Below are 288,358 nucleotides of genomic sequence, written 5' to 3'. Positions count from 1 at the left end.
GGGAACAGAATGGATCCTGCACCCTCTCTCCCTCAGCAATAAATACCTCACCCACAGATACAAGAAACAGTCAAGGAAAGGAGCTACTCAGCTTATTAAGGAATGCAATTCCAATAAACATTTACTTTTTATGTTTCATAATTATGCAGCAAAATAGATAATATTTGCCTGTTGTTTTGACTAATTCTGTGCTAATGATAACTAAATGCAGAAAAAAAATTTACAACACTTTGAGCCTCTAACTTACGTTTGTGTGTGTGTGTGTGTGTGTGTGTGTGTGTGTGTAGGTAGGTAGGCAGGTAGGTAAGGAAGTACAGCAGAATGACCAATAAAATACTTTCAAGCATCAAAACATTATTCAAAAATTCTGTTAGAGAAGTAGAATGGAGTAACCATGGTGTAACCATGGTAAACATGGTGAAAATGTTTATTAAAGAAAAGCTTGTTCAAGTACTTTTAACTAGGTGGTGATGGAATATCTAATCGTGGTGGTAGGTGTCAAATTGCTGTGGTATTTCGAATTCCTTGGGAAACACTTAAGAGAGTAATGTAAGAGCTTTATTTTTAAGTGGCAATATTTAAAATATGTCAGAAGTCACATCCTTTGTAACTATTTAAATTTATTAGGTGTTTACTTTAAAAATGGATGAGGGGTATATGGTTTTCAAAATTTGGGAGGGGGGAGTATGACAGAAATGTAAAGATCATTGCCTTAGCGGATCTGTTTTCATGAATAGATTAAAGATTACAAGTAATTAAGAATGATATTGTGGAAATAGTTCTTCTACAACCATTTGTTCTTTTTACAAAGGCTAATTACGATCACTGCCTTGCCATTATACATGTACCTGGCACACTTTTACACATAGATAATGCAAAGGTAAGCTTTACCTCCTGTCTCTCTCCCATTTAATCACCAAAGACAGGTGTTTGGAATCTATTACAATAGTTCATCTAAACTGTGAACAAGAAGCTAATACTGCCCACAATCAAGTAGCTTAAAAGAAAAATACATTTGGAGAACAAAATATAAAAAAAAGAAGAAAGAGGATAGAACTCATAACAAAGAGCAAATTGAATATGTTGTCAGTGAGGGCTGTGTAGGAAAAATGAGCAGTGCAACGGGATGACAGTTAAATGTTCAGCTGCAGCTGTCTTTTGTAGGATGCATTGTCTACTTTTATAGGATACATATGTTGGGCTCAGTATTTCTAGAAAGAGATGGAAAAGGCAAAGAATAGCAATCAAGAATAATGAAGAGCTGACTGTACAGAAAGGTCTGGATACACTTTAAAGTAGTACATTTATTAAAAGAGTTATGCTTCTCTCTAAATGTAACAGGAAGTCAAATGGTAACCCAATGGATATCTTGGAGTCCAGCTTCTCTGGAGGGAATTACTTAGTGTATACTAAGAATGCATTGAAATATTTTTTGAAGAGATTATTTATTTTGGTAGAGAAACTTGGGTGATCAAAACTCCTGCTTCAATTTCTTCCACTATGTAAAAGGCAAAATGAGATAAAAGAAAACAAAGCTTTAAATTAACATGGCATTGCCACTGTGGTGAGATGATCAAATTGTGGCTTGAATCAATTCTAATAACTAAAGCTAACTTTTGGTTAATAATAATGATAGATGTTGTTAATTAACCCCATCTATTGGTTAATAATACTAATAATTGAATAAATTATCCAGTTTCACACCTAATTTCCGAGCTTCACGTAAGACAGAAATCCTAACATTTCTTCTGGTAGGGTGTCAAAATGATCTAAAGACAGAAGGGAAGTGGGAAATAATCTGATTGATTGACAGCAGGGACTCTTGATATCTGAAAATAAGGAGTCGAGTGAGTATAACAGGAAAGTTTCTTTTCCAGTCTACACAAGAAGGAAGACCTGCTTTCAAGAAAACAAAATAATTCTCCCAATTCCAGCCCATGCCAACATTATATATCAAGGGTTGGTTACTATGGTATGAAGAATAAGACTCTTCCTCCGAATTTGCTCCTCCTTCTATGTTGCCTCACTCACCATGAGTCTACAACCTGCGCACTTGCACGTGGCAGCCCTGATCTACTACCCACTCATTTGCTTAAACTAGAAACCTGAGAATCATCCTTGATTTCCTCTCTTTCCCTCATCCACTTCTCTGCCTTTCAACTCCTAGTCCCCCAAGCTGCTTTCACTTGGGAGCATTTGTCTCCCAGCAGAAAGCTCAGTAGACATGTGTGGAATAAATGACCTGATTTAATATGATATGTGATTGATCTCTTACCTCAAGGAGTGCTCTCCCAAAAATGAGGGGATAAATATAAAAACTCCTTGTCGTTTAGGCTCTTCAGGTGCCCCCTCCTCCAAGAAGCCTTCCAGATCTTCTCCCACCAATCACACTGGGGTACGTGACCCTTCTCTGATCTCCGAGAGCACCCTGTGTTTACCTTTGCAAAGAACTTATAATTCCGATGCGCAACAATTGATTTATTGAAAGCCACTAGTTAGGGGCTTTCATAACTGGATCCCCACTGCCTAGAGAGTACCCAGTGCCAAGTAGAACATCAATGAATGTTGAATGAATGAATAAACAATATGAGGAATAAGTCAATAAGAGGTCACACAAAATAGTCCTAGGTGAACCCAGATGAAAGAGCTGCTAATTCTGTTATTGGGATGCGTGGTGAGTTACAGTGAAAAACACCTTGTTTTGAAAGATGACTTAGAGTTTCCCTGGAGATCAAGGCAGGGAAGGGTGTTAGCAAGCAGAAGGAGCAGCATGAACAAAAGCACGTGGATGAAAAAGCACACAAGGTATTTAAGACAATGGGAACCTGGCAAAGCTCAAGAACAGCTTTGAGTGGGAGGAAATGGGGCAGATGTGGCTAGAAAGGTTGTTTTAAACAAGTTGTTAAAGACCTAAGGGGTCACCAAAGGGTTTGAAGGCTATAAAGTCACTGAAGTCTTCAAGCTAAGTAATGCCATGATCAGATCTTTAAAAGAAAAAAAAGTATTTGTGTCTTTTTTAGTAATTAAAAATCAGAGATCTAACCTCCTCCATTTTTATATTTCTCGCTACCTCATGAAGAGAAAAAACAAAGCCCAGCTGAAGCAATTCTTTCTTTGCCTGGTCTGAACTAGGCGTCCTTTTTTTCTTTTCCTTGTTTTCTGGCCAATCATTTGGTGAAGTGAGTGCATCATACAGCTGGGAAAACACGAGCTTCTCCGGTTTGTTTGGCTTCAGAGCTATGTGGGTGAGCGCGAGTCTGGGCAGTGTGTCAGCTCCTTCCTGAAAGTCTGGGTCAAGGAAGTCCACAACACAACCTTGTTTACTTGATTTTGCTTTCAGTGTCGAGAACACTGGTTCTGAGGACTGCAAAGGTGTATGTGGTCACTGTTGGCTCACAACCCTGTAATTCCTTTGAAAAGATGATTTGATTGGGACAGCTGTGACCTTATTTTAATAACTCAGTGCCTTTTGAAACACCCAGATGAAAAGTGATGCGTTATTTTCCTAGTGGCTTTTGTTCCTGGCTGACCATATAGTTTGCTGGATCACTGGGAGTAATTCTGCAGGACCGAGTTTGCTGGACTGGCAGACTTGGCGGGATGGATGATGAGTGACCAGTCTGAAGCAATTCCTTTGGCTTGGACATGTGAAGTTACAGTTAATCAACAAGTGTTTACCGAGTGCGTGTTATATGCCAAGCATTGTCTTGGGCACTGGGATGAATAAGAGGAGTAAGACAATTTCTAACAGAGTCTAGTAACTAGACTGAAAACTTGTCAAAGGTAAAAAGCCAACTCTTTTTTCTCTTTACATTTACCAAAGCGCATGGTGCAGTGTCTAAGTCAAGGCAGTGCCTCAATAATTATTGAATGTCTGAATAAAAAGGTGTATTTCAATTTTGCCCAACAAATATTTACTAAGCACCCACTATGGCTCGACGGTGTCTTACATAGTAGAGAGGCAAAGATGAGAGAGACAGAGCCCATACCTTCTACATGCCCACAGTCTGGTGGGAAAGACAGACATTGAAACAATTATTTAGTGTGTATGAGTCTGAGCCTCAAGGAACCTGAGAACCCGAGAGCCTTTTGCCACCAGGTCCCTCTTCTGGAACCCCCAGAAGAGGGTGATGGGGTAAAAGAGAGATTCCAGGGTGCTGACCCAGCACCATGTCCATTCTGATTGGTTGATGCCTTTGCCTTTTTGATAATACTTCATTCCTGTAGGTAGTTAACAGAGGATAATACTATCATTCCTGTAGGTAGTTAACAAAGGCACAAAGCACTCATCTACGGGGATCAGAGGAAGAAATAACTTCATGATATGAGAATGGTGCCTGATGAAATCAGTCTGGAAGGGAGGGAGGCAACCTCCAGCCAAACCCAACAGATCAGGTGATGTTTTGTTTCTAGATATCTACTCAAAACCCCTGTCCCTGTGGGCACAAGGGGGACTCCAGATTCAAGGCACTTACAATCCAGATGCAAGGATGCCCCTAACCGCTATTTCATGTAAGTAAAGGATTCCAGATACAGAAAATCATTCTGAAATGGTATTATAAAACATTTCAATTTTAAAGTTAATTTATATATTGTTTTTATTTCTTCCTATTCTAGAGCAACCATTATCCACAAGCCTAGTTTTATAACCGTCTTGGTTGAAATAAACTTGTTATCTGCTGAATCATTGGACTCACTCATGTTCAGTTGTGATCCAGAGAACCTTCCAAGAACCAGTTAAGAATCTTTAGAGCTAATCCTCCAGGCAGGGGAAAGAGGAGTGCTTTTGTTTCCTTTTCATCCCTTGCAGAGCTGATACTGAGAGTTTAGACATATTATGATACCTTTAACTTTCTGAAGAATTGAAAGAGATAGGAAGGCAGTGAGAGGGAGAAAGGAAGGACAAAAGAAGGAATGAAAGAAGGAGAAAGGGACAGAGGGAAAAGGAGGGAAACAATCAACCACACAAAAAGCATACATTGCTTCCAAAATCTCTCCTCAGATGTTCAGACTACAGATTCATAAAGTCCTCCAGCTGGAAAGGTCAATTTCCCACTTGTAAAAGCATCAAACATCACCTGAGCCAGTTTTTCAATAAGAACCACAATTATTCCATGGACACATGTCAACAGTTCTCTGCTCAATTTTATGAGCAAAAACAATGAAGCAAATTACACTTGCCTGTGTTCTCTAGATAATTGAAGCTGGCTTCTTAAAATTCAGGTGTTGGAATGTTGAGAAGAACATGCTAGCTCTTTTATTAACTCTTTTGTTTTTTTTAAATTTTTTTTTTTTTCAACGTTTATTTATTTTTGGGACAGAGAGAGACAGAGCATGAACGGGGGAGGGGCAGAGAGAGAGGGAGACACAGAATCAGAAACAGGCTCCAGGCTCTGAGCCATCAGCCCAGAGCCCGACGCGGGGCTCGAACTCACGGACCGCGAGATCGTGACCTGGCTGAAGTCGGACGCTTAACCGACTGCGCCACCCAGGCGCCCCAACTCTTTTGTTTTTACATCATTTCACGCAAAGCAGGATTTCATAATGTTGACTACTTTAAAATAAATGACTGGCACAAGACTGGGCTAGTCTCTAGTCACTTCTCTAACCTCGCCTTTCTTCACCTCTTGCTTGGCACACAAACTATCATGCTTGGTTCCTGTGCAGACACCACACCATTTCCCCTCCAGGCATTGCCCATGTCCCCTCTCCATGGAATGGCCCCTCCCCAAGTATAGCCTTCCCCAGGATGACCTTCCCCTCCCCTTTTCTGTCCTGGATAAGGAGCCCTTCTTCTCTCCTATCTCACACTGAGCACATCCTCATCGTTGCCCTTACCACCGTGTGTTGTTAGTACCATATTTGCACATACACCTGTCTCCCCCTCTCCCCAAACACAGTGACCAGGCATCCCTCATTTTTCACATTCTTATGGCCTAGCACAGTACCTGAAAATAGTAGGTACTTGTATTGGCTATCTATTGCCGCATAACAAATGACCTCAAAATTTATCAGCTGAAAACAATATTTACTATCTCACAGTTTCTGTGGTCAGGAAATCAGGTGCAGGTGCCACTTAGTTGGATGACTGTAACTCAGGGTCTCTCACAGGACAGCAGTGAAGCTGTCAGTCAGGCTCAGTCATCTCAAGGGTCAACTGCAGGAGAATCTGCTTCCAAGTTCACTCATGAGGCTGTTGGCAGGCCTCAGAAAGTTGACTTCCAAGCTCAATCACATGGCTGTCGGCAAGCTATAGGGCCTTGTTGGCCGTTGACTAAGGATATTATTCCCTTGCCACATGAGATTCTCCCTAGAGTTACTCAAAACATGGCAGCTGGATTCTCCCAGAATAAGGGCTCAGAGGGAGAGAGACAGAGACAGAAACAGACAGAGACAGAGAGCGGGAGCATTCAAGCCAGATGGAGAAGTCAAAGTCTTCTTGTACCCTAAACTCAGAACTGACATTCCATCACTTTTGGTATATTTTTGTCTTTTAGAAGCAAGCCGCTAGGTTCAGTCCATATACAATGGGAGGGGATTGCACGAGGACATGAATACCAGGAGGTAGAAATCACTGGGACCATCTTACAAGCTTCCTACCACAGTGCTCAATAAGTATACTGAAAAAATAGATGAATTTCTCCAGTTAGGATGAGCCTTTCCTTCCCTGAAGATCCATAGTGTTTGAACTCCTTACTAGGGAACACAGCACAGTATGACTTTCCAGCTGAGCATAGGTTTATGTACACACACCAGTGAATCATAAGCAACTGTATAAAAACGATGCCAAATAATATGCTGGCACTCAATAAATAATTGCCGATTGGGTAAATAAATGAAAGAAAGGTTGGCAGAGACTGGTACGTGTCCATCAATATTTTTCTTTAATAAAGGAATTTGTAATTCTTAGCTAAATACATAGGTGTGCCACTGGAGACTACATTTCTCAATATCCCTTACAACTAGAGGTGGCCATGTTACCAATTTTTGGCGAGTGGGAGGTGAGTGGAACATGAGGTGATCACTTTGTTTTCTCTCTTCCCCTTGACTGGAATACAGAGGTTTGGGTGGGATTCTAAGAAGGAATAAATACAATGAATGTGGCAGGGCCACCCTATCAGCCATCTACCTCTCTACTAGTACATGAAGCTGTATCTTGCAAAAGTCACTGTGCTCTAGGGTCTTGTTGTAATATAGACTATTTCAGCTTAGAGTATTACCTGTCTGGTAGAGGATTTAAAAAGCAGGGAAGAAATAAGTCTCCCTACCTCAAAGCTAGCCCCAAGCTTTAAACATACTATACAAGTTCCTTAAATATTTGCTAGATTATAAATTGTGCCTGTAGACCTGCTGGGATGTGTTGGTAGATAAGAAAAGGAACATTTAGTGCAGCACAGGGGATATGGTTAATAATATTTATGGTGACAGACAATAACTAGACCTATTGAGGTGATCATTTTGTAATAGATAAAAATATCAAATCCCTATGTGGCATATGTGGAACTCATATAATATTATATGTCAATTATAATTCAATTAAAAATAAATATTAAAAAAGGAGTATTTACCACCTTTCCCCTCGGTTAGGCAAGCACAGGCTTCTTGGGTCAACTCTTGTAAACTTTGGAGCTGTGAGACTCTTCAGAGAAGCAACCCGTTAAGTGGCCTTAATTTTCAAAGCCTGAGGCAGAAAGCCACCACGGAGACACATAAGTCAGAATGGATTCTTCTCAAGGAAAATCTATCCACAGATTGAGGTTTCCTCACAGGAGGTTGGTTTGTTTTTCCCAAAAAGGAGAAGAGTTCTCAGCACATCCCCTGCAAAGGGCCAGGCTAGCAGTTTCTCCAAACTCCTGTGGCTGTCAAGGGCAGGTGGCCCACTGGGCAGCAGCAGCCACTGTCGGCCTTGCTCCCCACTTCTCTGCTCTTGGAGGCCAGCCAGCACTCGATCCTGGACGAGAAGGGCCTCTGCCTTAATCTGGAACTGGACAGGATCCATGGCCTCAAACTGAACGTTTTTGTTCTGTTTGTGTTCTTTACAGTATACAGACAGAAGGCTCCAACCAACACCATCCTCAAATGCCAAAATAAAATGCTCACCCAGCCAAACCATCTCTGCTGAGGCTAGCTCAAGGAGATGACAAAACCTTGTTAAAATACAGGAAGGGGATAGGAAGGAAGTGGGATAAACTTTCGTTGCCTGGATTGAAAATCTGTTAATAGGACAGATACATGCCAAGTACAGAGTCATTTGAAGGTGTTTCTCTTTCCTGGGAAGGTGAATTTGAGAAACCAGAAAAGAAAGAAGGGATGAGGAACTCCAGTTGAAGTCTAGAAATTCAGGTGTCTTGAAATGTAGGAAGGCTTAAAACACCTGCTACTCCTGGGCCTTCCAGAAGCATTCAAGGTACTTAAGAAGACAGCCATGCCCATTACCAAAGATGATTCCATGTGGAAATGTTCTCATGCTGTTGGTGTTAGAGGGAGGGAGACAGTAAATCTGGCTGAGGGAGGGTGTCATGAAAGTGAACTGGAAGAACTCACTCTTGAAGGGTAATTAAGATTTCCAGGTGGTCACTGGCCTCCAGTGGAGGGCATGTCAGACTTCCACCCTCTGGAAGTCTGAGAGGCCAAGGCATGTTTCTGGAATTCCTAGTGACATAGAAATATAGAATTATAGGGTACTCAAGTCAGGTCTTCAATAAGAAAAGTAGGGATGACTTCAGTTAAAAAGTATGTAGAAAATAGTGCTAAGGAGATGGAAGGAGATGAAGAGGCATTGACAGAGCAGAGAGAAAAGAGAGATCCTGCTCTGTGGACTCCAGCTGTAACTGTGGCATAGGGTTTAGCAAAATGGCTATATAACTGGGTGATTTAATAAGTCTCAGGCTCTTGAGTCATCCACTGCATTTGTGTCTGTAACAAACTACCCCAAACTGAGTGGTTTAAATATCAGAAATCTAGGGGCGCCTGGGTGGCTCAGTCGGTTAAGCGGCCGACTTCGGCTCAGGTCATGATCTCTCAGTTCGTGAGTTCGAGCCCTGCGTCGGGCTCTGTGCTAACAGCTCAGAGCCTGGAGCCTGTTTCGGATTCTGTGTCTCCCTCTCTCTGACCCTCCCCCGTTCATGCTCTGTCTCTCTCTGTCTCAAAAATAAAATTAAAAAGTTAAAAAAAAAACAAAACTTTAAATATCAGAAATCTATTGTCTCACAGTTGTGGAGGCTAGGAGTCCAAGATCAGAGTGTTGGCAAAATTAGTTCCTTCTCAGGCCTACGAGGAAGAATTAGCTGCATCTCTCTCTCTTAGCTCCTGGTGGTTCGCTGGTGATCTTTGGTGTTCCTTGGTTCGTAGATGCATCAGCTCGTTCTCTGCCTCCATTTTTAGATGGCAGTTCCTCTGTGTCTGTGCATTTGTCTCTGCCTAACTGTCCCTCTTTTATAAGGACATAGTCATATTGGATCTGGCCCACCCTAATAACCTCACCTAAGATTAGTTACCTCTTTAAAGACCCTCTCCCCAAATAAGGTCACATTCACAGGTACTGGAAGTTAGGACCTCAACATCTTTTCAGGGGGGCACAATTCAACCTATCACATCCAGCTAGGTTTGAATCCCAACTTGGCCACTTTACTGGCTGTGTGGTTTTACGAAAATTACTAGCTGTGTGGTCTTGCAAGGACTGCTTAATATCCCTTAGCCCCAGTAACCTGTTTTAAATGGGACAAAGAGCACCCTTTGTGCAAGTTTTGGACAAAGTAACGGCTTAATAAGCATCAGTGGTTACCACTGCAGGCACTAGAGGACTATGTATGGAAGTCAGGCCCTGGCATCACTTCTATTTCAGGAATGTAGACAAAGGGACCACTGACAGATCCTTATTTTACTCATTTCTTTCCTCCCCCACCCCTGGTGCCTGGAATCTTGGAGGCTCAATAAATATTTTCTGCAGATTATGACTCTATAACTCAACTTCATTTTAATTTCGAGCCACTGTCCTTGCAGGGCGACAGAAACCAAAACTCTGCCAATTTGGAGTTTCCCTCTCCATTTTCCTGGGATTGTGGCTAAATTGCAGTGAATTGCATCATGCCAGGCCTTGAAGTAGAAGCATGGGAACTGGTTCCTATTTCACTGGTCTACTGTCCCAGTGTCCTGGTAGGTCCTCAGGCAGCTGTCGCCACAGGCCTTGTTCCCATTTGAACGCTGCCCGAGGTCTGTGGGGCTCTCCACCACCTGCATGCTGCACCAGGACATGGGTCCCTTCTGTTGCCTCCATACTAGCCTGGAATAGAGTCTGTCTGAGGCTTCATGTCTGCAGCCCCTCCCTCATGGGGTCTCCTTGTTTCCTCCAGGGCTCTGACAGTGAAGGAGGTAGAGTACCTCCTTTCAGAGGACCTGCCCAAAGCTTTCCCCTCCCCATGCCAGCCCCTCATTCTGAGACCATCCTACCTCGACTCTTATTAACATGCCCCTCTGCCTCCCCAAACCCAGCTAGATTGGAGGGATCTTTTATCTTCAATATTCCCCAGACATTTTGGGTATACCCCAATCCTCTCCATTCCCTTAAGGGCTCGAGTTTTGGAAAGCAATGCCAGGAAGAGGCCTGTGGGCTCTTTATGCCTTCTTCACAGTGCCTCCCCCAACCCTTCCCCAGACCAGTCTTTTGCCTCCAAGGGGAAATATACCAGGAAAGGAAAAAAAAAAAGTTAATATTTTAAAAATATTATTCCAGCTTGTTTCGGTAAATAAATAAATGAATACATGGCACTGGCCCAAGGTGCTTGATCCTGAACCAGTTTCATGAAAAACCTCTCTCCTGAATTTCCACGAACACCTTTGTGCCTGTCAGAAGGGCTTAGAGCCCCCGCACCTTTCCTACCAGAAGTCTGAGCTCAGGGTCAAAGCTTCTATGGCATCTAGGTGCTGCCTGTCCACCTGCCCCGCGTGGAATCACAGGTTTCTTCCCCTGTGCTCTCAAGCATGGCTGGTGGTTCTAATGAACACTTAGCACTTAGCCCTGCTGCCCGACATTATTACAGTTAATATTTTACATGGCTGACCTCCTTACTGCCTGGAACCAGTTCTTACTCAATCTGTGCAGCAAAGGGAAAGCTTTGCCACCTTCTACCCAGTGACCTTGGGTGACCTACCTAAGCCTCTCCAAGCCTCATTTTCCTCATAAGTAAAATGGGGGTAAGAACACCCACCTGTAAGTTGCTCTGTGGATTAAGTAACGTGGCCCAAGTAAAGAACTGAGCCCGTGGCCTGACAGCGGGTGGCTGTTGCTGTGCATGACTGAGGCTGTGGCTGGCTCTACCAGGCTCTCCCGAGCCTCATCGGTACAGAGAAGGGCGGTCATGCTAACAATGTCACCACAGCTGAAGGAACCCTGCCTGTGGATTTCACCCAACAGAAGAGCACTCACTAAAACCCACGTTTGTGTAAACTACCCCATATTAAGATCAGTGTTCATCCATTCAGTAGCTAAGCACTTAGACACATCAACTACGAGCCTGGTATTTTCATACACCTGAAAAAAAGGGGCTCCACAGGGAGAAAGACAAGGATAGAATAATACCAAATGGGCTAAAACAACATGGTTTAAAGTACCAAGGGATCATGGAGGGAAATAATCTGTCTGCTTGTGGTCATTTATTTACTACCTTCATAACCACCTGTGTCTCCAGAAAGGATCTAAGGAAGCCTGGGAGAAATAAGGAAATTTGCCCAAGAGGCTATCTGTGAGCTCAGGCCCTAAAGACTATCACTAGGCACAGCAGTGAGGACAGACGCTCCCTGGCCCAGGGGTCAACCTGTGCAAGGGCCTGGCCGTGTGGACACACGAGGCCCAACACGCCACTTTGCCCAGGAAGGACACAGAGTGCTCGTTCCCAGATATCCACATGCCTTACTCTTTCACCTCTTGCAGGTTTCCGTTCGAATGTCGCTGTCTCAACAAGACCTTTCCTAACTACCAGCGGTAAGCTGAAGCCAGCTACCGCCAGCTCGCGAGAGTAGACGGTGAAATTTTCAGAAAATCTGCAAGCCAGTTAGTATATACAATCATTAATGTAAGTCAAATTACATAAACTTACAACTGAATTAACTGTATTAGACATCAAGGTTCAAGATACCCAAAGCTATCCCTTCTTAATTGTTTTACATTTTACCAGTATATATACTCAGTTATTTATGTGTATGGTGTCCATAAGGTAGAAACACTATGTAATGTTGTGCTACTATGTGCACTTCCTCCTAATTTCTTATTTAATGACCTCACATCCATAGTTTACAATCTTCCATGGCACCATTGAAATTGGCCACTACTACAGAATCGGGACATTTCTGCCCCCAGAAAGCCAGTTAGGCAACATTTACCAGTACACTACTGCTAGCCACCTTCCCCCTTCCCACCGCTGGCCCCACGTACCTGATTGATTTTTACAACAGAACCTATTGCTTTCTATCACGTTGCCCAATTTTTCAGTATCATCCTTTCCTGAGCCATCACAGAATATAAGCTCCATGAGGGCAAGGATTTTTTTTCTATTAGGTCCTTCATGCATCCCCACACCCACAAGAGTGCCTGGCACCTCGCTGGCTCTCAGTAAATCTGTCTTGAATTAATATTGGTGAATGCTGGTCTCTGAGTAAGACTGTGGAGGCAGCGGCCCCTCCCCACCACCTTGCCTTAGCCCAGCTGCGTCTTCTGACACACAGGCTGACCTGACTTGAGGCCTCTCTTTTTCTCCCTCCTTCTGTCTGTCTCTGCAGTCTCCCTGCTGTCTGCAGCCTGAGGAAAGTCTTGAGTAAATGTGTTCCTCGTGGGGTCCTTGGGTGGCTCATTCGGTCAGGCGTCCAGCTCCTGATTTCAGCTCAGGGCATGGTCTTGCGGTTCGTGAGAACAAGCCCTGCGTTGGTCTCTGCACTGACAGTATGGAGCCTGCTTGGGATTTTCTCTCCTCCTCTCTCTCTGCCCCTCCCCTGTTCCCATGAGCTTGCTCTCTCTCTCAAAATACATAAATAAACATTTTTTTTAAAATGTGTGCCTTGAGGGGCGCCTGGGTGGCGCAGTCGGTTAAGCGTCCGACTTCAGCCAGGTCACGATCTCGCGGTCCGTGAGTTCGAGCCCCGCGTCCGGCTCTGGGCTGATGGCTCGGAGCCTGGAGCCTGTTTCCGATTCTGTGTCTCCCTCTCTCTCTGCCCCTCCCCCGTTCATGCTCTGTCTCTCTCTGTCCCAAAATAAATAAAAAACGTTGAAAAAAAAAATTTTTTTAAAAAAATAAAAAAAAAAAATGTGTGCCTTGAGAGCCCAAGTCAGGAGAATTCTCTTTACCTTGCCAGACTTAGTCACAGGCCAAAAGGATTCAGCACATGTCTCTTATGTTCCCGAGACCAGTGCTATGGCACCTCTAAGGCAGTGGGTTCCAAGTGGCCCAGACCAGTAGCACCAGAAGGACTTTGCTAGAAATGCGAATTCTCAGACTCTGCCCCAGTCATACTGAATCAGGAATTCTGGGGATGTGAATTCTGTCTGCTGTAACAAAATACCCATAGTCTGAGTGGCTTATTAACAATAGAAAAGTGTTTCTCACAATTCTGGAGGCTGGAAGTCAGAAATCAAGGTGGCAGCACGGTTGGGGGAGGGGCCTCTTCTGGGTTGCAGATTTCGTGTTTATCCTTACATGGTGAAAAGGGCTTGGGAGCTCTGTGGGGTCTCATTTTTATAAGAGCACAAATTCCATTTATGAAGACTCTGGTCTCATGACCTAATTACTTCTCAAAGTCTCTACCTCTTAATACCAGCACACTAGGGGTTAGATTCCAACACATATGCTTTATGGGGATACATTCAGACCCCAGCAGAGGGCCAGCAATCTGTGTTTCTGAGATGCCAGTGCAGGAGATTCTGAGGTATGCTGAAGTCTAAGAACCACGGATCTAAGGCAGTGGTTCTCAAATGGGGCTATGTTTTCATCTCCCCTCTCCTCCCCCAGCCCCTCCAAGGAGACAATAGGCAGTGGCTGGAGACACTTTTGGTTATCACAGCTGAGAGACTGGTACTGCTGGCATCTTGTGAGCAGAGGCCTGGGATACTGCTAACCTCTTACAACGTACGTGGCGGCCCCCGTACAAAAGAATTATGTGGCTGAAAGGTCAAGGGTACTGAGGTGAGTGACCTTACCACTCTAAGGTAGCCTCACTCCCCCACATCCACCCAGCCCTCCCTTCCTTCTTTTCTGTAAGATTTTCTCAGCACCTCACAGCTGTTAATAACCGACATGCCAACCTCTAACAGTCAACTGTGAGGAAGACAGAGGAGACTGCGGACTTGCTTCAGGATTCCCTGCACTGAGGAACACAGACACTTCAACTGACCTTTACAGCCCAGTGTGGTAAATGTTAGCATTGGGGAAATATGAAAGAGGTTATTAAACCCAGGCTTGGAACATCAGGGAGGACTTCCTGGAGAAAGTAGCTTCGGTGTTAAGACTTCAGGCAGAGGAAGACTGAATCGGAGAAGGGTGTATGGGGGACAGCTTTTATTATGGAGCACTTTCTGTGTTTGGATCACTATGCTGAGTATTTTACTATCTCATTTAATCCCTGAAACGCTTTCCGAGGTTTATACTATTGCTATTTCCGTTTTATAGCTGGGGCCACTGAAGCCTAGGTATATTAATAACTTGCCTAAAGCCACACAGCTAAGAAATGTTGAAGCAGGGCTTTGAACCCAGGTCTGTAGATTCCAAAGCCAGACAGGAAGGGATTGCTACTTACAGAGGGCAAAAGGGTAGACTGGGAATTTTTTTTAAACACACTTAACCCTTGTGTTATGAGCTGACTTATGTCCCCCCAGAATTCATATGTTGAGGTCCCAACCTCCAGTACCTCAGCATGTGTCTATACTTGGAGAGAAGGTCTTTCAAGAGGTGATTAAGCTAAAATGTGGCCATCAGGGTGGGTCCCAATCCAATATGATGGATGTCCTTACAAGAAAACGAAATTTGGACACAGAAAGAGATATCAGGGATGTGCATACACAGGAAAGACCACGTGAGGACACAGTAAGAAGGCAGCCATGCGCAAATGAAGAAGGCGGGCTTCAGAAAAAGCCAAACCTGCTGAGCACCTTGATCTTGGACTTCTAGCCTGCAGAGCTGTGAGAAAATGAATTTCTGTTGTTTAGGACCCCTCATCTGTGGTATTTTGTTATGGCAGCCCTAACAATCAAACTGTTTGGTACGTTGCTTCGATGGTGGGAAAGTTTAAAAGGCATATTAGCTATGTTTTGTTTTCTCTGCTATAAAATAGAAGAGAATGAGAAATCTAGGTCTCTGGCCTCCCCTCCCCACGACGACATGCAACTCCAGCTTCAGGGGCATCCGCTGAGCCAAAGCTGCTGGGAGGCAGTTCTTTTTCCTGGCTTTTGCAAGAGCCAAATTCACTGAGATTTACACAGTACTTCCTAGAAGGGAAGGAGAGATGGGAGGGCCTTAAGCGGTAGAGGTGGAATCTCTGAGGTGAAGAGGTGATAGAAATATGACGGTGCCACCAAGCAGGACCCAAACCTCATTTCCTTACAGAACCACAGGGAATGATCATTCCCCAGCCAGGCAACATTTGGCCAATGTTGCTGACCCGGGATACTGTGCAACAGAGCACTGGCACCTCAAAGCATAGATCATGGACATCTTGGCACCTGCCAGTGTGGATCCAAGACTGCAGGCAGGGACTGCTAAGAAGTTTTTCTGTACTATGGACCCTAGAACTGATACCGCTTCTGTAGGATGTGGGTGCCTTTAGTACCAATAAAAGTTGAGACAAATCTCCCATTAGCCCAGAGAGAGGGACCCAACTTAGACTGAGCTGAACTTAAAGGTAAGAAGAAATGTGATATTTTTTTGCACATCCACACTTGTGCATTAAGATTCAAACGGACCACGCTTTATTTTCAAAACTGGGATACAGAAAAGCAGGCAGAAGCCAGTTCAAGGCCAACTGAAATCACTTCTGTCAGGAGGGGAGACAGTGAACGCAGGAGGAGTAAGCTACCCTGTGTTTTCTTCTGGCTCTGCCGCTGTCTCTTGGCTCTGTTTTGTCTCCTGACTAGACCTAATTATGCTTGTCATCTGCATCAGAAGGATGGGGCTAAGATTAACAAGTTAATGTGGGTAAAAGCTCTTGGAGCTCAGTAGATGAAAGGAGATCTAATTAGCAAGGCCAGCAATGACCGCAGGCAGGCCAGTCAGGGCGGACTCCGCCCTTTGTACTCACCAAAGAGCTACTTATAGCTCCTGGGAGGGGCCTCTGCAAATTCCACCCAAGCCTTCAGCACAGAGAGAAGAACCTTCCACGTTTTCTTTCTCCTTGCCCTAGGATTTTGTGATTCTTTGTGGGTGGAGCAAAATGTGCACTCCTTTGAACAACTGAGGAAAAGGATCAACTCTCATTTCTTTTTTCTCAAGGCAGGGTGACCTACACAAATAGGGGTTAATGATGCACAGGGAGGCAAGCAGAGCATAGAGGTCAAGTGAGTTCAGCCATGGCAAGAGATGGATGAAGGTTCAAATCCTAACTGCCATTTACTGATATGAGAATCGAGGCAAAACACTCAATACCCTTGAGACTCTGGTTCTTCCTTTGCTCACATGAGGATCATACTTCCTACCTCCAAGTTGTAAGGCTTAGATTGTTCATGCTGGATGCCAAAAGCACATGTTTTAATTAACATTAATCAATAATAGTAGCACCTGCTACATAATAGCTGCTTGAAAAATTGGTTGGATTGAACTCTTTCATCCGACAAATACTGACTTATCTACTGCAGGCCAGGGAAAACGGGTGTTGCACACCCTGGGTATACAGTGATGAACCACAGACACAGTTCTGTCCTCACAGAGCTAATGTGTCTATCAGATGACAACCTCTCTCAGCTCTCAAATTTTCCCTCCATGTTGTCCTTCTACTCCTAAAAGGCGTCACTTGAGAACATTTTTTAAAAAAAAAAAAAAAAAAAAAAAACCCTAAAACCTGTTCACAGGTTTCTTTTCCTAAAAGAAAAAGACTGTTGATTCCACTCTAAGAGTTAAAGGAGATTATTAGTTTGGGGTACCCAGATGAGCCAAGAATTTTAAATGCCAGACTCAGTCTTTTAACCTTTTCCCTTTAGCTCTGTGGCGTATTCCCCAGAGTTGAGTTGCTATTTTACCTGTTATATAAATGGCAGCCTGGCAGGAGTAGAACTGGGGGGAAGAGACTGTAAGAAAGACTGGTTCTCATTGGCCCTTCTCCTTCAGGGCACTCACTTATCACACCTCCCCTGACACTGGCTGGTGTAAATATTTAGTTAATGGCTGTGCCCCACACTGCTCAGTGACCTACAGGAGGACAGGGACCCCGATGCTGTGTCCTGGTTGAACCTCCAGGCTGGCGCTGCCTTCTCTGTGTGTGCTGTGGCAGGCAGCCTTCCCTGGAATTACCCTGCAGCCACCCTGAGAAGTGGCGCTCTGATCGAGCACCTTTTGTGCATATGGAATAGGAGGCACAGCAGGGTTCATGACTTGCTGCAATTCTACAGCTAGTGAGCTGCAGAGCCACGCCCCAGACCATACAGTCAGGCTCCAGAGTCCTCACGCTCACCCCTTCCACCATGCTGACAGATACTTGACAGATATTTGGAGGGTAGGGATAGATAGGGGACAGGCTGGCTGGACGGATGGGCGCTTGGGTGCAGCAGGGGCCACATTCCAGGTCTGTGGGCTTCAGCTGCTGAGCTCCAGAACTGCCCCAAGAAGAGAATATGGTGCAGGCTGGTCTCTCTAAGGATGAGCTGGATCACCTTGGGCAAGTTACTTCCTATTTTAAGCCTCAGCTTGCTCTTCTGCAAAATGGTGATTTAAAAGAAACAAACCAGTAAATCAAAACCACAGTAAGATAGCACTTCACGCCAATTAGGATGGCTACTCCTTTTAAAAAAGAAAAGAGAAACAAAATAACAAGTGTTGGCAAGGATGTGAAGAAGTTGGAACCCTTGTGCAGTGTCAGTGGGAATGTAAAGTGGCACAGCCAACTGTGGAAAAGAGTTTGGTGATTGTGCCAAAAAACTAAAATAGAAATACCATACGAACCAGCAATTCCACATCCGGGTATATACCCAAAAAAGCTGAAAGCAGAGTTTCAAAAAAGGTATCAGTACACCTATATGTTCGTAGCAGCATTGTTTATAACACCACAGGTGGAAGTAACCCAAGTGTCCATCAAAGATGAACAGATCAACGGCATATGATATACACATACACCAGAATATTATACAGCCTTGAAAAGGAAGGACACATGCTGCAACATGGATGAAACTTGAGGATAGTATGCAAAGTGAAATAAGGCAGTCACAAAAGGACAAAGACGACATGATCCCACTCATATGATGTGCCTAGAGTAGTCAAATTTGCAGCGACAGAAAGTAGGAGGGTATTTGCCAGGGGCTGGGGTAGGGGGAAGACCAAACCAGTTATTGTTGGGCGGATACAGAGTTTCAATTCTGCAACAGGAAGTGGGTTCGGGACATTCACAACAATGTGGATGTACTTAATGCTACTGAACTGTGTACTTAAAAATGGTCAAGTGGGTAGATTTAATGTTACGTATTTTACCACAATTTTTAAAATTAGTAAATTAAAAAGAATTTCTTAGCAGGAGTGTTGTGAGGGTCAAATGGGATACAGTCTGGCACATGAACTGTAGGGAGTTAAGGGGTTAATGGCCCAACTATCTTAGGATCTCCCTCAGACTTTGCACTTTATTTTTTTTAAATATGAAATTTATTGTCAAATTGGTTTCCATACAACACCCAGTGCTCATCCCAACAGGTGCCCTCCTCAATGCCCATCACCCACCCTCCTCTCCCTCCCACCCCCCCATCAACCCTCAGTCTGTTCTCAGTTTTTAAGAGTCTCTTATGTTTTGGCTCCCTCCCTCTCTAACCTCTTTTTTTTTTCTTCCCCTCCCCCACGGTCTTCTGTTAAGTTTCTCAGGATCCACATAAGAGTGAAAACATATAGTATCTGTGTTTCTCTGCATGACTCATTTCACTTAGCATAACACTCTCCAGTTCCATCCACGTTGCTACAAATGGCCACATTTCATTCTTTCTCATTGCCAAGTAGTATTCCATTGTGTATATAAACCACAATTTCTTTATCCATTCATCAGTTGATGGACATTTAGGCTCTTTCCATAATTTGGCTATTGTTGAGAGTGCTGCTATAAACATTGGGGTACAAGTGCCCCTATGCATCAGCACTCCTGTATCCCCTGGGTCAATTCCTAGCAGTGCTATTGCTGGGTCATAGGGTAGGTCTATTTTTAATTTTCTGAGGAACCTCCACACTGTTTTCCAGAGTGGCTGCACCCGTTTGCATTCCCACCAACAGTGCAAGAGGGTTCCTGTTTCTCCACATCCTCTCCAGCATCTATAGTCTCCTGATTTGTTCATTTTAGCTACTCTGACCGGTGTGAGGTGGTATCTGAGTGTGGTTTTGATTTGTATTTCCCTGATGAGGAACAACGTCGAGCATCTTTTCATTTTGGCCATCTGGTGTCTTCTTTAGAGAAGTGTCTATTCCAGACTTTGCACTTTAAAAGGTTTCTATACCTTTAGCCCTAAAGAAGTGATGAGTACTACAAGACTTTTATCCTGTGTGGCAGGCCACACAGAGAGGTTTATTGTTGGTGGTAGTTTTTTTTTTTTTTAAAGCAGGGAAGACTTTGGGTGCAATTGCCAACTTCAAAGCAGATCCCTCTTACCACCGACAGCCCACAGGCCCAGGGAGTGTTTGGAACTAGCCTCCAGGCAGGGTAGGGTTAGAACAGAGCCTTACGGGGTGAGGTCCCGTTTTTATGTCTCTGCCAGACACTGGTGCCAGTTTGCTACCAGCTGCCGGCATCTTTGATGCTGCCAATAAAAGGTTCAGGAATGCTCACCAAGCCAGAAATGCCAGGCCTCCACCCCGGTCAGCGCCCAACACAGCCATCTGCACTAACTCTCTGAACTGTCTGCAGAGCAGGAACAACAGATTCCAGGGGCGGAGCCCTGGTGTTTTGCATATTTAATCTCCACAACAATCTAATAGGGTGAGTGTGGTGATACCCACGTTTTCGGTGCGAAAACTGAAGTTCAGAGAGGTAAAGTGACTTGCCCAAACTGGTGAGTGGAAGGAACTAGATTCGGACGTAGGTCTGTCCGGGGCTGCTCTCCATGTCATCACGCTGCGTTGGAACTGAACGGATGACAGGCTGACAGACTGACTGACTGACAACTTTGGGGATTGTGATTTCCAAATGCCTTTCACCGGAGGATTTCAAAGCGGTTTTCAAGAATTCAATAGTAATTTGTTGAATCTCTCCCCTGCAGACATCACAGGGTACTGGATTTGTACAGTCAGACATAGTCATCTTTGTCCTTAGGGAGCTGACAGTCCGTTGGGGAGCAAAATGTGTGATAAGAGCAATAGCTCACATAAGCTGACCTCCTGGGCTAGCTTTCACAGGAGCTGTTTTATTTAAGCATACCAAACTAATAGCCTGTAAAAGAGATACTATCACGAGAAGTCCATTTTTCAGATGAGAGGATAGGCTTAGGTGGGTGGAAAAACTTACCTATGGTACTAGACCTCACCACTGTTCACTGTGTTGTCCTCGGACCTTCCTGCTTGTCAGCGGTCTGCTAACAAAAGAAGCACAGAAATAGGGTACCCGTGTTTTGCAGTAACTCGACAGAACAATGTTATGTTTGTTGAATATTCTCGTATATCGTTATGCTCATTTCTTTTTACTTCATCTCATTTTTAACGAATTCTATTTTATTTTACAAGAGTATTGGTCTGCAGCAGATCAGGGGTGGGGGCTAGGGGTGGATCCCTGGTCCTTGGCCACAGATAGATAGCTGGGGAAGCATTGACCCAGCTTGGGATTTGACCTGGGAGTCTAACTTCAGAGCCCGTGCTTGTCCTCAGGGTGGAAAAACAGCTGCTGCCCCTCCAGGCACCCCACGTGCATTCCAAGGAGGAAGATGGGAAGACAAAGGGCAACAGGAACATGCCAGCTAAGCCACATGCTTCCTTGGGGTTTGGCAGTCATGCCAAGTTTGTTCCCTAACGCACAGCCTTCGTTCTCGGTATTTTCTCTTCTGCCGATCACCAAATGGCTCGCCCCTTCATTCCATGCAGCTCTGCATCAGAATGTCACCTCCTAAGGGAAGAGGCAGTTTCTTCTCCTTGTCTAAAATAGCGCCATTGTCCTTTTCCTACTAAGCTCTGTGCCATTCAGCGTAGCAGCCACTAACCGCTCGTGCCCGTCGGGCACTTGAAATGTGGTCGGTCCAAATTGAGGCGTGATGGCCGTGTCACATACACAGTGGATTCAAAGACTTAGTTTGAGAGAAAAGAATGTAAAATATCTCATTAACAAATTTTATATTTACTACCTGCTAAAATGACAATGTGATGGGTATGTTGCATTACTTTAAATAAAATATACCATTGAAATGAATTTCACCCATTTTTCTTTACTCTTTTAAATGGGGCTACTAGGAAATTTGATGTGACTTTCATTACATTTCTGTTGGACAGAGCTATTCTAGCCCCTGGCATTGCTTTATTCTCCCTCATGAGAACGATCACCACCAGACATTGGAGGATATATTTATGTTTTATTTATCATGAGCCTCTACCGTTGGAATGTTAACTCCACAATGTCAGGGACTTTATTTCCTGTTCCCCAGTGCCTAGAACCGTGCCTGGCATAAAACAGGCATTCCAAAACCTTTAGGAATGGATGAATAAGTGAACAAAATCAACCAGAGAGTCTCTCGGTATCATTCCGTATGTCTGACAATTCACTTAAAAATATGTTTTTGTAAAAAACTGGGATGCATGTTTGCATATTAACTTTAATCTCTACTACCCTCAAGGTAGTTAAGCAATATTCAAAGTGCCCTACTTCACAATCCATACTCTAGAGATTGCTTAAGCTTTTCAAATATAGAAACCTATACCAGGTGCTCGTTAATTAGCATTAGAAATGTCAAAAATAATTATTCGTTGCCAAGTAAAGAGCAGTGCTCCAGGTAGCATAGCTAGAGAGACCATAAAGCTCAACTTGCTTGCAGAGAGCTAGGTAGAAAAATCGGCAAATTTGGTAGCATTGTACCTCAGAGCAGTTCTCGAGGACCCGTGCCTCCCTCTTGGTGTAGGACTTTTATGCTTGGTCCCTCTACCTGGTGGGTTGGAGAGGATCTTTCTACAGGATGCATATGGGATTTTCTCCCTCCTCTCTCTTACACGTAGGAACTGACCATGGATTTTGTACCTAAATTGCTAATACAAGTCTGGCAGAATTTGGTCCAAAATGTGCTTTCATATGTAATAGCACATCCCCAGGTGGCAAGATGAGTGGAATGGGATGTGTGCCCTCATTCCCATCCCATCTTCTGTGATAGCTGGAGGCTGCTGATATTTAGGAAAAGAAACTGGCAGTTGTTAAACCAAGAGACTGGCTTAGGCCTATTAGTGAGAGACAGACTTTTCATCCAGATGCTGCTCCTTAGTTATGATTCATCTTCAAGCTCTCCCTCCCTCCGAGTAACAGAGCCCTGACGCTGGCTCAGACAGTGCCTGTCTGCACTTTGGCTCAGTGTTTCTGGTCTCTTCCACGCCTGTTACAACAAGCTACGGCCAGGGTGGCAGACAGCACCTCCACAGCGTCAGAGGTCAGGGCGAGTTGCTCAATCTAAGATAAAATTTCAGAGACAACTGACATTCTCACAGCCAGGCCTCTGGAATTAGCTCTGGGCCTTTATTCCCCCTTTCGGGGACAGAGAACTTCAGCTTATAGAAACTCTGGTAGGCCCTACTTCAGATCCTCAGCCCAGGGGCTACTGCCCTTGGCCAGCCCCGGGCATTGCAGACAGGCGGTTTGTCCACACACATACCAAGCATCGTCTGTGGGCTGAAGAAACATGTTTCTCACATGCATACACAACATTTTCTACGCTGATAGACAAATAAAATTCATTTTGCTTGTGTTGCCACCTTCACAGAAACTTGGTGTCCATATCTGAATCCATAGATCCTAAAGGTGCAAATGCTATCCCTCAGGGTCACGATACTTAGAGGCTGGATATAATAAGCAGAGCTTATTATAAATTTCTGAGCTGGAAGAAAGTCCAGAGAGCACCAGGACCAGTGACTTTCAAATTCTGGGAGGCAACATCTTCTTTTTCTAACTAAAATGCAATTTTAAAAAGAGAGACAGTGATAAAACCCCAGAGGTCTCCTTACACAAGCATGCACACAAGCGGCTGGCTCACCCCAAGCCTACCCTGGCAGGTCTGAGCTGATCCGCTTCTCAGTCACTTGTGTTCCACACACGGCTCCAAGCCCTGGACCTCTTCAGCCTGGGCCTCACCACCCCTCCCTCTGGAGGGGTCGTCTATTCATTCTGTTATCCAACAAACATTTACGCTCACCTACTGTGTGCCAGGCCCTGAGAAGAGATTGGTACGTGAGCCTGCAAGGTTGGTCACACAAGTGCACGGTGGTAGTGCGGCAGGGAAGGCCACACAACCAGAAGTGGAGCCTGTGCCCCTCAAGGGGGCTGGGGAAAGCTTTCTGCAGGAAATGATGTCTTGGGTGACCCCAGAAGGTAAGCGGGTAGAGAAAAGGGTGGGACCAGGGTCAGAAAGACGGTGAATTCCTGGCTAGGGAATCTCGCACAGAGGGAAAAATTACAACTAGCCCACGTGACAAAGATCTAAGTGCTTCTGCAGGTATACAGTTGTCTAAGGTAGGTGCTATCATTTGCCCTATCGTGCAGGTGAGAAAACTAAGGCACGGAGCAGTTAAATAACTTGCTCAAGGCCACAGATCTAGAAAGTGGTATAGGCAGGATTTGGGCCCAGATTGTCTACAACCAGAGTCTTTGTGCGTAACCACTGTGCTGTGCTGCCTGAGATATCAGAAAAGCAGAAAAACCCAACTTGACCAGGTTCCTTTTGATGTGGCTGGCTCAGAGGTATGGCTGGGGAGGTAGGAGATCTCCTTACACATGCCAACTTTGTTCATGGTGCTGAGGAGTCTGGGCTTGTTGAAGGGTTTTACACAGAGATGTAAAATGAACAGATTTCACTAAATTTTCTGCTACCAAGCCAGATTCTTATGAGATCACCCACACTACTCTCATAATTTCCCACCTCCTTGTTCACCTCAGTCACCTCCAGAAGGTCAAGGCCCACTCTTAAGTCACCCACTGTCACTCCAACCCTTAGCTCCATGGTGCTCTGCACATCTATTAACCTGACCAAACGTCACCCTGCCCACATTTTCAGCAGCCTCCCAGCCCATATCTTTACCCCTTCTTAGAATGTTCCCCTGATCTCTTGCCCTGACTAGTGCCTGAATTTGTCCTAGAAGTTTTGCTTCCATTGCTGCTACGTGAAAGCAGGTTGGCGTTTTCCCCTTCACACCCTGCCCATGCCACACAACCAGGAGATGGGAAGGGTGTGTACCTTGCTTCCCATGGCCACTTCCGAACGATTTTACTTCATTTCCCTTCCACTCTCTTCCTTGGAAGTTCATTTCATCAGACCTCCCCCTCGCTTCTGGGTCGCTGCCCTCTCCTGTCCACTCTGTCTCACCCCTTCCACTGATGACCTATAGAATATTCTCATTCCCTTGCATCACCATCATGCTTGGTCACTTCATAACACAGAGGGCCATCCATCCGATACCCAGGCTGCTCAACCGTCACCCCTCTCACGCTAAAGTCACCTTCCTCCATCCTACCTAGCTCTCCTCCTCCTTGGTCATGTCAAGTTGTAAACTGCACTAAATGCACCGCCTCTGAAATTTCAACTTCAAATGTCCTAGCCTCTATGTTCCCAGCTCACTTTCTCTGGTCCAGTAAGTTTTCAACCTGTGGAGACTTCCAGTGATTCTTAATCCTACCACTTTGTGGTCGGGTCTCACAATCCCCACTCACCTTGGATTCACATGGACTCACAGTTCTTTCCTATAGTCTAGACTCCCTCCACCAAGCTCACCTGCCAAGCTCCAACTTTCCATCACTCGCCTGCACCTGAGCCTCTACCTGTTCTCACTGAAGCCGCTGATGATGAGGATGGGATTCCTTTTATATCTATGGTGCAAATCTCCAGTGGGCAATCTCCACCAACTGGCAAACACTTCTCTAGTATCTTCACTTCCCACCCTCTCCGGAACTATTGTTCACATCTCCTTTCTCCTCAAAATTCCTACACCACTCCTTCCTCGCTCAGTGGATGGCCTTGACTTGTAGTTCACTGAGACAAAAGAGAAACGATCACATAGAGACTGCCACATCTTCTCTCTGACAAAACTTCCAACTTAACCCAGCCTGTGCCCGCATTCCTCCTCTTTCTGTAGAGGGCATGTCCTGCTCAGGTCAGCCCCAGCCCCAGCCCCTCTTCATGCCCAGATGGAATCCCCTCTTGCCTTGTCTTGGACAGTGCTTCTCTAGGTATCTGTCTTTCCTGCATCAATTTCTTCCTTTCCACTGGATCGTTCCATTTGTCCTCCTTCCCCTTCCACAGAGGGTCAAAAATCAAGGCTCTCAAAAATGAAACCAAAACAAACTTCTTAGCCCCACGTTCCCCTCCAACTATTGGTCTACAGGTCTACTCTCTGCCACTACAAAACATCTTAGAAGTGGTTATCTACTGCAGCTGTCTGCCCTTCCCTCTTCTCTTCCCCACCCACACCTTCTGAGCTTCTGCCTCCCCATTTTGTTAAGACGGCTCTTGGCAAAGTGGCTACTGACCTTCAGATGACGAACCCAATGGTTTTTTTGCTGTGCTTACTAGAACTGTGCAATAGCATTGCACGCAGCTAACCAGACTCTCCTTTCCAAAAGACTTTTTTTTTCTTTCTTTCTTTTGGTTTCTGTGACACCAAACTCCCCTGGTTTTACCACTACCTCACTGGCAGCTCCTTCTTCATTTCCTTTGCTGGAGTCCTCCTCTTTGACTTCAAATATTAGAGGTCTTTTTTATATTCTTTCTCCCCCTTGGTGATCTAATTCAATCCCACAGCTCATGTACCAATTTAAGGCTATGTTTCTTGAATCTAAATCTCCAGCTGTGCACTTCTCGGCAGATTTCGAGACTTAACATCTCCAACCACTTCCTGACACCTTCATGAGGGGAACAAATAGACCTTTCGAATGTAATGTGGTCATAGCCCTGCTTTTCCTTTCCCTGTCACCCTGAACTTCATCGGGCTTCCCAAACCTGGTCAATGACACCGCCACCCACTTAGTTGTTCAAACAAACAAACAAAAAAAAAACCCTAGGATTATCTTGATTTCCTCCTCTCCTTTGTCCCCATCAGCTATTGTTCTTTGCTTTCTCTTCCAAAATACTCCCGGTATTCATCCGCTTCTCGCCTCCTCTGCTATTGCCACCCCCAAGTCCCAGCATCTTTCAGCTTGACTCCTGCCAAAAAGCTCCTACTCAGACTCTCTGATTCCTCTCCTGCCCCTTCCCCGATGATCCATTCTTCACACCCCTGCCAGAATGACCTTTTTGAAAAGTAAAGCATAATATGCCACTTAAATCATCCAAAATGATCTCAGCTGACTTGGAATAAAATCCACACTTCTTGTCCCAGCTCACACAGTCCTTCAGGACCTGTTCTCTGCCTACTCTCCCTCTTGTTAGCTCTGCACCACTCAGCGACCTTTTTGGTGCTTCGGATTCAAAAGGTTGTTCCAGCCTTGGGACCCTAGCTCTGTCTCCACTCTGCCTAGAATGCTCTTTCTCTAGATGTTTGCATGCATGGATCCTTCTCAAGCATCAGCTGAAGCACAGCATCCTCAGAGAGGCCTTTCCTCATCATCCAACCTAAAGAATCACTCCACTACCATCACCACCACGTACACATGTGATCACACTCTCTTGTTACATTTTCTTCAAAATTGGTGAAGAAAAAATACCACCTGGCATTTTCATATTTATTTGTTTGCTTATTTAGTGTCTGTCTACCTCCCTCCCCTATACCTTTGCAACCCATACACATACACTCTAGACTGTAATCTATGCTTTTTCCTGTTCGCCAGCCTAGAAGAGTAACTGATACTCAAAAACATACTGGATGAATTAGAAACTATGGATTCTACATCCCAAAGTCTAGAATCTGTCCCTATAGCTAGATGTATTGTGAGAGCAAGCATGAGCAATCAAGAGAAAGATTTTCAGATGAAATATAAAAAGGCCTTTCTTTTTTTTAAAAAAAATTTTTTTTTTCAACGTTTATTTATTTTTGGGACAGAGAGAGACAGAGCATGAACGGGGGAGGGGCAGAGAGAGAGGGAGACACAGAATCTGAGACAGGCTCCAGGCTCTGAGCCATCAGCCCAGAGCCTGACGCGGGGCTCGAACTCACGGACCGCGAGATCGTGACCTGGCTGAAGTCGGACGCTTAACCGACTGCGCCACCCAGGCGCCCCTAAAAAGGCCTTTCAAATAATTAGAACTATAAATGGATTGAGCTCTTCTAAATTTTTTAATGTTTATTTATTTTTGAGAGAGAGAGAGACAGCGTGAGCAGGGGAGGGGCAGAGAAAGAGGGAGCCACAGAATAAAAAAAAAATTTTTTTAATGTTTGGATTGAGCTCTTCTAGAAAGAGGGAAAGGCTCAAGGAACTATTATGCAGTACCTTTATTATTTAGTACCTATTTAGTCTCATTCTCACAACAACCTTGCAAGGAAGGTATGTATCATTATGTACCCCATTTACTTATGGAGAAACAGGTTCAAAGGTGTTAAGTAACTGGCCCAGGGTCACACAGTAGGAAGCAGGATCTGAATTAGGGATGTTTATTCCAGATCCCATGCTTTTAACCGCCACACTAACCTGGCCCCCCTACTTTGCTCCTCAAGCCTCAGGGTCCTCAACTGCAAAATGATGGCAAGGACATGCTTCAGAGGCTGTCACCAGAATTGCAGGAGATAATGCACTTAGAAGAGCTTAGCCAGTGCCTTGCACACAAAGTGTACTTATTACCTGTCCATTACTAGTAGTATCAGTATTGCCCAGTATCACAGTTAGTGAATGGGAGAGCTAAGACATGAAAACAGGCCTGGCCAACTCCAGAGCCTATGATTTTCCCATGGAGTTGGGTGGGAACTAGGCAGATGTGCTATAGAAGGAAAGGTACTCAGATGAAAAGAAAAAAAAAAAAAAAAAAAAAAAAAAAAAAAGAAGGAAAGGTACTCAAGGACAGATGATCCTCACAGTCCCTCCTGACTGAGAGGGTATAGTCCCTGCCTTTATCTTTATGGGCCAACAGTAATCAGAGTTAGGCTGGATAGGGAAGGTGGTCCTTCATCCCGCTCTATTTCTGAGTGGCCACGGCATGATGGAAGCCCAGGCAAGGTCACTTAGCGTGATGCTCATTAGTCAAACCAAGATGAGTGTGCATACCTCCCCATACTGCCTAGGGTGAACAGGCAAGTCCCTTCATCTCCTGAGGCTGTGGTTCCTTCATCTACAAAATGGGGATAATAACGGGACTTACCCTCAAACATGGTACGGATTAAAAGTGTTAATACACATATACTACCTATTACTGTGTCTACAGAGCCTTGCAAAGGCTAAGAGGGCCTTCTCTAAGTAGCGGCTATGGTAATTATTCTTACCTGGGAATCCAGGGTGAGCAGAGCATTGTTTAAGGACCCAGGGAAGCCATGTTTGTGTAGAATTCACTTCCTATTGTTGGACCTGTTGGATTTGTAATCAGCAGATTAGAATGTGCTCACGTTGTATGAGGGCCAGGATGTGAGAGGGGACTGATCCCTGTGCAGAACACATAATGAGGCAAACAAGTTATACTGTTCCTGTTTTTGAGCTGCAGGGAAAGACCAAGGGCTATTTTTAGTCATGGAAGGTTTGGGTTCTGGGGAGGGCACCAGGCTGTGTTTGTTACATTACGTTTTAACATAACACAGAGTAAGCTGGCTGAAGGGAACTGTTTCAGGTTGTTTTTATTAATCAAAGAGTGTTGTTTTTATTCCAAGTTGAGATGTTCAGACTTAACAGGCAGCAAGCAAACACTACCCGATACACACAGATTTATCCTAATAAAAATAAATCCTTTGTTCTGTCAAGTTTCCATGAGCTATCCTAAAAACAGGAAAGAAATGTCATAAATATAGCATTGCCTTCACTTGAGTAAGTTGCTCTTTCAGAGCAAAAATATTTTGTGATTATATTATTGTATATCTCACACAAGTGAACTGTGGAAGAACGTTTTCTGATTCAGAAACAAAATGCAAGCAAAACCTACACAGAGCATTTTTTTTTTTTAGCTCTTTCAGGTGCAGACAAGACACTTAAATTTCTCCTGAGATGGCAGCAAGCACAAAATGTCAACGATGGGGAATGACAGCAGGTACAGATCATCTGGGTTTAGGAAATTAGAAGCAAAATGCATATTGCTGGGATGTAATAAATACTGTCCTCCAAAATCAGACCCAACAAAATCACTTAAGACATAATAGCTGAGTGCCTAGGATGGCCCTGACACTGGAGATGCAAAAGGGAACAAGATAGACTCCCTTGCCCCAAGGGGGCTTGCAGATCAGAAGGGAAAACAGATAAGAAAACAGTGTGACAGGTGCTCTGACAGAGCAAATACCCTACTAGACCAACTCAACAAGACCCAAGTTGCTTAATATACCTGAACTTCAATTGCTTCATCTCGGAAATGAGGCTAAGAATTTCTATTAAATAACCAAAACCTCCCATGGTCTCTTTCTCACACTCCAAGCTAAAAGAATAATCTAAAAAAGAGGAAGGCATGGCGCCCACAAATAAAGAGTTCCAACCTCAGAGAGAGGCACAAGGCAGGCCCAGGCCGATGGCGAAGGGATCTTGGGACAACAGTGCTAGCCCAGGCATGGAGGCCGCCTGTCCAGATCAGAGCCAGGCAGAAAGCCCCCAGGGAGATTGCTTCAAAAAGATGAAATTGATAGAACATCAAGTGTTTTTGAAAACATTTAGAAAAGCTTTATGCAACTGTGGACAGTTTTGAGGCTGAATTGGAGGTACACAGAAAATGAAGCAAGCTTAAAATACAAGAAAATGATTACCAGGGAAATAAAAAATTGTGGAGGAAAAGTGAAAAATCAAGTGTGCTAGATGACACAGCTATGAAAATGCTGACCTGGCTAAAAGGAAGCGGAATCTATACTGGGAAGGCGGAAGAACAGGGAGAAAGTATGTGTATACGTTGTACATGGGACGGGGGTAGATGTCAGAGTCAAATCCTCATCTTCTAGTGGTAGGGAATCAAGAGATCGTGCCTAAACCCGAGAAATCAGAGTAGCAATATAGGTACGTTGGTGAGAGAGGTGGAGTAAAGAGAGTAAATAAAGTGCTGAAATGGTTGTTGCTGGACCATGGGAGGCTGCACTATGGACATTTGGGGAAACAATGGGAAACAGGAAGATAGTTACCGTCTTTCATTATCAAAGCATCTTCTGATTGTTTAACTACATGCGCATATAACTTTGATAAACATAGACCTAACTTGAAATAATAGCTACACAAGAACAGAAAGTGCTGGAATTTCTCGTTGTGTTTGTTAACAAATATAAAAGTCATGGGCACATCACATGAAACCTTTTCTGAGAAGGAGCTGCCATCACATGCTGTGCCAGACTGGCTGGCTCTTCATATCATTTCTCAGATTTTCAAAGTTGGCTTGTTGATAAAACATCCTTTGCTTAAAAATGAGAGGGAGGATAATAACAGCATTTACCCCCATAACGCAGTTGAGACAGTCAAATGAGAAAACGCATTTACTTAGCATGGTGCTCTGTAAACACTGGCAAGTTGTGTTGTCTGTTCTCTTCCTCTGTTGTAATCATGCAATTACCCCCAGGTGACACCCTTAGGATGCCAGAGAGAAGGGGCCTGCTCTCTTCTTCTAGCACTGTCTTAGCTCTGGCTGCTGTAAGAGAATACCATGGACTGCATGGCTTAAGCAACGAATCTCTATTTCTCACAATTCTGGAGGCTAGAAGTAAGAGATCAAGGTGCCAGTATGCCTGGGCTCTCAGTGAAGGCTGTCTTTTGGGTTTACAGACTGCTGGCCATTGTATCCTTACATGCTGTGGTGAGAGAGGGAAGGAGGGAGGCAGGGAGGGGTGGTGCTCCTGTGTTTCTTCTTATGAGGGCACTAATCCCATCATGAGGGGTCTTACTCTCATGATCTAATTACCTCCCCCAAGCGCCATCTCCAGATACCATCACACTGGGGATTAGGATTTCAACATATGAATTGTGGGGGGCACAAACATTCAGCCCATGGCCAACCACCATACTGGCTGAATAGCTGGGATATCACATACGGTGCTGAGCCATCTGGAGCCATGCCAGCAAGGGCCATCCTTCAGGTTAGTGAAACAATAAGATCGAAGGACACATGACCTGCCGCCTCACCCCCTGATCTCGTCTCTTAGAGGAGAAAGGAATATACTTTGATCTTGTCTGCGCCGCAGGCAGTGTCTTATATTCTAACCAATACTCCTCTTAGTTTCATTAAGACTACTACTACTAGTGGTAGTTGCAGTAGCAGCAGCAATTAGTAACAGCAGTCATTTATGGTGTGTTGAAGAGCAGCACCTATCTCAGACCTGGGGACCTGAAGTCCTGACACACACACAGGATGGAAGGAGCGATTAGGCATTCAGCCAAGGTAAAGGGCAAGAATGTTCTGGGCAGAGAAAACAGCATAGACACCAGCAGTGAAGGGGATACACACGCAGAGTTTGGGGAACAGAAAGAGTCAGGGATAGAGGAGGGAAGGAAGTTGCAAGAAGTGAGGCTGGTGACGTAAGCAATGTCAAGGCCTTAGAGGTCATGTTAAGGGGTTTTGACTTTCATTCAGGGGCAATGGAGAACCAGTGAAGGGAAGATGCTGTGACTTGATTTTTAACTGAGAGTGTTTGTGGGATGGTGAATGGACTGGAGATGTGAGAATAGAACCAAAGAGGCCGATAAGGAAGCTGTTTCAGTAATCAAAGCAAGATATCAAAGGGGCCTGCACTGTGGTAGGGGTTGTGGGGATGGACACAAGAAGACAGATTTGGACAGATTCAAATAACCGGGGGTAGAATCAATTGATTCAACATGAAGGCAGAGGGAGAAGTGGGTGTTGTGGAGTAGGCCCAGATTTCTGGCTATTACCCTGGAAGGATGACTGAACCATTCTTGGAGGCAGAGAACAGAGGAGGAAGAGTGGGTTTGAGGAGGAACGTGGAAGATGCTGATCTCAGTTCAGACACACTCAGTTGGTGGAACCTGCAAAAAACATCCAAATGTTCAAGTTCAGGGGTCAACTAGATATTATTCATGCGAGTGTCTGGGAATACGTATTGATTTGTACTCAACCCAGAATGAGTCTTTTCAAAGCATTTCGAAAAAGTGAATTAGGCACACTTCTGAATAGCCACATCAGGTTAGTGATAAGGGAATAGCCACTTATAGCAGAGGAAATGGAGCCCAGAAAGATCCAAAACCTACAATCAGGGAAGTTAGAGGGTTAGTCCCTTAGGTGTGCTAAAAATTAAATTCAATTAATAGCTAGACCATACAGCTAAACACAACATAAAACCCTGGATCTTTGCAAAACCGCTAACCTATACAGTTAATCCTCTAAGTCAATCATTTTCTCACCAAACCATAACCGAGAACCGAGAGGTGCTTTGTGTAGTCCCGGGAGTTGCAAACATATGAGGCTAACGAGGCAAATTCTCACCTGAATGATTTCTTATATTGAAGAGGTTATTTTAATTGGGCAAGACAGAAAGTCAACAAATAACAACAACCTAGAAAATGTCAGGTAGTGAAGGATAAATACTATGGCCAGGTGGGAAGGATTGAGAGTGACAGGGGAGATACTTTAAATTGGATAATCAAGAAAGACCTCTCTGAGGATGTGTTGTGAATATCAAGAAGATCCAGCCATGCAAAAAGGAAAGAAAAAAAAAATCTGGGAGAAGATCATTCCAGGAGGGACCTGTCAGAGCAGACATCCTAAGGTAAGACTGAGTTTCACGTGGAAATGCAGTGGGAGGCCTGTGTGGTCAGGTGGGGTGAGCCAGGGGGAAGAGCCACAGAAGATGGTGTCTGAGAGGTGGGTGAGGGCCCAGAGCAGGCGGTCTTACAGGTCAGAGCTGGGATTTTATTCCAAGTGTGATGGGGACCCGTTGGAGGCTTTTAGTAGGAGAGTAGCCTTCGTGCATATTCACACGCCCAATCCCTCTGGCTGTGGCCTGGAGGGTGGACTGGGCCCCGGGGAGCAGGGATGAGGACCCACATCCCCCTCCTGCTCAGGCTCACTTCTGTGCTCCCATCACCTCCTCACAGCCTCTTCCTCAAAACAGCCAGGAGAGGTGGGGGTTATCACGCCCAGTTTTCACGGAGGATCCTATTATCATCTTCTACAAAGACAAGCGCAGTTGGGGGCATGTCACTGTCCCTTTAATAATGTTTGATGTTTGATTAATAAGTTAAACAACCCATTGATTCCATGTATTCAAAGACTCAGGCAAACCAATTAAAAGGCCTAAAAACAAAGCCCAGACATAGCAGCTGTTTGCCAGCCCTGGTCAGTTGCTTGACCGAGAAAGCTTGTCAAGCTCAATCAACAGGGTGAAGCTAAGACTTCACAATGACACAAGAGTTCCCCAAGTCTGCCATTGTTCTCTCTTACTAACGTTAATCTGCATCTCTGCACCTCCAGGAATCTGGAGGAAAACAAAACATTTTTTGTCAAACCTGGTGTTTTCAAGTCTTTAGTCATTCATCATCATCCAGCCTCACTAGGAGCACCCCCGGGCTTGGGTGTGGATCAGCAGGGCGCACTGGGCAGAGGCTGCTCCTTCTTTATCTGCTTCCTCCCAGCTTCAAGACTTAACGCAGGACCTTTGGGCTTTCCTCACAAACAGGGACTGAATCACTACAGAAGCCCGGGAAAGGCCTCGTCATACTTCCTCTCCCAGCTATCCAGTTCCTGGGCCTGGCTGCGGCATCGAAGCCAAACACTGGATCACTGTCATCTTCAGACAAAAGTCACGGGGTACCCACCCAGACCCTCCTGGGGGAATCCCCACCCAGCCCTTGTGGAGAGAGTGTAAGATTCCATGACCCATGGTTCAGCAGTGAACCCTGACCCAAAAGGGTTTTCTACAGAGTGACCTTTACCTTGCAGCATGGCATGAAAAGATAAGTGATCAAATTACTCTCCCAGGATTTGGAACCCAAAAGCAGAGGCATGGTAGTCAGTCGTAAGTGGGCCCTGGGCTGGGAGGTGAAACAGTAAAGGTAAATCCAATGACTGGGGCTGACCACGTGGGGGGAGGGGTGGGATTCAGAGGAAGCTGGGTGGGGTGCACATGTGTGCATGAGAGAGAGAAGCAAAGTTTAGAACTATGCTGTCAAGTTTGGTAGCTGCATGGGGCTATTTAATTCTATTCAAATAATAATTTTATTTGATTGGTTTAGTTTTTTAAAGTTAAATTAATTTATTTAAATAACATTAGAAATTTAAAATTTAGTTCCTCAGTTGCACTGCATAAATCTAGAACATTTCCATCATTACAGATAGTTCTATTGGATGGCACTGGTCTAAGAGACGTACTAGGATAGAGAATACGAAGTCTTTGTTCTCGGTTTGCATTCCTAATTCCAATTCACATATTGGAATCCTCTTGCCCATGTTCCATAAGATTACTTGTATCCTTATAATTCTCACCTGCCACTCTACCTCTCCCACACTATCTTTTTCTTGACATAGATTTCAGTCCTCGTTTTACTTTTTATATTCAAAAGAATCTTAACTAATTACATTGACTGATATTAATAATAAAAAAGAACCATTACAATGTATTGAGGGCTTATGTGCATGAACACTATGCCTTAGCATTTTGTATTCATGCTTTTATTTAATCTTCATAGGAACCTTACAATATAGATCTTTTATCTCCATTTGACAGCTGAAGGAACCAAGGCATAAAGAGGTTAAGCGAATTGTCCAAGGTCACAGAGCTGGGAGGTTGATAAAGTAGGAATGGAATTAATCTTCCATCTCCAGTGATTGATGCACAGGAAGCTGGCCTGACTTCTAACCATGGAAGCAGACTGTGAAAAGTGGCAGATATTCTACCCTGGGACATGGTGAGTAGGAACTACAAGTATGAAACTTCTTTAGATATCTCTGGATTCTTGGACACCTTCTTAGGGCCACTGGTCTGGTTCCAATCATTTCTCTGCCTAGCTTTTTTTTTTTTTTTTTCCCATTAAAGAACAGGAAGTTTGAGAAGTGACAGGGAATGGGCACAGGCTGACTGTGCTGGGAAGAAATAGCCCATCAGGAGCAAACCGTATGTCCTGTGAACCCAGGGATCTGCCAGCAAAATTCCCTGATGCTAGAACTCTGGTTAGAGAACGTAAGTCGTGTGCTGATTGTTGCCGGAAGCCAAGTCTGGTGAGGGGGAGGGGAGTCAGCACATACTTCTCTGCTGAACTCCATTTCCCATTTGGTTTGGCAGCTTGTTTTTCATGAAATGAGGCCAATCCAAGAATTCCATGTCAACATCGCTCCTTTTACTGGAACCGCAAATGCAGCCCCTTGGGACCTGGCTGTATCTCTGGGCAGACTTCAAAAACAGCTCCTTTTTACTTTGAAATCATAACAGTCTTCTAAGAGCTACCCACTTCCTTACCTTTTTTTTTTTTTCCTCTCCGAGGAAGAAAGTAAGGGCCAGGGTTTGTGGGCTGCAGCACCCCAGGATTTACTGTTGGCATAGAAGGCCTCTGGGCTGGCCAGACCAAGGGGGTTCTCCTGGACTCTGCTGTCGTTTTTCCTTTCTTGTGCTTCCAAGGCCTCGTGGTTCCTTCCTGCCTGTTTGTCTCTCTTCCAGGACCAGCTTGATGAGTAGGCATGGCCTTCCCCAACCCCCTCTTCATCCTCATCATGAGCTGCCCTCATCCTGTGACTTCAGGGGGCTTGCAAAAGATGCTGTCACATCTGAAATCCTCTTGCCATCAGTGACTAAAGCCCTTCCCCAAAGGAAAGGAGTCCCTTTTTAGCTGCTCCAACACTTGACAGCCCAGCTGGGGGTAGGGATGGTCAGGAGGGTAGGAGGAAACCAGGCATGTTTAGTGAAGGGGAGTAATAGTGGTTAGTGATTAGTGAACAGTAAAAAATGGACTTATTGGTGAGTGCTACATACTGATAGGTCAACAATGAGGCTTGTTGCACACAAGGTTTTTTCCAGAAAAAAAGAGGAAGAGACTTTTTTACAGCCTGTCCCCTGGGGCATAGGATGACCTGACCCCAGGTCGCCTTTCTCTAGCAAGCCTTCTGCAACTCCTGACCCATTCAAGCATGGATATGTGTCCTCTTCCGTGTCTTCATAACATCCTGTTCTTCTCTCCTTCATGGCTTTAAGTACCCAGTTATTGCCTCTTCGATTTCCTGCCTTCCTGACAAAATTGTCTTCCTGTTTTTCCTGTGCACCCAGTACTCTTATGTGTACACAGTGAGGCTAACAAACACCTCCCTTTGTTGAGTGAATGAATGAATACTTGCTGTTCCTTGAAGTGCTTGGGGAGGAGCACATGAGGGAGCGGTACAGTTGTTACTGTGTGCACTAACCAAAATTGAGGCTCTATTCAATTTTTGTGGTTACTGGTTATGTAGTGTGCTTGGGGTGTGAATCTGGGCTCCATCACTTACTAGGCATGTGCTTGAAGCTGTTTAATGTTGGTGCCATTTCTTCATTTATAAAATAGGGATGATGATCTATCTATGTATCTATCTAATGTTCTTTTGTGAGAAATAAATAAGTTAATATATCTAAAGTCTTTAAAACAAAGTCTGATATATAATAAGCTCTTAATAAATGTCAGCTTAAGACATTTTTCAAAGTCCTAGAAGAGAGTCGCTCTTTAAGCTGCCATCATTTGTTGCTGACTTCCTGTAATCCCTCCTCACGGACCTCCTCCTATTGCTCTAAGGCACTGGTCAATTCTTGCCTCAGAGCTTTTGCATCTCTCTTCTTCTTACCTGGCATGCTCTTCCCCAGATAGTCATGTGACTTCCTCCCTTACTTCATGTAGGTCTTTGCTAAAGTATTATTTCTTCAGAAGCCTTCCCTTTAGACCCTATCTAAAAGAACACTTTGGGTTTTATCTCATGTGTATAGTATATAGTATTATAGTGCCAGACACAGTATTTGTATATTACTTTGAATTTTGTTTGTATCCACACTAAAATGTCAGCTCCAAGAAGGTAGGGACTTTGCCTCACTCACTCTATCATTCCTAGTGCCCTATAGAATGTTTGCCAATAGCAAGTGCTTAGAAATAGTTGTTGAATAGATGGGCAGATGGATAGATGGATGCATGGATGAATGGGTGATTGGGTAGGTGGGTGGGTGGATGGATGAGTAGGTAGGTGGGTGGGTGGATGGTAGATGGATAGGTGAGTGGATGGATGGGTGGATGGTGGATGGATGAATGGGTAGGTAGGTGGGTGGGTGGATGGTAGATGGTCGGATGGATGGTGGATGGATGGATGGGTGGATGAGTGAATGGTAGATGGATGGTTGGATGGTGAATGGGTAGGTGCACGGTTAGATGAGTGGATGGTGGATGGATGAGTAAGTGGGTAGGTGGATGGATGGGTAGATCCATGAACATTTTGGGAAGCTTCTGTGTCCATTTCTACCAGGCTTCCCCTCCCTTTCCCTTGACTCCTGCTGCAGACTTGTTCTCTTGCTCCTTTCCCCTCAGTTGGCCTAGTTTGCCAAAGCCATGAACTGTCTCAGAGGTGGGGTTCCTACACAAGCAATTTGGTATTGTTGACTAATTCAGAAAAATCAGATGCCCAGTGTCAGCTGTTAAGGGGACACAGTGAAGGAGACAGACAGTACAGTGGGAGAGACAGATGAAGGGAGATGATTATATCTGCATTGGATCTGGGTCAGAGAGAAGCCCAGGAGTGGGGCCACAGAGGAGGGGCCCATAACCCATACCTTGGGCAGGAGTTCCCCTTAGATCTAAAGCTAGGCTCCATCATAGAGCCTCATCTTAAATAAAGTGCATATAGACACATAGCTAGACTGTCAGATTTATCCTGAGCTGAAAAAAATACCTGAAGAACCAAACTCTTGTGAAATCAAAACATTTTATCAGTCACAGGAGCTCAGATTTGATATCATCAGAGAAATATTTTCAAGACCATGGGGAATGGCTGGCAGTATAATTTGCAGGAAGTAGAGCACCTCCAGCTTTCAAGGGAGAAGAGAGCTTGGGCTCCAGATGCTATGGGGCCAGAATCAGGGGGTGGGGGGTGACCCTCAAATTCCTGGCTGGGAAGGGAATTTCACCAGCCTTGGTCTTGTGCAAATCACATACTCAAAGACCATTGTGGTTTGTTTTTTTTTTTTTTTTTTAATTTTTATACTCCTAGAAGACTCCTAATCAGAGTTCTTTGACATGATTTTAAAAATAATTTTCAAAAGAAGAATGTTATGGATTGAATTGTGTCTCCCCATCCCCAAATTCATAGTGGGCATATGTTAAAGTCCTAACTCTCAGTACCTCAAAATGTGACCTTACTTAGAGATAGGAACTTTGCAGATGTAATCAAGTAAAATGAGGTCATTAAGATGGGCCCTAATCCAATAGGTCTAGTGTCCTTTTAAGCAAAGGAAATTTGGACAAGACATAGAGGGAAGACAATGTGAAGAAACATAGAGAGAAGACAGCCGTCTACAAGCCAGGGAGAGAGGCCTGGAACACATCCTTCCTTAACAGAAGCAATCCCATGACACCTTTATTTTGAAATTCTAGCTTCCAGGACTGAAGCAACAAATTTCTGTTGTTTAAGCCCCCCGTCTGTGGTGCTTTGTTACAGTAGGTACAGGAAACTAATACAGAAAATTAATAACAACTCTTCTTTAGATCAAGAAAAAAGACTCCATCCATTTTCTAATCATTGGTAAATTCAAGTATTTCACAGGGCAGTTTATTTCCTCTATGATAGTGTACATGTTTTACACAGATTATACGTATGATGTGGTACAAGACAGAGCATAACCATGCCTTTAAAGTTCTTGAGGGGATTGTGGTGTGTTAAGCATGGGTTCAGCTTAGTTTCACAAATATCTATTGATCCTACCATGTGCCAGGTGCTGGCCTAGAAACTAAGAAAATAGAGTTCCTGCTTTCAAGGAACTCACAATCTGATGGAAAAAGCACAAGGGTATAAACAATTATATCTGAGAGCGATAGTGCAGTGATCAAAATGTGTACAGACTGAAAGTTAACAGGGAAAAAGTGACTAACTCAAGGGAAGGGGGCTGGTCAGAGATCGCTTGTCTGGGAGAGGTGGGGTTGGGGAAGCGATTGGAGCCAAGTTAAACCTGCAATCTTCTCCTTGAGTTTACAAATCACAGACACCTACAAACCTATAAATCAGTGAAATAGGTTGATATATGCCATCAGTCTGAATATGTTTGCAGAAGCTGAAAAATCATTTGTGGATCACTGCAATTTTGTTTAGAATAGCTAAAAAAAAAAAAAAAAAAAAGAAGCATCCCAAATCTTTTTTTAAATTTTTTTTAACATTTATTTTATTTTGAGAGAGAGAGAGAGACAGAGTGCAAGTGAAGAAGGGGCAGAGAGCGAGGGAGACACAGAATCTTGGAGCTCTAGGCTCCAAGCTGTCATCACAGAGCTCAATGCGGGGCTGAAACTCATGAACTGCAAGATCATGACCTGAGCCGAAGTTGGACGTTTAACTAACTGAGCCACCCAGGCCCCCCCCCTCCTTTTTTTTAATGTTTATTTATTTTTGAGAGAGAGAGCGCACAAGAGGATGGGGGTGTGGGCAGAGAGAGATGGAGACAGAGGATCTGAGGCAAGCTCTGTGCTGATAGCGGGGCTCAAACTCAAGAACTGTGAGATCATGATCTGAGCCGAAAGCGAGTGCTTAACAGACTGAGACACCCAGCTGCCCTGGAAGCATCCCAAATCTTTAATAGACAGTGTTAAGTGAATTATAATATATTCATATAATAGTCACACCATGGAAAGTTATGAAACTGTTAAAAATGAGGTAGATTCATATATACCATCATGGAAGGATCTCCAAGAGGTATTTTTAAGTGAACAAATTAAATGTTAGAACGATGCACATAGTATGATACCATTTATGTTATAAATATGAGGATATATGCATAGTTACTTATGTTTGTGAATGCAAAGAAAGAACTCTGGCAGGATGTATAAAAATTGGTAACATTAGTAGCCTGGCAAGATGGGGGAGGAGAGACAGGGATACTAGATACAGATGCATATATTCATTTAATCTTTTACAACAAAAGAGTTGTTTTTTTTTTTTTAATTTCTTTTTTTCAACGTTTATTTATTTTTTGGGACAGAAAGAGACAGAGCATGAACGGGGGAGGGGCAGAGAGAGAGGGAGACACAGAATCGGAAACAGGCTCCAGGCTCCGAGCCATCAGCCCAGAGCCCGACGCGAGGCTCGAACTCCCGGACCGCGAGATCGTGACCTGGCTGAAGTCGGACGCTTAACCGACTGCGCCACCCAGGCGCCCCAGTCCAGTTTATTTCTTTTTTTTTTTAATTTTTTTTTTCAACGTTTTATTTATTTTTGGGACAGAGAGAGACAGAGCATGAACGGGGGAGGGGCAGAGAGAGAGGGAGACACAGAATCGGAAACAGGCTCCAGGCTCCGAGCCGTCAGCCCAGAGCCTGACGCGGGGCTCGAACTCACGGACCGCGAGATCGTGACCTGGCTGAAGTCGGACGCTTAACCGACTGCGCCACCCAGGCGCCCCAACAAAAGAGTTTTTAAGGCAAAACAAATTTTTAAAACATCCCTTGTATGAATGGCTAGTCCACCCATAGGCTTGAGGCCCTGGGGCCCTGGGAATCTGCTCTGTGTGTCTGAGCTGACTAGCAGGGAACTCACCTCCCACCCTTGGTCCTCGTGCTCTGTCCACCTGGCCGACATGTCCATTTACACAGTGGCTTGCCCCAGCTCCCCACAGTCATGTGCATGCTGTTTACTTTGCTACACTTGTACCTAAGAGATTTGGGTTCAATGCAAGCAGACCTGGCTTCAGGTCCCAAATTTTTCACTCACTATCTGTGTGGCCTCGAAAAAACTACCCTTACCCTCTGAGCCTCAGTTCTCCCACCACAGGATGATCATGAGAAGTAAATAAGGCAATTCCCAGTAAGGGCTGAATAAATCACAGCTTTGAAAAGATAAATAACAGAAATCAGCTGTTGACTGTGTTCAACTCATCCCCACTAAAATCAAACAAGCCCCAGGTTACCCTTACCTGGGGACTGTCTACCTCAATATAACTGACTGTACTTCACCCCTTTAGTGAAAAAATTAAATCAAACCAAAAGGAAATGAACAGTGGAATTTAAATATTTGATCAAGAGTGCTCATTTTCAGTACATCAGAGTCCACCTTCTTCCTGTGCATTCTTTGTCGTCACCTCCCACAACACACACACGCCTTAAAACCAAGAGGTTGTGCAGACCTGTTCCCATGGGAAGAAAACCCAATATGACACTATCCAAATGTGCAAATTTGCTGTATATTTTATCAGAGCATTCATCAAGAAGTTTCTTTAAAATGTATGTCCTATAGCATCAAGCATATAGTTATAGAATAAATGCAAATACTAAATATTTATTCAGTCATCACATTATTAAAAATAATAGCATCATTTTCAGCTACCCAGCATCTGAGTAGGCTTCCTATTTCAGGGAATGCTCTCATTCTGTGAGTTTGGGGAAGAAGCAGGAAACTTCCTCCCCCTACAGAAAGCGGAAAAAAGGCAGGCATTTTCCATCCCATTCCCTGGCAGCCAGGGCTCTGATCTGTATGTTGGGCTCAGCCATTCAGATGCCTCCATCTGGAACTTTAAATCGGGAGCAAGTGGCACAAAGACAGGGGGATGGCCGAGATGGTCACAGTCACACAGTCTGGGTGTCTGGCAGCAGCAATACCAGCCACAGGTCACAACCAGACAGTTCCAGAGGCAAGGCTGGACTATGTTCTCAACTGCCCAGTCTACCTTGGTTCCTGCCCATTTTCCACGCCTGGTTCTCTAGCCTTCCTGTTGATTCTGTAAGCCATCCAATATCCCTTCAGTAACTTCCTATTTTCCTTAAGTTAACCAGAGTCAGTGACTATTTAGTTGTAACCAAGAACCTTGGCCGGAACTAATCACTGCAAATTAGTGAGCAGCTATGAGCTAGGAATTATTCTAAGCTCTTCATGTGGAGTATCTTACTTAAACTTCATAAGAACCCAATGAGAATGGACCCTGTTATTCCCATTTGACAAATGGGAACACTGAGGCTTGCTAGGGATAAGTACCTTATTCAAGGTCCACGTAGAAAAGAGGCAGAGAGTCAGGATTCAGATCCATCCAAGAAACTCTTCCTTCTACTCAGCTCCCAAGGATTTGTGGATCAGTTTACTAGTTACTCAAAGTGTCTTATAGATTGTTTCATGTAATCCTCACAAGTCTTTGGGGTTGGAATTTTTAATTCCTATTTTACAAATGAGGAAACTGAGATGTAGAAGGATTAAAAGTGACTGGCCCAAATATTTATCATAAGCCTTAACACTGCGCATACCCTTTGATCCAACAATTCCAGGTCTGAGCATTTATCCCAAGGAAAGAATCACATGTATGATCAAAGATTGCTCACTGGGCTTTAATTTATTACAAGAAAAAATTAAACACCATCCTTAAGGTCTAACAGTCAGGAAACAGCCAAACAAATTAGGGCATCCCATATGATGGAGCACTGAGTGGTCATTGAAAATCAGGCTCTAGAAACAGATGAGGGGTTGCCTAAACCCAGGAGTAACATGAGGGCTGACTTCAAAATGGTGTTCAGGAACTTTGGGGAATGATAGAAATGTTTTAAATCTTGACTGTGGTAATGGTTACACAGTTGTCAAAATTCATCAAACCATACTCTTAAAATGGGGGCACTTATTGTACATAAATTATACCTCAATAATTTTTTTTAAAAATCTTCCATAGAAAAGATTTTTATCAAAGGCAATATTCACAAAATATTAAGTGAAGACATTTACAAAACAATATTTAGAGAGTATTTATTTCCGTGTTTGCTATACGCATAGAGAAAAGAAGGAAATATACCAAAAGAACAATAGTGGTTATCGCTGAATGGTAGAAATTATGGATAATTTAGACCTTCTTTACACTCTTCTGTATTCTTTAGTCAGAAGAAACAAACACTAAAAAAAAATAATGACTTGTCATATGTCACATAAGTATTAAATAGCGGAAAAGAGGCTAGAAATGAGGACTTTGCAGCCAAGTTAATTGTACCTTCTACTGTGCCTCAGAGTTTCTGCTCTGTACCAGGAATTGCTATAATGCACACTTTGGGAAATTGCCTATAAAACATGTTCTAGCCTGTGAGGAACTTGAACTCTGCACAGAAGGGTAAGGAGGGAGTGATTGCATCTGGTTAGGGAATCAAGAGAGGCTTCACGGAGGTGGATTCTATGATGAGCCAAAAAGGATGAGTGGGGCCGTAACAGGCAGAGACGAGGGAGGGAGGGCGAGACAGCGACATGCTTGTGGGAACACAGAGGCTTCAGTCTAGACTGAGAAAGTCGTATGGAGGGTGGTGCTGGGTGATGAGGATAGAGCGAAAACTGGAGGTACACTGGGAGGGGCCCTGGAATAAGGCCTGAAATTCGGTCCAACAAACTGCTTTACAGATGACAGGTCAGAGGTACCCACAGGTCAGCAGTGCTTAATCTCTGTTCCCAACAGAGAACCTCTGAGTTATAATGTGAATCCATGAGAAAATAAAACAGTTAAGTACTGAGAAATCCAATGTAGGGCTACTTTGGGGGACACATATGATGAATGTGCCTGTCCCAAAGCTGGTACAGACATTCAGGACACCTAGAATCGCTTGTGGTTACTCGGCTACCTCTCCCTCACTGCACCATGGGGACGCCAAGGGCGAAATCAGGAGCTTATTGGGCTTTGTAGCTCTGGGGCCCATCACAATGTGTACCTGTGACTGGTACAGAGTAGGTCAGCAGATGGCTATGGAATAAATGAGCAGACATTTACATCTCTTTTTTAAAATTTTTATTTATTTTGAGAGAGAGAATGTGAGCGGTAGGGCAAGAGCAGATAGAGAAAGAGAGAATGAGAATCCCAAGCAGGCTCCATGCTCAATGTGGAGCCCAACACAGGGCTCAGTCTCATGACTAGGAGATCATGACCTGAGCCAAAATCAAGAGGCAGAAGCTCAACCGACTGAGTCACACAGGTGACCCATAATTCATTTACATCTTAAAAAGATATCTAGGAGAGGAGTTACGGTGTAATGATTAGAGCATAGACTCTGGAAGCAGATAGCTTGGTTTTGAATCCAGGCTTTGCTACTTACTGACTATATAGCCTTGGGAACGTTATTTAACCCCTCTATGCTTTGGTTTCCTATTTCTATAAAACGAGATCACAAGAGTAGCTGCCTCCTAGGGTTGTTGTGGGGATTAAATGATTTAGTAGATAGAAAGCACTTGGAAGCATACCTAGCACAGAGTAAACTCTATATAAAGTGTTAGATATTATAAGAGATCTTGCTAGTCCAACCTCCTTTAGAGGTAAGGAAACTAAAATCCAAAGAAAGGGTAGTGACTTGTCCAAGGTCGTAAAAGGAGTTGAAAGTGGAACTGAGTGTTCTCTGCCTCTGTGAATCAATAACTGTCTGGAATAAAAGGACTTACTGGTTGGCTTCTTCTCATGTGCCTGGCACTGTCCTAGATCCTGTCTGGGGAACATGTTTCCAGCCTTTGGGTTGGGATGAAAAGATGTATACATAAGAAACAACTTTAGACCAGTGCAATGCAATAGGATGCATTCCTAACCAGACAGCTGGAGAAAACTGGGGCCTCCTGGAAGAAGTGGGATTTCAACCTGGGATTTGTAAGGTGAAGAAATAATTAGAACAGTGGCTTTCTGGTTTTTTTGGCTAAAGGTTGATTAGGAAACATTAGATACTCCTTCTCCACAGACTCTCCCTCCACATTACAGTGAAAAGAACAAGCCCTTTGGAATAAGACAATCTAGATTGAAAGCCTGGCCCCCTTGCTTCTCAGCTAAGTGATTTTGGAACAGTCACTTGCTATCTCTGAGCTTTAGCGTCTTAATCAATAAAATGGAGGTAAAAATGACCTGTTCACAGGGTTATTGTGGGGCCAAAGGAGCTAGTGTATGAGAGACAAAAGATGATCAAATAAAATCAATTGCTCCCCCCACCTATGTTTTTTGGCCCTCTTCCCTGGCCTACCAGATTGAGGAGTACTTTACTACCTCTGGAATGAGGGACAGGCTGGAAGCTGCTGTCAGAGAACAAATCAAATTAAGTCATTGGAAGAGTTTAAATTATCTTCCCCTAAGTCCTGAGACAAGGGCTTTTTTCTTTTTTTGGAGGGGGGGGGGAGGGACAATGGGAAGAAAGTGTTGAGGATGAGGGTGAAGGGAACATAAGGTGTTAGAAAAGGCAGTGGTGAGGACTACAGAGGAAAAGCCCAGAAAGGGGGAGGTAGGTGCTGAAGACATTAGGTATGGCCAGCCGCAAGCAGGATGTCAGCTTTCCTTTGGTGGAAAGGGAGGATACCAACATGTGTTGAGCATGACTAAGTGCCAGTTATTGGGCTGGATGCCGGGGAGACAGCCTTGAACTACGCACGAGTCCTGCCCTAAGAAGCTCCAGGCTCTTGGTAAACATTAGTATGAAAATAAAGTATTAGAATCCAAATAATTTAAATGAGAACAAGAGAGATAACACAGAAGACAGCATGATTGATGTTATGAGGAGGTCATATGGAAGGTGGGTCTTGAAGGATGAATAGATCAATTCAGGGAGGCAATCTATGGAAGGGAGAATGATGCAAGGTTCACCACTGCTGGAGTTAAAAGGGTTTGAGAGATGAAGCCGGGAGGGAGGGAGCATCTAGATGATGATGGCTCACGTTAGCCTTCCTCCTGGAGTGATGGGGGCCAAGGAAGGGTTTTTTTTTTTTTTTTTTTTAATTTTTTTTTTCAACGTTTATTTATTTTTGGGACAGAGAGAGACAGAGCATGAACGGGGGAGGGGCAGAGAGAGAGGGAGACACAGAATCGGAAACAGGCTCCAGGCTCTGAGCCATCAGCCCAGAGCCCGACGCGGGGCTCGAACTCACGGACCGCGAGATCGTGACCTGGCTGAAGTCGGACGCTTAACCGACTGCGCCACCCAGGCGCCCCCAAGGAAGGGTTTTAAATTAATGGAGAACTCTGTCCAATTTTTCAGTTAGAAAGACCCTTCTGGCCGGAGAATGTGAGGTGCATTGGAATGGGTGAAAACCTGGAGGCAGGATGCCAGTGAAGACACAGTTTCTATGGCCCAGGAGATAGAGCAAGGGTCTGAACCAGGAAACCGAGTGACTGTCTTCTCTCAAGCTCCTCGCAATCATATACAATCTTGTCCTCTTCGAAACCACAGCATGCATATCCCTCACTCACGACCCTGTGACCCTGCCTGTGTTGGGACTATCTGTCTATTTGTCATGCCGCCACTTCCAGGTTGGGAGCACTTTTCCCTCTCAGCAACACTGGGCCCAAGAGCTCATTCACAGCTGGCACTGATGAGTTCTGAGGGTCATGGGGTTTGAAAAGAAGGACATGAGGTGAATGCAGCATGTGGTCCAGTTCATGAGCCAAACAAGACCTCCAGGCCGTCTGCTCACTTCCCCTTCTCTATTTGTCCCTAATCAAACTGTGCAAAGAAATGTTTTAACTGACTTCTGTATTGTTTTGTGAATCAACAAAAGAGTCTTGCAATGTTTACCAACCAGAGCTTTAAGGAAATAACGTATAATCAGGGGAGGAAAGGCCAGCTGGTGGTAGTTGGAGTTTGCCTGCATGGTTGTTTGTTTCTCCTCCAACAGAAAAGTCAATCGTGGTTTGTAGCCTAGGGCATTTGCCAGAGGTGAATTTGCTCATACACAAACACACTTGTAGGCAGTATTTTCTCCCTCCCTCTTCCATGACTTTCCCTTTGCTGCCTCTGTTACATCTGCGTGGGCACAGATAAGGTGGTTGCAGGTTAACTAGGGCCGAAAAGTTGTTATCACCTGACATTTGTGCCAACAGCTTATGTAAAACAAGCTGATTCCAGCAAGCACATGTCCCAGGCAGGAGCCGGCCCACTACTGGCATCTTCCAGGCGCCATTGAGCTGCGTGCTTCCAAGGGCCAAGAATGAGGCAGTGCTGAGGGCTGGGGCCGTGTGGGGCATTGGAAGGAGCTGCCTCTGACAAGGGCTGGAATATGTGGGCAGAGGAGTCCGGCAAGAAAGGCTTGCGAGTCCCGAGCAGCACCTGTTCCCAGGGAGTAAATAATACTTGGCCCTTGTGTCATAACGCCTGCCTGTCGCCCAGCAGGCATCCTGTTCATGCTTCATTGTGGGCCGCCAGTCTCACACCATGCTGCTGGTTTAAAATGTGCTTTGGAAAAGACAGCAAAAGTCCTGATGGCTTCTGCTCAGCTGAGGGTCCCTCCCCAACTCTCATTTCACAGCTGCTGTCCAACTGCAGGGCTCACAGGGTGGGCCAGCCAAATATTTGGATCTGGTGCCCCCAGCTCTGGAGAGAGGCTAGGGGACGGGGGCAGAGAGCCTGAGACAGCACTCGGCTGTGGTCCCGGGAGGACAGGTGCTGGTGGCTAAGTCTCATCCTATTCCCCCCACCCTTCCTCTCCTCCTCCCTCTTGCCTCTCTGTTTACAGTCTATTCACGGGACGATATTTGAAGTATTCAAAATATGGACATCACAGCCCAGGACTGAATGCCAGGCCCCTTGTGCGGAAGGAGAGTTAGTCTGTTTAGAGACAAGAAAGACTCATCAGTCTGTTTGGGAATGAATCAGAACCCAGCGATGACTCTGTTTTGAAAGGACATCGTTTATGGGTTGAAGTAATAGAGCAGTGGTTAAGAACTTGGGTGCTGAGGGCAAATAGGCCTGGATTAAAATTCCAGCTCAGCCAAATTGAGCATCAAAACTATGTCTGGGTAAATTTCTATGTCCCTGTTTGTTGGGTGACCAACTCATTCAGGTTTGCCCAGGATTTTCCAAGTGCTGGGAGCCCCCTCTGCTTGGATACATGCAGAAGATAACGATCATGCTTAGCTTCTCCACTGTGAAGATGACCCTGCTGGGGTTATCACAGTGCCTGGCACACAGTGAGTGCTCCGCTAAGTAAGCTAGTATGATGCCCTTCTGAGGACCCAAAAGTGTTGGGGTATTCGAGTCACCCCATCCCAAGTCACCTGGGACCCTGCTGGAGTGCAAAAGACACAGCCGCAAACATACCTGTCTCTGAGCAAGCATGGCAGCATTTACGCGTGGAGCTAACCCTGTTAAGTAGCTAGTGCTATCTCTCTCTACATCTCTGAGGGGTAGGACCTGCCAAATGTGAATTGCTAGAAAGGGAAGGACAATAATCTTGAACCCAGCTCCCCTTCATCAAGCCCTGAGTTCTGTCCTAGACCATTCCGCTTCCCTTGAGATAATTCCTTCTACATCTTGAGTACTGCAATAAGCCTTTGCTCAAACTGTCCCCTCTTCCGGAATGCCCTTTCCTCACTGCCATGGCCTTTCAGCCCTCCATCTCTTCACCTGGCAAGTTCCTACTCTCCTTGGGTACCTAACTCAGGCATCACCTCCAGAAATCTGTACTGACCCTTCTTATATGCTTCTATTCTCTTAACACCCCTTATGTATTTCTGCTGCTACATCTCCCTCATACTATTATAATAATTTACTAATGGACTCTCTCTGTGAGCTCCTTGAAAGGACTGTTTCTCTCTTTCCACCTCCCCCAGAGCCAAACAGTCCCGACGCATACCAGGTGCTCCAAGAATGTTGTGGAACTGAAAGTATAACATGATTATTTTGACTTGATAATAGATATGATTACTTGAGTGCTTATGATGTGTCAGGCACTATGCTGAGCATATCTATTATCTCATTTAATCCTCACAACAAACTCATGAAGTCTAAGGACAGATAGGAAAACAAGGCTCAGAGAGGCTAAATATCCTGTCCAAGGTCACACAGCCAGTAAGCAGTAGATCCAAGTTTTGAGTCCAGATCTGCCTATCATGCTATTAACCACTGGGCTCTTCTATGACCACCAGTGCCTAACTCAGTTCTCTGCTCATATTAAGCACTTGGTATCAGATGACAAGTTGAATGGATGGTATGGGGTAGGGACCAGCAAGTTTTCCACAGGGAGTACAGCAGTGGACAGAGGTTCATTGCCTTTGGGTCCTCACAGGCCAGCTGTGGTGTGTTTTCAGGAGCTGCCAGCTCTCTGGGCTGGCACTCAAAGCTCTTCCTAATTCCAGGGCTTATTTTCACCCTCATACCTTCCCGGCCTTTCTCATCCTCCCAGGGCAAGGTGAGGTCTGAGAAAGCTGAGGAATGCAGCTGAATTGTCTTCAACAAATTCTTTTGTCGATAAGACATGGGGGAGTTTCCAGACACTTTCCTATGACTGTTCCAGCTAAGAACATTGAGCTAAGCTACAATGACTCAGCCCATGGAAAACCAGGGCCGCTAAAGTTTCCCAGGAAGTCAGGTTGCTGTATGCGTCTTTGTCCAGCCAGGGCAGGAAATCACAGGCAGCCCAGCGTCCTTGGAGCCTCCCTGTGGAGGAGATGGGCAGGAGGGTCTGAAGAATGAGCACTGTCACTCAGGGAAGAGAGGCTAGGTCTGGGAGTGTGTGTCTCTCCTTCCCTCCATGACTTCTCATCTAGAAGAAACCTCAGGGACGGGCTTAGACGACGGGTCCTGGGTTAGAGGGTTAGAGTCCTGGCAGTGAGACAACAGCCAGTGACGCAGCCTGTCTGGGCTTCGGAGTCCTCTCTGCAGAATGGGGAAGAGAAAGGTACCTACTTTATAGGGCTCCTGTAAGATTAAAAGAATTAAGCTCTACACAATGCTGAGCAATTAGCACACCTAGTAGACGCTTGAGAATAGTGGCTGGTGTTGTGTGAGTGAAGGAAAGGAAAACCGTTGAGGGGAGACCCCAACACCAGGGTGGCCAGGATTCTGGCCGATCCCGCATTGCTCAAGGACCGAGCAAGTCTACTTGCTGTGCCATTGTGACTACTCCCGGGCCGAGCAGCACGTACGGCGTTCCTCTGACCAGCAGCTCCCAAAGTGTGTTTTCTGCAGGCTGGTATCTGCAGGAAGGACTGGTTCAGCCTGAGCCCATTGTGTTTACAGCACATGTGTTTTGCCTTGGCAAGCTGGAAGTGCATGACCCCACAACATTATCTCCAGGGGCCCTTTTCTCCAGAGGTCAGGCAGAGTCTGCTTTCTTACCCAAAGAGGGCCTTGGCTTGGAGAAATTTCTTCTGGACACATTGCATGAGGGCTCATGAACTCCATAGCCTTGGCTGTGTCCCCTTCCCCTCTTACCTCCTCTCCCCCCCTTCTTTGGTAGAATCTGACGTAAATGAAAATTTATGCTCCAGGGGAAAAAAGATGTGTAATGTCTTAGATAATATCTTTTCTTCTCTGACTTTGAAGCGTGTCAGAGAAAAGCCAAATGGCCTAAAATTGATAATAAGTAGTCTTTTAGTGTGGTTTTATCTTCTTGTCAAGTCAACAAGTATCTATTAAGTTGTAAGTGTTGGAAGACTGGGGCTGTGAAGCCTGGTCAGAAAGTCCTGTGGAACTGATTTAACAGTCAAGAAATGAAAGTTTTAGAGAAGAAGAGACATTCTGAAGATTATTAGCCAGCTTTGGCAGGGGCTGGGGTAGGAGTAGGATTTAAATCCAAGACTCTGATCTTTGGCTTAACTCTCTCTCTTCCTTCTCCTCCTCCTAATGGCCACCCCATGGTGTCACTGGTATGGTTCTGGGCAAGTAAGAGCATCAAGAATTAAGGGTAACACCTTCTGCCTTTGAGGGGCTTTCAGTCTAGTAGAGAAATGAGCAGATTAAACGATGAGCAGATGATCCTTAATAACATGCTTGAGAGAAAGAACAAAGGCTTTCATGCAAAACTGACCACATCCTGGCTTTGTATCCTACTAAAGCCCCACCCTTCATCCTCTGTGGGGCCTGGGACATGTCACCTAACCTCCTAAAGCCCCAATTGCCTCATCTATAAGACCACCTCTTAGGGTCACTATGAAAGCATTTAGAATAGAGCCTAGCACATACTAGGTGCTTAATAAGTGGAAGCAAAAAATAAATCCAACCTTACGAAACGCTACCCCTTCCTCTTAGACTTCTCTGTGGCTACCCTGTCATTTGCAACATGGACTTACATCTGTTTTCCCCTTCAAGACTCATAAGAGCTTTCAAAAATAACTAGGGAAGACTCTGAATAAATATTCATTGAATAAATGGCTACATGGGTGGGTCAACAATAAAACTAACAAACACAGAACACTTACGATGTGCCCAGGATTGTCCTAAGTACTTTACCTGTTCTATTTAGCTTATATGTTATGTGCATTATATTTGCACAACAACTCTATGAACTGGGTATTATTAACATCCCCATGATGTTTCCTAAGGAAACAGACTCCAGAAGATATTAAGTATCTTGCCTAATGTCATAGGTAGTATGTAACTTAGCTGAGATGAAGCCAGTTAAGCTGGCTCCAGAGTTTGGACTCCTACCCGGAACACTGCACTCACTGACTGACTTTGACTGACTGAACGAATAATGAATGAATGACTATAGAGACCAGGTACCCCTCTTTTCCACAGGTACTGAAGCTGAGGCTGACTGAGTATATATGACTGGCTCGAGGTCCCACAGTCAACTTAACAGCTAAGATGATCATGACATGGCAGGATTCCACTTCCCTTCCCCCTTTGAAGTTGATGTAGCCATGTGACTCACTTTATCCAATCAAATGTGGGTAGAAATTGCATATAGCACTTCTGGATGGAAGCTTTAAGAACTTGCCACATTTCTTAGAAGCACACGTTGAAATGAGGCCTCTATCTGCCTAAGTCACTGAGTGACTAAAATGAGCATAGTCCACCTGCCTACCAATGATAGTATTAAGGGAGAAATAAGTTTTTATTATGTTAAGCCACTGAGATTTGGGAAGGTTTTGTTATCACAGCAGAGCCTGGGTTCTCCTGACTGAGACAGGTAGAACTAAGAATGGGAGCCCAAGTAATCGAATGCCTCATACAACTTCTGTTGCATTACCTTGTCCCAGTCAACAATAGACACTCACGAGTCTTACCTACCAATGACTTCTCCCCCTCACCCACTGGACTATTCTTGGATTGAATGAAGTGGATTATTTATGGCATGAAGGGAAGACAGCTGCAGAATTCCAGCCCCTGACAGGTTTTAGACAGACATTGACAGCTTGGCTCTGCTTATTTGATATACCAGATACCTACCCCCTTCCTAAAAGTGTGCCTTGTATTAATTTGTCTTAGTGAATAGAATATTTTAGAGAGAGTGAGCTTTTCATAAAGCTTTCCATAAAGTATTGAGATTAGCAGCCATATCTCCTAAAGATGCAGAGTCAGGTATAATTGGCCAGATATGTATTTGACTGATTTTTTAAAGGTTGTAATGAGTTTTAAGGATAATTAGTTACATAACCTAACAGGCTTATTACTTTCTATTTGGCAAATGCATTAATAGTAAAACAATTTATATTGGCATCAAAAATGCTCAACTGATTTTTCAAAAACATTTTTGATTGGTTAAATGAATCTAACTAGAGTTTTAAAAAAGTAGTTTCTATATGTAGAGAGTATCATTTATATTTGTGTTATTTAACCAATGAAAGAAGATTATACAAAAGAAGAGGATCTAGATTTTAAATACGGCTTTTTTGATTTTAGGATAAATCAATACATGTAAATTTTTGTTGACACACACCACAAAGTTAATAGTGTGTAGGTCTAGGTCAACTTTACATTAATCCTTACATTTTTTTGCATCCTCTAAATTTTATCTATAGACTCTATATGTTTAATATCACCTGGATTTTCCCATAGACTATACTTACAATCAAAGAGTCTGATCAAGTGTGTTCTAAGTTATGGTAAAGTTAGGTTTCCTTCTCTGAGATTGGCTGGCTATCTTTGGGGTCACTGTAGGCCAGCTTGAAAGTTAATCTGAGCCCAGCCGTGTTGTCTGATGAGGGCAGACCCAGAACGTGACCACACGGGGCTGGATGAGACCCTGGACCACACTGGGTATAGCCTCTCCATTTCAATGAGAAGGGAACTGAGGCCCACAGAAGGGATGTGCCCACAGCCACAGAGCTAGTGAGTGAACGAGAACTAGAACCCAGGTCTGTCTGATGCCAAAGTTCATATACTTTCCAGCACCCTCCAATTTTGAGGGGGTTGTAAGCCCCTGGTTTGCATTATTGTACTAGATGCTCTTTTGAAATGTAGGTAGACATCATGAGATTCCCCATATTCTGGTACCATCTGCCAATTGCAGTGCACTTTACCATTAAAGCATTTAAAAATGCATTATCTTGGGGTGCCTGGGTGGCTCAGTCAGTTAAGTATCTGACTCTTGGTTTCCACTCACGTCATGATCTCACAGTTTGTGAGTCTGAGCCCTGCGTCAGGCTCTGCTTTGGCAGTGTGCAGAGCCCACTTGGGATTCTGTCTCTCTCTCCCTCTCTCTGTCCTTCCCCTGCTCACAGTCTTTCTCTCTCTCTCAAAACAAATAAATAAACTCAAAAAAATAATTAAAGAAAATAAAATAAAAATGTGCTATCTCACTTAAACCTATGATAAATAACTCTGTGGGCCACAAAGGACAGTTAGCACCAAAACTCTGTCCTCTTGTTTTCTTGGCCTGTCTTTCCACATCAGCATGCTTCCTTACCTTCATATGTTCAGTGTGAAAAACCATGTGGTACCACCATATCTTGGTGCCTCTGTTCCTCTACTATGTGCTTTAGGGCAAGTGCTTGAACGCCCTGAACTTGAGTTCCCTCCTGTGTAAAACGAGCATAATAATCTAAGTTTTCCAGATGATCAAAGGAAATCACACAGGTAGGATGCAGGGCCAGGTTCATTTCCATGCTGCAGTTCACCAGGTCGTCCCACCCACCGATGCATTCAACTGATGGTTTCATGGCATGCCCCTTCTATTCCCTTCTATAGCATCTTCTCTATGTCATAGGCTGGTGCCCTCTGCCTCACCAAACCCTGCCCCTCCAACACAGTGTCACCTCCTCTGAGAAGGATGCCCTGACTCCTTTAACCAAACCAAGCGCTCCCACTTTTGAATCCCTATTGAAATTATGGTTCTTGCCACACTTTCTTATACTTTTGGCTTTATCACTAACTGGGTGACTGCCTTCTGTATATACTGTGCCATGTTGGTCAAGGATCTTTTATAACAGACAAAGCTGGATCTTTAACTCAGGCTTTCAAACATTTTTGGTATCTATATATCTACCTATCTATCCATCCTTACACACACATATATATGGGTATATATGTATACCATATACACACATGTGTGCATGTGTGTGTGTGTGTGTATTTGCATACATATATATTTTTGATAACTCAGCTCTTGTTTTTGCTCCATTAGAAGAATAGATCAAGGCCTAGAAGATTCTGTTTTTTTTTCCCTAGCTTTGAAAAGCAAAGATAAATGTGAACACTAAACAGGGACAGAGGGAAGTATGCTTGGGAATGGAGAAGGGGACAAGAATGGCTAAATACATTATCTCATTTAAACCTCAGAACAACCCTGTTGTGAGGTCCACTTTACAGATGAGGAAAGTGAGGCCTGGAACGGTTAAGTGCTACATCCAAGGTTGCAGATGCAGATTAGATAGACCCCTAACTATGCCTCTTTCTGAAGTTGATGGGTTGTTTTGGGTTTTTTGTTTGTTTGTTTTTTGTTTGTTTGTTTGTTTTTTGGGCTTTTTTTTTTTTTTTTCAAAATCAGGCTGTGTCCCTCTTGCCAGCTGTGGGGTAGTGGTTGGGTGCTGAGCCGGACTCCTCTTGTTGAATTCTGGTCCTGCCACTTTCTTGCTACATGACCTTGGGTGAGTTACCTAATTCTAGGCCTTGGTTCTGTCATCAATAAAATGGGAGTGATACAAAAAGAATGATTACTTCAGGAAAAGGTTGTGAAGCACTTGGAAGTGCTTTAAGTTTAGGTTTATGGCACTTTCAGCAGGGAAGCACTTGGAAAAGTTCTTGGAGCAGAGATAGGGCTCTGTTGGCATGAGCAATGGTCATGGGGTGTCCCCATGAAGGGAGCAATGGCCCCGGCAGCACCCAGCAGGTCCAGGAGGACCCCACTTCCTCTGCACCTAACGTCTCCTTTGTGCCCCTTCCCCAAGCCCAGGACCCAGGCATGGCCCCAGCTGCTCACGTCATCACAGCATCCATTCCCATTCTTTCTGCAGGTGGTTTCAGCTAAGGCACAGGTGGAGTTTTGATGACTGGAAATACACCTTGTGGAAAACCAGTGAGAGCAAAACTCTTCAATATGTTCCATTTTATCAATTTCTTCTCTTGGGTTTGCAGTTCACACAGCAGCAGCTTCAGTTTCTTCTTCATTTTCATATCTCCCTTAGTCCTCAACATGGTTAGGAAAATGCCCAGGGTCACACAGCTACTAAATGAAGGAGCTGGGATCTGAACCCAAGCCACCTGACTCCAGACCATGCCTGCTTAACTACTACCCCACAGGACCTCCCCCTGTCCCCTCCCCCTCAATATGCCTTGAGGACAGGCATCACCTCCCACCAGACTTCCCGCCGTGGCTGGCACCTAGCAGCTTGCTCATAATAAATCATCAGTACCCACTGACAGACTTGCCTGACAACATTACATGTTGTAATCTCTTCTCTTCAGAGCTGCTTATGCCAGGGTTGAACTGGAGAAAAGTTAAAATATTCATTCATTCATTCATTCATTCATTCACTCACTTATTCATCAAATGTGTACTGAATGACTAATCAGGGCCAGACTCCAAGCTCGGCGGCGTTAGAGGAATAAAAACACGTAAGACAAGATCCCTGCACTCTAGCTCCATGGGCAGTGGGGGTGGGGGCAGTGCAGGGATTCTCAACCCTGCAGAGACATTTTCATCTGCTGAGGAGATTTAAAAAAAAAAAAATACTAATGCCTGGGCCTCACCGCCTGTATTTCTGATTTAGTTGATCTGAGGTGGGATCCCAGGCTTTGTGTGTTGTTGTTGTTTTTTAATAATAAACTTTTTATTTTAGGACAGGTTTAGGTTTATAGAATTATTATGAGGGTTGTAGAGAGAGTTCCTGTCTACACCATTTCTAATTTCCCCTACAATTAACATCTTACATCAGTACAGTACATTTGCCAAAATTAATGTACCAGTATTGATGTATTGTTATCAACTGAAGCTAATACTTTATTTAAATTTCCACACTTTTTCTCTAATGTCCTTCTCCTGTCCCAAGATCCTATCCAGTGTACCACATTACATTTAGTTATCTTGTCTCCTTGGGCTTCCCTTGTCTCTGACAGTTTCTTGGCTTTGGTTTTTTGGTCTCTTTAAAAGTTCTTCAGATTCAAATACACAGGGTTTAGGACCTCTGGTCTGGGGTCAAAAGCATGGAAATTTTAGAGATTAGGCTGTTTGGGCTCAAACTCTGGCTGGGCTACTTAATAGCTATGTGAACTTGGTACAGTAAGTAAGCCTATGGGGCCTCCATTTTCTCACATATAAAATGGGGATATCAGTGGTATCTATCCCATTAATTTGTGAAGGTCTAATGAGGCTAATATTTCTCACTTTTTTACATCATAGCACCCAGAGAAATGGAAGAAACTACTCACAGCCAAGAATTAGAGAACCAAAGATTTGAGCCACCTGTAGCTCTGGTAATGCCACTTTAGGAAGTTCTTGGTTAACATCTGTTGAGGCACATGAGAATGTGCATGGTCTCTGTGGCAGACTCTGGGTGACCAGCGACGGACAAACCCCAAGGCACCTCGTAATACCGTGAGTTACAAGAGCAGCCAGGCTGCTGACACATGAAGAATGCAGAGCGCCTGGCAAATTAAGCGCGGGCATTTGGAAACCAAAGGCTCAAGATCTCGTCAGGAGCCTCCAAGGCGAATCCCTCCAGCAACTACTGCCTCTCTGGCGCCACCATCTGGTATCCGCTGGGTGGTTTGCTGCCACCAGAACTTGTCAAAACTGGAAAAAAAAATTTTTTTTCAATAGATTTTTACTTTATTGAGAAATTGAAGACTTGGATACATTAAATGAAATCCACTTCTAGGGGAGAAAAATTTAAAAATCACAACAGAAAAAATGCTAACAACCCTCCAGGCCATAGCAGAACCCAGAGAATACATTCATCCAATCGAAAAATTCTAGGCACTTCATAATTGACCTTTTGATACAAAATGATCTATTAAATTTGCAATTCGTGGTTCTGGGTGTTGAGGTTTATAGGACAAGCTTCAAACCTTGAGCTGATTCCATGAGGAGTTGTCTTTTGAATCAGGTTTTCCTTGTTTAAGAGGGCACAGCAGCACCAGCACCCACCTTCTGGCCACTTCTTTCTTGGCCTGGTGAGCCTGCGCCGCGGCGTCATCCACCCTGGAGCCGGCAACCACCGCAGGTGCAGCAGCTTGCAGTTGCCAATCTCCAGCAACATTCCCTGAATCTTTCCAGCTAGCTTTGAATACGATGTTTGGGTAAGTGGAAGCAAACTTTCTCCCAGCATCCACTTCTGGTTTCTGCAGCCAGCATGGAGGTGTTGGGGGGGGGGGGGCGGTCCTGCCCCCACGCGTGCACCACGGTCTGCGGTGCCTGCAGACTCCGGAGGATGATGGCGGAGGCCACTGCAGGCACGTTTGCATGGTGCAAAGACACTGACCATTTGATTCCAGCCAAACTTTGTTTCCTCAAAGCTGATCTGGGGATCAAGTTCCAGATTCCAGTGTTCAGTACATCTTCAGTAACAGGAAGTCTTCTGTCCCCCCTACTTGCTAGGTATGTATTTCTTGAGGTTGAAGAAATTAGAGATGTCAACAATTGTTAACTCACGATGGTTTTCTTTACAATTTGCCCACAGATGTATCAGCGCCATCCCTACCGGCCAGTCCTTGCACCTTTGAGACCAAGAGAGATTCATGGATGATTTAGAAATAATAATAAATGCTGATGTGCAGAAAAGTCTTCTCACTGTTATAAAGCATTTCTGTGTTCCTCATCTTATAGTGAAATGTATAAATGGCAAGAGTTTTATGGGTGACAGATCAGGGTTCAAATTTTAGCCTTACTATGTAACCATGGGTAAATTACTTAATTTCCCTGGGCTTCCATCCCCTCATCCATAAAGTCAGGATAAAAATGCCATCCTCAAAGGCTGCTGGAGGGGTTGTGGGAGAGGAGATGGGCTAAATGGGTAAGGGGCATTAAGGAATCTACTCCTGAAATCATTGTTTCACTATAGCTAACTAATTTGGATGTAAATTTTAAAAAATAAAAAATAAAATTAAAAATAAATAAATAAACATTAAAAAAAATATGCCATCCTCAAAGTGTTGCATTGCGAGGATTAAGAAGAACAGTAAGTGCTAAGCTTAACACCCAGCACATAGCAAAAACTCAGTCAAGGAGAGCTAGGACTATGATGATTCCCACCACAACTTTGTAAGGCAGGGCAGGCCTCCCTAATAGATCAAGAAATTAGAGCCCCAGAGACAGGACTGACTGATCCATGTGAGTGGCAGAGCCTCTTGGGGCTCAAACTCTGATTCTCTAGGCACTCGGTCTGGGGCCCTTTCCTCACACCATATATATGGTGCCTGTTCTCCCGGCCAAGTCTGCAGACACTCAGCTGAGATGGAGAGCTCAGGGCCGGAGAAACAGCCACATCAGAGGGAGCCAAATAGGGAGTGGGGGGCCCACCAGATAAGCATGAGTGGGTGCACAGAGCTCAGGAGCCTCAGAGCTTGAGTCTGTGGCAGGGAGGGCCAGAGGGGTGTGGGAGGCCGAGGTCCTTGGCATGAAAGGACAGATGGCCTAACAAGCAGCCAATGAAGCCTGACTCAGGGTGTGCCACCGTGACATGAGAAGCCAGAGGCTGGAGACTAGGAGACATGAAGAACGCAGAAATAGAGGGAGGGAAACCTCATCAAGAGGCCCCAAGGTAGTATTAACTGAAGACGGCATCCGCCTTTTGGACATGGCAAGTGAAAACAGCCTATGGTAAAGTCAGTTAAGGTAGTCCTTTAGGATTCCTTCTAATGACCAAAAAAAAAAAAGTATCTTTCCTTAGCAAACCAAGCAACATTCCCTTCATCTCCAAATTCAAGTCAAATTCTTCCAAGTCTAACAGTTAAGTGAAATTATCTGGGAGAAATAGTCTTAATCAGATTGATCTGGGCTGCTCTGATGCCCATGTGATTTGTCTGTGTGATGTCCATGTAATCAGAATCTCTTTAAGCTTGTCTTTAGAGAATGAGGAGTCAAGGAATCTTAGAATGAAAGGTCATGCAACTCAAATTTCCCTCCAGGGCATGAAGGTAGATGCTTGAACTGAGGACGAGGAGCTTGCTCCCCACCAGGGCAGCCCCTTACGTATATGGACAGCTCTGAATTTTAGAAAATGTTTCCTTGTTTGCCTGTCAGGATTCCTTCAACTACCAGCGACAGAAAAGCCCAGCTGAAACTCATCACCAAAAAATAAAAAATTAAGGAATACATCGTGTGGTGGACTCTTGATGTGCCAACCAGAAGGACATTTAGCACCAGCTGCTGGAGAGCTGGCTGCCGATAGCCTTTAACCCTCAATTCCTTCAGGGATTGCTTTGCTGCCTCAGCCTTTCTTGGGGTGACTTACTTATTGAGTAATCAATGCTGGAGCATAGATGTCTGGGTAGTCTCCACCCAACTCCTATAATTCTGGAAGGACATCCTAGCTCAGAGCTCCTCCTGGGCATGGCTGAAGCTGTTGTAAGGCCTGTGTTTGGCTTGAGTCCTTCCTCTGCAACTTCTGCTCCCTTCCCTTCCTCAAGTGTTCATCCCCAGGACACTTCTCAATAAAATCCTGCACCCCAGACTCCATTTCAGAGTCCACTTCCCAGGGAACAAAATTGTGGCATATGGGCTCACCTAACTGAGAGATCTATAGGATATCAGGCACAGCTGGTTCCAGTTCCAGGGGCTCAGAATGAAAGAGTTGGGGCACAGTGTTATCCCCTCTCTTAGCTGTGTGCTCCTTTGTGTTGATTTCACCTTCAGATGTATGCACTTGTCAATCCAGAGCGGGAGAAGGTTTTTACAAGCATCTTCATAGACATTCAAAATATACTTCTCATTGAACTGATCTAAGTCACAAGCTGATTCTTAGACAATCATTGTGATTAGAAAGGATAGGGTATGCTGATTATCTTAGACCAGAGCCATAAGATCACCTAGACGAAGGGAAAGACTCGCCCCACCAAAATGACCATGCTGGCTAAGAGTAAAACGAGGCTGTTCCCTGAACAAGATGTGGGTTATGTGACAAGAAAAGCAGACGCCGTGCAGGCAAACCCCACAAAGTTCTACTCCAGTGTTTCTACATGGGACTCAGTCCCCATGCTGTTCCCATCCATGGGGCCACATGAAGCCAAAGTCTAAGTTCTCTCCACCAGATTGCCCTTCACATATCTGAAGAGCTCCATTCCACCCCCACCTCCAGTCTGCTCCCCCCTCCCCCCGGTTTCTGACCTTCCATCTTCTCTTATGGCTTGGTCCTGAGCCCTCTTCCCCTCTCAGGGCATTTTCTTCTAAAAACAATCTATCATTTGTCTTTAGTTTCCAAGTGTGCTACCCAGGATGAAATACAAGGCCCTTAGGAAAGTACAAAATAATCACTTCTCTCCTTCATACTCTACTTCTCTTGGTGGGGTCCAGAAATAAAAATAATAGGCTTTTCTTGGTGGACAAAACATGGACTTGTGACAAGGTCAGCTCTCTACTTGCAAAAACACCCTATTTGCTGCATGCACTTATTTCTAAGTGGCTTTCCCAAGTGCCAGGGCTGTCTGTCGCCTATTGCCTCACTCCACAGCCGTGCAGTTAGGGTTTAGAACAATGTTCTGTATAACAAATTGCAATCCTATATGTAGTGATGGGATGTCAGAGCTCATGCTACCTTGATTCTGTGTGTAAGTGTATAAAAATCACATGAGTGAGAAAAAGGACTAGATCCAAATCTTGGTTTTGAAGCCTGAGCTCCAACTTCTCGAGAGGTAGGACCTTTGCAGTCACTTAATTGCTCAATCTCCATTTCATCACATCTAAAATGAGTTAAAAATAGTTACCTTATGTGAGGTGCACATATCAAAGTCACATATATATGCTTTGAAAAGTATGTGAATGGGTATATACACACAGTATAAAACACTTTATAAACTGTTTTTCTTACCATATACAAACGTTACAGTATAAAATGTTTTTCTTACTGCAGGTCACAGTTTAAAAATCTGAAAAAAGAAAAAATACCACTACTCCACACCATGTGCTCCAAAGTGCCCAGGCCTATGTCTTATTCACTTTTGTGCACACAGATACACAAACATACACACGTGCACACACACACACACACACACACACACACTGAAACAAAACTGACTCATTACATATGAACAGGTAAAAAGTAAAGTAGCAAATGTGATTTTATTACTATTCAAATACAATATAGAAAAAAATCCCCCAAATAAAGATTACCAAATCTAAGTGTACTGGTCATGACCCATTACACTGATTTCACAGTCCATCAGTGATTGCAACTCAGTCTCAAAAACATGGGTCTGGTACAAGAGGCAGATGAGCAGATAACGATTCCAACAGAGTATAAACGCCGCCCTGAGGAAACTACCCCTACCATGTGGAAGCCCAAAGGGGGATGCCAGAGGAGATCCAGGAGGTTGGAGGGCTCCCTAGAGAAAGTTGCATTTAAGCTGAAGTTGAAGGATGAATAGGAGTTGCAGAGGTTGGGGGTGAGAGAGGCCTGGACAAGCTTGGAGAGCTACTAGCAGAAGGAAATATCTGTGTAGAGAGAAAACAAACCCCTGGCCTCTTGCCACGCAATACAAGGGAAGGCAAAACCAGTATTTCCTACCTAAAATATCACGGTGAGAAGAGGTCGTTGAATTGAATGGTTACAGATAAAAACATAAAAGCATCTTTACAAAAATGTATGTATTCTTTACAAAAATATTAAGTATGCAAAAAATATTAAGTCTATAAAAATATAGGTGTATACCTAAGAAAACAAAAAAATACTTCAAAACTCTTAAGATACAAAGAAGGTAATTATGACCAAGATATTTGATAGGTGGGATGAAGTTCAAGGTTATTCTCTCACACTTCCTTAGGGAGTACTAAATCAGACATAATTTACCTAATTGCTCACGCTCACTTTTAATCTCGGTGGAAATGAGACTGCTTAAATTGCAAAGGTGATAAAGCTTTGAAAAACGTAGACAGGTGTGGTTCCTGGCTCCAGAGAGTTCCTCTTTTCCTTGTGCCTGCCATTCTCAGCATTACTCACACCTGCAGACAGAGGCAGGGCCTCCGGCTGCAGCTCCCAAGTGGAGCCAGGGCAGGGCTGGCTCCTTATAAAGAGCAGCTCAACCACAGACCAATCACCTTCCAGCTCACTCTGCCCCCACACTCAGCTTTCCGGCACTCCAATAATCGGGCCTCTGATTGACCTGTTTCCTGGTTCTGGTCCATCTCCCTCATGCCAGGACCTGGCTCCTGCACCTCACCCCCCTTTGGCGTGGCATTTAAGCAAAGGTTTTTCTTTCTCCACTTGGCTCCAGCCTCTGCCTCCACCATTTCCTCTCTGTATAATCCTTCTGCACACCTGCAACCAAGTTATTGCCCCAAAGGTGCTAAGAAACCAGATAGATGATCTGAGAAGGGGCACATTGTCATTCATTTTTTGGATTCATTAAAGAAGTCCAAGGGGATCCAAAGGGTGCAGAATAGATTAATTCTGGGGGGCAAAGGAAAGGGAGTTAGGGTCAGGAAAGCAGCAGGTCTGCACAGAGAGAGAGAGAGAGAGAGAAAGAGGGACAAAGAATGAGAAGGCTCAGGCATCTTCCAGGCAACATGAAGACAGAGGATTCTGAGTGAGTGGCTGAGGTGAAGAATGGAAGAAGCCCGTGAAACGAAGCTCTTTCCTACACTGAAGTTTTGCTGCATTAGGCTCCAGCTATCTTGGCCTTTTGGTTGCTCCAACACAACTCCTTCCTATGATGTGTAGTCCCCTTGGCCTCAGCAGGCTGTCCCCCTACCTGGCTCCTCCCAACTCATCCTACAAAATCACCTTATGGGTCCCCTGTTTGGGGAGGCCTCCCCAGGCCAAGTCCCCTATTATAAACTCTCACCCCACCTTCTTTTCCTTGGTAACTCCCATCTGACCATGATTAACATATTGGATATGCCATTATTTAAGATCTCTCTTCTCATTATACTGTAAGGTCAGAGATCATATTTAGCTTAACTTTCTGCTATGCTTGATAGCCCCTAGACCTTTCACTTTGAGACAATATGTCACAGCTTCATTCTCTGGAAAGTGGACTCCAACATGGAGTTTGGGGGGAAGGATATTTATTAAAGAGCATCCTAGAGATGAACACTTGAACAAAGGATGGGAAAGGAGCAGAAAATGCAGAAGGACTCAAGCCAAATGGAGGCCTGATGATGACAGCTTCAGACTGTCAGACTCTGGCACTAGAATAGCCTTCAGAGTTATTGGAGCTGGGCAGAGTTGACAGGCATATACTCAGGCATTGATGACTCATTAACTGTGGGTCACCTCAGAAAGGGGTAGGACCTTGGGCAAGGTGACTGAACAGCAAAGCCATCCCTGAAGGAGTTGACAGTTAAAGGTTGTCTGCTGACTGTGGTGGAATTGAATTAGAAATTAAGACTTTCAGAGGGGATTCAAGATGGCTGTGTAGGAAGACCCTAAACTCACCTCCTCCCATGGACACAGCCAACTTACAGCTACATATGGAATAATTTTCTCCTGAAAAGAACCTGAGAACTAGATGAATAGCATCTCCACAACAAAAGATTAGAGAGGTGTGTTGAGAAGAGTAGGAGAGGCAGAGACATGGCCTTGCCCAGAACCCTACCACAGATTCAGTGACCCCACAATCAGGAGGGATCCCCAACATATGGAACTCTCCCTTGAGGAGTGGGGGGATTGTGCCCCACATAAGACACCAATCCTGGGGGCCAGCACCAGGAAGACCAGCCCCCAAAACATCTAGCTTTGAAAATCAATGAGGATTAAGACCAGAAGAATTGTGGAACTATAGGCAATGGAGATCCAGCTCTTAAAGAGCTTGCATACAAACCCACTTACCCTGAGACCCCAGCACAAAAGCAACAAATTGGAAAGCACTAAAATATAAACAAGGGGGACACACTTACTAATTTTAAAGCTGCTACTGTAAAGGCAGGAAACCACAGAGACTTTATCCAGGGATGGGAGTGCTAGAAGATACCATTTTTACCATCTCATCCTGACTTGCTGGTGGGAGCAAACAGGTACCATTTTTTGTGCCCTCCCTCTAAACTGCTAGCTCCAGAGGCCATACTCTGTCCACCCTGTGCCATATCCTGAATGGACAAGTGCCCCAAGCCACACCCTACTGGAGCAGATGGGCCAGATGGGCCAAACAAATGCTCAGAGCCCTGTCCACCCCAGCAACCTAGCTGAAACCAGTCCAGATGAGTGCCATGAGCCCCACCTTCTCTGCACAGCAAGTACAGCCCAATCACACTTGCAGACACACATAGCCCACATGAGGGATGCCCAGAGAGTGCTTTGCTCTGTTGGCCAGGGGAGATTGCACTTCTGGGCCACATAGAACAGCTCCTGCACAAGACCACTCTTTTAAGACCAAGAGAGGTAGCTATTTTGCCAAATACATATAGACAAACTCAGAGAGATAGGCAAGATGAAGAGGCATAGGAATATGTTCCAAACCAAAGAACAAGCAAATCCCTAGAAAAAGATTTTAATGGATATAAGTAACCTACCTGGTAAAAAAAATTCAAAGTAATAGCAATAAAGATGCTTACCCATTTCAGGAGAAGAATGGATGAACACAGCAAGAACTTTAACAAAGAGAAAATATTAAAAAGTTCCAAATGGAAGTTATAACTGAAGTGAAAAAAATACACTAGAGGGGTTCAAGAGCAGAATGGATAAAATAAAAGCACAAATCAGCAAGATGGATGATAATGTAGTGGAAAACCAAGATAGAGCAGCAAAATGAAAAAAAAAAATTGAAGAAGTGAGGATACCTTAAGGAACCTCTAGGAATCAAATGGAATAACATTTGCATTATAGGGGTCCCATAAAGAGAAGAGATAAAAGAAAGAAATAGAAAAGTTATTGGACGAAGTGAGAGCCAAAAATGTCCCTAATCTGGGGAAGGAAATGGACACCTAGATCCAGGGAACCTAGAGAGTTCCAAATAAGATGAACCCAAAGAGAAACACACCGAGACACATTATAATTAAAATGGTAAAAGTTAAGCAAAAAAAGAGAATCTTAAAAGCAGCAAGAGAAAAGCAACATATTATGTACAAAGGGAAACCCCATAAGGATATCAGATTTTTCTTAGAAACTTCTTCTTAGAAACTTTGAAAGCCAAAAGGGAGTGGCTGGACATATTCAAAGTACTGAAGGAGAAAAACTGCCAATCAAGAATTCTCTACCCAACAAACTTATCATTCAGAATTGGAGGAGAGATTAAGAGTTTCCCAGCCAAGTAAAAGCTAAAGAAATTAATCATCGCTAAACCGGCCTTACAAGAACTGTTAACGGACTTCTCTAAGCTAAAAATAAAAGGCACTAATTAATAATAAGAAAGCATGTAAAAGTAAAATCTTACTGGAAAAGGTAAAAAATAATAAAGGTAGTGGATCAACCACTTATAAAGCAAGTATGAAGAGTAAAAGACAAAGTAGCAGAATTCATTAAAACTTTGTAATTAGTTAAGGGATTCATAAAATAAGGGATACAACAAAAATATAAAATGTATGTGTAAGAATACAAATATAAAGTTTTGGCACATGTTCAAAGTTAAGTTACTGGTTAACTTAAAAAACACTATTATATATAAAAGATGTTGTATGTGACTCTCACAGCAATCACAAAGAAAAAATTTATAATAAATACACAAAAGAAAGGAATCTAAGTGTAACACTAAAGACAACAAACTACAAGAGTGGAAAAAAAAAGGAACTGAGAGGAACTACAAACACAGCCAGAAAATAGTTAAGAAAATTGAAATAAGTACACACTTATTGATAATTACTTTTAAATGTAAATGGACTACATGCTCCAATCAAAAGACATAGGGTAGCTGAATGGATTAAAACACTAAGACCCATCTATGTGCTGCTGATAGGAGTCACTTCAAACCTAAAGGTGTCTGCAGAATGAAAGTAAGAGTATGGAAAAAACGTATGCCATACAAAGGAAATAAAGATAAAGATGGAAGAGCAATGCTATATCAGACAAAATTGACTTTGAAACAGATGGCAACAAAAGACAAAGAAAAGCATCACATAACAGTAAAGGACTCAATCCAACAAGCAGACATAACATTTTCAGACATTTATTCACCCAACATAGAAGCACCTATATATAAAGCAAATATTAACAGGAATAAAGGGAGAAATAAACGGCAATACAACAATAGGGGACTTTATTGCCCCCTTACATCAATGAATAGATTATCCAGACATAAAATCAATAAGAAAACATTGGCTTTAAACAGCACGTTAGCCCAAATGCACTTAATAGATATATACAGAACACTTCATCCAAAAGCAGCAGAATATACCTTATTTTCAAGTGTGCATAAACATTATCCAGGATAGATTGCATGTTAGGACACAAAACTAATCTCAATGAGTTTAAAAAGATTGAAATCATATCAAGCATCTTTTCTGACCATAACAGTATAAAACTAGAAATCAATTATAAGAAGAAAACAAAAAAAACACACATACATAGAGACTAAACAACATGCTATTAAACAACCAATAGGTCAATAAAGAAATCAAAGAGAAAAACAAAACTAGCTTGAGAAAAATGAAAAATGGAAACAAAATCTTTGAGAAACAGTAAAAGCAGTTCTAAAGGGAAGTTAATAGAAATACAGGTCTATCTCCAGAAACAAGAAAAATCTCAAATAATATAACTTTACCTTTAAAGAAATTTGAAAAAGGAGAACAAAGATTTTATTAGTAGATGGAAGAAAATAGAGATCAGAGCATAAATGAAATAGAGACCAAATAAATAAGCTCAATGGAACAAAGATCTGGTTTTTGGAAAAGATAAACAAAAATTGACAGATCTTTAGTTAGACCCATCCAGAAAAAAAGAAAGAGCCCAATAAAGTCAAAGAGGAGAAATTAGGATGGATACCACAGAAATACAAAGGATCATAAGAGAATACTATGAATAATTATACACCAACAAATTAGGTGACTTAGAAGAAATGGATAAATTCCCAGAAACATGTAGTCTTTCAAGACTAAATCATGAAAAATAAAAAATGTGAAGAGACCCATTACTAATAATGAAAGTGAATAAGTAATCAAAAACTCCCAACAAACAAAAGTCTAGGTTCAGATGAGTTTACAGAAAAATTCTACCAAACATTTAAAGAGTTAATACCTGTACTTCTCAAATTATTCCAATAAATTGAAGAGGAAGTAACAATTCCAACTTCATTTTACACAGTCAGCATCATCCTGATACCAAAACCAGACAAAGACACTATAAGAAACCAGACACTATAAGAAAGGAAAATTGCAGGCCAATAGCCCTGATGAATGTAGGTGGAAAAATCCTCAGTGAAAGATTGGCAACCCAAATTCAATGATACATTGAAAGGATCATACACTATAACCAAATGGGATTCATTCCAGAGATGCAAGAATAGTTTAACAGCTGTAAGTCAATCAACATTATAGACCACATTAATGAAATAAAGGATAAATATCATATGACAATCTCAATAAATACGGAAAAAGCATTTGACAAAACTTAACATCCATTTATAATCAAAAGTCTCAATAAGGTGGTGGTATAGAAGAAACATGTCTCAACCTATTAAAGGCCGTATGTGACAAACCACAATTGAGTATGATGTTAGCTGTGTGGAAGAACTGAAAGCTTTTCCTCTAAGACCAAGAACAAGACAAGAATACTCACTCTCCACTTTTATTCAACATAGTACTAAATGTTCTAACCACAGCAATCAGACAAGGAAAAAGAAATAAAAGTCATCCAAATTGGTAAGGAAAAAGTGAAACTGCCACTATTTGCTGATGACATGATACTATATATAGAAAACCTTAAAGACTCCACCAAAAAAACTATTAGAATAAATAAATTCAGTAAAGTTGCAGGATACAACATTAACATACAGAAATTTGTTGCATTTCTATACATTAATGAGCTATTAGAGAAATGAAAAATGTAGCTAGAGGGGCGCCTGGGTGGCTCAGTCAGTTAAGCGTCCAACTTCATTCAACTCAGTTCATGATCTTACAGTTTGAGCTCTGGGTCAGGCTCTGTGCTGACAGCTCAGAGCCTGGAGTCTGTTCAGATTCTGTATCTACCTCTCTCTCTGCCCCTCCCCTTCTCTCTCTCTCTCTCTCTCTCTCTCTCTCTCTCTTTCAAAAATAAATGCACATTAAAAATTTTTTTAAAAAGGATGTAGCTAGAATGTATTATGCTAAGTGAAATAAATCAATCAGAGAAAGACAAATACCATATGATTTCACTCATATGGGGACGTTAAGAAACAAAACAGAGGAACATATGGGAAGAGGGGGAAAGAGAAGACAGGGAAACAAACCACAAGAGAATCTTAATGACAGAGAACAAACTGAGGGTTGATGGAGGGAGGTGTAGGAGATAGGCTAGATGGGTGATGGGTATTAAGGAGGGCACTTGTGATGAGCACTGAGTGTTGTATGTAAGTGACGAATCACTGAATTCTACTCCTGAAACCAATATTGCACTGTATGTCAAATAAAATTTAAATTAAAAAAAGAGAAATTAATGATCCCATTTACAATTCCATCAAAAAAAATAAAATACCAGGGCACCTAGTTGGTTCAGTCGGTTAAGCATCTGACTCTTGATTTGGGCTCAGGTCATGATCTCATTGTTCATGGGTTTGAGCCCCCTGTCGGGGGGCATACTGCTGACAGTATGACACCTACTTGGGATTCTTTCTCCCACTCTCTCTGCTCCTCCTTGACTAGTGAGCATGCTCTCTCTCCCTCATTCTCTTGCTCTCAAAATAAATAAATAAACTTAAAAGAAAAGAATAAAATACCTAAGAATTTAACCAAGGAGGTGAAAATCCTATACTTTGAAAATTTGAGACTTAGTGAAAGAAACTGAAAATGACACAGATAACTGGAAAAATATTGTGTGATCATGGACTGGAAGAATTAATATTGTTAAAATGTCCATAATATCCAAAGCAAAACAAATTCAATGCAATCTCTATCAAAATACCAATAATATTTTTCATAGAACTAGAACAAATAATCCTAAAATTTTTATGGAACCACAAAAGACCCCAAATAGCCAAAGCAGTCTTGAGAAAGAAGAACAAAAGTGGGCATATCACACTCCTAGATTTCAAACTATACTACAAAGCTGTAGTAATCACAAAAATAGTATGGTACTGGCACAAAAACAGGCATAGAGATCAATGGAACATAATAGAGAACACAAAAATAAACCTTTGCTTATATGGTCAATTAATCTATGACAAAGGAGGCAAGAATATACAATGGGGAAAAGACAAAAGACAGCTCTTCGATACACAGTGTTGGGAAAACTGGATAGCTACATGCAAAAGAATGAACTGGACCACCTCCTTACATCATATACAAAAATAAAGTGATTGAAGACCTAAATGTTACACCTAAAAGAAAAAACATAAAAATCCTAAAACAACAACAACAACAACAACAACAACAACAACAACAAACCCATAGGTAGTAAACTCTTGGACATTGGTCTTAGCAATATTTTTATGCATCTGTCTCCTCAGTGAAGGGCAACAAAAGCAAAAAATAAATAATTGGGACTATATCGAACTAAAAAGCCTTGGACAGTGAAGGAAACCATCAACAAAATTAAAAGGCAACTTACTGAATGGGATAAAATAATTTCAAAGAATATATTTGATAAGAAGGTAATATGAAAAATATATTTAAAAACTTATACAACTCAACACCAAATAAAGCAATCTAATTAACAAATGGGCAGGTAACCTGGATATTTTTCCAAAGCAGACACACAGATGGCCAACAGGCACATGAAAAAATGCTCAATGTCACTAATCCTCAGGGAGGTATATATCAAAACCAAAATGAGAGATCAACTGACACCTGTCAGAATGGCTAAAATCAAAAAGACAAAAAAATAAGTGTTAGCAAGGATATGGAGAAGAGGGAACACTTGTGCACTGTTGGTGGGAATGCAACTTGGTGCAGTCACTGGAGAAAACAGTACAAAGTTTCCTCAAAAATTAAAAATAAAAATATCATACAATTCAGCAAGTCCACTTCTGGATATTTATCCGAGGGAAAAAAAAACACTAAGTTGAAAATATGTATTGCACCCTTATATTCATTGAAACATTATTTACTATAGCTAAGATACGGAAACCACCTAAGTGTCTGTCAATGGATGGATGGATAAAGATAACCATAAAAAAAAATAATGGAATCTGGATATTTGCAACAAGGATAGACCTAGAGAGCAATATGCTAAGTGAAATAAGTCCTACATGAAAAAACAAAAACCTTGTGATTTCACATATATGTAGAATTTTGGGAAAGAAGACAAGTGAACAAAACAAACCAGGAACAGACTCATAAATACAGAGAACAGACCAGTGGTTGCAGGAGGGCAGGGGAGTGGGCAAAATGATTGAAGGGGATTAAGAGGTACAAACTTGCAGTTAATAGATAAACAAGTCCCAGAGATGTAAAGTACAACATAGGGAATATAGTCGTTAATATTGTAGTACTATGTATAGTCACAGATGGTAACTAGACTTACCATGGTGATCATTTTGTGATGTATACAAATATTGAATTACTGTGTTGTATACCTGAAACTAATATTGTATGTCAGCTATAACTCAATAAAAAATAATGAGTAGCAACCATAGAGAGGTACTTCCCATACATTGTTTTATCTGCCCAATGAGTGATGGATATAAAACTGTCTCACTTACTACTGAAACTCATCACTGAGTTTCAGAAAATTGATGAAACTTGCTTAGAATCATGGAGCTCCAGCAGTGCCAGATGCAAATCCAGCTCTGCCTGAATGTGGGCTTATTGCTCAACCTTTTGCCTGAAGACCTTGGCTCAGCCCTTGCTGAGAAGTTATAAACCTGGACACTGCAACTGTAAAGGGGCCTTGTGGTGGCCAGGGAGATGCTGCCAGGGCCAGCCAGGTATTTGACAAAGTGAGTCTGAGCACCCATAGTTCTCTGTGGCTGTATCCTTGTTGGTGAACCCCAACCTCCTAACCTTACCTGGCCTGACTCTGGATTGCTCTCTTTGCAGAATGAGTCAACTCAACCCTCCTGACCTTGGGCTGTACTCTGACTGTAATTAACCTGGCCACAGCCATAGTGGCTCAGCCAAGAGAACCTATAACCCTTTCTCTGGCGCCCTGCCTGCTCTTAGATGAATGATTTCACTGAATATAACAGGTGTAGGTGTTCTTGCTTCTATGAAAATCCCCAAACCTTTCATTGTGTCCTCCCATGGAAAATATAAACTTGAACTATCCCCTGCTAATTGGTAAACTCCTCCTGGGCAGGATCAAAGTCTAATTCAATTTTGATTCTGGGTACCCAGTGCATTATCTGGATACAGCAACTACTTAGGGTTCATTCAACGAAAAGTAAAACCAACCCACACACAAACAATGATTAAAGCTAGTTATTCAAAACTAGAAGGACACTAACAAAAATTACTAATGTGTTCCACTATATCAGAAAGATCTAGACTTAGAACATTTTTTATTCATTTAGTAAATACTTAATTGAACACTTGCTAAATATCAAGCATTGTGGTAGGTGTTAGAAAGACATTTACTTGGGAAAAAAGAAGATACAATTCCGAACTTCATGAAGCTTACATACTAAAAAATTGACATTAAACAAATCATTGTTCAGATAACAGCCATTATGATCAGAAGCACAGAGAGGCGTTGGGCAAAGAAGCATAATCAGGAGTTAATCTGGTCCCAGGGGCTATAGAAGATATTTAAATTGGAACCTAAAAGATGAATGGGAATTAGCCAAAGAGGAAAGAATAGAAGGATCTCTGTCCATCCATGACATCTAAGGACTTAGAGTAGGCTTGTGTGGCAAGAGCACCAAGAGGATAGAAAAAGGGAGATAGGGATAGTGAGTGACATTGATAAGGAGGGTGTAGCCAGGTCATGCATGGCACTGTGAGCTGTGGCAAAGGATTTGAATTTTTCAATAAAATAAATGGGAAACCACTGACAGTATTTAAATAGGGGAGTAATATAATTGGATTTTTTATTTTTTAGTTAAAAATTTTTTTAAGTTTTTAGAATTTATTTTGAGAGAGAGACAGTAAGAGTGGATGAGGAGCAGGAGAGGGAGAAGAAGACTCCTAAGCAGGCTCCATGCTGCCAGCTCAGAGCTGGACACGGGGCTCAAACTCAGAAAACCAGGGGATCATGACCTGATCTGAAATCAAGAATCCAATGCTTAACCGACTGAGCCACCTAGGCATCCTGGTTAGGTTGTTGTTGTTGTTCTTGTTTTTTCTAAGTCTCCCAGGCTCCTATGTGGGAGCTAGATTAGACAATGCAAGGATGGATGTGGGGGAACTGGTTAGAAGTCTTTTGTAGTAGTCCAGGTAAGACACTCTGGTACCTGGGAGCAGGGAGCTGGCAGGAGAAATGCAGAGCGATGGAGAGAGTTGGGAACTCCTCAGGAGATTACAGGATTGTCAGGGCTTGATGATTATCCAATCAAATAGTTGGGTGCAGGGGAGGTGAAAGGGAGAGGTGGTGTCAATGAGGACACATCCCAGATTTCATCCTTGGGTATCTAGATGGGAGGTGGTGTCATCCTCTGGATAGGAAACCAAAGAGGAGGAATGAGTTTAGGGAACAGCTGGCAAATTCACTTTAAACCTGTATCGAGTCTGTGGCGCCAGGCAGATATGCAGATAGTGATGACAAATAGGTGGCTGGACACGTGGGACAGAGCTCAGAAGACAGATCTGAAAGGGCAAGTATAAATGTGGGAGTGGTCACTATACAGGTGGCATTAAAGACCATAGGAATGGATGAGATCACTCAGGGAGAGGCCAGAGTGAAAAGAGAAAGTTAAAACAGACAGGAGTCAGTCTGGAATAAAGTCCTCATGATACTTGCATCATCAACAGTAAAGACTTGGGCCAGAAGATGATCACGTGTGGCCAACACTGATTCTTTCGTGTAGGGCTTGGAGCTTATGGGATCAGCAATGAATGAAGGTCAGCCAAGCAATTTGGCAAGGCAGCCTTGGCTGGGAGGTGGGAGGGAAGGAAGTACACTCTTACAACCTGATAACCCTGAAAGAAGTCAGTTCCCGAGAGGGGTACTACTGAAACTCTAAACTTCTCTTGGTAAAGTCTCCATGTCAACCTCCTTCCTGTGCTCCTCCTTACTATTTCTGCAGTACTGAAATGCTGGACTCCTACAGGGTTAATTCTAAAAGCTAAGGAAATTCAATTTCTCAGGGAGGCTGGCCCCTGAATGTCATTGCTTGCACAGAACAGGTAACTCAGGAGAGCTAGTTGGTGAAATATGAATTTACCCATAATCAGCATACCATCCTGCTGTCAAGTCTCACAGTGCCCAAACTGGGTTATGTAAGCTCAGTGGATTTATTAAGAGCTATTTGTCAATTTAATAGCATAAAACCAAGGAGGAGCCAGATTCTCGAATGAGGTGGTCAGGTTTATGCAGTGTATGACTCAGGTGCCTTTTCCCTGCAAGCTCCCTAATACAATGCCATGGTTGACTAAAACCTATAAATGCTGTAAGAAGATTAGCTTTTACCTTAGAAGTAGCAGCCTCCAGAAAATAAATTGCAAGAATCTTGATATGCACTGCATATACATATATGTATATATATACACACATACATACCTACATATGCGTACATAATGCACACATGCATATCTATTCTATGGACATACCTATGTGGATATATAGATGTATGCAAATACTTTATGAAAATGAGAAAAGCATTTGTGGGAGTAAAGTCCTAAGTCTGTCCTGTAACTAACCCTCCTTTGCACAATTTACCATCATGTATGTGTATTTGTGTGTGCACACACATGCACATTCAAAGCAGCAAAGTATGCTTTCGCAGTGACAAGGTGTGGTAAATGATATTTTTCCCCACAATGAGAAAAGCAGTTGGCTTAGTGCCGAGGACAATTGTTGGAGAGGAACAAGGCTTTCTGAAGGAGCTTAGCACCTGAGCTAGACCTAGAAGTTGACCTGAGGTTCCAGTAGCTGGAGGGTTTGTGCGGATGGTGTTCTAAGTGGAAGGGAACAGTTTGAGCAGGGATGGGAAAAGACAGTGAGGACCTTGGGAAACACCAAGCTAAAAGCTGAGGAAATTCAATTTCTCAGGGAGTCTGGTCCCTGAATGCCATTGCTTGCACAGAACAGGTAACCCAGAAAAGCTGTGAACTCCAGCGTTCACTAGAGCATTAGGTCCATTTAGGAAAGAAATGGAAAATAAAAATGGGCAAGTAGCTTGGGGGTAGGGTCTTGTCATGGAGGGTCTCCAATTTGGGGTGAAATAATTTAGATTGCATCTGTAGGAAATGAGGAGTGGGAAGCATTTGAAAGGGTTTCAACAGGAAAGTGACAGGACTAGGATGATGCTTCAGGAGGAATAATCTGCCCCCAGGGTGAGGGGAAGTCAGAAATGGAAAACTAGGGAGTTTGTAACACCAGGCCAGGCCAAAATTTAAAATAGTGATGTTGATGAATATCTACTGACACAGAAAGATGTTGAATATAAATTTCTAAGCTTAAGTCAGTTGCAAATTGATATTATGTAAAATCTCACTTTTTGGTAAATATAAATACACACACATATACCAGGTATATCTGCAGAGAAAAAAGTCTCTGCAAGAAATATGCCCAAATACAACACTGGTTATTTTCAGTAGGTGGGATTATGGAAGACTTTTATTTTTCATTTGACTTTGTGTATGTTATTTCTTACAATGAACAATATCACGTGTTTAAAAAAAGGGGCATCTATCAACCAAAAAGTCCATCAAAGTATTTTTCTAAACAATAGACTCATCTACCTTGGAGCTAGATTGTACCTCTCCCTTTATGTAATAGCCCCAAGTAAAGGTCTTAATGACCTGAGCAAGGGAGGAAGTCACCAGAATGGGAAGGACAGAGATTTTCCTTCTGAGGTTTCTAAGCACTGGAGAGCCATACAATCTGGTTTAGGTGAGGAATGCCAACAGTCATGAATCTAGACTTGAAACTGGACAGGTCACGGTGCCACTCACTCGCTGAGAACACCTTATTACCACAAGAGCTCTTAAGATCACCAAGACCAACCCATACCACTGAATAGCAGTGAAAACTCGGGCTGCAAACGTTACAGCTCAAGAGCATTCTTGCAAACGTTAAGCACTTTTTAGTGCAGGGCTCATTCACCCAGGTTGTGCTAGAATCACCACACGCACCCAACTCCACCCTCCTCACTGATTCCAATTCATCCACAGCAAATAATGTAGTAAGCTCTTACCATGAGTCAGGAACTGCTATATGTGGGGGAAGTGTAGCAATGATCAAAACAAATTCGGTGAGTCAGACCTTTTACATTTCATGTCCTTGAAGACGCCCACCATGCTTTTTCCTTCTTTGGTACTTTTTCCTCGGCTCGTTCTGGCTTCTTAAATGTGAGCGTTTCAATAGCTGGGGTTTTTATCGGTTCTCTGCCACATACCCAGGACATAGAACACCAGCCTGGCCCATAGCAAAGTCTCAACGAATAATTGATGAGTGAATGGCCTTCATTTGTGTTATGCGCTCCACAGGGATCATGCTACCCCTAATTTTTTGCCTAGCTTATTCCTGTAATTCCCTCTTTGCTCAGCTCAAACACCACTCTCTTTGAGAAGCTTTCTGGAATTAGCCAGAGTCCTCTGTTAATTATTCTCTTGGTATCCTGTGTTTCTCCTTTTAGCACTTACCTTCATCGTAACTACATAATTACTTAATCTGTCTCTCCTGCTAGTATAGAAACTCCATGAAACCTGGGACCCAGCTGGTCTTTACCACCATATCCCCAGTTCCTACCACAGAACCCAGTCTGTGGGAGTCACTCAGTGAATGGTTGTCCAGTGACTGACTGCCTGAAAGCATACTTACAATTTGATGACCACTGAAACCTAGTTGAAAATGGGATTATTGTTGTTGCTGTGGTTATTGATGATGACTGTGGACAGCTGGTGGCCAAGCAGATCACAGCAACCAGGCTAAGCCCCAGGGTATTTTCTGCCACCTGGTGCTGTTTCTGAGAGCCGATTCAGAAAAGTGGTGGATACACTACAATCACTAATTCATTCAATAAATGTTTAGGTAAAGCTAAGTGGGGTACAAAGGTGACTAAAGAAGTCTCTGTTTTTTTTGTTTTTTTTTTAAATTTTTTTTTTTTTTTCAACGTTTATTTATTTTTGGGACAGAGAGAGACAGAGCATGAACGGGGGAGGGGCAGAGAGAGAGGGAGACACAGAATCGGAAACAGGCTCCAGGCTCCGAGCCATCAGCCCAGAGCCTGACGCGGGGCTCGAACTCACGGACCGCGAGATCGTGACCTGGCTGAAGTCGGACGCTTAACCGACTGCGCCACCCAGGCGCCCCAAGAAGTCTCTGTTTTTAAGGGGCTTATAGCTTAATGGGGGTAATAAGTCCTAGAAAGATAAAGGCAGTGATATGTTGGATGGGTTTTGTAGGGGTATTCTAACAAAGTACCACAAACTGGCTTAGATATTTATTGTTTCACAGTTCTAGAGGCTAGAAGTCCAGGATTGAGGTGTCAACAGGGCCCTGCTCCCTCTAGAGGCACTAGGGGAGGATGTGTCCCAGGCCTCTCTCCTAGCGTCTGATGGTTTCTTCGCTCATGGAGGTGGAACTCCAGTCTTCACATGGCGTTCTCTCTGTGTGCCTGTTTGTTTCCAAATTTCATTTTTTTAAAAGAATATCACTCATACTGGACTAGGCCCCACCATAATGACTTCATTTTAACTTGATTACCTCTGTAAAGACCCTATTTCCAAATAAGGTCACATTCTGAGGTACTGAGGGTTAGGACTTCAATATAACTTTTTTTGGGGGGGACACAATTTAGCCCAGATCAGAGGTGCTCTGAGAGAAGTCTGCACAGGATTCAGTGGGGCAGTGAAAGAAATAATCTACTCCAGTGGAGGTGGGGGTGGGGAAAGGGTACAGAAAAGGGTTCTCAGAGCAGGTAAACCTTGGACTGAGTCTTGACAGGTGAATGGGCATTTTTCCGAGGAATATGGGGTGCATGTGGGATGGGGTGGGGTATAGGATGCAGAGAGGGAATGATAAGATAGGCAGGAACCAGACCGTGAAAGACTTAGTGTAACCAAAGTGTTGGTCCTGAGTGACCCCCATGTCCACCAGCCTTCTAGAAACATCCTTTTGTTCAATATTCAAATAGAAATAGCCGAAGCAGCCATGCCATGAACAGTGGGAAGCCTGATATCTCCAAGTCTTCATGGGGTTCTGGTGGAGGTGAGACTTCCTGGGCCACTTGGCACCTTGGCTGCCCACTCCCCTGTCACTGGGTACTCATCATGGCTCTAAGTCTCCACTGCCATAGTCCATCTTGTGCATCCCCTTGATCGTTTCTGGGCACCAACTCATTTTCCACAACTGCAGGCATGGCAAACTTCTGCCACAGAGCAAAAGGAAACAGCTTCAAGGAAACAGCTTCTTATTAAACACTAGCCATGGTGGTCCCGACTTGCCTTGACCACCTCCAGCAAAGGAATGTTCTTACCAGCCAACTTTACCTTCATAGGCTCCTGTGACCACCCCTTCTCTGTCCCAACACTTAGAAGCTTTTAAAAAGACCAATGCCCCAGGGGTGCCTGGATGGCTCAGTCAGTGTCTGACTCTTGATTTGGGCTCAGGTCATGATCTACCGGTTCATGAGTTGGAGCCCCACATAGAGGGCCCTGACAGTGTGGAGCCTGCTTGGGATTCTCTCTCTCCCTCTCTCATTCTCTGTTTCTCTCTCTCTCTCTCTCTTTGTCTCTGCCCCTCCCCCACTAACGCTCTGTGTGCTCTCTTTCTCTCAAAATAAATAAATGAGCATTTAAAAAAATACCAATGCCCCGGACCACCTCAAACCATTTACATCAGAATCTTTGGGAGTGGGACTGGGCAGGTATATACCCTAAAGCTTCCAGGTGATTCTAGGGGGCCTCCAGTGCTGGGGATACTGCTCTGTATCTAGACCTTGCTCAGATTCTCCCTTCCCCCATCGTCCTAGTTAACTAAAGAAAGCTCTGGTTCCCATTACCTCATTATACAGAGCAATTCCTCTTGCTGTCTGTTTCTCCCTCTCTCTGACTCGCTCTTACTTATCCAGGCCTAGACCATCAGGGCAGCTCTTCTCAAAATAAACAAACAAATAAATGATGCTCCTACACAACAGAATCCTTTTCCTCTAAAATGAATTGTGTCTCTCCCTTTAGAGGGAAAAACAACTCCCAGATTTTGTTTTAAATACCATATTTCAGTGAAATGTTTTCCATATTTTAACCTCTCTGAAATTGGATGTGTCTTATCCCCAGTGAGGTATCACAGCTTATTTGGCAATTTTTTTTAGTACTTCAAATAATAATACACCTTACAATTATAAGAGGATTTCATTTGGTGAAATAGGGTGGTAATAACCTTTTTATTTCTTCTTCCACGAGGGCTAGTTTTGCCAAGGAGTTTGTACTTTGTGCTGTAAATGGTAGGGAAGGTTTGGACCGAAGGAGTAATACCGCAAAGTTTTGCTTCCCTGAACCACTTTGTCTCATGTCCATGAGAGTAAAGGCAGGGACACTCCTCAACTGAACTGGCATTGCCAGGCCTACTTAGGGCTAAGGGGATCCAAACTCAGTTCCTTGAGGGCAGGAAGGAGTTCCCTGTATTAAGGCCCAGGTGTCACTGTGGTCCAGAAGCTATCCTCGGGAAAGGGCAGCTAGCTCTCTCCCATGAGACCCCAGGACATTGCATTCACTGCCTTGATGGATTCTCCCTCTACAGAGCCTGCTCTCTTGGCAGCCTGGAGACCCGACTTTGTTGGCACTGCCCAGCCGGGGCCTTTTTACCCAGGCATCCAGGCACTAACCAGACACACTCAAGAAGCTGATATCTAAACTACAGAATTCCCATTCGTTATTTTACAAAGAGAAATACAGCTGGCAGGCAGACAGCACACGCTAGTAGGGAGATCTGACCATTCCCTCCCCGAAGGCAAATTGCTGCAAAAGCTAAGTTACAATGAGAAAGCCAATGTATTTGCTCATAATGAGAAAATCAACTTTCAAGAGTACTGGAAGTTCACACTGGCCAGAACGGCTTGTTCTTTCCTGGTTGAAAAATGAATCCTGTAGATGCCAAATTATCCAGAAGACTGTGAGCAAGGAATCGGGGGCAGGGTGATGGTTGAGCATTAGACTTATATCTCTTAGATGAACTGCCTGTGGCACTCTCACCCACCTACGGGGGTGGCTGTGCCCAGTCAACCTCATTGCTCAGGTCAGCTTGCCAACCTTGCTTCTTGCTTGGATGCAGAATGGATGGACACTACCACCATTTGCCCTTGAGACTTGCCATTAAGCTTCCACGACTGGCTGGTCCCCATCTCTTACTATGTGGTCATCCTGCCCCCTAAGTAACTGGGGCTTTATTGACTCCCTCTCAGTCACAACCAAATCAAGCCTCATCTGTTCAAAAACACATTTAAACGTAATCTCCTGGATTTTTCCCACAAATGGCTTATCTCAACTCTATATGTCTATTTCAGTGTTTAACCCTTTACAAATTTATTTACAAGTCCTTCAGGACTCCTGGCTGTCACTTCCTGGGGACTAGCACCAGGAGGAAATGGCCTTCTTTTTTTTTTTTTTTTTTTTAATTTTTTTTTTCAACGTTTATTTATTTTTGGGACAGAGAGAGACAGAGCATGAACGGGGGAGGGGCAGAGAGAGAGGGAGACACAGAATCGGAAACAGGCTCCAGGCTCTGAGCCATCAGCCCAGAGCCCGACACGGGGCTCGAACTCACGGACCGCGAGATCGTGACCTGGCTGAAGTCGGACGCTTAACCGACTGCGCCACCCAGGCGCCCCTGGCCTTCTTTTTGATAAGGAACTTAATTCCCCCTTTTTCATCCTGGGCATGGAAGCCCTTCCTCCTCCTAAGGTTGGAGTAGCCTGTAGGGTTTGTTTCTAGGACCCTGTGAAGTAAGCTGGATTTTACATGAAAAGGAAAGGAAGATAAGAGCCAGTAGCCTAGGAAATTCTCACTAGTAGCCTCAGACCAGAGATGGGTTTTGTTGGGTCTTCATTGCAGGTGTCATCCTGTCATAGGATTACCAACACAGCCCCTGGAGCCACATAGAGCCGGCTTCCAATCCCAGCTTTGCCTTAGATACAGCGCTCTATCTCTTTCAGTCTTATCCTCAAATGGGATAATAACACCTATACCTCCTGAGTGCCTTGGTGGCTCAGTTGGTTAAGCATCTGACTCTTGATTTCAGCTCAAGTCATGATCTTACAGTTCATGGGATTGAGCCCCACACTGGGCTCTGCGCTAACAGCACGGAACCTGCTTGGGATTCTCTCTTTCCCTCTTTCTCTGCCCCTCCCCTGCTTGCACACATGCTCTCTCAAAAACAAATAATTAAACATTTAATTTTAAAAAGCACAACTGTATCTCCTAGGTGGATGAATGAAATTATAATGCACAGTGCTTGGCACACAGTAAGCACTATGCCTTCCTCTTTCCCTTTCCAATTGTTTTCATTGTTGGAAATTGTCTCACAAAAGCCTTAGACCTTCACAAAAAGCTCCTCCTTCCCGCTGCCTACCCCTGCCCATCCAGGCATTTCTAAGACAGTGAGAGAGACCTAGAAGTTACATTTTTCTTGTTTCTTTACTTACAATGACTTATAGACACCCAAATATGCACCTCTATGTATTTATGTCTAAGATTTACTTTAATCTAATGAGATGAGAAAGTAGCCAAATGGAGAATATAGAGAACAGATTTTTGGCCATGAGTTGATAGTTGCTGAAGCTGGATAATGGGTACATGGGAAGTCATTCTACTGTTCTCCGTATTTCTGTATGTATTTAAAATTTTTAATGTTAAAAATATTTTAAAAGACAAAAAATCTTACTGATAAGTTTCTACATGCTAGACACTGGTCAAGGAGAAAGAGCTTAAAAGAAGAATAAGTTTAGTCCCTGTCCCTGAGGAATTCACAAGTCAGTGGAAGAGACAGATGTGTTAGTAGTCATTTTAAGCAGAGTGATGTGAGTAAACAGTCCAAGTAAGGGCCCAGTGGGGCACCCTGCCCAGCCTGGGAGAAGGGGAGGGACTCCACAGCTTCTGTTATCCTCCAAGACCACATCACTGGCTTGTACAAATCCACATGACAGACAGCAGGCTATGCAGAGAAGGACACGCCCAAATGGAAATCATTTCCATCACTGTAGAATTCAGGACTATGTATCATCTCCTTTGAGAGCCACTTCACTCTCTCTACCTTCCAAGCTGAGCTAGGTGACTTCCTCTGAGCTCTGTCTGTCTCCATTAGCCTTCATCATGCTGAATTGAGTGGTTGTATTTGGTGGGCTGGAGGAGGAGGCAGAAGAGGTCCTTGACAACCTTGTATAATGCAAAACTCCCGTAATTCAGCACCAACCCTGACGGGATGGCACGTGTGTCTACCAGTAATGGTGGTGCCCCGTGTGGCAAAAGTGTGGACGTCATCTGCAAATCACCAGGTTTGCCTGCATTAAACTTAAGCAACTCAACCAATTTATAATTTGAGAAGCTTCTCATTTCCTCAATATTGGCACATAAATTGGACTCAATTACTATATTTCTACCACACTGCTTCAAATCTGCAGTGTAATTAAAAACTGCACACAACTTGACTTCTGAACTGTAATGATCTGTTTACTTCTCTCACAGGGTCCTCCTCTTCCTCGCCTCTTCTTTCCCAGAAGAGTAGGAGGAAGGAGGGAGAAAGGAAGGGAGGGTAAGATTAGACAGGAAGACTGTCTCCTCTTCCTTTTCTCCCTCTCCTACCCCCTCAATTCACAAGGTATGTTATATGAGAATTTGATGTTAGCGGTCATCTTTTCTGTGCTGAGCAGTAACTGACACGTAAGTGATTTTAAACTCTGCTGTTAACTAGCTTCCCCACCTTGGGCTTGTCATTTCACTTTCCAAAACGTTCATTCCGCGCCCCCCCCACCCCCCCCACCCTCATCTACACTACAGGAATAGGAATGTTAACCTGACCTCCCAAGGGTCATGAAAGGGTCATACTAGATATTGCAGGAGAAAGCCCTTTGAACACTATAAAACCCTAGACACACGTTAGGGGTGTTATGACCGGCTGACACAGGGCATCTACAGCCTGGCACTTCTGAGTGACTCACGGGCCTCTTATTATAAGTCCATCTCACTAGGAGGCCCTGTGGGTCACTGAGCTACTGTTAGCAAACCACTTAGAAGAGGAGAAGGGCTTTAAAACTAGATCATTTCCGGTTAGATGACCTACAAGAGTACAAAGAGCACGTATGAACTTTTGTCTTCCTTTTAATTTTCTTTTAAAAAGGGAGAGAACTCACTCCATCATTAATGCACATCACAGTGTTTGAATTAGCCAAGTGCAGAAGAGTTTTCTGGGGACAGGGTTATTAAAAACATTATTATTGTTCTTTATTAAAATGGGAAAATCAATGGGTGCTTGTTAAAAAAAACATAAATGGTATGAAAGTATAGAAAATAAAAGAGAAAGCCCCATTTTCCCAAATACCACCTCCACCCATTCCCAGAGGTAGCCACTATTCAGATACTTGTATGGAGCTTCCTGTGAAGACTGTCCTGTAATTTTCTGTTTTTGCTTAAGCATAAACAGTTGTTTTTTTTTTTTTAATGTGGAAAGTTGTATTATTTATTTATTTATTTTTAAATATTTTAATTTAGTTTTGAAAGAGTGCAAGTGGGGGAGGGGCAGAAAGAGAAGGAGGGGGACAGAAGATCCAAAGCAGGCTCTGTGCTGACAGGCTGACAGCAGCAAGCCCAATGTGGGGCTCGAACTCATGAACTACAAGATCATGACCTGAGCTGAAGTTGGATGCTCAACCCACTGAGCCACCAGGTGACCCAAAGGGTGGAAGTTTCTAAAGCAATTAAGAAAGAAATATAAATATTCGATAGTCTGTTCATTCAAATGTGTTCTTAAGCCAAAATACAGAGTTGGGATGTTATCCTGGCATCTAGGAGAAAATCATGTCCTGTGCACGCCTTTGTCACATGTTTTTCCTCCCAAACTAGAATGTGAGCTTATCGCAGCGGCGTTTCCAGGCCATAACACAATGCCTGGCACAAATAAATGTTTGCCAAGTGAGTAACTGAACGAGCAGATCGACCGTGACCTGCAATTCCCGCAGAATTAATCTCTGCTGGGCCCCTGCTGGGCTGTGTAGCATGCTGCTTTCCCAGCACTTACACACATTAGGTCATTTTGTCCTCATAGCACCCTCTAATGTATATTGCCCTTTGTATTTCACTTTATTGTTATTTTTACAGATGCAGAAACTGAGTCCTGTTAAGGTCACAGAGCTGAACCTAAAACCCCAATGTTTTTTGTTGCCCCCAATGCCAGTCTTGCTTACAATGTCAAAGGCAAACAGAATCAGTTTAATTTCAACACAACCGAAAGCTCATTTTGAGGCAGTGAGGGTTAATTCCCTTTCAGCTTGTGACCACTTTAGGTCAGCCAGGCTTTGCTAGGGAGTAAACCTTATCCAAGTCCTCTCCTTTGCAAATCCATCTTCTGCCATCTGCTGGGTGAAAGCAGCATTTCCTCATGGCCACTCATCAGCCATTATTATAATTTCTATCGATTATAGTGCTATGCAATTTATATGCATCATTCCTTTTCCTCCTCCAAGCAACCCTATAAAGTAGGTCTGAGTCTTATCCCCATTTTCAGATGAGGTAACTGAGGTTAGGTAACTCACCTTATGTGAACTAGTTCCCTACGGTCACTGTGCCAAATGATCACAAACCTGGTGGCTTAAAACAACAGGAATTTATTCTTCCACAGTTATAAAGGACACAAATCCTAAATCAAGGTGTTGGCTGGACTGTATTCCTTCCAAAAGCTCTTGGGAAGAATTCTTCCTTGCCTCTTCCAGCTTCTGGTGGCTCCAGACATCCCCGGGTTCACAGCCACATCCCTCCAGTCTCTGACTCTGCCTTCATATAGCTTCATCCTTCTCCCTGTGGGTCCTCTGTGCTTCTTTTATAAGGATAGTATCATTGAATCTAGGGTCCACCAGGATAACCTAGGGCCATCTCACCCCGAGATCATTAACTTAATTACATCTACAAAGATCCTTTTTCCAAATAAGCTCACACTCGTAGGTTTCTGGGATTAGAAGGTAGACTTCTCTTTTTCAGGGGGAAAGGAGAAGGCACCATTCAACTCAATATCCTATGTTCCACAGTTGATAAATTACAGAGCTTATGCTCTAAATCATTGCTGGGGTGTCAAGTTTATTGCTAGTGACCCTCACCTCTGTGTTTCTTCTATCCCTCAATCCTTACCATTTTAGGCACGACAGGCACACACATACACACACACAAAAGCTTTGCACCCTGAGACTCCCACTGATGCTCATTGCATAAGGTGACCACATGATTCATTACCCAAATGAGGATACATTTGAGAATAAAAGAGTAAAAGTGGGAGTTAACAATTACCCTGTGATAACAGGCAAACCAGAACTGTGCTGGGCACACCTAGATATAGGAGCCCCTGCCACTGCCTCCCCAGGGCTGGCCTCTCCTGCTGGCGCTCCCAGGAGTGCGCACCTTGTCTTCTCTGACACCTGACGTCAGCTCCCTCCCGCAGTACACCCTTGCCAGAAAGAGAGGTGATCTGGAGACCATGAGGCCCAGCAGATGCCCACTAAATGAGTGCTGAACTCATTTTTTAAATGTTTAAATTTTAATTTTTTAAATGCTGCTCATGGACTTTGTGCTGTGAGTCACTAACACTGAACCCCTACCCTCAAGGGGTCTGCAGACTAGCAAGCAAGTGGGCAAATAGCCAGAAGTGCCAGAAGTGCAATAAACCTGACCAGCCAGCCTCTGAGCTGCTACCTGAAGGAGGAAGTTGCACCTGACTGAGAGAAAGGGGAATGAAAATAGCATGACCTAGGGTGTTCGAGGTGTTCTACAAATATTGTTTCATGCGGTCTTCACAATCCTATGATGAAGACACGGGTCCACAGTCCATTATCAAAACTCCCTGGGGCCAATGTGTTTTGGAATTCAGACATTTCTGGAATTTAGAGAAATAATATGTTGCAAGAATTTATTATTTCTTTTGTTAAAATATATTTATTTGAGCCAATTGATAATACCATTTATCAACTCAGGAAATTATTTATTGGGCTCTACTCTAATGGTATTTATTGAAATTTAGTATATTTTTATCATCATAATAGACAGCATTAAGGTTTTTTTGGCTTTTTAAGTTTCTATTTTAATTCCAGTTGATTAACATTTAGTGTTATATTAGTTTCAGGTGTACAATACAGTGATTCAACAATTCCATACAATACCTGGTGCTCATCATGAGAAGTGCACCAAACATTTAATGTTATGTACCCAATGGTCTGGGGCTATACCCCATAACTAATACATTCATAATTCTGTAGCAAAACATGTATAGTCACATTAAGTAAAATAAACAGACTATCAAAAGGCTTATGTGAGTTCAGGGAAGGGTTTTATGGCCAAATTAATTCAGATCAATTAGATTTCACTGCCAAATGAGTTAAGAAAAGGATGCCAGTTGTTATAGCGCTTGGATTTGGGGATTGTAGATAAGACATTGTGGGGCTATATTATTTGCTGTGGTTTGCAGACAAAGAAACTGAGGCTCAGAAAACTTGCCCATGGGGCGCCTGGGTGGCTCAGTAAGTTAAGTGTCTGACTTCGGCTCACGTCATGATCTCACAGTTTGTGGGTTTGAGCCCCGCATCGGGCTCTGTGCTGACAGCTTGGAGCCTGGAGCCTGCTTTGGATTCTGCATCTCCCTTTCTCTCTCTGCCCCTCCCAAGATCAACCTCTGTCTCTCAAAAATAAATAAAAATGTTTTAAAAATTGAAAGAAAGAAAGAAAGAAAGAAAGAAAGAAAGAAAGACAGAAAGAAAGAAAGAAAACTTGCCCAGGACACACAGTAAGTGGTGCGGGTAGAATTGGAATGTTTGTCAATCTGCCTGACTCACCCTTAGCATCATTCTGTTTCAATTTTGACTTCAGGTAAGCAACCTGAGTCCTACTAAGCCCCAAGCTATATCATGATTTCCAAAATAATATTGATGGCTCCAGTCCATTCATCTCTGTAGAGACACTTGAACCAAAGCTTTAAGTCATCTGAACATGCATAATCTTTCTGTCTACTCATGTTTGTGACATGCCATTCTTGGGACATCTGGTAGTGTGAATAATTCTGTGGTTTCAGGCAGGGGGTGAAGTTCTAACTTGTGAACTTGGAAGGGGCTTTAATTAAAAAGTCATGCTGATGACAATACAGGCAGAGTTGCTTAGACAGCAAAACCAGACAACTCCTTTTTGTTGACCTACTTCAAACACATATGATTACTTCAGTTTATAAAAATAAAGTAAGGTCCCCAGGAGAGCAATAATTATTACTAACAGCACCTTTAAAGAAATGGCCCAACTAACAGAAAAAATCCAGTCCAAGAATAATTTAAAATGCTTGCCTCCTCATTGATAAAGCAAGATCAGGTTCCCTGCCTTCTACTCCCAATGCACATGGACATACACACACACAGCCCACATGCATCACACCACACACACACCTCACATATACCACGCACACCACAAATATACCACACATGCATCATACACCACACACACCACACACACATTCACCCCCACACCCATCTACACACAAACACCCCCACACCCACATATCACACATACCACACATCTACACTCACATCCAAACCACATAACTCCCACACAACATACACGTACTAGACACATGCACACACGCATACACACACCACATATCAGACACACATACCACACACCACACCCCCTGCACGTACCACACTTGCATTACACAACTCACACACACGCAACACACAATCTGCATCCTGTGGACGGTGAAACTTGGTTGAAATTGGTTCTTCCTTTCACCTTCTCCAGGCGGTGCAGGGCTGAAGTCCACTGCACAGGCCAGCCCCAGTTAGACTCACCAGGCCAACAATTCAGTCTTTTCAGTTTAACTACATGGCTTAGCACCACTTTTTGGCTGTCTGGAGAGAGAATTCACCACAGGCCAACAAAAAGATGTCATGTTTCCTTCTACTGTTAAGTCTTGCAGCTTCTCCTCCCAACTAGGTTTTCACCATTGTTTTGTCACTTGACATAACGGATGTCATGCTCAGAAAATCCCCCGAACAAATCAGTTTTATGTTCCTCACACTTAGCAACGAGTAATCAAATACCAGCTTACCTGAAATAATCCGGATTTTTCCATTCAAATCACACCAGGGACAATCATGATGATTGCTAACTTTATTCATTGAGAGGTTGCTGTGTGCCAGGCAACTCTTAGCATGTTGTGGGATGTATCTCGGGAGAATAAAAGGGATCAAATCACAGCTTTCAGAAGTATACTGTACTGTATGCAAATAACAATAAATGCTTACATAGTATTTTCATGTGCCAGGCACTGTTCTCCGTGCAGAATATATAATCTTGTTTTTAACTCACACAACAACCCCAGAAGGTAGATACCTATATTATACCATTTTACAGATGGGGAGTCTAAGATCTGGAAAGGCTAAGTTACTTGTCAAGGTCACACAGCTGGTAAGGAGTGTAGCTAGAATTATAACTGTGACGACTTTCAGGCTCTAAAGTCCACATTCTTTCCTGCCGCTGTGGAAGTAGTCTCTCCAGGGATGAGGTCTATGTCTTATTCATCCCTGCATCTGAGCTCCCAGCACTGTACCTGGCAGAGATAGATGCTTCCTAGAAGTTCAAAGAGGAAAGAAGAGAGACATAAGAGAGAAAGGAGAGACACCAGTTTCAGGGACATATCTCCTGGAAATGAAGACCAGGGCCCGTTTAGTCACCAGTTACATTTCTGAGCGAGAAAAGCTGATGGATGGATCTGTGGGGTCCATCTGTGTGTGTCCATGGATCTGTGGGGTTTGCTTTTGTGAGCTGTCAGACCTCCTGCTGTAACCCCACAAAGGGAGAACCCCTTGCGACTTCACCAGCAGCCCAAGAACAGATCCTGTCAGAATCTACTCATGATTCCAATAGCAGGATAAAAAGGCCCTGCACTGATCAGGGGTGCGATCTGGGGGCACGGGAGCATAGTTGTTGTGCTGGGTCCATTCTCCAATTGTACAGTATTTCCTAATATTTGTAAGGAAATAGTTAGACTTAAAGATTGTGAAGACGGTGCTGATGTGGCGCACAAGCCAGACCGTGAGGTGTGGAGAGGAGCTAAGGGAAACAACAGTTGGCCCACTACTTCCTTGGGGCTCCAGAAAATGTCAGACTTCATTAATGTAGGAATCATGTTTTCTAGGAGTTACTTGTTTGTGTCTAGCTCTTTGGCCAGCCCAGGTGCTCCTGAGGTGCAAGGACCTCGTTACTCATCCTGAGGGTGGTATAAATGGTTAACCACATGGCCTGGGGAGTCAGATTATCTAAGATAAGATGAAGGCTTCATTGCTGTGTGATGTTTGGCTAGTTACTTCAACTCTCTGAGCCTCTGAGTCTCAGTGGAAATAATGATAATGTTTTCCCTAAGGGAGCTTCCCCAGCCATTGAGCAAAGACCTCTAGCTGCTGCCTCAAGGAGGAAGTTGTACTTGAGGAGAGGCTAACTTAGGAAAAGGAAAGGGAATGGCCTTGAAGTGGGGCTCTGCACGTACTGTTTCATAAACACCTGACGATTGAGAGGTTTATGTAAATTGTTTAGCACAGTCCCTGCCTCTCATTGCCTGTGACGAAGACTGCTGTTTCCTAGTGCCTACACTCCACTTCTTTTCCTAGCAATAATGGCAACCAAAGTTTTAGTGGGGTGAATGCCTGGTTTTAGAAAGAAGGCTCTGGAGAACTGTGGAGAAATGGTGGGGTGCACGTGGCCAGGGGTAAGTGTCCACTTAGGCCGCTGTCGAGGTCACGATGAAAGAAATACTGAACATTCTGTGGGTGGTGCAGAGAATGGGGAGCACTACGGTGTTTCTGGGGCGGAGTCAGCCAGATTTTACGAATGACAGGGCGACAGAAGGAGGCAGGTGGGAGGGAGGGGAAGAGGCTAGAGGATGCCCCGAGCCTCAGTATGGTGACTCAGTAATGGTGACTTAGTAATTAACATTCACTGAAGGAGAGAACAGAGGAGAAGAAACAGCTTTGGGAGGCAGGAGATGAATGTAGTTGAGGACCCACTGGGGTGGAGGGGCCTGGGGACGCCCCATACAGATGTCCAGCCGAGTTCTTTTTGTTCACTGCCTCTGTGGAATGGTTTCATCATCAATATGAGCCCTGAAAAAGGGTTTTGCAAAGAGCACTCGAATGTTCTGTGCCTGGAAGATCAAAACAACCCGCAGAGGCAGCAACTTTCACACACACACAGCCCGCTGCCAGCCCTCGGGCGGCTCTCCCTGCCCTTCCGGTTTGCTTTCCAAGCCCACAGCTCAGCCTGGCCTCGCCCCACACCAGGCTTCCTGGGCGGGAGACAAAAGGTGTGTATCCACAGCACAGAATGACCACATCCACCCTGTCAGCAGCGGTTTCTATGGAACGTTTGGTCACAGTGTGCAAGGCTTCTTTCTACTGAAAATCATTCAGTGAAAATAGCTAACGTGGTTATGTTGCATACACAGCTAATGATGGATTATTTCTTCACTGCAAGTCTGCTCTCTGCAGACATTTCCCTATAATTCTGTTTTGCACCAACTCCGTGGGGGCTCTTCCAAGCCTTGTAAAGCTGAAAAGTGCCTAAAGCAAGTGTTCTATCCAATTCAAACTGCAAAAATGGGTGGTTTTCTATCTCTGCAGGGAGCTCACAACCCCCAGTGACCTAGCCCAGCACTTAATGCTTGCTAGTGCCTATTATTACACCAAATCCTTTCTATGTATTATTTCATGTAATCCTTTGACGTAAACAATAAGGCAAGTTAAATGAGGCTCAGAGAGGGTGAGGAACTTGCCTAATGTCACGCAGCTAATAAAAAGTACCCATAGGATTCCAGTCCAACCTGTCTCACTGCAGTTCCCAATGCTTAACCAGTAGGCTGCACTGTGCCTCCACCATCAGTGCAGGATGTCACTTCCCTGCTGATCGGACCACAGTTAACATCACTGTCATCTATTTCCAGGTTCTCTAGCCTATTTTCCACCTGCTGGAAAAACAGCAAGAGCTATTTTACCAAAAGGGATCAGGCTCTCCGTTTTACCAAAAAGGGACGTGTGTGGTTTCATACCATCCACCCAGTATTAGAAAAGGAAAAGTCTTGGCCATGAAGAAACTCAGAAGTGGTGTCTCTGACTCTACTTGCTCTCCTTAGCATGATCAGTGGGGTAGTCAGTGGCAACCAGTGTCAGGACTGCTCTCAGAAACTGGCCGCTTGGTGGAGTTGTTTGTGCAGGTGACCTTCACACCCGGCTGGTGGCACAATGGTCTTAAAAATGGAAAAGCTACCTATTTGGTTCTACATCAATGTATTGTTTATAAAGCAAACCTCGGATATGAGTATCCTGAGTTGCAAAGTGAAACAAAGGGAAAGGATGGGAATGTGTAGACGAGATTTTGATAGTTCTGTTCTCAGTTTTAAGAGTCTCTTATGCTTTGGCTCTCTTCCACTCTAACCTCTTTTTTTTTTTTTCCTTCCCCTCCCCCATGGGTTTCTGTTAAGTTTCTCAGGATCCACATAAGAGTGAAACCATATGGCATCTGTCTTTCTCTGTATGGCTTATTTCACTTAGCATAACACTCTCCAGTTCCATCCACGTTGCTACAAAGGGCCATATTTCATTCCTTCTCATTGCCACGTAGTACTCCACTGTGTATATAAACCACAATTTCTTTACCCATTCATCAGTTGATGGACATTTAGGCTCTTTCCATAATTTGGCTATTGTTGAGACTGCTGCTATAAACATTGGGGTACAAGTGCCCCTATGCATCAACACTCCTGTAGCCCTTGGGTCAATTCCTAGCACTGCTATTGCTGGGTCATAGGGTAGGTCTATTTTTAATTTTTTGAGGAACCTCCACACTGTTTTCCAGAGCGGCTACACCAGTTTGCATTCCCACCAACAGTGCAAGAGGGTTCCCGTTTCTCCACATCCTCGCCAGCATCTATAGTCTCCTGATTTGTTCATTTTGGCCACTCTGACTGGTGTGAGGTGATATCTGAGTGTGGTTTTGATTTGTATTTCCCTGATGAGGAGCGACGTTGAGCATCTTTTCATGTGCCTGTTGGCCATCTGGATGTCTTCTTTAGAGAAGTGTCTATTCACGTTTTCTGCCCATTTCTTCACTGGGTTATTTGTTTTTCAGGTGTGGAGTTTGGTGAGCTCTTTATAGATTTTGGATACTAACCCTTTGTCCGATATGTCATTTGCAAATATCTTTTCCCATTCCGTTGGTTGCCTTTTAGTTTTGTTGACTGTTTCCTTTGCTGTGCAGAAGCTTTTTGTCTTCATGAGGTCCCAATAGTTCATTTTTGCTTTTAATTCCCTTGCCTTTGGGGATGTGTCAAGTAAGAAATTGCTGCAGCTGAGGTCAGAGAGGTTTTCTCCTGCTTTCTCCTCCAGGGTTTTGATAGTTTCCTGTCTCACATTCAGGTCCTTTATCCATTTTGAGTTTGTTTTTGTGAATAGTGTAAGAAAGTGGTCTAGTTTCATCCTTCTGCATGTTGCTGTCCAGTTCTCCCAGCACCATTTGTTAAAGAGACTGTCTTTTTTCCATTGGATGTTCTTTCCTGCTTTGTCAAAGATTAGTTGGCCATACTTTTGTGGGTCTAGTTCTGGGGTTTCTATTCTATTCCATTGGTCTATGGGTCTGTTTTTGTGCCAATACCATGCTGTCCTGATGATTACAGCTTTGTAGTAGAGGCTAAAGTCTGGGATTGTGATGCTGATTCCAATTTTAAACTGATCTTTGAATATGTAGGCAGTGAGCACACTGCTGTGAACAGGACAAGAACTTGGGAAGCAGTACCTCTTGGAGTCTTTTCTGAGGAATCAGAAGAAACTTCTGGCAACCGAGTGGCTGAAGAGACAGCTATGCTGAAGTAATTTGGCTAACAAAGAAAGATGAATGAGGGGATTAAAAAATATTATCATTTCGCAACCCCTAATGAATTAATAGATCTATTCAATGGCCATCCCTGGCTGCTCACATCATTAAAAGAGAGACAAAGATAAATTGCATGCCCCAGGATGGAAGTACCCAATTCAATTTGTAAAGTAGCCTTGAGAAAGAGTGAAACTAATCATGGCTCTAGATCTAGCTACCATGTTGCAGGCAATACAGGGAAATGTTACAATCACAAAGACACAATCAGCAAAGTCCAATGTAAAGAAACACAATTTCTTATATTTTTTTCAGTCAAATAATAAATGGGAGAATTTAGGGATTAGAGAATAATCAGGACACATATGAATCAAGTTGTAAACTGACTTTGATCCCAGTTCATGCTAATTGTAGGGGGAAAAAGTTATAGAAAAATCAAGGAAACATGAACATTGAATACTTGATGATAAGGAATTACTTTTTCAGGTTGATACTGATATTGTGGTTATATTTTAAATGAGCAGTCTGTGTCTTTCAGAGATTCATAATGAAATAATTACAGACAGAATGATATGAGGGCTGGGATTTAGCTCAACTGATATGGGGTCAGGGTTGGGAGAGCTGATGAGGGCCAAGAGGAAGCAAGCTTGGCTAGGAGTTGATCATTGTTGAGGCTGGGCAATGAGTATGTGTACATTCATTACGCTAGTCTCTCTACTCTGTTCATGTTTAAAATATTCCATAATAAGGTGTTTTTGAAGAGAGAAAGTGCATATGTGATTGACAGAGAGAAATTAAGGAAATAAAAATTGAATTATAACTTTGGGATGTGGCTATTTTTGACTTTGAGCTTCACCATAAAGTGATCTGCCTCAGCCATTTGATAGGAACTCTGAATGTCCATATCTTTAGGTCTTTTAGCTGGGGCTGGTCATATTTCCCAGAATAGATGCTACCCATAATCTGACATAGATGGTAAAGGCCTAGTGGCTGGCTTTCAGGGAGCTGGGTGAAAAATGCCGGGTAAGGGCCTTGAAATTCCCTTCGATCCTCACCTGTGCCTCTCCCCTGCCAGAGACCCTGTGTTTTGCCTTCTCTAGAATAAAAACCTCTAACCGTCTATGTGGAGAAGGAAGTTTCAGTCATCCAGCAGTCCTGGGCACCAGAGGGAATCTAGGGGCTTAATTATGTCTTAAATAGCTGCCAAAAAATCCTCCTTATTTTAACACTTATTTAACAATATTTCTGGAGATTCCAGGTACCACAAGTTCCTGAAATTTTTCAAGATTTTGCAGTGAAAATAAAGTTGGTTCTTAGCTTTTTTCAAGACCAGTTTAGGCTTTTGTTTCACGGAGTCTGTTGAGCCGTTCTTTACTCATTCATTTGTTTTCTCCTCTCCTGCTTTCCTGGCCTCAAGAGTCTACACAACACACACACACACACACACACACACATACACACACACACACACACACATACCCCATTTTTAGCTGGGCTCTGGGAGAGAGCAAAAAATAAAATGGGTATGCTCTATATATCATCTTTACTGATCTAACCCCACCCCACCCTTTACACTTTAATTCTTTACACACATAACATAAATGCAGAAAAGTACATAAAATATATGTACTATATATATGGGTTATATATATATATATATATATTATATATATGGGTTAATGAATATATATATATATATATATATATATATATATATATATATATATGGGTTAATGAATAATTGTAAAACAAAGGTCCATGTGATTATTATCCAGGTCAAAAAAGAGAACACTGCCAGCACTCAAGGAACCTCAGTGAGCCCCACTAAGATCCTAATTCTGTAGAAATCCAGGGTAACTACCATCCTGGCTTTTGTGAAAATCCTTCACTTACTTCCCATTTATTTTTCACTTTTCTCTATAGCAGTCATCCCTTATACCATAGAGTTTAGCTTTGCCTGTTTTTAAACATTTTTGATTATTATATTCCTATGTATCTTGCCTTTTGCCTTCAACATTACATTTGTGAGATGTATCCATACTGTGTGTAACTGTGAGGTCTTCATTTTCTTTGCTGTCTGGACTTCCATTATGAATGCACAGCAATTTATTTTATTTTATTTTTGACATTGGACTGTTTACACTCCGACTGTTTGGGTCTATTATATGCATATTCCAATATTCACACATTGTTGGATTTTATCCTGGTGTACATATAAACAAATCGCTCTAGCCATATACTTAATAGTGAAACTGCTGTGTGATAAGGTATGTGAACCTTCAGTGTTGCTAAAAATTTCCTAGTAGTTCTCCAAAGGATGGCTTCTCATTGCAGAATTGGAGGGAGGGAGCATCATGACCCCTTGTGTTCTATACAAATGGTACCATCTCAAATGTAAGGTAAATTGGCAACCTGTGTCTCTGCCAATTTATTCTCCCAACAGCAGTTTTGAGAATTAATTCTATTTTTCCACATTTTGCCAACCCTTAGAACTTTCGGACTTTTTAATTTTTGTGAATCTGGTGGATATATAATTATGTTTGGCTGTGTTTTTCAACTGAATTTCCATGGTTACCACTGACAATGAGCACATCTTCACGTTTATTGGCCTTTTGGATTCCTGCTCCCCATCCCACCATTTTAAACATTGTTTTGATAATATGCATAGGTTTCTATTACCTAAACTATGCAGGCAAGACCTTAAATGTGTTACCCTGTAAGGACTGGAGAAAAATTTACTGTTTCTATGTCAATATATGTTAAATTCTGAATAATGCCAACTCAACACAGTGAAGGTGGACTCTTTCCCCAAAGTTGACAACACATTAACACTAAATACTTTTATGTTTACCCATAAAAATGCAACCAAATCCATCCTTTAACCTGTAGAAATATTATTTCTTCACCAATGTACCCTTCAAAGGTGCTTTCTATAATCAAATGGTCTCTGACCCTGCTCATCCTTCTTGAGTGTACTATGACTTTTGACCCTTTATGCCTTACTCCTTCTTTAAATAAACTCTCTTCCCTCTCTTGATTTTCTTCTAACTTCCTGAAGACTTTCTCCTTCCCCATCTCCTCTCTCTGACATCCAATCAACGTTGGTGTCTTCCAGTGCTTTACGTTTAGACACCATGTCTTTAGCAGATACCATCTGGGGTATCTTCCTAGCCCCACAAGCCATCTCTAGTCCCTCTTCCTGGGAATATTCCCCATTCACATCCTGCATCCACGAGGATAAGCCTTTAACAGATGTGTTTGCCCCACCTTTCTAGTCTTAGCTGATTGGCCCAGGGGCAGACAACAGACCAAAGACTGGCCAATCAGGTCTTGTTCCCCCCCCCCCCCCATATCAGGAACTGAGATCCAAAGTCTTGATAAGCTCTTTGGCTAAAGCTGTGACATGAGAACTTGGGATCCAGAGGCAGCCTCATTTTAAAAAGTGGGCTAAGAAGTGAGGACAGCTGTCAGGAAAAGGACAGAAGAAAGCACAGAAGTGTAGAGAAGCAGAGACAGGTGGCAGTGAGAATTCCTGGCATGATGTTTTGGCTCCCAGGTTTCAGGCCCATTCTTATCCTTGGGTTCCATGAGACAATCACAGCTCTGTTCTTATTTCAAGTTCCTGTTGCATTCAGGCTCACTCACCATGGTCACTGCTATTCACACTTTAAGTCCCAACTGACCTCTTCCACCTCTGTTCACCCACCCTGGATCAATCCATTTCCACTGGAGCTTATCCTGGAACCCTACCCTACCCAGTTGAAAGGCACCATTGCTTTGTATTTCTGGAGGAGAGAATGTCATAGCTCAGGAGAAATCCTCACCAGTGGATCTGGCTGGTTCTTGCTTCATACCATCCTGGGGCTTGAGGCTTTTCTGCATGGCTTTTGAACAAGAAATCATCTGCTCCCTGTCTTTCCTTTGGACCCTGCCATCCTTCCCCAACTTGGCAACCTCACTTTCGTGCCCCAGGCTGATCCCTCTTATCCAGAATTTCCTTTTCTCTAAGTCTGGCCAGTTTGCCTTAGCACCTGCCTTCTCTACCCAGGAACTGCTGTGCTCTCAGCCGTGGCCCCCACTGACCAGGGTATTCATATTGGCTTGGTGCCTGTCAGCACCTGTTCTCAGGACCCAGTTCCTTCATTCTTCCTTAGCACCGAGCCCCCTTCAGAAATAGCAAATACATGGCGCATGGGGTCAGTTCCCACTATTCCCACTACAGAGCTGTTTTCATTGATCATATTGCTCTTTCTTGCTCATGCTGGAGACAAGGCAACACCTCAGAATCTTTCTTGATACAGTTCTCTAACACCAACAAATTACCCATCAGAGCTTGGTTCTGGTGGTGTGAGGGAATGAAGATAACATTGGCAAGGAAGGGACATGCAGAGAAGGAAATGTATTGAGTTGTATTGACTTTGCTTTTGGGGAAATGTACTGAATTCTGCTTTTAGCCCTTACATTTGGGAAAAAGGCACAATTTCTAAGTGTAGCAATCTGATAAACAGATGGAAAGCCAGGGCCAGAGGAACAGGGCCCAGGGAGGGATGCCTCCTTTCCCTCCTTGGGATCTCTGCAGGGCTGGGCTTGTTCCCCTTGGCTGTCTTCAACCCTGGTCAGCGGCCTCTGCATCTCTGTAGGAACTATTTTTTCTTTGGATAATGTAGTGGCTAAAAACTTTGGTACTAAAGCCAGGCTTCCTGGGTTTGGGTCCCAACTCTACCACTACCAAATGTGGGAGGCACTTTGGGCAATTTATTTAACCCCTCTGTCTCCACGCTTTTATTTCCTCATCTGTAAAATGGGATACTAATCAGATCTATCTTACTGGATTGTTGTGAGGATTGAAGTTATATGTGTAAAGGCTTAGAACGGTGCTCAGTAAATGTCTGCAACTGTTACTACCTCACAAAGAGACTATAATAGAAGTTCCCCATAGACTCAGTCAGTCTTCCTCATCTTTCTCTGGCATATAAATAATTCTGAATAACAACAAAGAGCTCAGGCTTTGCAGTCTCAGAGATGAAATTCAGCCCTGGCCCTGGGCCACCTGAGAATAAGCACCCTCCTTGTAAAACTGAGATAACAAAAGCTGCTTTACAGAATTGCTGTATTGGGGCACCTGGGTGGCTCAGTCAGTTGAGCATCTAACCCTTGATCTTTGCTCAGGTCTTGATCCCAGGGTCATGGGATCGAGCCCTGTATCAGGTTCTGTACTGACAGTGTGGAGTCTGCTTGGAATTCTCTCTCTCTCTCTCTCTCTCTCTCTCTCTCTCTGCCCCTCACCCACTCCCACTCTCTCTCTCTCCCTCTCAAAATAAATAAATAAACTTAAAAAAAACATAATTGCTGTATTAAATGAGATAACATACATAAAACTCCAAGGACATAACAAACCCTCAAAAAGATGCAAACTCTTATTATCAAGACTAAGTATAGTGTTGTGGCTGTGCCAGACTGCTTGGGTTTGAATTTTAGTTTTGCCCCACAGTTGTTTCATGATCTTGGCTAGTTACTTAAGCTCCCTGGGCCTCAGTTTTCCCCTCTGTAAAGTGGGAATAATGCTAGCACCTAGCTTATAGGGTTGTGGCATGAATCAAATGAGAAAATATACATATAGTCCTTGACCCACTGCCTGACACATATCTCCGTCAATGCCAGCTTATTCTTGTTTGCCTAATAAATGGATCAACTATAGGAAAGTTCTTAAAAAATAAGCTTGCTAAAGGAGAGAATGTGTGATCTCCACAATTACAAAGACTCATCCTAAAGTTGGATTCGGGTTGAGCTAAACCCATAAATGCAAGCAGAGCCCTGAGAGACTACAGCCCAGGACTCCAAGCCTTCTCCTTGAGGTCTCTTCTCACATCACGGACCATGGGGACAATTGGCACTTAGGATGCAGGCTGCTGGAGCTGGAAGGATCTTTATGGCTAGATGGGCAGACTACTTCCTCCTGAGTAATTGAAACCCAAAGAGGTCAAGTGCACACCCCCCCCCCAACTTTGTGAACTCAGTCACTGCAACACACTACTTCTCGACTCCACAGCCTCCTCACGTGAAAATGGAGTTCTGCTTGCTCCCCACCGCCTGTTCCAAGGCATCAGAGAGCCAAGAACTTCAAACTCCTCCTAAGGCCGAAGTTTGGCTGCCACAGTAGGAAGACAAAGCAAGAAGGGTGCAGATTCAACTTTCAGCCTCTAGAGGGAGCGCTGGGCGCGGCTGGAAAGCATGAGCCTGGAGCGCACCCAGGCGCTTTGGGGGCTGGCTGCAGCTTGAGGGCGAGTCCTCCCCAGGCTTCCTCCCAGAAGGCCAACCCTTTCTCCAGCACGCGGAATAATGGGAAAAGCCCACGATCTGGGCTCAAATACATGGCGTTCAGTCCTTACTCCACTTATGCAAGTTGTGTGTGTTTGTGCACATACCTTAATCCCGCGGAGCCTCCTCTAGCATTTGGGGAGAGCCACATCTGCCTTGCCTATTCCAGAATTTAAAAGGCTGGGATCCCTCGTCTAAGTCTAGAAATATATCCCAAATAAACAGAGACAAGCCCAAATATTTGTGTACAATAGCAGATTTCACACTTGGTCTCACGACCTTTTTATACTCCTAAAAATTTATTGAAGACCCCAAAGAACTATTGTTTACATGGCTTATGTCTATCAATATTTACCATATTATAAATTAATACTAAGGTGTCTAAATATATACTCATTTGGAAGTAACAAGTCATTATAGATGCTGGCGAGGATGTGGAGAAACGGGAACCCTCTTGCACTGTTGGTGGGAATGCAAACTGGTGCAGCCACTCTGGAAAACAGTGTGGAGGTTCCTCAAAAAATTAAAAATAGATCTACCCTATGACCCAGCAATAGCACTGCTAGGAATTGACCCAAGGGATACAGGAGTGCTGATGCATAGGGGCACTTGTACCCCAATGTTTATAGCAGCACTCTCAACAATAGCCAAATTATGGAAAGAGCCTAAATGTCCATCAACTGAGGAATGGATAAAGAAATTGTGGTTTATATACACAATGGAGTACTACGTGGCAATGAGAAAGAATGAAATGTGGCCTTTTGTAGCAACGTGGATGGAACTGGAGAGTGTTATGCTAAGTGAGATAAGTCATACAGAGAAAGACAGATACCATATGTTTTCACTCTTATGTGGATCCTGAGAAACTTAACAGAAGACCATGGGTGAGGGGAAGTGGGGAAAAGAAAGTTACAGAGAGGGAAGGAGGCAAACCATAAGAGACTCTTAAAAACTGAGAATAAACTGAGGGTTGGTGAGGGGTGGGAGGGAGGGGAAAGTGGTTGATGAGCATTGAGGAGGGCATCTGTTGGGATGAGCACTGGGTGTTGTATGGAAACCAATTTGATAATAAATTTCATATTAAAAAATAAAATAAAATAAAATAAAATCTGTATATGGAATATCATGTTTATGGAGCATCACATATTTAGAATAAGCCATAGTAGCAAAAACTTTTATAAAGCTGAATTTATAACTTTAAAAATTTGTAGTAGTTTATAATAAGTTAAAAATCCATTCCATTATAATTTGGATATCTGTTGATTGATATGTAAAAACTTTACTATAATTCCTACAATTATATGAAATTATACCAAATAGATAAAATACTAAAAAAAAAAAAAAAAGTAACCAGTCATTATTTGTTAGCTTAAAGGACATTTTTTTGAAATATTTTCTAAAACAAATAAAACATTTTTCAAGTCTTTTTCATGTCTGGCTTAATAAAATAGGGATTAATTCTCTTTTTGCACTGAGTCTACAGTGATATTTCACAGCGTGACCTCTGAAAAACTCCACTATGCACTGTGAGAAAATGAGAGTGAAAAAGGAAATGAAGAAAACTTTAACCTTGAAATGAAAAAAAAAAATTTTAACCTTGAGGACTCCCTGAGAGGGTCTCAAGGGCACTGCAAAGGTCCTGGGGCCACACCTTGAGACATGCTGGTGTATAAGACCGTGTTCTTTATGGCAGAGAGACTCCTCTCCCTCTTCTCCCTGCCAGCAGCCTGGTTCAGACTAGTATTATACAAGGCAGGTAACAGCAAAGCCTCAGGACTGGTTTCCTGCCCCTCTCCTTCACCATTCCCAGCAATGGAGGGAATTCTTCATAAAACGCGGCATGATTACCTCACAGCCCACTCAAAGTTCTCCCATGTGAGCTTCCTAGTCACGGCTCACACCAGGGTCTGGCTCCATGGTCCGACTGCAGCCAAAAATTCCAACCTTAGGTGGCTCTCTGGCCCTCTGATATGCCTGGTCGTGTTGGCCAAACCCTCCCCCACACATGCCTTCTATGTCCCACCCTTGCCCTTATGCTTTTGTTTCTGCTGGTCCCTGCACTTAAAACACCCTCTTTCCCACTTCTTTCCATCCTCCTTTTGCTTTCAGACTCACTCTCCCAACTGCAGATTTTTTTTTTTAATTTTTTTTTTCAACATTTATTTATTTTTTTTGGGACAGAGAGAGACAGAGCATGAACGGGGGAGGGGCAGAGAGAGAGGGAGACACAGAATCGGAAACAGGCTCCAGGCTCTGAGCCATCAGCCCAGAGCCCAACACGGGGCTCGAACTCACGGACCGCGAGATCGTGACCTGGCTGAAGTCGGACGCTTAACCGACTGCGCCACCCAGGCGCCCCCCAACTGCAGATTTTCTACAACTTCCTAAAACACTCCGTTTGCCCTCTTTTGAGGGCTTTTGATTCAGCCATGTGAAGTAAGTACCCTCCGAAGCTGTTTTGTTGGTTTCTTATTGCCACTGTAACAAATAACCACAAATTTGTTGGCTTAAAATGACACAAATTAATTACCTTATGGTTCCGGAGGTAAGAAGAGGAAAATGGTTCTTAGGGACTAAAATCAATGTGTTAGCAGAGCTTCGTTCCTTTTGGAAGCTCTAAGGGAGAATCCATTTCCTTGCCTTTCCAGCTTCTAGAGCCCTTCCTTAGATAGTGGTCCCTTCTTGCGTCTACAAAGCACATCACCCAGCCTCTGCTTTCTCTCTCTGCTCCTCCCTCTCTCTGACTTTCCTGCCTCCCTCTTATGAGGCCCCTGTGATTACACTGAAGTCACCTGGATAGTCTGGGACACTCTCCCCATCACAAGCTTTTTAATGCAATCACATCTGCAAAGTCCCTTTTGCAATGTAAAGTAACATATTCACAGGTTCCAAGGATTAGGGCATGGGCATTTTTGGCTGGCCATTACCCAGTCTGATATCATAGCTGCTATTAGCAAAAGATGAAGTCCAAACCCAGCCTCAATGAGTTGTACAAATCTTGGAGTCAGACATATGTCCCTATGTGGAGATAAAACTCATTCATCTGATTGCTTTGAAGATTAAATGAGATGATCTGCATGAAGCATGATGACAGCTGCATAATGATCACTTACCAAATGTCTGTGACTATTATTATTAGCCATTATTTGGCATTTTACCACCAGCTGACTTGGAGTCCCCTCACAGCACTAGTCTTATTTAATAACTTTATATGTATTTTGGGTGACTGTGTGGTATATGATGATTTTAACTGAGTTTTAATTATGTAAACACGACCTTAATACATTATCCTTGTAAAAAAAAAAGTTTGTCTCTCTCACATTAGATCATAAAAAAGCCCATATGGACAAGAATGATTTTACACATCATCAAATTCCCAGAATCTAGTCCAGTAGCAAATACGTATATAGTTAACACTCAATAAATAGGTATAGAATTAATGGATTCAATCTACCTTTTAAAATACCTGTCTGGTTTCCCATTGCCTTCAGAATGAAGATCAGGTTCTTAGCATGACAAACAAGTTTTAGTGAGATCCAGTCTCAACTTGCTTGAAAATTCACTTCCTATCCACACCTCCCAGCCTGTCTCCTACCCTACGGCAATATTGAACTCACCCTGTCCTCTCAGGGGACAGGGCTCCATGCCCTTTCTTGTACTAACTGCAGCTTTCTTTGCCTGAGATGGCCTCTCCTCACCCTCAGCAACATAAACACCCACATGACCCCCTCCTCGTCACCTGGATAATTCCTGCTCATACCTGGATAATTCACCCATACCAGCTTGAAGCACACCAGATTGCAACTTCCTACCCACCTGACATTTCCTTCCCACCATCCCACCCCAATAGCCTATAGCATCTTTAAGGGCAGGGAGCAGATTTTACTGTTACATCCCCAGAGGCTGGTAGGTGCAGGCACATCTGCCTCGGTCCATCGAATGTCAGTTTCTTGGGTTCAGGGACTGTTTCATTTATCTTTGGATCCTCAGACTCTAGAAAGGATCCTGACAGGAATATAGTGGGCAGTGAGCATTCCACAAATGTTTGTTGAATGGCCAAATCTTTCCACAAGATGCCCTGCCTACATTAACAATAAATTACAGGTTGTGTGCTAATCACCACTGCTACACTTTGGAAGGGAATAATAATAACAATAACAACAACAACAAAACACTGTTCTTCCCTCCAATGTTTATTGGAGCATATGGTGGGCAGTGGCCAACATAAGAGTCTATTGATGGCTTCTACAAATACATTTCAGTGCATCCCATTGGTTACACTTTTTGCCAAAAAGTATATCTCACAGCAATAAAGGCTAACAAATAATCGTATATTCCTACAATAGCTACTATGTCCCCTACTCTATCAGCAAGTCTCTAGCTTTGACTCTCCTCAATATGCCTACTCCACACCTGACCACACCCTTCCACGGAGAACACCAGGCTCCTACCACTCTTGACAAACCAACAGACCTACTATGTGTCCAGCATCATCCCTTCCTCCTCTTACTTTATTGGCACTTTGCCAAGCATCTCAGAGGGCTTCCCTTCCCTGACCCTCTCTTTTTTTTTTTTTTTTTATTTATTTTTTTGGGACAGAGAGAGACAGAGCATGAACGGGGGAGGGGCAGAGAGAGAGGGAGACACAGAATCGGAAACAGGCTCCAGGCTCTGAGCCATCAGCCCAGAGCCTGACGCGGGGCTCGAACTCACGGACCGCGAGATCGTGACCTGGCTGAAGTCGGACGCTTAACCGACTGCGCCACCCAGGCGCCCCATCCCTGACCCTCTCTTATCTCACTTGGCAGGTCCCCAGATGCCCAGCACACAACTCCTATCTCCTGAAGCAGAGCTGAGCCATGGCTCTGGTAGCAGAAGAAAGGACAGTTGGTGGCAGGAAAGAGGTGTGAGCAGAATAGTCTCCAGAGCACCCAGACACACACACAGAAATGGTAGATACTGCTTTATTTCCTGTATTGTGGAGGGAACAAAAATTGTCAGCCTCCTAATAGAGAGCAAATGGCTGGTTGTGTAATTGCATCCTTTACAACCATTTTCCTCATTAGTTTCTTTCCAACCATTCTCATTATCATCAAGGATATTAAATATTACTATGAATTAAAAGGAATAGGAGGTAAAGAAGGAGACCACCATCTGGGAAGGGACGACTAAGTGCCAGGCAAGCACTGTGCTGGGCATCTTTGTATATGCAAGCTCTTTAATATTCACCAAAAACAGCACACAAACAAAAAGGCCATGCTATAGTAGGTATTTTATCATCCACGCTGCCCAGGGCTTCAGAAAGGTTTTTGTGGTCACACAGCTGGTAAGCAGTATTATCACAATTTGAACCCAGTTTCCAAAAACCCATGCTTTTTATGCTACACGAAGTTCTCCGTTACTGAGCAGCTGTTGTGTGACAGGCACTTTGCAAATGACATTTCACGGAATCCTTCCCACTACAGGATGAGAAGTGGCTTCACACAACCATTTCATAGGTGAGGAAGCCAGGGTCAGAAAGGTCAGCTGCTTTGTCCTCATTTATAAATCAGGAGATTTCACACTGAAATTTTAAAGCCACACACACACACACACACACACACACACACACACACGACAAGAAAAAAATGTTCTAGCTATGTTAAGCAGGAAAACATTCAGGGCATAGGGTGCTTACAAAATTGATGGAGGAGCGGGCTGTAGTCTGGGTCCCCCGGAACGACACCCAGAACAACATCCAGATGGTATCTCAACTGCCCACTCCAGGCTCCTATCACCTTAGCCACAACTCAGGATGGGGGAACTGCCATTACTGGTATTGGCGCTGCATTGGCCAGACCTGCACCAGCGACACAGTGTAGTAACAAGGTGACCTCACCTTCATCCCCACTTAATTCAGTCTGAGCCTCCTGTGAGCAAATCTAAATGGCAGATTCTAATCATACCCAAGACCTGTAGGGGAGGCTGAGAAAGGTGGATTTTATGTCTCCAGCCTCTGCAATTCAGGGAGGCATGAGGAGGAAGGAGGGACAGATGCAGAGCGAGTCATTCTGTTTATCTGTCACAGGCTTCGTTCCCACAGGGCAGCCATCTGCTGCGGCTGAGAAGGCCTCTTCAGAAGGAGCCAATGATCAAGTCCTCCTCCTGGCATTAGTGCTACGTATGTTGCTAATCTACTGCTTCTATCTGCTACATGGTGCCCACTGTGTGAATCCACCACTTTTCACCTATCCCCTCTGCCAGTGATGGAAACCCAAGCTGCCTTTGGGGCCTCCTTGGGAATTCGCCCAAGACTTATGCTTGGACCCTATGGACTTTTAATCTTCTATCACCTAATTTCAGTTTTATCCAGAGAGAGAGAGAGGGAGGGAGGGAGGGAGAGAGAGAGAGAGAGAGAGAGAGAGAGAGAAAGAGAAAGAGAAAAGAATATAGAATAAAAATAGGTATCACTTATGGAGCATTTACCATGAGTCAGACACTCTTCTAAATGCTGCAATGTACTGATTCATTTAAAAACAGTCCTCATAGTATCATCATGAGAATAAATTAAGCAACATGAGTATCTGGCACTTTATACCAGGGACATAGCGGTGCTCAATAAGTGACAGTTATTATCACCAAGTAGTAGGTCAGGGGCTGGACACCAAGGCCCAGGCTTGTCCAACACAGTCTTATATGCATTCCCAGACAAGGTGCCTCAGTTTGCCTCTGTGCCTCTGTGCAGCCATAGGGCTTGTGCCACTTTGATTCTAGGCTCTTAACCACAAATGGCATGCATTCACTTACCTCTCCAACTCCCCATGAGGTAGGATGCCTTTGAGGCAGGGGATGGGTATTATTCTTTTCAATACTACAATCCTGACATCTAGCACAGTGACTGCCACACGTAGGCATTCAATCCATGACTTTTGGATGAAGATACTCATGTGTAAGGGAGTTTATGACTAAGCCTGAACCTTGTAAGAGAAAGACACTGGTGGGCATCATTCCATTGGACTTACAAGGGGCATGGGCACATTGGCCTCCAAAGGTCAGAAAAGGATATTTTGTACTAGGCTATGGAATGTCATTCCCTTGAGGATGAACTATAGGGAGACACCAAAACCCATGGCTGTTCCCTTCACACCATAAGAAGCCTAGTTAGGGATGGAGTAGCAAGGGGAGGACAGCACCTTCCTCAATGCTAAGGCAGGCCTGCTGTTCTCAAAAATGAACATTTCTTCAAGGGCTTCTTCACAGATCAATTGGCCACTCTATACACACAGCAAATCAGCATTCCCAGTGTCTTCCATCATGTTTCCAGAGACTGATGGATTCAAGGTCAATAACATAGTTCTGCCCAACTCGGATTTATTGTGCCTACCAAGTGGAAGAATCAAATGATCCTTCTGAGCTTCTGCTGCTTGCCAGGCACTGGTAGCCATCTCCATCTACAGCATTAACTTTAATCTCTTTAGCCATCCTGTGGGTGGGTACTGTCGCTACCCACATTTTTAGATGAGGCAACCAAGGCTTCAAGAGCGTGAGAAACTTACTCTCACCTGAGCAGCGAAGAACCAGGGTTTGAAACTAGGGCTGGCTGGCTGGAATTAATACCTTGTCTTTGTCCTTGTCCTTTAATAGGACATCTCACAGTCGTAAATCATCCATTGTGTCATTATTGGTTTATCATATGCCTGCCTGGCCAGACAATACACTCCAGGAGGGGTAGGCCAGACCTGTGTTCACTGCTGTGTCCTCAGCACCAGCACATAATGGGCCATAATGGAAATCCATTTATGGGCATTGAGGGGATATTTCATTGAATGAATGAAATTTACAAATGCAAATGACATAGGTTCTGCTTTCCAGCATGCGGCAATGGTCACATAGTCAGCTCCTTGTTGGCTCTTGCCTGGACTATTACAATAATTCCCTTATTGTCTCCAGATTTTTGCACACTCCCCCACCCTTCATATGGGGATTGGCTTGATCTTCCTTATACACCTGAACACATCATGGTCCTGCTGAAAGTCATCACTGGTGCTCCATTTCCTGCAAGATAGAGTCCAAGCTCCTGGGAGTGGCCTACAAGGTCATTATATCACTCCTATATTCCTTGGGAGCCTTAGTTGTTGCTGTGAGACCTAAGCCCTGCCCGTATCAACCAACTGCACTACAACAGCAGCCATTCTGAATCAGCTCACTGCTTTCCAAACTGTCATTCTTCACCTGAAATCTCCCCACCTCCAATGCTTCCCACCCCATGCCCTGCTCAGTGTACCTGATAGATATCAACTCATCTTTTTTTTTTTCTTTTTGAGATGAAAATCACATAACATAAAATTTACCTTTTTAACCATTTTAAACTGTACAATTCAATCACTCCCACTATATTCATGGTCTTCTGCCATCACTACAACCTAATTCCAGAATATTCTCATCATCGTCAGAAGAAATCCTGTGCCCATTAAACAGTCACACCCCAGTCCCCTCTTCCCCCAGCCCCTGGAAATCTGCTTTTTTGTCTCTGTGGATTTGCCTATTCTGAATATTTCATATAAATGGAATAATATGCAGCTTTTTGTGTAACTCACCTTTTTCAACGTTTTTTTATTTATTTTTTTTTGGGACAGAGAGAGACAGAGCATGAACGGGGGAGGGGCAGAGAGAGGGGGAGACACAGAATCGGAAACAGGCTCCAGGCTCTGAGCCATCAGCCCAGAGCCCGACGCGGGGCTCGAACTCACGGACCGCGAGATCGTGACCTGGCTGAAGTCGGACGCTTAACCGACTGCGCCACCCAGGCGCCCCGTAACTCACCTTTTAAGATGCCTCCACAAAGTCTCCCCTGACCTTTTCCAATGGCTATGATCCCCTTTGTGCCCAATTTCCAAATTCTCATGGATACCTCCATGTTGCCCCCATTCTCCTTCTCTACTTCTGTCAAGGCACCTGTGACGCTCATTCCTCCCACTGGACCATGTCCATCTCCTTCCATCAGCTTGTGAGTTCTTTGAGGGCAGAGAGCTTGCGGCTCTTCATCTTTACCTTTGCAACATCTCCTACAGTGCCTGGCACAGAGCAGTTTCTTTAAAATGTATTCTGAGTACATATCTAAGGTGGTAATAATGTGCCCAGGCTCTGGGTCCTGACTACCTGTCATCCAGCTCTACTGCTTGCCAGCCATATGAAACTGAGCAAATGAATTAAACTTTTTGTGTCTCAGATTTCTCTGTGCATGATGGTAATGAGAGTAGGATGTGTCAAAAAACGGTTGTGAAGGCAGGACACTCAGAAAAGTGCCTGGCACATAGTAGCGTTCCATAAGTATTAACTTGATTGATTGATGATAAAGAGTATTTTCTGTTATGAATGTCATTCACAATAGGTGCTCAAAAGTAATGTACTGGTGGTGTATGGAGCAGGAACACATAATGTTGGTGGAGGGGATTTAACAAGGCTTCTTGGAGGAGGTGCGAATTGACCTTGTCATTCAAAGTTGTATGAGCACTCAAAGAGCAGATGTGAGGAGGCACAGAGAGAACCAAGAAAGGACATTAGGGGCCCAGAGAATAAGAACTGAGCAAACGCAAGTGGGAGAGGGAATGCGGGGCATATTCCAGAAGGGTATGGCAGAAACAAGTGTGTGGAGCCTTGTTCAACAGGACATTGGCCTAAAAAAGGAGCTTGGGACGAATTTGTAGTGGGCCCGTAGGCAGTGTGGAACTGTTAAATGTCTATGAATATGAAAGTGAGATCATCAGATCACGGTTTAGGAAGATAAACCTAATGGTCATAGGAGGGTGGGTAAAAATGGGGAGAAACTAGGCACTAGGCGTGCAAACTCAGATGCTCACGGAGGGTAGGTGAGGAACCTACATGAGTGAGGAGGCCTGGAGGAAAGAAGCAACAGGGACTTGGCCAACTGAAACACAGACACGTAATCATCAGCAGACAGTGCTGCTCATTGTTGCCATGAGGCTGGTCCAGTGTTAGCAAGGTTTTCCATTTTTCGAAGAATGCCATGCAATATAGATTTTTATGTGATTCTAACATTTAAATATTAATTCGTAAGTTAAAATGGCCCTCAGACTTCACATGTGTGTTCTCTGAGAATAAGCTATTCTAATTATCCCGAGAGAAGAGATCAGTAGCAATGGGAAGTGACATTAGGAACAGAAGATGGAAGCAGATAGCTCAGATAAGATGACTACCAGATGTAGATGATAAAGAGAAGATGTTGAAAAAGACACTGCCGCTTCCAGCCTAAATGACCTAGAGGAAGCTGATGCCATAGACAACTCCATGGAAATGGAAGAAGGATCGCTCTTGAATCAGAATGGGTTCAAACTCATCCCCATTACTTACTAGCTGTGTGACCTTGAGCACATTACTTATCCTGTCTGACCCTCAGTTTCTTCATCTGTTATATGGAGGTAATAATAATACATATCTTACAGAGTTGTTTATAAAGATTAAATGAGATTTGTGTGTGTGGAGTGCTTTGCGTAGAGTCTGGCACATAATAAGAGCTCAAATGTTGTCTAATTCATTGGCAACATTCCTTTGTCCTATCTGCAGTAAGAGCCTCCAGTTTTTTGTTTGGTGGTCTGTACTCTCCCCAATCCCTTCCATCCAGGAATGTCATGTGACCCAAGACTGGCCAATGAGAACACTGTAGCCCTCTAGTGATAGTGACTGGCTCAGGGAGCAATTAGTCTGAAATTGGAGTCAATAACAGAGTAAGCTGAATGTTGAGATGAAAGAGAGACCAAGTCCTTCTGGAGCATTTGATTTGCTACATCGCACCATACCTGAAATCAACACTACCTCTTGACTTTTCAGTTAATTACCTTTCAGGTTATGCCATTTCAGATTGGATTTTCTGACACATGTCACTAAAAGAGTCCTAACAGATTCTATTACTATAATCGCTATTACTATAACTTTTGAACTTAGATTCCTAATGATGACATATCCTTCATAGAGTTTAAAGCTGACAGTCCTTGGAAAGGCTTTCTCCAGCCATAGTCCCCTGGGCAGGAGGTTTTGTTCTCCAATGCCTCTTAGGTGAGAATGTGAACATGAGGTGTATCTCAGATACCCTGAGAAGGCGTTTCAAAGTGGAAACCAAGCTTGTCACACCTCAGCAGCACCCACCTAGCTTGAAGTTCAAAATCCCACTTTGAGGGTGAGGCAACAGGCAGTGGGGTCATTGCTTCTCAACTTCTGGGGTTCTTCTCTGGTTCCCAGAAGAGAATCTTAGGTTGGACACTAGCTAGGGAAGCAGAAGGCTGGTGAGATCTTCAGACGAAAGAGACCTCTGGATGGGTGGACAGAAGACCTTTCACCTTGATCCTCCAGGGATATGGTTTTTAGACCTTGCCAGCTCTGCTCTCACATCCCAGAGGGTCACAAGAGGGGGTGTTGTGTGTGTAGAGTTCTGGCTGACACTGAAGAGACATGGGTTTTAACCCTGTCTCTAAAACACACTAGCTGTCTGATCCAGAACATTCTACTCACCTTTCTGATTCTTATTTTCCTCATTGTAAAGCTGGGAAAATTTAATAGAATAATATCTCTAAGGCACTTAGCAGTGTCTGAAGCATAGCATGCATGTTTTTAGCATTTTTTTTTCCTTTAAGAATCTCAAGTTACTCATCTATGGAGTGAAGGAGATGAGGGCAGACACTAGTTACTGGATAATCCGTGAAGTGCCTTGAGGCTTGAAAATATTCCAAAACATTCTAGGTTTCCTCAGCTTATTTACAGTGGTAAAAACCATAGTGCAAGCTTATCATGATACTACAGAAACATAACCCTTTATCCAAAACTCTCGGTGCCAGATGAAGTTCATAATTATTTAGTAATCTTTGCTGAATTCTTTTGTAGGATAATACTGCTCCATATCTTGCATATAACAGAACACCTCCAGGAAGATATGGGTAACACTTCTGTGGTGGTTTTAAAATAAGTCCACAAAAACTTTTACATTCTTTTCTTAACGAATAGTGTCATTGAAATCTCCTTTTATTGTGTGTGGGCTAAACTTGCTAACTCTTTTTTAAGAAACACAAAGCATGGGACACCTCGGTGGCTCAAACACAAAGCATGGGAAACCTGGGTGGCTCAGTCGGTTAAGCATCCGACTTTGGCTCAGGTCATGATCTCACGGTTCACAAGTTCGAGCCCCACATTGGGCTCTCTGCTGTCAGCACAGAGTCTGCTTCAGATCCTCTGTCCCCTTCTCTCTCTGCCCCTCCTCAGCTTGTGTGAGCCCCACCCCAAATAAATAAATAAACTTAATAATAATAAAAAGCATTGTACTTTCCCCTGCTAACAGCCATATGAGTGAGCCATCTTGCCAGGGACTCCCTCCTACCCCCAGTCCTGGGCAAGCCTTCAGATGACTGCAGCCGTAGCAACATCTTGACTGTAACTGTATGAGAAACCCTGAGTCAAAACTACCCAGTTAAGCCTCTTCTGAATTCCTGACCCACAGAAACTGTGAGAAAATAAATGTTTGTTGTTGCAAGCCATTAAGTTTTGGGGTAATTTGTTATGCAACAATAGATCATTAATACAACCCCATAATCAAGCACGCTGATAATTTTGCAGTGCAATGTTTAAGTATTCACAGCAAGTGGTTTAAATAATATCTGCTGGGGCACCTGGGTGGCTCAGTCAGTTAAGCGTCTGACTTCGGCTCAGGTCATGATCTTGCGGTTTGTGAGTTCAAGCCCCACATCGGGCTCTGTGCTGACAGCCCAGAGCCTGGAGCCTGCTTCGGATTCTGTGTCTCCCTCTCTCTCTGCCCTTCCCCCACTCATGCTCTCTTTCTCTCTCAAAAATAAATAAACACTAAAAAAAAAATTAGATAATATCTGCAAATAAACTTACTTCAGTTCAGTCACATTTGACTCCAAAGTGAGTTTCCCAAACTTAAGACTTTGGGTTTTCAGAACATTTTAATTTTATCTTCACTTGGAACTGTAGATGAGAAATTATGAACTGAGATTACATAATGCAAAACACTCTGGGGACATTTTTCAGCCCCAATGTGACTGTTGGACAGTAACCATAGCAGGCAACCAGTGCCATGAACTGAGTTAATTCTGTTACGATAAACATCAACAACAGTAAATGGCTTTCCTCACTAAACTACATACTCAGCATGTATGGATTTTCTCATCTTTGCAGATGAGACTTTGCAGCCAAAGGTAGCCTTAAAGATCATCTAGAGGCACATGGGTGGCTCAGTTAGTGTCTGAATTTGGCTCAGGTCATGATCTCGCCATCCATGCATTCAAATCCCACAGGGGGCTCTGTGCTGACAGCTCAGAGCCTGGAGCCTGCTTCAGATTCTGCTTCAGATTCTGTGTCTCCCTCTCTCTCTGCCCCTCCCTGACTCGCATTCTGTCTCTCTCTCAAAAATAAATGAATATTGGGGCGCCTGGGCAGCTCAGTCGATTAAGCATCTGACTTCGGCTCAGGTCATGATCTCGCAGTTTGTGAGTTTGAGCCCTGCCTCGGGCTCTGTGCTGACAGCTCAGAGCCTGGAGCCTGCTTCAGATTCTGTGTCTCCCTCTCTCTCTCTCTGCCCCTCCCCCACTCATGCTCTGTCTCTGTCTCTCTCATAAATAAACATTTTTTAAAAAGTTCTATAAAAAAATTTTTTTTCTTTTTTTTTTTAAATTTTTTTTTAACGTTTATTTATTTTTGAGACAGAGAGAGACAGAGCATGAACAGGGGAGGGGCAGAGAGAGAGAGAGGGAGACACAGAATCTGAAACAGGCTCCAGGCTCTGAGCTGTCAGCACAGAGCCCGACTCGGGGCTCGAACTCACGGACCGTGAGATCATGGCCTGAGCCGAAGTCGGACGCTTAACCGACCAAGCCACCCAGGCGCCCCTATAAAAAATTTTTTTTAATGAACATCAAAAAATTTTGTTTTAAAAAGATCATCTAAACCATGGTTTTCCAAAGTACAGTAAAGAGGTCACCCGCATCAGAACTGGGAAGGTTTGGGTAGGTATTTGTAATGCAGATCCCAATGATTTACCCAGGCCTACTGAGTCAGATCGCAGCAGTGGACCTAGGAACCACAGTAGCTTTGTGGTGTTGGGTAAGTCGGGTAACCTCTTTAAACCTGAGTTCCTGCATCTGTAAAATAAGGGTAATACCTGCTTCTTACGACTGTTGGAAGGATCAAGGAAATGATGTAGCAAAGTGTCCAGTACAGTGCCTGGTATAAAAATGATCTGGATTGAATTATAGGAGAAGGCTACATACAGCTTGATTCCCGGGAGCCCAGCCTCTGGGGAATGCATCACACACCTTCACTGCCATTCCAGGTGGCAGTGGGGTACAAGAGCTGAAGTACGATAATGATAATAACATGATTGTCGAATGTTGATAAGCCAGGTACTGACCTAAGCACTTAGCCGGCCTGAACCAATTAAATCTACTAACCATTCTATGAGATAGATACATTTTTAAGACCTAGTTTACAGATAAGGGGGTTGAGGCACAGAGCAGTTAAGTAACACGTTATACTTAAAGCTTCCAAGTGGCAGAGCTAGGATTTGAGCCCAGAGGACCTAAGTAATTTGTAACGCTAAGCTTTAGAAAGGTCTGTTTATCCTAAAATAGAGAGAAGGGAGCCCATGTCCCTAAGTGTCCCCCTTTTCTTGATGAAGCTGCTCTGGCTCAGAGCTATAGCTGAAGGCTGAGACCCCAGATGAATTGTAGATCCTGCAAAGGGGGTTCTCAGGCTATCACAGGAGCATGACTGGATGGAGCAAAGGGAAGCACTGAAGGCACTGGGCCTGGGGCAGGGGGAACTCCTAGAGAAAGCAGTGCAGGCTGGAAGTCTGGGGGCCCCCACCAAGAGCAGCTTAGCCATTTCAGTTTGCCTGAGCTGACCTCAGCTTCAAGACATTCGCACGCTCCGTTCCCTCTGCCTGGAATTCTCCCTTGGCTTCCTTATCCTTCATGTTCATTATCTTTCCCAAAGAAGCCTTCTCTGATTATTCCATTCAAAATAAATGGTCCTGTCCCATCCCCCCTCCTGATTATTCTCTGTAATAGCCCACTCTTCATTCCTACCATCACTTACCATAATTTGCAATTACTTTATTTAAGTGTTAGCTTCTTTCTGATCCTCCCCACTACTTCGGAAGGGCTGGAACCATATCTGTCTCATCTGCCACTGTAAATTCCAGGACCTGATTGTAAACAAGGTCTGGCACGTAGTCAATTCCATCAAGACTTGTGGAATGAGGGTGAATAGGCTGAAAACCGTGAGTGCACATACTGGCCTTTCCCTCTCCCACCTACTTTGACACCACTCCTCATCACTTCACTCTGCACCCTTACCCTTGGAAGGGAATCGCTGAGCTAAGGCTCTTGAGCAAGGGACATACCTGCTTTCAGCACCTGTCACTGTCCTGCGTTAAGCTTTCCCCCACTTCACCACCTCCAGTCTTTACCACAAAGCCCTCACATCTTTGTGCAGGAAGGTGGAACCAGGCACAAATGAGTGATCTGAACAGAGTAGACAAATGGCTCAGAATACCTATTTATGTATTTTTAAAGGGGACCAGCTCTGGAGTTTCAGTCTTCATTCCTAGAAAGGAAAACAGAATGCAGTTAAGTGATTCATACTACACGGGGAAATGGTTTTCTTTAAGCTAGAGCCCGCACCAGTAGCCACTGCATGCAGGATCTCTGAACCAGTTCACTGAATGACACCCAAGGTTTCAACCAATTAATCCACAACTGAGATCACAGCTGGAGATAAGTGATGGCAGAGAGAAGGAACTGGAGCCCCATCTCACATCCCAGCTGTAGGCAATCCATAGTCCTATTGACTTTAGCAAGGAAAGAACAGAGTTGGGCACTGTTGAATGTGTTCTTCCCCCACAGGGTCCTAGGAAAGTCAAACTAACAACTAGGGAGGACTTCAAAGTGGTAAATGGTGCAACTCAATGAGGAAACCAGGCTTGCACAATCATTAAAACAGCAGAATCTCCCAGAAGGCAATTCCTAGAAATAAAATGCCAAGCATAGTGTAAGTCATCAGAAAGCCTCTGGAGCTGGAAATTCCAGCTTGACAGAAACCATCCACTTAGTGTTCTAAGGAGAAGGACAGCATTATCCCAATTTCTCCTACTTAAGTTGTTTTTGAGATTTAGAATTGATTATTCAGCTAAATAATTGCTCCAAAATTCACTTGACATTTTTTTTTTTAGCTCTGTGACCCTGGATAAGTTACTTGACCTCTCTTATTCTCTATATCCTGTACTAGGGAACGTTGTAGTACTTGCTTCATGTTGTATAAAGATTAAATAAATTGTAATGTATTTAAGTACTTGGAACGGTGTCTGACTATGGTGAAATGCTAGGAAACTGTTGAAAAACAATTTCTTTTTGCAGATGTTTATATGGCTACAACAAATATACTCACAATGAAGTTTGCACACACCTTTACCACATCATAGCCTAATGCCAGTTTGCTTTCCCACTCCCATCCTAGAGCAACCTGAGAGCAAGAACTCAGTCTTTTTCTCTGTGAATCCCCGTGTAAGCAAATTATCTGACAAATAGTAAGCATCTGATAAGTATTTGTGATGAATAAATAAGTAAAGGTATATTTCTCTGAGGTTATAAAATGAATAATGCACAATCCTTGTCCTTGAAGAGCTTATCGTCCAGTGGGGGAGAAAGACACTAAACAATTCCTCATCATGTGATTGATTAGAGTTCTTTTTTTTTTTTTTTTCAACGTTTATTTATTTTTGGGACAGAGAGAGACAGAGCATGAACGGGGGAGGGGCAGAGAGAGAGGGAGACACAGAATCGGAAACAGGCTCCAGGCTCTGAGCCATCAGCCCAGAGCCTGACGCGGGGCTCGAACTCCCGGACCGCGAGATCGTGACCTGGCTGAAGTCGGACGCTTAACCGACTGCGCCACCCAGGCGCCCCTAGAGTTCTAAAAAAGATATGGAAACACTGCTGTTAGAATTCATTTGGCTTGGGGGAACAAGGGAAGGAGATGATACATAAGCCAACCTCAAAGAAGGAGAGGGATTTCACAAGTAAAGGTTGGATTCAAGAAGGTGGCATCTAAACTGAGTTTTGAAGGATGAGTAGGAGTTAGCCAGATGAAGAAAGTACAGAGGGCTTACCAGGCAGATGAAATAACATGTGTGTACTTCAGGATCTTGTTTGGAGTGGGTGTGTGTATCTGTATGTGTGCGAAAGACATTTCACCATCATACTGCAAGTTCCTATAGAACAGGAGTTGGCAAGTTTTTTCTATAAAGGGCTAAACAGTAAATATTTTCAGCATTGTGAGCCATCCAGTGTATCACAACTACTCACTTCGGTCACTGTAGCAAGAAACCAGCCATAGACAATATGGAGACAAGTGATGTGGGCAGATTTGGCCTTTGGATGGCTGGATTTGACCCATGGGCCCTAGTTTGCCAATCCTCTGGCTTCCCAAGGACACGGTGCATGAAGGTGCCCAACCAACAGGGCTTATGCTAGAGGGCCCTTCACATAATCAGACTTGCTCTTTGCATGGGTTATCAATTGATGTATTATTAATTACCTTGAAATCATCAATATATATCACAGTTTCTTTCTTTATTTTTTTTTTTTAAGTAGGCTCCATGCTGGAGCCCAGCATGGAACTTGAACTCACAACCCTGAGATCAAGACTTGACCTGAGGTCAAGAGTTGGACACTTAACCAACTGAGCCACCGAGGTGCCCCTCTATCACAGTTTCTATAGGTAAGGAAGAGTTCAGGCAGTCTGGCTCAGGATCTCTTATGAGGTTGTGGTCAAGATGTTAACTGGGGCTGCAGTTAGCCAAGGGCTCTACTGGGACTGGAAAATATGCTTTCAAGGTGGTTCACTCACTTGGCTGACAAGTGGGTGCTGGCTTTGGCAGAAGGCCTCAGTTCCTCCCCTATAGGCTCTTCCACATGGCTGTTTCAGCGTCCTTCATAACATGGTGGCTGGCTTCTCCTGGGGCCAAGGTAGAAGCCATGACCTGGTCTAGAAAGCCACACACTGTCATTTTTGCCATATTTTATTGGTCATACAGACAAAAAGGGATTCAATGCAGGGAGAGACGCCATGCAAGATAAAAACACTAGAAGACAAGGATTACTGGAGGCCATTTTGAGAATGGTTACCACACCCTTTCTTCATATCCACAGTGAGATGTATTTTACTCTTGTCCCTATCTTCTTTCCCCTATTTCAGCCAAATATTCTCATGGAAACTTCAAAGAATCTAAATGTCCCATATCCCTCACATTGACCATAAAGAACAATGAGAAGACCTGAAGAACATGGGAGACCTGAAAAACATGAGAGAAACTGGGTACAAACAGAGGAAGCTCATCTCTGAAACTTTTCTTCAAGGAAAAGGCTTATCAGAGCCATTAATTGCTCCCCATCAGTAAATTGACCCTAGCCTTCCACATCCCAACTTTCTCCCTTGCCTAAAGATGGGCTACACTAGATAGTCAGTTCTTTCACCCTGTACCTTCCATAAATGAAGCAGAATCCAGAAACCGGTAAAAACTTTACTTAGAAACACAGCCTACTCTTTCCTAAACAAACCCAGTGGGGGCTATTTGAGGAAACAAGCTGAAGCAACTCCATTTCTAACAAACTATTTGGGACTTAGGATTCTAACATTTTTGAACTGATGAGACCTTACCATTCTTTCCAGCCTCCAGCTTCATCCAGCACACCCATTCCCCAGAACACCTGAGAATAGTCTTCCTGCTTCTGCTCTCAGATATCCCATGTCCTTTTTGACTGAGCAAGAGCTGGGGAGAAATGAGGTGACATCTCTTCAGAGTTCTCTTCACCTACTGCATGGAGGCTCTGTGTTTTGTGGCTGGGGGAAAGAGAGTTTTCTTTATTTTGGTTGTCCAAGTGATAGGAGACAGTCGAGAAAGAAGGAGACAGAGAGGGACATGAGTTGTAGGACCCACCTCCAATCATTGGACTGTCTCTGAAACTCTATACCCAAGGAGATGAGGACCAGTATCTGAGAGGGACATATTGTGGTGAGAGACCGAGGACTCCAGCCAAAAGTATTGTTTCTTGGGGACTCAGATGACAAACTGCAGCACAGACGTGGGACGATTCTCCATTCCTCTCAGAACCTAGCAACACACCGGCCTTGAGCCCTATGGACTAGGGTGCATTGTGGGGAAGCCCCCTTAAAACAGACATTGGTGGTCTCACAATTAGTATAGTTGGTGAGGCTGCATGAATAGTGTTGACAAGAGGGAAGCCATGGTGTATGACAGGTGCATGTACCTTATCCACTAAGTTGTTGGTATAGGTAGGCACTCTGTGGGGACTTCTGGAAACGATCTGAGCACCTCTGGATGAGAGAGACTAATCCTATATTTTGACATGTAGGAGCCTACGGTCATATCTTGGGGGTATTAATATAAATGTGACCTCGATATAGGAGTTAATGGATGGAGTATGGATGTTGGAGCCATTCTACCTGAGTTTGAATCACAGTGTGGCCCTGAGCAAGTTATTGAACCTCTTTCTGAGTCTTATTTTTCTTCACTTACAATTGGAGATAATAATACACTTATTTTAGAAGGATGTCGTAAGTATTCCTAGAATTATATATATATAAAGTACTTAGTACTTTATATATATATATATTATATATATATATATTAAGTATTAAGTATTATATATATAAAGTGCCTGGTACATAATAAGCACCACCACATAATTGTTGGAAAAAAGTTTTACACTCTCAAGTTGATGGTGCCCAAAAGAAAGTTGTTGTATAGATTTCCTCCAATGAAAATCACCTCCTCAACTATGGAGCCTATTACATGTTGGAAAATTCTCATTATTAAAAACGTTCTTTCTGATATTAAGGCAATTTGCCTCGTTGCAACTTCTCCACATTGGTTCCAATTTTTCTCTGAGATATTATTCCAAAATAAACTTTTAATAAGCTCATTGAGACAATTCTCAAGATCTCCCTGAGTTTTCTCTTTTCCAAGTTAAGCGGCCCTAGGTCCTTCAACCATTCCTCAGAGAACTGGTCCCCAGACCCCTCTGCAACCTAGGCGCATGCCCTTGAATGCACTGCAGATTGGCAGGGTTGGGGAGGTATATGGATTCCAAGTAGATAGCCTGGAGACTGTCTCCAGGAGACCCTCCCCCTCATATGAACACATGTTCCTCAGAGGAAAAATGTCAGATTAACCCAACCGTTTCAAATTAATTTTGTTTGGGAGAGCAAGGGGAAGGGGATTTCCAAACAGGGCCAAGGACTTTGTCAAAGCTGTTCCTCCAAGATAGAATGGACAACTGGCTGGCCTGGAGAGGGGCCAGCTGGGAAGTGTAACTCTGTCCAGGGATGTGAGCCAGGACTGGCTCCTCCTCTTGGGAGGTAAGAAGGAAAAGCTGGTTTCCTCAGTAGAGATAAGCATACAGTGTGCGCTCAAGTCAAAAATAAAATTTCTCTTTGTACCTGGCACAGGCCCTAACTCATGCCCCCAGCTGGAACACATGCCTCCCTCATTCCACTTTCACTGTGAGAAGCCCTGGATGGTGGTTGTCCGCTCCTCACCTCCAGGGCATGAGGCTGCCAGACACAAGTGTCGCACGTTTCCGGGTTTCACTTGCTCGGGACTTTCTGAATCATTTTTCTTTTATGGGCCTGTGGGGTAGAAGAACAGGAGGGAGGAGGAAACATGGAAAATGTCACTTTTGGTCTCAGTCAGACTTTGTTTTCTATAGAATAACAGCTGAAACACTTTTCAAATGCTTTCTGTTTAGCAGGGGGTAAGGATGAACAAGGATTATGCCCAAGGACTGCTTGGGAAAAAAGGCCTCCTTATTTCTTTTATTAACAGAAGTTTTCCCTATTACCAGAGTAAGGCCTGATGATCAAAGGGGGAAAAACATCAACCATGGTTCACCATCCAAAGACAGCCTTCATTAACATGGTAGTAGATCTCTTGTCAGAATTTAGGTCAGAGGGTTTTTGGTTGGTTGGTTTTGGTTTTTGTTTTATTTAAATTCAAGTTAGCTAACATACAGTGCAGTATTGATTTCAGGAGTAGAACCCAATGATTCATCACTTACATACAATATTCAGTGCTCATCCCAACAAGTGCCCTCCTTAATGCTCATTACCATTTAGCCCATCCCCCCACCAAACATCCTCCAGCAGCCCTCAGTTTGTTCTCTGTATTTAAGAGTCTCTTACAGTTTGCCTCCCTCTCTGTTTTGATCTTACTTTTTCTTCCCTTTCCCTATGTTCACATGTTTTGTTTCTTAGATTCCACCTATGAGTGAAATCATACTATATTTGTATGTCAAAACTTTGAATCTCCTTTCCAAATAATTATAACCATAATTTACAATACATGATTCTAAATCATTCACAAATATTATGAACATCTCTTCTTTTAGTATATACTTTACACAAATGTATTTTTAATAGCTTTATAAAGATACGATTCACATACCATATAATTTGCCCATTTAAAGTGTACAATTTAATGGGTTTTGGTATACACGTGTTGTTCAACTATCACTGTAATTGCTCTGAGAACATTTTCATTACCCCAGAAAGAAAGCTTGTGCCCATTAGTGATCACTCCCCATTCCCATCCCCGCTCTAGCCTTAGCCCAGGTAACCACTAATTTATTCTCTTGTCTCTATAGATTTACCATTTCTAGACATTTCATATAAATAATGTTATACAATACAGGTCTTTTGTGACTGCTTCTCTCATTTAGCATAATTTTTTCAAGGCTCACCCATGTTACAGCATGTATCAATACTTCATTCTTTTTTACTGCCAAATAATATTCTACTACATAGATATACCACATTTGACTTATCAGTTTATCAGTTGATGGACATTTGTGTTGGTTCTACTTTTTAACTATTATGAATAATGCCACCTTAAATATTTCTGTATAAGTATATATTTCTATTTCTGAGTGGAATTCTGAGTGGAATTGCTGGGTAACCTTTGTGTGGAACTGCTATACTGTCTTCCAAAATGGCTGCTCCATTTTACATTCCCACCAGCAGTGTATGATGGTTCTAATTTCTCTGCATTTTTTTCCAGCGGTCCTAGCAGGTACAAAATGACATCTCATCATATTTTGATTTTCATTTCCCTAGTGGCTAATGATGTTAAGCATGTTTTCATATGCTTATGGGCCATTCTTACACCTGCTTTGGTGAAGTGTCTATTCAGAAACTTTGCCTATGTTTTAATCAGGTTATTTGTCTTTTTTTTTTTTTTCCAGTTGTGATTTTTGGATATATATTCTGGATACAAGTCCCTAATCAGATAAATGTTTGCAAATATTTTCTCTCATCCTTTCAGGTTGTTTTTTCACTGTTTTGATAGTGTTCTTGGAAGCACAAAAGTTTTTCATTTTGATAAAGTTCAGTTTGTCTATTTTTCTTTCTTTTGATGCTTGTGTTTTTGGTGTAATATCTAAGAAGGCTTTGCCTAACCCAAGGTCTATTACTCCTATATTTTCTTCTAAGAGGTTAATAGTTTTAGCTCTTAAACATTTCAGTCTATAATCCATTTTGAGTTAATTTCTGTGTATGGTGTTAGGAAGGAGTCCAACTTCATTCTTTTTCATGGGGATATAAATGTCTTTTTTAATGGTTGCAAAATATGCCATTTATTTGAAGATATTTTAATCTTTCTAATTTGGGCCTGCTATAATAAATTCTATGAAGACTCTATATCTAAAATTAATTTTTTTCAGGGGTGCCTAGCTGGCTCAGTCAGTTGAGCGTCCAACTTCTGCTCAGGTCATGATCTCGTGGTTCGTAAATTTGAGCCCCACTTCAGGAGCTGTGCTGACAGCTCAGAGCTTGGAGCCCGCTTTGGATTCTTTGTCTCCCTCTCTCTCTGCCCCTACCCCACTCATACTCTGTCTTTCTCTCTCTCAAAAATAAATAAACATTAAAAAATACTAAAATTAATTTTTTCAAATAAATCAATAAAACCTAGAAAAATCTACAAATGGGTAATAACAATCTAGAAATAGAATTATTGAGTCAAAGAGAATAATCATTTTAAAGGCACTTGATCCATGTCATCACATTGATTTCTCAAATGGTTTTATTGATTTATATTCCTTTCAGCAACATATAATCCTTTCAGCAATAAATCCTTTCAGCAATTTTTATTGCCTTAATTGCAAGGGGATTTGTATTATTTTTTTTTTAATCCTTGTTAATTTGATTGGCAAACATTTTTCTCACTAATTTGTTTTCTAGTTGCATTTCTTACTCTATGAATTTTCTGATTTCTTTACCACATTTATCTGTTTTTCTTACTTTTTTTAAACTCCTTATAAGGCCTGTCTCTTTCTTTGGCTCCCTATCATCTATCACCCTGCAGCATACTGATCAAAACTTCTCACTGGATCACTTGAATCTTCTGTCTCTACAGTGAGAACTTGCAAACACTTAAGTTAGATTTTTAAAAACATGTTTTAGTATCTTTTTACCAGCTGTTCCCACTCCTGGAAGTAAGTGTTCATCCTACAGAACTTCTCATGGTAGCACCATAACATTTTTGGCCCTCTGCTTTCCCCTAAAACCTTACCAGTGCTGTGTTCTACCCCTGAAAGCTCTTCTGATTGGCTCATTAATGAACTTAACTGTGAAAATAATATAGTTATGTCAGATAAAGCATTTTTGCATGCAGTACCTCTCTTTAGCTCACATAAACGCTGAAAGATAATTATCACTATCATCCCTGAGATGGGAAACCTGAGGCACAGATAGGTTAAGTACCTTGCCCAAAGTCACACAGCTTATAAGCTGTTGAGCTGGACTTTGACCATAGGCATTCAGACTCCAGAGCCATTGGGGTGGCTAGCTAGTTCATCTGATCCATGAAATCACATTAAGGTAACAGGGGTCAATAGGACCTGATGTTGCCACCCCAGGTTAAAATGTACACTTTAAAAGTCACCTCAGCCCAGAGTTATGAATAGTTCTGGGCATCATGACAAGACTGATACAAAAAAGCATGCTGCTTTGCTCTATTGTACCAGAGCTAAATATGTTCAAGCCTGGCACAGAGTAAGTACTCAAGAAATGATGGTTTTCTCTCCCTATTTCCTTGGACCTCAGACAGATGCCCTATCATCATCAGTGCAGAACCTTGGTGATGGTCTATCAACTTGACTAATAGCATAATAATCAGAGCTACTTCTTGAGTGCAATCTACTGCAAACACTATGCAATTCACATACACTGCCTAATGAGCTCATGCCAATCTTAACACATGCTTGAGAAGTCAATCTTTAGACACATAGTCAAATCACATGTTAAAACATCTGGAAAGTTGGTCCTTTTCCACATGGATCAGATCATGTTTTTACTTTTCCTCTCAACCCTCCCAGCGGCTTCCCAATGCATTTAGAGTAAAATCTAAAGGCTTTACATGTTCCAGTCATCTTGACCTTCTTATTCTTCCCCAAACATTCACTGAAAGCACACTTCCCTTATGATTGTCACATCTGATGTTCTCCCCACCTGGAATCTTCTTCTCTACACTTAGTTCACATTTCAGCTCAGATGTCACCTTTTCAGAGGAGCCTTCCTTGACTACCTCTTCTAAGTAGCTTCCCTCCATCCCTAATATCTGTTACTATGCTTTGCTCATTGTACTTGCCACCAGGCATTCATATTTATTATGTTTCACTCAACTAAATTCTTACATACATGAAAAAGGGAACTCTGTCCTTGTTCAGTGCTATATTTATTCCCAGAGGCTTGAGTCACACACTGCAGGTGCTCAAAAAAGTATTTATTGAAGGAAAGATGGAAGGAAGGGAGGGAGAGAAGGAAGGAAGGAAGGACAAAGGAAGAAAGGAAGGAAGGAAGGAAGAAAGAATCCTTAATATCCCCATTTCATAGATGGGAAGTCAGAGAGGTTAAATAACTTGCTTAAGGTTGTACAGCTAATTAAGTGACAAAACACAGATCAAAGACTTTTTTAAAAAAATTGTAAGTTTGTTTATTTATTTATTTATTTATTTATTTAGAGAGACAGCTGGGGAGTGGCAGAAAGAGAGGGAGAGAGAGAATCCCAAATAGGCTCCACACTGTCATCACAGAGCACGACGCAGGGCCCGAACCCACAAACCATGAAATTATGACCTGAGCTGAAATCAAAAGTCGAACGTTTAATTGTCTGAGCCACCCAGATGCTCCCAGAGACTGAAGACTTTTGCTCTTAACCACTACATGTTTCTGTCACTAAATATCACCTCACATATACTTGAGCATTGGAGGGTTTATCTGCAATATTGCATGACTTTAAAAATAAAAGAGGCCTAAGTAATTATTTATAGATTATTCGTTTTTATTTTATGTTTTAATGTTTGTTTACTTTGAAGGGGAGAGGGGCAGAGAGAGAAGGAGAGAGAGAATCCCAAGCAGTCTCCAGGCTGTCAGCACAGAGCCCAACACGGGGCTTAATCTCACGAACCTTGAGATCACGACCTGAGCCGAAATCAAGAGTCAGATGCTCAACTGACTGGGCCACCCAGGTGCTCCTAGATTACTTGTTTTTTTAAAAAAGGAGAAAGAAACACAAAAAGAACCAAAAAATGACGCACGTATTCTGGATGAAAATACAAAGTGAGGAGTACTTGAACAACCATAGTGGGTTTTGGTTTAGTACCTTATTTTAATTCCCTCTCATGTATACTCTCAAAAGGCATGGAAAAATCCTTTTGTTTGTGACACAGGGAAGTCGTTGCAAATGCCTAGGCATGGGACTTATCTAGAAGGCCACAATCTAAGCATCTTCTCAGAATGCTAACCTATTCTTTTTATTTAGTTCAAAGTAACATAATCCTTTAGACATCCAATTTGTAGATCAGTTATAGCATGGTTGGGAAATTCGAGGCTGGATATTATCCTTTTTTACTCTTTTCAGTTTATAATAAACAAAAAGTGAAATACAATGTCCAAAAATACATAAACCAGAGAGCACAAGTACTAGAAAGCCCTTTAGGGAGCATCTGGTTTACTCCCTCATTTTCCAGATGAGGAATGTAGATCCCTGGGAGGTGAATTTGTACATATATAATAATTATGCTTGACATTTGCTTTCAAATTTAGCATAGCGATATGCCAAATGAACCAAAAAACTGAGAATATGTGGCCAAAAAATTCTATGTGTTTCCTCAGGAACTCATTGAATCATGACATCAGGTTTTTTTTCTCAAGTCTCTAAAATCTCTAACTAAAAATGACCTCACATCTCGTTAGGGGAATAAATCTATGGGCCTGTTAACCTCAAACCAGCCAATATTGGCACTATGTGTATCATGGGCCACATCTGATTCAACTCACCAGTCTTCATTCAACTCTGCTCAAGGGTATTGACCATGCACTACAGATATGAGGTGTGGTCTTTAGCCAGGTGAGGACTCAAGTCTAAGGATGGTCTATGTGAGATCCTCTGCACAGGGAACTTATCAGCATGGATGGTCAGAAACAAGTCTGAACAATTTTTTTCCCTTTCTTTTTCCCTGTTCTGTTGTTGTTTTATTTCCCACTATTCCTCCTTTTTTCCCAGCCTGATAGTAAAATAAATACATGCTTGATGCAAAAAAAAAATTCTCCAGGGGCACCTGGGTTTCTCAGTCGGTTAGGCGTCCGACTTCGGCTCAGGTCATGATCTCATGGCTGGTGGGTTCGAGCCCCGCATCCTGCTCTGTGCTGACAGCTCAGAGCCTGGAGCCTGCTTCGGATTCTGTGTCTTCCTCTCTCTCTCTGCCCCTTCCCCACTCACACTCTGTCTCTCTGTCTCTTAAAAAATAAATAAACATTAAAAAAAATTTTTTTAATTCTCCAAAGAACAATTAAGTATCTACAACATTACATCTAAATTTCCAAACATTGGTAACACTTTCATGTGTGGTGTTTAAAAATCATTGATTAAGAAAATGAGGCTGTCTGGGAGAAATTTGTTACCTTATATTTGACATCATCAGTCAGAACCTTCTCCACATCTTCCCAGGGCCCATATTGAAAAAAGATATTAGAGTGGATAGTTAGTCCATGGTGAGAAATGTTTATTATTGAGGACATGAAAGTAAATTGCACCAAATGAGTACTTTCAGATTGAAATCATGGTGAGGGACAAACAAATGTTAAGGTTGTTGTAGGCATGTCATGGCTAAGCCCCTGGATGCTTTGGAGCTTGTTAGAATCCCATTTTGGCGGGCTGGTTGCTCAACCTCTCAGAGCCTTTTCCATAAAAATGGAGATCAAGATCCCTTCTATGTAAGAAGATTATGAGGATCTTGTGAGATGGGCCTATACAGATCTTAGCGCAGAGCCAGGCACATACTGTGTCCTCGCTCAGCATGAGCCACTCTTGTAAAGTGACCTTCAGTGCAGTGTCCTAGCAACCAGAACTAAAGAAAGAGTCAGAAAAGGTGAGTTTCCTGCACTGAATTCATCCACCATTTCACAGGGGCTCTGCCTGCAACCTCATGGTAGGTGATCTATGGAATCCAGGCTGGGAGCAGGCACAGCCTGCCCACTGCTGCAGGCTTGGGAAGCCAGGGCAGCAGCCTCCAGGGGTGCAAAGACAATCTGGGGGCTTCCCTCACCCGGGTCACTCCCTCCTTCATCCCAGCATGTTGTCCAAGTGAAATCTGGTATAAATGAGGAGTCTGGACCACCAAAGCAGCAGGAGGAATGGAGGGCCCAGAGGGAGGATCTGAAGCCTGAGGAGGGGCAGAGTGGAGTCAGGAAAGTGACGCCCAGCTCCACTGCCCTAGTGACAGGGGCAGGAGAGGAAAACCAAGTCAGCTGGTTCCTATGACAGGAAAGGGAATTCTGCAAGCCAGAGCCCTCGGGAAATCAGTTTAGGAAATTAAGCAGGGTTTAACATGTTAACCCATTGTAAGGATAAAGATACAGGGAAAGGGATTCTGGGTACCTCGGGAGAGGGGACAGTGGGTGGCACATCCTCTGCAGGGAGAGATTCAAACAAGTACATTTCTTCTTCTGTTGTCTGCTTTTCAGTGGAATGGAAAAACACACACTCTCCTCCATAATAAGTGGTTTGGTCTGTGCCTCTCTTGACTTCCTCACAAACAACCCCAGGGAGCAGACAGACTTCTCAGATTACTCTTGACCTTGGGAGTTGACCCTTAGAAATGCATTCGACTTCAAGATCTAAGAAAACAAAACCAAACCCAAAACAACAACCTCCTGTAAAGGATGGTTTATTTCTGCTGGGGATCCTGTTTCCCTTCTCTACTTCATTGTTGCTCCACAGTTAAGATAACTTTAACACACACACACACACACACACACACACATCAGATCATCCCTCTTCTAATCAAAACTCTTCACAGTTTCCCACTGTCCTTAGATTAAAATCCAAATAGCAAACTGTGGACAATAAGGACTCATGTGATCCAGCACTTGCCCGCCTCTTGGACCTCATTCCACACCACTCTCTGGCTGTTCGTCATGTCCCAGCTACCCTGGCCTTGTTCTTCTTCTTCCAGGCTTATTCCCAGTTAGCGCCTTTGTGCCAGCCGTTCTCCATGTTTGAAATGCTCTCCTCCCTGGATATTGCATGCCTTTCTTGCCTTTCACATCCCACTCAAATGTCACCTTTACAAGGAGACCTTCCTGAATCACCCAGTGCAAACCCAGATCTGTACCCACACCACAACTTTCCAGCACTTAGTCACTTTCTGGCATTGTGTGTGTGTGTGTATGTGTGTGTGTGTACTTACTCCTTGATTATGTTGTTTGTCACTCCTACAGGGACATGAGCTCCATGACATAAGGCCCTAGCTGTCCTGTTCATGATTGTTTCCACAGAGTCTAAGCCTTGCCTGACACACAGCACAGCTCAGCTCAGTATCTATTTGTAAATGGGAAGAATGAAGCTCCTACCTTTCTACTCTCTCCCCCACTGCCATCTTTGGTGACTTTATCATCTACTTGGATTACACCTGATTCCTTCTCATCGCCCCTCAGTACCACTCAGAAACCAGCAGAACCATATTCTGGCCTTCATCATCATGCCCAAGCATCTCCTACTTGGAACCACTCTGTACTCTTCAAAGCCTATATATACATCTTCCAAACCTCTTTTACCCACTTCCACTAAAGCAAATTCCCAAATCCCCAACCCCATGAGCTTCCTCTCCATTTGACTCTCTGCATTTTGTGGCTAGGAAGATAGGGTTGTAGTTACACCAGTGACCTGAATTTGAGCATTTTTGTGAGGATGAAGTGAGCACAAAGCCTGGCACATTAAAAGTGCTCAATGGTAGCCTGTCTCATTTCTATCACTATTACAAAAAAAGTTTCTTCTTGGTCTCTGCCTCCCTCCCTTTCTTCTCCTCTTCCCCTTTCACTCCTATTTGGTTAGTTGTACTCTCCTTGGTTCATTTATATGAGGTGAAGTTAGGACCTTGCCAGGTCTTCTTGGTGGTGATGCAGAATTCTGACTGGACAGAACCAGCCTGGTGTGGGCTGAAGAAAAGCTGAGCACTTTCCAGGCTCCATGGGAACCTTGCACACCAACCCATGGGCTTCAGGCTGTGACTGTCTGGGGTCCACAGGTGGGCCTCTAAAGCTGTTAGAGGCAGGGGATGAGGCCCCCAGGGCAGCATGGGCTGGAGTGATGTTCACCTGTGTTTTCACTTACACGATGCTTAAGAAACCAGTTTCTATCCTTTGGGATCATCAATTCATGGTTTCCTATAATCCTTTCAATTTTTTAGCCTTTCTTGTTCAAGTTCTCAGGAATCCAGAGAGGCAATCCTTGGAAACAATCATGAGTAATTCCTGGCCTGTTTCCCTGTATGGAAGAGGGATAGAGTGAGCACAGAGGAAGCTGCCTATGTCTCCCGGCTGTGGTTCTGGGACCTAGGCAATCTGAAATTGTGAGACTCTTTCCTAGTCTCTCCGCAGATAGGTCTCAGGCCCCAGATTGGGGAATTTTTCGTTTGCAGAAGTCCAATGTATTTCAGGATGACTAATGCCAATCACATACCAGATTGTCAAATATTTGCTAGAAGAATTTATAAGTGACTAAATAAAGGAACTCAGAAATGGATATGGCTGTTGACCCTCCTGCTATGAGGGATGGGCAAGTCTGGAATAAGCAGGGTGACTTTATAAAATGAACTAATTATTTCGACAAATGTTCTGGGCACATAGTATGTGCCAGATACTGTGCCAGATGCTGGGGATACAGGGTGAGAAAAAGCAGGTCCAGTCTCCACTCTCAGAGAGCTCAAAGTTGGAGTGTTCCAGAGAGAATGATACAGTGTGATAGGTGCTACTGCCAGAGGGAACGTACAGGGTGATCTATCTGGAAGCACATGGAGGACAACATGTCACTCAAAGCACCAGGCTTGGAGAGGGCTTCTTGGAGGACATCGCGATGCCCCAGGTGAGGCTTGAAGGATGAATGAGTCAGCCAGGTGGCAGGAAGGGAAGCAAGGTTGAAGGAAAGTTTCCACGCAAAGCCAAGAGCACGTGCAAAGGATGAAGGATGAGCGAGGGCATGATGCTCTGCGGGAATGAGGTGCAGCCGAGTAGGGCTCCACTGCCAGAGGTTCTGACTTAATTGGTCTTGGATAGAGCCCAGCCTTGGGGATGATTTACAAGCTTGAGTATGTTTTAAAGAAGGTAGCTTTAATGTGCAGCCCGGGTTAAGAGCCACTGGAACAGAACATGGGATGAAAGGGAGGGCGTGGTAAGAGGTTAAGGCTGGAGATGTGAAGTGGGCCAGATCACACAGGGCCTGGAAGACTGTGTCAAGGAGCTTGAGTTTTCTTCTCTGAGCACTGGGAAGCTCTTTATACATTTAAGCAAGGGAACAGGTGGCATGATCAGACTTGCAGTCTTCAGAGCATCCCTGTTGTGGAATATGGATCAGAGCGGGGACAGGAATGGAAGTAAGAAAAACCAGTTGGGAGGCTCTTGCAATACATGACGCAAAAGATAATCACAGCCTGAATTAGGCGAGTGGCAGCAGGGATGAAGAGAAGGAGATGAATTCCAGAGATATTTAGGAAGTAGGACTGCTAAGGCTGATCAGAGATTGACTGTGAGAGGGAGAAGTCAGGGCCATCCTTTTGTTTGGACAGTTGGGTGGGCAAAGGGTCATGCCCTAGGATGGGGCTCATTGGAGGGGAAGCACCAGGACAGGAGAAGCTGGTTTGTGGATGCGTGGGCGAGGACATCAACCTGCAGCCTGTTGAGCGTGAGGTACAAGTGGGACATCCAAGTGACACGACCAGCCAATAGACGGTAGCTTAGTCCTCAGGTAAAATATCTCAGTTGAAGAGAGAAGAAGTCATTGGAAAAGGATGAGAATTGGGTGAGATCACCCAGGGGAGAGACTGGAGTGGGAAGAGAAAAACATGTCCACAGAACCTTGCAAGTTACTCCCTTCCTCCAGGTAGACAGCTCTAAACCCATTAAGGGTAATTAGGCTAAGTGGTGACGTGACTTGTCCTAGCTAGTCCTCCTCACATCTGTGAGCAGGCTTACCCTAGCCAATGTGAGCCCCTGCTGCTGGCCTATATTCGGCCCATCACTGTCAGTGCAATTGGATCAAGTTGATCTGCAATGAGAAGCGGCTGACAGTTGTGTCTTGCACCTATGGAGCTTAGCTGCGGGAAGCAGTTCCAAATTCCACGGCTCTGCTTAGAGCTTTCTAAACCACAGTGGTGGTTATGTGTTAGACATCAGAGACATTTTAAAGAAAGTGAGCCTGAATCATCTGAGAATGGGAACATTTGACAACTAACTCAACACAAAGGTCCTGGGAAGAATTTGCTGTGGAGAAGGGAAGGATGGGTAGGCAGCTAGTGATGCTTTATTCTAGGCTCTGTGCAATTGTGATGCTATTTTTGGTTTACAGTCTGCCTGGATCTAAGTGCCCTGTTATGCCCTCAGATTCCAGAATCAATCTCTGTTGTATTGTAAACAATAACAACAAAGTGCTTTGACGTTAAGCAGTTTCTTTTATTCCTAACAACAGGCCTGTCAATAAGGCAGTAAATACATAATTAAAGCAAGTAAATAAGGGGTTAGCCCCATTTTAAAGATGAAGAAACTGAGACCAGAGTTAATTCACTTGCCCAAACTGCAGAAAATATAATGGGGGCTGAGGAACTGATCCAGTTTCTCTATATCCACTCCAACCTCCCATTCTGGCTTCTATCTCTTTAAAAAGGGCTTTTTTGACCCACTCCAGAGATGAGCCGTAAGAGGGGATGGGACGAAGATTTGAAAAGAAGCTTGGCAAGTAGTTCCTGTGATAGCTCTGTTTGCGAATTTTTCCTTTGCTCTTAATCTCACTCCGGCATAAATCACATATGCCCAATACCAAAAAGTTTGAAGACTGTTGTCTGGAGCGGGTGAAGGAGTCAGAGAACCCAATGAATTAGGTCTATAATTCAGGACTGGAAAGGATCAATGGGTCATCTACTTTAACACCTGAATGTTCAGATGGTAGAAAGTGAGGGGAAGACGACCTGTGTGTGCTCACTAGCCAACTGTGGCAATCAGAAGACCCAAAGCCTAGCTTGCTGATGCGCCCCCAAAGAGCAGTGTGAAAATAACTTCAGACTTGGAGCACTGAAACAAAGAAACGGAACTAAAATCTCTGGGGGATTAGAGAGGTTACCTAAAAGAAACAGTACACACTCTGCGATGCATTCCCTTTTTCTTTTGGATATGTTTTTATAGGGCTCTGATTGAGAAAGTTAATTAGGGGAATTATTATGGTACTCTCTTTCTCTTGTCTTTGACTAAAGTCATGGGAGGAGGTAGGTAGGTGGAAATGCCTAGCAGGTAGAGTGGGTGGAATTGGGAAATTGCTCTGTAAGATTCAAGTTGGTGACAATGGGATTGTTGGTTCCACCACTTTATTATTTACTAGTCACTAGAATTAAGTGTAATAATAGCTTACGTTTGTATAGTATATTCTAATTTACAAAGGGCTTTTATGATATTATCTCATTTGATCCCACTGACAACCCTGTAAGGTAGACAAGGCAGGTATAATTATCCCACTTTATGGATGACAGGACTGAGGCCCGGAGAAGTGAAATGACTTGACCCAGCACATTCAGTCATTAAACAGAGTCTGGACTAGAAACTAGGCATTCTTCCCCACAGAGCTTCAACTCTGCCAAGGTCACACAGCTACGTAAGTGGGACTTGAATCCCAGGGAGTCCGCCTCAGAGCCTGTGCTTTTGACTACCATGTTTTTCTAGTCATTCACCAGACATTTGTTGACTGTGTCTTGTTTTCTTAGTTCCCTGCTCACTGTACCTATAATTCATGTATTCTTACTGAGGCAGGTGCTCATTAGTGAAGGCAAGCTTGGAAAGGCTTCCAGAACCCTCTCCATACCTCAGCAAACACAAGCCTGTGGCCTAATTCCAGAGTCCCCATAAGAACTAATTGCAGGGAAGATGAACCTAGAGAAGACTAACACACAGGCCCCCACCCCCCCCACCCCCCCCACAGCCTTTAGGCTTTGGGCTCATGAGAAGCTGATGCACTACATGTCCAGCCTGGATCCAACCAGAAGTGAGGAAACCAGAAGACCATTTTACCCAGGAGTCTCTCATGTTGTCTTCTCCCTTGCTATGTTAGCCTTTCTTAGTAAAAATTAGTAGCAGCTGTTGGCTAGTCTTGGAAATTGTGTACCCTCAGGAGAACGTGTCACAGAGTACACAGGGCCTGCTTGGGGCTGGACCCCTGGGACAGGCAGCTCACTCCCGGGACAGGGAGCTCTATAAATAGCACCCATGATAGTGAAAGGGGAGTGGGTCAGAAAAGCAAGCTGGCTCTCCTCAGGAATCATAAACCAGTGAGTCTAAGCAATAATTCTCAGAAAAAAAAAAAACCAACCCATTCCTATTACATGGGTCTAACACTGAGGAGTCCCTTTAAGAACTAATTTATATTATAAGCTGTTTAGGACTTTCTTTTCCTCATTCCTTCCCTCCCCTCTCTTTCTCTGAGTTCCTGACTAACATGCCTTTTCCATCTTGTCTGTCAGATGATATTGTATAAGAATCCAGACTGAGTGTTTCTGACTATTTATAGAAGATGGTTGCACTGCTTAACTACTACAGGAACTGGAGTTTGGTTCCGGGTTACGTTACATGAGAAAAACTTATAGAAATGTGTTTGTTCTCAAATGTTCCTATCCCACTCCTGTAACATCACATCTAAGAGGCCTCTCTGAGTACCATGTCACTTCCCTACATCCTTTTTTAATGAAAAAAAATTTTTTTAGGATTGCAAAAGCAGTTCGTGCCAGTCAAGAGTGTCAAAAACTATATAAATGTATAACTAAGAACATAAAGTGCCTCTTGATCTCTAGCCCAGAGATAACAACTGTTAACAGTCGATGTCTCCTTTAGTTTGGAGGCTCTTGCAAGGATTCACAGGAAAGGTAAAGCATGCTAGGAGAAGGTATGAAGAGGCAGGGACACATACAAAATGGCTCCAAAGCAAAATCAACAGGAGGGTAGGAAAAGACGAAGCTGAGGAAAATTAGCCCCTGTCTTTGAGCCAGGGTGAATAAAGTGAAGGTGTCTCATGGAATAACAGGGGAAGCAAACTGGGGAAGATGCTTAGTCTCTCAAGCCTTGGTGGTCATCTTGTGACAGTTATTATTCTAGGAGCTGCAGTTATAAATGCTCAAAGGCCTACACTTAGTCTTGCAGATGTGCTGTTGAGTATTCCAAATTCAGACTATCTCAGCATCTCAACAGGAATTAAAGGTTGGGGGGGAGGAGAAAATTCAAATGTAGCAAACACTCGTCTATTTGAGGGACCTGAAGTTTTCAATCATCACCTCGAAGCAGCTGTTTGGAACATATTAGCTCCGGAATCCACATTTTCTATAAACTTACCCACAACCTTTTCAAGGTATAAACACTCTGCAATTAGTGCAAAATGAGCTTCGGCAAAATGTAACTTGAGCCAAATAAATACACATCTTAAAGCTAAGGTGAGATGTAGACTGTTTCTAAGTTAGAAATGTGAACCCTGTTAGCCTACTTTGGGGATACGTTGTCTAATAATTACAGCAGACCAAGACTCAAGCTTTTGACTTCATCACTCGTGCCACTATTAATGTTGCTCATATTCATTGTTGTGTGTATAACCAGGAAAATTCCCATTTTAGGACCTTGACAAACAAGTCCCACCGGTCTTACCCTTCTTAGTTCAGTATCCTGACAGACTGCACACACTATTAAAAACCAGTCTTATGCACCTTGAATGAGGCCTTCGAGGACACATACAGTCAGCCCTCAGCCCTGCTGGCTTCACAGTCGGAGGGTAACTGCTGCTGACTTACAGCTATACATCCTTGGAGGCTCCTAGGGATTTCCCGGGATTGCCCCTCTGGTGAGGTTTTCAATGGGGGTGATGACTGCTGTACTTCTCCTTCTTTTTAATTATCACAAGAGAAAAAAGAACACTGTTGGGGTGCCTGGGTGGCTCAGTCAGTTAGACCTCCGACTTCCGCTCAGGTCAAGATTTCACGGTTCGTGGGTTCAAGCCCCACGTCGGACTCTGGGCTAACAGCTCAGAGCCTTGGAGCCTGCTTCGGATTCTGTGTCTCCCTCTCTCTCTGCCCCTCCCCCGCTCACGCCTGTCTCTCTCCTTCACACACGAAAAAAAACATTAAAAAAAGAAAAAGAAAAAAGAACATTGTTGCTACTATCTGGTTATTTTGTCTGATTTTACTTTGCCATTTTAGGTTTTTAACACTGGCTTAACTAAACCAACTTGAAGTTTCTCATCATAGCCCCAAGGGATACAACAGAGATCAAGGAGAAGAAAAGGAAAAGAAGACAAGTTCCAGCATTTCTAAAGGCACCAAGTAAAGTCCAAGAAAGCAACACATAAATACTGAGTCCCTTCTCTCTAGCAGAAGTCAAGTATAGGCAGTGTGATCTTTTGTTAGGGCCTTGTCATCTGAAAGGAAAGGCCTGGAGTAAAGTCAGATATGACTTGGCCAAGCAAGCTAGTTGACCATCCAGAGAGTTTACTAGAATGGTGGCATTAATTAGTTAGAGTCACCAGATTTTCAGGAAGATTCTCCCCTTTAAAGGCTCATAAATTGAATTACAAGTTCACCATGGTAAGATCAAATGCTGAGACTAGCTTACCAAACTCACAAGAGACATATATAAAAACTAGAATGCCATTTACTCTTTCCCATTGAGAAGTGTAACTACACAGCATATAGGATATGTCAACTAATTCACATTATCAGTTGTGGGGGGGGGTAAGATTTAAACACATCTACATAATCCTGGAAATATATCATCAAGCCTGTGTATAATTAGGGATTTTATCATACTTTTAGTTCCCTAGGAATAGAACCAGCCTCATAACATATAAGACCATTGAGTGATTTTAGCATACTCAAACTTTTGGAACATTTTCCCATCTTTTGACTTTAACTAGTTTTCCAGAATAAGTCTGCCTTTATGTGTTTAGTAGAAACACTTGTTTTGAAAGGGGAAGGTTCACAGACTCTCTCTTAGGTCATTTCCGCAATTACTGAGTTTACGCCTTACATTTGGATTCTCACTGATGTTCTTTTCAGAGAGTTGAGTTGAGTCAATTGTGAGAAAAACTGGCAGCTCACCCCTGTACTGACTACAGGATATTCAGTTATTGAAAGGGAAGCTGGACTAGATGACCTTTATGGTCCTTCTATTCACAGAGGCATGAAGGAAAAGGCGAGAAAAGTTGGATAGTTGAGGTAGAATGATAAGGAGAAGGCCAAATCTGATTTAATTAACTAAAGAAATTACTTTTACTGAGGGCAGAGATATGGAATTGGGTATGCTGAGTTTTCTCTACTTTTGTTGTTCATAGGCAAATGCCACTTTTGCCAACTATAAATCCAAGGAAGCTCTCCTGGTAGACAAACTAGGCAGCTGCTCAGAACCGTGTCTGTGCAGCAGCTCCCACTGTGTAAGGCCCCACCTACCATGCATATACACTTTCTGATTGATCCCATGCAGAAATTGGTTTGGCCTCAATTCCATTCTGCTAAATAGCTTATTCTATCCAGTCATTCATTTGCTCAAGCAACTTTTACTGAGCACTAAGCCAGATTTGGGCATAAAAAATAAGATATTGTCCACTCAAATCTAAAGAAAAAAATATAGGAGGAATTTTTTTTGTTGTTGTTAAGCTTATTTATTTTGAGAGAGACAGAGAGAGTGCCAGAAGGGGAGGGGCTAAGAAAGAGGGAGAATCTCAAGCAGGATCCATGCTGTCAGCACAGAGCCCATGCAGGGCTTGAACTCATGAAACTGTAAGAAACCTGAACTGAAACCTAGAGTCAAGACACCTAACTGACTGAGCCACCAAGGCACCCCTAGAAGGAATGGTTTTAAAACAGAAAGTTTTGTGTTTTGCTAAAGGAACATTCAGAGCATTCAAAGAACTGCTTTAGCTGTGTCCCACAAATTTTGATATATTGCATTTTCATTTAGTTCAGTGCAATTTTTCATTTCTCTTGAGACTTCCTTTTTAACCTAGGGATAATCTGATGGGTTTTGTTTCCCCAGTGCTTGGAGATTTTTCTGTAGTCTTTCTGTTATTCTAAGCTGATTTCATTGTGGCTGGAGAACACACTCTGTATGATTTCAATTCTTTTAATTTTGTGGAGGTTTGTTTTATGGCAAGCATCATAGGATATAGTCTATTTTGGTAGGTGATCCACTGGCACTTAAGAAGCATCTGTATTCTGCTGTCATGGTGTGGAATATTCTATACATGTTGATTACATCCTATTTGCTGATGTTACTGTGTTACTGAGTTCTTTGTCTAGGTATTCTATCAATTACTGAGAGAAATATATTGAATCCTCCAACCTTAATTGTGAGTTTATTTCTCCTTTCAGTTTTTCAGGTTTGCTTCACATATTTTGTAGCTCTGTTGTTTGGTGCATACGTATTTAAAATTACTATGTCTTAAAAAATAAAATAAAATAAAATAAAATAAAATAAAATAAAATAAAATAGTTATGTCTTTTGGGTATAGTGTTCCTTTTATCATTATATATTGTCCCTCTCTGTCTTTGCTAGTTTTCTTCTTACTGGAGTCTACTTTTTCTGATATTAATATGGCTAATCATGCTTTCCTTTGATTAATGTTTATATGACATATCTTTTCTACCCTTTTACTTTCAGCCTGCCTATATCATATCTGAAGTGAGTTCCTTACAGACAACATATTTGGATTACCTTTAAAAAAATTTTTTTTAACGTTTATTTATTTTTGAGAGACAGAGAGAGATAGAGCATGAGTGGCGGAGGGGCAGAGAGAGAGGGAGACAGAATCCAAAGCAGGCTCCAGGCCCTGAGCTGTCAGCACAGAGCCTGATGTGGGGCTGGACCTCATGAACTGTGAGATAATGACCTGAGTGAAAGTTGGACGCCCAACCAACTGAGCCACCCAGGCGTCCCTGGATTACATTTTTTAATCCACTCTGCCAATTTCTGTCATTTAAGTAATGTACTTAGACCATTTACGTTTAATTATTGATATGAAGGCTTAAGTTTGCCATTTTATTTTTATATCCTTTTTATTCTGTCTCATTTCTGTTTTCTTTTTAATGCCTTCCTATGAGTTACCTGAATGTTTTGAAGAATTTCACTTTTATTTATCTGTAGTGTTTTTGAGTATACTTCTTTGTATATCTTTTTTGATGGTTGCATAAGAGATTACATATACATAATTTATCTGCTTATGTCATCACTTTACCAGTATGAATGATTCAGATGATTAAATTATAAGTGAAATTCTTTCCCAAGTCAATAGCATAGATCTACAAGATCTTGCCTCTGGCACCTGAGACGGTCTTGATGTCACTGAAACCAAGATTTCATTCCTTCCTCATATCTCCAGAGGTGCTTGCCTGTGAACTAGACTATCTCTGACACAGGAAAAAGAAGTGCACTGAAATGTTTAGAAAACTACCAATTGGTCTTGCTGATGAGCAAAGGGATGGACTAGATAATTAAAATCCAGACAGAACTTTCAAAATTCCAAATTTTAGCTGCATATACCAACCTGCTAACCTTTTAAGAGGAATTTTTAAAAACAGCAAAATTGTACTGTTCAAATTTTACCTGCTGATTTTATTCTTTTGCTAATATTTCATGTAAAGGGAGAAATGGGTCATAAATGACTCGCACTGGATCATCAGACTGCAGGTAATTTGAGTGAGGCATTATGAATTGGCAGTCTGGCCTTATAGAAGATATCAAGACTTAGATGTCAGAGAGATGTGGGTTTGATCCCAGCTTTGTCATATATAAGCTATGTGACACTAGATAAATTATTTAACTTTTGGGATACTTTGTTTCCTAATTTGTAAATATGGTCAATTATTTTTCCTGAAAAATTTTGTTGTGAGGATTACATAACACATAACATATGTAAAAGGCCTACCCCAGAGAAGATGATCAACAAAAAATGAGAACCCTTGTTATGTTCCTGTTGACTTTCACAGAGGAAAGCCAAATGTCAGTATTTACGTATATGGGTGTTTCTAAACTAGGGCTCTCTCCATCAATCAAACTTTGAGAGGTATGCTAGATATTTAATATTTTGGTAGCACTAAAGAAGCCCCTTCTTAAAGAGTTTAAAAAAAACCCCAACATTTACTGATCACTAACTATGTGATGAGCAAAGGGTGGGCACTTTGACATCCTGACATCATGGCTTCCTTCCATTGCATCCACCTTATAGTCTCTGACATCTAGAAAGATGAAGAGTCAAACAAAAAGGGACCTAACCTGAAAATTAAGCCTGGGATCTAGATCAGAGTTGTCTAGGTAATTATTTGACCTTGAAGAGGTGACTTAGCTTCTTTATAGTTCAGTTTCCTCATCTATTAAATGGGACTAGACCTGTCTTTGGGGAAGCTGTGAGGGTGAATTAGGTCACGTACATAAAACACTTGAGGTCTTTGAAAGAAGAGCTTTTACAAACCTATAAATGGCATAATTAATGTCATCATTGCCATTATTGTTGTTGATGAGGTGAAATATGTGTGCACACCTGCAAACTTCAGAGTTGGGAATATTTGTTACAGAGAATATGAATCTGAAGACTACCCTATAGAGTTTCTCTTACCCCACACTCTCTTTTCTGCTAGCTTAAAATATCCCACTCCTACAGAAATACTTTTGTTCACACAATTGGCATTTTATTGCCAGCAATAAAATGTGTGTGTATGAAGTCCTCTGAGCCATCACCCCTGTCTTTCATAATGGTTAAGGGTCCCTCAGGAGTGTGTTAGGGTGAACTAGAAAGGTTTTCAGCTACCTGTAGCCTTCACTGTAATGAAATACCTTCTTTAATAACATAAGCAACTAACACTGATATAGTGCCCAGTGTATTCCAGATAATATGCTAAGTTTATCAGCATTATCTCATTAAATCTCACAATGGCCTAGAACACACTTCATTTTCTCACTTTCTTTAGATTTTATTCAAAGGGTACTTTCTTACAGAGGCTTTTCAGACCACCCTATATAAAAGGGTAACCTGCTCCCTTACCCCCAGTCTGTTTATCTGGCTTTTTTTTTCTTCATAGCCACCATCTGACTAGTCACCATCTGACGTATTTACATTCTTGGTATATCCTCTGTGTCTCCCCTTAGAATGCAAAGTCTGTAAGAATGGGATCGTTTTGTTAACTGTCTATCCTCAATATCTAATACAGTACCTAGCACATGATGAGTGCTCAGAAAAAAATACTTATAAGCAAATTAATGACCCTTTGAGTTAGGTAAGCTTATACCATTTTGCTGCTGATGAAATGGAGACTGAGATTTCCCCACGCCACACCAAAAAATGGCAAAGCTGAGACTGTAAAGAAGTCTATCTGATTCTAAACTGGTCACTAACCATTGACCTCATTCTCCCCACTGCTTTCAGGAAACACCACACAGATGATACTTTATTGCTATGGCATGTTTCTGTCAGAAGAGTCATGAAGAGAATAGCAATGAGACAGAGGCAAAGGATATGACTAAAGTATCAGATAAACTGGGGAAAATAATTAGATTCTAGTAAATTGTCCCTTTCTCCCCTTCCAACACGGTTCATATCTAAAAAAACATGTACCAGTCAACTTTCTCTTCAGCTCTCGCTAAGCAGACCTGAAATTCCAGGAGCCCATATCAACTTCCATCCTTTGTCTATCTTCTCTAACGTCTCCGTCAGTTTGCTGGGGCCACAAGTTCCTATAAGGAGAAAAAGGGAAATTGTATTTATTAGGCATTTAGTACACATCACCACTACATTAGGCATGCTACATTCTTTACCTCTACCACATAACAATTTACAGGCAGTAGGTATTTTTAGTCCACACTTTAAACAGGAAATACACTGAGGATCAAGGAGGCTAAATATCTACTCCAAGGTGTCTTAGTCTGACTTCAAAGCTCATGCTCTTTTTCCATGTAGACTAGCAAAGACAGAGACTGGAGTAAACCCACAGGGATTTTCTTAGCAGAATCTCCTCTGGTCTACTAGGAGATAGATGACGAATTCTAGTTCTTGAGTATGATGAATATTCACAATTGCAGGATTACAACACCAGAGTAAAATGACAAGATGGGTATCTCTGCACTTGGTTGAGGTATGTCCTCACTGTCCTATATGCTCTTCCATGTGGGAAGGACTAAGGTCCAGGAGTAGGCATTCTCTACACTTCAGACTTTCCTCTCTCCAGGTAGCATGCTATCCCTAGGGGGGAAAATCCCATTTAAAACAAATTATCCTAGAAGTGTGGTAGAGTCAGGCTGTGAGAAAATGGAGCTGATTCTAGAAGATAAAAGGGAAGGAGTATTGAGGGAAAGGCAGAACTAAGGAAAGGAAGGTGGTTAGGCTCCAGGGCAAGGACAGGAATTGGACTTGACACCTTCCTGCATCTTTCCCCATCACATCTCCTAATCCCCTTTTCTTCCATTCCCTGACCACCAAGCTATACGCTTTCTGTACAACCTCCTCCACCCACCACCCACCCTCCCTTTCCCCACCCAGCATTCTAAAAGGACCTGCTCAGACAAAAACAGACTCTGCAGGGGAAGGGGGGAGTACAAAGGTCTAACAAACATAAGAAAACTGCCAACTTGTCAGGAAACCTGAGAAATGGAAATTTACAACAAAGCTAACAAACCTTGGAGACTTTTTAAACAGGGGAGGGATAGGATCAAAACATTTTGTAAACATGTACCTTTGTCTGAATTGAGATTTTAATGCAGTGTATAATTCTTTAGATACATCTCAAAAAGCAAATGCTTCAATTTCAGATTTAAATATATATACCAAGAAATTACTGATGTTTCGATATTTTAAAATAACGTGTTATCCGTATAAATGAAAAACTAGTTTTGTAATTGCCAGTTACCTTCCTTCTTCCTTTTTTGAAGGATTTCTTTTACCCTGGGACTTTGTAAGGGGAAAAAAAAAGATCAGTGATGAAAAAGCAAAGACAAGGCACATTCTACATGAAAAATGTACAGTTTGGTGAATATTATTGAAACATACTTAGATATGCATAAATTCCATTTGCTATGAAGATATATCTTTAGGGTGGTACTGACTGCATAACTCAGAAATCTTTTGAAACTGCAAAGCTCAGAAAGCTTTTAAAAAGTTCTAAAAGCTGAAAGTTGGTGTTTTGTTTTGTTTTGTTTGTTTTGTAACTCATTCCTGGCAGGACCTAACCTGACCTGAATTCATTTAGTGGCAAACCTGAACTGAGCTCACATGTTATATAGCTATTTATAGCCTTTATTTCCCACTTACTATGAATATTCATACATTTTACTGCAGAACTAATGTTTGATTACGATTACAGTTCTGCTGTATAACCCACTAGACTAACAATATACTTTCTATGCACATACTATCTTTCTTAAAACTGAAAAATTCTGAATTCTGAAAACTTCTGGCTCCAAATGTTTTGGATAGGGACGCTTCCCGACTCAGATATTAATAGCTGCACTGAAATGTTAAAGAAGGAAAATATATTAGAGATCATGAAGTTCAACATCTTTCTCTTTTTAAAGAGTAAAAACTAGTATTCACAGACAAAGCACCTTCAACAATACAAATGGTTACTCATAAAGCTAAGGCCAATATTGCAAGACAAATCTCTGATTCTACAGAAATTCAGCCAGGGAGTGGTGTCCATGCTATCCTGCCTGAATCATCTACTTTCACACTCATGATTCTGAACCTGGTTTTCCTCTAGCTTCTTGCAGAGACTGAAAGAAGCACAGGCCATGTATGGATTTTGAGAATCCTAGTATGTTTTTTAAAAAATGCTAAAATAAGGTTGTAAAAATTGTGATCACACTTACTTACATTACGTGGTTTTTAGTAACGCTTTTGTTAACATGATAAAAGCAATCTATTTTTGTCATGCACAAAATAATGATGAGATTGTCTTACTAAATTTATTGATATTATTAAAAGTATCAATTGACAACACATCATAGGGGGTGTGGTTTAGTAAGTTTAAAGTTGCATCATGAACATGACCTTCTTTCTATTCTGTAAGTGTATCTCCAGGACAACCAAATATATAACTGTATTTGGAGATAACATAAAAAGTCTGCATTGGAGAGCTTTGGACGTGAGGCCCAGTCCTTTTGTCAGGCCTCCTAGACTATCCCTGGATTGTTTGCTTTTCTCTTTTAATGCTGATCTGCACAGAGCCTTCACTCAGTCTCCAATACTGCTCTAAGTTGGGTCTTTCAAGCATGGTGTTTCCCTGAATTATGTATTTCTGTTGCTGATTTTATATTATTCTTATGTTTTGTTTCTGTACCTAATAGTTATAGAACAGACACACAAATACCAGGTGCCCTTCCCCCCACGTCAAAATCCCTGCAAAGGCTCTAGACTGTCAGTGACTCTTCTCAGACCTATGGTGAAGGACAGGCTGTTAGGGATCTCTGTATCTAAAGTCTGTTGAAATAAAAGGGCAGTCTTCTGAGCCAAGTACTGCCCAGAAGACTTTCCTCTTGCTCAAAAATCTTTTCCTCTTTGGTTGTTTCCCGCCTCACAGTGTAATTGTCTCCTTGGCAGAGGAACCACCTGCCCCGGTTCTCTGGGGGCGGAACACAGCCAACTGACCCGAGTTTTCTGTTTAACTGCTTCATGCCTATCCCACATGGGTTATGACTCAGGCGAGGAGAGGGAGAATAGGAGAGGTTATGTAATTTGCCCAAGGTCTTACCACAAGCAAATGGCAGAGCAATGACATCAAAATCCATGCTTTAATTCCCCTACACTACATACGCCAGGTGGTCTATTTCTTCTGACTTTTATAAAGCATTTGTAATTGATTGTTGAGTCGGTTGTAATCTCCTAATGCCACTATCCTTTGGCCCACATTTCTCTTTTTTTCCATCAATGAATTCATGAAATGCGTTGCTACGTGTCTTGAATTCTTTACAAAATGTGTGATAACTTCATCAAAAAAGAAAGAAAATTAGTTCGTAGAACAAGTATTTCTTGACTACCTACTGTGTGTCAAGCCCTGTGTCTACCATGATTTGTTCCTAATGAATTGGCATGGGATTTTAGTGATCAATTCTTCGTCTTTTAGTAATTCACAAAGTATTCCTTTAACATGTTATTCCAGAATCTAGCCCAGAATGAGGGAACTAAGCTATAGTTTGCAGAATCCAGCTTTTTAACTTTTTTAGAAAATAAAGTTATTTATGCATCCCCAGGAAAACTTCTCATTCTCCCTGATACCTTAGAGATAACCAAAGTGTTTTGGCTTCCTCGCTTTTAATTTTCTTCCATTTTTCCAATAAATCTAATAGCAGAGTATAATTTCATTCATATTTTGTGTGACTTTTATTTTTAATGGTAATGCCTCTTCTTTTAAGCTATTTGCCTGCCTTCTCCCAGGATCTGCCCAATGAGAATAGTCTCTCTGACCCCAGAGAAGCCTTACTCCTGGATCTGAGATTTTTTTGTGTTTTAGTATGTAAAATCATCCTCCTATATGTATTTGAGCAGAGGGTGCTTTGGTAGCCTTGGTGCCTTTAGCATTTTTTCTGGTAGGGCTACCTACAGGTGTTTTGTGGGAATGTTCTAATTTTCTTTTGCAGCATAACAAACCACCCAAGACATAGTGAATTAGAATAACAATGTCCCATTGTGTTTCAAAGCTATACGGGTTGACTAAGCTCAATTGGGAAGTTCTCACTTGGGGCCGCTTAACTGGATGCAATCAGTGTTGACTACATGGCCAGGGCAGGCTTCATACAGCATGTGACCTGTGCAGTCACACAGGGCCCCATGTTTAGAAGGGCCTCACACTTGGTTCAATGCTGTTGCTGTCTTGAATCTCTTAATATTTTTTGAACAGGAAACTCAGGATTGTCATTTTGCACTGAGTCCTACAAATTACGGAGCTGGTTCTGGCTGAGGCTGCAGTAACCTGTAGAGTTGACTAGGCGGGATATTCAAGACGCCTGACTCACAAGGCTGACAGCTGATGCTGGCTGTTAACTGGGAGCTCTGCTGGGGCTGTCACCTGGAGTCCCCACACAGGACTTACCTATATGGCCTGGGCTTCTGAGAGTATTTCAAGGGTGAGTCGTTCAAGAGACCCAAGCCAAAGCTGAGATGCTTCTAATGACACAACCTTGGAAGACCCAATATGTCTTGTCACTTGCAACACATTTGATCGGTCAAGCAAATCATTAAGACCAGCCCAGACTCAAGGGTAAGTGTGTTGAACTCCACCTCATATTGGGGTGTTGCAAGATAACATTGCAGAAGAGCACGTGGGATAAGACATTGTTGTGTTCATCTTAAAAAAAAATACATTCTGCCACAGGGCTATTCTATTTGAGGCACACCATTTCTACACTTGGGTGCTCTGTCTCTCAGCCTTTCCTGCAAGCTCTGTCCTGTTGGTAGGCATTCATTACCAAATGTAGATAGACAAACAGCTTCAGGGTATTGGTCCTGTCTTTTGGTATCTTTCTAAAATGATTAAAATGGGTCTTGCTCAGAATTTCTTCTAATCAAGCATGTGTCTATAAGAAGCATACCATTAAGGAAGATTCTGATCTTGAGGTGGGTAAGGGACTGCCGAGAGGAACTACTTTTTGATTTTTTGTCACACTTCAGTTGAGTAAAAATATTGAGCTTTTCTAGAATACATTGCTAAGTCTTGAAGCTTTCAGCTCCAAGACTTTATAGCAGAGATGAAAGAGAAGGTTTGGTATTTGATAATTCTGGGATAAATCCCAATTCTTCCACTGACTAGGTAGGTAAACCTCTGAGAGCTTCTGTGTCTTTATTTATGAATTCTAGTGATTCTCCCATAGAGGCTATTGTGATGATTAGGTAAAATAATGTATTAGGTGTTCAAAAAGGTCCTGTTATTAAGAAGTCTATCACTTGTCTTTGATTCAAGTTACTCCCTTTTAGGTTTCCTTTGCCCTAGAAACTCAAGGTTGAGTTATTAGAACCCCTCAAACCCTCTGGGATTACTTACTGGTGCAGACATAATGAAAACAACCTAAGGGTGGCATGGTCCTAGAAGCTATAGTATGAGGTATTGGTTTCCACCTGTCAATGTTGAGGGCTAGCAAAACTAGTCTAAGTCGTGGTAATTAACATTTGCTGAGCAGGGTACTTAAAAGTGTTAGGAATTTTAATTTAATCCTCACTACAACCCTCTGAGGTGGATCTTGTATTATTCTTAATATTAAAAATTAAGACATACTAGTTGGGTGAGAATAAGCCATTTGTGCAAAATCACCAAGGTGACAAGTGGTGGGCCAGAATCCAAACCAAGGTCTTTCTGACACCAGGGCCTGTGCTTCCGCAATGTGTTATACGGCTTCCCAGACAGATTAAAATATTCATATATCTAAACCCTTTGCATGTAACCTGAGATCCCAGGCTCTTGTTTAATGATTTGAGAGCTTAAGCTTAATATTTTACTATCAGGTCCAGTTGTAGGACCTTATTAGGAGAAAGTTCCCAAGGCCGTCCAATTTTTAGGCTGTGGTATAAATTCCCCTGGAGGATAATCTTGTGGTGGGCCAATCCCTCGTGCTTGTGGCTGGGTCGCTTTCATCAAGGCCTCTGACATTTGGCATTTTTCCTGGCAGGCAGCCAAGGGGACTGAGTATTCCTCTGTTTTCTTCTACTTTCATTTTTAACCATTTCCTCTCAAAATAAACAAAAAAGAACTCAGGGAGCTCACTAGTAGAAATGTATCTGAAAAAGCAGTTTGTGAGGGAAATTTGTAGCTGCAGAGGAAAGGAAGTAAAAAGGTGATTGAGGAAAAGGAGGAAACATAGCCACAAAAGGATTAACAGAATTCAGTATCCCCTTGAGCTAGAAAATTTGTCTAATTTTAATTTTTTTCATTAAAAAAATTTTTTTAACGTTGATTTTTTGAGAGACAGAGCACTAGCCGGGAAGGGGCGGGGGGGGGGGGGGGGGGGGGGGGAGGGGGGGAGGGAGAGAGAGAGAGAGAGAGAGAGAGAGAGACACACACACACACACACACACACACACACACACAGGCGGGGGGGGGGGGGAGTCACAGATTCCAAAGCAGGCTCCAGGTTCCAAGCTATCAGCATAGAGCCGAACATGGGGATCAAACTCATGAACTGCAAGATCATGACCTGAGCTGAAGTCAGACGCTTAACCAATTGAGCCACTCAAGAGCCCCCAAGCTCTGTCTAATTTTAAAAGCCACTTAAATTCCTCAAAAGAGAGGTATCTCTAAGTATAAAAAAAACGATCAGGCATTTCTTGATGAGCTATGGAGAATCCCTAAGGTGATTATTTACTTGTGTTTTGTCCCCAACCTTTCCCTTTAAGCAAAAGTTTACAGTGGCCTTCTCTTTCCTAACATTTAATTCCCAAACTTGATGTAAAGTAGCAAAGAATTGGCTTAAGTCTGGATCCTTTCTCTCCCTCTTTCACTCATTTAGAAAAGGTGCTGGCAGCTATTCACAAACCACTGACGTGACCACTTGGCGTTACTGACCCTCCGTAAGCGGAAACACTTTTTCCTCCTCCTTTTTCTTTCTTCAAGTACTTAATTGCATGCTCTGCTCTAAGTGATTTACATATCTTAACTCACTGAGTCCCCACAATCCTAAAAGATCCTAACCATGATATCTCTGTTTAATAGATAAACCGAGGATAAAGAGCTTAAGAACTGAGCCACACACACGAGGCTATGAAGTGGGGTGATGGTTTGATAGGAGGGCCTTTAATCTCACAGCAGTCCACCATGGGAGTCAACTTTACAAAGCCTTAGGCACAAGGCTCTGCCAACAACTGGCATGATGGCTCTAACTCACTGTTGCTTATACTGCCTCTAACGTACCTGAAGTTCTCACAGTTATTTCAACCATTCGCAATGAAATCTATGAGAAATTAAGAACCTCTTTGTATAGGTTCCTTTATCCCTCCTTAAGTAGGCTCAGGACTCTTGGGCTTTTGTTCCTGTAGAAACTGGAAAGGATTCTATTTATTCATCCCTCACTGGACAGACACATATAGGCAACATGGCATAGCGTCAGAGTGCAGATATTGGAACCAGACTACAGTTGATCCTTGAACTCAGGGGTCAGAGGGACCAACCCCCACGTAGTCAAAAATCTGCATATAATTTTTGACTCCCCCCAAACTTAACTATTGGTAGCCTGCTGTTGGCAGGAAGTCTTACCAATAATATAACAGTCCTTTAACACATATTTTGCATACGTCTTTTATACTTCATTCTTACAATAATGTAAGCTAGAGAAAAGAAAAATGTTATTAAAATAATAAAGAAGAGAAAATATTTATAATACTATACTGCACTTAATGAAGGGGCACCTGGGTGGCTCAGTCAGTTGAGTGTCAGACTTCGGCTCAGGTCACGATCTCACAGTTTGTGGGTTCGAGCCCCGCGTCGGACTCTGTGCTGACAGCTCAGAAGCCTGGAGCCTGCTTCAGATTCTGTGTCTCCCTCTCTCCCTCTCCCCTGCTCTCTCTCTCTCTGTCTGTCTTTCAAAAATAAAATAAATGTTAAATTTTTTTTTTCAACGTTTATTTATTTTTGGGACAGAGAGAGACAGAGCATGAACGGGGGAGGAGCAGAGAGAGAGGGAGACACAGAATCGGAAACAGGCTCCAGGCTCTGAGCCATCAGCCCAGAGCCCGACGCGGGGCTCGAACTCACGGACCGCGAGATCGTGACCTGGCTGAAGTCGGACGCTTAACCGACTGCGCCACCCAGGCGCCCCAAAAATAAAATAAATGTTAAAAAAATTTTTTAAAAAAGAAATCTTATACTGCATTTAATGAAAAAAAAAAAAGCCCACAAGCAAGTAGACCTGCACAGTTCAAATCTGTGTTGTTCAAGGATCAACTGTACTCTGAATGGTGGTTTTGCCATTTACTTGCTCAAGGTCACATTGCTTGTTATTGAAACTTTCTGTGTCTCAGGTTCCTTATGTAAAATGGGTTAATGATAACATTGACTTCACACAGTTATTATGAGTTTTAAATGAGTTAATCCACATTAAATATTATTTAGATTATGCCAGGCACATAGTAAATGCTCAATAAGCATGAAGTATCATTGAACAGATATTTAGGAACTAGAAGTGTGCTAGGCACTAGAAATAAAAGTTTATAATCTAGTGGGGGGAAAAAGGGGCACATTCTTTCAATAGAGAGATTTATGTGCTAAGCACAGCACTGGGGGCAAACAGCTAAACAAAACAACCCCACTACAAATATTTACAAACTACTGGAAGAGGTAAATTGGACAATGATAATGCAGCATGGTGAGTAGTGCAAATGGGGGTAGAAATGGGTAATATTAGAGCACATGGTAGGACAAGGGAACATGATGTTTAAGGGTCAGGAGGCTTCTCACAGGAAGTGAACTCAAGGGGAGACCTGGTAGATAAGAGGGAATTTGCCACAAGAATTCTTGGAACAGGATGTGAAAGGATATGGAGTATGTGCATGTGCATGGGGTAGAGTGAGTTAGTCTTATAGGGTTTGAGGGTTAGGGTGCATGGGATGGGAGGCTGGAAAGAAGGTAGTAACAGATTATTAAGGGCCTTCAGTGCTTTGCTGAGGGTTTTGGACTTTATCTTGTATGTAATAGGGGAAGAACTGTCAAGTCTCGGAATGATATGATCTGTAATCCAGACCAGGATGAAATATGAAGTCAGGGTCATCCATTACAGTGATACTCGTAGATAGGCTGCACTGGAGTGCTGGCCATGGAGATGGAGAAGAGGAGATGTTTGCGGGATATAGGAAGAACTGTTGGAATGTAATGACTGATAAGAGGAGAATGGAAGAATGAGGACAATTCTACATTGCCCTCAAAAATGGTATCCTTCTAGGTATTATGGGTACTTAGTTGGAAAAATTTGAGAAGTACTGGTAGCATAATGGAAAGAACATGAGTTTTTGGAGCTGAGTGGAATTGAATTCAAATCCAGTTTTATCATTTGTTGGTCTCATATTTAGTATAGGTAATAATCCTACCTCAAAGTTGATTATATGATAATAAAGTACATTTAAAGCACCTAGTACAGTGCTCTGTAGAGTTTTTACAAAGTTGGCACTAGAGGAAGGAAGAAACTCCCAGTGGTGGTGGTAGGCAGTAAGGGCGCATAGCCCTCACACCTGTATCTCTGCCTAACCTGTGATCTCTGCATATACAAAATTTGCTCCAAAGTTTCTACACATAATCTCCACCTGTGAACATTAACTGTGGAGGACGGAGGCTTCATCTCCCCATACCCTTATCATTTGTTTGCTTTGGGAGCAACAGAAACCTAAGAGACTCCGGCCAGCAATCAAGAGTAGTATCACTGAAGATCAGCCAAAGCTATTGAGATAATAGCTACCATTTATTAAGTGCTTATTATGGTTGAGCATTGTGCTTATAATTAATTATCTCTTCTGATTTTTCAGTTTTAGGGATAACACCTGGACATGTTCTGTCTCAGCTCTTCGGTAACTCCTGATAAATAATCTGATATCACTATTGAAGAAAGCTTCTGCCAACAATCTTTGGTGTCGTTTCCTCTAATCCACTTCACAGAAGCCAACAATAGTTGGAGTATGGGGAGGGGGGCTGGCTTTCTCTTAGTAAAAAAATAAAATGATGTTTGAGTTCCCACTGGATCAAGTAGGAATGCCTCCCAATGCCTCAGGTAGTGGGTCAGAATTTCAAGAATGTGTTGATCTGGCCTCTTTAGAATAAGAAATGCTAATTTTGATTACAGAATATTTTCCTCATCTAAATTTAAAATTTTATTACCATGTTAGCTGAGGATTCTTCTTTAAAAAGGAAACTGGGGGGGGGGGCGGTTGGTGCAGCTGGGTGGCTCAATCAGTTGAGCATCTGACTTCAGCTCAGGTCATGATCTCACGGTTTGTGAGTTCAAGCCCCATATCAGGCTCATTACTGTCATCCTGTCAGTGCAGAGCCTGCTTCAGATCCTCTGTCCCCCTCTCTCTGCCCCTTGCCTGCCTGCACTCTCTCAAAAATAAAGAAATATTAAAATTAAAAAAAAAAAAAGGAAACTGGAAGCATACACAGTCTTAATTATCCTTGTATTCACTTCAAGATCTGACTTACAGTCTGCCATCCCAATCTTGTGCTCTTTTGCCTACAGACATTCAGAGATATTTGGTTCTGCTCTTGTTTTTTTGTCTTGAAACCTACAAGCTCTTTCCTAACTCTTGGTCTCTTGCTTTCAGTCCCCTCTTCCTCCCTCCTCCTCCTCCTCCTCCTTCTTTTTTTTTTACTAAATCATTGCAATGCTGGTGTCTTCTCATGATTCAGACCTCAGCACAGAAGGCTTTCTGACCATGCAATCCAAAAAAGTTGTCCCTCCCTCACATTACACTCTCACAGTACTTATCACTTTGCAAATAACCTTAGTGATGTATCTGTTTACTTGTTTTCTCTTTGCTTCTTTCCTCCAGTGTGTAAACTCCATGAAAATGAAAGCCTTGCCTATTTTGTTCACGACATAATCCTCGGGGCTCAGAACAGTGCTTGACACACTAGTGGGTGTTTAATAAATAATTGTTGAATTAAATGTTTACTATCAGAATGAATAGGTAGTATTAAGTGTGAACTATATTTTCAATTTCCAAAGGGGTTTTTACAGATGCATTTGGAGCTTCATTGGATGTATTAAACCTAAAAACATGCTATTTATTATAATGCCCAAAATAAAATGTTTTTTAAAAAAATAAGATGGGGTACCTGGGTGACTCAGTTGGTTAAGCATCTGACTTCGGCTCAAGTCATGATCTTGTGGTTGGTGGGTCTGACCCCTGTGTCTGGCTCTGTGCTGACAGCTCAGAGCCTACAGCCTGCTTTGGATTCTGTGTAGCCCTCTCTCCCTGCTCCTCCCCCACTCATTCTCTCTTTCTCTCTCTGTCTCTCTCAAAAATAAATAAACATTAAAATTTTTTTAAAAAATAAGATGAGTAATAACAGTATCTTTTTTTTCTCCTAAAGTTCTTCTTTTTGGTTTGACATATTCAAAATTAACTTAAATTAAAAGGAAAGGGTATATGTGAAACAAAAAATCATTTTAAAATGGATAAATAGGCCTAAATGTAAAGCTAAAACTGTAAAAAATATCTAAAACTTTTAGAAGAAGGCATAGATGAAATCTTTGTGATCTTGAGTTAGATAAACCCATGTTAGATATGACAACAAAAGTATAAGTGACAAAAGAAAAACAGATAAATTGAACTTCACAAAAGACCACATCAAATAAAAAGCTTTTATGCTGTAGAGGTTACCACCAGGAAAGTGAAAAGTCAGCCTACAAAATGGGGTAAAATATTTACAAATCATATAACTGATAAGGCACTCGAAATCTAGACTATATGAAGAATTCTTTCAATTCAATAATAAAAAGATAAATACACCAGTTAAAATATAGATAGACATTCTCCAAAGAAGATACAAAGATGGCCAATCAGCATGTGAAAAGCACATCATTAGCCATTAGGGAAATATAAATCAAAGCTACAATGAGATATAGCTTCACACTCACTCACTAGGATGGCCATTATCAAAAAGACGAAACAAGCATTAGTGAGGATGTGGAGAAATTAGAACCTTCATAAGTGTTGGTGTGATTGTAACATGGTGTAGCCTCTTTGGAAAACAGCTTAACTCTTCAAAATATGAAACACAGAGTTACCATATAACCCAACAATTCCATTCATATATATATGAATGGAATTGTTGGGTTATATGGTCCATATAAACATGTCCATACAAGCCCTGTAAACAAATATTCACAAAAGCAAAACAGAGGAAAAAACAGAAGTAGCTCAAATGTCCATCAGCTGGTAAATGGATAATTAAAATGTCATCTATCTATATAATAGAATATTATTCAGCCATAAAAAGAAATAAAATACTGACACATACTACAATATGAATGAACCTAGAAAACATTATGCTAAGTGAAAGATGCCAGTCGCAAAAGACCATCTCATTTATATGAGATATCCAGAATAGGTAAATCAATGAGACAGAAAGTAGATAAGTGGTTGCCTAGGACTGGGGGGTGGAGGGAATGGGAAGTGAATGTTAATTGGTATTGGTTTCTTTTTGGAACGATAAAAATGTTCTAAAATTAGGTAGCAGCAATGGTTGCACAATTCTGTGGGGATACCAAAAAACTTTGAATAGTACCCTTTAGACAGGTGAATTATGTATGACCTGTGAATTATACCTCAATAAATCTTTTTGTTTTTAAGAGTATAATGCAGGGAAATAAAAGGAAGGGATGTTTAAAATTAAGAGGATCAAACTTCAAAGTGAGTTTGAGGTGGCAAAATAGAGAGTATAATATTTCTATTTTTAGCTTAGATATTCTAATTTTAGCAAGAGCGTAGACTTGCAATTTTATGCTTAGCATTGCATCCTCACACACAGATTTGCCCTTTTCTTCACAAGTACCACCTTTACTGCTTTTGTTTTAAAAATGCATAATGTATTTAGAGTACACTAAAAATTAGTCTTTTATTTACATTTATGTGGTGCCTGTATCTAGTGTCCCCAAAGTGTTAGAATAATAGTTTTACTATTAGACGATAGCACTATAAAGAGGTAACACTTTGTTCCCTCTGCCATGGCCCTCACAAGTATAATAGTTGGGTGCCCAGGCTGTGCGATCAGACTGCCTGGACTGTTTCAGGCAATGTGAACTTGGGAGAGACACTTAACTTCAGTGTCCCTATCTGTAAAAGGGAGACAGAGGTAGTGAAACTAATTACTACATAATGTTATTCTGAGAATTAAAGGAAATAATGCATGTAGGGAATTTAGCACAAGATGTCAAGAACATAGTAAATGCTCAAATTGTAGTAGTTGTTAGCAATTATTATTTTAATTTAGCAACAGTTAGCGATAGAGGATTGAGATTATTAAGAAATGAGTAAAAACAAGTTGCAGTGTGGTTGAGAATTGAGTATCAGAATCCTAAAAGTGAGGACTGGAAGGATGTATAATATTCTTATTCTCAGTTTCATTAACATTAGGTAACTATATTCGACATTTAATCAAGATATTTGGATAGTTTTCAGAATTTACTGCTAGAAAACTCTTTACAGAACTTGCTAAAGATAAAGCTGTGAAGTTGTATGAATATTTTTCAGAGAACAATATGTGACTCAAGCATTGCTACAGAGACCTGATATTTTAGGCTACATTTCTAATCAGTGGTATCTTACCACTTTTCACTTTACAACTTATGCCTGTAATTTGAGTAACAAATCTGCCAAGAAGTCTCCTTTCCTCCTCCTTTGTGGTTTATTCAGCCAATATTTTTTCTATGGAAAGTAGCAAGAACTTCTGACTATTTTTTAGGACTATTTTAACTTTTTAGGAGAAGGGAAACATTAGTGAAAATAACCACTTATAAAATAGTAACTGATTGTAGTAAAAGAATAGCCATTTTGAGCTTTATTTGTGTGCTTTAAAAATGGGCCTTAAAATTTTCCCATATTAACCAAAATTCCAGGAAAGAAGAAAGGGAGAGAAGGAACTTAAAAGTACTTACAAGTTTCTCCCTTTTCCCCCCAAAGGTTTTTATTTTTGTTATATTAATGGGTAAAATTCTCTGAGGAGCATTAAGTGAACTTTAGAAACTCATAGCTACACAGTTCCCCTATGTGTAGCTTATCTATAATATTCCTATAATATTCCTAATGTAATAATACTTGGTGGTCATACGGATCTGTTTGAGGAAACCGGGGATCTGTACATAGGAAAAAATTACTAAGGATAGGCCTGCCCCACTTCCCAGACTGTGGTAAGAGTAGGTAAGTTAGTCTCTTTGTACTTCATTTTCCTCACCTTAAAGAGGGAATACATGAACTTACTCATAGAGTTGATGTGAGGATTAAATGAAATACAACATGTAAAGTGCACCAAGCACACAGTAAAATGCCAAGTTTTCGCTCTTATTGTTGTTGTAGTGGCCAGAAAGAGGTAAAAAGGAGCTGTAGCAGATGCCTCAAAGATGCAAATACTAACAGTCCTTGGTAGAGAAAGGGTGTGTTAAAAGCATGGAGATCTTCCAAACTGCACTTGAGCTATTTTCAAAGGGGCACAAAGCATACAGTCAAAAGCTCCTTGCCTTTTGTCTTGGTAGGAACCACAAGAATCAGAGCTTGTGGAAGCGGGTGGGGTGCAAGTGGCAGGGGCTGAGATGACAGAAAAATAAGTGACTTTGAGGAGTGGGGCTGGATTTAGAAACATGAAAATCACCAGGCTTGCTGCCACATGCCTGAAATACGATTCTTGTTTTCCCTGTTAAGGATTTGATTTAAAATTTGCTCAGAAATTGATAAGATTACATTCAGCCACGTTTACATACCCTGCCTGACATGCAACAGTATTTAAATCTTATTAAAGATTGGAAATTAACTAATAATGGACTGACCTCTATCAGAAGGCAGAGTTTGGATTTAAAAGTTGATGTCAACAGTCTCAGAGTGGAGTTAGAAGACTAGGTTACCTCCTGGCATTAGCACTTAAAGAGGTGTGAATTTGGTAACTCATTTCACCTCTGAAATGGTTTCATCAGCTGTGAAAAGGGGAAACTACCTAACAAGCTGTTGTTGAGATTAAGGTTATTTGTAACACCTTGAACATAAGAGACACATTTTCTATTTTGTGTAAATGGGAAAAGGTTGAAAAGTTATGGTGATATATTTAAATACTCTTTAAGTGTTACCAAATATGCTTGAATATGCACTGACATCTATTGCCTTAATGGACCTTACTATTCTCAACTAATATCAACGCTTTTAATAACAGCAATTAATTTGCTGACACATTTCCCTCTCCTCGCTGCATTTCTCAGCACCCCACACACTCAGATGCTTTACAATATTATTTCTTGAACACATTTTACCAACCTTACCTTGCCGGACACTGATGGACAATTGGATCGAGTTCAGAAAGTGTTCCTACAAACAGTGCCTTTTTGAGGTTTGCCCCATATCTAGCTAGTGCTGCACTGTTAAGAGTTAACAGCAAGTAAAGCACCCATCGCAACATTCAGGAAAGGCGCGCAATGCTCCTGTGTGATAGTTCAAGTGGTCTTTTTCATTCTGCTAACCGAGTTCACGTCCCCGCGAGAGAAAGCGTATTCCTCCTTCATTTAAACACAAGAGTCTCGATTCATTATTGGCGGTGCAACAGGGCGACTCCAACACCTGGGCAGCTAAGAACTTGGAACAGATCGGGATATGCCTGCGCGAGGCAGCAACCTCCCAGCCCTGGAAGTTTGTGAGTCTCTAATTGTAAAATCTGGAGTCACCTTGACCCTCCCCGGGGAGGTGGGGAAAGTTAGCCCTGGGCCGGAGGCGGGTAAGTAAAACCAAAGACAGAGAACTTTCGCGAGAAAAATACGCCGTCTCGTTTTCCTGTTTTCAGCGTTGCCCGAGACCCAGAGAGTTTAAGGGTGGCAAGAGCAGGTGGCAGGACTCCGCCCACCACAGCGCTTCCCCGCCCTCAGCTCGCACGCTCCACTCCCTCCGTGAGGTCCCTCCTCTTAGGCGCGCGCGAAGAGTTGCAGCGCCGTGCATTCTGGGATTTGTAGTCTTGGAGCCGAGAGCCGCCTCAGGAAAAGCGACTCTGGCCTACATACCCCGTGGTGCCGTGCGGCGCTGGCCGCTCCCGGATGTGTGCCTGGCGCCGGAAGAGAAGACGGCCCCCCTCTCTCGGCCCGGCCATCTTGTGGGAAGAGCTGAAGCAGGCGCTCTTGGCTCGGCGCGGCCCGCTGCAATCCGTGGAGGAACGCGCCGCCGAGCCACCATCATGCCTGGGCACTTACAGGAAGGCTTCGGCTGCGTGGTCACCAACCGATTCGACCAGTTATTTGACGACGAATCGGACCCCTTTGAGGTGTTGAAGGCAGCAGAGAACAAGAAAAAAGAAGCCGGCGGGGGCGGCGTTGGGGGCCCCGGGGCCAAGAGCGCAGCTCAGGCCGCAGCCCAGACCAACTCCAACGCGGCAGGCAAACAGCTGCGTAAAGAGTCCCAGAAAGACCGCAAGAACCCACTGCCCCCCAACGTCGGCGTGGTTGACAAGAAAGAGGAGACGCAGCCGCCCGTGGCGCTTAAGAAAGAAGGTAAAGCTGTGGTAGAAGGTGGGGGAGACCCGGGATGGAGGGAAGGAGCGAGGGGACTTTACGGCTACCACCTGCTTCTGGAGTCCTGAGGGTCCGCGGGAGACTTTGCCGCCGATTTCCTCACGTTTCCTCCACACGACAAAAGCCAGGTCCCGCTAAGGTGCTGGGAGCGTGGTAGCCCCAAGTTCAAACCACCTGCAAGGATCCTGGAGCCATCCCCTTCCCGCTTCAGTTTCTGAGCGGAGGAGCGTGCTCTGGAGATAAGCTGCTCCTCGAGCGTGTTCGCGATCCTGGGAGGCTGTTGCCTTCCCGCCGGATTCCTTGGCGGGCGAGCGCGTGGACCGAGGTTCGGGGAAGCTAGCCACTTGCTGAAGCTTTTGTAGTTACGGGGAAGTGTGGGGTCCACAGCTTCTTGCTGCACGGAGCTCTCCCGAGGCTGCTTTGAGGTGCGGTTGGCTTCTCTCCTGCCATCTTGTCCCACGATGGCGCGGAGTACCCCACTGAAAAGCTGGGGGGGTCGGAGTTTGCACCTGAGCTAGTTCTGTGTCCTACGCTATCATACTGTGGAGCAAGCTGCTGTTCCAGGTGCCACATGTACTTTATTGCCCCCCCCATCCCCTTAACTGTTAAAAACTATAAACTTGGAGTGAAGGAAGCTTTTGGGAAGAGACATTTTGTTACACTGTAGCAAGCTGAAGCGGGAATTCTGAACGAAGATCTGTTATTGCAGGAAATCCTGAGGCTCGTCCTCTGTCCCGTCACCCCTCCTCTCAGTATTTCATATTGGTGGCCCCGCCTGGGCCTCGTGGTGAAATGAGTGCAGAGGCTGTCACAATGTTAGCCATGGCAGAGCTCCTTTGAGTCTGTAGCTTTTTCTCCACATGTGCATGAAGCATGGTCAGGATTCATTGGCCGGTCACAGTTGTCTTGGGGTTGATTTTTGCGTTCTCTTATTGCTGGTTTGTCTTCTGTGATGGATGAAAAAGCAAAAACAGTTGAGGATCAGAAAAAAGCGTACTCGATCGGTAGCAGGTAGGTGTAGAACTTAAGCTCTGAATCTTTGGAGTTGCCTTTTTACGTTGAAAGTTGAAATTATTCTTCACTGCCACGTGCTCGTGAAAGTAGTAGTTTCTCATTTTAGTTGAATTGATTCAACTAATTTTAAAAATCACAACAATTATGATTTATTATGATATTAGGCTTTGCTTTGGGATTTTTTTTTTTTTTTAATACAGAACTTCTGTGATGCTTGGAATGAAGAACCTATGTGATGACTAAAACAAAACAATTCTTGTATTAAAATTACAGGGTGGGGAGAAGCACAATTTGGAGTGTTGGAAAGCATGTGTGCACATTGATTAGACCAAGTATCTATTTAATCTAAGTTTTAAAGCAACCTGTAGCACAGTGGAATAATTATTTAATTTCTGTGTTGAGTAACAGAGACCTGTGTAATTATTTACTATTTTTTGCTCAAGGTCACCCCCTTGATCACTAATCCAAAAAAAGTGTGAAAAAATTGAGTCAAATGTATAAATCAAAGTGTACCAGGTAAATGTGTTCACCCATTTTGAATGTTCAAAGCATGAAGATTGGTTTAAACTCCTCAGTTGTTTTGATCATAAAGCCCACATTTGAGGTAAGCTCTTAACCTCAAACCTAGTATTTTAGGTTACAAAGTTATGAAATTACTTCATGAATTTATAACCAGGACTGAGTTCACACTCTGTACCCTTTCCTTAGGAAAACTTCCATATTAGCTGTCAACATTTTCTTCAGATCAGCAATACATTGCACTCACTTGTTAACCTTAAATTGCATAAAACACAAGCATATAAATATAGGAAAAGTGTTGAATGAAAAAGATTTCAGACCCCTACTACCTGTCAGTTGATGTTGTGGGCATTGGAGAAGGATAGACCTGTAAACTGTCTCCCTGCCTCTTGCAGTGGGAAGAATTGCTACCTAATCATGTGTTCTTTGCCTTTGGATGATAAGTCCTGGCAAATGCTAGAAGTATCTTAGATATGTATTTCGTATTTTATGAGTTTCATAGTTGTCCATTTGAAGAATTTGAGAGCTGACACCGAACATCGCTAAGAGTGTAGACTAAGGTGTTTTTTAGTTTTTTTTTTTTTTTTAATTGAAAGCCTGGAATCTACTGCAAATCAAATGAGTTTGCAAGTGCAGATAAGAGGGTAAGAAAAGTTTGAATTTTTAAAAATATCTGTCATTGGGTGAATTTATTTAGTAAATTTTTTAGGTTCTGTAAGCATAATAATGAATATTGGGTGGGGAAGGAAGCCATTGTTCATTTGGGTGTGTTTGGCTTGTTGAATATCATTATTAAAGGACTGGTTCCATAGCTCCACCCCAATACACTATACCTGTGACAGCATTTGTTTAAGATGCCTTACGATCTAACATTTGTGGTCTACCCTGAGAGTTTATGTGGATTGGACCTTAAAATTTTATTTAAGAGTTTGATATTTACCATTTGAATTTAGTTACAAGCAACTGAATGATTGGGTGCATTCTGGTGGTGGTCACTTTCTTAGAATCAGTGAATCAACTTAAGATCCTGTTACAAAACCAATTCCTCAGCTGCTTTTTGACTCGGGCAGAAATTATGGTTTAGGAGTTTAGGCATACCTGAAATTTTACAGTCATGAATTTAATCTACTTGAGGCCACTGATAATGCATATTGGTTGCCTTTGTGGGCCACTGACACAGGAAAAAACTAATGAGGAAATCAGTAAATGTTTTAGCCATCACCTAGTGATGGTTTTTATTTCTTAAATACTGTTTTTAAAGGGATCTATGTGTGTGTGGTTTTTAAAGATTCTTCGGAAACAAAGATACTTGTAAGGGCAAACAAAGAAAGCTCTCCATTTATAATAATGAAATGATTGGACTATTTCCTAGTGGTTGCATAGCAGTATTTTTTTTTTTTCTCAGTGTGTGTCCCTGTGAATGGATATGGATGGATACATATGTGAATACATACAAAAATTAATAGAGGAAAATGGTACTTTTTTCTGGTTAATTAGAAGATGTAGTCCTCTGTGCCATTTGTTTTCCTATCAGTTTTGTAATTGCATAGAAATTAGTTTCATTTCCTCCAGATTATGTAAAATAAAGTAGGTGGCCTTCACTGTTTTTCTGAGGGTCCTTATCTGGTGAGTGTGTTGATTTGCTTCAGTATTAACTAATGAATGGCTACTGGTGTTAATCTTTGGTGTGTTGAAAGCCACTATGTATCATATGCCTAAAATTTCTAAAAGTGGGAATTTTAAATTAAGGGATTGTGGCATCTTGAAAAGTGAGAGGAATAATGGCTACCCTGATGACTTACAAGTCAGTTACAGGAATGCTTGGGGAGGGAGTGGGATATGATTTGGCAAACTAAATAGAAGTTTGAAACAAATTTATTGTCTTTAAATAGGAATTTCTCTGAAGTACTTTTATACTTTATAGAGATGCCCACTTGCCATTTTCAGCAGCAAGTGCTGGATAGTGGATTGAAAGAATAGCAACTTTTTTTTTCTTTTTTTGTCTTTTCGGTAGTCTGCCTAATTTTTTGTGTTGCAAAAACACTGTGCTTATGCAGGTTATTTATCATTTTAGGAATAAGACGTGTTGGAAGAAGACCTGATCAACAGCTGCAGGGTGAAGGGAAAATAATTGATAGGAGACCAGAAAGGCGACCACCTCGTGAACGGCGATTTGAAAAGCCACTTGAAGAAAAGGGTGAAGGAGGAGAATTTTCAGTTGATAGGCAAGATTTTTTAATTTCTTCATATTTGTCAGTTTATAGAGTCATATATTAACACAAAGCTATAAATTGGGCATAATTTGCCAGGTGGCAGTGTGGCTGGTTACATTGATCAGTTTTTTAGAGAAATGTCTGAGTGTATGCATTGTTTTACTATGAACATTTTGGTGACAGTTTTTAGTGTTCAGTCTTGGACTTCTTGTAATGAAATACTTCTATCGAATCAGTGGATAATTCTTTTCCTTACTGTCCCCAGATGTTGTTAGCAGGAAAGTCCTGTTGGGTAATTGTTGATAGGAAAACAGATGACTTGTGCACATTAGATGCATTTATTTTTATTTTGAAGTGTATTGGTGAGGTGTAGTGGTTTTACTGGATTATAATGCGAAATGAATAACCATGAAAAAGTATAGGCACTGGCAGTAAAGTTTTAGAGAAAGCAAAAATTTCTCGTCTGTGGGGAGCTTCCTAGTTCTGATTTCTGTGTTTAGAAGTAGATTGTTTTGAATTTTCTGAAACGTGTTTAACCACTGCATTATTAGCCAGTAAATATGTTTTTGCATTTGAGCCTTTGGATGAATTTTCCTTATTTTTTTTTTTTTTTCTGGAAACCTTGGAGGAGGTATATAATATTTTTTTGTTTGTTGTAGACCGATTATTGATCGGCCTCTCCGAGGCCGTGGTGGTCTTGGAAGAGGTCGAGGAGGCCGTGGACGTGGAATGGGCCGAGGAGATGGATTTGATTCTCGTGGCAAACGTGAATTTGATAGGCATAGTGGAAGTGATAGATCGTAAGTCTTATATAGGTTTTTATTATATTTTTACATGTGAATTTGCTTCCTTAATTAGACAAAATTTGAATTTCTAGAATTAAAGAGTACTATGTTAACTCAGTTTTGTTAGTTCTTTTTCACATTACAGTGGCCTGAAGCATGAAGACAAACGTGGAGGTAGCGGCTCTCACAACTGGGGAACTGTCAAAGATGAATTAACGTTGGTATTCTGAATTTTTAAAATAATGCTTAAATAAGATTCTATACTTTATTAGAGTTTTATCTATACCTATTAAGTTTTACTTGTCCTAGGACAAGAACAGATGCTCTCATCTGAGCTACTTCCTTATACTATCTCGTTGGATGTATTTGAATACAATATGTCAAATGACCAATTTTTCTATATTTTAATATATGTGATGTTCATTTTTCTTTTCATATGGCAGTGTAGCTTTTCAAACCCTACGTTTAAGTTATTTGGGTATGCTGATTTCCTGTATGTTTTTAATAGTTCCTTTTCTAGCTGTTGACCTGTGTGGTCATTAGAAAAGTTTGATAGGCTGTTGAAACTTTGTTTTTGAGCAAGCTACTCTGTCCTGCTACTTTTTGAATAAAGTACTTGAACTATAACTTGGAATTAGTATGCAGTTTTAAGTTATTTTCTGTTAGGTCTACCGGGAAGTTTATTTAGTAAGAAAAGATTGTTAGGGAATGTGAAGACTTTAAAACATTTTTGTATAAAGAATTCTTCAGCTACATGTAAATGGACCTAGATGCTTTTCTTTTTCTTTTTTCCTTAGAGAGTCCCCAAAATACATTCAGAAACCAATATCTTATAATTGCAGTGACTTGGATCAATCAAATGTGACTGAGGAAACACCTGAAGGTGAAGAACATCCAGTTGCAGACACTGAAAATAAGTAAGTGGTTTTATGTGTACTGGTAATGCCCCAGCATTGCAATCAGTTTGGGTTTTTACCAAGAAAAGAGCATGCAGGTTTAATGTTACTATTTGGTGGTTTTTAACCGGAGACTTTTGTGGTGCCCCAATCCCTCAAATAGTATCTATTTAGAGGACTGCTTTACACATTTTTATATTGGACTATAATGGCTTGAAAAATAGAAATGGATATTTCTATTTGAAATTACCATTGTTGTCTTTTAAAAGATAAGGAAAATGCATATTTTACAGTATGAACAGTAATACTTGTTCACCTTAAGAACAAAAATTAACTGTTTAACCTGAGAATGGAGAATAGGAAAAAGATGCCCTGCATTTTATTTAGCTATACTTTATGTGGTAGACAAGTTGTAATGAATAATCCTAGTGATGATAGCTGTCCAGAGACATTGAATAGGTGGAAGCTAAAACTGGGGGTTTCTAAAAATTAGACCAAATGGTTGACATAAGAGAATTGTAGTATTTAGAGTGCATAGGTGGTAGTACTTTGGAGTCTATATAAATTTTATTCCAAAATAGTTTAAAACTAGAAAATGTGACCATTTTAAAATTGGTTTCTCTGTCTCTGAAGGCTTCCCCCCCTCCCCCCCCCCATAGAATTTGGAACATAGCATTATTGTCTTGTTTTTAAATGTATGAGGAGAGCAAGAGCCAGAATATGTTACTAATTTACTGGCTTTCTTAATCCTTTTCATTTTCTGAGTTTTTTAGATATAAGACTTGGTTTTGAAGTTTTCATTCAAGGGTGGAAGAATTGTAAAAGTTCAAGTTATGCTGGTGGAAATAATTTACTGCCTTCCTCTAGTTTCCATCAACCCAAGCAGAAGTTACATGCCAGTCATTTATTATATATAGTAATATGGATTAAAGTCTGGAATTGCCAGTTATTTAGGGTTTGTGTAATTGCTAGTTATTTAGGGTTTTTGTTTATGTAGAGAGGGCTAGCCCACGAGTGGGGGAGGGGCAGAGGGTGAGGGAGAGCGAGAATCCCAAGCAGGCTCCACAGTCGGCAGAGCCTGACATGCGACCGTGAGATCATGACCTGAGCCAAAATCAAGAGTTGGATGCTTAACCCACTGAGCCACCCAGGCACCCCGGGTTTGTGTAATCTTAATCAGAGTATATTTAAATCAGTCAGAGAGGGGATGCTTTTCTTCTTTTTCTCCAAAAGTTGCGCCTACAGTGAACCATTATTGGTAATAGTATCATATTCCATGGGTTTGTTTGAAGAAAGAATAATAATTTACTATTAGAGTAGATAAACATACATGGTATTAAGTGATCTGTTACACTTGGGGTAATATAAATTTCACTTATATGAAACTACGAAATCATAATTTTGAGTGGTAAAACTGTTTATCGGAAGAAATTAATGTATTGATAGTGTACTGCAAGCAAATCTTTCGCTCAGGACCCAGGAATACAATTGAGGGTATTTGGGCTAAAGAAGATCAAGATTATGACATTAGAGCAGGGGAGAATCTGAATATAGTATTCCATCTTATATGTGGAAGTATAAATTTAGGAAGCATAGCTTTGATTAAGAGTCACAGGCTGACTTTGATTAACTCCCTTATATTTAGTTCCCAGAGCCTTTATTTTATTTCATTTGATCGTTACAACAACCCTTGAAGATAGAGGTCATGATCTCATGACGTGGTAAAGGTATGCTGAGTTCTATTCTTGGCTGTGTCATGACTTGGGAGTAACTAGGATCTTTTTTTGATCCTTAGTTTTCTCATTTGCAAAGTGACAGTTGGATTTGATATTGCTAGCCAAGGTATCATTTATTAAGTGTAAACTTGGTACAGGAAGTTTTAAGATAGGATATGTCGAACAGTGAAAAGTAGCATGGGAGGGAGATAGATATTTGAGCTCTCAGGCTAACTGAGTCACCTGCTATCTTTGGAAGGAAGCAAGGCTCCCAAAATAGCAAACAACTTGTTTGGTGACAATTACAAGTTGAGATTAGACTGAAATAATGGATTCCTAGGCCCATGCTTTGTTTTTGAAAAAAAGGGAAAGGATAGTATATAATAGTTCTAACTAATTTAGTATTAAGTTTTGAAATTGGTGTGTTTTGTGGAAGGTTCCAGTATTGGTGAAGCTGCAGTTTCCTGTCCATGTCAGGTTGATTTGAAAGTTTGGAGTATACAGGATTTTGGATTTATAGGTGTACTTGGCTTTTAAAATTGTTTTGCTATGAGCGTTAGTTGATAAAGGATAGAGGAATAGTTCTTTTATATTCTAGAATATGAGTCCTGGTTGTTCAGTCATCCTAGATGATTGCCTATATTTTTGTTATAAGTTCTATATTGTGGGAAATTAGGAAAATTAAAAAGTGTTTTAGGAGAAGCTAAGCCTAATATTTTAATCACATAAGGGTATGTATGGTTTTAAAGAAGTATGTTTTTAAGAAATGTGTATTTTAGGTAAAGATAATTCAAAATTGTATATTCCTCAGTTTATCTATGCTTTCACTAATTCAACAAGTACTGAATTCTAGCCTCCACCAAGTTACATGTTAACCTTTGGGTTACAAAGAGGACTGGGGTCTTCTTGTCCTTGAGTAGTCTCTTAAAGAATACCAACTAGTCAAGATTAGCTGCTTCCTTATAATTGTAAATTAGGATTTTATCAGCTTTAAAAGAACTACCAGCTATAAAACAAATATGTTTTCACAGGGAGAATGAAGTTGAAGAAGTAAAGGAAGAGGGTCCAAAAGAAATGACTTTGGATGAGTGGAAAGCTATTCAAAATAAGGACCGGGCAAAAGTAGAATTTAATATCCGAAAACCAAATGAAGGTGCTGATGGGCAGTGGAAGAAGGGATTTGTTCTTCATAAGTCAAAGAGTGAAGAGGTAAAATTAAGTTTTGTGGTGTTTGGAAATGTTCAGATGTGTATTGAATTGTATTTATACTTTTTAAAATATGACATGGGTAATCTGTTTTTAGAAAACCTTTACCTAGGATCATTTGGGGTAGATAAACTTTCAAAAAGGAAATAAATTGCATTACTATATGTGTCAAGAAAAGTAGTCCTTTAATCAGTCCACAATGTATCTAATGTGGTTTTGTTTTTTTCCTAAAAAGCAGTTAGTTGTGTATCATAAAATTAGTGTCTTAGAAATAAGGTAGGTCTTTTCAGAGTTGTGCTAATATTTAAAAAGTCTTGCCTAACTGGGAATCAGTTGAAAGATTTGCATATTCATGTGGTTTAATCTAAAATAAATTAGTGGCTTCATTAGTATTAAATTTTTCAAATTCTGCCTGTGCCATTTATAATAATCAAGACTCTTCAAAAAATGTTTTCCTTTACTGAGGATTGATGTCTTACAGGAACCAGCAAATTGGTTTACTAACAAAAATATTTGAAAAAGGCATGTTGGTGGTTTTTGATTTGGTAACAGTCATAGGGGCGGGTTCTTAGAGGAATGGCCCATTGCCCATGATTTAGGGCTTGTACAAGTGTGAGATTTTGATTATAAAGTGAAGTTGAAATGTTTTTGTTACTAAGGCAACCTGCAATAAAAAGATTCGGTAAGATATTGCATCTTAATTTTCTAAACAAATAGCTGTGAAACAAACTTGGAAACATTTTGAAATAAAGGTTGAAGAGACTTAAATATTCTGGGTTTAGAGATGATTTTTTAAGCATTGACTCCATAAAAATGGGGACTTTGTCTTAAGTGCCAAGTCCTGTAGGAAAAAAAAAAACTTTTTGCTTCATTTGAATGCCTTTGGTTATTTTTTTTTGTAATTTTTGCAGATAAAGTTGTGTATTAGGGTTAAGCAAATAGGATTCCTGATTAAAAAAATCATGAAAGTTCATCTTGGAGAGGTTGTTAATTTGTAGTAATTATTAAACTGCTTAGGTTAAAATGGGAAAGATTTACTTAGGCAACTTGACAAAATGATTTGTAACTTTTGGGGTCCCGATAGAACTTTTCTCTAGAACAAGACACACATACACAAAATACTGATCTATTTTACATGATTCATGAATACCCTGAAGTCTCTTCATGCATTTTATAGACCTTGGGTTAGGTATGGTAGTTTTAAGTACTATTTTACATTGAACTTTTCAAAAATAATTATACAAACTGATTTATATGATTAGAAATTTTTGAAAATTAAGTTGTGAAATTTGTTATGAATAACTTTAAAACAAGGACATGTTTGTTATCAAACCACTTTTATGTATTTGGATCCTTTTTGTTCATGTTGCTTTTGTGATGTGGGTACCTGTTTAGATCTGGCCTTATTGACATATATGGTCTTGCAGTTTATGTATAGGTGTTCAAGATTGTTGTAGTATGTTTTAAGTGCTCTTTCTCTTTTACATATCCTAATCCTCACAACAAACTAGTAGTTAGGAAAAACAAGAAACTTTAGAAATGGAAAACTGAATTAGGTTGTTAATTGACAGCTGAAGTCAGAGCTCTTAGTTCCTGATTATCCTTCATGGTTCTAGAAAAAAAAACTGCAGATTTGTTCTAGCTGCTTTAAAGGGATGTGCCCTGAACATCCAGACTTTGTCCTTAGTAGTGTAGTACAACCTTTGAGGTGCTTCAGTAGTATATCAATTAGGCTTTTTTGCTTCTGTGCTCTAGAAACTTATAAAACACTTCTAATTAATGAATTGATACTGTTGCTTTGCAGTAGCAAATGTTTAAAAATTAAGCAATTCGTATATATAATTGACTTTAATTTGCCAGTTGTTTTGTGGATTTACATTTAAACATTAACTTAAATGGATATTCTAAAAAGAACCTTCTACTGCCTTTTAGATTAGGTTGGCCTAGCACTGAGGAATGACAATTTGGATATTAGACAATTACAGGGGTGAAAACATAGATATAACTACAAAATTTACTTGTACTTTAAAGGGTAGTTATTAACAGTTGTAGTGTTACAACATTTAGGAAGAACAAAATGTTCATTGTTCCTTCAGAAAAGGATTGTACCTGTATTTAGGAAAACTAAAACATACTTTTCAAGTAGTATAAGAAAAGTTTCCAACTAGAAGATTAAAACCCATTCATCCCGGGGTGCCTGTGTGGCTCAGTCAGTTAAGCATCCAACTTCGGCTCTGGTCATGATCCCACGGCTTGTGAGTTCAAGCCCCGCATCCGGCTCTGTGCTGACAGCTCAGAGCCTGGAACCTGCTTCGGATTCTGTGTCTCCCTCTCTATCTCCCCCTCCCCTGCTTGCGCGCACTCTCTCTCTCTCGCTCTCTCTCAAAAGTAAACATTAGGGGCGCCTGGGTGGCGCAGTCGGTTAAGCGTCCGACTTCAGCCAGGTCACGATCTCGCGGTCCGTGAGTTCGAGCCCCGCGTCGGGCTCTGGGCTGATGGCTCAGAGCCTGGAGCCTGTTTCGGATTCTGTGTCTCCCTCTCTCTCTGCCCTTCCCCCGTTCATGCTCTGTCTCTCTCTGTCCCCAAAAAAATAAATAAACGTTGAAAAAAAAAAATTTAAAAAAAAAAAAAAAAAAGTAAACATTAAAAAAAATTAAAACACATTCATCCCAAACATATAGGAAGAAATTAAGAATTAAACAGTGTAAAATTCTCTGGCTTTTGTTTTGTTTTGCAGAGTGGGTGGTATACCTTATACATAAATACAGAGGAGGATCTGGATTCCACAAACATGTTGACTTTAAGGTTACCTGGCTATATTTAAGGCTTGGATTTATTTGTGCTTAGCTTTCAAGGTTCCCTGATGTAAAGTTGTGTTTCATTTGAATCTGTAGTTCTCCAGTTTATGGGGAAGAACATATAGTTGTACATGAACAGAAACGCATTCTGAGAAGTTTATACGTGACTTCTTTTCCCAAGTCATACTTGGAAGAGTACAGAGCCAGAGTTTTCTTCATAACTTAAAAAGGGATTCAGTTAATCACCAGTAGAAACCTTACATCTATCCAGAAGTCTTCATCTGAAGGACACATATCATTTTTGATATATTCACACAAAGTGCAGATTGGATTTTGGTCTTTTTAAAAGAAAGTTAATTATTTAGAAATTAGTGGTGTTGCTTTCCTATTAATCATCCCATGGCCCACTCTTAAATTTTTAGGCTCATGCTGAAGATTCGGTTATGGACCATCATTTCCGGAAGCCAGCAAATGATATAACGTCTCAGCTGGAGATCAATTTTGGAGACCTTGGCCGCCCAGGACGTGGTGGCAGGGGAGGGCGAGGTGGCCGTGGGCGTGGTGGACGTCCAAACCGTGGCAGCAGAACTGACAAGGTAATTTTAAGACTTCTTTAAGTAATTTGAAGACCTCTCTTTGGTAAAGCAGTGCCCTATGTCCATTTTGGGGATGTGAATAGAAGAAAAAAGAAGTAGACATACCTTCAAGAAACTACATTTTAGGCTGTATTTTTGTTTAAAGTATTTAAAGTGATTGAATTGTGCTGCTAGTAAAATTATCACTTTGTTCAGTACTTATTAGGTGCTGGTCATGGTGCTGTGCTAGGCATTTTAGGTACTTAATTCTTGTTAGCACACTGACATCCCTGTTTTACAGAAGGAGAAATTTAGATACAGGGAACCAAGTTAACTCTTGGCCTTTGCTAAGGTCTACTTGAAATGCCAGCCTCTTCCTTTGCCTTGACTCTTTGCTGCTTTTTTTAGGTCTCAGCTAAATGTTAACATTAATAACATTTGTGTCCATAATTGTGTGACACAAGATGATATTGTCACTTTTTTTTTTTACTATAGTGTGAAAGCTGAATTCATTCATGTCCTAGTTTTATAATCTAATGCCTTGCACAGTGTGTGTGACATGAAACAAGTTCTTAAGAAATATTTTGATAGAAGCCCTACTAATTGATGAATTTGAACTCTGATTTGTTTGATGCCAAAGTATCATGACTAGATATTATTAAAGTATTAGAGGTAATACTTGGGTTAAGTTAGTTCTTTGTCTCTAATGGTATGGCTAGGAAACAACAATGATGCCTTCCTGAATTCTCAACACCTGATGTGCAAATTGGGGACCCATTTACTTGATTTAGTCTGTCAGTGTTTGATTATAGTGGTAGATTAGTATAACAGATTTTATGCTTGTCCATAATGGGTGATAATTTCTTGTTTCTTCCTCTGACATCAGGTTTTTTTAAAAAGATCACTGTTGTGTATATGGGCTCTTTCAACACATTTCTGTTGTTATTTGTACTTTATAAATAGCACTTGGGTCCCTTTCTAACACTGATGAATGTGCTGCTTAAATCATTTTATGTAACAAGTTTCTTAGCCTGCTTTCAAATTGATGCCATTCATATTGAGCAAGGGAGGAAAAAATTACTAAACAACAAAGTAAGAATTCCACACACATATTCCATGTGAGTCTACTTGTGTGATTTTTTAGAAAACTAAACCCATGATATTATTAAGCAAGTTTTATAGGTTTTGATAAAAACTTAGGACAAGGCTCATTGTAAATATTTATAGTTTTATTCTGATCCATAACTTTGACTTTTAAGTAAAGCTTTTGCCACATTTTACTTAGTATTTTATTTAACCTCATGATTTTTTAGAGTTGCGTGTCTGAATGTAGACACTGGCAATCCAAGATTCTAGAATTGTTCATTTTGGTTTCTTTCTTTTTCAGTCAAGTGCTTCTGCTCCTGATGTAGATGACCCTGAGGCATTCCCAGCTCTGGCTTAACTGGATGCCATAAGACAACCCTGGTTCCTTTGTGGACCCTCCCATCTGAGGTTTTGCATGCTTAAGGATCCCAAACGACTTAAGAATTTAAAAAAAAAAAAAAAAAGACTGTCATTCATACCATTCACACCTAAAGACTGAATTTTATCTGTTTTGAAAATGAACTTCTCTCGCTACACAGAAGTAACAATATGGTAGTCAGTTTTGTATTTAGAAATGTATTGGTAGCAGGGATGTTTTCATAATTTTCAGAGATTATGCATTCTTCATGAATACTTTTGTATTGCTGCTTGCAAATATGCATTTCCAAACTTGAAATATAGGTGTGAACAGTGTGTACCAGTTTAAAGCTTTCACTTCATTTGTGTTTTTTAATTAAGGATTTAGATGTTCTCTCAATTACAAACTGGTTTTAAATATTGGACATAATATCAGTTTTAATACCTGCTTTGCATTTTCACACATGGTCAACTGGGTCATGTAAACTTTGATTTGTCAAATTTTATGCTGTGTGAAATACTAATACTACTTTATGTATTTTAACTTAGTTTTAATATTTTCATTTCTGGGGAAAATCTTTTTTCACTTCTCATGATAGCTGTTATATATGCTAAATCTTTATATACAGAACTATCAGTACTTGAACAAATTCAAAGCACATTGGTTTATTAACCCTTGCTCCTGCATGGTTCATTAGGTTCAAATTTATAATTGATTGACAATTTCACCTATATTTACTTTTAAAATGTGTGACTGTCCCCCATTTTAAAAACCAAACTAGACACCTTGTTGGTGAAGGTTTAAGCTACTTGTTGGTACACATCCTATCAAGTGAAGTAGTTTTATGGGTGTTGGGTTTTTTCCTCTCCAAAGGGTGGGTGGAACAAGTTGATTTGGCTACTGCATACTATTTAAACTGTTCTGTAAAGTAAGTGTCTGGCCACTCAGTATGATTTGTGTGTGGAAGGTCCCAAATCAAAATTGTTCTTCCATTATCAACAGCCTTTTAACCCTTGCTTTTTTCTTAAGAAACCAAAGGGCACTGGTTTGTATGGTAAGATTGGGGGGGGGCGGGGGTATGTTAATTTTTGGAATTTGGAGAGCAGACAGCTTTACTTTATAAGGTTGGAACAGCAGCACCGTCCTTGAAATATAAACCAAAAATCTTACTGTTTCTGAATTTCCTATATTGCTATTAATTTTGGTCTTAAGTTGATAGATCACTGTTCCACAGAAAGTGACAAGTAAGTATCTTTTACCTCTTCCTCAGAAAATTAGGTTAATGGGTTCCTTGAATGGGAGCATCACCACATACATGGAGAGAATTCTCAACAAACAGATCAGATATTCTAGGATTTTTTTTTTTTTTTTGGTCACATTTATTGGTAAACAGGAAAGGAACTTAATGTACAGTTTTAAAGATCTTTTGTCACTCAGTATTTTCTACCTGTGTATGGTAATGTCCAATTTTAAAAATACTGAAGATCTTAAATCAGAATGTCTGCTATTTAGCTGATTAATTCTCCCATATACTTCTAAAAGAGAAATTGTACAGTACAAGAGTTATTCATTTGGATTAGATTTGTAATCTAGTTACCTGTTAGTTTGACATCTTAGGAAGGAGGTAATTGGTTTTTAATGATGCATAAACTTTTGTGCTGGTGTTTTGGATCTTATGATGCTGAGCGTGTTCTGCACTGGTGCTAATGTCTAATATAATTTTATATTTACAAACATACCTGCTACCCAGAGGCAAGTATTAATTTAGTCCATATGGACTATTGACCCCTCTTGAGATTGCAACATACACCCTCCTAAATCATTGTGGTTAGACTTCCAAGTTCCTTAAACTTGTTTCTGGACGTGTAATGTTTGTAAACCTTGATTTTTTTTAGCAACCTATAGAAAGCACCTCCTATTAAAAACACTTCACAAGTTCTACTTCGTGTCAGCCATTGCTGGCATTCTGTCACTGTAGAATACAGCAATATCTGGTATGTTGCAAGCTTTCAAGATAGCCTGAACTTTAAAAAGTTGGTCCATTAGTTGTATCTGATGGATGTAAATTTGCCTCCTAGTTCACTTTGTGTCAAGAGCTAAAACTGTGAACCTAACTTTCTCTTATTGGTGGGTAATAACTGAAAATAAAGATTTTATTTTCATGCTCACTTCTTAAAAGTCATGAAAACCAATAGGAGCCCATTTATCGTTACGTGTTTTCTGACCTGTGTGTGCACCCCCAAAATAATCATTCCCCCCCCCTTATATTTAGATTTTGTTTATGTGGGGTTTTTGTTAAACCAGGCTGTTGGATCACATTTGGAAGGGATACCTATTTCAGTTAGAAAGCTGAATTCTTAACTTGTAAAATGAATTTCAAGGATTAACAGGACAATTGGCATTTCTTTTAGCAAATCACATTTTGAGTGTGAAAGTTAATCATACTGAATACCACTTTTTTTTTTTTAAACAAATGATACAATACTAAAAATCCCTTAATACAGGTCTCTAAATAATAGTGGTCCCTGACTGAATGTTGTAGTAAACTTTTATCTTGGTGCTTTTACATGGGAATAATGCCAGAGTTGATATTTATTACTAAGACATTTTCAGTTTGCATTCACATAATTGGGATTTAGTTTATTTTTTAGTTTAATAGTCTTTTGAGACCTGTGTGGAATTAGGAAAGATTTTAAAATGTAGTAGGTACTACACATTCAGTTACTTAGTTTTATTTTAAACATGGAAGCAGGACACATCTCTAGCCTAGGGTTGTAAATATATTTGGGGCTTATTTCTTGGTATAGGTTTGAAGGGAGACTATGAAGTACTCATTCTAATTGTATTATTTTTCCAATTGCTAGAGATCATTGCACTGAAATAGGAAAATTTTATTGTGCCATTAGGAAGTTTCATACAAAATCTAAATATTGTGTATTGGATATTTAAAACACATCTTTAAGAGCACTAGCATTACGTGGAAGGAACCAAAAATATTAAAAGGTTAAAACAAGTGTGAAGCTCCTGGAACCTGAATGATTGTGATTTTAAGGTAAGATTATATCAGATATATTAATGGATAGCTGTCCCGACTTTGAAGGAACTGGTATAGCAAATTCTAGGGCTTTCCAATACACGTAAATTCTACTTTCTAGAGAAAGTAAATTAATACTTAAAAAGTAGATTATAACCCATATTTTTCTAATTCTGAAATTAACCTATGTTTAGCAAGTCTAAACATAAGTCCCATTTCCAAATTAGCCGAAGGCCCAAAATGTGATTACTAGTATGCTTTACAGAGTAATAACAACTTGTAAAATGATCTCTTACCAAAGTTTCAGACCTAGAAATTATTGAAATAATTCATTAACATGATTTACAAAACTGTCAAAGTTTATCATTAAGATGTTTATTAAGTGGCAGATTTTAGAAATCTGGGTTCAGTTCCTTTTTGCTCAGCCTAGGTTTACCTTGGACATGTCCTCAACTTAAATCCTATATGATTTTTAAGTTAGGTAAATATGAAGGTCGTAGGAGGAGTGATTGAAGTAAGCCTGTTTCAGGCTGAGAGGAATTCACTAGATCAAAGAATATAGAGAAAAATTGTAACTAAAGGATGAGAAGTTTAATTTCATAAAATGGTTATGATATAAAGATACATTATTACTATCAAGATTTTGGCTTCAGGGAGATAGTTAACATTGGAAATGAGTGTTTAAGTTCTGTATCTAAGCTAGGAGTCCACAGACTTCAGCCTGTGGCCTGCTTTTGTACAGTTGAGCAAAGAATGACTTCTACATTTTTTAAGGGTTAAAAACTAATCCTATATGAAGATGTAGCCCACAAAGCTTGAAACATATGTCCCTTCATGGAAAATCTTTGCTGACCCCTGATCTAAGCTATCACTCCCAGGTCAACATGTGAGAGTTCTAGGTACAAATTAAATCCTACCCCACTGGAAGTTGTGAAGTTAGAAGTATTTTAAAGCAAGTTACCTCTTAACTTCTACAATCAGAATAAGGGCAAGGTATCTGGTAGCCTGTTTAAGTAAAGATGGTCTTGTTGTTCAAAAAGGTTATGTAGCTTGTAACTCAAATATATTCTCCTGAAAGTTGTTTAGGAAAGTAAATTCGCTATAAGATTATGCTTAATGCCATGATTATAGTTTAATGTTTCATGTTTCGGCAGTTTTTGTCAATGCTAAGCTCTTTCTGATGTGTAGTGATTTTTCAGTGAGCTGAGAATTGTGAACATTTTATATAGGTAACAAAAGTCTGTTTTAATTAACTTCATAGGTTGAGCTGGGGTATCTATCAATTACTGGATTCTTGAGGACTGCATTTCTCAGAGCTTAGAATATTCATTTGGGCAGAATTTCGATTTTGTGCCATTGATTACCTTATAAATAACTAGGAGTCAATTGTTTACTTCTGAATGGAAGGAAAGAAAAGATGAAAAATGACTCATGCAAGTTAGGAAATAATTTACCTAATTATGTTTTTGTTTGATATGTTAATTATGTAGGTACTTAAAGTGTTTTAAATCAGTAACTTTGTCCCTTTTGCTCTCTGGCTGGGTGTGGCAGTTCCTAGTGTGCTTATGTATGCTAAGCTTTGTGCTTGGAAGACCTATGAAAGATACCTGGTTATACCTGACAATTCTAATTAATAACAGGTGTTTTAAAACTTGTTTGGATAACATACCAGGTGTTGAGAGAGAAGGTCTGAACTGATCTTGATACGGTTTTATTTCTTAAACAGCTGTCAGTGTTACTGGTATGGAAATGTGGAGAGCAAAGGGCTAGTTAATATTCAGGATTTTGATATTTGGTGAACTGAGTAGGGAAAATGGATGGTACTGATTACACTATATTACCTTCAGTTACAGTTGTAGCTGATCATTTCTCTTAAAGATTTTAGGACTTAAAGAGCTCTCTTAGTTTGAAGAAATGGCACTGGTTTCCATCTACCTAGCGTGAAGAGTTGTATGAAGTGGTCCAGCTGAATGTGGTTTTTGTTTGCCTGGTTTTGTTACATTGGACTAGAATTTTTTATTAGCTGATGAATAATGTCAGAAACTTTGTTTTGGGAACTTAATGAATTCCTTGTCTCACACCTAGGGTGTAGTAATCCATAGCAAAATGTTGCTTTGTTTGGCAGCCACACTCTCAAAGTGCTCAGACTGCCAGAGGTAGTTGTGGAAATTGATGACTAAACACATTAAAGAAGATGCTGATTGTCACTACCACCTCATCAACTCTCAGTTTCATGGCTGAAAATGTATAAGCTTTCATAATTGGTGAATTGAACTAAACACAGTTACCATTCTGTTTATAGATAGATGGTTTGTCTTTTCCCTGGAAATTCTGAATTTCCAGTGAAGCTTCCACACTTTTTTTTTTTCCAGTAGAGGAAGAACTTTTCCAAAAACTACTGATAATTTTGTTTCAACTTGATTCATGTACATAGTTACCAAGGTTTCATTTATTTAAGTGTTAAAGTCTAAAGAGCTTCTGAAGGATGCATGAGAAGACTGGATTGGATAAAGCTACTTTTAAGATGTAAGTTTTACTGGTCACCGGGAAGGAAGTCAGCATCCATAGCAGGTATATTTTGTTAATGTATCCCTTGAAGATTGAGTGGCATTTAGTCACTGTGTTAACAAAATCTGGTAAATCGATGTTTTTAATAATTAGACTGACGCCCCCAAACCCCAACACACTTCTTGAGTCTTGGTAGAGCTCTGGAAGTCATGTTGACAGAAGAAGAAAAGGGCTTTGGATGCTGAATAATGCTAAGTGAAATCATCTGAGAAGATTTCCTCTTCAGGAGAAAAGGAACAAAATTTATTAAGAGAAAATTGCCAATATATTGTTGATTAAAGAATTGAAATTTAACAAGCATCCTCCAGTTACAGGAGGGTATGGATGTTCCTCTTATTTTCAGGATCATCAGTCTTGCTCCTTAGAGTTATTAGATTTTTAAAATAGCTACAGATTTTTTGAGGAAAAATTTGAATTGATTTAAGATTGCATCTATAGCTGGAGAAATGGCTTACTGACTTAATTATCCTTGCAAGTTATTTTAGTCTATTGCAAGCAGGTCAAAGTGGGTGTTTTCTAAAAATTGTCTTTGCAGCTGCTCTGAAAATCTACCCTGCCATAGACCAGGAGGGGTAAACTAAAGGGAATGTATAGGAATGCAAAGGAATCTAGTCAAAGTTGTAATACAAGTATGAGGAGAAGAAACTTAGGAAAAATATTTTCTACAGAGGGACAAATGATCTTTTACTCTCTATGTGGTGGAATAAAGTAAGATTTCTGTTTCTAAATGAAATCTTATGGCCCTCTATTTTCACCTTGAGAGAGGTTTTTTGGTTGGGGAGAGGTAGGGATGTGTGTCTCCAGGCTCCTTGGTTTTAGATGGCACAAGAAATGTGCCCTCAGCTTGACATAAGGCATATTGTCCGCTAATGTTGGAAGATGTATATAATTGCCATTTTAGCAGCTGAATTGAGATTTTCTTTCATAAAGAACAAATGTCTTATGTTACTGGTTTTCACCCGGTTTATAAGGAATGTTTTCAGTTTTTTGAACTAGTAAAAGTATCCTGCTGTGGGGTGTTAGGGCCTTTTCAGTGACAATTCAGGGCTTTGAGAACAGTTTCTTCTCTGAGAAACTCCCTAATAGTTACTGTAGTATTCCCTTGGGGTCCTAGTAACCTCTAGGTAGGTAGTAAGATATCTAAAATTGACAAGATACATAACATTCTTTTACCTACATAAGGCCAGGATCTCGTAAGGAAGAATTCTTTAAACTTGTGGAAATTAAAAAAGGCATGAATTGACTTAAAGGTAAACTATGACAGCACATAAATATGTTTGTGTGTCTCAGATGTGATTGAAATCTCAGCAGAACCAACTTAAGAATGGTTTTGCTGCTGAAATAAATGACCCCTCGCAAAATGAGTCAGTTACTACAGAACAGAGGAAGGACATTAATGTTTCAACAATTCACATAAGCAAAAATATTAAGTCAAATGCAGCCCTAAGAGAGCCTTTTACTTGGAAAAAATCAATAGGTAAGTTAAGTAGAGTAATTGCTATTTTAATTAAAGACAATATTGCTCTGGTTATTTTTCTATTGAAAAGGCATAATGTTTTTATATGTAGCTTTAAATACTCCATTTATCAATTTCCTTTAAATAATGGAGTTGACTGGGAGTGTTAGTTACTTCCTTTCTGTGGCCTGCCTGTGTCTTATAGGACTTAGATTAGCTGGAGAGATAAATTAGCAAGTTCAGGAGTGCCAGATATTTTCTGGTCATTTAAGATTTACCAAGGTTTTATGTAGATTTCTCAAGAAAAATAACGATGTAGAACTTTAAAAGTATGGAAATGCCAGTTTCTTGTTACCTAGTAAAAATAGCATCAAAGATTTTTATGGAATTATAGTATAGTCAACTATAGTCAAAACCCCAGTTGACATAAATTTGTAGAGCAGTCTTTTGCATAGGAAAGAATTATAAAGGTTATTCTCTGAAACAAGACTCTCCAGTATCAGGTACTAGTTATATGACTTAGAAGTTACTTAATTTGTATGTTTCCCCACCTGAGTATTGGGTATTATACCTTAACCAGTCAGGGTGAGCACTGCATTAATTACACCCTTCAAAACTGCATGTACGAAGGACTGTTTGATGATACCTGTCATTATTCCTGTTAGAATGGGGATTTGGGAAAAATTGGCTTATGATAAAAACTTTGTATTTCCAAGATCCACTGCTTTAAGTTATTACCCTAAAATTTCTAACCCCCACCCTTACCAAGCATGTCATCTACTTTGCCTTTTTTACTTTTCTGCTGTGCCCTCTGACAGGAGTACTAATGGTCAGTGAAAGTGCCAAACACGGTGGAGGATGAAAGCAGCATGGGCTTAAAGTGCTCAATAGGGTCTGTCTCTAGATCCACTGTTTCAAGTCTTCGGAAGGAAATTGGTAATAACTTCATATTTTATTGACTTTATCCTATTACAAGAGTAATGAGTTTTTGGTGAAAAGAATGTAATTTAAAAACCTATGGCTAGAGATAGCCACTACAGCATCTTGGTGTATATTCTTCCAGGGTTTGTTTGTTTGTTTTGCATTGATTTATAAAAGTGAGATGATTCAATTCAGCCTTTTGAAACTGACCATTTCCATGTCCAATATTATACTTGTAAAATGCATGTATAGTATGCTTTTCATCAGTTCAAAGATCCATTCCAATTTCAGGCATATTAAAATGGTGGGGGCAGGGGGAACATCCATCATGGAAATTGATGGCATATTAGAGTTTAGCACTTTTTCCTACTCAGAGCATAAAGTAATGGTGTGTCCTAAAACTAGTGGAATCTTAGATTCCATAAAACTGTTGTATAGATTATGGTTTAACCAGGTACCTACTGAAGGGCATTGGGCCCCCCTCTCCATTTTAATGTATGGTGTGATCAGTCCTTTATCCTATTTGATGTTTATACTGTTCTTTAGTCTGCATTGCTAGGTGTGGAGTTGGTTTACTCAAATTTTATTGAATATTATTGTCCAACTGCTTCCAGAAAGCCAACTAACATTCCTGGTTGTGCGCACCAGTTTATTCTAATTTGATACGTGAAGAATGGCATTATCTTTCATTCCTTTGATTATAGGTGATTGTTTTATGCTTACCAGGCAGTTACATGTGTTGTGAGTTGGCTCTACTCAGTCCATTTTAAAGTGTTGGCTTTTTTCATATCGGTCTGTAAGAGCACCTAATTTAGTTAGTTATTTGGGGGCATATATTGCAACTATTTTTATCTAACTTGGTGTGGTGTTTTGCAAAGTTTTAGTTTATTGGAGCTTTAGTATAGGCTGCGATGTAAAGATCTGACTTCTTTCCACTGACAGGCAATTGATTGAATTGCTTATCTTTTATTAGTGGAAAGGAAGAAACCTTTCTGATCTCTTAATTCTAGAGAAGTGATTTACTTGAGAGTTCACCTATCAGCCTTTCATAGGGTGGATACTATGAATGTCCAGGAGTCCTGCAGGTTAGGAAGAGAAAAACTGGGCTCCTTTGGAGGACTTGAGCTGAGATATTGGAACAGATCACAACTGTATCATGAAGGAAAAAGACAGCCTAATGGAGAAAAACCAAGAATCGAACATAGGGGATTGACAAGAATAGAATGTGCCTAGCTGGCATGTTTTTCACTGGCCTCAGGGCATTGGTGAGTTGCAGCTGTGGGCTATTAATGGAAGCTGAGAAATTAGGACAGAAGGGAAAAGTCAGTAAAGGGAAAGAACTAGATAACACTAGTTTGACTTTCTTATTGCCTAAAGGGAAGACAGAGACCCAGGAAGTAGAATCTCTAGCTTCTGGGAAAGAGGGCCCTTTCAAGGGGCAATGTAAGATAAGAATCTCTGCACAAGAATTAGTGGTGGAGATGCCCATGAATCCATTAAGAGTAAACTTGGACTCTATTTGTAGTATTTAGGTCTCAGAATTAAGGAGTTTGATGTGTTTCAGTAGAGCAGAGATTTCCGTGTTGGCTTTGGGATGTATGGAAGGCGTGAGGATTAAAATCATAGCTAATTTTCCTGTGTAATGAAAGTTGGGTGTATGAATATGTATGAATATTCATGAGTTCCACCTAGTCCTGGTTAAAGGAGGCAGCCCAATTTGGTATTTTGACTGCATCTGCAGGATGAGGGGATTGTAATCAAAAACTACTTGGCAAGGGCAGAACAGGGTTACCCATCCTCTGTCATTCATGGAAAGAGGATATTTTATCTGGCAGAGTGAGCAGCCAAAGGCATGCTCAAATAGGTCTTTAAAATAAGAACCATTGCTACATGTATTATATAGCAATGCTGTCAGTGAACAGTAGGGTAGAATGTTGGGAATGAAGAACAAATACAAATTTAAGTGTCCCAACAAAAGGAAGCAGGCACAGCTAGGCTTCTGGAACAGAAGGAACAAGGTGAAAACAGTGGTAGGTGATGGCTCCTTAATTTTACTGATAGCCTACTGTGAACCAGGTATGGTGTGAGGGAAGCAGATCGTTCCTGCTTTCAAGTTATTTACAGTCCAGTAAATTCTTTATTTTTACTTTCTAGGAACACAAATAACTGCAGTATCACTTGGGAAAGGGAAAGGGTCTAGAGGGGTAATAGGGAGACTGGGAGTTGGGTGTTGGGTCCGAGTGGGGAGGGGAAGAATGACTAAGATGGGTATCAGGCCAGCAAAAGAAAAATCAGAGCTAGGTAAAGCAGGTATTGCAACAAGAGAAGTTGGCTCCCATTGTCAAGAGGTGACAGGTTAGCCTGCTTCTGAGGAGGTGGCCTTGTCTGTTACGACCCACTGTAAACAGTCAAACAAGGGTTACCGCATCCTGGATATAGACAAACGCTGAAGCTGCTGAGATTCAAGAAACCATGTGTGGCGGTGCTGAGCAGCACCTAAATAGAGTAGAATAGGGATGTAAGGAAGGAACTTACTAAGCTATTCAAAGAAAGCCTGAAAGAACTGTATTAAATCTGGAATGGCAGGAAGCATAAAGAATTAAACATGAACAAGCAGAGCAAATGTTCATCACTTGAGTTCTTAGAGCTCTGAGGGACATTTGGTAAACCAAAGCTGTCTCAGTGCCAGTGTTTGGTTTGGGATCAGGCTGGGGTGTAGGCCCTGGGCTTGACAGGGATTTAAGAAGGTTTCTTGGACTTTTCATCCTGTTACTTTGGAAAGGGTACTATTAGCATTTTGAAAAGACTTCCCTTACCAGCTTAGCAGAAGGGCTTACAGTGAAGGGATAGAAGGAGGGATGGGGTGGGGAAAGGTGACAAGCCAGTGGCCACAGCTTTAAGTGAATACAACATGTATCATGTTTCAAGTTCATGCTGGGAAAAAGAATTACCTCCTAGGCTCAGTTCAGCATCAGTTCTGTCTTCCTGAGGAAGGAAAAGCAGGATGCCTTGGGGAGAAAGGGTTGACATAAGTGCAACCATTAGACCCTGAGATAGCCCTGATCCTGAAGGCAACAGCTGCTACAGCAGAAAGAGGAAACAAGGTGACAGAAAGCCTTTGGCCCACTCCTTTCCAAAACATTGGATTTCAGAGAGGGGAAGCTGTTTGCCCAAGGTCATATTGCGGGTTTACAGGAACTTTCCACCAGTAAGTTCTTGATTCACTGAAAGAGAGTGAAGACAAAATAAAACAATAGGAAAACTAGCAAAAAGGTGTATTTGTACAGGCTTTCACAAATAAGAACAGTCATGACCATTTGGGAGCCCTTGTAATACTGATGTTCACCACGATCTTTTACATCCTCCTCTGTAAAACTGGGTTGATCTGTTTTGAAGACTCATTGTAATTCTTACTGGTGGATCCGTAATTTAGACCTGTGCCCTCCTATATGTGACTAATTACAATCAAAATTCACTTCTCAGTCATACTAGACATTCCAAAGTGGTCAATAGCCAATGTGGTTCATATAAACTGCAGCGAACAGTAAAGAAATGTAGAGAACATTTCTGCCTTAGGCCTACTGGATGCTTCTGATCTAGGTGTATGACTTGGTATGGAGTAGCAGCTTTATAAAGCTTGGATTCTTAGCCCTTGCTAGTAAGAGCCTTGGTTTCCATTCTATCATTTCCCTTTACTGGCCAACCTGGCAAAGAAAGTTGTGGGAACCCAGATTGGAGTCTCTAGGTACACACGGTGTACCATTGAATCTTGGATAACACAAGTTTGAACTGTGTGGGTCTACTTAGGTGGATTTTCTTCAATAAATACGGTACTATAAATCTTTTTCCTTACGATTTTCTTAACATTTTTTTTCTCTAGCTTCAAGAATACAGTATATAAAATACATCTACAAAATAAGTGTTTATGTTACCAGTAAGAGTGGTCAAAAACGAACAATGGTTAACTTTCTGAGGAGTCACAAGTTATGCAGATTTAAGCCTGTGCCCCTCACCCTCACATTGTTCAAGGGTTAACTGTAGTCCTAAGGCTCTGGAGAAGGCAAGACAGGCATCTGGGTTACAGCCAATTCTCAGTTCCCAAGACAAACCCTGGGCTTTTTGTTTGCCCTCTATTTGGAAACAGACCTGATAGCAGCACCCCAGAGGTGATGACCACTGGAGCACTGTGGGCTGGGGATGAGAGACACATTGGGGGCTGGGAGCACATGGACTTTCCAAGCTTCACCACTCACAGCATGAGGGAGCTGCACCCCATCTTTAACCGATCCAGAGTCAGCTGCTTATCACAGGAAAAGGTGAGTGGGTGAAGAGAACTTGAGGGGAAAATGGAAAGAGAGATGTGCTGAGGCTTTAGTTCTTCCAGAGGATCAGTTATAGGAGCTTCATGTGAAGGAAGATACTCTATGTTGGAGGGTAAGTATCCCTCATGGGTGGGAAGGTAGTCCACTGGGAGTACTGTCACAGGGCCAGCTAGGTGTCCTGGCTTTGAGTCAGGGCTCCTGCTCCCCAACATCTTGTACAGATCCACTAGTCCTGTCTCTGCTATGAGAGCTCTGGGAGGTGGTAGGCTTGAGGCACTATATCCTGTGTCTTCCTCAGAGGTATAGTGACCTTGGATTTCTTGTCCCTTGTCTGGCCAGTTGGGGTGATGAGGATGTCTGAAGACTGGGGTCACTTGATGCAGGACTTCACTGATGACCAGAGGCTCAGGTTCTTCAGGAGTGGGCCAGTCTGTCAGGAGCCTGTCCAAGGGTAGCTGCATCTTCTCCTAAGAAAGGGGAGGAACAGGCTAATATACAGCTCTGTTACAGAAGTATCCTTTGACAACTGACTTCAGGGTTTTGAAAGGCCTTGCAGCCTGCATCGCCTGATTGGTTCTAGGTGGGACATCATGGGACCTTGACTTTGTGGCAGGAGTGAAACAGTTAACATCGTCAGGGAGCAGACAGGAGCCATGGACTTCTCAACCCCCTGCCAATGAGTGGTTACCTACCAAACTTAACTTTCAACCAGACTATTTCTGAGGAGTCCAACTGCACTAGCTATTTCTTAGGATAGGGAGCATGGTGGGTGCAAAGGGAAGGCTGAGCTTGCCTCCGTCTGGGGGAGGAGGCAGGGAGGACTTTAAAAGTCACACTAGAGCTGAATCTTGAGAGACTTTCCAGGTAGGAAAGTGATGGGCAAGGAGGACTGGTCTATTCTGGAACATGCTAGTTCTCTCTTTTGACAGGTAAACGGAAGCTTTGGAAATACAAGGTCACATGATGAAGAGAATTTTAAGGGATGCTAATGAGTTTGAGCTTTGATACAACTAAACAGTTCAGGGTAATAATCTCAGTTCTGCTCTTAAGAAAGACCCTCTGGAGTAACTTCTGGAAAAAATTTTCATCTTTTTTTCCCCTATAGCTAATTTTTTCTACTCTTCTCTTGGTCAGCATCACTTCAGTTACCAGTTCTTCAATGTCCAGTCTCTTTCCTTTCCAAACTTACTATAGATTCCTGAGTCCTCCAGGTCCAACCACTCTGTTAACATTTCTCTTTCTGGGCTTCATTGGGCTCTACCTACCCCCTCAAAACTATCTTTCACACTGCTTGATCTTTTTAAAGCAGAGTTCCAAAGCCTTTAACAGCTCAGACTTACATAGTGAAGCTTCCCAGCCTGTAGTTTGGCAGTCAGGTTCCTGCACCTTCCTCTACCTCCCCATATTTCCATTCAAAAACTTTCAGGCACACCATCCTGGTCTTACTAAGCACATTACTAAGCCACCAACACACTTGGGCTTCCACTGCTAGCCTCCCACCCTCCTGTTTTCTGCACCTTTTTCTGCTTGATGCCTTCCTCTTTCATGAAGGCCTTTGTACATGATGTTTTATACGGTCAATTTTTTTTGTTTTGTTTTGTTTTTTACATGTCCGTAAGCCATCTGCGAATAGAGATCTTTCATGCCTGAAGGGAAGAGTAGGATGACAGGGAAAACCCTGAGGACTACTCCCAACTCTGATATTCAATAGCCTGGGAAATCTCCATCAACCTCTCTGGCTTTTTGTTCCCTCATCTGTCAAATGCCAAGTTGTGCAAGAGTGGTTTTTGGTCTGGACTTGCTTCTGATGTCCCCTTCCTTTCCTTGAGCATGACAAGCATCCAAAAGTGAATGATGGTGAGGTCTCAGGACAGACTTCCACAAAGGACACTGACAAGCTAGAGGGTAAGTGCATGTGTGGGGTTTTTTGGGGGGGTGGGCGTGGGGGGAAGTGTTCTTTTCTGATGGTTACTCAAACTGGCCCTGGCACAACAGTCTGGCTTGGAAGATGGCCTTCAGCTCTGGGAAGCACAGCTGCCATTTTCTCTGCTTTGGCTGCCAAAACACGGTTACCCCAGATGTGGGAGGGACTATACGGGGTACAGAAATGGCTTATTTTTTTCCATAAGTGGGGCATTTGCTCTGCCTTCTTGAAGGCTTTGGCCTTATTGGTAGAGCCTGCTCCTCAGAGTGTGTACAAAGCAGGCTCTCTGGGTAACATGTCCTAGGGCAAGTCCTCAGGTATCTCAAGGGCATTGTTTAGCTTCTACAGGCTCAAAATGGAGAACGTCCTAGTGGTCGCCTTTATGATTTGGCCTTTCCCTCCAGAGCTTAAAGACCTGTTTTTTAGCCACATCTTAAGAAGTAGTACAGGGATCTAAGGCTTGAGAATTTTGTTGGAGGTGAAAGACTATTGTGCTTCTGATGTCTGCCTCAGCCTCTAATGGGAGAGAAGGGTCTTTAGAAGCAGTCTGCCCACTTCAAGGGTCAAGTGACATGGGGTTCTGAGGCTGCCTCAAGGCCATCACCACAGATGCCATGTTTAAGCTAAATTTTATTTTCTAATTTACTAGGGTTTTTTTTGTTTGTTTTGCAAAAGACATATATATGCACATCTTTTTGTAATGAAAGAGAGACTCTGTAATGCAAATTAAGTGGCCCTCTTATCTCCAAGTCACTACCCAAAGCCAACCAACATTATCAGTTTCCTATGTAGGCTTCCCAGAAATATCCTATACATTGCTGGAGTTGAGTGTATATAAAATTTCTCTCTTTATACAAATGAAACCCACTTTAGACAGCTGTTACAATTTTTTTTTTTTTTTTTTTACCTTTAGGTGTCTTAGGGACTTTTAGACACATTATAGATCTCTTTTTTTTTCAGTAGTTGCATAATATCCTGTTTTATGGATGTACCCACATGTTTAACCTGCTCCCCTGGTGGCAGGTTCCATTATGCCCAATTTTTTGGCTTCTATTTATAATGCTACAATGAACTTCAGGCCTATGTATGGCAATTTCTTTTATCTTTTTCCTTGTTACTGTCTCTAACCCTTTGTATGTCTTTCTCAGCATTTCTTCTAGGTTTTAATGGGCCCTTCATAGGCCTTGTCTGCCTCTGTATCCCCTCATGCTCAAACAGGCAAACAGAGACCATGACGCCAAAGCTACAAGTTTGGGAGCCAGGTGTCCGGGACTGACCCAGAGCTGCTTCCCACTGTGCTATTTCAGGCTCTTAGGACTTGGGACTGTGGAACGTCAGCATTGGAAGACAGGGATCTTAAAGCTCAGCTGACTCAGCACCTGGTACTTGAATCCCCTCTGACACTAGCATTGGTGTCCTTATTGAGTGCATGACCGTAGATCATTGCAAGATTGCCACCAAGTGAGGGCCCAGTGTGTGAATACCTCTTCAGTTAGTCTGTTCAGCTCAGAGGTGTTGACTACTAGAAATACTCCGCTCACCCTATGCTTAAAGATCTTTTAGAGCCTATAATACAAAGGCAGATGGCACATTCTACTTGCATGTGAATCCAGGATCCACCATTTTAGCTGACTAGCGTTAGGCAAGTTACTTAGTCCTCAGTGCCTCAGTTTTCTCATCTGAAAAATGGGCATAACAATAGTATAGCCTCATAAAGCTGTTGTATGGATTAGATTTTAATGCTTGAGAAAGGTTTTTTTAAGTGCCTGGCATATAAAAGTTATATATATATATATATATGTATGTATAATAGATATAACTCATTGTGCTTGGCTTTATTGCACTTTGCAGATACTGTGTTGTGTTTTGTTTTGTTTTTTTACAAAATGAAGGTTTGTGGCAATCCTGCTTCAAAAAAGTCTACTGGCATAATATTTCCAACAGCATTTGCTCACTTTGTGTTTCTGTCATATTTTGGTAATTCTTGCAACATTTCAAACTTCTTCATTATTTGTTTTGGTGATTTGTGTTGAGTGATTATGACTTGCTGAAAGCTCAGATGAGGATTAGCATTTTTTAGTAATAAAGTGTTTTTAAATTAAGGTATATACGTTATGTTTTTAGACAGTGCATTGCACACTTAATAGACTATAGTAAAAACATAACTTTACTAGGAAACCCAAAAAGTCATTTACCTTTATTGCAGTATTTGCTTTATTATGGTTTGAAACCAAATCTGCAATAAATCTGGCATGTGCCTGTATATATAAACATGAATATATTATTTTTTTGAGAGACAGAGTGCATGTGTGTAAGTGGGAGAGAGGGAATCTCAGGGAGGCTCCATGCCCGGTGTGAGCCTGATACGGGGCTCGATCTCATGAATTCGAGTCATGACCTGAGCTGAAATCAAGAGTCATTTACTTAACTGACTGAGCCACCCAGGCACCCCTGAATATATTATTTAATAATATAGTTATATACTATATTATATATAATTACGTATCATGTATATAATATATATAAAATAAATATATAATCATATGTGCACATATATAAAAGCTACTATTATTATTATTGTTCTTGTTAATGTAACTTAACAGAGACAAAATCCCTCAATAGTGAAAGGAGATGGCAAGTGTGAGTCTTTCCGGAAATAAAGTGAAGGATCTTTGCCTTGTATGATGCATGTGCTTTACATGGCATCTTACTCAATCCTCACAAACAGTATACATGGGAGATATTATCAATTCCTGTTTTACAGAGGATGAAACTTGGGCTCAGATCATCAGGCAGGTTGCCCAAGGGCCATCCACATGGTGAGTGGCGAGGTGGGTCTGCACCCAAACTTTATTTCAAAGTCACTAATTGCAGTGACCTCAATTCCCACAGAGACAGACACGGCTGAAACCTGCTCTTTCCCTGAGCAGTGGCTGGTACAGTACCTTCTGGCCTGAGGAAGGGTGTGGATGAGAGAATGCACTGCATAACTGAGGAGAAGAATCCTGGAGGAGAATGTCTAGCAGGTGTGAGAAATAGAGTGTGGGGCTGCAAGGTCCTGGGCAACGGGAAGAATATTGGCATCCTGCCTTTGTCCCATTGGCTCCCCTTAAATGCACAGTGTTGCTCCATGTCCAGATGCCTCCAACTCCCAGACCCCTCACCCAAGATGACCAGCTTGCCCCCCATGAGCTGTTCTCACCACCTCGGGCTGTGCGGCAATGCCCTTCCCATCCTTTACTCTCCATTCTCCCATCTGCCAGCAGAGCAACCTTTCCTTTAAAACCTTCTCCTTGCACAATGGAATGACTGGCTTCCTGCCAACGCCAAAATAGTCTGAGCTCTATTTATCTGTTCAATGCTCAGGACAGGAAATGTCACAGTAAAGCTTCAGTTCTCTTAAATTTGGATGAGTCAGGCTAGTGCTCAGCAAATGGCAAAAATACTTGCTTTTTTATGTCTTTTGAAGAATTGAGGTGAGGAGGTGAGGAGGGAACCTATGGCATAGAGAGGAATGAAAAGCTATGGGTATTTTAGTCTTTTGGGCATAAGCTTCAGAAAATTCCTGTGTATGGGAGTGTTGACTCAGTTAGTAACCTAGCACTAGGGGCTTCAGCTTATCCATAGGGACTAATAAGCACCTAGGTCTCCTGATAACTAATGGGAAACTTAGATCACTGGAATTCTATCAATTCACCACTAAGGCATTATAACCTTACCTCCACAGTGGGGTATTTCTTGGCCCAAGTACTATTGGCTGGGTCTGGAATTTCTTTACTACACCACTGAGGTCTGAGGGCTGAAAGGAGAACAAATACCCTATAGATAAAGAAAACAATGACATCTGGTTAAGCATGCACACACACAGTGGCATGGAAGCATCGGTTCTTAGTGCGGTGATTTCATGGTAGGAGTGTGCAAATGAATGAAATAAAAAAACACTGAAGGAGAAAGATGATGCATCATCCAAGGCTAGACTAGTTTTCTCTGAAGTTCAGATAGATGATAGAGTCATGATGCAACCATTTGGAGTTTGCTAAATAAATTATGGAACTTTTACTCAACAAATGTTTAGCTGTCACTGTCCAGCCATGCATTCATTCAACAAGCACCGACTGAACCCCTAATTATGTTGAGCACATGCCATATCCTGGGGATGAAAAAACAAACAAGAAGACATGGTTCCCACCTGTGGAGAACTTACTATTTAGTTTAAAATGTTTATAAAGAGTTTGTTATATGCTAACTAACTTGGATGTAAATCTAAAAAAAATTTTTTAAGGTTTGTAATAACGGGTAAAGTATTATGCTAAAAGGAAAAAAGGAAAACAAAAACAAAAACCACCACAACAAAGAACAAAACAGGAACAATAACAATGTTAAAAAAAAAATGCCTAGGAAAAAAATACCATATGGAAATATCCAAACTGTTAACAGTAGTTGTACTTGATGATCAGAAGAACTATGGGTGTTCTTTTTTCCTTTATCCTCTCTGGTTTTTTAAAAATACCTTAAAATGTGTTTATATTACTTTTATGACATGAAAGGAAAAAAGTCCTAAAAATGTTTCTAATAAATGCATGTGAGTTAAATGTTTTGATTATTTTTTAAAAATTCAAAGCGAATATGAAACATTTTTGAAGAATTGGCTTTAATAAGCTTTGATGTTTAATAAGAATGGAAAGCTTTCAGGATGTTTAGCCCTTTGAAGCAAGTGATGTGTCTGTGTGACTGGTTTCTCTCCGAACAACTGTGAGCAGAGGTACCTGTGACCCAGTACAGATCATGCAGATGAAGACAATGTCCAAGGAATGCCAAGCCACTAAAGCAGAAGACAACGGGGTCCCTAATGACTGTGTGGAGCATGGCTGCCAACCAACCTGGATGACTTACTTCAGGACTATTATGTGGGAGAGAAATAAACTATTTTTAAAGCCATATATCTGGGGGTGTTTGTTTTCTTTTAACAAAAAAGCTTTCACCCTAACTGGTAATATTTCCCTGAAGAGGATGAATGTGATCCTACTTGATTCTATTTGAATTCAACTTTTTCAAAGTCTACCTAAAGAGAGCTCTGCTTTGAAGTATCTATCACATATGAGAGCTTCAATAAATGTAAAGCCTTTCAGATAAGTTCAATGGCTAGTAGAATGACTTTGAGCTAGTTTCATTTTGACCTCTTCTCTTACTTTACACAACATTTGAAGAAAACTCTTTATCGAATAACTCTAAAAAATTCTCTTTACAAAATAATGCCTAAAGAAATTGTAGAAAATAAATAGAACTAAAATCCCGTTATTCTATATCCTGGTAAACTACCATTCATTAATATTTTGGTGCATATCCTTGGGGTAGAGAGCGTTAATCACTACCCAATACTCCCTCATCCTCTTCCTCAGGGAAAGGACCCTGATTTACTGGGATGACAACAAGCCCAGCTGTAGGACCGCAATTTTAAATCTCCCTTGCTCCAGTTCTGGCCAATGTGTAATCAGAAGTATCATGTCTGACTTCTTCATGTAAAAGCTCCCGAAAAGGGAAATATGGGTACCTTGCTTCTTTCTCCCTATAGTTGTAGAATGCAGGCATGATGGCTATAGTTCTGCAGTCATTGGACCATGAAGTGAGCTTGTGGAAGCCAAGTCCGGATAATGGCACAAAAAGATCAAAGGAGCCTAGATGCCTGGTGACTATAGAGCTACCACACCAGCCCTTAACCTGAATTTACTTCCTTAGCCTGGGCGAGAAAGTCCAGGGCTAGCTAGTTTAAGTCCTATTATTTAGCATATAGAACCAAATTTAATGCTAAATGGTCTGTCTTACATGTAGGTATGCATGTGTACATGTACTTTTTAAAGTACATACTGCTTTGCAACCTTTTTAAAATGTAATATTGCAAATACATCATTTTATTTTCTCTTTAATGGATATAATATGCTATACAGCATGAGATATATTGTGATGTAGTAAAACAACCCCATATCACTGGACATTTAGGTTATTTCATATTTTCCTTCAATGAACAATACTTCAGTGAACGTATTTGCCATTAAATATCTGCATATACTTAGACTAAATTTCCAGTTAGGAATTGATAGGTCATAGGTCTATTTTAAAACTTTAAAAAAAAATTTAACATAATACTGTTGTCCAAGAAAGTTGAATAAATTTAGTCTGCTACCAGCAATGTATGAGAACGTCCGTTTCTTTGACGCATAGTGGCAACAGCTATTGTCATTTTAAAAAATCACATTGCTGAAATTGGAAAATGTAACCAACTCACTTTTGCCGGAAGTAACGCGTTGAGAAAATGCCCACTATGACGACAGCAATGCAAATGCTTGGTGCCACAAACACACTCCAATTGGCTTTACCTGAAAAGTTAGCAAACCCTGTGACTAAGTTATCTTCAATGAACATCTTAAAATACTCACTTGCATGAACCCTCTGGCACCTACCCACAGCTACTGGCTAGCTAGATGGGCTCAGGAAAAAGGCCAACTTGTTTTTGTTCTTTCAGCTAGGGAGAAGGGCCCTAAGGGATCCAGTTCTATGGTTCTAAGGAAGGGGCTCCTTCCTCTAACAGGGGCAGAAAGAAAGGGAGTGTGGTGTTCCAAGCACTGGCTGTGAACTGGGAGCCCTGAATTCTAATCCTGACTTTCCACTGACTGATATGTGATCAATGGACTTCAGATTCCTGATCTACAAAAGGTGAATGATGACATCTGCCCTGCAGGTTGTTGTGAAGATTAGAGATGGTGTATATAAAGCACATGGCAATGCATCTGAACATAGGAAGCCCTTGAGAAATGGTATTACTGATTTTAACAAACCACTGGATAAGCCTTCTAACTAGGGTCTTTGAAATTGTTTGGATTCCTTGCTATGAAGATGTATTTTGCTATGTGTTGGGATTCTTCATTAATTCATCCATTTATTATTAGTAGTATATTCTTTATTATTATAATTCTAATTATTATTCGTTCATTATTATTAACCATGTATCAGGCCCTTTTAGGTGCTGGGATACAAAGATGAGGAGGACATGGGCTCTGTTGTCTTAAATCATTAATCTAGTCCAGGAGATAGATGCGTAAACATGTAAATAAATCATGATGCCATGGGATATGCATTTTTACAAAAGGCATGTACAAGGCAGTGTAGCAGGGAACAGCATGGGAAATAATCCCAAGGGCAGCCCAGGATGTTGTCCCAAAAGGCATGATGTCAAAAGTTCAGGTTTGGAGGGTGGAGCCAGCAAAGCAGTCAAGTTAGGGAAGCAGACTAGACAGAACTATACAAAGGCATGGAACCTTCAGGCAACTCCAGGTAGTCTGGTCATGCTTTCAAGTATGAAAGACGAGCGTGTGGTAGAGGACGAAGCTAGATGGGTGAACAGGAGCAGATCATGCGGGGCTTGGTGACGAAGCAGTTTGAACTCTAGCTTGAAGGTCCCTGGGGAACCACTGGTGGGCTGCGATGGAGGTGGGATGTCAACATGGAGCAAGGTATCTTGCAGAAAGATTCTTCTGGTAGAGTGCAGGACAGGTTCAGGAGGAGTGTGAGCAGGGAGGGACTAGCAGGCGTGTCACCAGGGCTGAATGGGGTGTTGATGCAGGCAGTTTTGTTACCACCCCACGCAATCAGCACAATCTGACATTTCTTTAGCATCTGTTTTCCTTCCTGGGCAGATGGGGCAAGTATGGAGTACCACAGGTAGAAAGATGCTGATTTGTTAGTTGATTAATTGCTGACAAGTTAACTTTCATGCTAGTGTGCTAGAAGATGAGAAGAGGGTTTGTCAACTTTCCCAGTGGAGAAGTACCGGGCATAGAACAACAAAGTCCTAAATGATCAACCTGATACTCCATGTTGCAAAGCAAGAACAGCTTGCTTCATGCTTGGAGCAAGATGCAGGCACGTGCTGCCAGAGAGAACAGCACAATTTAGCCAGTGGAGAGAAGCCCATGTTCGCTAGGTCACTCAAATTTAACTCAAGTAACTAAATCTGGGTTTGATTTGTAGTTCTGCCACTTGACACTTCCATGACTTTGGGTAATCTTTCTGTACATTCTGGACCTTGTAAAAAGGCATCCTAATCCCTTGTTCCTTTATTCATTTTGAATTGAGTGCCTGATACTATGTGACCAGGTACAACAGTGTAAAGCAGGCACCTTGCATGGTTGAGGTCAGGATTCAATGAGTAAAAGTACGTGTTATGAAGGGTGAAATGTGTCCTTTTACCCCAAAAATCCATACACTGAAGTCCTAACCTCCAGGACCTCAGAAAGTGACCATATTATGAAACAGGATCATTGCAGATATAATTAGTTAAGATGAGGTCAAACTGGTGTAAGTAGCCCTAATCCACCATGATCAGTGTCCTTAAAAATGAGGAAATTTGAACAAAGAGACACACACAAGGAAAACTCCATGTGAAGATGAAAGCAGAGATCTATAAGCCAAAGAACACCAAAGATTGCCACCAGATGAGAAGAGAAGCAGGGAACTGATTCTCTCATAGTCCTCAGAAGAAAACAAGCCCGCTGATACCTTGAACTCAAGACTTCCAGCTTCCAGAACTGTGAGAAAATAAACTTCTGTTGTTAAAGCCACACAGTTTGTGGCACTTTGTTACAAGAGCCCCAGCAAACCAATACAGTGTACAAAGCACTGAACACAACGACTGGTGCATAGTAACTACCTGATAGGCAATAGCTGCCATTGTTATTGTTGAGATTATTCTCATTGGTCACTGAACAGATATTTAGTGAACAAGTACTATGTCCTCGGCACCGAACCAGACCTTGAAGATAAACAGATACCAGTTCCTGCCTATTGGATTCAGTGTTTTGAAGAGGGGTCAAATGTAGTGCATTATGGAGGAATTACGGAGGTGCACTTGGGAAGGCTTCCTGGAGGAGGAAACACTTTGGGTGAGTTTTGAAAAATAAGTACATACTTTCTCTAAGCAGTGGTAGGGCAGTCCGGCTAAAGGAAACAGCAAGTGCAAAGATGGAACAGCAAGAAAGTAATTAATGAATTAAAGAAAATCTGATAATCTCCACGCCAAACACAGTGGGAGTATACACCTAGGTAGGAATCCAAGGTGGCTGTGCCATCTTTAAAGTTGTTTCCTACCTTGCAGATGAAATTCCCTCTTGTTTCCTGGGGGGCTTTCACCAGCAGCTGTCAGAGCTGTTATCCACAGGACATATGTTACTCCGGGCTGCAGGCTGTCTATTGAATGTGAATTTGGGGATACCCTATAGGGAATTTCTGAAGGGAGGATAAAGATAAAAGAAGAAAGGCACATGTTACAGGAACTATTTGAATGTGGGCTTTTACTTACTTTTGTTGTTGTTAATGTTTTAATTTGAAAGAGAAAAGCACATTGCTGTTTTAAAACTAATTTTTTAAAACTACTAATTCATTAGTACTTAATATTTTACTAGGCCCTAGACACTGTCATTTACGGAGGTCTCACTCTACAACATACCAAAATAATTTTCTGTGGCAAAATCTTTTGAAAGAACTTTCATCATTCTGCTTTGAAATTACTCAGCTGTAGTAATTCCTTTTATTTCCTATGACTATACTGTTTCCAATATTTATTAGATATATTTGAGAACTCTTGGGGAGGAAATTAAATACACCAATTGTTTTCAGTGGAATTTTTAAGAAAGCTAAGTTAGGCAATTAATGAAATAGACATTTAACATTAATTTTGATTTTCTGCTTTTTTGGGATAGGTTCTAGATACTGGTCTTAATGAGTTTAACATGATGATCTGCTTCAATCTGACATAAAATCTAAAATTGAGATCAGTGGCACGTACATTGGATTTATTTGGCAGTTTAACTAGGTTATCAGTCCCTTACACTCTCAACACCCCTGCAGAGTCTCAGCAGGGAAGATTTTGGGTTTTTTGAGCAACACGCTGATGTTTTTTCCCTCCTGTAGTACATAGGCAATCTTCTTTTCCAGTGATCTGCTGGGTGTAAGGTTTGGACTGACTTCTCAAAAGCCAGGGCTTCGAGGCAGGAGGACTAGAAGATCAAGGGCAGAACTTTGGCAGGAGTAACCTGCTGGCTCCCTCAGCTGACATGCACCTGTGTGGGTGATCAAAGTGGAAACTTGAACCCAGCACTTTTGAGCCTCAACTTCAGTTAACAGCTCAAAAACCCCAGGGCAGGTCAGACAATGCTCTTGTTTGCTAAATTTATTTCCACAGTCACAAATATTTATTGAGCTTGTGCTCTGGATAAGTCACCAAGTATACAAAGGCACAGAATCTGCCTCAAAGAGTTCACCAGCTAGTGGAGAAAACAGAGAGAGCCCTTATACTCCCCCCACCCCTGATTACTATGGGTGACCAGCAAGGAGTCCTGTAATATCTATCCAAAGGGGCCTAAGCACATCACTTAACAGCTGTGACTATCAGAGCAATTTTTATATTCAACATCCTTTTTTTTAATTTAATTTTTTAAATGTTTATTTATTGAGAGACAGCATGCAAGGCGGGGGCGGGGGGGGGGGGGGGCAAAGAGAGGAGACACAGAATCCGAAGCAGGCTCCAGGCTCTGAGCTATCAGCAGAGAGCCCGATTTGGGGCTCAAACCCACAAACTGTGAGATCATGACCTGAGTGGAAGTCAGACACTTCACTGACTGAACCACCTAGGTACCCCTATATTCAACATCCTGTTGAGAAAAAGTACCATGTGGAAAATTTCCAAGCCTACTCTAACCTGATGAATTCACACAGACTTAAACTATGTGATTAAACTAAAAAAACTCTGTCTTTATTCCTACGGCAGAGGATTAAAAAATTAATTTTGGAGAGACCTTCTCTCATCTTGCTGCAGCAAAGCATCAGTGAGCATCAGAGTCAACCATCCGACTGTGTGAAGGCACCCTTAACTCAGAGTGAAATGAGACCTCAGAACAGAAGGGAAGGGTCTTGAACGGTTTGCTGGGCCAAAAAAGTTTATACACAAACACACACACATATGTATACTTGGAGAATAAAAACAGAAACTCTATGGAGGGAGCAGTGAGGAGGGTGATGGCTCCCTCAGTTTGGCTAGCAAAACAGACCTGGTTGAGAAATGGGAGAAAGAAGTCATGCAGGAAATTCCGGTTCTGCTGCCTGGTCTGGGCTGTGATCACCAGCAGAGATAAAGGTGGGCATTCAATCCTTGGGGGGCTGAAACTTGAGGCTCAGGGTGGTTAAATGAGGCGGCACCAGTTTAGGAAGATGGGATAGTTGCCAATCATTTGAAAGGCTGCAGGTAAGAAAGTCAAGTGGTACCAGACAAAACAGCCACATTGTTACTGGAAACTAGTTATTACCTAACAATCTACATTGGTGTAACAAAGAGTAGGGCAGTATTCACTCCTGTATGCCTGGTACTCGGAGACAATGGTGAGCAAATTGCCCTGGCCTCTGCCTTCATGATGCTCAGAGTCTGTTGACAAAAACAGCCAAGTAGTAACAAAACCCAGTAGAGAAATGTGCTATTGGTGCACATGGCAGCATCAACACATTTCCAGAGGAGTGGCTGTGAACCGGAACCACCTGAGAGAGGCACTAAAATGCGGATGCTCCGCCCCAGGTGTAGCCCTCTCCTCTGCTCAGGCAGGGCAGAGTGCTCCAACTGCATTCTGCGTGTGGCCACAGTGCTGCTGCCCAGCGGACAGCTCCCAGACACATAGGACAGGGCCCCCTTCCTCGTTGGCTCGCCATCCTTCTCTTCGGTTTGTAATGCCTCTCTCTCTGGTGTCTTTCTCCCTCCTCCTCAACCTACTGCCCTCTACCACTCTCTGGAGACTGCACCTGTGGCTTTGCCAATGATTTCTAGTTGCCAAATACAATAGGTAGTTGTGAGTCCTTGATTACAATGGTTACATCACTCTGTGTGCTTTTCCACCTCCCTTGGTAGATTGAGCTCTCTGAAGACAGACAGGTCTAATTCATCAATGAATGCTTACTGAATAAAAGGAAAACTGGTGTGAAATAGACTTTGAATCTGCACCTCCTCTCCTTAAAAAAATTTTTTTTTTAATTTTTATTTATTTTGAGAGAGAGAGAGAGAGAGCACGAGTGCAAGTGGGGGTAGGGCAGAGAGAGAGAATCCAAATCAGGCTCCAGGCTGTCAATGCACCTCCTCTCCTTTTAATTTATTTTAAAATGCCCTTATATACACTTCAGATTCATCAGATTTGTGGTGAAATAAGATACGTAGTTTCTTCAACATGTACAAGAGTAGCTCTAAGAACCAACTGACCATGTTGATTGTAAACAGACATCTTGGTTTCAATTCTGCTAAAATGCAAAGTGGGGGGTGTCCAAATGGCCCAGGAAGCGGTCAATCAATTCGTCATGTTCTGGGGTGCATTTCAGAAATAACTGACCCTGACGGGCCCAAAGTGGTTCTGTTCAAAGATATGTGCTGTTCATCAGTGGTGGATTAATTGACAGATTGTGAGGCCTTATAATGGAATTCTATAGAGCTGTTCAAAAAGAATGAGGCAAATCCATATGGACTGATGCAGAAAGAGGTCCAGCCTGTATTATTGAGAGGTAAAAGCAAAGTGTAGATCAGAATGCAGATGATTACCCTAAATATATGCATTAATTTTTCTGTTTTTTTTTTTTTTTTTTTTCTGGAAGAGCATGTAAAGAACTGCTAACAGCCTAAGTATGGAGGAAGGGATAATTTACATTTTTGTATCTTTCTGAACTATTTAGGTGCTTTTACTACGTGCAAGTTGTATTTACATAATAAAAATTAACTAGCATTAAAAGTCATAACTTTCAGAAAAGCAATACTGAAGATTTTCTAAGGTCAAGAGAAAGGACCAACTTCTAAAGTTTTCCAGGTAAAAATCAATCTTGCAGGCAGCTCTCTGGCACCCACATCTCAGGTTACATTCTTCCTGGACCTAACAGCTCTCATGAAGGAATAAAAATATTGCTTCCTTATTTCTCTTTATTCTCAAGTTAGTTAAAAAATGTTGCTTCTTTATGATAAATGCTCCTGAAAGAAAGCCAGTTGCTTATGAAATAAAAAGAAGGTCAAGCCAGGAAAAAAACCTGTAACAACTCTGAATAAATCAAAGATTAGAACATCATATCTGGCAAGTGACTTGGAGCTGCTACATAAATGAGAGATGAAATCATTTGAGATAATGTTCTAGCCAGAATTTAATTGCTTTAGATTTTTATAGTTATAGAATAATTATGGGTCATAAGAAGCTACCTAACTGTATTGTATTTTACCCATTTTAAGGAGAAAATAATATGCTATGATAGTGTTTGCAAATGTGGGGGATTCAGAAGTTCTAACATCCCTTACACACCTCAAGGGTCTATATAATAGTACTGATGTGCTGTTACTGCTTTTTCTTTTTAAATTTTTTTTAACACTGATTCATTTTTGAGAGAGACAGAGCACGAGTGGGGGAGGAGCAGAGAGAGAGGGAGACACAGAATCTGAAGCTGGGTCCAGGCTCTGAGCTGTCAGCATAGAGCCCGACGTGGGGCTTGAACCCACAAACCATGAGATCATGACCTGAGCTGAAGTTAGACACTTAACAAACTGAGCCACCCAGGCACCCCAGCTGTTACTGCTTTTTGAAATATCTCCCCATATGAGTAGCTCCTTGAGAGCCTAGTCCATTACCTTCATTTCTTCAATTTGCTTGGCACATAACATATAGTCAGTAACTCTGTGTACGTGTGTGTTTAGATATGTTCCATTTTTTTTCACTCAATTAATTTCACAAATATTTACTGAGCACCTACTATGTGCCAGTCACAGTGTTAGCACCTGTGTGTATGTATGCACATGCGCATACTTGTGTTTTCCCAACATCTAAATAAGAAAGGCCCCACTGCATTTGTGCCTCACACATACCACAAAGTTGAGGCTGGGAATTAGAGTCCTGTTCCTTCCAGTATATCCTGTAATGGAGGATGCAACCCATTTGCTCCTGGGCTGGAATTTCGTTCCATGAAATCACAATGTTCCCCTTTTCCTCTGAGATGGCATTAATGTGGGGGCCGCTCAGTGGTGCTGCAAAGTAGAACACAGAAAGCTTTTGTCACCCTTTAAATCCAAACTATTGAACTAAAGTAAAATTCGGCAAAAGGTTCCAAGGCTCACCTTTGTGCTTAGAGTTACTCCGGATGGAGCTGCATCCTCTCTGGTCCCCCGACAGTGCACACACGCAGATTTCATAACAGCTGTAGGGTTTTATGTTCCCTGCAAGGAAAAGGGAGTTCTTACAACAGGTTTGGCATCACATGTGAGTCACTAAAGGGAGACATTTAAAAATTTCTGGACTGAGGGTGAAGGGATGACCTAAGTCACAAAATCTCAGCATCCTGTTTGCCAAGTTGCTGGCTTCTGGAAGCAACTGCTCCTACCTCTCAAGTTCACCTCAAGGTGAGCCAACAGGCAGACCTGAAGCTTCTTTCCGGGGTCAACATGATTAAGGAGACAAAAGCTATTCCATTTCCAACAAAGACTTAAATATAACCACAGAGACTGCTTTTGAAACAAAACTCACAAGGAAAAAAAACCAAAAAAACAACAAAAAAAACCCCCGCAAAACCCACTGACTTCTACAAGCAAATCATTTGCTATTTGCAGAGAAGTGCGACTGTTGTTTTGAACCTGAACCCTCTTCTAACTCCACAGACGCTTTTGGGGATCTGACAGGGCAGCGGGATGGCACATTCTAACCAGGGCATGCTCAGTGTAATCCAACCCCTTGTTCCTTCCCCTCCTCCCCCCGCCTCCCCCTCTATGCTCCAGTCACATTTCACTTGCTTGACAGCCTGGAGATGAAGAGGATACCTAGGAACGTTACTACCCCTTCCTAGCTTTTAAAATGCCACACTTTGCAATTTTCTGTGAGTCATGAAGTTTGCTGGAGAGTTGCTCTTTCCTGTTAAAATTCCTTATTTCCATGAATCTTAGATTCTACTTCCTATAAAGAAAAGGCCCTTCTCATAGACACTGCCCAGGACATATCTTTAAATTCCCAATGGAAATTTAAAGGGAAAAGAGAGTGAATCCCTACTAGGCAATGATAGGATTACGTGGTCAGAGTAAGGGCTGTCTCCCATATTGTTTAATGCAGATCTGATCCCCTACACTGACAATTTTAACATTTTATTTTGGGGGAAGAGGAATTTTGTATTGCAGAATAATTTACTAAATAAGGTGTGTTTTATATGAAAATCCATTGTTCCTTAAACATTGCAGCAAGTGCCCTACAGAAACCTCAGATGTGTAACCAATACTGTTGGAAGACACCACAAGGAGATCCGAACTCATGCCATGGTGAGTTCCCATTCATATTCATGAACCAGGTGATACAGAGAAAAGGCCACAGTGAGCTTAGTCCAGTCATCCAAAGCTTCTTCACAGTGGCATGCAGACCCAGGAGCCAAAAGGGCAACAAGGAATAAGGAATCATATTTCATCTGGGAGGGGCTAGGGCCTGGCTGCTGTCGCTGGTCCTGGAAGCATCTGGCCAACCACTGTGCCTGTGTATAGCTGTGGGAATTCCAGACGAGCTCATTAGGCAAATAGTATCACCGCATTTTGCCGTGCAAAATGTGAGTTCAGGGCAGAGGCTTTGGGACTGCTGCATCAGAAGCTGTGGCTTCTTTTTGTGAATAGCTCACCCTTAGTGGAGGAGGGAAGAAAATGTGGATCCATAACTTAGTTGACTTTTCCCTTTGCATGCAGAGGAGAGCCCTAATAAGCTTGTTCCCTGGTTCTGACCTTAAGGACTCCTGTTTTATTGGCTAAGTCTTACACAAACACACCCTAATCATTAGCTCCAAATTCCTTAGTTTTGCCGTCCAGTGCACAAAGTCCACATTCCTAAGTTTTTTTATTTCTTTCTATAGTCTGGCCCCAACTTCTAGGCCTATTTCCCACTACTCCTGTGCATACATATATACCTGGCACCCTTGGACAAAGGCTCCGTTCCATGTTTTTAAACTATAGCTATGGTGGATTTTTTGCAGAAAGCTAATTTCACCTATTAAATTTGGGAGAAGACAAACATTAAATGATCAGTAATGAAGAATGATCATAGAGGAAGTCCAGTGGGAGCATGCAGAAGAGGGACCCAAATAGCCTAGGCATCAGGGAAGGTATTTCTAGACATCTACAGATAGATATCTACATATTTATATAAGGAGTGGATCTATATGGTCAGAACCATTTTTACCCACACAAGACAGGGCTGATGGTCTCTAGCCTGGGCCCATAAACCTATAATCTAGGAGCCAGATGGTATTCTGACCTTCAGGATATATTCCAAAACACCCAACTCTGCCCTAGCCAGATGATGAGAAAAGGCTGGTGAGGATCCGAAGGCAATGAGTCACCTTACTGACTGGAGAGTGCCATATTGAATCATAAGTATGAATTACTTAGTTTGTTAAGTGTTTATTTCCAGAATGTAACATCAACACTAATAGCTAACCAAAGATTTTCAAGCAGGGGAACAACTTTAATTAGTAAAATTATTTCACCCAATATCATACTGATTTCATTCAAATGAGTATTTATAAAGTGCTTAAAAATAATTTAATATCTTAAATATGAAAAACATTCTCTCCTGTCATCTCTTTTATGGTATTTGGGTAATATTATAGAATTTCTAAAAGGAAGAAACTGTAGGGACCACAGGGCTCAAAGTATCCCACAGAGGTAAATCCTAATATAGTTTATAATAAGCGTTTACAATTTTGTAGCAGTTTAGAGTTACACTGTTACATTTGATTTGATGGGCATAACAGCCCTAAAGGGAAGTTGGTCCTATTTCAACAATTCTAGTGACAGGTAATGCACCACTCTGAGGGCCAATCAATTGTCTTATTAGAGACCATCATGTGTAAGGAAATTTCTTTCTCAAAATTGAGCTGACATCTGCCTTATAATTTCCACATAGAGGATTTAGTTGTGTTCTCCAGAGCAACAAAGGACACATACTCTTTCTCATGTATACATCAAAGCCAGCAACAGCCATCAAACCTCCCACCCCCATCTAGAATTCTCTTCTACAGGCTAAATGGTTCCCACATTAAAAGTTCCAGACCTCCAATGACTTGTTCTCATCTTCCTTTGATGTTCACTGGGTTATCTAGACAACATTGACTTTAAGTGTAGTGATTAAAACTGAATGCAACCCACTAGAAATCTGAGCAGCTACAGTATAAAAGAGGCACACAGTTAATGACTAGCTCACGTGTTGTCACATGTTCTGCTCTGCTTATTTCATCTGTCTTGTCTCCGTAAGCAGGGCATGTATATCCTCCTGGACAGGTGTAATGATTGCCATGGTGTAACAAAAATATTATAGAATTTAGAGCTTGCAAGCCTGTAAGAATGTTAGCCCTGTCACATATAATAACAACAATGACAGCTAAATTATCAGGTACTTAAAATGTGTTAGGCACTATTCAAAATGTTTTCTCTACATCAATTCAGTTAGTCCTCACAATAGCCCAATGGGGTAGGTAATATTATTTTGCCCATTTTGCAGATAAGGAAACTGAGATAAAGAGAAGTTAAATAATTTGCCCTAGGTCACACAGCCTAGTGACAGAGCCAGGACTTAAACCCACAGAACCTGTACTTTCAGCTACTCTGCTGAACTTATTCCTAAAAGTGACATTGACTAAGCTCTGTCCAATCATTTTAATATATTTTTCAGATGCCTTCTATCACTTGATTGTAACTACTGACGGATTTGAATTTGGGGTCTAGAGATGCTAATTATCACATAGATAATTCTGGATTTATTATCACACAAATACTATGCAGCAGAATTGGTAATGAAAGATCTCCTGGTTTCCTCGTCTGTACAATGACTACAGTAGTTGCTACATAAGATTGTTCTGAGAATTACCTAAACTCCTAAGTGAAAGGTGCCCATCACACTGACCGATTACTACTTAGCTCTCAGCCATGTTTGTTTGGTTCAATGATGCATTTGGCATATACGGCTCTGTGCCAGGCACATGAATTTTCCATAAACACTAGAGATTTTAGTCAATCAGTTGGTATTCTATGCCTGCAGTGGTATACTCTGAGGTGCTGTCCTGAAGGACCCTAGGTCATTACTATTCCTCTTATGCAGCCGCCTGTAAACTGAACAAGGTTCTGGGTTCCCACCTGTGACTTCCTCCAAAAAATGTGAGCTTAGTAACTCTCCAAAAGGAAGGTGAACAATTAAATACCTGAAATCAAAGCGGACACATTGTAGGGGGGGCTCCGCAGCCAGTTTAGAGGGGGCTGCGTGTCACTCCTGGAATGGGGCTCCCTCCATTCCACCACATACTCCTGGACAGCAGGGGCGGCTCTCCCAGGGGGCTCCCAGGTCACCATCATGTTGTCCACGCCCTCTGAGTTTGCAGAGACCTGACGAGGAGCCAACAACTCTTAATGGGGAAAAGGGGGAAGGACAAAAACAAATTCAAAGGTGGATAAAGATATAAAAAACAACTCATCCCAGCAAAGTTTTCCAAAAAAAACAATTTCTTTTTAAGAACTTCAGATTTGGCGGGGGGGGGGGGTGCCTGGGTGGCTCAGTTGGTTAAGCGTCCAACTCTTGATTTTAGTTCAGGTCATAATTACACAGTTCGTGGGTTCGAGCCCTGTGTCGGGCTCTGCACTGACAGTGAGGAGTCTGGTTGGGATTCTCTCCCCCTCTCTCTGCCTTCCCCATTTCCCTCGCCTCAGAATAAATAAATAAAATGAACTTTATTTAAAAAAAAGGACTTCATATTTGTTTTCAACAATCTGAATTGGCATCAGTGCAAGGACCCTGTGTAGTTATTATTTCCTCTTCATCTTCCATTCCCCAAAGGTACCTGCTGTAATGAATATAACATGCATCCTTCTAATCTACCTCCCATATGTTTATTTAGATATCTACGTATCCTTGAAAATTAGTGTTGCTTTGTGTTTGTGCTTTGTATTTTCATGAAATGTGCTGGGAGTAAATATAATGCTTTTTCTTACTTTTTCTTTCCCATTTAATATTATATTTCTGGGATATGTTCATCCTGCTGCTATATGTAAATCCAGCTTATTCCTTCTGACTGCTACCTCAAATCTTCTTCTGTCCAAGCGACAATCAGGCAGTTCCTTCCAGCTGTTTGCTAACACAAACAAGGATGCAATGAACATTCTCTTCCATATTCTCATGTGTCCCTGTCCCAAGAGTGTCTCTGGATATATCTGCACAGAGCTGTTCAAGTATAAATACATGTATTATTTCATTAAACACAGCCAGAGTGATCTCTAAAATAGCCAATCAGTTGACACTCCAACAAGAAAAGCATAAGGAGGGGTGCTGGGTGGCTCAGTCAGTTGAGCTTTGACTTGGGCTCAGGTCATGATCTTGCAGATTGTGGGTTTGAGCCCTGCGTCGGGCTCTGTGCTGACAGCTCAGAGCCTGGAGCCTGATTCAGATTCTGTGTCTCCCTTTCTCTCTCTGGACGCGCACCCCCCCCCCCCCACCCCCCCCCCCCCCCCCCCCCGCCAATCATACTCTGTCTCTCTCTCCTTCAAAAATAAACATTAAAAAAATTTTTTTAAAGAAAAGAAAAGCGTAAGGATTCTTATTTCCCCACCAATACTTGGTATCTCTGACTTTCTAATTTTTGCCAATCTGGTAGATGCAAAGCAGTTTTTAACTACGGTTTTGTTTTTGCTTTCTGATTTCTTATGATGCTGAGCTTTTCTTCATATGTTACTAGCATTCTGACTTCCCCTCTGTGAACTCCCTGCTCATATACTTAACTCATTTTTTCCGTGAGTTTCCTGTCTTTTCTCTGATTTACAGAAATAGGTTTTATATTCTAGATATCAATCATTTGTCAGTTTCAACACTAGAAATATTATATTTCAGCTTTTTAAGTCTCTGATAACTTTATGATATGTTTGCACATAAATATTTACTTTGATTAGGTAAATTTATCTATGGCTTGTGCAGTTTTTTAAAAAAGTGTTTATTTCTGAGAGAGAAAGAAAGAGGGAGAGAGTGTGCTCACGAATGGGGAAGGGGCAGAGAGAGAGGGTGGGAGAATCCTGACATGGGGAGATCATGACCTGAGCCAAAATCAAGAGTCAGATGCTTAATCTATTGAGCAACCCAGTGCCCCTGGCTTGTGCATTTTGAGTCTTGTTTATGAAATCCTTCCATCTTGGGATCATGAAGATGCTCAATTACATTTTCCTCCTCTTGGCTTCTGGTTTTTACCTGCCACATTTAAGTTTTTTAATCCAAATCTAGCTAAGGGAATACAATTATTAAGGGGAACTAGATTTTATTATATTTTCCACACTTTGAGTCAATTTTTCCAAATGTGATACTATCCCTAAGTTCCATATTTTAATGGATACTATCCCTAAGTTCCATACACAAGTTCCATATATTTAATGGGTCTATGTCTGGGGTCAGCTTCTTTGCGAGAACACACTGCTCACACTACTAGGCTTTGTGATGTCTATTTGATTGGTAAATTCCCCTCCTCATTTTGCCCTTCATTTTCCAAAGTGGTCCAGGATATTTATGACACTTTATTCTTCCATATAGCTTTTGAATCAGTTTATCAGAGTCCCAGAAATTCCAGCTGTTATTTTTTATTGGAATTAAGTTAAATTTATAGTTTAATTCAAGGTGAAATGATGGTGTTCCAATGTTAATTTGTTCCATTCATAAATATGCTGTTTAATTGAAATTTTTCAGATCCTCTTTTATATCTTTGTAAAAAAAATTTTTTTAAGTTTATTTCTGATAGAGAGAGAGAGAGAGAAAGAGAGAGAGAATGAGCGGGGGAGGAGCAGAGAGAGGGAGACACAGAATCCAAAGCAGGTTCCAGGCTCTGAGCTGTCAGCACAGAGCCTGACATGGAGCTTGAACTCGCAAACTGCAAGATCATGACCTGAGCCGAAGTCGGACGCTTAACTGACTGAGCCACCCAGGCGCCCCAGATCCTCTTTTATATCTTTCAATGGAGTTTTAAAAATAGCTTCTTAAGGTTTTTATGCATTCCTTGTTACAGGCTAATTCCTAGACACTTTATACATGTATTCTGCTATTTAAATAACATCTTATTTTCTAATGCTTTTTCTACCATTTGTGTGTGTCATTCTTATTTCTGGTAAACTGCTAAAGTTTCTAATTAGTTCTAATAATTTGTCTGTTGCCTTTGTTGAACTTTCCACTTAGTAATCTTATTAGCTGCACACTTTAGGCATCCCCTCCTTCCGGGGCACCTGGATGGCTCATTTGGTTGAGCATCCGACTTTGGCTCAGGTCATGACCTCACGGTTCATGAGTTTGAGTCCTACACTGGGCTCTGCTTTGACAGCTCAGAGCCCGGAGCCTGCTTCAGATTCTGTCTCTCTCTCTTTCTCTCTCTCTACCCCTCACCCACTTGCACTCTATCAGAAATAAGCATAAAATTTTTTTTCCAAAAAAAATCGCCTCCTTTCAATCTTTAAATCTCTTATTTCCTTTTATGTTTTCATTGTTGCAATTTTAAGGAGACTGTGCTTATATATCTTTTTAAGATGATATTTGCTGAAGGTTTTTGGTAGCAGTCTTTAAAAACCTTAAAACATTTAGTTTCTTCATAGTTTCCAATTAGGTTTATTTTTAAAAATATTATTTATTAAAAAATATTTTTCACCAAATATTTTCTGTATCTGTTAAAACATACCCCTTTCTCTCTCTTTTTTATTATTGTGATGAATTACATTAATACATTTTTCTGATATTTATCCATCTTTACATTCTTGGGATCAATCTGTTGATCATTCTGCACTATTTTCTTTTTTTTTTTTTTTTTTTTACCTCTCTATCCTCCACCTTCTACTAATTTTTTTTTTCACAGATTGATTTTTTTTAGAGAAGCTTTAAGTTCACAGCAGCATGAGTGGAAGGTGCAGAGCTTTTCTGTGTACCCGACCCCACATATGCATAGCCTGCCCACTACTGACGTCCGGTACTAGAGCAGTACACACAGTAAGATTTTTTAATAAATATTTTCAAGTATTTTTTTCCCTTCATTTAGTTTTTTTCTCTGCCTGGGACTCTTTTAAGTAGTTGTCATAATTTCTCTTTCTCTTCTTTCAGTCTTTTAAGTTTTCTCATTTTTCAACTTCTTCCTGGCTTTTGATGCCTTTTGGAAGTCTCTCACCCAAACTTCCACTCGCTCGGTCTTGAGTCCTTTCTGCGATTCAACGCATTGGCTGTGTTATTTCAACAATTAACTTTCCATACCGACTCTCTTCACTTGGGGCTTCTTCATAACCACCTGACTTGACTGATTCATGTTTCTACCAGCCTCTCTAATCTTTCTAAGGATATTGTTATGCTTATTCTCAACTCTTGTTCTTTCTGTGGCATTAGTGAGATTTTCTATGGTACATGTTGTTCCCTTTGTTGCCTTTCTTTCCCGGAACTTGTGCCCCTCAGATTTCTCCTAATTTCTCCTTTGGGATGTCTTATTTTCTTGGGTTGCTGTTGCAGCCTTGGCCTTATCTTTCTGTGGGAGACAGTGAAAGCTTCACTGTAGTTTGTGCTTCTCCAAGTAAGTTCAGGTGGGGAGGAGGAGCTTTTCAGGGTGGAAAGTTCCAGGCCAGAGAGTCTACAGTGATTTAGCTGGTGTTCTACCTGTCCTCAGGTTCCCCTGAGGTATACTTAGTACCTCCAGAACCCAGTATCATGTCTTAATGGCTGGCACTGCTCTGCATGGGGGGATTGGGGCTGTTACTCTCTTTTGTAATTGCCAGGCCCATGGGGTAGATGGCAGGAGAAATCTCAAGGACCAGCCAGCTCAGAGGCAGTCTTTGCTCTAAGCTCCCCTCCACAGCCAGGTGCTGGGGCTTCTCTGAAGTTACCCTGTTCTGCTCTCTGGACTTCCCTGCTCATAGTAGAAATGTCTAAGCCAATGATCATATCAGGGCAACATGAGTGATAAGAAGGAGTGAAACCAGAAAGTGCTACTTCAGCACTCCCTTTCAACACTATTCCCCACTGCACTCCGCCATCTATCCTGTCCCTCCAATGGCATCCTCAGTACTGTGCTTGGTCATGAGGGCCTATACCTGAGTATTGGCTATCTTGTCAGGGACTGGAACTCCCCACTAGGGGTTCCCTTATATTCATTTGCCTTGTTATCAATGTCCTGGCTATGCCACATGATTTTTTTTTTTTTTTTGAGAATGAAATGCATTCATTTGGTAAATATTTATTGAGCACCTATAGGTTCCAGTACCTTTGCCAGGTGATGGACTAAAATAGCCAGAGACCCCTTCTGACCACTGCTTTCTCTGGAATTTGCTAGGCAAATCAACTTGGCATTGCTCTGCCTGACTCATCATATTTACCAGGAACCAGCCTGAATTTCCTTCCCCATGATGTTTGTCAGGGCATGTTCTCTCCTTCAGAACTCTGACAACAACTCACCTTCTTTCTATCACCTTTCAGAATTATTCCTTTAGCCTCAATCATTCAACTTCCCATCTCCTTTTTCCCTGAGAGCTCTGAACAGAGTTATAAGGTTCATAAGCATTTGCAATAAGTACCCATCTAAGAGACAGGTGGCCTTGTTTTTCCAGTCCAGTTCTGCCACTAATTGGATCTGTTGAACTTGGCTAGGTTATTTCACCTCCTGGGCCTCAGTCTCTGACATCTGTATGGGTCTCTGTTTATGACTGTACTGGCTTCTGTTAAAAACTTTTTATTTTATTGTCTATTTATTTATTTAGAGAGCATGTAAGAGCAGGGGAGGGGCAGAGGGAGTGGGAGAGAAAGAATTTTAGGCAGGCTCCACTTTCAGAACAGAATCAATGCGGGACTCAACTCACGAACTGTGAGATCATGACCTGAGCTGAAATCAAGAGTCAGACACTCAACTGACTGAGCCACTCAGGCACCCCTGTACTCGGCTTCTGACTTTTCCATAGTTTTGAGAATTCTTGAGTACAGGGACTGGTCTGAAATATTAAATATGTTTTTACTGCTGACTGATGGGTTTAGCACACATTCAATTTTCATCGTAAACCAACAAATCACTCTTGTGCTTCTTTATAGGCAATGCTGTGGCAGGTGTTTTTTTTTTACAACAAAGTTTTCCCTACTTTCTCAAAATCAACATAATTCTGCCTGTGGGGGGTATTATTTTCTTTTCCTAAAAGGAAAGCTCTGTATGTGAGGAGTATACATTAACATACACTGAAGAAAGGGAGACAAAATCATAGTACGTTATCCCTACAGATCATTCAGAATATGTGTGAGACAAGAGCGCTCAAGGGTGGGACCATGTAATTTGCCAGTGTGTCCTCTATGTCACCTAGGACGTGCAGGGTATTGGGTGGTTCAGGTGTCATCTTAGGAGAAGCATAGATCCTTGATACTCCAAGATTTCCAGGACCAGAACTCTCTCGCTATTGCTCAGTTCAAGTACTGTCCTATCTTACCTCCCCTGCATGTTCATCTGTATGGAGCCTCATCCTTTTTTTAACCACCTATCCAGTCTGAGAGGAGAGAAACAGGTGTTTTGTTTGTCACTGCTTTCCACCATCTTTCCCCTCCCCAGGGACTTCATTCCATTAATTAGTCCCTCTCTCCCCTTAATCCTCACACTCTTCCCTACCCAAGTCTTTTTCTCAGCTTACAAGCTTGCTGAGATCTCACTTTAAAATAAGCCCACACACCCACACACCTCCACTCCCACACCTGGCTCACAGAGCTCTCCATGCTCGGGTCACATGTTACTCATTCCCTGGCATCTCTTCAAGCCCATGCTTCAGCTTTTCTCTGTTCCTAGAGCTCCCTGTGCATCCATCTAATCTTGCATTTGTTCACTGTACCAGAGTTTATTTGTTTTTGTTTGCCCCCCCCCCCAATGACTGGAATATAACTGGAGGACCTCAACAGTATATTTTACCTATTGCTGGATTCTAGATGCCTTATGTAGTATATACTCATAAATGACTGCTGAATGAATAGAGGCCAACTCTAACATAATGAATGTGTCATTTAGAGAAGTTGTTACCAAATCTAAATAAAGCATCTGTAGGAGTGCCTGGGTGACCCAGTCAGTTAAGCGTCAGACTCTTGATTTTTTTGGCTCAGGTCATGATCTCAGCTTTGTGGTATCAAGCCCCACGTTGGGCTCTGCACTGACAGCACGGACAGCATGGAGCCTGTTTGGTATTCTCTCTCTTCCTCTCTCTCTCTGTCCCTCCTCTGAGTGTGTGCCCTCTCCCCCTCTCTCCCTCTCTCTAAATAAACATTAAAAAAATAAATAAAACACTTGGAACAGGCCCAGAAAATTCACCAAGATTATATCCTCAAGACCCAACTGCAGTGGCATTTGAAGAAGGTATTCTGACATGTTACATTTTAACAACAGCAGGATACTAAATAGTGGTATGAGTTCAATTACCCCCACAGGGTATATTAAAAATTATATATGCAGTACTTACTGAAGAAAAAATTTTTAAAAAATACAGAAAGCAAAAGTGGGGGTCCCTGGGTGGCTCAGATGGTAAGCATTCAACTTTTGGTTTCAGCTTAGTTCATGAGATCGAGCCCCAGGTTAAGCTCTCTGTGCTGATAGCTCAGAGCCTGCTTGGGATTCTCCTCTCTCTCTCTGTCCTTCCCTGCTCACTCTCTCTCTCTCTTTCTTTCAAAATAAATAACTACACTTATATAAAAAAGCAAAAGAGAAGGAAAATCACCTGTAATCCTATGATGCAGTCATGACCTCTATTAACATTTTCATATACATTCTACTAGATTTTTTTTTAAGATGCAAAAAATGTGTAGTCATATAAATACATTTTTTTCTTTTCTTTTTTTTTTTGAGAAAGGGTGGGGAAAGTGGGGGAGATGGAAAGAGAGAGTTTGAAGCAGGCTCAATGCCCAGCAAGGAACCCAACTTGGGGCTCCATCTCACAATTGTGAGATCATGACCTGAGCCGAAACCAAGAGTTGGATGCTTACCAACTGAGTCACCTAGGCACCCCGTTAATACATATTTTATTATTTTATTTTATTTCATTTATTTATTTACAGAGACAGAGTGTGAGTGGGGCCTGGGCAGAGAGACAGGGAGAGACAATCTTAAGCAGGCTCCACATTGTTAGTAAAGGGCCTGATGTGGGAATGAACTATGAACCATGAGATCATGACCTGAGCTGAAATCAAGAGTCAGATGCTTAACTGACTGAGCCACCCGGGCACCCCAAACATATTTTAAATAGCATCATCCCATACATACTACAAAAAGTCTACCTTTTTACTTATTATGTGCATTTTTGCTTGTCAATAAAAGCACAATTAGAATATCACTTTAATGCTAGTGTGGGATTAGGCCAGGTGAGAGTCATGATACATTAAGCCAGTCATTCTCTATTATTTAACGTTAGGTGTTTGTGGTGTTTCACTATTTCAAACTTTTTTCCACAAACATCTTTGTGCCTACACTTCTAAGCACTTACCATTTGCTGAGGATTCATTTCTAATGGTAAAATTTTTTGGTCAAAGATATATTAGTATTTGAAGTTGTTACATATGGCCAAATGTCTTCAGAAAGTGTACAAATTTACATACCCACCAGCAGGCTACAAGGGTATCTCTTCCCCACACACTCCCCACATGGGTTATACTAACTCTACTTATTCTTTCTCAGTCTGATTTGGTTTCTCAGTTTTTTCAAAAGTTGCATGTCATTGATTGCTAGTTAGGTTGAACATATTTTCACATCTTTATTGCTACTTTTCTATTTATTTTTGAGTTGCCAGTTCATATCCCCTGGTCACTTATTTATTTGAAAAAATAGATAATCTCCTTTTGCTGAAAATGTGATATAAACACTTCTTAAATTGCTATTTACATTTTAAAACATTTCATTTATTTAAAAAAAATCTTAATGTGATTTATTTATGAGAGAGAGAGAGCATGAGAAGGGGAGGGGCAGAGAAAGAGGGAGACACAGAATCTGAAGCAGGCTCCAGGCTCTGAGCTGTCAGCACAGAGCCCGACTCAGGGCTCAAACTCAGGAGCAGTGAGATCATGACCTGAGCCTAAATCAGACGCCTAACTGAACTGAGCCACCCAGGTACCCCAAATTGCTATCTACATTTTTAAAGCTTTGTTGTGGTGTTTAAAAATTTTTATTTTACTATGCATACAGTTTGAGCTTTTTTTCCATACAGTTAATTCATCTTTTCCTTCGGGTTTCTGCCTTAGATACCTAGCCACATTTGTCAGAGGTTATCAGTTACCAGTTATCATTCTCCCAAACACTCTCTCCTCATCATCTTTAGCAAGGCAACACTGCTGCCTGGAGTATATTTCTAAGTCTCCTTTGCACCTGTGACCAGGTGACCAGGCAGAGTCAATGACTCCAAGTGTGTTGTGTGATCTGGAACAAAGCTCCTCAGGGTGAGGGCCCTCCTCTCTTCCTTCTTTTCCTAGAAGAAAGTAGCTAGAGCTCTGGCAGCCATCTTGGACCACTTCCATCTTGAGGATGGAAGCCAACTTGGCAGAGGGAACAGAAAGAAGGAGCCTGGAATCACCAAGCTGTCACATCAGCCCTGAGCTGTCTACCTCTGAACTTCTTATATGTGAGAGAATTAATAAAAGACACTCTAGTCAGACCTCTGGTAAGAGCAACCCCTTACTGCTAAGAGCAATTCCCAACTCATATACCAACCCAAAGTTACATCAATATTTATTTGTATTTTCTTCTAGTTATTTTTAGCTACTCTATTATCTCTATGTTTATGGCTGTATGACTGAAAAGATATATAACTAAGATTTAACAGTGTATATAAAATAATCATGTTGAGTAGAAACTTCTTTCAAATGATGATTGCTAGACTCACATGTAGATAAGATTGTTCCACTGGATTTTAAGAAAGGATTTAATTATAGTTTTATAGGCATTTTTGGAAAAGTTAGGCCAGTGATCTTGACATGGAATCTATTTATAATACAGATTTGAGAAACAGCATTTATATCCATTTTATTGACTAATCATAGGCTTTTATCTTGAGAAATTAGTTTTCAGAGCATGCAACTGTAAAATGTGTATAGCTAGTTGGGAGATTTTCAATATAGATAATTGGTACATATCTAAATTTGTGTAATAAAGAGCTATATAGTACAGAAAAATTTTACTATGATTTCATTACAGCCAGAATTTCAACACTATTGGTTTTAAAATATGCTTAAGTGTAGAATATTTTTTTCTAGAACTTGACAACACATGCTATTCTTGCTCTTAGAAAAATTAGCCAAATATTAGTGTTCAATTTAATGTAACTCATATTTCCTAACATTTGTTAAGCACCTACTATATATTAGTCTTTATTTAATCTGACAATGAGCTGCAAGACAGATAATATAATCCCTACTTTGGAGAGGGGGAAACTGAAGTTCAGACATGTTAATTCACTTGTCCAAGGCCGGGTGCAAAGAGCCTCTGAAGGCTGTTAGCTCCAAACTCCTGTGTTACTCATGCCAGGCCCTGGGCTGAGCCGGTGGGAGATATGAGGTAAGTAAGATACAGTTTCCCACAGGCAATAATTGAAGGAAACTTGGTACTTACCTGCCTCACACAGGTCCGTTATGTTAATACGAGTAGGCGGGGAACTGCCTTTTGAGTTGGCTGCAGACACAGTTGCAGCCCAGTTTCCAGTTCTGGGAATGATCCAGGTCCAGGAGGTGTGTTCTGTGATGTTCTGCATTGTGACTTTCCCCCCTGCCACCTCCTGCAAGGTCACTAGATAGTGGAGGATTTTCCCTCTTGCCTCAGATACACTCATATTCTGTAAAGAAACACATCTATTTACTGTGTAGTCTCAAACAAGGTCGCTGGATCTTTGTGCCTGGACCTTATGGCTCCTGTAGCAGCAGGTTACATCCGAATGACTTATTTATATCTTCTCATCTGCTGCACTGCATATTTTTGTGCCTCCACCAAAACCCACCATTTAGGGGAAAAAATCAGTTAATATTTTTTAAAGCTAATTCTTAAAGACACATTGATTTTCCTTTCTTGTTTCAAAATGAAACTTCCAGCAGTAGAAAACTCAATTACATCCAATGGAACAAGAGTGGAATCTGAACTCAGATGATCTAGGTTTCAGTTCCAGCCCCACCAATTACTAGCTGTGTGAGCCAACGCAAGGCATTCAGCACCTCTGAATCTCCATTTTAAATCTGTGAAATACACAACACACACACACACACACACACACACACACACACACACACACACTTCTTATGTAGAAAGTGTAATGCTGCTCATTAAATCAAAAGTGAGATTTTCAAGAGCTAAACTAGTAAAATCCACACTTCATGAACTGGATTAGCCATCTGTCCTAGGAAAGTAAGACACTGTTTATAAATGTGTGACTAATGAGTTTTGGAATTGCAAGAATTCCAATTGAGATCATTTGGGAGGGATCCCAGAAAGTAAGCAGAAAACTAATTATTTGTATTGTAACCCTGTTTGGATAAGGACCATGGGAAACAGAAGCAATGAAAATGGAGAGCTGCCAAGGCCAGCAATGGCAGTGGCCCGTCCATGCCTAGTACAGGGAGGAAAAAGGTTTAACCCGTGAGACTTAAGCATTACCATTTTCTTGGCAAGGCTATTCCTTCATGGGTGCAGCTGCTAAAAGACACATTTTAGGACTGCCAAATGCCCCTTTCTCTGATTCCCTGCCCTCAAGCAATCTTCTAATAATTTGTTTCCTGTGAAGTTTATCTTTCAGGAGAGACTGGGATAACAGGAACATCTGGTTTACTTAAAATTTATGTTTTTTCACTTTAAGTGAATAAATTGGCCTTCTGATTATAATTTGGCTTCTGAAATAATTAGCATGCTGAGAGAGATGTTCCTATCTGCTGACTCAAGCCTCCTAGTTAGCCCAACAGCTGCATTCCTCACTATAAATTAATCCATGAACATCTAGCTTTTTATATTTCAGTCTCTGGGAACTGATTAATGCAGGTCCTATCCTAGGTGCCCTTCTGGATCCACAAGGTCCAGGACTGGATCTTAAACCATGGTCAATGCACCAGATGAATGCCATGTTGCTGAGGGCTCTTTTGGGTGCACATTCAGTCTTTCCCTAGAAGACATTTTTGTGTTCTGGCAGAACCAAGAAAGTTAATATTTTAATTGTACACCACAGTCAATTTATAGGCTGTTGTTTGGATTAAAGTGAGTGCTTTTGAAATTGCGATATTCTGAACTGTTATTAATAAATATGCCCTTTGTACCCCAATGTTTATAGCAGCACTATCAACAATAGCAAAGTATGGAAAGAGCCCAAATGTCCATCGATGAATGAATGGATAAGAAGATGTGGTATATATATACAATGGAGTATTACTCAGCAATCAAAAAGAATGAAATCTTGCAATTTGCAGCTACGTGGATGGAACTAGAGGGTATTATGCTAAGTGAAATTAGTCAGGGAAAGACAAATATCATATGACTTCACCCATATGAGGACTTTAAGAAACAAAACAGATGAACATAAGGGAAGGGAAGCAAAAATAATATACAATCAGGAAGGGTGACAAAACATAAGAGACTCTTAAATATGGAGAACAACAGGGGTTACTGGAAGGGTTGTAGGAGAGGGGATGGGCTAAAGGGTAAGGGGCATTAAGGAATCTACTCCTGAAATCATTGTTGCACTATATGCTAACTAACTTGGATGTAAATTAAAATAAAATAAAAAATAAAAAATAAACATGCCTTTTGTCACAGGAGAAAAAAAGGATAAGTTAAAGCAAAAGCTGGCTGGAGAAGATAATTCCCTTAGCTATTACTCTATCCTTCCCTATCTCCTCTGTAGGTCCAGAGATAGGACTATTATTCCACCCTCACACCATATATCCCTTAGGGCACTCCTCAAGAGTTAACTGTGCTCACAAAGCTCCCATTCTTGACAGGAACACAAGGGGCTTCAGTCTTACTCTGACAACTGAGAAAATAGAGCCCTAATTGCAAAAAACACCTGCAACTCAACCCTCACTACCTTCCTCTCAGTGTCCTTCATAGACACATCAGCAATCTCCTTCAATCCTATGGGAGAGTGCTGGAAGAAGGGGGAAATGCCAAATCATCTTGGATCCAATGAACTTCCTAGGGACTGCTATGGAAATCTAGCTCATTTCCACACACCACACCACTGCAGTGATCTAGTGAACAGAGATGTGGATCTGAAAGATGAGTGAAGGTTCCTAGAGGGTTAGTGAAGGGCCTGGACCCAAACCCTTGCATTTTCCCCTCCCACATCCCATATTTGGAGTTGAAAATATCATTGAGAAGGTGAAGGTGGAGTTAGGTAGTTTAGAGAATAAATATGGTATCCCATATTTATACATATGTGTAAATGTATGTATAAATATGTGTGTATATATATGTATATGTATATGTATACACATACACATATGCTTATACATATACACATACAAGTTATGCTTATATAAATATTAAGCTCAAGTTTTAGGATAAAGGTTAACATCACTCAGGCAATTGGTCTCCTTCACCAATTTGAAAACGGGCACAATTTGTCCAACACGGTCATGGAACAAAAACTCAATGAGCCAAAAGGCAAACAGGTATTTATCCAGCTGGGCACATAGTCTCCTGAAGCAACTGAAAACAGTGCAATTTAGCTTTTTAAAAAATAATAACATAAAGTTTGCAAATAATGCTAGTAATCATCACCCTCCAGATTATACTTGGTCTTGATGTAATGGAATATCATCACAAAACTTCAGAACCAGGCAGGATTCTACAGTGTAACAGTTCATTCAAACATTTCATTTTACCAATAGGGAAATTGAGTCTGGGACATGAAGTGACTTGCTTAAGGGCTCTCAAGGATAGATGGAGGAGCTGAGGTTGGAATCCAAGGCTCTTGACTAAAGATCCCTCTACTCCTGCTCCTTCTGTTGGCAAGCCTGAGACAACTGGTCACCAGGGGGCACCATGTTTCATAGTTGGAATCCCCAGTGACTCTCTGGCCCAATGTTGGAAAGCAGCTTGTCTAATTGCAAGGTTGTGGTATATTCTGATGTGGAACATCAACAGCAGACATCAGGTCAACAATTTTTGGGAGGGTGGAGATCCAGAATCTTTTTTTCCAGAGCCAACAGGCCTTGTGTCACAAGGAGACAAGCTGTGAATCCCAAAGAACTTCCATCTGAGGAGCCAGCTGGGTCTTTCTAGATGAACTTCTTTTATTCTAATGCGTATGTATATATATAATATACATATATATACATACACACACACATATATATACACTATACACACGTATATATACTATATATATATATACACATATATATATACTAATGTATTTATTTTTAATATTTATTCTAATATTTTATTCTAATGTATTTGGGTGAGTGATAGGGAGAAACTATCATTTATTGGGCCATACCATGAGTCAGAAACTTTACATCTATTGTCACATTTAGTCCTCACATCTCCCCATCCTGAGGGAGCTGAAGCTTGGAGAGGTTAAGAGACTGATGCAAGTAGTCCCCACAGAAAAGTAAGTTTTTAGTGCGCCCCTAGTGGGTTGTAAGAGGGTGTAAGGTGGGTGTAAGAGGGTGTACGGTGGGTGTAAGGCAATGTCCAAAATGTGTCCAATGTCTCTGGTTACTTCTTGTACTTTGGGGCAGTGCTGAAAGCAGGTCCAAGCAGTGTCCTACTGTCATTGTCAGCCTCTCCTATGGTAAGAGTGAGCTAAGCAGGAAAAGCTGTCCCCACGTCTCCTTCAGTTTCTTTTGCTCTGTAAGAAATGATCTAAACTTAGTATAAGTTCGCTTTTCTGACAGGTTTGTCTACGAAGCAAAGAGTGAACAGCTCTCTCATAAACTATTGTGAGAGTTCTGTGGGTGAAAGGCTTTCACCATCAAAAATCCTTGGTAAATGTATCTGTGATAGGACAAAATCTGGTACATGTCAGAATGCAAGACCTCTGTTGTTTTTGTTTGCTTTTGTTTTTTAAGATTTTATTTAAGTACTCTGTACACCCAACATGGGGCTCGAACTCACAACCCCTGAGATCAAGAGTCACAGGCTCCACCAACTCAGCTCTCCAGATGTCCCTATTTGTTTTGAAGTATATAGGAAGAAGGGTGTTTCTGTGAATTGATAAATCATGTCTTCTTAGGACCTTTAAAAAACCTACTGTACTTGTCATAAATAATATTTTATTCTAACTTTCCCTGATGCAAACAGACAAACAAAAATATGTCAGAGCTGCCAATATGTCAAAGAAGAGAGTCTGTAGTCAAGACATATTAGAAAGGTAGGGAACTTGAATATGTCACAGTTTTGTCTATGAAGACTTTGGGGTGGCAAGGTTGGTTTTGGAAAGCTACTGACTTAGTTTTTCCTACTCCACCCATAGCAGCTGTGTGACCTTGGCCAAATTATTTTACCTTTCTGAGGCTCAATTTACTTATCTGTAAAATGAGGTAATTCTGTGTATAGCATAGGCTACTGGAGGATTCAATGGGCTGAAGGAGGCAAACATGTTTCAAAGAGTGCTGGATGCATGGCAAATGTTAAGACACTTGGTGAGTTACCTGCTGTTGGTTACCCTAATATAAAAATCACCGTACTTGGCACTTTTCCATTATATTCATATTACTCTTCTACCAATCTATGGAAGGTCAAGCCATCTTGACTTGGATCCCACCACAGCTCTGTATGAAAATCTCACCAATGTCATACAGTTGATTACAAAGCATGTATAATTTAAGCCTGGGTATTGATTTCAGAACTCATGATGGCTTTCAGCAACCCAGCCAAAGTGAAGGAGCACCTCAAAGATAACCCTCATCGGAAGGTTTAAAAATCACTGTATTGAAATGATCCATCTATGGATCTGTCCTCCCATGAGCCTGTTGACTCACCTTTGTGTCCTCAGAGTCCTGCACAACGTTTGCTTCCTAATAATCTAGCAAACGCTTTTCGTGATTCTCTCATTAATCTTCTCAACAACCTCATGTAGTACATACTATTACCATATGCATGTGTGAGGAAAGGAAAGCACAGAGAGGTTAAGCACCTTGCTTAAGAACACACAGCCAGTAGGCAGCTCAGTTCTGCCTAGAGGGTAAGCTCTTAACTGCTGTCGTGTTAGCACTTTCTAGATTCTCCAGGTGTTTTGCTACCCTGAACTTATTTAATGGATACTAATAACTCATGACATATGATTTCTAACTTGTTTCTGTAGCAGAAAATCAGCAAAATAATGGAAACTTGTTAGAGCAAAACTTGAACTTCCCTTCTGTCTCTGTTTTCTATCTTATATTAATTTCTCTGCTACCCACTTTCTTATCTTGTCATGACCACCTTCTGTTATCAAACTAAGATTCTCTACATTACAGATACTATAATATGTGTGACTAGTAAGCAAGGGAAAACAACCCTTTCTTTCCGAAAATACCTTCAGAAATGCTGTGCCAGCCTGTGATAGGACCAGGGTTGGGAAAGGAAAGGAGACAGAGTTGAATATTGCACACAAACTATCAAAATCTTCCCATCTGCTGCTTTGTATTTAAATATTGATTCTGAGATTGGGATGCCTCCTCTAATTATATAAAGGCCTCAGGCTCCTGACAGCCAATCTTCCCTGTGGATTTATGACAGACCTTTGTTCTACATCAATATAAATCAGATTACAAGTAATATTTTCCTACATTTACTGGATTTCTTTCATATGAGGAGGCCAAAGGACACATCTCATCAGTGCAACGTGATATGGATTGTAATATTCTTCATAGGACACAGAGAAATACAGAGAGAAAGAGACGAAGGGAATGTACTAACTAAGCTGCCTCTGGTCACAGACCTTTCTGAGGCTCTGCTGTGAACTGGTGTATGGGGCTTGTTCTTTTCTCTTTCTTCTCGTCTTCTGTGATTTGAGGGCAGCTGTTTATCCGAATGAGTTACGCCATTTAACAAATGAACAAAACCCACCAAATCTTCCCCCACTTTTGGAACTGAGTTTCTCTAACTCTCTTCTGTATTGCTTGTGAGGGCCCTAGAGGGGCGCTGTTTGCTACATGAGGGAGTCACTAGCTGCAGGCAGCCATAAAGATCTTGATGTGTGACTGACATGTCCGCCCTCTGGAGGCAAGCTCTTAGCCACTGGACCCGCTGGCACTTAGTAGACACACCAGTTTCCAAAGACTTAGTAGGGTAAGAAGAATGTAAAATAGCTGATCAATAATTTTATAATATTGATTTACATGTTGAAAGGATAATATTCCATACATACTTGGGCTTAAATAAAATACATTATTAAAATTGATCCCACCTGTCTCTTTTTATTTTTTAAATGTGGCTACAAGAAAATTTTAAATTATACATATGACTCTCCTTTGTGGCTTGCTTTATATTTCTATGGATGGGGCTTCACTACAGTGATCCTTTACATGCTGAATCCATAGGCCCTGGTTTCCTGCCAATGTTCCCCCACCCTTGTCCCAGCTAACCTGTTCTTCTGGGGTCAGCTCTAGTATTACCTTGCAAAAGATCCTCTGTGACTCCTCACCCATTCCCTTGGTCTACTAGGTAACCCCGATAATCATCTCCCTAGCTGGATCTTGAACTCCTCGTTAACACCTGAGTGCTGTCATCATCCCCATGTCTGTCCCTCTCCTGGACCGTGAGTTCAAGCACCTGAGGACTGCGTTTGTCTTGTTCACTTCCATATCTCTGGAATGCAGCACAGTGTCCAGTACTAATGAGAGCCTTCAATATATTTGCTAGTTTGAATGAATGAATGAATAAAGTGAAGTTGGCTTCATTTATACACACTACTTCCAGATCCATGGCCTCAAACATAATTCCAGAAAGTTTATGACCTGCCATGATTAAGAAATTAACAGAGGAAATTGTAAAGGTTAATGAGGTTTGGCACATCTTTCCATACATTGTCTGTCTGTCTATCTATCTATCTATCTATCTATCTATCTATCTATCTATTTATTTATTTATCTATCAGGTGATTTTCTTCCTAAAGGATACATGCTATGTTAAGTGAAAGAAATCTGTACTGGAATCATGGATTGAAACGCTTAATCAAAACAAAGGAAACAATATGAATCTTTGCAGAGAAGGAAGATACAGGGAATGTGAGGGAGGGGATGCTAGAAAGCCCCCTGTGAAGAGCTCTAACATGACACTGGCACTGTTTGTGACAGAGCAACATTTTCTACTTATTATTGCATTTATTGTTTGAACAATACTGAGGTGTTTTATTTCACAGATTAAGTTGTAGTTTTTTGGCTTCAACAAAGAAAGTATTATTTTTCTCTTAAAAATAGCTATGGCAAAACATACTATCAGATATTTTTGAGGAAAGAGAACTTTAGAAGAAAGCTTTTAGGAGAAACCAGAGTAAGTAGGTAAGAGCCAGAACAATAAAGCAAAAGTCTCCTTCCCCCTCAACACACCCCCACACTCACATTGATCCATACACACATTCACGAACACTCATACCCACACACACCCCGGCCACCATAATTGTGAGAAATCGATTTCTGTTTATAATCCACCCAGTCTATGGTATTTTGTTATAGTACCCAAAGGGACTAAGACACTCACCTACATGCACCCACACTGACACACAGACTCATAGATACATACCCACACTCCCACTCACATCCCACACACATATAAAAAACTCATACCCAGTCACACACACATTCACGTTTACTCTCTGCACTCACACACATGCACACATCACTCACATACATGCACAATCACACATACATACTCACACTCACCTATATTCATACTTCACTCCCTCACACACCCAGGCTGTACCCATTCAGCAACAAGTTGTTCTCTTCTGACGTAAACATCCTACAAAAATGAAAGGTCATCTCACATTCCCCCAGCTGTCAGAGAAACATGCTCTCACTTTGTTCATAGACTAATGGGGTTTTACCTGGGGCTTCCTTTGGTGCCAAGACCTGAAATCCCCCTCTTTGCAGTGGCAGGGTGTCCCTCTCACTGGGTTCCCAGTATTGATCAAAGTGAAAAAAAAAAGCCAAAATCAACACACATACATCTTTGCTTCCTTTCCTGGTGAGGTCTGATTTGGGCCCCACCACAAACCACCTGATCTGGCTGCAGTGTTTCTTTCTAGTCTGACATTTAACAGGTCCCTTATGTCATGGCACCACCCCATCAATTCCCAAGCCTGCCTGAGAGTGGCATGGGGAATCCCCAGGAGGACAAGTGGACTGGAGTGGTTCCAGACAGGAGCAGTGACTTCTGCCTAGGAAGGCTCCAGCTGCAAGCACCACAGTACCTGAAATCCTCTCTTTGGAATCACGTCATTTCCCTAGACCTGTTTCTGTTTGTGAAATGGGTGGTGGGCCTGCATGCTGCTTACATTCCCTCTGGCTCTGTGGCTCTGTGGCTCTGTGGTCAAAGCAGGCCTGCTCATCTCAGTAACTCTCGTCAGTCTTTTACTGCCACTCCCAGGTGAGTGGCCTATTTGGGGCCACTGAAGAAGCCCAGGGTTTGGCAGAAAAGGACTTAGTCTTGTGATAGTCCTGAAAAACTGAGGACTAGATCCAACATTCCTTAAGGAGCCTCTCTCAAACAGGACAGTCACAGAAGGTCTTGAAGTCGCCCTGTCTTGATCACCATCTGGTGCCAGGAAGTTTCTAGTATTTACATTTTTGGTTTCTTAGTGACGCCAGTTCCAGTCCAATGCACCCACAACTCTGGCTCCACAAAACAGAAAATTTTCTAACAGTAAGAGATGCCCATCAGAGCATGGACTGCTTACAAATTGGAATTCTCCCTGTCCGAGACGGTCCAAGCAGGGGCATGTGTCAGTCCTGGCTGGAGTGGGAGCAGTGCTAATGATAGGAGGGTAGACTAGAAGAGAATTCAAGTTCTTTTGAATTCCAGATCTCACTTTAGAGTTTAGGCTTTTCCAGGCTTAGGGGCAAGATTAAAATGAAAAGCAGAGAAGAATTTGCATATGCATGTTGGCTGAGCATTACCTGTGGCTAAAAAATGTTTATTGGAACTAAAACAGTCTATCTCTTCAGATCACTGCTGAGGACACTCAGGGGGAAGGATTCTGTATGGAAGGAGGAATTTTGGTTTTAACCAGTTGCTTACTTGTGAAAATGAAAACCAACACTCAAGAACTGAGCTGTGTTCTTCTATAATATTCACAAATTATGGCCACTCTAAATGTCTTGCTTTGAGAATTGTCTTGCTCTTAAACATGGCTTCATTTTAAAATAAATTTTAAGCTGTAGTTTTAGTTTCAAAGTGAAGAGCTTGATTATGACTCACCAAGCTATTTATAGTAGTCTCATACCAGACATTTTGTGCGTGTGTGAGACAGAAAGGAAAAGAGGGAGAAAGAGCTCAATTCTTGCCTGGCTCATTTCTTAAAACTGAAGAAAACTGCAGTTATCAAATCTATCATGCTAACCCCATCAGAGGACTTGATATTCATTTCTCTGACTCTTCTGCTTTCGTGCTCATCAGCTTAATGATTCCAAAACTGTTGATCTACCCTTAAATGGAAGAGGTGCAGTGAGAGGGATGCAGGAGTAGGGAAGTAAAGAGGAGTACAGCTCACCTGAAAACCTCTTATTAGCAGCATGCCAATCAGGAGCTCAATTCAAATAGTATTTTCTTTTCACAAAGATGAGTCATGACAGAGCAGAAAGAGTTCTGGATGGGGTTTCAGTTTCAATTCTGCACTTAGTAGCTGGGTGACTGTGGGAAGAACATCCTCTCTCTTACCCTCAGGTTTTCCATTTGTTAAGTGGGGATACCTACGACCTACCTTACAGGGTTTTTAAAGGATTAAGTGAAGCAACCACACCAGAATCAGCACTGTGTGAAACTCTCACATCCTGTAATAACATTAGGTCTTACTGTTTTCTGGAAGGTTGTTTGAATCACTACTGTTTTACTACTATTCCTGAGGAGGAGTTGCTTTCCATTCCTCTTCACACGATTGTCTACAATTACTTGAGTTCCTGAGGTAGAACAGCCTTCTTTCCACCCTCTCCCTTTTCAGTGACTATAGCAAATACATTCCTAGATATCCACATCCACAGTCTTCCCATCTTTAATTTCCCAAAAAGTGAATAAGTAAGGTGGCGTGGTCACTGGTGGGCATGTTATATGCAGGGGAGATTAAGAGTGGCTGGGAGGGGCAAGAGGCAGAAGAAATGGTGCAGTGGGACAGAGTGTGGACATGCCTGGAGATAGGAACGGATGCAAGCAGATGAGGAAAAGATGCAGTTGTGTGCAGGAGGGAACTCAGTGGGAACTCTCACTCTTATCTGACAAAAGGAAATGACATTGGGTCAAGTGTCTTGAGGATATTGCTGAGGAAACGAGCTTCAACCAAGTCTCTGAAGCCTTGTATAAAGCCACTATGGAAATAAAACTTTTTTTTTTGGCCTTAAACATTGTTCAAATATATAATTCTTTCTATATGTTAATTATATCTCAATAAAAACAAAACAAAAAATCAACCAAATATATACTTCTCTTGAATTTTACACTGACAATGAAAACTTACTTTCCAGAAAAGAGAAATCTGTTGTCTATTGTAGTCAATGGGTTGTTTCATGTACCAGACATCTAATGTCCCAGTAGGCTCTGTTTGAAGGGAAAAAAACATATTTTCATGTATACACCATACATGTATATATCCATACATGCACAATATAAAACCTCTTAAAGTCAATTGCTTATTTAATAAACAATTCCAGGAGAGTAGGATTATCAGGTAATTTCAATTTTCTTTGTGCCCCATATTTCTTTCCTTTTGTTACACAATGAACATATGTGTCGGCCATAGAAAACACAAATTTTACCTTAAAAACAAATTTTAAAAAATGATGATGAGGAAATTGGATTCCTAACTTACTCTTAAAATATGTAGTAATAAAATAACTCAAAGAAAGTATGTGTGATTACTTCTTTTTTATTGGAATGCAGAAAGAATTAATTCTCAGCAGAAAAACAAAAATATGAATCATAAGGAACACATTTTTGATCCTGTAAAAATAAAAAATACAAATGATTAACTCTGTGTTCACGTCCATTCCTGAACTTACCATGTTGTGGCATAATTATTTGGTTTTATGATCATTAGATCATTAGATCATGATCTACTTGAAAGGAAGGCCCATCTCATTCATCTTAATATCTCTCATACCTACATAGTGCTTAGAATGTAACAGGCTCCTGACAACTCTTTGTCAGGTGACAAATGTGCAAATGAACAATTCAGACAATATTAGCTACTTGATGCTAAAACAGAGAATGAACTGATTGAAGGAAAAACCACCACCTTTAAGACAATGGTCAAATATGACCTAATTTAATTTGAGAAAGTCAATCAAACAGACTTGATAAGAAACTGAATAGTCAACTCCTATGTGCTAGAAAGAGAGTGTGTGTGCACATGTGCATGCGTGAGTGGGTGAATAGTTTTATTTCTCCCATTATCAGATTTATTTTGATTTACAGCCAGGGGTGGAACTCACAGAAACAGCCCCTGAAAACAAGCTTCAACTGCACCAATGAAACTTGTTCATTGTGACACTTAGAATGTATTTGAGATGAGGCTACATTGGGGTTCCTTCTGGGGTGACAAGTCCCATTTAACCAGACGAAGTTTCTGGAACATTAACTCCCACCAGGAAAAGAGAAGACAAGCAGCCAGGGAGAGGAGAAGAGAAAAAGGGAAGGAGCACATGCACCCACACATACTATGGGCAGGTCCCGTGGCCCACTTACACTTGCATCCCATATCCTCTTTACCCCATGACATATGCAGCTTTAGTAGAGTGGTTAAAGTGTGAACTCCAGAGCTAGACCGTCTATGGGCAAATCCCAGCTCTGTGATCTTGAACAAATGTTAACCACATCCTGAATACATACTTTACATCCTGAAGCCAGTTTCCTCATCTGTTCAATGAGGATTGTAGTTCTATACGTCACATGGGGCTGTTGTGAGAATTGAATGAATAGAGCAGCCCTGACCTAAGGTAAGCACTCAGGAAATTTAGCTGTTGTTTCTTCATTTGGAAATGAGCTTGTTCAAGGTCCCAGAACTAGTAATCGGAGAAGCCAGGTTTTGAACATTGGTCTGTTTTATCACATAGCCAGCACTCTTCTCTCTGCACCCCTCAGTTACCTGGCTCTGAGGCTTGTGATTTCTCAACAGTACTTCCACGCCCAACAGGTGCTCTTCTGTGTTCTACCCTCTTCCTTTTTTATTTCCGTTTCCTGCCTCTCTCACCCTCTTCCTTTTGTTTTTTTCTAAACATTCACTTATTTTCTTCCCCTCTTTTCCCACCAGTGGTAGCTTCTACCCTTGCAGTGAGGACCTAAAGGTAAGAAATGCTTACCCAAGACATTGTGAAAATGCTCTCCATCCTTCAGGATTATGAAGAGTGACCCAGAAAACAAGCCTAGCACTTTTATCTGCTAGTCCAGATGCAAAAAGGAAAAAAGCACAGGCAACAGAAGGAAAGGGGACCTGACCATTATTAACCACCTACAACGTGTCAGGAAATATTTGGACATTTTATGTACTGCACGTTATCTCATTTAATCCTCGCACAATGCAGGGTGTGTGTGTGTGTGTGTGTGTGTGTGTGTGTGTGTGTGTGTGATTACATCTGTTTTAGAGCTGAGGCCAAGGAGGCTGACAAAGGTTAAATGATTTCCAGAACACGTGGAGTTGGTAAATGGCAAAGCCAGCTGAGCCCAGGTTTCACTATTTCCAAAGACCCTGCTCTTCCATTACAGTTCACTACATTGAGCGGAGATCTGAGCAAACTAGATAACCCAGACATTGACTACATAATCAGGATGTGGAAACTTGGATGTGCTCCATGTTGAAGCCAGATGACTTATTAGTGCTAAATGTCTCCAGTTAATTACATATTAGTAACAAATAAAGGGAATACTCATTGTCTCATTAAAGATCTATAACTACCAGATTACTACAGAGCTAAGAATTGAATTCTAGAATCACAGTCTCTTCAAAGGAAAAATTGCAAGTGAAACTGAAATTTTAATGGTGCCCACCTGCAGTGTTAGCCTCTGTGGGAGAGAAATCATTAGTTGAATCTGTATGAGTTTCAAAGTGTAAAATTTCATGACCAGGGGTGTCAAACCACTGCTGCTTAAAACAGCATAAGAGCTGATATTAAAGAGAATCTTTGACATTCAACTGACACAAAATCACTTGAAATTCTAACCTCAGTGTTATCTAACAAAGGCAGATAAAACTATTATAGGCAGGCCAGAAAAGGAAAGTCAAAGACCAAATGTCCAAGTGATTACAAAACAAATGGGTACAAATGACTAAAAATACAAATACTGGAAATGGAAGTCAGGTCACCTGAGATGAAACTGCCTCCTATATGATAAAGGAGAAAACCGTAGAGTTGAATAGAGTTACCAATATGAAAAAAAGCGAAGATCCTAAATTAAGCAGGAGATTGACCTAAATGACCCTGAAGGTGCTTTCAACTCTAAAATCCCAAGATTCTAGGATTCTATGAAACAATAGGTGTGGCAAACAAATCTGAGCCACTCCATGTGCTTCTGAGATGAGCATCCATATCTGAAGCCAAGGCGAACGCAGGAATGTGGACAAGAGCAACTTAATCGCGGGTGGAAAGCAATCCCTCAACAGAGGTTTCCTCAAGGAGCATACAGATTTCCAAGAAGAGTGAAAATAGAGAATTTAACACAAAGCAAATATGGAAAAGGCATATCTTGGGAGGTTTCAGTAGTGGGCTCAATGAAACACACGAGGATTTTTTGGTCCAAGTCATGTTCCAAGCAGGACAAGACAGAGATAAGTCACTCACTGCCTCAGTTCCTTGAAGTTCACTTTTTGGGGTTGACCCATTTGTCTAAAATCTAGTTTTAAACAACTCAATTCAAACAGATATTACAAGTATCTACTTGATTAAACAAGTTTTACTTTCAGACGTTATCACCTGCTATGCCTCCACGGGAAGTCCTATACAGACTACCCCATTCCACTTCCTTCTTGATAAATGAAGTTTAACACTTGGTTCACTCTCTCTTTTCACCTCTTTCTGTCACCTCTTTTACTACTTGTGAAGGGCCACCATCCATAAGGTGTTCCTTCCCAGTAGCTGGTACTGTCAGTCCCTCCACCTGCCCACTTCTAATGATCTGTTTCTGTCAACTGATGCTTTTGCTTCATACTTCACTGAGCAAAAGGAAGTAACAAGGCAGGGATTCCCTCATCTTTCTACCATGAAAAGTTCACCATCAATTCTCTAACATAGTATCCCTACTTCCATCAAAGTTCAACCCAACTTGAGTTCTGGATCCCATCCTCCCTTGTTTTATCAAGGACTTCTCCCCTACTTCTATTGCATTACTAATTTCTCCCTCTCTGCTGGAAGCTTACCATTACCTTGAAAATACACTACAATTTTTCACCAATCCTAAAAACAAAACCAGACAAAGCATTTCCTGATACCACATCCTGCTCCAACTACTGCCCCACATCTCTGCTCTCCTTCACAGAACTTCATGAAGAGTTGTGAATTGTTAGTCTTTATTCCCTCACTTCACACTCACTCTCAGCCTGTTGCACCTGAGATTTTCTCCTATCATTCTACAGATATTGCAACCATGGCAACAAGCAAAACTAGTAACTGTTTAGAGATACATACATTTCTGAAAGTTATGTGAAAAGTACTGATAAACATATAATTCAGGATAGTGTCAATAGTATATTGGTAATTTCACAGCATTTAAGTTGAATGGTGGGTTCATAACTGCTCACTTTGCTGTTATCCTTTGTACGGAGAAAGTAGCTTAACCTAGCATAATCATAGTGGCAACAGAAGAAATGAACAGATTTTGAATATGTTTAGGAGAGTCAAGTGCTGGTATTGGGGAATAAGGAAAAAGAATTTCTTTTTATTTGGAAAAGGAGAATTTAAAGATAACTTCTTGATTTTTGACTTCAGTAACTAGGAAGATGGTGGTATCATTTACTAAAATAGAAAATATTGAAACAGAAGTATTTTGGAAACATTTTGTTTTGGAGAAAAACAAAGAGATATCTATCTATCTATCTATCTATCATCTGTCTGTCTAGTTTTCAAACTGTGGGACTGGATAAAGTCACCTGGGAAAAGAAGGGAGCCCAGGGAAAAGCCATAGGGATTGGTATTGAGAAGAGAAAACTGACCAGCAAGAAACCAAGAAGACCTGGTCAATGAAGAAGAATAAAATCCAGGAACATGAGATTTCACAGAATTCAAAAGAATCAAGTACTTCAGGGAGGAAATAGCTCCCTTCTCCTACTGCAATGATTTTGGAGGCCATATGTTCCAGATGAGGGAAGTCCATAAGTTGCATTGGAACTTTACATTTCTTCATGGTGCTGTATCCTCCAGGAATCTTTACCTAATGTTCCAAAACAGATTAGAAGTCCTTGAGTCTGAGGATCTGACAAGTTATCACTGTGTCCCAGCACCTGGCATAGTTCCTGATACACACACACTTTTCTCACAGATCCATCTTGAGAAGCATTTTTCCCCCATTTGTTTCTGTTTGGAAGGCTTCATGGAAAGCATTTCTTCCTATTGGGGTGATCACCATCTTGTCAAATAATTGAGCTCAGACATTGATTTCTTCCAGGATAGATGTTGGGCTTAGAGGGGACCCAAAAAGAAAGGAAGGCAGGGACTGCCATTGGCTCTCAAACATAACATTTTCCTTCTAATGAAAACATTTGCATGTAAATCTCTTTAGAAGGCTAAGAACCTTTGATTCTCATATCCTCAAGCCTTAGGCACTCAGATAAATGAGCTAATTTAGGAGTCAGCAAACTATTGCCAGTGGGTCATATCTGCTCCTTGTTTTAGTACAGCCTGTGGACTAACAATGGTTTTTACATTTTTAAATGGTTGAAAACAAACAGAAGAGTAATTTTCAGTGACATGTGAAAATTACATAAAATTAAAATTTCAGTATCCATAAATAAGGTTCAATTGGAACATAGCTTTGTCTATGTATTTATACACTGTCAATGGCTGCTTGCACACTACAATAGCGAATTTTAGTACTGGTGACAGAGATATGGTCTGCAAAGCTGAAAATATTTACTGTCTGGACCTTTACAGAAAATGTTTGCTGACCCCTAAGCTAGATCATTTTTAAGAACTTGTTAACCAAAATGATAAAATAACCTCTAGTATTTAATTGGCCTTCTCAGAGTCAGGTAACTGTGGGGTGCAGAGTCAAGAGCTTGGGCTATGTGATAAAACAGACCAGTGCTCAAAACCTGGCTTCTCCAATTCTTAGTTCTGAGACTTTGAACAAGTTCTATTAGCTCTAACACTTAATTTTCCAAATGAAGAAAACAACAGCTAAATTTATTGAGTGCTGACCATGGGTCAGAGCTCTTCTATTCATTAAAATTAACCCATCTTAGCAATATTTTGGAATTACAAATGAATGAATGAATTGCCTAGCTTCTCAATGTGAGAAGGGGTGGCTGCAACTGGTGACCCTGCATTTTCTCCCCTTTGGGAGTCTCTCACCAACCACCCATGCCACCACCTCTTATGGCGGTGGGGGGAGGAGGGCTACTCCTTCATTGCTCTGGTGTTAAGGTTGAGTATGTAGCACTTGCTTTATTTATTAATTGCCTATATAGAGTTTAACAAGACCAAAACATGTAAATTAGACTTTAAAAAGTGGTGAATGAGCAAACAGAAATACCTAATTTATACTATAGCTCTAAGGAATGGCTTGTTCATCTTTTTTATGGAGTCTCCTCCTGGGTGTTCTAGGTGGTGAGGGAATCACCTCCCCAACACCTTCCTTCTCCAGATGTGTCTGGAGACCCTGCAGCTCAAACTCAAGAATGTTTTCCCACTACAGGCCAAATGTGGTTGCTCAGTCCCCAGTATCAGACCTGCTTTTGATGGATAAAGATTGAGGGACTGTTCTCCTAAACAGAGAAAAGCAGTTTCTTTCCTTCTACTCCTTACTTAAAGGTCATTTAAAAAGTGTTTTCCATGGAGGACCATAACAGGAGTTGAATTTAATGACACAGGAAAGGGCCATATGGAGTAAATGAAGACCTCATTCTCTGCTGACATGATCTAAATAACTGTGCTCAATCCACCAGAAGATAACATTGCTCTCAGTTTTGGGCAGCAAAGGCTCCAAAGAACTCTATTATAAGGTCATTCAGAGTTTTAAAGAGTAACTAAAAAAAAAAAAAAGCTTACTAGCAATTTTTTTTAAATGCCAAGTTACATATGAGTACACATTCAAAGGCTGAAAAGGAAGAAGTGTTAAAAAAATTCACACCTTTTAAGTTTACATCAATTGGTGTTTCATAAAGAAACTGATGACAGAAATAGCGGTAAGGGGAGAAAACCAAGCTGCTCAGAGTAAGAGGGAAGAGGTCCTACATCAACCCACAGAAAGATGAAACACAGAAAAGGGAAATGCAGACACTGAAAGGAAGCCAACAGCTTCGTAAATGTGGTGCATCTCAGAGTATGGGTTTCTCTCTTCATGAATGCCTGCAATTACTCTGAACAAGTCAGTTCCTTGATTTGATTCATAACTGTCCATGAGTTCACAACCATAACAAGTTGCTGCACTCATTGTTATGATAGTGGTTTATTTAAGGGCTATGAGAAAGTTACTGTTGTTACTGTCCTACCTTGAACTGTTTTTAATTTAACAGATAAACCCTTTCAGAAAAAAAAAAAAAAACAAAAACAAAAAAAACCCCAAACCTTTCCACACACCTCCAAACAGGTCATTATTAAATGTCAGTAAGAATGACGAGAATTCACAAGCCCAGAATACCCCTGGTTTATAGTTAAGCCGAATGTGACATAACTTAAAAACTACTCAGCCTATTTAGTACCTTGACCGTGGACAGAAAGTATGGCCCATTTTCAAGAATTTTATCTGTAGGACATATAAACAAAGTCTCATAGATAAGGCATTAAAAAATACATTACTTTATGTTTAATAAAAGAATAAAAAACTCTGGATTATAAAAATGACAAACATTTAAACAGAGAGCAAGTGGCTCAACATCAATTTTAAGAGATTTTTATCATAAAATGAGAGGGAATAAATTATAATTTGTTAGATGGAGTTATTTTATTTTATTTTTTTAATTTTTTTTTTCAACGTTTATTTATTTTTGCGACAGAGAGAGACAGAGCATGAACGGGGGAGGCGCAGAGAGAGAGGGAGACACAGAATCGGAAGCAGGCTCCAGGCTCTGAGCCATCAGCCCAGAGCCCGACGCGGGGCTCGAACTCACGGACCGCGAGATCGTGACCTGGCTGAAGTCGGACGCTTAACCGACTGCGCCACCCAGGCGCCCCCGATGGAGTTATTTTAAAATACAGAAATGATGGAGTTATTTTAAAATACAGAAATGATGGAGTTATTTTAAAATACAGAAATGATGGAGTTATTTTAAAATACAGAAATGTTACAGAAATGTTGGGGCGCCTGGGTGGCGCAGTCGGTTAAGCGTCCGACTTCAGCCAGGTCACGATCTCGCGGTCCGTGAGTTCGAGCCCCGCCTCAGGCTCTGGGCTGATGGCTCAGAGCCTGGAGCCTGCTTCCGATTCTGTGTCTCCCTCTCTCTCTGCGCCTCCCCCGTTCATGCTCTGTCTCTCTCTGTCGCAAAAATAAATAAACGTTGAAAAAAAAAAATTAAAAAAATAAAATAAAATAAAAGACAGAAATGCAATTAATATAAGAAGAAAGGAAAAATATACATTATTCTACAATTTATATATTAGGTGTTATATTTTAGTATATTTAAATATTTAACATTAAATATTTTATAATATTTATTAAATATTTAAATATTTTATATTTTAGGGTCTTTGGGTCCTTGAAAGTCACTTGGGTATTGATAAGTGTCATCAGCTATCAAAGGCCATTAGCAGCTCACAGAAAAATGAATATAACTTATATCATGAAACTAATTTACAGTCACACATATCCATAAGTTTTACAAATAAGCGTTTAGATTTTCTCACGTTAATACTTCACAATCTCCAGATGATAAAGCAATGGATTATATGCCAATAATTTTTCTTCTGAGCCAAAGTTACACAGACTGTGAAAAGTTGTATAGTAGGTCACTAAATGAGTGCTCTTAAAAACTAATTATTCAGATGGTTATTTCTTGTGTATCCAAAGATTTGTTAATGTTGACATCAAGTTCATATAGCTATTATATATTCATATGATCAATGGTTGATTGCACCTTAGTTTGATTATACTTTACACCTCAGTAAATTGTCATCCCTATAACTGCCAAAAAGAAAAGCCCATCAGACTAAGAAATATATTTGATATCCTTTCCATAGCTATGGGCAGGCTGGCGGCCCTCATTTGAGCAGTGTATATCAGAGGCATGATGAAGTGCAGTGCTGTAATATTTGGAGGAGAGAGGGCTGGGGGATGTTAAACTGTATTTTAAAATGTATGTCTCCAGAGTCTACCTTCTTTTTTTTTTTTTTTTAATGTTTATTTATTTTTGAGACAGAGAGAGACAGAGCATGAACGGGGGAGGAGTAGAGAGAGAGAGGGAGACACAGAATCCAAAGCAGGCTCCAGGCTCTGAGCCATCAGCACAGAGCCTGAAGCGGGACTCGAACTCACGGACCGCGAGATCGTGACCTGAGTTGAAGTCGGACGCTTAACCGACTGAGCCACCCAGGTGCCCCGAGTCTACCTTCTTTTAAGCTTTTAATTTTCATAGAATCCAAAAGGTAGAATGATCAAGTTTTACTATAAAGGAATGAAATTACTGGTTATGGTTTTGTGGAATGAGAGAGTTACTGAGCGAGTAATAGAAACAAGATATAGAAATAAGGGGTGCCTGGGTGTCTCAGTCAGTTAGGCCTCCAACTTTTGATTTTTGCTCAGGTCATGATCTCATGGTCAGTGGGACTGAGCCCAGCGTTGGGCTTGCGCTGATAGCGTGGAGTCTGCTTTGGACTCTCTCTCCTTTCTTTCTACCCCTCCCTGCTGCTTGCACACACGTGCTCTCTCTCAAAATACACAAATAAACTTAAAAAAAAAATAGAAATAAGAGTTATAACCAAACATTACTGAAGCGTAAGCTTGTAACCAACATGAAAACATGGGGCAAACAGGGGTAGGACTTACTTAATGTTAAAATTTCCCTAACAATATAAACATATCTCCCTGGACAATTACAGTACTTAAGCTAAAGTCAAAATCAACTTGTTAATTAGTGTACTCATTTACTTGTTAATTAATGTGTTAAATTAACTTGTTGACTCAGTACCAGTACTTTAGAGATCCCTCTCCTGTCTCTCCTCCTTCTCTTCCCACCCTCCTTTTTAGAACACATACCTTCTTCTGGTGTTTGTGTCCTGAATGGTTCACTCCAATCACTCCAACTACCTTTATATAGATGTAACTTAGAAGAAATCTGAAATTCATACTCTGTAAATGGTTTCAGATCCAGCAGATCCTGTCTTCCTTTGGCATTTGTAGCATTGACCTTGAATCAGACAAGATTTTTAAAGGTGTCAATTAAAATTAAAGAATTTTGACACACATAGGTAAGAAACTTGAGTAGATAACCCTTTCTCTTTTTTCAGATCTGTCATTCATTGAAAAAAAATACCAATGACAGGGCTACTGAATATACATGATGTTAATATGAAATAGCTTCTCATTAAAAACAAACTCTGGGGACTAAGAACCCACCTATAAGGGTCCCAAGGGGGATCCTGAAACAAGCTGAAAAGTAAGTAAAGGCTGAAAAATACCAATTTTCAGAAAAAACTTGGAGAATTTTCTAGAGATTATTTTTTATTTGGTCATAATTAGAATGTGATAAATGTTTTATCACAGACATAGAACGGACTTCAAAAAGAAAATTTTAATTATATTAAAAAAGCAATTTCTCATGAGTTTCAGTTATATGTGGAACTTATCCTTTGTTATTATTATAAGCCATTCTATTTTACAAATATACTAGGAGGAATTATAATCCTAAAATTTAATTTAAAAACATTAATGCTAATATATCAAAGTGTGGGGCTTTATCTTTGCAATATTCAATTCCATATAAGCCTCTATGGACATTTCCTAATATTTCTCTTTCTAATATGTAAAAAGATTACTAAAAAGTAAAACAGGGGTAGCATAACAAGGTACAATGAATACTTAACTAATTGTGGAAAATTAATATTAGTTTACAGAAGCCTGCGGCTTAAAAAATTTCAGAATCAATAATCAAAATTCAAGATATTTCTTAATAAATAGAGGTGCATATGACTTTCTGATCTATCTCAAGTGTGTACTTTAGGGCTAAATTTTTTTTTTTTAATTTTTTTTTTAATGTTTATTTATTTTGGGGACAGAGAGAGACAGAGCATGAATGGGGGAGGGGCAGAGAGAGAGGGATACACAGAATCAGAAGCAGGCTCCAGGCTCTGAGCCATCAGCCCAGAGCCTGACGTGGGGCTCGAACTCACGGACCGCAAGATCGTGACCTGAGCTGAAGTCGGACGCTTAACCGACTGAGCCACCCAGGCGCCCCAGGGCTAAATATTCTTAAACCCCGTATTTTGCTGGCATGAAAAGACAGAGATCTGTGCAGTGATATTAGGAGCCCCTCCCTGTTTTTCCCCTTTACTCTAAAAACCATTACCATAGTCCAGGACCTGCTGCTGTTGGGCCGATATCTGAGTCGATTAAGCAACACCAGCACCTCATCTCTCCACTGAAGGATACATCTGCTCACAGAAGCATTTACACATTTGATTCTGATGTCCCATGGAGGAAGAGGCCTCACTAGTAATCAGGACAAACAAAAATGTGTGATTCAGGCTCCAAAATCAGAAATAACCTTTGTTTTGACATAAGCCAGAAAGAGGTGAACACAGCTCATTTCTAAGATGCACGACTACCAAAGCTGGTGAGATATATAAGAAAGAAATCCATGGCTTTTACAGAGAAAAAAAAAAAAGTTTGATCCACTGCTAAATAATTAAAATAATTCTCCTTAATCTACCCTTATTTTTTACCAAATAAACTACCTTCAACATTAGTGATACTATCAACTGCATTTAATCCAATGCATAAAGAAAACCAATGTACCAAGCCCCAGAGTACCAATGGCTGACAAGGCAGAGGTGGCTAGTGGTGATCACTTCTCAGAAGAAGAAATGGTGGTAGGGAAAGATCATACAGAAGGGTCACAGGAACCAGAGAACAGAGGGAAAGAATAAGAGGAAAAGAAGGTGCCTTACAAAGAAATAGTCAATGTAAAGAAATGGAAGGTAGTAAGACGGGGAGAAGTATGATAGGTAATGTATAATAAATGCCTGTGTTGATACCCATAGCAATATATGCTGTGCAAAGAGGTGCTGTGGGAAGAGAGAAGAGAGACACATAATGTAAGGCTGGAAGTTAAGGCAGACCAGAAGCACAGTCCTACCTGGGGGATATTTGACACTGGCCTCTAATTCAACTGGGCCAATTTTATTTGCTCAGAAATGTGCTACAACTGGCTCACTCCAGGTCCCAAGGTGATGAGAATGGTAGTAGGTATTCTGAGAACAAGATACATTTGTGCCTTGATACACTTAAAAAAAATGTTTATTTATTTTGAGAGACAGAGTGAGCAGGGGAGCTGCAGAGAGAGAGAATCCCAAGCAGGCTCTGCACTGTCAGCACAGAGCCCCATGCAAGGCTCAAACTCATGAACCATGAGATCATGGCCTGAGCTGAAACTGAGTTGGACGCCTCACTGACTGAGCCACCCAGGCACCCCTGTACCTTGGTACACTTTATTGATAGTTTGCACCTCTGCGCTGGCCCAGCAAACCCACAGGTAGCCTATCTCAGAATAGTGGAGTAACCATGGGGGTAAAAAGATATCTCTGACAAGAAATGCCTACACTGAGTTTCATGAATAATCAATCTTGCAGAACCCTCTCCTCAGTCAAATGGTTATCACTGGCAGCTAGTGTCTCTGTGGGACTAAGTTCTTTTTTCTCCAACAGAGAGAATAATGTTGAACATTTCACTCTGTATGGCCATCTCCATAAGGCTCTGGGATCATGCACTCTTTTCCTTGCATCAAAGTAATATCTATTCTTTGTCTGTGCCATTGTCCCTTTTGAAACAATCACGTACAGAACATTCAAGTGATTTGAAGAATAATGTTCATTTACCAATGAATGATACCTACAAAATGTGAAATAAAATGTACCTATGTCCAAGAACGTAAATGTGGATGGAATTGAAGAAGCATTTCCAAGACTATTTGTAGCAGTAACCTTGGCTGTGTAACTGGATTCAGGCAATTCAGGGGTTAGGTTAATTCCAAGGTCCAAATGGTCGCAATAATGATCATTACATTGCCTCTGCCAAGTGAAATTTTTTGGTCCAGTTAGCCTGTAAATAAAAGACAATTGTGTTTAGCAAGATACTTTATGAGTACTTGTTCCTTTTAGTACAAAAGGGATATAATTGAATATTCAAAATTCTAGACATTTTGTTAAGGTCAGTTGGATACATTAAGGGAATATTTGTATTCTATGGTAATAAATAGGACCATATTTTCTCCCTTTTTTTAGTAGGATTGAGACCATTTTTTTTTTTTTTTTTTTAAGTAGACTCCACACCCAGCATAGAGCCCAATGCAGGCCTTGAATTCACAGTCCTGAGATCAAGACCTGAGCTGAGATCAAGAGTCAGAGGCTTAACCAACTGAGCCACCCAAGCACCCCAGATTGAGACTTTTTGATGTGCATATAGATAAGTAACCCGAAACCCTGGCTGACATCCTGGCTCCTCAGGGCAGACCCAACTGTTACCCAAAGATCCATGGCCCTAGGCATTTACTGTACAAAATGAAGTGCCAGCTTCTAGTACAGCCTGGAACCCTGGGTTCCACTTTCTTTCCCCCATTTCCTGTTCAGTTAGGCATGTGCAAACTATCCTATCCTTTGGATGGATTATGGAATCAACTCCAGGGAACAGAATCTCCCAGACTCTTCTTTGTGTGGACTTCCAGGTCACACAAAGATGCTTTAAAAAGAAACTCCTCCGAAGCTAATGGAAAGCTACCACAAGGAGGAGTCTATTTATATATTATGACCCTAAGAGTCTACAACCACAAAAGAAGGGATATAATGTGGCCAGTTTAACCCTATTAGAGCAGGGAGGAACATCCATAACATAAGCCTTGGGTGCTCTGAAGAGAACTCTGAGTTAGATCGCAGACCCAAGACATCAGTTCTCACACTTTGGATGAATGAACCAGTTTTAATTGATGAACACTAGAATTTTTGTTAAAGTACCTAATTATCTAGAGGTGTCTATTGCTTCTCTCTGGTAAATATAAAACTGTTATTTCTAAATGCATATCTAACTGAATTTCTAAGTGTAGTCTAAGACAATACCTACAAAACAGCTGCAAAAATTTGGTCTTTCACTCACTGTAAAGTATATGCTGTATATAGGTGGGTGTCTCGTCCTCTGTCCCAGATGCAGGTTACGGTCCCATGTTCTCCCTTCTGTATACAAGATAAGTTTTGAGGCTGTTCCGGAACAACTTTAAAAAGAAAGTGCAAAGCCTCATATTTTAAACACCACACAGTTGATATCTCAATCACATTGTTATTTGACAATAAGACAATGATACTTCCCCTAGGTCTAGATTCCATCAAGTTCATATTTGCTTCCAAGGCATGAATGTCTTTTAATAACAATAGTGAAAATGGATCAAACACTACATGCTGAGTCTTATGCATTGTGCATGGTTTTTCTCAATTAGATATCATAGCAGCTACATCAAGTATTTATTGTTATCATCCTCAATGTACTGAAGAGGAAAACTAAAACTTAGAGGTTAAATATCTGGCCCCAAATCACAAAACTGTGTTGTGGCAGAATCAGGGCTCCAGCCCAGGTGTAGCTGACTTGAGTCCAAGCCTTTTACCACCATATTCAACCATTTCCCCTGACAGCTGAACATCCAGTGCTAGCTTCATTACCAATGGTGATGATGAGTTTACTGGTTTAGAGTGAGGTCCATTCAAATATTAGAAACCTTTAAACTTAATTTTTTTAAACTTCATATTTTTAATGTTTATTTATTTAAAATATTTTTTTAACGTTTATTCATTTTTGAGAGACACAGAGAGACAGAGCGTGAATAGGGGAAGGACAGAGAGAGAGGGAGACACAGAATCCGAAGCAGGATCCAGGCTCCGAGCTGTCAGCACAGAGCCCTATGTGGGGCTTGAACTCATGAACCGTGAAACCATGACCTGAGCTGAAGTCGGGTGCCCAACCGACCGAGCCACCCAGGCACCCCAATGTTTATTTATTTTTAAGAGAGAGAGAGAGAGAGACAGCATGAGCAGGGGAGGTACAGAGACAGAGGGGGACAGAGGAACCAAGCTGGCTCTGACCTGACAGCAGAGAGCCAGATGCAGGGCTCAAACTCATGAACCACAAGATCATGACCTGAGCCAAAGTTGGATGCTCAACCAACTGAGCCACCCAGGTGTCCCCAAATATTAGAAACCTTTAAAAACTAGGGGCTCTTTCTCTTCCTAGACCTGATATTTGCTGCCAAGACACTTCTACCCACTAGCCCTAGTCATGTCCTTCTGAGTTGTATCATCTAAATCTAATTTCTGCAGAATCACTTGAAACACTTTATAAACATTTATAAGCTAATTCTTTTTTTGAATACTTTCTTTTTTTAATTTTTTAATATATTTTTTTAATTTTATTTTTTTAAATTTACATCCAAATTAGTTATCATATATTTACGCTAATTCTTTATGTGCACGGACACTGAGTACCTTCCATGAGTTGGGCACAGTGCTAGCTATGGACATACAAAGGTGTACAAGGCAAGATCCCTTCTACCATAAGGTGTGTATTTGTAAATTAAGCCATGTTATAGTCAAAGGCAAAACCCAAGCTAGGAGTTTCTCAGATTTAGTGGAAGTAAGAAAAGACACTGTTAATCATTCATCTCATTGTACTCTAATACTGAGACCCACATGTAATAGATGTTTCCCTTGGGTGAGATAAAACAAGTATACCACTAAATCCCTAGATATTCTCTGCACCAAAAAAAAAAAAGTTGTAATTGATGGAATAAATCCCCCCCCCCTTTTTGTTTTGTCCTTAGCAACACCACAGACATGATAATTGCCCACTATGTGATGGTGGACAAGTTAACTTCTCAGAGGTTCAATTTCTTCATCTATAAAATGGGTATAATAGTATGAAGCTCCTATAGTTTTGTTTGATGGAATAATAAATTTTCTTTTTCCTAAAAGAACAGACTCTTTCATATATATATGAAATATGTATACATTACATTGAAATATATATCATGTATGAAACGCACGCGCGCGCGCACACACACACACACACTGTATATACTGTATACACTGTTACAGTTCCCTGAGAAAGGGCTCAGGGAAGGAAATATTGTGAACATGGTTAAATGTATAAATACACTCTATATATCTGTATACATAACTACTTATGACTAATCCACTTAGAACACTACATTAACTTCTCATTTTATGTACTACTTTTTATTGATCTTGGAGCCAGCAATAAATTGCCTTGTTTTTCCATTTGTTTATTTTTCTTATTATTAATTCCAAACTCTCAAGCCAATTATCTGAATCACTGCTCACCATATTCAAATGCTGTTTCATTTGCCTGAAGACCTCTTTCTTGGGTCCTTGCGAAGTTTCCAATAAGATAGGTTTGCTTTGTGCCTGGTACAATAGCAGCTGTTATTCTGATATTACCAGTACTTAGTATCATGGAAATTCCTTCTTTTTCTGGTGTTTGATATCCTATTTCTTAAATCTAATTCTTTCCTCTCCTTTGATTTAATTATTTGTGTTGGTGGGGTACATCCTCCAGTAATTCCCTGGAAAAGGGCACAGGGAGGAACTACTTAGACCATGACTAAAAATGTATTTATTCTACCCTCACACTTGACTGATACTTTGGCTATTAAATTCTAAATTGAGAAGAATTTTCATCCAGGATTCTGGAGACAATACTCTATTGTCTTCCATATTCTAGGGTGCTGTTGAGAAGCTTGAAGCCATCTGATTCTTTAAAAAAATTTTTTTTAATGTTTATTCACTTTTAAGAGACAGAGACAGAGCACGAGTGGGGAGGAGCAGAGAGAGAGGGAGACACAGAATCTGAAGCTGGGTCCAGGCTCCGAGCTGTCAGCATAGACCCCGATGTGGGGCTCGAACTCGTGAACCACAATATCATGACCCAAGCTGAAGTCGGACACTTAACCAACTGAGCCACCCAGGTGCCCCAGTCATTCTGATTCTTGAACCACTGTTTTTCATCTTCAGAAGATTGTAAAATCTTTTCTTTGTCCCCACTATTCTGATTTTTCACAAAGATGTGTTTAATGAGGGTCTACTTTCTTTTGGATTCTTGGAGTGTATACATTCTGGGAACTTTTGTCCTTCAGTTTGGGAAACAGTCTTGAATTATTTTTCTGTTGATTCTCTCTTCTCTATTTTTATCTTTCTAAAAATCTCTAGTTTTCATCAGTTGGATCTTCCTCTAATTTTATATATTACCCTCTATATTTTTAAGCTCTTCATCTTTCTGCTCTACCATCAAGGAAAAACCTCCTCAGTGTATATATCTAGTCTCTTGTTAAGTTTTTCATTTGTTTATCATTGGGGGCCATGTTTTCTATTCTCTGAATATTTTCTTTCCACACAGCATCCTATCTTTGTTCTGTATGCAATAGTTTCTCTCAATTCTCTGAGGGTATCAAGGATAGTTTTTGTTTTTTAATATTTCCTCCCTGAATACACTCTACTTCTTCCACTTTGCTTATATGCTTTGTTCCCTATGTTTGTTCTGGTTTCTATCTTTCATAGCAGACATTTTCCCCAGATCCTTATATTTTTACTCATGTATAGAAGTGAGGCACTATTTAAATTATAGATTGGAGCTCTGCATGTGTGTCAGCTGAGGGGCATTTGCTGATTCTGGGTTTCACCCAGGGTGATCTGGCCAGGTTTTCTGTATTGTCAATTATTTTATTTTATTAAAAAATTTTTTTAAATATTTATTTATTTTTGAGAGAGACAGAGCATGTGTGGGGGAGGGGCAGAGAGAGAGGGAGACACAGAATAATCAGAAGCAGGCTCCAGGCTCCCGAGCTGTCATCACAGAGCCTGACGTAGCGCTCAAACCCACAAATGGGGAGATCATGACCTGAGCTAAAGTCGTTGCTCAACCAACTGAGTCACCCAGGTGCCACAGTATCGTCAATAATTTTAGATATTTCCTCTTGGCCTTGTCAGATTTCTTAGAAAAGGATATTCTAACTTTAGTGGGGGAGAGTACAGGGTTGAAGGGAGCTATTTGTAGATGTTCCTTTAATCCCTCTGTTTTTCAGCATGGTATTACCAATCTCAGCTGAAGTGGTCGGAGCTAGTTTAGTGACCCTCTGATGCCAAGCCTCCAGTCTTATGCCAGAGTAGTGGAGCAGTGAATGTCTAGCTACATGGAATTTGGAAAGAGATCTGAGAATCTGTTTTTCAAATAGATTTTCAATGGAATCTCTCATTTCTTAGTCCTATTTTACCCTTCCTCCCAGAAAGACATGGTATCACCAATTTCTGAGTCTTTCTGGGGTGGGATCTTCTGCATTCAATCATGTTGCATCATGACATTTCTCATTGCCAGCTGCTGGCTAAGCCAATTATTACTGGTCTACCTGCTTTCTAGCTTCCACAAGTTTGTTGATATGTCTCCCCTCCCATCCTAACCCTTCATAGGGTCTTTTGATGACCAAATGACATATAAAGCACGTGGTACTTTTAAGTAAGTAAAAAGTTAGTTCTCACTCATATCTTTACTCCTAAAAGTTTTCAGAGACTCTTATTTTAAAGAGCACAGCTTTTACTCACAAATCAAGTCAACTTTCCTAGCATGAGGTCCCCACACCCCAGGACTTGGTTTTGACAGAGACTATCTGTTCCAGGGGAAACCAGGCCTCATTCTCTTCAATACAAGTGTATAATAGCTGACACCAAAAAAAGGACAGAAATCAAAGCCTCTGAAAATTAAGATAGCTTGCAATATAATAAATTGTCATGAGTACTACAGTTGTTATTGTTTTTAAAAGCCCTACTTACTATGGGAAATTAAGTCTTGGAAAAATAGCTTTCAGAAATATCAACAGTCAAGCATATGCTGAAAACACCCAAGGGGCACCTGGATGGCTCAGTCGGTTGAGTATCTGACTTTGGCTAAGTCATGATCTCTCAGTTCATGGGTCTGAATCCCAGGTCAGGTTCTCTGTGATGAGTACAGAGGTCATTTTGGACCCTCTGTTCCCCTCTATCTCTGCCCCTCCCCCCCCCCCTCTCTCCCTCATAAACAAACAAACAAACATTAAAAGACCCACCCAAGCAAGAATCCATTGTCTTTCATTTTTTGCCTTGGTTTTCTAAATAGCTTGTGGATCAATCCTATGAGGTTAAGCTAGAGCACTGATTGCTTAGTTACTGCACAATTGGAATGAGGTCTTGGCAGCAGAGCAGCCTAAGCCCTGGAAGGGGCTGGGAAGAAAAGGCTAAATTACCCATTCCCAGTTCTTAGAAAACAGCCAACTTTATGACAGCATCCTCAGGATATACAAAGGCACTGTGGACACCACTTATCACAGAAAAGGGGCTCTTTACTCCCTCACTAGATAGGATTAAGCTTGCTATACTAGGCAAAACCAAAATTCATTGTGTCTTTTCTTGGAATGACTAGCTGTACTCAGAAAAAGGTGCTACTTTCAGTCAGTCCTTCCCCTCAAAGGTGCTAACCTTGCTTAAAGAGCAGCCATTTGGTGGTGCGGTTACAACTAGAGCACACGGTGCAAGCAACATTCCAGCAGCACCACCCAACTTTGCTGCACCACGACAGATCCTCTTGACCATCTATCTCCCTGGGTTTTCTGATGCTGCAACTGTCAGAAATGCATCTGCATATTCTGGATGGAAAGTTTTAAAAATGAAAAGGGGTTGTAGCACTCTAACATACCTAAGAAAAGGTAGGAAATGGAATGGGATGGCTAAAGACATGTGCAAGGACACTGACTTTCAAGGCTACTGTTAGCCTAGTAAATATGAAGAAAACAGCAGCAGCACTGTGAACACCCACAACTGACATCTATGCCTGGGAATATCTAATACACATATGTAATGTTGGTCTACTAACAAGTTATCCCAGGGTGAAACATTCATGTGTTCTGAGGACAAGGAAGGTGAGGACCAATGGTGATTTTTAGAAAAGTTTTGATTTTGTCTATCACTTTCTTGTACTGTTCTTTTAAGGGAAATGGGGTCGCCTACCCAACACACTGTGCACAGGAATAAAAGAGTCAAGCCACATAAAACTTCAACCCTAATGCTTATCACCTAGGTGCTTTCCATGTGCCCGGTACTAGATTAAGCACTTTGCATACTGAGTGTCATCTATTCACTACAACCATTTTCTGAAGTACGTGTTAGTATCTTCATAACAGACAGAGAAACTGGGGCTCAGAGAATTGAAACTGCCTACTGCTAGTGACAGGGTTGGGCTTCAAAGCCCATGTTCCTTTTAGGACACCACAGGCAGTCAGAGCCAAGAGTACATGACCCATAAATGGTACGAATAGGAGGCCCTGAACTGGAAGAGGAGGACTGGGCCTGGTTTATATCTTCTCAGCCTCCAGTGATTTGTTCAGCTGTTTGCTTGGTATTCTACTCAGTGCTTCTGGTGACTCTCCAGCAAGATTGCTTGGCACCAACCATATCCTTGCAGGTCAAAGAATAGTGGTTTCCATCTTTAGGAAAGAGTCTCATTGAGCTCTGTAACACTGTCTTCATGTCAGGGGCCCTGTCCTTGCATCTTTGTCAGTCAGACTAATATACCAATTCCTCCTACTCTCCCATGCCTCTCACTGGCCACTCCAGAGCTTATCTGCAACCATGGAGGCACAGAATGAGATGGGATGACTCAGAGCCCATGCAATCTCACTGGATTGCCCGGCTGGACCTTCAAGGCTACAGGTTGTAGGCTGTAGGCTACAAGCTTTTGGCAGGTGTGCTGCCAGCTCACCCTAGGCACAGCAGCTGCCTGGAGGGACCAGCAGTGCAAGCTAAGTGGGGGAATTGATACCCTGTGGGTGAACTTTGACCAATGACAGATAGTTAAATTCTCCTCATTCTCTGTCATTGTATTTCCATACTTTTTTTTTGGGAATGTCCCTAGTGACCAAGCAACCAGCTGTATTTTCTTTCGATGCTGTGGCCAGCTCAGTAACTTGACCTCCTTGTGTTTGCTTTGGTCCCTTCCTGGCTCACCCCCTCACTCTTGCTTCCCTGAGAGTACTGAATTCCCCTCTCCCAATGAAGCATAAGCATGTCAGTTCTGCCTCAGGGAGCTTTCTAGAAAACCCAGGTAAAGATAGTGTGACAATAGTTTTCTTTTAACCTCTGATAAGTATAACCAGTGGTCAGGAGTAAGTGTGGATGTAAGGACCATTAAGTTAGGGAAAGGAGAACTGCTCAGCTTTGGGTGGTCAACCTGGACTTCATAAGTCAAAAAAGGTACCTCTTTCGTCTTTTTAGGAGGTTGTAGCTTTGAATTAAATTCTCATAAATCAAGAAGCCATGAAGAGTCATCTCAGAGATTCTCTTTCCTGCCACTGGAGTCCAAGGACAACAGGTAAACGGTCTTAGCGGGTAAAACACTAGTGGGCAGGGGAGCTGATAGGGGGAGGGAGAAAAAGAGAGATAACACTACTAAATGAAACCCCAATTCTATTGATTTCTGGATTTCTGACGTTGAGATGCTCATATTGCTATCAAGATGAAATATATCCATGTGGCATGAAAAGAAAGAACAGTCCTATATTTGGATTTCTGTATAACACATGACAAATATCGAAAGATGACTAGTTTTTAAGAATTCAGAATGGAATGCTCACCACCAACTGAGATCTCTGCCCCACATATTCGAAACTCCTTGTTTTTGCTACATGCCAATTTGCAGAGAAACAGGGTTGTACCCAGAGGAAGACCAGTGACTTGAGAACTGAGGGAGTAACCATGCAGAAAATGGATTTGTCTGTCAAACTTGTAGAGGATTAACCTGTTAACACTGGGGTATTGTGAGCAGCCTTGTTCAGGCTTCAAAGAGCATGAAATATTGACAGCTGATCCAAGTGAAATTACACGGGAAGGCTTCACGGTCACATCTCCTCTCTTGCATACATCTGCAATAAGACACAAGTCAGCACATAAGAAATCCATCTCAAAATGGTGGGTTTGTGTAATCCTCAAGAGCAAGGTAAAATTAATCCCATCAAATCATGGAAATATAAATAACCTACACTGCTCTGGCTGAATTGGTGATGCACAATGAGAACAGAAGGTAACCACATTAAAGTCTAATTGTATTTGAATTAAAATACGCATCCTTCTCAAAACAGTTATACTATAACCAGAACCAAAAGTGCTGAGAAAATAGGGTTGGGAGAACATTCAGGAACATGGGACCAGGAAAAATCAACCTCTCTTATATGCAGATTATTCCTCAGGCTACTGAAAAGTACTTCCCAGAATAAATCACACTTGTTTCCATTCTCATTTATGATTTATAAGGCTTACTTCAATACTCAGACCAAAAAGAAAAATAATGGTGTAAGGGGCTATTACAAACTACAAGGGATAGATTTAGGAATAACACTTTCTCTTGCTGTATTAATGGTATAAAGTTTGTATAATCTAGAACATTATTTTGTAACAAAAGAAAATATTCAGTGGCTCTGTTATGTTTGTGGTTGGCATCAAGGATGAAAATTAGGTCTTACCATGCCATATTTTGGTATTCCTTCAAGATGCAAGACCCTGGGCTAGATGAACCATAACCCAATACAGCTAATGTGACACTACATGAAAAGAGTTTGTTTATTGACAGATACTACATTAAACTCATTAAAAGAGAGGTCATTCTTACTCTCCAGAAGCTTTTGTGTAAATAAATATGACAACTATTCAGAAATGAACAGTTTTTGGTGGTACTGCCAGTGAAAGAACATCAGAATTATAGATTTGCCCTGAATTTTCAAATGTGATAGAAAGCCTCTACTGAAAGTCTCTTCTTTTTTTTTTTTGTAATTGTAAGACTGCTTTGATTAACTACCCTAAACAGGAATTGGTAGAAAAAGTTATTTTTTTTCAATGTTTATTTATTTTTGACAGAGAGAGAGAGAGAGAGAGAGAGAGCGAGCATGAGTGGGTGAGGGGCAGAGAGCGAGGGAGACACAGAATCTGAAACAGGCTCCAGGCTCCGAGCTGTCAGCACAGAGCCCAATGCGGGGCTTGAACCCATGGACAGCGAGATCATGACCTGAGCCAAAGTCGGGCAGTCAACCGACTGAGCCATCCAGGTGCCCCAGAAGAAGTTATTTATATCAAATAAATGAAATACTAAAAATTCCCTATAAATGAAAAATTCTTTTTTATTTTTAGAACTGAAAAAGTCTCTCCCTTTCTCTTTCCTCACCCTATCCTACTTGTATATTTGTTCTCTGCATCTTTAATTTTCATTGATCTTAAGTAAAAAGTAAGCTCCCAAAAAAGAAAAGGCAGGGAAAAGTCAGCCATTATTTTTTTACCATAGTTGAATTTGCTCATAAACACCCTCTGTTAAAATGCACTACCGTTTTAGTAAAACATTCATTCATGAAGTCAGCTTTGTGGTTACCTAGTCACTTAATGAGAAATGATATGATTGGACTCATGTTAATCAGTATAAATGAAATAAAATGCATATTAGTTACAGATATGGAACCAGATATACCCACTTAAAATGATAGAAGATTGACTACAAAAGACCAACTACCAGAACAATTGCCACGAATATATATTTCATCTGTAACTGAAAATTTAACCCATAAATCCTTCTACTGATTCAATTATAAAAATATCTTACCTATATTTGCTTTAGCCAACAACAACACAATGATAAAAATAAGTGCCAGTGAACACCCTCCATTTGTTTGTGCCATGAACAGTCAACTCTGGAACACACCTCTGTAATTTTCCTTGTAAAAGAAGACAAATTCATTCATGTTAAATACATTCAGAAAATACCAGGACCAACACCATTCAGAAAGGCTTAAAATGCCCCTTTAATTTCTCTGTATCATTAAGATTTGGGTTTTTTTCTTTTTAAATGAAGTATACCTTAAAACTTGTAAACTGAAAATCTTAACCACCTCTAACCCCATTCACTTATGCTTCTTGGAGTTGGCAAAGGGTGGGAGAAGAGGTATGGCCTGTGGAGTCCTTTAGAACTGGGTTTAAGAACTCTGAGACTGGGAGCAAGTTACTTAACCTTCCGAGCCTCAGGTGCACACAAAAATTGTTTTCTTCCAAACAGGGTTGCACCATCATAGTCAAACATAATGGTGTTAAATCCCAAGACTAATGAGAATTTCTGATCCATTCATATGCTTCCAGAACAGAAGATTAAAAAGTGGCTTATAACCCTCTCCTAGAACTTAGTGAAAAATTGATCTCTTTGGTCATAAGAAAGGGAGTTGTTTGAGTCTTCTACAGAAGTTCAATTTTACTTGTTTGTTTGCTTGTTTATTTATTACTCATTTATTTTACTAAGTATTCCTATCTCGAATGGTTCAGAAAATGCAAGCTGGTGATTTCTGATTGTTTCCAAATTTAAACCTAAGGAATGGTTCTACTAATCATTAGGGAATTCTCTAAATTCTATTTTAAGGTGGGCCAAAAATCCATAACATATGCTGGAAAGTTCTGCGATGTTAGGCTATTGGGAACCAGCCAATGCAAATGTTCACGTCTTACTCCCATGCCTAGAGATGTGCCAGAACATACTAGACATTCTCAGAAAAATTCACTTATTCCTTTAACAGGCTACTTTCCATGTGCCAGGCACAATGTTAAGTGCTAGAGATATAACAGTACTGCTCTAGTGTTTTTTGTTTGTTTGTTTAGTTTTGTTTTTTAGTTTTGAGAGAGAGAGAGAGAGAGAGAGAGAGAGCAGGCAAGCATATGCGAGTAAGTAGGAGAGAGGAGCAGAGCACCAGGGAGGGGGGTGGGGGGAGAGGAAGGGAGACAGAGAGAATCTTAGGCAGGAGCCCTACACAGGACTTGATCCCACAACCCTGGGATCCTGACCTGAACCTAAATCAAGAGTTGGACGCTCAACCAACATAGCCACCCAGGTGCCCCGGCTCTAGTGGGTTTATAGAAATGTGCCCACTTGCCCCTTTAACTTTTCTACCTCTAGCCTAGTCATCACTCGTCTTTTCAATAGTCTTTGCTGGTTGCTCTTCCTTCTCCTCCTGACTTTCAACTCTTGGAGGACCTCAGCTCACCCAAGACATTATTTTCTATTTCTACTCCCGCCCCAGGAGATCTCATCTGGTCACCCAGCTCCACATCTGGTCACCCGGCTCTAGAAATCATTTGTATGCTAATGCCTCTCAGATGCACATCTTCATCTCAGACTCCAGTGTTCCAGTCTGTCTCTTTGCATCACCTCTTGATCTCTAATAGTACTCAATATTAACACGTTCAGTTGGTCTCCCTTCTCTAAATTGGTTCTTTCCCTAGCCCTCTTTATTTCAGTAAATAACATTCTTGCCCCCTAAGTTGCTCAAAAACCTAGAAGTGGACCTTGAGTCCACTCTCTTTCTCATTCCCTACAACCAAGTCATCACTAAGTCTCATTAATTTTACCTCCAAAATATATTACAGATCAATCCACTTCTCTCCGTTTCTACTGTCCTCACCCTAGTCCAAAAGCCAGTCATCTCTCCCCTAGATGACTATAGTAGCTCCTTAATGTGTCTTTCCAATCCATCCTTACCCCTTTCTAGGTCATTTTCACATACTGACTACCTTTTAGAAATATAAATAATATTACATTACATGTTTCATACTACCACTATTCACAGCCCTTCAATATGTCTATCATTGTTAGAATAAAATCCAAAATCCTCACCGCAGATGCTCTCTTGGGCAATGTATGGCCTCACTTCTCCTGTGTTGCCACCATCATTTGCCATACTTTTCTGCCTTGCTCACTCTGCTCCATTCATACTGGCTTTCAGACTGTGCCCCTAAATAAGGCATGTCTTTTGCTGCCCAGAGATTCTGCACTTTCCATTTCGTCTGCTAGAATCCTCTTCCTCTGTTTCTTAGTGGCTGGCTGACTTATATCCTTCAGATCTTAGATCATGTGTTACATCCTCAGAGAGCCCCTCCCTGATCCCCTAGCCAAAGTGGTCTTGCCCAGCTACTTTCTACTCATCACCCTATTTATTGCTTCATGGTACAATCTGTAACTACTGTGTTTATTTACTTGACAACTTGTTTGTCATCTATTTTTGTGTGAGAATTTAAGCTACCATAAGAGCAGGAACACTGGCTCAGTGCTCTATGCTAGCACCTAGCACTAGGAAAGAGTATTCAACAAATATTTATTAAAAGAAAGAAAAAGGGAGGAAGGGGAAAGAAATATGAGCTATTAAAAAACTCCTTATAAACATGCCTGTGGTAGGCAGAATAACGGCCCGCAAAAGATGTCCATGCCTTAATCCCTAGAACATGTGTATATATTACAATTCATGATAGAGGGACTTTGGAGATGTGATTACTGCTAAGGATCTGAGATGGGGAGAATATCCTGTGTTATTCAAATGAGCCCAATCTAATCAGGTGAGTCTTTAAAAGTAGATGAGAGAGGCGAAAATGTCAGTCAGGGAGCTATAATATGACAAGGACTGATATGAGAATCTACAGTGGCAGATTCAGGGGGGTGCCATGAGCCAAAGATTGTGGTGGCCTCTAGAATCTGAGGGTGGGTCTCAGTTTACAGAAAATATGAAATGTGTTTCTTATCGGTCTTGGTTTAAAATGTTTGAAAACACTGATCTAAATTAAAAGCTGATAGTTTCCCTTTCTCTAAACCATACAGTCCAAGGTCACAGCCTACAATGGCCTCTGTGAGCTAATTTCTGTCTATATTACCAGCCACATCCATCTCTACTCTCTAGCTGCTTAGTTTTCCTGCAACATCCTGTTGATGTTATTCTCTTACTTTTCCACTGTTCTTAGAATGGCTAAATCTTTTTTTAATTAAAAAAAAATTTTTAAGTTTATTTACTTTGAGGGAAAGAGAGCGTACACACAAGTGGGGGAGGGGCAGAGAGAAGGAGAGACAGAATCCCAAGCCATCAGCGCAGAGCCCAATGCAAGGCTTGAACTCACAAACGGTGAGATCATGACCTGAGCTGAGATCGAGAGTCAGACGCTTAACCGATTGTACCACCCAGGTACCCCTAGAATGGCTAAGTCTTATGCATCCATTCCAACTCAGCTCAGACACCTTTTAGTCAGCCATTCAATCAACAAATATGTATCAAGCAGTTGTTGTGTGGCAGGGGCTAGGGATAGAGTGAAGAACAAGATAGTGAGGGTTTCTGCTCTCATGGAACCAACGTTCTGGAATAAGGAGACAGAAAACAAATAAATAACAAATTCAGACAATGATAAAAGGAAACCACAAAAGAAGCTAAGGGGAGAGAAAGACTGGGGAGGAGAGAAGCTGGTCAATGCAAGAGGTGAAGTTGGAGCTGAGACTGGCACAAGCCAAGTGAAGGCTCAGGATGAAGCCCAGAGGCAGAGGAACAAGCTGGCTATGGGTGAGTCACAGAAAAAAAAGGGCAGGGTGGCAGGGGAAGTGACTGTGGGGAGAATGGTAGGACATGAAATGGAGAAGAAGCCAGGAACCACATCTACCATGGGTTTGTTTACCATGGAAGGGAGCCTGGATTTTACTCTCAAATCTATAGGAAACCACTGATGTTTAATTCAACGTTTTTAAAAAAAATTATTTGGGGCGCCTGGGTGGCGCAGTCGGTTAAGCGTCTGACTTCAGCCAGGTCACGATCTCGCGGTCCGGGAGTTCGAGCCCCGCGTCGGGCTCTGGGCTGATGGCTCAGAGCCTGGAGCCTGTTTCCGATTCTGTGTCTCCCTCTCTCTCTGCCCCTCCCCCGTTCATGCTCTGTCTCTCTCTGTCCCAAAAATAAATAAACGTTGAAAAAAAAAAATTAAAAAAAATTATTTAACTGAGTTTTAATTGGGGATAAGTCAAGGTGTTACAAGATATGAATAACATTAAACAAACACATGCAAAGGCAAAAAAACAAACAAAAAAGTTAGTCTTGGCCTCGGGTGTATGGGGACCAGAGTAAAGCCAGCAGACCAGTAGTGCCTATTCATGTTGTGTCTATTTTATTTCTATTTTAATGTAACTACAACTACATTAAATCTGATTCTGCCACATCATGGCTGACATCATTAATAGTAAGTTTTTCTTTATTACCACTACCTTAGTTACTTCATTAAAATTTGGAATATTCTAGCATAAAGAAAATTACAAACTGAATGAGAAGACAACTAGAAGATGATTGGATTATGAACAACCAGTTACATAGGGGATTAAATAAATTTCTGCTTCTTGACTATAAGGGGTATCTACAGGGTATCTTTCAATATGCTTTGCAATTTATGGAGCTATGACATTATCCAAATAAATAAAATAGTAATAGCAAAATATTTAATTAGTTATAAGAATGTTTTAAATGTATAAATATGAAATATGCATATATAAAACACATATTAAATATGTACATAAGAAATATATATGAAATATACATATATGAAATACACACACACACCCCTATATATGAAATAGGCAAATTAGAGGATAGAGTTGAGTTTATATAGTACATTGAGTTTGCTCAAACATGAGTTTGCTCATTTTCTTTGAATACCCAGTAAAATAGTTTCTCCTCTTATAAGAAACTCAGAACCCCAAAGACCTTCAAGTAAATGAGGTATCTTCTAATAAAATGAAACTTCCTATCAACTGTAAACATCTTTCAGACAGTCTGCCTGGAGGGTTGATATTAAAACTACAACTCTATCTTGAATCAGAAAATCAAAGAGAATGCTGCCTCACTGACTCGTCACTGACCCATCACTCAAGTTGTGACAGTTTCCACACAGTGAAAATACTATCTCAGTGAGGGGGACAAGGATGAGCCAGAAATGCTACAACTGGCAGGAAGGCAGAAGCAAGGATAACTCCCCGGTGAGTATCTTCCTCTGTTGCTCCAGGAAGAAGCACAAAATACACATTACTGCAAAACTGTATTTTAGTAGGCTAGGAAAAACCCTTACCACAGGTGATAACTGCATGTAGGCAGGAGCACTTCCTACTTCCACATTACTTTACTTAACGTGGTAGCACTATGTTAATTTCAAGGGGGCAGTGTAGTATTGTGGAAAAGAAAAAGGCTAGTGAACCTTAGTTCCACTGTGCGCTATTAACTGTAAGAGTGCCATTTCCTCATTCTTACAGTGCATACAGTAATAGGAACCTGGACAAAGTTACTGGGAAGATTAATATGATAGTGTCATGGACCCATGAGATTACCTAGAACAAAGTAGGCACTCCACTGAGGCTAGCTCCCATTTTCCCTTCTGGGTCCTGCTTTTGCATCTCTCTCTCTCTCTCTCTCCCTCCCTCCCTCTCTCTTTCAAGCAGGGGAGGGGCAGAGAGAGGGAGAGAATCCCAAGCAGGCTCCCCACCGTCAGCACAGAGCTCAACATGGAGCTTGAACTCATGAACTGTGAGATCATGACCTGAGCTCAAACCAAGAGTCGGACGCTTACTGACTGAGCCACCCAGGCACCCCAATGGATGTCTTTTCTAAATCACTTATGACTTTTACTACACTGGAACTATACGTTTTGTAAAACTAGGTTTAAAAAAAATCATATGCTAGGCTATCTTTCTTTTTTTTTTAATGTTTATTTCTGAGAGAGAGAGAAAGAGAGAGAGAGAGAGCAGGGGAGGTGCAGAGAGAGAGAGAGGGAGACACAGAATCCAAAGCAGGCTCCAGGCTCTGAGCTGTTAGCACAGAGCCCCACACGGCTGTAACTCACAGACTTCAAGATGATGACCTGAGCCGAAGTCAATGCTTAATTGACTGAGTCACCTGGGTGCCCTGAGGCTATCTTTATTCTTAACCCTAGTATCAAATACTTGAATAAGTCAGAGGAGGAAGGCACTTCAAAGGTTAGCTAGTCACTGCCATGATCCTGCTGCTCTTACCCTCCAACAGCTGACATTTAAGTCTGGGACACTGCAGAACAACCAAATGATGTTCTAGATGTCTATCAAGGTTGACTCTCTTACAAATGCATACTATTAATTACCCAGTTGACTCAATGAGGTGGAGTACAAAATCCTTCCCTTCTGCTGGCAAAGCTACTTACAGACATGTCTTAGTGGTGGCATCTCAGTACAAAGACAACACTTTGGAGGTTATCTATTTCACCTTCCCCATTTTACAGATAGATAAGTCAAGGTTTAGAGAAAAGAGGGGGACTTGCCAAATGTCATTAATAGCAGAATCGAGATCAGAACATAGATTTTCTGATTTCTGATCTAACATTACTTCAAGCATGTGAGACTGCTTCTGATTAGTAGCAACAGTAGCAGCATAATAGTAAAAATAGTGCTAATGTTAATTCTACCATCAAAACTAATGCTTAGTTTATTGATTTCTTACTATATTCCAGGCACAATGCACATTACATGCATTCTTTATCATACCCACTAGTAAAGCAGTTATAATGCCTTATGCTTTAATCTTCACAAGCTTGAATCATTCTGACGCCCCCTTCCCTTCCTCAAAAGAGAATGAGACAAACAAATACAAAAACAGTATAGAGACAATATGTAACCACCTCTAATGATCTATTCCACTAGGATGATGGAAAAGGAAAATCAAATCCACCAAGTAGCAAGCTTGCAACTTAGCCATTGGAGTCAACCTTCTTCTCCATGACTTTTCATGAGCTAAGTCATGAAAAAGAACAGTCTCCTGACTGAAGCATTATCTCCTTTTTCCTTCTGAGTCTGCCATTTGGTGAAAAAAATCTCACAAGCTCTAACATGGACAAATGCTGTGCTGTCTGACCCGGATCATCAAATCAGTCTTCTTATGATGTCATGTTAGGTGATGTGACTGGCAAGGAAAGTAACATCAACTTAAACCTCTGCTTTTTCTTCTTTCTACCCAATAGCCCCAACACACTTTACATCAACAAACTAGACAGACACTGTTTTCCTTTCTCAAGAGCAGCTGAGGCTCTCTAGAATTTCCTCCAGTCTCACTGGTAAGCATTTGTACTCCTAACTTTACCTATAATAAGTAGGCACATTCTTTTCTTGCTTGAAAGCAGAAGACTTCTGAAGTGTTTCTGAAGTGTTGGTCCTTTTTTTTTTTTTTTTAATTCTGTTGGAGGGTTTTCTCCTTTCCCTCTTTGTGACCTCTTCATCATTTTTCTTAACAAAAGTTCCTTTACACATTTTCCCCTTCTTTTATATTTTTCTGAAATGTTCTTCTGTTAATTCTATTTGCCTTTATTTCCATTTCAGATATATCACACTGGACATAATAGACAGACTCTTGAAATACTGCATATAAATAAATTAATTGAAAGGGCATAAGGGAATCTTATCTCAACCCTGGAATCATTTGTACTGTGAACTGTCTTATAAATTGAACAAGCATTTCATTTTGTAGAGATTTCATTTTGTAGAGAACTACAAAAAAGAAATAAAAGAAACAAGACATGGATGGAGTCCTGAAGAAATAAGGTACTCTCAAGTCAATTGGTGTTATTTGCTTTGTTTCCTGTTTTCTTTCTTTGATTAGCTCCACAAGCCAACAATTTTCATAGCACTTAAGTTTTTATTTTTTTGAGTTTTTAAATTTATTTTGAGAGAGACAGAGATGGCATGAGCAGGGGAGGGGGAGAGAGAGAGAAGGAAAGAGAGAATCCCAAGCAGGCTCTGTGCTGCCAGTGAGGAGCCAGATACGGGGCTTGAACTCACAAACTGTGAGGTTATGACCTGAGTCAAAACCAAGAATTGGTTGCATAACCGACTGAGCCACCCAGATGCCCTGCACTTGTTAAGTTTTAACAATCCAACCTTCTTGGGGCACCTGGGTGGCTCAGTTGGTCAAGTGTCCGACTTTTGATCTCAGCTTAGGTCATGAACTCATGGTTCATGAGTTCGAGCCCTGCATCAGGCTCTGTGGTGACAGCATGGGCCTGCTTGGGGTTCTCTCTCTCCCCTCTCTCTCTGTCCCTACCCCACTTGTGCTCTCTCTCCCTCTCTCAAAATAAATAAATAAACTTAAAAAAAAATCCAACCTTCTCTATTTTCACCCTCCGTATCCTTCTAGAGCTATAAATAAAATAAGTCGTTGTCTTTCGGGAAGGATGATGTACTGGGAAGAGCATGATGCCTGGGGCTTGAGGCCTGGGTGCCTGGTTCCTCTATTTTTACCTGTGTCACCATCCCAAGTAACTTCACATTTCAAAGCCTCTTTTCCTTGTTTGAAAAATGGCAACTGACATTTATGGAGAAATTAAATCTCTTTTACTAACTTTTTTTCCTTAGTTTATTGGAAGGGTTTCTCCTTGGTCTTCCTCAATCTTGAAGTCTCTATTTATGGACAGTGGCAGAGGGTGGGGGGTTCATCTTTGCATCTTGGGTATTATCATCTTTGGATTCTGGCAAGCTTTGCTTCACCTTGTAACCTCAACCATGGAGTCTTTTCATAAAGTGCTACGAGGCATCAAAAATATTAAAGCACATTACAATTACTTTGTTTAAAGAATTTTCTAGGAATTTCACAATTAAAGATAATTGGAGGTACACTGCCAGGGGGTGGGGTGAGCTGAGACTAGTGATCATCATTCCACAATGTTCCTAAAGGTTTCTTATATAAATGAAAAATTCAGTTGAAGTCTCTACACAAACAACTCCATGTCTCAACATCTCTGCCTGATGTTTTACTCAATGTTTACCTTTTCCTCCGCATATCACTGTAAAAGAGATGTAAATTAAGATTCTAATCTTCATCATCTTTTACAGGCATTTACTTAGCAATTTATCACAATGCAGAGCATATATTTGAGTTGTTAATATTAGGTCATCTGCTATATAAACTATTGGTATCTCTATGCTACAGGTGGGAAATCCTCAAGTTGACCAAGTTAACACAGAAAAGCCAGAAGTGGGGCGCCTGAGTGGCTCAGTCAGTTAAGCATTTGACTCTTGATTTCAGCTCAGGTCATGATCTCACGGTTCGGGAGTTGGAGCCTTGCATTGGTCTCTGTGCTGACAGCTCAGAGCCTGCTTGGGATTCTCTCTCTCCCTCACTTTCTGCCCCACCCCCACTTTCTCTCTCTGTCTCAAAACAAACTTAAAAAAAAAGGAAAACCCAGAAGTAAATTCAAAATTAGATAAATTAGAACTGGCTTCCATACTTGAGTTTCCTCATTTGTAAAATGAGAATAAAAATAGCACCGACGTCACAAGATTATTGTGGAGATTAAATGAGCAGCTCTTATTACAGTGCCTGGTATATATCAAGAGTTCCATAAATATTATCTGCTTTTATTATTATAAGAAAAAAGGATAATATCACCTACTTTTCAAGGATATTATCAGAATTGTTGGACAGGCTTGCTTTTTGACCTTTCTCTTTGCCTATGCATCTGACTCATCACTGAAAGATTAATTTGATTAACGCTAGATCCCATACCTTCCTTGTAATAGGTGACTTTATGCCACCTATCACCCATGACATACTGTGTTCTCATAATTATTGTCTTCTCAAACAGTTTTCATTTCTTGAGGACAGGAACTGGGTCTTACATTTCTTTATATTTACTACAGTGACCAGCACAATGTCTTGAACATAATAGCTGTTCAATACATATTTGTATTAAAAAAAAATCATTGTTTCCATTAGCAAAGAGCACCACAAGATTCCAAGAACAAAAGGCACTGGACAAACCTTTGGGATTTGGCTTTCTTTTTACATGGGTCTGCACAAATTTACACGTAGAAGTTGAGAGCAGTGCTGTGAGTGTAATTACAAAGATGACAGATAACTGGCCAGAGGACAAAGCAGGTATACTAATACAAAAATAAGTCCACACTTGAGAAATAATGTGCAAAATCTACTATACTGAGAGGATTCTTCTCCCATAAAAATCTTACATATGCTTTAGAATTTTTTTCACCCTGGAACTCATTCTAACACATGATTCAGAGCTTGCCAAAATTTGGAAACTGACCGTCCTATGTAATCATCATGACATTCAAGAAACAAGACATCAACAAAGAATGTTGCAGACTCTTACAGAGCGTTTCATGCCTAACAAAGTACTACTGGTAATGATTGAGGATTTTACTTTACAATGCGGAACGAGTGTCAGCTCTTAGCCACTAAGGTTATATGTTGGACAGAGAAACAGGGCACTGTACCATTTCCAGTTAATGGGCAATGAGAATATAATGTTTGTCCAAGTGGAAGTGGATATAATGTTATGAGCCGGCAAGAAGCACGAAGTTTGGAGCCAGGAACTTGTAACTCACCATCTCTGTGAAAGCAGGGAAGTTTCCGTATCTGTAAAGTGAGAACACTAATAGCCACTTCACCTACTTTTAAAAGAATTATAAAGGATCACAAAATACACTCAAAGGCCAGGTACATAGTAGAGGCTCAGCAAAGACTTTTATCTACAGAGGATATACACATAAGGGATTATAACAATTATCCAGAGGTGAGGGATAAAGATTAATTTTGTCCTGTTCTCTGGACATACCTGGGTAAAGTCTTTTGTATGTTTCTGGGTTATGAAGTTTAAGATGTCCATCTAATCATGCAGATACTTAATCTCTTATAATGCTCATACTTGTGCCCCCTAACCAGCTGAGAAGAGCCTTTCCAAAGACATTCCTCAAATGAGGAAATTGAGTCTGGCCGGTGGCTAGCCAGTGGGCTGGGCTTGCCCTTCCACGAGCAGCTAACGCGCCAGGTAGGGACTCCAGGTGTGTCTATGGGAAAGTGCTGCCGATGATGGGACAGTACACCCACCACGCGAGACTTAAGACTGCAATGCCTTAGAAAAGGCCCATTTTCTAGCCCGAGTCACGCCAACACTGGACCCCGAGTCGTGCCTTCGGCCCTTTCCCCAGATGCCAGCCCTCCCTGCCCCACACACCCACCATTCTGCGTCCCGGGAGGCTCACTCAGCCTGAGCGCCCTCTCCCCTCCTTCTGGCCGAACCCCAACCTGGCACTCTCAAATGCACATCAGCACCCAGAGAGCGAGAACCTTGACGAGAACTCCCAGCCGCACCCAATGCCCCGGGAGAGGCGAGGCACGAAGCCCGGGCATTCAGACACCCAGCTAAGTCCGTGTCCCGGGGTCCCCGGCGCCCCCACCCCATTCGAGCCCCTGGTCACTCACCGCGCGTCGCCGGTATGAGGGCGGGGGCTGGGGCTGGCGAGGCCCCCGCGGCCCCGGCGCTCGCGCTCGGGGCGCACGTGTGGCTCTAGCCCTGGGCGTCCCGGCGCCAGCGCGCGCTCTGCTGCCGCCGCCCCCGCCACGTGCGGCTGGTCGACCCCGGGGCTGGGGGGCGCGCGCGCGCGCGCGGCGGTGGAGGAGGGCGGGGCACGCGGCTGCCCTCCGCAGCTGCCGGACCCTCGGCCCCGCGGGCGCCTGCGGTTTCCCTGCCGCGCTCCACGCCAGCCAGGACCTGGTCCTGCCCCCGGCCCCCCGCCCCCGTGGGCTCCCAGTGTCGCCCGGAGCAAGGGGATTATCGCTGGGCACCTGCCTTCCCGACACAAAATGCGGACGCAAAGCCTTCGCTTCTAAGGTTGAGCGAGCCTTGACGGAGTTGGTGCGGTGAATTACGTGCGAGGTAGGACCAGCCCGACAAAACCATGTCCTCAGCTTGCACAGCCACAAGGAGTCACTTTGTTGACTCATGTTAGAGTGAGAACTTTCCTCAGAGATGTCCTTCCTCTGCGCGCTCTGCGCTGCCCTCCTCTCTCCGCACGCTCGCGCAGGCTCTCCACGGTGGGCAGTGCGATGACAGATAACTAGCACTCTTAGATGGCATGACACCGACCCTAAGTGGTCCCGTGTTCGATATGTTGTAAGTGGGGTTCTGAGGGAAGGGGGAAAACTGCACACAAATGCAGAGGGGATGACAGCAGGACCCTTAACTTATGACAGTATTTCACTGAATCTAGGAGTTCGTTGACGATACTACTTACCGTGTTTTAGGTACCAGTAAGAAATAAGAATTGGCACATAAGCTATGACACATGCTTTCTTGTCACCTAATATCTTTTGATTAAATTTTTATTGATTGAAATATCCCTTTTAGGTTTATTTAGAAATATATGTTTGTATTATCTAACACTCTTCTTCATTCACAAAAGGAAAAGGGAAATACAAGCAAAATCAATTGGTTAAGATATTCTTCAGGTACATTCACATTGGGTCCAACGCTCCCATCACCTTTTTGTTTCACCCAGTATCATCCTCAGTGACAGAAGAGTTGTAATAAGGCAGCATTTCTTAACAGTGTCCCACTGTTGTCTCTAGGGAATTCTTCCAGGCCACCAAAACCAACCTAAGTTAGCTGGGCATGCTCAGAACCAGCCCCCTCACCAAACTGGGCAGTAGGCATAAAACTCCCCATTATTGGAGACATTAAATATGAAAAATGAACATTTTAGAATCAACAACGTACCCTGGATTGTTTTTATGAGACGGTGACATATGGTGGTATTTACACACTTCAGCAATTTGTCTCCATAAATAATGGATAAAAACAAACATTTTAAATTGTAGAATCCTAACATTACTGTGTAATGAGATGGTGAATGGTTGTGGAAATCATTTGCAACAAAGTCAAAAGAGTTATCTTAAAACTGAGGTTTTTTTTGTCTTTTTCACCAAAAAAGGAAAATGTTCTAAATTTGCTGATATGTTCTGTAACGTTATGCATCTATCAGTAGCATGTTACCAAATAGGTTTTTCTGAAAAAAAAAAAAATCACAGGCTTTTTTTTGTCCCTTCAAGATAAAGATAATATTTTAACACTGAGTGAAAAAGTGCTATTAAGGGAACATTTGAAAACAAGTACAGTATTTCAAAATGTTGCCATAATTGTGTGGGGGTGGGGGTGGATTGGTAAAATTATGTTTGTCACCTACAAAAAAAGTACTTAAGAAGCCTTGGAAACAATTTGCTGTCTTGTTTCAATGTTTCAGTTGAGTAGTTCAGTAAATTTTAAACCATTTTTAAAAAAAAAAATAGGAAAATGCAGCTTCTGCTTAGTTTGAAAGGACAACTAATCAATATAGAGATCATAAAAATACGGTAACCAAATGTTAATAATGAGCTTGTACAATTCATGGATTAGCTTATTTTTTCAGTGGTTTTTTTTTTCATGAAAAGAAAGGCTTTTATTTTGTTAATAAACTATTTCAAATTTTATTTTACTCTTTATTTCATTTTAAAGTTTAATTTATATTTTTGTGTACATCTTACTGAATATAGTAAATATATATTTGCAATGCATATTTATGTGTATACAAAATTTGTAAGTAAGTGAAAAAACAACTAAACATATATTGACAATGTGTTTTCTAATCTCCTTTTTCCTTAAGGAGTGCACAATCTAAAATGTTCTAATCGCAGCATGTTACAAAATTGCTAAATCAGATATGAGATGGTGTTCCAAATTCACCTGAGCCATCTTCTTTAGGAGAATGGATGAAGGTATTGGAGAAAGGACTTGAATCCGATTGTTAAGCAAACAAAACAAATTATGAGAATACAAATAAGATGCAGGCAACAATAGCCTTCCTTTTTCTCTTCTTTTTCCTAGATGCAAATAAACAAGATGACCATTCTTACATAAATATTATTAGAGAAGGTATCATCTAAGTCCATCTCTGTCATTCAATTAGGGTTAAACATTGAGGGAAGACTTGTGCTAATAGGTTTTCATAACAGCAGTTCTCTCATCCTTCATGCATCCTCCCTGCATTGTAAACTCCATGAATGCAAAGACCACATGTGTCTTGCTTCTTCATTTATCGCCAGCACCTGGCACAATGAGTGGCACATGAGAGGTACTCAACAAATGTTTATTGTGCTGAATTGACTTGTTCTGGAAAGACCTCACTCTCTTTGGTCAACAAAATTTATAGGCGTTCAATCTTCAAAATTTTCAAGTTAAAAGAAAAGTAGTTGGAAAATTATATGTAGTTTTTCTTGGCAAGCCAGTGACTCTTCCATATGGAATCTGCCCCTCTATAGAGGCCTTTTGTTTTTCTGTTTTAACTTATTTATTTGATAGACTGTAGAGGTTTTTGTATTTTCTTTCTTCCTTTCTTTTCCTCCTTCTTCTTTTAGTATCCTGGAGTTTCCCTAGTAGGTGCATGTCTGTTAGTAGCTGCCTGTCTAGTTAGAGGGAAAAAAGAATCTTGCTTCTGTGTTTCTGAGAATAAGCCCTAGATGATGGAGAATGCCTAATGAAGCAAGAGCCTAACATAGAAACCAAAATATCAGCCTATGACTGTTAATATGATTAAGTCTATGGGTGTGAAATGGCCTTCTGTAAGGCTGTAGCTAGATGAATGTACTTGCAAATCAAAAGCTCAATTAAGTGAATAACCACAGTGACAGTGACAAAGACTTTTCTAGGAAATACTAGTTCGGTTTCCATTTCTGGTACTTTTCCACTCATTTACATGTCTATCTTGTTTCATTGTTGATACCAAAAGTCCTAAAAATATTTAACACACACTGTGCTATGACAACTGTGTGTCATTTGTCAGACTAAGTATTAAGACAGTGATTTAGTGCATCAGATAGATGCTGGCACCAGTTAAGCTTGGTAAGAAAGTTTTGACAATATATTTTAACCTTTTACTTTAATAAGATCAGAATCTAAGATTAATTATTCATCCTTGCTGCTTCAACTTCGCAAAAATTTCATTTCTAAAAGTTTTCATTTGTTAATTTCATTCATCTGTCCGAAGTAGTACACTTATAGGACACCGATATAACTCCTACCTATACTTGTAGTGTCATATGTTTTTTTTATTTTTAATGTCTATTCATTTTTGAGAGACAGAGAGAGAGAGAGAGAGAGAGAGAGAGATGGACTCTGAGTGGGGGAGGTGCAGAAAGAGTGGGAGACACAGAATCTGAAGCAGGCTCCAGACTCTGAGCTGTCAGCACAGAGCCCAGCGTGGGACTCGAACTCATGAACCATGAGGTCATGACCTGAGCCGAAGTCAGACGCTTAACTGACTGAGCCAACCAGGTGCCCCTGTAATGTCATATGTTGAAAGGCTTATATAAAATACCATAGTATAAGATTCTTAGATTATTAGTAATCCCCAAAGATTCTTGAAGTGCAGAGTTGTAACTTTTCCACAACTGACATTTAGCAAGCACAGATGTTGTTTACAGATGAATAAACCACATGGAAAATGCCATGTCTTGGATAAGAGCAGTGCAATTTCAAGAGGTTTCTAGGTTGCCCATAGGCCCTATTAAATGAAAGGAAAGGTTAAAGAGTACAGTGAGACAGGAGGCAAATTTAAAACACTGACAGCTACAGGGTCCCACACAATATAAATTTGATTCATAATCTGGCTCTGCTGTTCTCAGCAGCTAAATCTAAGAGACATATGAGTTATAGGATTCACAGATTCCATAATATAATGGCTCGTAACCATGTCATCAGGGGCAGAACTTTGGTGGCCCAAAAGAAAGTGTTTTCTAGATTCTTATAAAGAGAAGAATGGTTCACATAAAAGACAAATTTCTCACAAATATTTTGACATAAAACCACACATATGTTCCTTTAGTTAGTTAGTTATAGAATTCTTCAATAAAAGCCTAACGAAGAACACTCTGGAACATGGATTCTTGGTGAGCATTAGCAGTCTGTTCTGTATTTCATTATTTGAGGCTCCAAATATACCTTTGCTCCATGCTTCCCATATATAGAAGATAATCTCTGATTTCTCGAGCGAGACAGCCCAAATCTTGTCCTGTCACTGCATCCAGCTCAGAGCCAAGCCCTCTGGGTAGGGAGCAGCAGTGGCTACCTAGTGGGTTACAACTCTTCTGCCTGTAATCCCAAAACACGTGTTACCTGTACCCCACACCCCACCCACAATGTAAACTTGTGGAACGGGAACAGAGAATGCTCCCCTTTGTCAAGGAGAAACATGTGAGATGCCAGAAGACACCAGTCTGAAGCGCTGGTGTCTACTGGGTGATGTGTTAGAATTTTTGATTTTGGCCTGTAGGCTCTCTGCTAAAATGGGGACGGAAAGAATCTCAATTTAGTGTCCTTTCCTGCAAGTCAAACACAACAGAGTAATATCAGATTTTAATAATTTGTCCTCTTCCCTCCAATCTCTTTCCCCAGTGATAGTTTTGTGAGAATCTTTCCACATTTTTCTTCATGCTTTTACAGATGTGTAAAAACATGACAGACTTTTTTCCCCTCTATGTGGAAATTAAAATTGAGTCATGCTATTCATCCATCTATCCATCTATCTTTGGTTTGTTTTTCTTTACCATATGGCATAAACATTCCATAACACATCATTGATCTAATTATGTTTTCAATAGCTACAATTTTCCATACTGTGTATGTACTAAGATTTGGTTAATGATTCTCTTATTTACGGATCTTCAGGGTTTATTTTTTCACTTTCCCCCCAAACAAAAATACAAGATATTCACCAAAATAAGTGAATATATGCAAATATTTTTGCATATATACAGATATACAGAAATTTTATTTGTGTGTAATAGAATCTCACATGTGGTTTGTTGAATCAGAGTATGAGCTTTTCCACTTTAATGGATTATGCCAGGTTTTTATCCTAACTGTAGTAATTCACACTCCTACAGCATTCGACATTATCAGTAACAGTGAATGCTGTCTATATTCTGTAATGTTAATCAATAGATGAGAAATGGAATCTCATTTTAAGCTGTACATACTTCACTACAAACATCTTTTCATATGTCTGATAGTTTTTACAAATATGTATAATTAATTTATCTCAGTGTATCTTCAAATAGCGTATGATGTAAGAAATGTACAATATACTTCTGTCTTCACATCTTCTGTGCTCTTTCACTGTCCATTTTACTTTCATATATAATATAAACCCACAATACATTGTTACTACTTCTGTTTTAACTATTTATCTTTTTAAAAGAAATTTAAAAATAGAAAACAAAAGTTTTCTACATTTTCCCACATAGCTGTGTTTACCAGAACCCTTCATTCCTTTGTATAGATCAAAGTTTCCACAAGGTATCTTTTCATTTTTGTCTAAAGAAATTCCTTTAACATTTCCTGTAGTACAGATATGTTAGTGACAAATTTTCTCAGCTTTTGTTTGTCTAAAAATGTTTTTATTTCACCTTCATTTATGAAGAAATTTTTTTACTGTGTATGAAATGACAGCTTTCTTTTCCCTACACATTAAAGATATTATTCCACAGTCTTCTGGCTTGCATTGTTTCTGATGGGAAGTCGGTGGAACTCTCACCTTATTCTCTTGTATGTAATGTCTTTCTTTCTCTCAACACCTTCAAAATCTTATCACTGATTTTCAGTATTATATTTTGATGTGCTGTCATGTGGTTTCCTTGGTATTTATTCTGCTTACTGTTTGTTAAACTTGTCAGATCCATGGTATTTTTTTCTTTTCTTTTCTTTTCTTTCTTTCTTTCTTTCTTTCTTTCTTTTTTAGTTTTTGCTGACTTTGGAAAACTTTTCAGGTATTATTTCTTCAAATGTTTATAATGTCCCCACTTGTAGATTCCAATTACACAATTTTAGAGCGCTTTATATTGTTCACTGAGGCTCTGCTCCTTCCCCCCCCCCCCCAAGCTTTTTTCCTCTCTTTGCTTTAGTTTGGATAGTTTCTATTGCTGTGTCTTCAAGTTTATTGTTCTTAAAAAATTTTTTTTTTTTTTTTGAGAGAGAGAAAGAGAGAGAGCACGAGCAGGGAGAGGGGCAGAGAGAGAGGAGAGAGAGAATCCCAAGTAGGCTCTGTGCTGACACAGGGCTTGCTCTCACAAACTGTGAGATTATGACCTGAGCTGAAATCAAGAGTCAGATGCTTAAGTGACTAAGCCATCCATATTTGGATGCTCTTGTATCTTCAGTGCCAAGTTTATTTATTGCTCTTGTATCTTCAGTGCCAAATCTGTTAAATGCATTCAGTTAGTTTCATACAAGATGTTAAAATATTTATCAGTTCTACAAGTTCCATTTGGTTATTTTTTATGTTTCCAAATCTCTTACCAGTTTTTCCTTTAAATCCTTGATTACATTTATAATAGTAGTAAAGTCTTTGTCTTCTATTTCTATTATCTCTGCTATTTCTAGGTTTATCTCTATTGTCCAATTTTTCTCCTTATGAGTCACATTAAGTGTGACTCTTTGCCCATTTAGTGAGCTTATTTGCCCATTTAGTAATTTCTTTTACTGAACCCTAGAAATGGTAAATGTTATGTGACCTACAAAGGCTAAAATATTTTCTATCTAGTCCTTTACAGAAAATGTTTGCTGACTCTGCCCTAGATGCATAGAATTGTGTTGAGTATAATTGTTAGTATATGGAATACACAGCATACAATTGTCTTTTAAAGTCCTGTCCCTTCCCTTTTTTATAATTAATACATCACTATAACTTTTTATTTTTATTGGTTGAGAGTCAAGAATACAAAAGTGTGGAAAACAATATGAACAATCTCTCTTCCCCCAGCTCTATCACAAACTCAACAATTGTCAACTTTTGGCTTAGGGAGATTTAGATTCTCTCATAATCTCCATCAGTTCTTCTACACCATACTTTGAGAGTGACACTTTCTATTTTTTCAATTTATGCAAAGTTTTAAGCAAACACAACTTTGACCTGGGTCTACTGTTAAACAATTTCTAATCTCTACACCCACTTTCTATTCATTGTATTAACAAACATACACCTTGATTTGTGTGAGTGTATTTGGGACTATAAGATGTGCATTCATTGTTACTTTATTTGAATTATTATGCATCTTGGAGTTTTTTCCACATTAAAGTCTACCTCATGCTTTTCTTAAACAACTTCATCACATATATAGTACAAATAGGCCACAATTCTTGAACTATTTCCATTTTTAATGGATATTTTATTTGTAATTTTCTATTATTCCACATGATATTGCAAGAAACATTGTTTACATAGTTTATATATGTATTTAAGAACATGTGTGACTATTTCATGGGATACACTTTTGGAAATACACTTTCAGCATAAAGGAAAGTGCATGTTTGTAATTTTTTATTGAGATATAATTGACACATTACATATTAGTTTTGGATGTGAAGATAATGCTTAAATATATGTAAATATTGCAAGATGATCCCAATAAGTCTAGTTAATATCCATCACTACATATAGTTACAAATTTGTTTCTCTTGTGATGAGAAATTTTAAGATTTACTAAGCAACTTACAAATATACAATAAGTATTATTAACTATAGTCACCGTGCTGTATATTATATCCCCAGCATGTATTTATTTTATAACTGGAAGTTTGTACCTTAGACCCCCCTTCACCCATTTCCCCACCACCTGCTCCCTGCCCCTGGCAACCATTAATCTGTTCTCTGTATCTATGAGTTCAGCGTTGGTTTGTTTTTTAGATTTCATGTGTATGTGAGATCATATAATATGTCTTTCTGTCTGACTTATTTCACTTAGCATAATGCCCTCAAGGTCCATTCATGTTGTTGCAAGTGACTTAATAATTTCCTGGGATGTGTGTGTGTACCCAAACTTCTTTATCCATTTATCCATCAATGGACATTTAGGATGCTTCCATATCTTGGCCGTTGTAAATAATGCTGCAGTGAACATGGGGTGCAGATATCTTTTTGAGTTAGTGTCTTTGTTTCCTTCAGATAAATACTCAGAAATAAAACTACTGGATCATATGTTAGTTCTACTTTTAATTTTTTGAAGAAATCCATACTGTTTTCCATAGTATGGGAATTTATATCCCTACCAATAATGCGCATGGGTTCCCTTTTCTCCAGTCCTCACCAACACTTGTTCTTTCTTTTTTTTTTTTTTTACAATAGCCAATATAACATATGTGAAGTGATATCTCACCGTGGTTTTGATTTGAATGTCCTTGATAATTAGTGATGTTGAATACGTTTTCATGTGCCTGTTGGACATCTCTGTCTTCTTTGGAAAAATGTCTATTCAGCAACTCTGCCAATTTTTTTTTTTTTTTTATCAGACTTTGGGTTTTGTTGTTGTTGATGTTGTGTTTTGTTTGTTTTTTGCTACTGAGTTGTATAAGTTCTTTATATATTTTGGATATTAACCCCTTTTAAGATATGTGACTTGCAAATATTTTCTCCTATTCAGTAGGTTGCCTTTTCATTATTTTGATGGTTTCCTTTGCTGTGCAGGAACTTTTTAGTTTGATATGGTCCCACTTATTTATTTTTGCTTTTATTGCCTTTGTTTTGGGTATCAAATACAAAAAATCATCGCCAAGATCAATATAAGGAACTTACTACCTATGTTTTCTTCAAGGAATTTTATGGTCTCAGGTCTTATATTTGTCTTTAATCCATTTTGAGTTAATTTTTGTGTATGGTATAAGATAGTGGTCTTGTTTTATTCTTTTGGATATGGCTGTCCATTTATGTTTGATTACTATAACTTTGTAATATAGTTTGAAATCAGGAAGTGTGATATCTCCAGCTTTGTTCTTCTTTCTCAAGATTGCTTTGTTATTTGGAGTCTTTTGTGATTCCATATAAATTTAAAATTTTTAAGATTATTTCTTCTATTTCTATGAAAAATGCCATTGGAACTTTGATAGAGATTGCATTGAATCCGTAGATTACTTTGGTTAGGATGGACATTTTAATAATATTAATTCTTCCAATCCATGTGCACAGAATATCTTTCCACTTATTTGTGTCTTTTTGAATTTTTTTCACCAATGTTATAATTTTCAATGTATAGGTCTTGGTTAAATTTATTCCTAGGTATTTTATTCTTTTAGATGCAGTTGTAAATGGGACTGTTTTCTTTCTGATAGTGTATAGAGACCTAACTGAATTTTGTATATTGATTTTGTATCTTGCAAATTTACTAAATTAATTAATTAGTTCTAACAGCTTTGTGGTGGAGACTTTAGGGTGTTATATATAATATTAGGTCATTTGCAAGTAGAGACAATTTTACTTCTTCCTTTCCAATTTGGATGTCTTTTGTGTCTTTTTCTTGTGTAATTGCTCTGGCTAGGACTTCTAGTACTATGTTGAATAAAAGTGGTGATAGTGGGCATTCTTGTGTTTTTTATCTTAAAAGATAGCTTCCAGCTTTACACCATTGAGTATGATGTTAGCTGTGGGCTTGTCATTTATGACCTTTATTTTGCTGAGGTTTGCTCCTTTTATACCCACTTTGTTGAGAGTTTTTTTTTTTTTAATCATGAATGGGTCTTGAATTTTGTCAAATGTTTTTCCTGAATCTATTAAGATATGATCATATGATTTTTATCCTTCATTTTGTTAATGTGGTGTATCATATTCATTGATTTGTAGATGTTGAACCCTCCATGTATCCCTGAAATAAATGTAACTTGATTATGCCTGCGATCCTTTTAATGTATTGTTGAATTTTGTTTCTTAATATTTTGAGAAGTTTTTACATCTATATTCATCAGGGATATTGGCCTATAATTTTCTTTTAGTAGCCTTGTCCCATTTTGGTATCAGGGTAAGGCTAGCCTCATAAAATGAATTTGACTGTGTTACTTCCTCTTCTATTTTTCAGAAGAATTTGAAGATTGGCATTCTTTAAGTATTTGTTACAATTCACCAGTGAAGCTATCTGGTCCTGGACTTTTCTTTATTGGGAAGGTTTTGGTTACTGATTCAATCTCCTTACTAGTAATTAGTCATTCAGATTTTCTATTTGTTCATGATTGAATGTTGGTAGGTTGTATGTTTCTAAGGAATTTATCCGTTTCTTTTGTCTAATTTTTGGCATATAATTATTCATAGTAGTCTCTTATGATCCTTTGTATTTCTTTGTTATCAGTTATAACATCTACCCTTTTATTTCTGATTTTAGGCTCTTTTTTTGGTGAGACTAGTCAATATGCCCTGTTAACTTCTGTTTTGTCTCCCCCCTCACCATGCCCCCCACACCTGTCCTCCATGTCCTGTTCTATTTACCTTCCCATTCCATTGATGCTCTCATTTACATGTCTTTCCAATCCATATTCCTTGTGTTTATTTATATACATATGAATCTGTGATAAGTATCTAATATTTCCGTGTTTTAAAATGTTATTTTATAAATTTGTACTGTTTTAAATTTTCTCCTAAAACATCTTTAAAGAGAATTTTAATCCTCTTTAAATATGTTTTAAAGAGGGATGTCTGTGTGGCTCAGTTGCTAAGCATCCAACTCTTGCTATCTGCTTAGTCATGATCTCATGGTTTGTGAGTTTGAGGCCTGCATCGGGCTCCACGTTGACAGTGTGGAGCCTGCTTGGGATTCTCTCTCTGCCCCTCCCTGCTTGCGCGCTCTCTCTCTCTCTCAAAATAAATAAATAAACTTAAATTTTTTTTAAATAAAAAATAAACATGTTTTAAAGAGAAATAAAATTATGATCAATCCATATTGTTACAAGTAGCTTTGGTTCATTGTTTCAGCTTGCCGCATGGTATTCCATCAAACGTATAACCCACATTTCCACATCCGTACTTGTATTGATGGTCTTCTAGGTTGCCTCCAACTCCTTGCTACCAAAAATAATAACACCCTGATGAATGAACATCCTTGTATATTTTTCTTGTGCATGTATGTGGATGTTTCTGTGTGTACCCAGAAATAGAAGTGTTGGGTCATAGTGATGTACACGCTTCAACAGCACTTAGTACAAGATTGCTCTCCAAAATTGACTGTACCAGTTGCCACTCACATGAGGGACACTTGAGGATATCTGTTTCTCCTCATTCTTTTCAGGATTTATATTATTCAATTGTATTGCTTTCCTGTTGCTTTGCAACAAATTACTACAAACTTGGTGACTTAAACAACACACATTTTTATAGCTCTGGAGATCAAAAGTCCAAAATGGGTTTTATTGAGCTAAGACCAATATGTTGACAGGGCTGCGTTCTTTTCTGGAGACTCCAAGGGAGAATCCATTTTCTTGCCTTTCCCAGCTTCTATAGTCTACTTGTTTTTCTTGGCTCATGGCTCCCTTCCCTCTTTAAATATGGCAATGCCAGTCAAGTGTTTTTCACATTATATCACTCTGAAACTCCCTCTTCTGCCTGTCTCTTTCACATTTAAAGATGCGTGTGATTACATTGGGCCTGCCTAGATAACCTCCCTCTCTCGAGGTCAACTCATTAACAACTTTAATTCCACCTGCCGCCTTAATTCTCTTTTTCCACGTAACCTAATCTATTCACAGGTTCTGAGGATTAGAATGTAGATGGGGGGAGGGTAGCATTTTTCTGCCTACCATACCAACTTTCTAATTTTTGCTAATTTGTAAAGCATCTCCATGTAGCTAAAGTGTACAAAGAACTATAAATTGGTAAGGAAAAAGAAATAGAAAACTAGTAATGGATATAAAAGACAATTCACCGAAGAAAATATCTGAAAAGCAAATAAATAAATTCACACTTAGTAATAGCAATGCAAAGTAAAACGACACTGAGACCATTTTTTATAACAACATGAGATATATTGAGATACAGTTCATGTACCATATAATTTAGTCATTTAAAGTGTATAATTCTGTGGTTTTACTATATTTACAGAGTTGTGCAACCATCATCACAATCAACTTTAGACTGTTTTCTTTACCCCCCACAAAGAAACACTCTCTATCCCTCCTGACCCTGGGCAACTATCTTCTGTCTGTATCCATAGATTTGCCAATTCTAGACATTTTATATAAATAGAATCAAATGTGGTCTTTTGTGATTGGCCTCTTTCACTTAGCACAATGTTTTCAAAGTTTATCTGTGTTGTAGCATGTGTTATTACTTTACTCCTTTTTATGGCTAATACTATTCTATTGTATTGATATACTTACTGCATTTTGTTTATCCATTCATCAGCTGGTGGACATTCTGTTTGTTTTTATCTTTTGGTGGAATGATGCAGCTGTCAGCATTTGTGTACCAATTTTTGTGTGGATATGTTTTCACTTCTCTTGGGTATATTCCTAGGGGTAAAATTGCTGGGTCAAATAGTAACTATGTTTAAATTTGTGAGAAACTGCCAAACCGTTTTCTAAGGTGACTGCATCATTTAAAATTTCTTCCATTAGCACCGTATGAGGGTTCTTCATCAAAACTTATCTGTCCGCTTGATTATAGCCATCCTAGTGTGTGTGAAGCAGTAGCCCTTTGTGGTTGCCATTTGCATGAGACCCATTTTTATCTGTCATACTGGCAAACATATTTTTTTTTTTTAACACTGAGGTAAAGAATATATTGGGAGAAAGTAGGCACTGGCCTACGTTGCTGGTGGGAATGTGAATTAGTGCAACTTTTATGGAGGACTATTGGCTTATCTATCAAAATTTTATTTTTTTTTATTTTTTTTTATATATATATGAAATTTATTGACAAATTGGTTTCCATACAACACCCAGTGCCCATCCCAAAAGGTGCCCTCCTCAATACCCATCACCCACCCTCCCCTCCCTCCCACCCCCCATCAACCCTCAGTTTGTTCTCAGTTTTTAACAGTCTCTTATGCTTTGGCTCTCTCCCACTCTAACCTCTTTTTTTTTTTTTTTTTTTCCTTCCCCTCCCCCATGGGTTCCTGTTAAGTTTCTCAGGATCCACATAAGAGTGAAACCATATGGTATCTGTCTTTCTCTGTATGGCTTATTTCACTTAGCATCACACTCTCCAGTTCCATCCACGTTGCTACAAAAGGCCATATTTCATTTTTTCTCATTGCCACATAGTATTCCATTGTGTATATAAACCACAATTTCTTTATCCATTCATCAGTTGATGGACCTTTAGGCTCTTTCCATAATTTGGCTATTGTTGACAGTGCTGCTATGAACATTGGGGTACAAGTGCCCCTATGCATCAGTACTCCTGTATCCCTTGGATAAATTCCTAGCAGTGCTATTGCTGGGTCATAGGGTAGGTCTATTTTTAATTTTCTGAGGATCCTCCACACTGCTTTCCAGAGCGGCTGCACCAATTTGCATTCCCACCAACAGTGCAAGAGGGTTCCCGTTTCTCCACATCCTCTCCAGCATCTATAGTCTCCTGATTTGTTCATTTTGGCCACTCTGACTGGTGTGAGGTGATACCTGAGTGTGGTTTTGATTTGTATTTCTCTGTCTATCAAAATTTTAAATGAGCATACCCTTTGATTTAACAATTCCCCTTCTAGCAATTTTAACTTGAGATATTCTTGCACATGAAATTATGGGGAATGATTTAGGTACAGAGATTTTTCACAACAGCATTGTTTGTACCAATTTCCATTTATGTAGGATTGATTATGTAAATGGAATACAATGCTCCACTTCAAACGAGTGAGGCAATTTCATATGTCTGGATGTGAAGTTTTCCCCAGATGTATTGATAAGTGAAGAAAGGTGGGGTGCCAAGTATTCTACTATGCTGTTATTTTGTAAAAATTAGGAAAAAAAATATATTTGCCTGTGTATGCCTAGGATACCTCTGGAGAAGGGAATTGAATGGTTGGGGAAAGGTAGGAGGGAATTTTTAAATAATATTTCATTCTCTCTGTATTTTAAAATTTCAAATTCTATGCTATATTTATTTTATAGATAATTTTTACTTAAAATCTTCTACAGAAAGGTCTAGTGTTACTTATTATATTGATTCCAACTTACTTTATTGTTTCTTGCTATTATAAATGAAGTCTTTTGGCTATATTTTCTAATTAGGGATTGCTGGGACTAAGGGACATTAATGGCTTCACTGTACTGATTTTGTTTTGATAAATTATTGTAATAACTTTTTATCATAGTTTTATTATAATAACTTACTGGCTATCATAGTTTATCTTTTTTTTTTATAGTTTATCACCGAAAAATAATGAAACCTTTGTCTCTTCATTTCTAAGTCTTCTATCTCTCACTTGTTTTTATTGTCTTAATCTATTGGTTTGGTAGAGTTTTCCTTGCCCCATTTTCACTAACAGGACAGCCTTATGTCATTCATAGGATTATTCAAGCTTTCCATTAAGCATGCGTCTTAGGCTATCTGCTTATTCTCCTTAGAGATAGTAAATCTCTAATCCTAAAGGTGTGTAAGTATCTTCTTTAACCTATGAGCTGTTAAGTTTTACCTCTTACCCTGATGATGCTTTTACTTTTGGCCTAACTTCATTTCTGGCCAGTGGGATTGTGCTTTCCTGCTTTGGGCTTGGCTCTGTATTTTAAACAATTAAAAAAATATATTCAGAATTTCTGTATTTTTGGAGTTAGAGATAGCTTCCTGTGCCAGCTGCTATATTATTATCTGGAAGTCTCCACTTGCTATGAACAGAATGTTTGTGTTTTTCTACCCCAGATTCATATGTTGAAGCTTTAATCCCCAATGTGATGGTATTTGGAGATGGAGCCTTTGGGAAGTAATTAGGTTTGCATGAGGTCATGGAGTGGAGTCCCCAGGATGGGACTGGTATCCTTATAAAGGGTTGAAGAGACCAAACTTTCTCACATTATGTTGAAACCAAGAAGAGGACTCTTACCAGCATCTGACCATGCTGGAATCCTAATATCAAACTTATGGCCTCCAAAATAGTGAGAAATAAATATTGTTTAAGCCACCCAGTCTTCAATATTCTTGTTATAGCAGCCTGAACTAAGATACCACCTGGCAGCCACCCCCTTTTAATACCGATTATTGTTTCATTTCTTTTCCCTGTCACTTTTTGGTTCTCTCTGTAGTCTTCTTCCCTTGGTGTATTAGTATTCTACCATTGTATCACAAATTGCCACCAGTGTAACAGTTTAAAACAATAGATGTTACTGCCTCACAGTTTTGGTGAGTTAGTAGTCTAGGTACAATTCAACTGGGTTCTCTGTGCAAGGGCTCACAGGCTGCAGTCAAGGTGTTGACCAGGGCTGTGATGTAATCTGAGTCTTGGGTCCTCTTCCGAGTTTACAGAGTTGTTGGCTGAATTCATTTCCATGCAGCTATAGAACTCAGGATGGCTAGCAGGAGAGAATCTCTTTGAACTCAGGGAGGGCCTCAGTCCCTCTTTGATTAGATTTAGTCCCTCTTTAATTAGATCAGGTCAATCCAAGATAATTTTCCTTGTCTAAAAAAAAAATTTAATTATTTTTGAGAGAGAGAGGGGCAGGGGACAGAAAGGGAGACAGAGAATCCCAAGCAGGGTCTGCGCCAATAGTGCAGAAATCAAGAGTTGGGTGTTGAACCAACTGAGCCACCCAGACACCCCCAAGGTAATCTCCCTTTTAGTTAACTCAAAGTTACCTGATGAGGGACCTTAACTGCAAAATACTTTCACATTTGCCATATAAGGTAACGTAATTATAGGAGTGATAACCTCTTATCTCTACCATGTTCTATTGGTTGTAAATAGGTCACAGTCTCCACCCACACTCAAGGGAAGATGAGTACACAAGTGTGTGACTACAAGGGAGCAGGAACCAGGGGCCATTGTCGAATTCCACCTGCCACCTACCGCACTTGGTAATCTCATACTTCGTATGTGAAATTCATTCCTCAGCAGGAATGACTCTCAAATCAGTATCTAAATTTCAGGTTTTTTTCCCAGTAATTACTTCAACCATCTAATGAGCATCCTTGGCTCTGTGGCTCATTAGCATTTCAAACTCAACACAGTAAACCTTGATATACAAGATGAAGGAATGTATCTACTAATTCTCTCCTTAGAAAATGTTTGTTTAGATTCATAATTTAAATTTAGCCTTTGGGGCACCTGGCTTGCTCAGTCGGTTAAGCATCTGACTCTTGATTACAGCTCAGACCATGAGATCAAGCCCCACGTTAGGCTCTGTGCTGACAGTGCAGAACCAGCTTGAGATTCTGTCTCTTCCCCTCTCTGTGCCTCCCCACTTGTGCTCTCTTTCTCTCTCTCTCTCTCAAATAAATACACATTAAGGAATTTAATTTGGCCTTTAAATTAGTCATGATTTTCTTTTGAATGTATCCATTCCACAAGCTGATCTTTTTCATTTTGTTAGGGAAGGTGTATAAAGAAGTTAAGTTGTATTTGCTAGGTGCTCAGCGGGGCTAACTTCTGAGAGATTTGCTATTATATAGCAGCACCTCGGGATTCAAATATGCTTCAGCATTCTTAGAAATTATGCATGTTATGCCCCCCAAGGGTCTCTCCAAGGATGTCAAAACCATGCATACTCTAAGGTCTTCTATATTCTCAAAACCCAAATTCCTTCAACTCCTTTAAAGCAGCTATCTCTCATTATTTATAGGTTGGTTAATTGTGTTACCATCCTCCAAACCATCCAATCTTACAACTTTAAAGTAGTAGTGTGTGAACTTGAGGTGGGGATGTTTAGTAAGGGAATCTCCTGATTTAATGTGCAAAAAGATTTGTGACTGAGCACATGTACATTTTTTTAAAGAATGAATGCCCTTAGCTTTCTTCAGATTTTCAAAAGGTGTATAACTGAATAAAATTGACTTACAGTTAACTTTTTTTCTTTCTCCTTCTTAACTTTTGCTTGGCTGTCAAATCCTTTCAACCTTGCCACCATGATATTCTTAGTATTTCTATCACTACTACCAGTGTCCTAGTTCACTGTCTAGTCTTCATTGTAGCCTAGGTCTTCATTGTCTTTGTATTACATTCCTAATTACTCTTGCCAATTTAATCTTATTTAATCCTAAAGTCCATGTTTGAACATTTGTTTAGCCATTCAACCATTCATTTGGTTTATAGTGTCAATTTCTGGAAACACCAAGATATGTAGATATTTCATGTCCTCCATCTTTTGTCATTTTGGTGAAGAAAACAAATATAAAGATATATATGTGTGTGTGTGTGTATATATATACACACACACACACATATATATGTATATATTTTAATAAAACCCACAGCATATGTGCAAGAGTAAATTTTAGAATATATGCATTGTTATGGGAATCAGAAGAATAACTCATTCTGAAGGGATAAAAAAAGAGTTGCATATGATGTAACACCTGAGCTGGGTCTGGAAGGATGAATAGGAACTTGGCAGTTTCAAAGAGTGTGGAGAGACCGTCCATGGAGATGGAATAGTGTGGTTAGAATAAGGAGTCAAAGTACGGGTTGAACTTGGGAAGTTTCGAGTAATTTCTGTGAAACAAGATTCATGGGGTAGAGTGCTGGGACATGAGCTGAAATGTAGGGTGAATCAGATTGAGAAGATACTCATTTGTATTTTATGAGGACCCATGAAAGACTCAGCCATGCATTCCACTAATAACAATTTGTTAAATCTCTGGTATAGGTTGGAACATTATGGTAAACCCCACAGGAAAGAGATAAGAGACATGTATTGAAATTTGCTTAGAGAGTAAACTTAAATGTTCTCACATACACACAAAGGTAAATATGTGAGGTGATATATGCATTAATTAACTTGATGGTGGGAGGGATTCTTTCACAATGTATACTTAAATCAGCATGTTGAACACTTCAAATATCTCACAATTTTATTTTTCAATTATACTTCAGTAAAGCTGAGGAAAAAGACATACAAGTAAGTAATCACAATAGAGTCTGATAAATTCTATGAAAGTAGCTATCTTGTGAAATGGGAAGACAGATCAGGGAAGCTTTTTGAAGGAGGATACAAGAGCCCAGTGTTTTGCACATGGAAAGTACTCATCAAAGTTAATTGAATGATTACATGGACAGGAGACTGGCAGCCTGATAAAATGGGAAGGGTCTTCCAGGGAGAGTATAAAGGAAGGGCATGTTATGTTTAGGGAAGGGTAATTATCCTGAAGTATATAGAGGGATATTGAGGGACTAAAAACATTGACCTAATCCTCTTTTTAAGTCGCGAAGTTTTGAGATAAATAGAGAGGAGAATGACTTGGAGGAAGGAGAGAATGAGTACATTACAAGTGGAGCAGAGAGATGCAGAGTAGAAGAAATAACTAGGAACACACTCTAAACCTTGACCAGGAGATTACAGAATGTCACAGAGAAAAATGAGTCTAGGATGGCTTGGGAGATTAAGAAAACTAAGGGGCCAGGTACCTGGGTGGCTCACTTGGTTAAGCATCTGACTCTTTATCAGCTCAGGTTTTGATCTCAGGGTCATGAGTTCAAGCCCTACATTGGGTTCCATGCCAGGCATGAATCCTACTTAAAAAAAAAAGGAAGGAAGGAAGAAAGAGAGAGATAGAGAAAGGAAGGAAGGAAGAAAGAAAGAAACTTGAGGAGCACAAGGTCTGGAAAGAAGATAATGAGTTCAGCCTTGGATATGATGAGTTTGAGACAGTTTTGGGGGTGTGATGGGGGATGCCTAGTAGGCAGCTTGCTATTATAGGACTGAAACTTTGAAGCGAGATCTAGCCAAGGCTTAAGATATTAAAGTCATCAACATGAAGGTGGTAATTGAAAACATGAAAGTATATGAAATTATCTGGGGAGATTTTATAAAGTTCTTTGGACCCTTAGGAATACTAGTCTTTAAAGGATGTGAAAATATGAGTTAGACAAGAAGCAGTAAGAGGTAGGGGCAGAAAATGAGGCTATGGAAACTAAGGGGTGGGGGGGCACTAGCTTAAGAAGGGAAGGAACAGTCCAAAATGCTAAGTTCTGCTCTGAAGGAATACCTTTAGTCATTTGTAAAAGGTTAATTGGAAACTTACTGTGTGTGTCAGGTTCTAAACATTAAGAATGGAAGCAGTTCTAAAAATTGGGTAGAAACTCAGAGTTTGGAAGCTTACATTCTAATAGAGGGAGTATATACATAAGCAAATATGTGTGATGAAATATTTCACGTGCCTGATAAAAATTTCCGTAAGGTACAGAAAGAGCACCAATGAAAAAGAAACCAATTCTACCTGTGGAAGGCAGGGGGAAAGGAAAAGGATTCACACAGAAGGTGATATAAATGAAATTATTAACTGAATTTGGCATTAAGGAAGTCCACATAAGAGGAAGTTTTTAGATTTTAGGTAAGGGAAAAGTCAAATTGTAGTTGGTGAGGAAATGAGAAATAAACAAAAAATGTAAGTTATTCTTTCAATGAATTTGGTTGTGAAAAAAAAAGAAATTTCAGATTCTGTCTCCTTTTCTGTCAACTTCTCTATACTGCTTCTGCTTGTGGGGACTTTGTCTGTATTAATCATGGTTTTCATTTTCTGTATTTTATGATGCTTTGACATTTGGGGCCTTGAGGACCCAGGAAGAGACTGCCCTTCTCAGAGTAACTGATTCCTGAGGTAGTAAACAACTTGCCTAAAAACACTCCTTTCACTTAGAAACCAACTGTCTTAGTCTGCTCAGGCTGCTATAACAAAATACCACAGGGCTAGATGGCTTAAAAAACAGACATTTAGTTCTCGGAGTTCTGGAGGTTTGGAAATTTAATATCAAGGTGCCAGCAGATTTGGGTCCTGGTGAGAGCTCTCTTCGTGGCTTGTTTATGGCTATCATCTCACTGTGTGCTGACATGGCCTTTCCTCAGTACATGTGTGTGGAGAGAAATCTCTCTCTCTTCCTCTTCTGGTGAGAGCACTCATTCCATCATGAAAGTCCCACCTTAATCTAAATCTAACTACTTTCCAAAGCCCCCACCTGCAGACATCATCACACTGAGGATTAGGGCTTCAACATATGGATTGGGGTGGGAGGTGGCGGAGACAAACATTTAGTCCATAGCACCAATTAATCCAAAGCCCATATCTCCAAACATATACTTTTATCTCATTCCCACTCATCAAGTCAGAATTTCTCGTGCCTTAAACTATCCTATATCCAGGTATCAGACAACTAAAAACTACCCCTGTAGCCCAGAGCCCCCTGAAATTATACCAACTATCCCAGTTCTAAACTTGTGTCTATGTGCATACACACACACACACAAACACACCCCCCACAAAAATGTCTCTAGGCCATGCTATACCCTTATTCCTTCTGCCTCCTGACCAGTCCTGAATCTTTCCTATGTGGTCCCAAGTGGCCTGATATGCCCCTTCTCTTGGGAACTGTGAGTTATAAAGCTTCTCTCAATGGCATTAACCTCTTCGTGTCATCACTCAATCGCCTCTATAAATTAAATCCTGAGCACACCATCAAAACAATGTCTCAGATTTAATACTAATGAGAGAACTTATGATTAAATTTGTTAGTCGCTGTGCCAGTTCCTTAGGGCTGCTGTCACAAATTGGCACAAACTCAGTGATTTAAACAACAGAAATTTATCCTCTCACAGTTCTGGAGGCTAGAAGTCTGCAATCAAGGTGGGCCTCTAAAGACCGAAGCCTGTAGGAAAGAACTGTTCTTTGCTCTTCCCCAGCTTTTGGTGGCTCCCAGCGGTCCTCAGCACTCCATGGCTGTGGCAGCATCCAATCTCTGTCTCTGTCTTCATGTGACCTTTTTGACACCAGTTATTAGATTTAGGGCCCACCCTAACCCAGTATGACTTTATCTTAACTAATTACATCTGTAAAGACCCTTTTCCCCAGTAAGGTCATATTCTGAGATTCTGGGCTGACGTGAATTTTGGGGACACTATTCAACCTAGTACAGTCACTCTCCAAACTGCTATTAGGCAGAGTTGTCACATTGGGCTGCTCACACAGAGTGCTCATGTTGCTGGCTATGCTTACATCCAAAACCTAGCTTCAAGATGAAGTTTATTATCTACTTTAAAACATATACAGGGGTGTCTGGGTGCCTCAGTCAGTTAAACGTCCAGTTCTTGATTTCAGCTCAGGTCATAATCTCACAGTTCGTGGAATCAAGCCCCATGTTGGGCTTTGTGCTGACAGTGCAGAGCCTTCTTGGGATTCCCTCCCTCTCTCTCTGCCCCTCCCCTGCTTGCTCTCTCTCTCTCTCAAATAAACTTAAAAAAATATATAGATTTGGCTGAGGTGTCATGGAAAATGAATGTCTTCAAAGCAGTAATTCTGTAGGGAACATTTTTTTTAAGTTTATTTATTTTGAGAGAGAGAGACAGAGCATGAGCAGGAAAGGGGCAGAGAAAGAGAGAGAGAGAGAGAGAGAGAGAGAGAGAGAGAGAGAGAGAGAGAATCCCAAGCAGGCTCCACACTGTTAGTGAAGAGACTGACGTGGAGCTTGAACCCATGACCTGAGCCAAAATCAAGAGTTAGACACTTAACCAACTGAGCCACCCAGGAACCCCTGGAGAACATATTTTTTAAGGCTTACTTGTCCCTAGGTGTGTGTACTCCAGCCAGCTAGAGAAAGCCAAAATTGGGGCTCCTTGTTCTTAAGGCAATGGCAGTGGTTCCATGAGACACCTGAGCACAGCTCAACAGACCAGTCAGTATGTCCTGACAGTGGAACATGTTGAGAAAGTCAGCTTCCAAAAAGCTGATTCTGTTTACTTCTTTTCCCATCCAAACCCATCTGGCAAGAGACCAGGGAAGACAATGAGAAGGTGCAGGACCAAGACTAGGAAGAAAAAGAACTCAGTAGAAATGGGAGTTTGGCATTTCAACTCTCTTTCCTATTTTAGAGATGTCTAACAAAAGTGGTGACTGAGAAGCTCCATGAGGAGTGGGACAAAGAAGGGGGGGACAGAAAGATTGAGCTCAGCAGAGGTTACCTGGCAAATACTCCATACATTCACTTGAGATTCTGAAGGGCTTCATCCTAGGAGTAAATGTGAATGGGAACTAGGCTCCATAAGAACCACAGCCTGGCTTTGCATTATTTTAATCTCAGATTGCATTAAGATGAGTCACCTTTGGTCAAACTTCTTACCAGAAGTAAAAGTCAACCCAGAGCCTCAAATTGCCTTTGTAATTCTTCATGTACAATGTCTAAAACTCAATAAAAAATAATGAAGCCTATGAAAATAATAATTGACCCAAACCAGAAAGACAATAGAAACACAGCCACAGGAGATACAAATATTGGAGTTTTTACTTTTTTAAAATTAATTAATTAATTAATTATATTTATTTTTCAGAGAGAGAGGGTGCAAGTGAGTGAGGGTCAGAGAGAGAGAGAGAGAGAGAGAGAGAGAGAGAGAAAATACTATGAGGGGCAGAGAGTGAGGGAGAGAGAGAGAGAGGCAGGGTTTACCTGGGGCTTCTGTTTTACTTGAAGCAAGGCTCATGCTCACCTGATGTGGGACTCAAACTCTTGAACTGTGAGATCATGACCTGAGCTGAATTCAGTTGTGTCACCCAGGTGCCCCCAAATATTGAAGTTCTTAGACATGATTTTAAAATAACTAGGAGAGGGGCGCCTGGGTGGCACAGTCGGTTAAGCGTCCAACTTCAGCCAGGTCACGATCTCGCGGTCCTTGAGTTCGAGCCCCGGTCCTTGAGTTCGAGCCCCGCGTCAGGCTCTGGGCTGATGGCTCAGAGCCTGGAGCCTGTTTCCGATTCTGTGTCTCCCTCTCTCTCTGCCCCTCCCCCGTTCATGCTCTGTCTCTCTCTGTCCCAAAAATAAATAAACGTTGAAAAAAAATTTTAAATAACTAGGAGAATATGTTTAAGTAATTAAATGACAAGTTGGAGAATTTTGGCTGAGAACTGAGAGCTATAAAAATCAAATGAAAGTTCTAGAACTGAAAAATACAAAGTAAGAACTGAATGAATTGATTTAATATTAGACTAGATGCAGCTACAGAGAAAATTTGTAAATTGGAATGCAAGTCAGAATAAAATATCCAGACTAAAGCAGGGAGAGACAAAAGATATAAAGGACATATAGAACAGAATAAAAAGGTCTAACATATATCCAGCTGGAATCCATAGAGAGAAAAGAGGTTTAATAGGACAGAATTCAGGATAGGAAAATAGCTCCCAGCAGCAGACAACTCAAAAGAAAAATGGGCAAAAGTCTTGAAAGACATTTCTACAAATGAGGATGTTATGGGGTGAATTGTGCTCTACCATTGATATCTAGAATTCTTAACCTCTGTTACCACAGAATATGATTGTATTTGGACATAAAGTCTTTAATGAACTAATCAAGTTAAAATGAAGCCATTAGGATGGGCCCATAATCCATTATGACTGGTGTCCTAATAAGAAGAGGAGATTAGAACATAGACACACAGGGGGAAGACTGTGTAAAAACAGGGGGAACCAGACATCTACAAATCAGAGAGAGAGAGGCCTCAGAAGAAACCAACCCTATTGACATCTTGATCTTGAACTTCTAGCCTCCAAAATTGTGGGAAAATAAATTTCCATTGTTTAAGCCACCCAGTATGTGGTACTTTGTAATGGCAGCCCCAGGCGACTAATACAGAAGGTATTCATAAGGCCAAGAAATATATGAAAAGTTGTTCTACCTCATTAGACATCAGAGAAAAGGAAATTAAAACCACAAAGGGATACCACCACTCACCCATCTAATAGTGCTAAACATCTAATAGTGTTAAAGTATTGACCCAGTTAAGATATTTATAAAACATTATCCCAGGCACTGTACTAGAGAAAGGAGTCACAAAGATAAAGAAGAAAAACACTAAACCTACCCTCCTTGAACTTATAGTCCAAGAGGGAAGATAGATAACTAAACTAGTTGACAGAAATAATATGTGCTAAGTGCTGTGATTATGAAAGTATAAGATGTGTTCGGGACACACAGCAAGAATACTAGCCTAACATGGGAGTGAGCTCAGTGGCAACTGAGGAGGTGTGTAAGCATTTCAGGGCTCTTCTAATGAGAGGTGGACTGAGATATGTGGGTTCGACAAGCAGGCTAATATGGTTTCAGGAACATGGTTTTCAGGGTAATTTGTTATCTGAAATTTGTGCTGAGATGAAGCTGCGTCTGTTTGGGAGAAAAGCAGAGAAGATCACAAGGTCTGCCTCAGCCTTTCCCTTACTATTCACAGCAATCTTGCTCTAGCCTCAAACTCATGGAAAAAGAAGTCTGCAGTTTAAGGCTGGCTTCATGGATGTGTGACCCGTGCAGTTACACAGGCTCCACACTGAGAAAATCCCTGTGCTAATTTAATGCTCTGCTGTTGTCTTCTTGAAATTCTTTTCTTTTCTTATTTTTTTAATGCTTATTTACTTTTGAGAGAGAGAGAGAGAGAAAGAGAGAGAGAGAGAGAGAGAGAGAGAGTGTGTGTGCCAGGGAGGGGCAGAGAAAGAGAGGGAGACCGAGGATCAGAAGCAGGCTCTGCACTGACAGCAGAGAGCCTGATACAGGCCTCAAACTCAAAAACCGTGAGATCATGGCCTGAGCTGAAGTCAAATGCTTAACCAACTGAGCCATCCAGGCACCCCTGTCTTCTTGAAATTCTTAATAATTTTTGAATAAGGAGCCCTACATTTTCATTTTGCACAGACCCCTTAGTTTATGTAGCTGGTCCAGCCTGCAACTGACTATAGTTACAATCCTAAAATAGCCATTTAGTGTGCTCTTTGGGAGTCTCCTATGGCTGGGATTGTTATAGATGCAGACTCTCTGGGGCTTCTCTAGACCTACTGAATTGAAATCTGTATTGTAAAAGTTCCCCTGGCAACTTAATGCACATTAAGGTATGAGAAGTGTTCCCTGAGAACACCTCGTCACCTATATGTGCTGAGAGTGAAGCTAATCTTCCCCCCTATCCTGCAACTTCTCTGGTGGACATGTGACTTAGCCTGGTCAGCAAGAACATTGCATTCCAGGGCAACAGTGGTTGATTTGTTTAGAGATAAGCATGTGATGCATGTTATGCCCAACACGCTATTGGAATTTATGTAGGAACCACTCAGCTGAGACCATCTCTTTTTCCCTGGGACTGAGTTTGGAGTTCTTGTGGCCACCACATGAAGCCTGAAAACAAAACTAACATTGTAGAAAGGCAAGCTAAGAGATAGGGAGAGTCTTGATGTCATTGCCTTAGCACTTGGGTCAAAGTGTACTTGAAGTTAAATCTATCCCTGAACTTTTTAGTTACTTGATCCAATAAATTCCCATTTTCATGTAAGTTCATTTGAGTCAGGTTTTCTGCTCTTTAGTACCAAAAGAGACTGATGGATAACTCCTGTTCATGTCTACATAAGGTCACGAAAGTTGACTTTCAGAGGTGGAGAGAGATGTTTTGCTGTAATTGTGTGTACACACCAATAGATGTACTTTTTTTGCATGAACTATCCTATTTGGTGTATCAAGTTGCAGAGATTCAGTGGGTAGTTACCAAATTTCCCCTTCATTTTACTTTAAGTGATATCAGTCCTGGATCAGAAATATTTTTTCTTTGCTTATGTTTTCTGCTATTTCAGAACATTGTAGCTATTAATGAAAGACCAGTTTCAATGTGTAATAACATGTTTTCCTTCTGGGCTGTAACTTCCTTGGGCAGTTCACTGAGCCAACAATGCTGAGAATGAAAAGCTCCTGTTTTTACATCAGGAATACTGGCTAAAAGCATTTTTCCAACCAAACCTGCCCTACCCCTGCACCCCCACCCCCATTCATTTTCTCCTTTAGTTGTAGCTTATGTTCCATTATCTCAAGGAAATGATTAACCAACATTTAATACAATGTCAGAGTCCTTTTTCCTTCAAAGAATTCCAAACCAAGTTTTATTTATCTCTCACTACCTGGTAGGTAGCTCAATGCCTTGAATGAAGTATTTTCTCAATATGTGCCCATTGAATTATGTTAAGTCTGCATACACTCATAAGGAGACTAAAGTTTATAATGTTTGTTAAGGTAACAAATCTAACTTGAGTATAGATCATTAGAGTTGGAAGGGACTGAGAAGTTCTTTAGCTGAATCCTTTTATTACACTCTGTCTCCCTCTATCTCTCTCTTTCTCTTTGTCCCTCCTTCCTTTCCTCTCCCCCCTCTCTCCCTCTCTCTCCTCTCTCTCTCTCTGTCTCTGAGAAATAAAATATTATAGACACAACTAAATCCCCATTACTTTCACTTCCTTTGTCCTCCCCTCTAGGTAAGCTGCCTGGTGAAGTTGGCATATATCAACCCAGTGTATGTTTGTATATTTTTATGATATATTTTAAAGTCTGAACATTTTTATAAATGCAATCATATTAATGGATCCTTTTGCAGTGTGCTTTTTTTTTTCACTCAGTCTTATACTCTTGAGTTTATCCCAGTTGATACATGTGGATTAACTCTAGGATAAGCTTGTACCTGAGCCCAAAGAACCATGTATATGCAGCTGCAGCACTGTTAGTAATAGTGAAAAAGTCAGAACTACCCAGTGTAAGGGAGTGGCTGAGCTGTTTCCTATAATGGGATGACAATTCACATTTAAAACAGAACTTTTGTGTTTTACATGGTCCAGAGAGGTGTTGTGAAAGGACAGATGTCACTCACATGGGTAATGGGAAACCTGAGCCTGTGCCCAGAACTCTAGGTCTAAAGCTAGTGTTCCTTTTTAATTAACCTTATTATTTTGATATAATTTCAAACTTACAGAAAAATCATGAAAGCAATACATTTATAGAATTCCTATATAACTTTTACCAGATTATTTTAAAGCATTTTGTCACTTTTTCTCCCTTTCTCCTTCCCCTCTGCTTTTTCTCTTGACACAATTTCTCTCTTCCAAAAAAAAAAAAAAATTATCTGAATATAGTTGACCCAGAATGTTACATTAGTTTCAGGAATACAATATAATAATTCAACTTCTCTGTACGTTGTGCTGTGCTCACCACAAGTGTAGCTACATGTATCACCATACAACGCTATCATAACATCATTGACTACATTCCCTATGCTGTACCTTTTATTCCCACGATTTGTTCATTCCATAACCGGAAGCTTGTTGGATATAATTATTTTACTAAGCCATCTAAGAGAGGTTGCTTACATATATTATGGACCTTTTAGTTATACTCCAGAGTGCTTTTGTATAGATAAAGATACATTTTTAAGTATTCACATTACAGGTATCAAATGCAGGAAATTTAACATTGATACAGCAATCTAAAAATAATCTACACTCATATTAAGATTTTGTTGAATGTTCTAATAATAATCTTGATATCAGATCTCTCCTCTTACTTGCCCTTGGTGTAGGATTCAATTCAGGATCATGTGATACATTTGGTGGTCAGACCTAGATTTCATTTTTTTAATTAATTAATTTGGGTTTTATTTTTAAGTAATCTCTATATCCAACATGGAGCTTGAACTTGGAACCTCAAGATCAAGAGTCATATGCTTCACCAACTGAGACAGTTTGGTGCCCCAAGTCTAGATTTTAAATGATTATTATGACTTAGATCTGAAAATATTTTACAAGTGTGAATTTTGTAATTTTTCTATTACACATACCTGCTGCTTTAATATATTCTTGGTATAACTGCTGTATTTTTGGTGCTGTACACATTATTATTACCAAGAAGAAGATTCCAGCCTTGCATGGGAAATATTAAAGAAGCAATTTAAACAGCAGCTCCCTTACCTTGAATTCAGAGTAGGGCACACAGTGCTAAATGAGGCACCTGGTGGGAGTGAAGTGACCCATGTTCAGAAGCTAGGTAAGAGATGCAGTATCTCTGTGACTCAGTCTCCTCAGCTGTAAAGTTATTGGGAGGTGAAATAATATATGGGAAGAGCCCAGTATGAATTTGTAGAACTCATTCATAGCAGATGCTTTTTTTTTTTTTTCAATTTGTGCACTGAGATTTAGTTTGTCAAGTTTATGTGTTTAATGGTTATGGCAGCTAATAGCCCTTAAGTCTGTTCACACCAGGAGATGTGGGAGGTGACACTTAAGTCATTTCTCCCCCAGTTTATGACAAAGTTACCTGATTCCCGTGCAAACACAGATAAAGTGCTTTCTCTTTTACATGTTATACCACATAAAACATGGTTCCGTGCAAAAGATTTTTGTTTATGTAGGCACAGAAAAGGAAACTTGCATCGGTTCACTTGAACATTTTGGTTAGCCACACTTTACTCACATTCTGAAACTCAGTCATGTAATTTAAAGCGATTTTCTTCTTCTCAGAGAATGTGCAATATCTTTATCCAGGCATGATTGTTGAGGTGGAAAGAAGACAATTATAAACACTTATAAAAATAAAAACATTAGAACTTGATTTCAACTTTAGTCTTTCAAATAGAATCTGCAATGAGTTGGTAATGCAGTCAGTAGACCTTCATAGGCTTTTTAAGTCTATGGTATTTTCTTTAAGTTGAATTACATTTATCACCAATTCTTCTGTCTGTGATTGCAAAGAAATTGATTTAGGGAGAC

General features: G+C 41.1%; 2 protein-coding genes and 1 long non-coding RNA gene across 9 annotated transcripts; 1 reads left to right on the top strand and 2 right to left on the bottom strand.

Moving 5' to 3' along the window:
* Positions 1-114,912: 114,912 nt before the first annotated feature.
* LOC115522333 lies at positions 114,913-156,402 on the bottom strand. The gene is made up of 5 exons (XR_003971346.1): positions 155,987-156,402; positions 140,616-140,734; positions 119,987-120,076; positions 118,085-118,267; positions 114,913-114,973 (listed from the first exon to the last, which is right to left on the bottom strand). It is a non-coding gene; the product is annotated as an uncharacterized LOC115522333 (long non-coding RNA).
* A 343-nt stretch (positions 156,403-156,745) lies between these two features.
* Positions 156,746-172,552, top strand: SERBP1 (SERPINE1 mRNA binding protein 1). Of its 4 annotated transcripts, none has more exons than XM_030328062.2 (8): positions 156,746-157,198; positions 160,827-160,977; positions 161,625-161,765; positions 161,896-161,967; positions 162,593-162,667; positions 165,393-165,570; positions 168,788-168,961; positions 170,328-172,552. In XM_030328062.2, exons 1-8 carry the CDS (start codon positions 156,886-156,888, stop codon positions 170,382-170,384), a joined length of 1,161 nt encoding a protein of 386 aa, XP_030183922.1. In that variant the 5' UTR covers positions 156,746-156,885; the 3' UTR covers positions 170,385-172,552. The 4 variants fall into 4 exon arrangements, with proteins under 4 accessions (XP_030183922.1, XP_030183919.1, XP_030183920.1 ...); XM_030328059.2 differs by having other exon boundaries at positions 156,773-157,198; positions 161,878-161,967; positions 162,548-162,667; XM_030328060.2 differs by having other exon boundaries at positions 156,776-157,198; positions 162,548-162,667.
* Positions 172,553-181,623: 9,071 nt separating this feature from the next.
* IL12RB2 (interleukin 12 receptor subunit beta 2) lies at positions 181,624-259,404 on the bottom strand. Of its 4 annotated transcripts, XM_030328054.1 has the most exons (16): positions 259,320-259,404; positions 247,856-247,967; positions 245,847-246,134; positions 238,286-238,400; positions 237,054-237,238; positions 235,488-235,630; positions 234,179-234,329; positions 224,301-224,380; positions 213,281-213,500; positions 202,883-203,083; positions 198,780-198,878; positions 198,531-198,689; positions 193,751-193,888; positions 190,893-190,983; positions 188,329-188,428; positions 181,624-183,152 (listed from the first exon to the last, which is right to left on the bottom strand). In XM_030328054.1, the coding sequence occupies exons 2-16, from the start codon at positions 247,929-247,931 to the stop codon at positions 182,613-182,615; spliced, it is 2,586 nt and encodes an 861-aa protein (XP_030183914.1). In that variant the 5' UTR covers positions 247,932-247,967; positions 259,320-259,404; the 3' UTR covers positions 181,624-182,612. The 4 variants fall into 4 exon arrangements, with proteins under 4 accessions (XP_030183914.1, XP_030183916.1, XP_030183918.1 ...); XM_030328056.1 differs by lacking the exon at positions 202,883-203,083; XM_030328058.1 differs by lacking the exon at positions 188,329-188,428 and having other exon boundaries at positions 183,021-183,152.
* Between the last annotated feature and the right edge of the window lie 28,954 nt (positions 259,405-288,358).

The sequence above is a fragment of the Lynx canadensis genome, chromosome C1, assembly GCF_007474595.2.
Source record: "Lynx canadensis isolate LIC74 chromosome C1, mLynCan4.pri.v2, whole genome shotgun sequence".
Classification (NCBI taxonomy): domain Eukaryota; kingdom Metazoa; phylum Chordata; class Mammalia; order Carnivora; family Felidae; genus Lynx; species Lynx canadensis.
Note: the sequence above shows the minus strand (reverse complement) of the source record. Positions and strands in the feature narration are given on the sequence as shown.

Excerpts from the sequence above, each read along its gene's own strand:
- IL12RB2 (XM_030328054.1), bottom strand. The coding sequence starts at position 247,931 with ATGGCACAAACAAATGGAGGGTGTTCACTGGCACTTATTTTTATCATT. Across the intron at positions 237,239-238,285 it reads TATACAGCATATACTTTACA|GCTAACTGGACCAAAAAATT; the intron begins GTGAGTGAAAGA and ends TTTTATTTACAG. Across the intron at positions 203,084-213,280 it reads AACGGACCTGTGTGAGGCAG|AGTTGTTGGCTCCTCGTCAG; the intron begins GTAAGTACCAAG and ends TTCCCCATTAAG.
- SERBP1 (XM_030328059.2), top strand. The coding sequence starts at position 156,886 with ATGCCTGGGCACTTACAGGAAGGCTTCGGCTGCGTGGTCACCAACCGA. Across the intron at positions 165,571-168,787 it reads ATAAGTCAAAGAGTGAAGAG|GCTCATGCTGAAGATTCGGT; the intron begins GTAAAATTAAGT and ends TTAAATTTTTAG. Across the intron at positions 168,962-170,327 it reads GTGGCAGCAGAACTGACAAG|TCAAGTGCTTCTGCTCCTGA; the intron begins GTAATTTTAAGA and ends TTTCTTTTTCAG.